Source organism: Heterodontus francisci, chromosome 16 (assembly GCF_036365525.1).
Source record: "Heterodontus francisci isolate sHetFra1 chromosome 16, sHetFra1.hap1, whole genome shotgun sequence".
In the NCBI taxonomy this organism is placed as follows: Eukaryota; Metazoa; Chordata; class Chondrichthyes; order Heterodontiformes; family Heterodontidae; genus Heterodontus; species Heterodontus francisci.
Genome location: NC_090386.1, coordinates 85,980,264 through 86,240,060, shown reverse-complemented (window position 1 = coordinate 86,240,060; position 259,797 = coordinate 85,980,264). Strand labels below are relative to the sequence as shown.

General features: G+C 43.1%; 3 protein-coding genes across 6 annotated transcripts; all 3 read left to right on the top strand.

The window, feature by feature from the left end:
- Nucleotides 1-18,314: 18,314 nt before the first annotated feature.
- On the top strand, nt 18,315-167,315 carry LOC137378284 (protein phosphatase 1 regulatory inhibitor subunit 16B-like). 3 transcript variants are annotated; one of them, XM_068048525.1, is made up of 11 exons: nt 18,315-18,567; nt 55,740-56,156; nt 100,996-101,066; nt 124,012-124,157; nt 130,179-130,282; nt 142,963-143,087; nt 144,633-144,758; nt 150,245-150,320; nt 155,104-155,233; nt 158,248-158,419; nt 161,513-167,315. In XM_068048525.1, exons 2-11 carry the CDS (start codon nt 55,892-55,894, stop codon nt 162,008-162,010), a joined length of 1,713 nt encoding a protein of 570 aa, XP_067904626.1. In that variant the 5' UTR covers nt 18,315-18,567; nt 55,740-55,891; the 3' UTR covers nt 162,011-167,315. The 3 variants fall into 3 exon arrangements, with proteins under 3 accessions (XP_067904626.1, XP_067904627.1, XP_067904628.1); XM_068048526.1 differs by having other exon boundaries at nt 18,315-18,772; XM_068048527.1 differs by lacking the exon at nt 18,315-18,567 and adding an exon at nt 31,838-31,937.
- Nucleotides 167,316-169,676: 2,361 nt separating this feature from the next.
- fam83d (family with sequence similarity 83 member D) lies at nt 169,677-184,429 on the top strand. Of its 2 annotated transcripts, none has more exons than XM_068048518.1 (4): nt 169,677-170,463; nt 177,789-177,956; nt 179,580-179,701; nt 180,420-184,429. In XM_068048518.1, the coding sequence occupies exons 1-4, from the start codon at nt 169,990-169,992 to the stop codon at nt 181,429-181,431; spliced, it is 1,776 nt and encodes a 591-aa protein (XP_067904619.1). In that variant the 5' UTR covers nt 169,677-169,989; the 3' UTR covers nt 181,432-184,429. The 2 variants fall into 2 exon arrangements, with proteins under 2 accessions (XP_067904619.1, XP_067904618.1); XM_068048517.1 differs by having other exon boundaries at nt 169,678-170,463; nt 179,577-179,701.
- Nucleotides 184,430-189,845: 5,416 nt separating this feature from the next.
- dhx35 (DEAH-box helicase 35) lies at nt 189,846-256,015 on the top strand. The gene is made up of 22 exons (XM_068048516.1): nt 189,846-189,896; nt 198,426-198,559; nt 203,611-203,703; nt 205,060-205,137; nt 208,064-208,168; nt 210,069-210,130; nt 210,712-210,781; nt 213,359-213,418; nt 215,338-215,450; nt 219,366-219,462; nt 227,714-227,872; nt 229,625-229,835; nt 232,971-233,095; nt 234,814-234,868; nt 236,472-236,567; nt 239,195-239,289; nt 243,293-243,370; nt 249,928-250,057; nt 251,518-251,599; nt 252,112-252,183; nt 252,549-252,660; nt 255,134-256,015. The coding sequence occupies exons 1-22, from the start codon at nt 189,857-189,859 to the stop codon at nt 255,170-255,172; spliced, it is 2,106 nt and encodes a 701-aa protein (XP_067904617.1). The 5' UTR covers nt 189,846-189,856; the 3' UTR covers nt 255,173-256,015.
- Nucleotides 256,016-259,797: the final 3,782 nt, after the last annotated feature.

The following is a 259,797-nucleotide window of genomic DNA, read 5'->3' as shown; positions in this document are numbered from 1 at the left end:
TACAAACATACACTTTTCCAGAGTAATCTGGGGCTGAAGCACTGACTTGTTTTTCCACTGTCTAACTTACGAGGTGCTTAGTGCTCCCATGCTGATGCTATAGAGACCATAGAAAAGGCAATTAGAGATTGGGCAATAGTTGGAGATGATGGATGGATGGGTGGAATATGGGCTTTTTGAGGAAGGGTGTGAAGGTCTATTTTAATGAGTTGGGAGGTGGGGTGAACAGTGCCTAAGCGACATTTTCATTTGTGTTTAGCATATACTTCTCTCCAGACCCCGGGCTGGAACCCTACAGTGTATCAGAGAATGAAGACCAGACCAAGCAAAAGAAGAAAAGAACTGGCATTTATATAGCACCTTTCACAACTTCAGTACATCCCAATGCACTTTCCAGCCAATTAATGTAGGAAACGTGGCAGCCAATTGGCTGACAGCAAGATCTCTCAAACAGCAACATCATAATGATCAGTTAATCCATTTAATGTTGAGTAACCACGATCTTGGCCAGGACACCAGGGATAACTCCCCTGTCCTTCAAAACAGTGCCATGGGATCTTTTATGTACACCTGAGAGAACAGATGGGCCTCAGCTTAACATCTCATTCTTCAGTACTGCACTGGGAGTGTCAAGCCTGGATTATGTGCTCAAATCTCTGGAGTGGATCTTGAACCCATAACCTCCTTACTCACAGGTGAGATAACTATCAACAGAGCCACTAGGTAATTTATCTGTTGCCATATCAAATGCTTTCATGAATGAGAGATTTAAAAAATCATGAAAGAAACAGGAACAAAAGAAACATATGGCAGAGTAATTCTTGTCCCTAAGGGAAAAAAGCTTGAGCAGCATGATTTTTATAATATCAGACTTATTGGAAATCGTACAGGCTGAGTACATCTGGGATTCAAGCTATGTCATAACAAATACATCAAAAACTAAAGACTTCGGCTGAAGAGTGAAGTAAGAGAATAGAGATGGCTATTGGGAGTCAAAATTATTAATTTTCACAGCTTGTACCTCTGCTGCTGCTGGCTGAAGTTATTCAGAAGCTCGTCTTCAAAGGATTCAGAACACAGCACACTTATTAGATTGCACACAGAATGAATGCATCTAAAAATAGTAAGGGAGATTCTTCACAGCCACTGTGTTCTGGTGGATTGGATTAAATGGAGTGTAGTGCATTGATTTCATGTTCAATTGTCTCTAAATTCTGTGTTGGATTTTTTTAGTGCCTTATTTGTGGATAAAAATGTATTTCTTGCTACAAAGAGCGGAGCAAAATCTTAGTACATTGTAAATTGTGGGTGTAACTCACCAAAATTCTTTTAAACTGTGTATTTGGTTTGCACCCAAATTACGTGTGTATCTGGGTACAAATATTGCAGGAAATTCCAGGCCACTATCTTTTTAGCTTCATTATTTCACTCCACCCACCCTGCCTCCACTCCCCTCCCCTCCATTATGAAAATAATCGCCAAAGTGGATAACTTTCCGAGGGAACAATCATTTGATCAAAACTGGCTGAAATAGCTGAGGAGCTGGAGTTCTGGGGGTTCACAGAGGATGGTCCAGCAGTGCACTGACGCCTCTTTCTGTTAAATCACCATAGGAGGAAAAAGACTTGTAATGTATTCTATGGAATTTTAAGAAGTGTATGTTTTCAGGCAGATGATCGGCTGTGGTGATGCATTGCCCAAGCTTGCCTACATTTCAGATTGCTGTTTACAGTGAAATCACTACCATGTTCATTCTAAGCATGCAAATGGTACACTTATTAGTAACTGTTCCATAAACAGGGGAAATCTTTCACCCCTTTACCTCTATTTTTTTCTGATGAGGCGGAGCTGATTGTTGTACATTCTCAAGGGAAATTAGGGATGGGCAAACAAATGCTGGCCTTGCCGTGCCGTGACGTGCTCACTCAGAACAAATAAAAAAAATCCATTTGGTTGATTCACTACAAAAAATGTAAAGTAGCTAATGTTCAAACATAATGGTAAAATAGTGCAGGTTTTATATATCTTGAAATAAAATCAGCAAGACTGCAGAAACGTATCTAAGGATAGAACAAAAACCTGTAATTATAAAGAGCCTTTAACAAAACATTCCGAAGTGCTTCACGGGAGTGTTATAAAGCAAAATTCAACACCGAGCCACATCAGGGGATATTAGGGCAGATGACCAAAAGCTTGGTCAAAGAGCTAGGTTTTAAGGAGTGTATTAAAGGAGGAAAGAGAGGTTTAGGGAGGGAATTCCAGAGCTTAGGGCACAGGCAGCTGAAGGCACTGCCACCAATCATGGGCTAAATAAAATTGGGATGCTCAAGAGGCTAGAATTAAATGAGTGGCAACATCTGAGGGTTGTGGGGCTGGAGGATATTAGAGATAGGGAGGGGCGAGGCCATGGAGGGATTTAAAATTAAGGTGTTGCGTGACTGGGAGTCAATGTAGATCAGCGAGCACAGGGGTGGTAAGTGAATGGGACTTGGTGAGAGTAAGGACACAGACAGCAGAGTTTTGGATGTCCCTCAAGTTTACGGAGGGTAGAATATGAAAGGCCAGGAGTGTGGTGGAATAGTCAGTCTAGAGGTTACAGACATGGATGAGGGCATGATAGATGAAAACCTTTCACTTATTCTGTTTGTTCTTGGCAAAAGCAGCAGTTAGTTTCCTCATAATCATTTGGTGATACAAGGCTACTAACACGAAGCAGCTAATGACTACTGTAGTAAGTGGGAAACATCCTCTGTCCAACAGGAGGTTGCTGTGCAGATTATGTAGCTTGGGGGGGGGGGGGGGGGAAGCAAATCAATATGTTATTTGGAAATGTAAATGCTTGAAATACTCAGATGGTCAGGCAATGTCTATGAAGAGTGGAAAGAGTTAATCTTTCAGATCTGTGATACTTGGTCAGAAATTATAAGAAACTCAGAGTTTCCTTTGAGGGAAAGTACCTCAAGGTGGATTCCAGCTTCCCCTGTGACTCATCTGGGTTAAGGTAGCGAACAACTGAACCATAAAGACCAGAGTTGGGTGACAAAGGGTGGGAATGAGATTGGGGAGGTGAAACACATCAGGGTGGCTGAAGATTGGCAGAAAAGGGAGGAAGGAGAATGGGGTGCAAAAAGCAGGTAACAAAACTAGCTTGCAATTGTTGCCTGCCTGAGAATAAAGGCTTAATGCAAAATGCAAAATTAAGCTTCCCCAACCCTGTAAGTAGCTATTTTATGAGTAATTAGTTGCACTATCATTGAGCAATCACGAGACAGAAAATGCTAGAAATGAGAGAAAGGTTATGGGTAGAGATACCTTTGGTCACACCATCAGAGTATTTTCTTTGTTCTCTTTCCTTCTGACATATATTTTATTTTATGGCAATTAATATTAATTGTTCCCCAACCCTATCCCTTCGGTTTCGTTTCTCCTTTTTTGGCCCTCCCACCCACACACAACAAAAGCAGCTCATTCTCTGCAAAACTCTTAAGTAAAATGAGAATCAAAAATAGTTCATTTCCTTAGTCATGTATGAAAAAAAACTTTGGGGCTACTGTGACAGGAAATATGAATTTTGGTTAGTTAGTGACAATCAGATAAGCTAACTTAATAAAACTGCTGGAATTTCCCACAAATCTTAACTGTGTGCTCAGTTCTGCTGGTGCTTCGATGGAACAATTTACAAGCACTTAGCAATTTATATTTTTGTTTTTTATTGATATTCTGAAACATCCCTCTATGCATCTTCTATTTTGATTAAAAAACATCCTTTATTCTTTTGAACAGCAGTGCCTCACAGTAGCCATAAATGTGTTTCACTCAATTCCATCTGTAATACCTAGAGGTGCCATCACTAACAGATTTAACACAAAGATGTAAGAATGATGAAAGGCCTTCTAGCTGGTTCTGTTGTCTAGACCTCAAGCTACAACCTTGTTCTCTCAATTGGAACATTTTGTCTTTTTCATAAATAGATACTCATAACACTGTCTCTTACTAATTTTTCCTTAAAACTGTGAAACTGATTGCCTCCCAAGGGAATTCCTTCTTTCTGTAGTCCAGGAGGCATTTAAACCCAAGATTGGCATCATCTAATCACTACAACTTGACTTAATTCACGTTCTCTCTTAACCTTTTCAAGCAGGGTGGTGTCTAGAACCAAGGGCCTTGGCCCTTCACTTCAGATTTTCAACTTTTAAAACATCAAATCCCATAACACTGAGGAATTTAAGGATATACTTGCCTTCGAGGGTGTGAAACTAGATTGATCTGATAGGTTTTTGGGCACTAAGGAAATTCAGGGATTTGGGGATAGGGTGGGGATCATTGAAAGGTTACGGCACAGAAGGAGGCCATTCAGCCCATCGTGTCGGCGCTGGCTTTCTTAAAGTGTAGGATACTGGACATAACTTGCAATAAACTGGCCTTGCATTCCTCTGAACTTGTACTTTAGCCTTGTACCCTTGAATCGGTTTGCCGGTTTCACTGAACACCTCAGGATACTTTTCGACCATGTCATCTAGTGGAATTGTAGGGGAAGATTAGCCATAATCTATTGAATGGAGGGTTAGGCTCAAGGGGCTATATGGCCCACACTTGCTCCTATTTCTTCTGTTCTTAATTTTCTTTCAATAGTTCAATTAAGTTGACCAGAACACATCCACTTTATTAAATTTTTTAAATCTTAAATAGCGTCTGATATTTAATGTTCAAGAAATTTAAGAAATAATGCATTATATGTAAGCTATGTAGATTATAAAAACAGAGAATGCTGGAAATACTCAGCAGGTCGGGCAGCATTTGTGGAGAGAGGAAAACAGTTAACGTTTCAGGCCAACCTTTTGTCAGAACAGGAAGTTAGAGATGTAACAGTTTTTAAGCAGGTACAGAGGCAGGGAAAAGGGGAGGGGAGGAGAGAAAAGGACAAATGAGAAGGTTTAAACCATGCAGGTGTTCCAGCTTGGATGGTTGTTACGGAGTGGCTTACATAGTTATTTGCAGCACAGAAACAGGCCATTCAGCCCAACAGGTCCATGCCGGTGTTAATGCTCCACATGAGCCTCCTCCACCACCTTCTTCCAACCCATTCAGCACAACCTTCTATACCTTTCTCCTTCATGTGTTTATCTAACTTCCCTTTAAATGTATCTATGTTATTTGCGTCAGCTATGTCTTGTGGTAGTGAGTTCCATGTTGTAACTACTCTCCAGTTTAAGAAATTTCTCCTGAATTCCCTATTGGATTTATTAGGACTACCTTAAATTTATGGCCCTAGTTCTGGTCTCTCTCGCAAGTGGAACCACCTCTTTGTCTACCCAATCAAATCCTTTCATAATTTTAAAGTCTTATTACTTATGATCTTCCCCAACCATAGCAATGATAGTATCGCAAGCCATATTATACACTAGTTCCTTGAATTTGCAGCCCTGTGTATAAACTTTACTTTCTGTGCTTTTATTTTGAAAAAAGGATCTGAAATTCAGCAGTTACTGCAAAAGCATGCAAACAAGCACTGATAGCTCAATTGGTAAAGGTAAGGAACGGGCCTCAATGTAAGATGGGGAATTCAGATATGGTTCTTGCTCCTGTAACTTCTAGTGGAACTGTGTATGTATTTTCAGTGAAGACAGGATTGTGCTATCTGATGCCCCAGCAGTCAAATAATCTGCCAACACTAATTGTCTTGCCTTACACACAATGGCCAGGGTATGGGAGGGTGACTATACTCCATCATAAGTCAGCATCTTCGGGGGAAGGAGGAATAGGAGAGGGAATTTTTTTTTTAAAACGTGCAAATAAGCAGCTTCAGGCATAAATACCACAAATTTATTTGTGGAAAGAGTGTTTGGATGACTTTGCCAAATAATCTGAAATTAATTTTTGGAACTTGATTGTTGTGATTATGTACTAAATTATTTTAATACTAATCATTTTACACAAAAATGCAAAGCAAACACAATGCTTTGGCAGTTACCACCTTTTTCTCCCCTCAAGAACATTGCTTGTGGTCTTGACAGAATTATACAGAATTATATTCACACTCAAATTTTCCACCAATTTCTCTACAGAATTATAAATAACCCCAGGAAAGGCAGGCTTCTGTTTTTTAAAAAAAAAAAGTTATACTATTGAAGATGTTGTTTGATAGATGCATGTCAGTTACATGTATGTATCCAAATAGAGCTGGACACTCAGGAGGTTTGTATTATTTAAGATTAGAAGTCTGTTTGTCCTACCTCCATTGGTTGTCTTTCATTTCTATGCAGATGCAGAGTCTACACAGAACCCTGCCTTCTCATATAGCTGTGGTCACAACGTATGGTGGATTAAGGGTTACAGAGTAAAGTACAAGATGAATTCCCACGAGGTAAAACTAGGAGTGTTTGAAAACTCACTTCTATGGTAACGACACCAATCTGATCTCTGTGGGAGGATAACGGAACAAATATTTATTATATATTCATGGTAAGTTGGCTTACTGGATTTGTACAGTGTGGAAAGCTTGGTAGCTGGAGGCGAGTATAGATTTCAGTCTCTAGTTTAGCTCTGTATCTCTTGTAGTTAGGGTATTTCTCTTCTCTTATTTATAATATATTTAATTTTTTGTTGGATCTGTCTGTAACATACATCATTCCCTTGGCAAGATGTGCAGGCAGATAACATTCCATCAGGCGTTATGCCAGCAATATTCTTGATCGAAACAAGAGGTGTCTGGGAATGATTAGAGTTGGCCTTGTGAACCTCTTAGAACTTTCCCTTTGAGGAAGTACTCATCTGCTCAGTATCTGCCCTGAAAATAAAAATGGCACCAGGAACTCATTTTAAGAGAAATCATATGCACTATATCCAGTCATCTTTTTGTAATGGCCTTCTACATAAGTGATGCATGTTTATATTTTATTTTCTGGAATGTAGTAACTGCTGCATTCAATCCATTGTGCATGTGTTGCCTCACCGAAAGAACTATTCACTGATTCATGTACCCATGTTCTTACCCCATACCCTGTAGAACTGTATGTAGGTTATTCTCTCACACAGCCCTGAGCAATTAGTTTGAAAGTAACTGGGCCAGGGTTGGAGTGACTGATTGGAAGCAGGACTCCTGCCATCTCTGTTGGCCATAGAATGTTTTGTGTAGCAGGGCTACATAATCAAATGATTAGCCTCTGGCATTCCTCAGCATGGATATCTATCAACTTGACGAGTGCTCAGACTCCTAATATATTTAACTGCGATGGAGAAGTCACTAAATTAGATGCATTACATTTTCAAATGTCTTATCTGAAAACCAAATTATATTTAAACTCCAACTGCTCTAGAGCCATGTATTTTTCTGAAATCTATAATTTTGCTCCTGTTTTTCCCTTCCATTTTTAGCTGGCACACAGTAACCAAGATGGCAAGCTAATGACTTGTGTGCCCACACCTATCAATCCCAGTTCCATAAACGGACCAGCACAAAACACAAGAAAAGTACTTAAAGGTCTTTTCCTACAATTTCTCCTGGCCCACTATGAAATGAGTAGCCCCCATTATCTCCTGGTTGAGAAAGATATTTAAGATAGGGTATTTGTGCCTATGAATGCTCTACTATCCATGGCACAGTGTGTTGAAGCTCCATAGGAACAGGAGTATGCCATTCACCCCCTTGAGCCAGTTCTGCCATTCAGGCAGGCCATGGCTGATTTGTACCTCAGCTCCATTTACTCATCTTTAATCCATATCCCCACCCGAAAAAAACTCATCAATTTCCATTTTCAAACATTTCAATTGAGCTAACATTCACGGTCTTTTGGGGAAAGAGCTCCAGATTTCCATTATTCTTCATGTGAAAAAGTGCTTCCTGATTTCACTCCTAATTGGCTTTGCTCTAAATTGAGATTAATATCCCCTTGTTCTGGATTCTTCCACCAGAGGATATAGTTTCTCTATCTACCTTAATCATTTTGATCAGATCACCCCTCAATCTCTATACTCAAGGGAATACAAGCCAAGTTTAGGCAACGTATCCTCATAATTTAACTCCTTAAGCTACAATATAGTTCTTGTGAATTTATAACTCTGAGGCCAGTACATCCTTCCTGAGGTGCAATGCTTAAGGCTGAACACAGTAAACCACATGAAGTCTGACCATGGCTCTGTACAACTGAAGCATAACTTCCTCCCTTTTGTATTATAGGCCTCTTGAAATACAGGCCAATATTCCATTAATTTTTTTAATTATTTTTCGTACCTGTGCACTAGCTTTTAATGGTTTCTACACAAGGACACCTAAATCCCTTTGTTCCTTCACAATTCCTAGTCTTGCGCCAATAAGAAAAAATTCCAATTTGTCTTTCTTAGATTGAAAGTGGAAAACCTCACACTTTTCCACATTGAACATCATCTGCCACAGTTTTGCCCACTGATTTTACCTATATCCCTTTATGAATTCCTGCCCTTATCTACACAACTTACTGTGCCTTTTAACTGTCATCTGCAAACTTGGATATACAGCTCTCTTCATTTATCCATGTTACTGATCAACAACAACTTGCGCTTGAATAGCTCCTTTAAAGTAATAAAACATGCTAAGGTGCTTCACAGGAGCGTCAAATAAAATTTGACACCAAGCCATATAAGGAGATACTGGGACAGGTGACAAAAAGCTTGGTCAGAGAGGTAGGTTTTAAGGAGCATCTTAAAAGAAAGAGAGGTAGAAAGATGGGGAGGTTTAGGGAGTGAATTGCAGAGCTTAGATCAGCTGATATGTTCTTTCACTCTGTCTTTGACAGTTTCCAGTAACTTCCCCACAACTGATGTTAAAATGATAGGTCTGTCATTTCCTGTCTTCAAAAAGGACACCATCACACAGAGGGTGGCTTCCTCTCTCCTTCCCTTCTTAAATGCTGAAATGATATTTGCAATTTTCCAATCCAAAGGCACAATTCCCAAATCTAGAGATTTGGAAAACAATGATTACACACCTGCAATTTCCTCATTTTTTTAATACCTTCAAGTGGGAATGATCAAGTCCTGAAGATTTGTCGGAAATCACATTTTTTTCTTTCATTACTAATTTTCCTTTACTTATGAAATCAGATATCCTCCTCCCTTTGACTTATTGGTGTTTTGTCCTCTTCCTCCACTGTGAAAACAGATACAACATATTTTAACAAATCCACTTTCCCTATATAACTTTCTCCCTTAATATATTTATTTAAAAAATTATATATTGCTATTGATTTCTAAAACAAAAATTGGGCTGGGAGAGCATATCTTCAAAACCTGTGTACACGCTGCACATAGAAATGCATGTTGGAAAAAGTCAGATCAGGCAATTAATTTCAATGTGGTTGTTGAGTATGCTGATTGATATGCTAAAAACACCCTCTTCATCTTCCCTAGACACAAAAATATTGAATGTTAGGGGCACTAGCATGAAGCATTGGAGAGGAGCTAGAAGTTGCACAGAGGACTGGGAGAGAAAACAGCATTTGAATAAAGAATAGTTCAGAAATATGAGGGAGCAGACGTGGGGGAAATGCAAGGCAGACTAAGATGGACTTCGAGTGCATGTGTGTAAATGCCAAAGTGTGGTAAGTAAGGTTGGTGAGCAATAGGCACAAGTAGCTACATGAGATTATAATATAGTGGCAATAACGGCTCAAACAAGGGGCGGAATGGGCACTTAATATTACTCGCTACAGTGTATTCAGGAAAGATGAGGAAGACAAGGAGGAGGGGTGTGGTATATTGATCAAAGATTCTGTGACAGCACTAGAAAAGGAAGATTTACTTTAGGGTCTGAAGACAATCTATTTGGTTAGAATTAAGGAACCAGAGAGGAGCTATTATGCTGGATTTGTACTATAGGCTATCAAATAGTGGAAAGGAGAACTGAAATAAAAATTGAAAAAGCTGGAAATACTCAGGTCAGGCAGCATCTGTGGGGAGAAAAACACGAGTTAACATTTCAGGTCTGTGATCTTTCATCAGAACTGGCAAAAGTTAGAAATGTAACAGGTTTTGAGCAACTGTAAAGAGGGAGGGAGAAGATAAGGTGGAGGGCAGGAGAAATTAAATGACAAAGGTTTCATGGTACAAAGCCAAGGGGAGTGGTAATGGGACAACTAAAGAAACAAAAGATGTGTCTGGATGAGATGCAAATGGCAGGATAGTAGCCCTCTGAACACAATGTAAAGGGATAAAGAAAGAAACGAGGGGGGAAACCAGCAAAAAAAAAAGAAAAAGATGAGGCAGAGGTTATGATCTAAAATTATTGAACTCCGTGTTGAATCCAGAATGCTGTATAGTGTCCAGTCAAAAGATGAGGTGCTGTTCCTCAAGTTTGCGTTGAGCTTCATTGGAACACTGCAGCAGGCCAAGGACTGAAAGGTCAGAGTGAGAGCAAGGTGGAGAATTGAAATGACAAGCAACAGGAAGCTCGGGGTCATGTTTGCGGACTGAACGGAGGTGTTCTGCAAAGCGGTCACCAAATCTGCATTTAGTCTTCCCAGTGTAGAGGGGACCACATCGTGAACAGTGAATACCGTATATTAAATTGAAAGAAGTACAAGTAAATTGCCGTTTCACTTAAAAGGATTGTTTGGGGCCCTCGGCGGTGAGAAGGGAGGAATTAAAAGGGCAGGTGTTGCATCTCCTGAGCTTGCATGTAAAGGTGCCGTAGAAAAAGGGGGAGGTGTTGGGGGTAACTGAGGAGTGGACCAGGGTGTACGGAAGGAACAGTCCCTTCAAAATGTTGCAAGGGGAGGGGAGGAGAAGATGTGTTTGGTGGCATCACGCTGGAGATGGCAGAAATGGCAGAGGATGATCCGTTGATTATGGAGGCTGGTTGGGTGGAAGGTAAGGACAAATGGAACCCTATCATGGTTCTGGCAGGGAGGAAAAGGGTTGAGAGCAGAAGTGCGTGAAGTAGATCGAACACGGTTGAGGGCCCTGTCAATTACCGTGGGGGGGTGGGATAATCCTCGGTTGAGGAAAAAGGAAGCTATATCGGAAGCGCTAGTATGAAAGGTTGCATCGTCCAAACAAATGTGACAGAGATGGACAAACTGGGAGAAAGGAATCGATTCCTTGCAGGAGGTGGGGCGTGAGGAAGTGTAGTTGTGGGAGTCTGTTGGCTCATAGTGAATATTGGTTGATAGCCTATCCCCAGAAATGGAGACAGTGAAGTCAAGGAAGGGAAGGCGATAGTGGAGAAAATTGGGAGGCAAATTACAAAAAGGTGCATTAACTTTAGTGATAATGGAGAACTTCAATAATTCCAATATTGAGTGGAAAAAAAGTGTGAAGGGCATAGAGTCATAGTCATACAATCATTTACAGCACAGAAGGAGGACATTCAACCCATTGAATCCATGCCAGCTCTCCACGGAGCTATGCAGTCAGCCCCACGCCCTAGCTCAATCTCCTTGGCCCTGCAAGTTTATTTCTCTCGGGTGACCATCCAACTTTCTCTAGAAGTCATTGATGGCAATGTGTGTTTGTTCTTGAGCAACATTTTGTATCCCTTTGAAACCATTGCTTTGAAAAAGTAGCTATATGAATATTCGCACAGACATACTTTGCAGAATGTTTGTCAGGATACCTGCTCTTTGTAAAAATGCTATGGAATTCAGGACTTGTTCATTGGTATGAAATTCCTTTGTCCACTATTTTGATGAAGGTGCTTAAATTAATAGGTCATCGCCTCCTTTAAAAGAACACACAAGGCAATTCCATAGAGGTGGAGAATTCCTGAAATGTGTACAAGAGAGCTTTCTTCATCTGTACGTTTCCAACCCAACAAGGAAGGAAGTAGTGCTGGATATAGTTCTAGGAAATGAAGTGGGGCAAATGGAGCATGTTCAGTGGGAAGGCATTCAGGAAACAGTGATCACAATATCAATTGATGACTGTATCGGTGCCATTTCCTGCTCCCGCCCCGAACTAGAAAATTTTATCAACTTTGCTTCCAATTTCCACCCTTCTCTCACCTTTACATGGTCCATCTCTGACACTTCCCTTCCCTTCCTCGACTTCTCTGTCTCCATTTCTGGGGATAGGTTGTCTACCAATATCCATTATAAGCCCACCGACTCCCACAGCTACCTCGACTGCACTTCTTCACACCCTACCTCCTGTAAGGACTCCATTCCATTCTCCCAGTTTCTCCGTCTCCGACGCATCTGCTCTGATGATGCTACCTTCCATGACGGTGCTTCTGATATGACCTCCTTTTTCCTCAACCGAGGATTTCCCCCCACTGTGGTTGACAGGGCCCTCAACCGTGTCCGACCCATTCCCCGCACCTCTACCCTCACCCCTTCCCCTCCCTCCCAGAACCGTGACAGGGTTCCCCTTGTCCTCACTTTTCATCCCACCAGCCTCCATATCCAAAGGATCATCCTCCGCCATTTTCGCCACCTCCAGCGTGATGCCACTACCAGTCGCATCTTCCCCTCCCTTCCCCTGTCAGCATTCCGAAGAGATCGTTCCCTCCGCGACACCCTGGTCCACTCCTCCATTACCCCCACCACCTCGTCCCTGTCCCAGGGCACCTTCCCCTGCAATCGCAGGAGGTGTAATACCTGCCCATTTACCTCCTCTCTCCTCACTATCCCAGGCCCCAAACACTCCTTTCAGGTGAAGCAGCGATTTACTTGTACTTCTTTCAATGTAGTATACTGTATTCGCTGCTCACAGTGTGGTCTCCTCTACATTGGGGAGACCAAGCGCAGACTGGGTGACCGCTTTGCGGAACATCTCCGCTCAGTCCGCAAGCAGGACCCTGAGCTTCCGGTTGCTTGCCATTTCAACACTCCCCCCTGCTCTCATGCTCACATCTCTGTCCTGGGATTGCTGCAGTGTTCCAGTGAACATCAACGCAAGCTCGAGGAACAGCATCTCATCTACCGATTAGGCACACTACAGCCTGCCGGACTGAACATTGAGTTCAATAATTTCAGAGCATGACAGCCCCCCATTTTACTTTCATTTTTAGTTATTTTTTCTTCCTTTTTTTTTACATTCTTTTTTACATTTTTTACAATCTTTTTTTGCATTTATTTCATTTCATCTTAGTTTGTTCAGTTTGCTTACCCACTTTTTTTTTCAGGTTTTTTTTCAGGTTTGCACTTGCTGCTGTTCAATATTCAGTGTATTCACACCTAATCTGTACTAATGCTTTGTCTTTCAACACACCATTAACATATTGTTTGCCTTTGCTCCGTGACCTTTTGGTCAGCTATGTGGCCTGGTCCAATCTGCACCTTCTCCTTTGTTATTTCTTGCCCCACCCCCACCTCACTTGCTTAAAATCTGTGACTTTTCTAATATTTGTCAGTTCCGAAGAAGGGTCACTGACCCGAAACGTTAACTCTGCTTCTCTTTTCACAGATGCTGCCAGACCTGCTGAGTGATTCCAGCATTTCTTGTTTTTGTATCACAATATCATATTAGGTTTAGAGTAGTTATGGAAGAGGGCAAGGAAAAATCAAATTGTGAAAATATTCAGCTGGAGGAGAGCTAAATTTAAGTGAGTTGAAAAGGAATCTGGCTCGGGTAGATTGGAATCAAAGATTGTCCAGTAAAACAGTAAATAAGCAATGGAGAGCTATGTGAGCCGCATGGAAGATGGCAGGATCCTCAAGGAAGCATTGTACAATGAGCTCGTCACTGGCATCAGACCCACCGGCCGTCCATGTCTCTGCTTTAAAGACGTCAGCAAATGCGACATGAAGTCCTGTGACATTGATTGCAAGTCGTGGGAGTCAGTTGTCAGTGATCGCCAGAGCTGCTGGACAGTCATAAAGGCAGGGCTAAAGAGTGGCGAGTCGAAGAGACTTGGCAGTTGGCAGGAAAAAAGACAAGTGCAAGGAGAGAGCCAACTGTGTAACAGCACCGACAACCAATTTTATCTGCAGCACCTGTGGAAGAGTCTGTCACTCTAGAATTGGCCTTTATAGCCACTCCAGGCGTTGCTTCACAAACCACTGACCACCTCTACCCATTGTCTCTCAAGACAAGGAAGCCAAAGAAAAAAAGAAAAGCAATGGAGATAGATCAGGTAGATTGAACCTATTCCCTGATGGGCAAAGGAAGGCAAAGCTAGGATTAAAATGAAGCAGAAAAAGAAGGCTTATGATAAATGTCAGATTCATAATTCAGAAGAAAACCAAGCTTATATAAAAATTACAGGGAGAACTGAAAAAAGAAATGAGGGGCAAAGAGAGTGTATGAGATAGATTAGTGGTAACATAAAAGGGAACTCAAAAGTCTTCTATAAACATATAAATAGTAAAAATGTAGTCAAAGGAAGGGTGGGGCTGATTAGGCACCAAAAAGATCTTGTGGAGGCAGAGGGCATGGCTGAGGTAATAAAGGAATACTTTGCATGTGTCTTCACTAAAGAAGATGCTGCCAATGTCATAGTGAAGGAGACAGTAGAAAAATTGTCAAAGGAGCAGAAAGCAGAGACTAGTGGTGAATATAAAAACAGAAACTGCTGGAAATACTCAGCAGGTCTGGCAGCATCTGTGGAGAGAGAAGCAGAGTTAACGTTTCAGGTCTGTGACCTTTCATCAGAAGTGGTGAACAGTTTTTTTAGACTGGAGGGAAGTGTGCAGTGGTGTTCCTTAGGTGTTGGTGTTGGGACAACTTTTCTTTTTGATGTATGTTACTAACCTGGACTTGGGCTAATTTCAAAGTTTGCAGATAACATGAAACTCGGAAATGTAGTGAACAACGAGGAGGATAGTAACAGACTTGAGGAGGACAAAGGCAGATTGGTGAAATGGGCAGACATTGCAGATGAAATTTAACACCGAGAAGTGTAAGGCGATTTATTTTGGTAGGAGAAATGAGCAATATAAACTAAATAGTACAATTTTAAAAGGGGTGCAGGGACAGAGAGAGACAAGGGGGTATACATGCACAAGTCTTTGAAAGTGGCAGGACAAGTTGAGAAGGCTGTTTTTAAAAAAAAAAAAAGCTTACAGGGTCCTTGGCTTTATAAATAGAAGCATAGAGTACAAAAGCAAGAAATTTGTGCTAAACCTTTATAAAACACTGGTCAGGTCCAAGCTGGAGTATTTTAGACAATTCTGGCACCACATTTTAGGAAGCATATCAAAACCATGGAGCAAGTGCAGAGGAAATTTACTAGAATGGTACCAGGGATGAGAGACTTTTGTTACATGGAGAGACAAGAGAAACTGGGGTTGTTTGCCTATTTGCAGAGAAGATGTAAGGGGAGATTTAATAGGGTAAATAAGGATAAACTTTCCAGTGGCAGAAGGGTCAGAAACCAGATTTCAGGTAATTGGCAAAAGAACCAGAGGAGACATGAAGGCATTTTTTGCCTATCTCTAATTCCTCTTGAGAAAGTGGTGGTGAGCCAACTTCTTGAATACGGCTGAGTGGCTTGTTAGGCTCTTTCAGAGGGCATTTAAGAGTCAACTACATTACTGTGGGTCTGACATCACATTTACTCCAGACCAGGTAAGGATTGCAGATTTCCTTCCCTAAATGACATCAGTAAACCAGATGGGTTTTTACAACAATCCAGTGGTTTCATGGGCACCATTACTGATACTAGCCTTTTTCCCCAGATTTTATTTAAATAATTGAATTTAAATTCCCCTGCTGTTATCGTGGAATTTGAACACATGTCCCTAGATCATTAGTCCAGACCTCTGGATTACAAGTCCAGTGACATAATCACTATAATTGGACATACACTTAATTGGATAGCTCTTTCAAAGAGCCAACCCATGTATGATGTGCCGAATGGCTTCCTTCTGTGCTATATCATTCTATGATACTAAATGTAAAATTTCTGTTTACCTGCTTCATTGGTTATTATGCTGAAATATTAATTATATACATTTTAAAGGTACATTCCAAATGTAACATTATAAAGTTACAATAAGACTATTCTTTAACATAATACACAATTTAGACATTAAAAAGTCAGCAAAGTAAATTGAAAATAGCTAACAACTAAGTAAACACAAATAATTAAAACCCTTAATGTATGTACCCATGCATTTTGTAAAGTGGTTGAGCATGTCCCCAATCCACAATTTCTTTCAGTTTATCTTTGTCAGATCAGGAAGGGTTTAATTTCCTCTTCCCACATGATTCTTAATTCCCAACACAGATTATTTCTCGTTTTATCTCTAGTGACTCCATGCTTTCATCAAGTCTTGTCTTCCTCTTTTCCTGGTGTTCTCTCTGCTCTTCCCTTCCAGTTAAACTTTCTTTTGAAGTTATTCTGAACATTACAGCAGAGCCCATGTGCTTCTGGAAGTTTTTCTCCTTTAATTTATCGTTTACTTGGTTGGGCAAATCAACATCACCAACATTAAAAACACCATGGCTTTGTGGCTCCAGTTGTTTTTGTTTTTTTCCTTCGTTCTGTTTGCTCCATCTTTTCACTTCTGGTTTTATCAATTATCATTTTTCATTGTGTATATTCTTCCCTTTAATTATTGTTTCTTTTGACTGTATTGTCATTACATGTCACCTTTGCATTCCTTGCTTCCTGCAGAGGCCCTTCCTTTAATTGGTCGATGGAGTGAGGTAGCACAAAATGTGTTCAGTGACTAATATAAAGAGAACCTTTCTGCCTCAATGCTTGGATGACATGGCCTCATGGAATTCCACTTTCAGAGACAGCCAGTGTGCACAAAATCTACCACAATATTGCATTAGGGTGTCGTTACATTACTCAATGCAAGGGAAAGTAATTCACTTCCTTTAACTGGCATAGTGAATTAGAGTCAAGCAGCATCTTCCAGGACACATGATTGTTGAATAATCAGTTCATTTAACCATCTCATTGCGGGCAAGAGCACATCTACTTGCATAATGCATTGTTGAATAACTGCCCATCTAACTGGTGCAGTGCTACGATTGGCAAATTTGGCCCACCTAATTGGCACAGTCCATAATAAGAATATAAGAAACCTCAAAGAACAAAGCCATTTGGTTCATCAATTCTGCTCCTTTGATAGAGGGTACACTATCATGGATTCTGCCCTGCCCATCTCAAGCCTAGCAGGTAAAATTGTGCATCTATATTCCTTAATAACCAAAGCTAATCAAATAAACATTTATAAAGCTCTGGTTAGGCCCCAACTAGAGTATTGCATCCAGATCTGGTCACCACACTTTAGGAAAGATGTAAGGATCCTTGAGAGCGTGCAGAGGACATTTTCCGGAATTGATCCAGGGATGGGGGATTTTAGTTACAAGGTTAGGTTGGAAAAGCTGGGGTTGTTCTCCTTAGAACGAAGGAGATTAAGGGGAGATTTGATAGAGGTGTTCAAGATTGACAGGTTTAAATAAGTTAGACAAGAAAAAAACTGTTCCCATTAACTGATGCCACAAGAACAAGGAGATACAGATTGAAGGTTTTGGGCAAGAGATACAGGGAGAATATGAGGAAGAATTTTTTTACTCAGTGGGTGGCAATGACCTGGAACTCGCTGCCCACGAGGGTGGTGGAAGTGGAAACAATGGTTTCAAAAGAAAATTGCATGGGCATTTGAAGGAAATAAACTTGCAGGGCTTTAGGGATCAAGAAGGGGGGTGGGACTGACTGGATTGCTCCGTGGAGAGCCAGCATGTACTTGATGAGCTGAATGACCTGCTTCTATGCTGTAAATTACTCTGTGACTCTAAAATGCCAGGATAATTATCCATCCATTCATCTTCACCATTTAATCTTGGCTTGCTGCCCTCCAAAAGAAAACCTCTTCTCCTCTGCGACACCAGCAACACATAGTGTTCTGGGTTATTTCATCACTGCAGCCTAGACTATTCCCATAATCCTCAATTATATTCTGAGATGTTTATCCAGCACTTTTTTGAAAGTGTTGATGAATATTTGAATAATTTACCTTATATCTAGCCATAACACATCATGGGGTGAGTAACATAACCCATTCATTGGCTCAATATATTGATGCACAACTGATGATGATGACCAAGTCTTCACAGGGAAAGATGGTGGGAAGGCTTGTCTCTCTGACCAATTCTTGATCTGCAGCTTCTTGAGCAGTTGGGGTACAAGAACTCCTGGTTTGGAGGGGCCCTGGTATAAGCAGACTACCCATTTACCAAATCCATTCCTGAGTAAGTCTCCCCGTCCTTTGGGTCAATGCCTTTTGCCAAATTTGATGCATCGATGGCTACCTCAGCTCACTTCATCATTTGGTACAATGCATTGGTGAATACCTCATTCCATTGACCAACTGAGCGCACTGGTGAATAATTTACCCCACCTACCGGCTCAATACATTGGTAAATCACTCACTCCACCTACCGGCTCAATGCATTGGTGAATAACTCACCCCACCTACCAGCTCAGTGCATCGGTGATTAATTCAGTCTCAGCCCATCTCCTGGCGCTGGTCTCTGCTTCTCCGTTGTCTTATGTCTTCTCCACCGCCACTCTCTAATGCAAGCAGTCCGTCCAACCCGCCCTAGCAGTCGCTCAGGGCTCGGTCCTGACTAACCCGATCCACGAGTTGAGAACTGAGCCCTCCCTCCTTCTCCTCGCCAGTACTTCTGCCGAACTCCGTAAGTATATTGCAGCCGATGCTCTGCCGGGTTTGTGTGTGAATCGGGTCTTGCGGGAGAACTGTCACCCCTTGGAATCCAGGACTGCAGCCTGTTGCTTGCCTGTGGCTGTGTGAACCCCTTCTACTCAATGCTGGTTGTGGGGAGATCAGCAGCACTGATCCCCGCTCAGCTCCCACCGCACCGGCTGTTGTACTTCAAAGAGGTAAACGTGTTGCAGCTTTCATATTCTCTCTCTAGATGTGTGTGTGTGTGTCGGTTTAACATTTTATTTCTAAATTTATTCGAGCTAATGGATAATAAATCCGGCACAATTAAAGCTAACAGTAATAAGATCTCTTTTTGTAAAGAAAGTATGTAGTCGTAAAATGCAACTTCGTGATTTTTGTTTATACCGAGTATAAACATGTGGCAATTTATGTGAAGTGTGATGTTTTTGTGAGATTCAGATTTATACTTGAATAGCAAGTCATAAATTGTTTAATATGCCACTTGAGATACATAGTGAAATTCTTGCCATTCCCATCTCGCTGGAGTGTTGATATGTATGGTTCTACAATCCATTCGGTACACTGAGGTGCCTCATCCCATAGACCATTTCACGTGTCAGCCTAGATAGTGGTGTCAAGACTATTCAGCCGTGAAGGGCATCACAGCGACCTCAGATCCTGACTTTATCTGACCTCTTTATAGGAAGGGTCACACGATAATGATTAGAAATAGGTAACGTGACTCATTTTTCCCATCTTAGACCAGGGGTATTGAAGTTAATTGTAATGCTGCTCTAGAACCCTGGTTCAGACTGGCACAAATGTAGAATCAAACAAGGGCTCCTTCTAGTTTGTCTGGGTCAATTCTATGATTGTGTGTTTGTCGGTTGAACGCAAAATTGTTTTTTGCTATTTATTATAACTTAAGACAATTAAAAACCCCTCATGTCAGCACCTTCAGTGGTATAAATTAATCTTTCCAATGGCCTGTCCAAAAGTCGATGTAATATCATGGGTCTTTTGTGAGCAGCTGGATTTCCATCTCCATAATGTCCAACAGGTGGGAGTCAAAATGATAGGTTCTGCTTGACAGATCAAGCTTTGTTATGATGTTACTTGCAACTTATCTGATTTCTGTGCACTTTGCAGGGCTATGGGGAAAGAGCAGAGGATTGGGACTAATTGGCAGCTCTTTTAGAGAGCTGGCACAGGAACAATGGCCCGAACGCCCTCCTTCTGTGCTGCATGATTCTCCCCTGACCCTCTCCTGGTGGCTGTGTGCTGGCTTGGCCAAGTCTGCCATTGACAAGTCCTGGATGTGGGGGATTGCCAGGGAAGATATCTGTCCACTTGCCTGCATTTTGATTTTTCAGTCAGTGCCAGGGTGACCTTGGGGTACCAGCATGCTGGCTGGAAGCTTTCTGTGACCAAGGGCACTACATGATACCCACTGTTTAGTTACAGCTGAAATCAAATCTGTAATTTGTTATTGCTTTCTGTTGAAAAAAAAAGAAAAAAAATCACTTCAGACAAATGCCACAATCTCCTTGCCTAAAATTGTGGCAATCTTTGTGCTTGAAGCACTTGTTAATTTCTGGTGAGACGGGGCCTTGCCCCATTTTACTAACTAGTGGTCAAATGTGAACACTTACTTATTTAAATACTCTGTTGGGAGAGAGTCCTGTCGAATATGTGCTGTCTGTAAATCGGGACGTCATCTCGAATGTGGCAGACGTGCAAAGAAGCTGACTGTGTTTGGATAGATAGGAGTGGACTCAAGTTCACTGGCGAAAGGGATCAAAGGATATGGGGGGAAAGTGGGAACAGGTTACTGAGTTGGATGATCAGCCATGATCATAATGAATGGCAGAGCAGTCACGAAGGGCCAAATAGCCTACTCCTGCTCCTATTTTCTATGTTTCTAAGGGCAAGCATAACAACAGAGATGAGGCAGTGTTCTCTTGTAGACTTAATGAAAAAAAATCACAGTAAGAAATTTCTTTCCGTACAGCAAAGGTACACCAAAATGAAAGTTGGGCATATAGGGTGTCTGCAAGAATCTTACCATTTGCCTGCTGACTGACAATGGAGTTTATTGGGATTCGACCCTACTCTATTTCCCAATTTACTGATCTGTTCAGTTGATCTACTGGTCAAACAGGTCTTTACTGAACAGGTAACCTCAATTGTTGTGGTATAGCCAGGCAGCAGCTGATCAGCATTCATTATTTTGACTGGAATGCTTGGACTGGCATTTATAAATGAAGGTAATTGGGATGCGGGCTGCAAGGCATCTAACAGAGAATAATCCTTTGTGTTGAACAATTAACAGGAGAAATTATTACAGAATTGGAAGATGTTTCAAAAATGTAATTTATTTTCCTCAATTGTCTTTGGGTATACTTAACAAAACAAGGTTTTCGGAAAAGCCTATTGACCTCTGTGGTGATTATCCAGCTGGCTTTTTTGCATTCTCACATAATGAGTTACAGGAATGGACAAGATAGTGAGCTTGTCACTTCTGTGCCTGCTCACTGCTGTTCTTTGCAAATCTGGACTGGGAGGGGAGGAACAGGCAGCAACACAGCTGGAGCTTTCTCCCACTGGAGTATAACTGAGCCACAATGGAAGCCCAATCAAAATTCAGAAGCAGATCCAGCAATTCGTATTCAAAGGGGGAATGGGAGGGTTGGCAGAGTGGGGGAGGGGAGATTACTTCCCTGGTGTGTTGGTGAGAATTCCTTTCCAATCCCTTCCCCCTTAAGGGATTGAAACTAGTTCAGGAGATCAGTCCGGCCATGATTCATGTCCTACTGTTATGCTGATAGAGTTAGATGAAAAGAGGTTTGGAGCAGAGTCCTGGTGGGCCAAATGGTCTGTTTGTGTGCTGTGTATTCTACCCTTTATATGAGGTGATCTGTGCACATCGCAGCTAGAAACTGGTAGAGCACTCACTTGAAGAATTCAACAAATCGATATTCATCATGTGAGCCGGTAGCTTGTTCCAGAAGTCAGGCTCAGATTGTACTGTGGTCTGGTCAGATCCCATCTATGTCCAGTTTTAGTTACTGAGATACAAGGGAGGCATTCAAGCACTAAAGGCAGTGCAAAGAGGAACAACCAGGCTGATCCTCACTGTTAGCTATCTGAATTATGAAGAATGCTCAGAGATACTTTGGCTTGTTAGCTTTGAAAGGAGGCTATGGAGCAGTGCAGTGGGACAAGAGAGAACTGTAGGGTCTTTCCGTGTGGATGTTTTCAAGGATTAATGATTTTCCTCATCCATCATTAACTTGCCACTTTGTAATGAAGACAAGGAGGTACCTGGTTTCATTGCTGGCCTGTGTTGATTTGGCAGATCTCTGGGATAACAGCTTGGGTGCTGCAGTTGACCTCGGCACACTTGGGGTAGGGATGTCAAAGATCAGCCAGGCATATGTCCCTCATCTCTGTGCAGTGACCACTGCTGTGGAGTTCCTGTAAAGCTTTGAGTAAGAAAAAGCTCGGGCTCAGCCATGATGCCCTCCAAGGTTCAATAGCCTGCTGATACTCAGCATCGAGGCTCACTTGGGAAGAATGGCCAGAGGGCTATTGGCTCAACATGAGACAGCACCTGCAGGAAAGGAAACATTTCAGGTGGGTGGGGGTGTGTGGGGGGGAGGAACAACAATTTTTTAAAACTTAGTAAGTATAACATTTAAGGTTATAAGTGTTTGGCAGATTGATTTATATTAATAATTCCACTTCCAGTTGTGGGATGCAGTGACAAACTTGGTCTCTTTTTTTAAAAAAACAGACACTTTATAGCTAGCGAGAGCCTCCAGCTTTTGCAGGAAACAGCCGTGTTTTTGAAATTTATGTTCGTCAAAATGCTGGAGGAAGAATGACTCATTGGTTCAACTGGCCCATCAGTCACTCAGAATGTTTCCAAGTATTTCAGAGGAAACAGGAATATGGGTCAGCTTTCCCAATTAGATAATGTTTTTGTAAGTCTAAAATGAAACAAAGACTTGAATTACATCAACTGCCTGTGCCAAGAACTGAACCTGTGTTCACTTCCATCTGCCTCTTTGTAGTATCGTGACCTGCAATGTTATGAAGGGGAAAAATAAGTGGTGCGATCTGAATGCTTTATTTTGTGTATATAAAATTATATGGAATTTGCAGCACAGAAACAGGTCATTTGGTCCAACAAATCTCTGCTGGTGTTTATGCTCCTCCCACCTTACTTCATCACATCTTATCAGCATATCCTTCTATTCCTTTCCTCCCTCATGTACTTAACTGGCTTCCCCTTAAAGGCATCAATGCTGTTTTATAGCCCTCAACGTATTATTTTTCAACACAAGTACTACCACTGCCCCATTTTAACTTCCTTCAGCGAGAATTGCTTTGCTGTGAAATGGTAACACATAGGCCCACGCTCGGAATTCCCCACCCGCTTATCTCAATAGTGTCGTTCTGGGAGGTGTCAGGAAGAGATCAAGTACTCCTTCACTGTAAATGTAAAACTGTAATTGACATGACAATTGTGAAACAGAAGGGTTGGGAAGAAACTCATGACAGTATTGAAAGAAACTGATCTCTTTTGCAATGTTTGTATTTTTTGGTGTGGTTTGGAAACTGTTTGGCAATGTAATTTTTACAGATTTTTATGAATAAAGTATATTTTGGAAAAAAAAAAGTACTCCTTCACACTAAGCAAGGGGAAATTACAGGGCCAATCACCTTAATTAACTCTACAATGTCTCCTGGCCTGGGAACAATCCTCTTTGTGTGTCCTGTCGCTAAGACAAGGTGGGTGGGGCATAGAGCAAAAAGCCAAACTACCTTAGAAAAGTGAGACTGTGAGCACTTCATGGATGTCCTTGGTCGTCCTCCTTGTTGTGTTTGGGGGGTTGAGTTTTTTTCCTATGATCTTGCATTTGAATTTCCTGCATCTGCTGTGGGAAGCCCATATAAATGGTGGTAACTGTTGGACATTTCCAAGCTATGATTGTAGGTCAGATCTCCTTATCCTTATTGCGTGCTGGGAAGGTATTTACTGGGTAGGACAATAAACACATTTGTTTTTAATTATGTTGGATTTAGAAATTAAATTTGAAGAAATGTTGTTTAAATAAACCAAGTAGGTAACTATTGTTCTGCGGTATGCATTGATAGAATTGAGACTATAGTCAGATATTGACTGAATTGCACTATTTTCCTGTCTTTTTAATCCTTATAGGGCTTTGATAGGCTTTAAGAATCCTGCATGAGGGAACCATATAATACAAGGTATATACTTAACTGTGTGGGTGGCTCCTTCATATTGAAGATCTTCAATCACAGCTCAGGTTTTCTTCATTTCTTAGAAGTTTGGTCATTTTTTGATATTATTAGACTCATTTAAGGTGCACTGTTCATCAGTGCTAGGAAAAGTATATTTTACTTGTTTGATACCCAGTATCAATGTCAACATTGCTCGATCAATAATAGCATAGGATTGATGAACTTAAACCTCTCTGAACACTGTCCAACCATGGGCCTTAAATAGGGAATTATATACCACAGTGCTTCCATTTTAAATCTGTGTAAAATCTTTTTAAAATCAGATTCACAACCAACCGCCCAACCTGGCCATTTTGTTTGGCCTTTCTCCTCCGTGTCCTCAATCACCAACAATGCTAGTTTGTGACCATTTCCTTGTATCCCTTACCACATTCCCAATTCATTTTTCAACCCCTGCTTCTTTCATTATTCTTGCAAAAGACTTTTATAACTGCTCTTTCCAACTCCCAATTCACTACTCTTTAGCACTCTGCTCACAGCTGTTGATCCCTCACTTGGCCTTTCAATATTCCTATCTCCATCAAAATCTTCAATCTCTGTCCCCAACTCCCCTACCCCAGTAGGTCACAGAGTTCATTCTCTCAGGTCTAAAGGGCACATACTTAAGCATACCTGGCACACAACTGGCGTGGCCATACATCACCTGGCCTGGCTTCATTAAGCTCTACACTGCATTCTGCCAAGGCTGCCCACTACTCTGGAATCATAAATCTAGGCTCCTTTGCTACAGTACCAACTGGCTCTTTAAGCTGCTGCACCCTGTGTTCCACCGGTTCTCTGAAGGGTTCATGGATTTCTTCATCACCAAGATAAAGACCATCCACACAACTGTTCTACTGTAGCCTTTTCCCTTTACCCCTCCGCAACCAACCTTCAGTCCTCCTCCCTCTCACTATTACCCCCATCCATTTTCGCTATGTCTCTCTGAAGTACCTTCGGATTGAATATGTATTACTCATTTCATTTAAACATCTTTAAGCTATCTTTCCTTGAGCAGATTAGCAAGTTCATCCATTCACAGCCAAGGATACAAAACGGAATTGTTTCTGGTCTAGATAGCTGACCTTGCAGGCCCAGAATACTATGCAGATTTTGCCCTTTGCCTGTGTTGAGTTTTCTGATCTCATCCAGGGCTGCAGGAATGCCAGTTTTGGTCTCAGCATCTCTGTTTTGAAACCCAGGTTCCTGCTCTTGATCATTTGGAAGTGCATGTATGGGATCATCAGATGAGGACATGAGTCAGCTGAGTCTTGATACTCACTATGATACAATTTCCTAATATACTTGCAGCCAAAGTTCACTTTGATGAAGTACCGGAGGATGTCCAGTACCTGCGGAACTCCTCATCAGGAAGGAGTTAATACCTTCACACAGCAAAGTGGAGAAATTGACAAAAACCTAAATTCAAGCCTGCAGTTACATCCTGGAGACTTTATCTCTTTAGGCTGAGCTACATGTGATTCCCCAAGTGACAGAGGTGGAAAAACACTTCTGTCTACAGCGACCAGTGTCTACTCTTGATTTTAGCACTTTTAGCACTTAGTGATCTGAGAAAAGAGCTTTCAAGTGATGGATGCACAATGAACTAATTGACTGACTTAAATAGGTTACATCATGCAGGATGATTTTGGTATTAAACTTGCTATTTTGTAATTACATCGTATTTACAGGACAGAAATGGGCGATTCGGTCCAACTGGTCTGTTTTGGTGATTTATGCTCCACATGAGCCTCCTTTTACCCCTCTTTATCTAATCCTGTCAGTCTATCCATTTCTTCCTTTCTCCCTCATGCGTTTATCTAGCTTTCCTTAAATGCATCTATGCTATTCACTTCATGTGGTAGTGAGTTCCACATTCTCACCACTCTCTGGGTAAAGAAGTTTTGTCTAAATTCCCTATTGGATTTATTGGTCACTATCTTTTATATTTATAACCTGGAGCTTTGGTCTCCCCTACAATTCTGTAATCAATCATGTAAAAAGAAATAGATTGTTAAAGGTTAAAATCCCAGTGTTTTATGAACTAGAGAAAGAGACCCAATTTTCTCTTTGATATGTCTGTCATCTCATCTTACCAGTGTATTAAATTAGGACAATGGAGTCTTCTGACTCTATTTCAACAATGGCAGTTGCTACAGGTAACTCTTCAACATCTCTGACTGGGCTGCATTGTTCACGCTAATCCACATTGACACTGCCCTTTTTGTGTACTTAGAGCTTTTATTTTTGCTTTTTAAATGCCAATATACATACATACGAATTAAAAGCAGGAGTAGGCCATTCGGCCCTTCGAGCTTGCACCGCCATTCAATAAGATCGTGGCTGATCTAATTGTAACCTCGACTCCACATTCCCGCCTACTCCCGATAACCTTTCATCCCCTTGTTTATCAAGAATCTATCTACCTCTGCCTTCAAAATATTAAAATACTGCTTCCACTGCCTTTTGAGGAAGAGAATTCCAAAGATTCATGACCTTCTGAGAGAAAACATTTCTCCTCATCTTGTCTTAAATGGGGGACCCCTTATTTTTAAATAGTGACCCCTAGTTCTAAATTCTCCCACAAGGGGAAACATCCTTTCCACATCCACCCTGTCAAGACCCCTCAGGATCTTGTATGTTTCAATCAAGTTGTCGCTTACTCTTCTAAACTCCAGCAGATACAAGCCTAGCCTGTCCAATCTTTCTTCATAAGACAATCTACCCATTCCAGAAATTAGTCTAGTAAGCCTTCTCTGAACTGCTTCCAATGTATTTACATCCTTTAAATAAGAAGACCAATATTGTACACAGTACTCTAGATGTGGTCTCACTGATGCGCTGTATAACCTCCCTACTTTTGTATTCAATTCCTCTCACAATAAACAATAACATTCTATTAGCTTTCCTAATTACTTGCTGGACCTGCATACTAACCTTTTGAGATTCATGAACTAGAACACCCAGATTCCTCTGTATCTCAGAGCTTTGCAATCTCTCACCATTTAGATAATGTGTTTTTTTATTCTTCCAGCCAAAATGGACAATTTCACATTTTCCAACATTATACTCCATTTACTAGATCTTTGCCTAGTCACTTAACCTATCTATATCCCTTTGTAGCCTCCTTATGTCCTCTTCACAACTTACTTACCTACCTATCATTGTGTCATCAGCAAATTTAGCAACCATACTTTCGGTCGCTTCATCCGGGTCATTTATATAAATTGTAAAAAGTTGAGGCCCCAGCACCGACCCCTGTGGCACACCACTTGTCACATCTTGCTAACCAGAAAATGACCCATTTATGCCTGATCTCTGTTTCCTGTTAGCTAGTCAATCCTCTATTCATGCCAATAAGTTACCCACTGAAAAGGACAGAAGGCAGGAGGCCTACAGTTGTGGGTTACATTCTAGTTTTTTCAAAACAAAGCAAATTAAACCCTACATTTTACATATGTTTTGTCCCCTTTAGAAATTAAATCTTTCTGTCTATTTTGGCATGTGATGTTTGAAGATGGATCAGAACAGCAATTTAACTTGCGTTACCTGAAGTTGCATTCAACTATCTTCCATTAACGATTTCCTATTAAACTAATTGTGATAAATATACGTATAGAGGGAGATTTAATAGATGTGTTCAGAAGTTCAGGGTTTTGATAGAATAAGTAGGGAAAAACTGTTTCTCTGGTAGGAGGGTCAGTAACCAGAGGACACAGATTTGAGTTTTTTCCCCAAAAATATACTTTATTCATAAAAAATCTGTGAAAAATGCATTACAAAACAGTTCAAAACAGCACCAAGTTGGCATTCCAAAAAGTGCAAAGGAAATCAGTTTTCTTCGATACAGGAGTGAGTTGCCTCACAACGCTTCCATTCCATTTTACATGCCGTGTACATTTTAAAACAAATCCATATTTGGTGTATACAGCCCGAAGGGTTTCCCATGGGTCCAGCCGCTCAGTTCATTTTGGTGGGAGGACCTTACACAGTGGTCTTTCCCCATTGAGCCTTTGCAGCGGCTGCCCCAAGCGTCAGTGCGTCCCTCAGCATGTAGACCTGGATTTGAGTTCATTGACAAAAGAACCAGAAAGTAGAGAGCACTGAGTTTCAAATTATACAGTAGTTCCATTGGAACCCTTTTGTATAAAGCATCTTTAAGTGCCTCTGTGTTTTAAGGAAATCTTTTTTCCCTGTCTCAGTTCAGTTATTATGAGCAAGTGTATTCTTGTGATATCTTCAGACAGCAATGTGTGGCCAATTTGATTAATGGCAGCATTTGTAGAGATCTTTTATACACATACACACAAACAAAGACAACCTGCCACCTTTACACCCACACAGTCACTTAGCTACAGACACAAATGCAAACAGAGGCAAAATTGTTGGATTACCTCCAAATGTGTGTCCTCCTAGGCACAAATCATCCGAGAAGATTTGTAACCCATCCCACTATCCCACCCCCCAGCTTCAGTTTGTGTTCTGCCGTGCTTGAGGAATACAGTACCCGATACTTCTGCGGAGATACGTTTGTGCCATACAAACGTATGAAAATAATGGACAGGACAAGCTGGCCTATCAATCCTGCCCCACACTCATGATGGCTGGAGCATCATGACGAGATGCTCCCTACCCCACCCGGCCACAACCCCTCCCACCCCACCACACCACTCCTGCAATCATGTAATCTCCTTGGGAGACCAAAAGAACAAAGAGAAACAGGGCCAATCAGGTGGAGGGGAACACACTCTGGAAAATTTCTCTCCTGCTCTCTTTTGGATGATTAAAATCACTCCCAAGAGATAACGTTGGATCTACACTAATGAGGGAATATTCAAATTTTGTCAGTTTTAGAACATAGAACAGTACAGCACAATACAGGCCCTTCGGCCCACGATGTTGTGCCGAACATTTAACCTACTCTAAGATCAAACTACCTACCTACCCTTCATTCTACTATCATCCATGTACCTATCCAAGAGTCGCTTAAATGCCCCTAATGTATCTGCTTCTACTACCACCACTGGCAGCACATTCCACGCACCCACCACTCTCTGTGTAAAGAACCTACCTCTGACATCTCCCCGAAACCTTCCTCCAATCACCTTAAAATTATGCCCCCTGGTGATAGCCCTTTCCACCCTGGGATAAAGTCTCTGACTATCCACTCTATCTATGCCTCTCATCATCTTGTACCCCTCTATCAAGTCACCTCTCATCCTTCTACGCTCCAATGAGAAAAGCCCTAGCTCCCTCAATCTTTCTTCTTGGACATGCCCTCCAGTCCAGACAGCATCCTGGTAAATCTCCTCTGCACCCTGTCTAAAGCTTCCACATTCTTCCTATAATGAGGCGACCAGAACTGAACACAATATTCCAAGTGTGGTCGAACCAGGGCCTTATAGAGCTGCAGCATAACCTCGCGGCTCTTAAACTCAATCCCCCTGTTAATGAAAGCCAACACACCATACGCCTTCTTAACAACCCTATCAACTTGGGTGGCAACTTTGAGCGATCTATGGACATGGACCCCAAGATCCCTCTGTTCCTCCACACTACCAAGAATCCCGTCTTTAAGTCTGTATTCTGCATTCAAATTCGACCTTCCAAAATGAATCACTTCACACTTTTCCAGGTTGAACTCCATCTGCCACTTCTCAGCCCAGCTCTGCATCCTGTCAATGTCCCGTTGCAACCTAGAACAGCCTTCCACACTATCCACAACTCCAGCAACCTTTATGTCATCGGCAAACTTGCTAACCCAGCCTTCCACATCCTCATCCAAGTCATTTATAAAAATCACAAAGAGCAGAGGTCCCAGAACAGATCCTTGTGGAACACCACTGGTCACCGAGCTCCATGCTGAATACTTTCCATCTACTACCACCCTCTAACTTCTATGGGCCAGCCAATTTTGTATCCAGACAGCCAGCTTTCCCTGAATCCCATGCCTCCTTACTTTCTGAATGAGCCGACCATGGGGAACGTTATCAAACGCCTTGCTAAAATCCATATACACCACATCCATTGCTCTTCCTTCATCAATGTGTTTTGTCACATCTTCAAAGAATTCAATAAGGCTTGTGAGGCATGACCTGCCCCTCACAAAGCCATGCTGACTGTCTCTAATCAAACCATGCCTTTCCAAATAATCATAAATCCTGTCTCTCAGAATCCTCTCCAATAATTTGCCCACTACCGACGTAAGACTGACTGGTCTATAATTCCCAGGGTTATCCCTATTCCCTTTCTTGAACAAGGGAACAACATTTGCCATCCTCCAATCATCCGGTACTACTCCAGTGGACAGTGAAGACGCAAAGATCATCGCCAAAGGCGCAGCAATCTCTTCCCTCGCTTCCCGTATTATCCTTGGGTATATCCCGTCTGGCCCCGGGGACTTATCTGTCCTCATATCATTCAAAATTTCCAGCACATCCTCCCTCTTAACCTCAACCTGTTCGAGCATATCAGCCTGTTCCATGCTGTCCTCACAAACGACCAGGTCCCTCTCACTAGTGAATACTGAAGCAAAGTATTCATTTAGGACCTCCCCTACCTCCTCCGACTCCAGGCACAAGTTCCCTCCACTATCCCTGATCGGCCCTACCCTCACTCTGGCCATCCTCTTGTTCCTCACATAAGTGTAGAACGCCTTGGGATTTTCCTTAATCCTACCTGCCAAGACTTTTTCATGTCCCCTTCTAGCTTTCCTAAGTCCATTCTTCAGTTCCTTCCTGGCTACCTTGTAACCCTCTAGAGCCCTGTCTGATCCTTGCTTCCTCAACCTTAAGTAAGCTTCCTTCTTCCTCTTGACTAGCTGTTCCACATCTCTTGTCATCCAAGGTTCCTTCACCCTACCATCCCTTCCCTGCCTCATCGGGACAAACCTATCCAGCAGTCGCAGCAAGTGCTCCCTAAACAACCTCCACATTTCTGTCGTGCATTTCCCTGAGAACATCTGTTCCCAATTTATGCTTCCCAGTTCCTGCCTAATAGCATTGTAATTCCCCCCTCCCCCAATTAAATATTTTCCCATCCCGTCTGCTCTTGTCCCTCTCCATGATTATAGTAAAGGTCAGGGAGTTGTGATCACTATCACCGAAATGCTCTCCCACCGAGAGATCTGCCACCTGGCCTGGTTCGTTGCCAAGCACCAAGTCCAACATAGTCTCTCCTCTAGTCGGCCTATCTACATACTGAGTCAGGAAACCTTCCTGGACATGCATGACAAAAAACTGCTCCATCCAAACTATTTGCACTAAGGAGGTTCCAATCAATATTAGGGAAGTTGAAGTCACCCATGACAACAACTCTGTTACTTCTGCACCTTTCCAAAATCTGCCTCCCAATCTGTTCCTCCATGTCTCTGTTGCTATTGGGGGGTCTATAGAAAACTCCCAACAAAGTGACTGCTCCTTTCCTGTTTCTGACTTCCACCCATAATGACTCAGTAGACAAACCCTCTTCGACGACCTCCCTTTCTGCAGCTGTGATACTATCCCTGATTAACAGTGCCACTCCCCCACCTCATTTACCTCCCTCCCTATTCCTTTTGAAACCTCTAAACCCCGGAACATCCAACATCCATTCCTGCCCCTGAGATATCCACGTGATAATTGTATTACAATCCGGGGCCAACAACTTAAAAAGTAATTAAAAATGCCCAATTGGTTTGAGTGCCATGCAGCACCTGTACATCGTTAAAGTCATAAACATAACAAAGTGTATCAAACTTGGAGGAGGTTATTCAAAACAGTTGTAATTTGGTGTTTAGGTTTTATGTAATCTTAGCCTCATGATATTTCTTTCCTACTTTACAAATATTTTCTGACTATCCTGAAGAAAGGTTTGCAGTAGTGGCATTATCAGGGCCCCAACTTCCTATTTGCTCAGTTACTAATGGAAACTCAAACCCACAGAGGAAGTAGCTTGTCAGTTTGTAATCTGTGGTGCTTCTGAAGAGGAAGTGTTAAAGGTAAAATGGAAGCAGATATAAAGTTGCATAGACCTGACAAATATTGCTTTACTATGAAACAAATTCCATTCTTCCAACTGAGCCTGTTCCAGGTAAACAAAAAGAGCCTAATTTTGTTTGATATTTTACATTTCTGTTGTACCCATTAGAATATAAATCTTTGTCTGTTTCTACCATGTGACATTTGAAGATCAGGAACTACATTAAACTCGTGTTACCTGAAGTTACATTCAACTAGCTTGCATTAAAGATTTCCTGTTTGAAACTAATTATGATAAATGTACATCTGGAGAAGCTAGCATTGTTGGCTTTAGAGAGCTGGTTAAAGAAAAATGTAATGACTATGTTCAGAAGTTTGGGGTTTTGATAGAGTAAGTAGGGATAAACTGTTTCCACTAGTGGGAGGGTCAGTAACCAGAGGAGACAGATTTGAGTTAATTGGCAAAAGAACCAGAAGGGAAAGGAGAATTTGTTTCTTGACAATGAGTTATGATGATCTGGAATGCGCTGCTTGAAAGGGTGTTAGAAGCAGTTTCAATAGAATCTTTGAAAAATATCTGAAATGAAAAAATTCCCTGTCTATGAGAAAAGAGTAGGGAAGTAGGACTAACTGGATAGCTCTTTCAAAGAGCTAACACTTGCAAGCTGGGATGAATGAGCCTCCTTCTGTGCTGTATCAATATGTAAAAAGTGATGAAAGCAAAATACTGTGGATTCTGGAAATCTGAAATAAAAACAAAATGCTGGAAATATTCTGCAGGTCTGGCAGCATATGTGGAGAAAGAAACAGAGTTAACACTTCGAGTCAGATATGACTGTTCAGTTCCCTCAGTACTGCACTGGAGTGTCAGCCTCAACTTTTTTTGTGTTCAAGCCCTGGAGTGGGACTTGAAGCTGGAAACTTATAACTCAGAGGCACGAATGCCACCAACTGAGCCACAGCTGACACTGCGGACTTCAAAGATCCTACAGCTATTCCAAGAGAAGAGAGTTCTACCAGAAGGACGTGGAGGCTTTGGAGAGGGTATACAAGAGGTTTACCAGGATGTTGCCTGGTCTGGAGGGCATTAGCTATGAGTAGAGGTTGGATAAACTTGGATTGTTTTCACTGGAACAACAGAGGTGGAGGGGCGACATGATAGAGGTTTACAAAGTTATGAGTGGCATGGACAGAGTGGATAGTCAGAAGCTTTTTCCCAGGGTGGAAGAGTCAGTAACTAGGGGACATAGGTTTAAGGTGAGAGGGGCAAAGTTTAGAGGGGATATGCGAGGCAAGTTCTTTGCACAGAGGGTGGTGAGTGCCTGGAACTTGCTGCCAGGGGAGGTGGTGGAAGCAGGTACGATAGCGACGTTTAAGAGGCATCTTGACAAATACATGAATAGGATGGGAATAGAGGGATACGGTCCCTGAATGTGCAGAAGGTTTTAGTTTAGGCAGGCATCAAGATTGGCGCAGGCTTGAAGGGCCGAATGGCCTGTTCCTGTGCTGTACTGTTCTTTGTTCTGCTGGTGACTTGGCCAACATTCTTAACTCAACCAACATCACTAGGTGGGGTGCAGGAGAAACAAATGAACCAGTCATTCTGCTGATTGCTGTTGGTGAAATATTACTGATACAGAATGATTGCCACATTTACCAATGCAACAGTCACTGTACTGCTACTGTAATTAATTGTGAAATGCTTTGAGACATTCCAATGATGTGATGAGTTGCGATATAAATGGAAGAAATTCTATTCTTACTATGCCAACTGTCTTTTTTTGTACAGCTAATTTTCTATAAGCAATCCTGTCACTGACCTGAAACGTTAACTCTGCTTCTCTCTCCACAGATGCTGCCAGACCTGCTGAGTATTTCCAGTATATCTTGTTTTTATTTCAGATTTCCAGCATCCGCAGTATTTTGCTTTCACTTTATGATCAATCTGTGTTCAATTTTGGGTAATTAATTGCTGTTGGCCCAATGCCCCTGGGCATTGGTTTCAGCTTATTTTGGACTGATCATTGCAGCCCAGAGAAACAGGTGAGTTTCACCCTGTGCGCCTCGTTGAAATTGAGTCCGGCTCTCATTGGTGAAAGGACAGCAAGGCTCCCACTTTTTTTTTTTTGCAGAGTCAAATACTAGGAAAGGGTATTGTCATGCTAGGCCCCCACCTGTCAAGAATGTGGCACATTAATTTTGTCATGAACATTGATTTTAAACTGTTACTGGAGTGAAGAAGACTTGTTAAACAGGTCAGCCGTGGCTGGAAAAGACATTTGCATATTAACAGAAGATGATTGGAAGGACAAAGGACACATTCAACCCAGAATAGACTTTGATCATCAGTTATTTTGTGTAAGAGGAGCATTCCAGAGAATGCTAAGGTGATGCATCCAAGATGTGGTCAGACCAGTTAGTCACATGACTAATCTGTTTGGAAACCTGGGTTTTTCTGAACTGTACAAACAGTTTGACTCTGTTTGCTCCTGGGCTGAGAAGATCTCTCCTGTCTGCTCCCATCTCTTTCTCACAAGCCTCTGAATCCACTGAAGACACATGACCCCCAAGAGAGAACAGTCTCCTACAGAGAAGGTTTACGAAGAATACTGGGCCCCAACGAGAAGCAAGATCTACCTACAATCAAGGACTCTACAGTGAGCACAAAGAACCGTTAAAAAAAAAACTCTTCAGATATTGCCTCAAACTTTTCCACTTTATTTTTCTTCTGCTCTTTTCTATCTCTATTTGCATGTGTGTATCCGTAGGTGCGTCATGTATCCGTAGGCGATAACTGAATTAGAGGTTAAGTTTAATAAATTTCAACTTTTCTTCTTTAAACCTAAGAAAACCTGTTTGTGTTGGTTTGTTTGCCTTATAATTGGAAAGCGGTGAACAAGGATTCACCAAGGGGGAGCTAAAATCACGGTGTGTTTAAAATTAAACCCTGTTACAGTAAGACCAGGTGAAGACTGAAAGGGAACCCTAGACCTCTTTCTCACCTGGTCATAGCAGTATTCTTAAAATGTTTCCCACTTGTGCATGTACGAACAGTTCCATTTTGCACAGAACACACAAATATGAGCCACATCTGCTTGTAGATACACGATTGTGAAATGAATTAGTTTGTCTTTTAATAACATGGCTGTGCAAAGCAGAACTTTTGCTATGTGCTTTTCACATCATGCTGGCCATGCATGCTGGTGGAATTGGTAACATAATGGCAATTATTGGACTAGTAATCCAGAGGCCTGAACTAATGCTCTGGAGTCATGAGTTCAAATCCCAACACAGCAGCTAGGGGAATTTAAATTTACTTAATTAATTAATTTGGAATAAAAAGCTAGTATCAGTAATGATAATGAAACTGCCATTTTGTCATTAAAAACCCATCTACTTCACAAATATCCTTCAGGGTAGGAAATCTGTCATCCTTACCTTACCTGTTCTGGTTTATATGTGATTCCAGACCCACAGCAATGTGCTTGACTCTTAAATGCCACTCATTTGTATCAAACCACTACAGAAAAGGAAAACCTGACAGCCTGGGCACCAGAAATGACAAAGGCACATCCTGCAAAGTCCTCCTCACTGACAATCTGGGGACTTGTGCCCAAATTGGAGAGCTGTCCCACAGACTAGTCATGCAACCACCTGACATAGTCATACTCATTGAATCAGACCTGATCGTCAATGGGCTGAATTTTATGAGCCCCCTCGGGACTAGAACAGAGGTGGGGGGGGGGGCCCATAAAATTGTGTGGGAAGGCAGGGGATGGAGTGCCCTTCACCTTCCTGACGCCTTTGGTTAGTCCGGGGCATGGAAGGACGAGCATGGCCTTCCTGCCCAGTGGACAATTGAGGCAAGGGCCTCTTCCCATCGCCGCTGGTAACTCAGTAACTCAAGGCAGCCTCTGTACCCGTTTGGGGTAGGGAGAGCCTGGGAAAATGCCCCTAACTGCCCCACTTACCTTCAGACAAGGCTCCAGTGCTGCTCTTCATTAAGTGTCTGCAGTTCTATCAGTGGCCGCCACTCCTGTTGGCACTGATGGGACTGCTGAGCTGCTGGCAGTTAAAGGGACGGTGATCCGACACAGAGCAGTTAATTGCCATAGCACCATTAAATATTAGGAAACAAACGGCGGAATACCAGCTACTGCCCTCCCTCAGCTGATGAATCAGTACTCCTCCATATTGAACATCACTTGGAAGAAGCAAGGGCACAGAATGTACTCTGGTGGGGGACTTCAATCCATCACAGAGTGGCTCGTTAGCACCCCATTACTGACTGAACAGTCCGAATCTTGAAAGACATATCTGCCAGACTGCGGCAGTTGGTGAGAGAACCAACAAGAGGGAAAAGCCTGCTTGACCTCGTCCTTACCAACCTGTCTGTCACAGACACAATTGTCTATGACAATACTGGTAGGAGTGATCACTGAACAGTCCTTGTGGAAAGAAAGTCCCAGTTTCATTCACGCTGAGGACATGCTCCAAAGTGTTGTGTGGCACTACCACTGTGTTAAATGGGATAGATTCAGAGCAGATCTGACAGCTCAAAACTGGGCATCCATGAGACACTGTGGACCATCAGCAGCAGCAGAATTATATTCACCCACAATATGTGATCTTATGTCCCATCATTTCCCTCAATTTACCATTATCATCAAGCCAGTGGTGCAACCCTTGTTCAATGAGGAGTGTGTGAGAGCACACCGGGGCAGCACCAAGCTTACCTAAAAATCAGATGCCAACCTGGTGAAGCTACAACACAGGAGTAAATGCATGTGATAAACAGAACTGAGCAATCCCACAACCAACGGATCAGATCAAAGCATGCAGTCCTGCACCATCCAGTCGTGAATGATGGTGGACAATTGAACAGTGAACTGGAGGAGGAGGCTACATAAACATCCCGGTTAAGCAATGCCTCCATTTTAAAATTCTTATCCTTGTTTTCAAACCCCTCACCTCTGCCAATTCTGTAACACCCTCCTGCCTTACAACCCTCCAAGATATCTGCAACTGCTCAAATTCTGACCTATTGAGCATCACAGATTTTAATCACTCCACCATTGGCAGCCATGCCTTCAACTGCCTAGGCCCTAAGCTCTGGCATTCCCTCCCTAAACTTCTCCGTCTCTCCACTTCTCTTTCCTCCTTTATGATGCTCCTTTAAAACCTACCTCTTTGACCAAGCTTTTGCTAATCTTCCCTAATATTTCCTTATGTTTCAGTGTCAAATTTTGTTAGCATTCCTGTGAAGTGCCTTGGGAAATTTTGATAAGTTTAAGGTGCTATATAAATACATGTTCTCAGACTGTCTATGCACAAAGCAAAATACTACATTATATCCAACAAACAAATGTCATACGAGCATACGAGTTAGGAGCAGAAGTAGGCCATTCAGCCCCTCAAGCCTGCTCTGCCATTCAATAAGATCATGGCTGATCTGTTTGTGTTTCAAATTCCACACTCCCATCTACCCCCGATTACCCTTGATTCCCTTGCCTAACAAGAATCTATCTACCTCCGCCCTAAAAATGTTCAATGACCCCCGTCTCCACCACTTTCTGAGGCAGAGAGTTCCAAAGTCTCTCACCCTCTGAGAGAAAAAATTAAATGTCGTTTGGGTTATCTTCCCTGTCTTTCTCACCAATCTTTCTCTCCAGAAATATTTAGCTGTTGGCTTTCCGTGGAATTTGCATTTTATTACTTTTAAGGTGGAAACATTCCACTGATAGCCTCATTGCTGCTCCTCGTTTCCATGTAATGCCTTTTTGCACAAAACTTTCAACTTGGTGAACAATTTGTCTGCATCAGCTTTATCAGTATTGATTAATGTTATGTTGGCTCATGCTTATGATTTCACACACAATGAATTGCTAATGCCAATCACGCTATCAGCTGCAGTCTAATACAGTGCTTGTGGTTGATCCTTGGCAGCAGCTTGCCTGTTGCTCTCTAAGCAGTGGATGGTAGCAGGATGGCTAGAATGATATATAGCGAAGACAAGCTTGGAATTTATACTCACCGTCAGAGCTGAAAACTAAAAGAAAGGCAAATATTTTAGAAAGGTTGGGAAAAAGAGCTTGCATTTGTATAGCACCTTTCACAACCTCAAGGTCCCAAAGAACTTTACAACCACTTCCCATGTTCTCTTTTTTTTCAGCCTTACTAATGTTTGCTATGTTCTCGGGTTCAATGAAGATTAACATTTGAGACATTAACCTGCTCTTTTATAGATGTTGACAGATCTATGTATCTTTGGCGTTGTCATTTTTATCTAAGATTAGCAGGATTTTATTCCCCTCATAATTTAAGTGATAACTGTATATTTTTCAAAAGAAAATTAGATATCTGCTCCACTATTGCTATCAAGGAAAAGTGGGAAGCACAAATTTACTATTATTCCACAGACCTTCAGATTTTACCAGTATCTTTACAATCTTTTTTTCTCTAGCTGTAAGTGGGGAGAACACAATGGATCAGACCTTACTCTGAGTGGTGGTTAGACTTGCACGTGGCCATAGACTTTCTGTGGACAATTGCACGGCAAGTCCTGGTCAGCCTGCCATCCACAGGGCATCTGGAACCTGTGTGAACAGAGCAGCCCCTGTGTAAAAGGAAAGAAAGACTTCAACTTCAGGGAGGAAAATTGTGCCGGAGAGCTGGAGGTGGGTGGGCGGGCAAATCCGTACCAAAGGGCTGTGAGCCAGTTGCCCGACATGTTGTTGCCTCCGCGATTTTTCCAAAGGTGGCTTCCCATGGATGACCGGTTTCCCGCCCTGCAACAACAGGAATACAAAATACAATCAACCCAACTAAGCGTCCACTTGAGGCCACAAATTGAAATAGTGCAGCAATTTGTCCAGCAGTGCATGGGTTCCTCCCCGCTGTGACCGCACCCCGTCAAGTAAAAGGAAACAGCTGCACAGTGGGAGGTAAAGGCCGCATTATGCTTGAAGGATATTTAAATGACACCAGCAGAAAATGACAAAGCTTCTGTCTTCCCATCTCGCAGCCTTGAGTGTGGAGTTCCTAGAGACTGATGTCTCTTATCACCTTGGCCTCAGCAGTACTCCCACTGGTCACACAGTGAGGGCTGCCAGCCTGTTCTGCAATGGGTCATGCTGTCCTGAGCACCTGCCTCCAGATGCACCCACCATCTCTAATTGGACGGCAAAGGCAGAGGCGGCCTGTTAATTGGCCACCTTCCGTAAAATTCAGCCGGCAGGCATGCTGCAGCGTTGAGTAGGGTCAGGACCTGGAAATGGTCCCAATGTCGTGTTCCTAACACTCGTGGCAAAATTCAGCTTTTTGTATAGTCTCACAACCTCAGGACGACTCGAAGTACTTTACAGCCAATGAAGTACTTTTGAAGTGTAGTCACATGTCGAAAACATGGCAGCCAATTTGCACGTAGTAAGCTCCCACAAACAGCGATGTGATAAATGACCAGATCTGTTTTTTTCTTGTGATGTTGATTGAAGGATAACCATTGGCTAAGACACCAGGGGTAACTCGCTTACTCTTCACATTAGCCTAAGAGGGCAAATGGGACGCCAGTTTAATGTCTCCTCCGAAAGATGGTCCCACCAACAGCGCAACACTCACTAAGTACTGCACTATCCGCCTAGATTTTTATGCTCAAGTTCTGGAATGGGATTTGAACCCACAGTCTTCTGACTCAGGTGAGAGCGCTACCAACTAAGCCACAATGACACTGAGCACAGTTATTTTACAGCAAAATTTGGCTTCATGCTTCTTTTTTTCAAGCGTGTATTATAATAGAAATCAGCCTGCTTTTTGTTTATATACATTTTTGACTTGGATATTTTGAAGTGTGTATATTTTGGGTTAATAAAATGAATGCTGCATTCTTTTCAGAGCTGTACAAATTTGACAACTTCATTTTGGGCACGAGTAGTCTTAAGCGAAGCCTCTGCAGCTGTACTGTTGGGATGTTTACCAACTGTTCATGCTCTGTTACAGAAGTGTGAAAATGGTCTGTGAGACACAGGAAGATCCTGTACCACAGTGTGAAATGAGAACTGTTTGTGTGTGCGTCATACACCAAGTGAACATCACAAAGAGATCACTGGAAAATGTTGTGTTTATCTACTCTAAAAGTATCTTTACAATATACTAGGCAATCCCTTGTGGTGGTGCACATCAGTAATAAAGACCAATTTTTTTAAATCTATGTATTAGCTGTGACTCAGTGATAGCACTCTTGCCTCTAAGTCAAAGTTGAGCACAAAATTTAGGAGGACGCTCCAGTGCAGTACTGAGGGAGTGCTGCATTGTCGGAGGTGCCGTTTTTTGGGTGAGAATTAAACCAAGACCTTATCTGCTCTCTCGGGTGGGCGTAAAAGATTCCATGACACTCTTGGGAGAAGAGCAGGGGAGTTCTCTCCAGCCACCTGAGCAATGGTGATTCCTCAACCAACATCACTTAAAAGATCACAGACAAACTGTTCATTATCTCATTGCTGTTTTTGGGAGCTGTCTGTGCACAAATTGGCTGTCGCGTTTCCTTCACACAGTAGGAAGTACACTTCAAAAGTGCTTCATTGGCTGCAAAGTGCTTTGGGAGGTCCTGCTGTTATGAAAGGTGTGAATAAATAAAAGTTCGTTCTTTTTCCAACTTTAACAAAGTTATATGTCTCCGTTATAAAGACGTCTGCAAACGTGACATGAAATCGTGTGACATTGATCACAAGTCGTGGGAGTCAGTTGCCAGCATTCGCCAGAGCTGGCGGGCAGCCATAAAGACAGGGCTAAATTGTGGCGAGTCGAAGAGACTTAGTAGTTGGCAGGAAAAAAGACAGAGGCGCAAGGGGAGAGCCAACTGTGCAACAGCCCCAACAAACAAATTTCTCTGCAGCACCTGTGGAAGAGCCTGTCACTCCAGAATTGGCCTTTATAGCCACTCCAGGCGCTGCTTCACAAACCACTGACCACCTCCAGGCGCGTATCCATTGTCTCTCGAGATAAGGAGGCCCAAAAGAAAGAAGAACAAAATACTTATTTTGGATTATAATTGTCCCTGAAGTTGTAGCTTCACATTCCATTGCATTATTCCTCGTCTTTACATGCCATTTGATCTGTTGCCATCAAGCTTTCCAGGCAATAGTAACTTTCATCCTCTCTCCCAAATGATGGGGTGGAAATTGGCTGAGTTGGATTTGTCCTGCTTTTTGTGTACAGGACATAGCGGGACAATTTTCCACATTGCCGGGTAGATGCCAGTGTTGTAGCTGTACTGGAACAGCTTGGCTCGGGGCACGGCAAGTTCTGGAGCACAGGTCTTCAGTACTATTGCCAGAATGTTGTCAGGAACCATTGCCTTTGCAGTATCCAGTGCCTTCAGTCGTTCTTTGATATCACGCAGAGTGAATCGAATTGGCTGAAGACTGGCATCAGTGATGCTGGAGACCTCTGGAGGAGGCCGAGATGGATCATCAACTCGGCACTTCTGGCTGAAGATTGTTGCAAATGCTTCAGCTTTATCTTTTGCACTGATGTGCTGGGCTCCCCCATCATTGAGGATGGGGATACTTGTGGAACCACCTCCTCCTGTTGTTGTTTAATTGTCCACCACCATTCACAACTGGATGTGGCAGGACTGCAGAGCTTAGATCTGATCCATTGGTTATGGGATCGCTTAGCTCTGTCTATCGCATGCTGATTACGCTGTTTGGCACACAAGTAGTCCTGGTCTGCACATATCATGTCATTGTTTTTATCAGAACCATCTACATCACTTCTCTCTTGTGCTTGCTCAGGAATCTTCTCATTAACATCCTTCTTATTCATCTAGCTTTCAGCAAACATCTGCAGCATTGCAAGTGATACAACTCCTTCTTAACTCAGGGCCATTGTTCCAATTTTCCTATCTGTACAATGCTTTCAGACATACACAATACTCAAGTATTCTACTGAACCAGTCTTGTACAGGTCAACAGGATTTTTTTTTTTTGCCAATTCTCATGTATACTAGGCTAGTAACTGACTTTATCTTCAGTCAAACCAATTGCATATCATGGAGTCAAACTGTACTGCACCTTCCCCTTTGTATGGTCCATTTGGCAGACAAGCATGCATTGTTGAGTTTATTTTTGATAAAGTGGTGGGGTGGGGGTTTTAATACAGACTCTACATTGTCAACATGAAGTGTGAATCACTGGAGGGTGTTACTGTCAGGAATAAGAGGTGTCAATGTGTGTTGGGGGAAAGGATTAACATTTCCTCCCTGCTGTGGATTTGGTGATGGTTAGGCTCCTCAAGAAGGATCCAGAAGTATACATTGAGGTGTTTTCACCTACAGAAAATAGATATATGTAATGTAAAACAAATTCCATTATGTTGTCAGTCTGTCTGAAATGCATAGCGATGGAGAAAGAATCAATTGCACCTTAAATGATAATTGTAATAAAAATGAAAAAGTGTTACAATTAAGTAATGCAATGGCATCAGGAACGAGGCAGGCATAAAAAGAGTGACAATCCCAGGCAGTGGAGGCACTTGGGTCAAAGCCTCACTATATATGGACGACACACAGATCCACTGTCAGCTCGCATAGATGAGCATCTGCAACCAGTTCGAACTGCAAGAGTAAGGTTGTGTTCTTTGGGAACTGGGCTGACCGATCCTTTGTCCCCTTCACCCTCGGGTCAGATTACCCAAAGGTGCTGGGGATGGGGTTGGGGGGCGGGGGGGGGAGGTGGTGGGGGTGCGCCAGGGTGTGAGCCAAAAATTGAAAAGAGTGAATAGCCATGGTGAAACAGAAACTGGGCATGTGGGAGTGGCGCACCCTCTCCGTTGCAGGTAAGAACCTGGTCATCAGGTGCGAGGTGCTCTCGGTGTTGCTGTACATAACACAGGTCTGGCCCATACCCTTCTCCTGCACTGTGGCGGTCACCCGAGCCATCTTCTGCTTTATCTGGAGATCGAAAATGGACCATGTTCACAGGGACATTATGTTCAAACCTCTGAATAAAGGGGAGAAAACCATGCCCTCATCCTGATGGTCACCTTTGTGTGCGGCTACATCAAGCTGTGCATAGACCTTCAGTACGCAAACACAACGTGTCACTACATGTTGAGGTTTTATCTGTATTCCGAAGGATGGGTCTGACCACATTGGCGCGGAACGCTCCATTCATTTGGACCATGCCGTGCCACTTGTGGAAAGCTTTGTACAGATAAACATATTTGACCACAAGTCCATCAGACAGTGGTCCACATGTAATGTCCTCGCGCACCTGGGAGAAAAGGAGATGGTGGATCTTGTCAGATGGTTCCCCGAGCAGACTGTCAAACTCATTTGGCAGTATGCCTCATCACCAGCACTTTGAAACAAGCACCAAGATATGGCTCGGCTGGCGGTGAGAAAGGCCCTCCCCATCAGATTCTTCCTGCACGCCCGGCGTCTCACCGCCTCTGCACGCTACCCTTGAGGTGGCTGCAGTGGGGAAAAGACTGTCGCCACCTCCTTCTGGAATGTGCCTTTGAAACCAGATGCAGTGGTTTTTGCAAGGTTCATTCTGAGAAGCTCAGTAATGTACGACTCTGTGCTCTACGGACTGTTCCCAGGGACGCACACCAAGATAAGCATCAACTGCTGCTGGAGAACCATCAATTCAGTGAAAGACGCACTTTGGGCTGCCCGAAACTTGCTGGTCTTCCAGTGTCAAGAGCTGTCGTTGACCAAGTGTTGAAGACTGGCACATTCCAAGGTGCTGAGGGGCGCGTTCACAGCTTGGGGCAGCCGTCGCAAAGGCTCAATGGGGAAAGGTCACATTGTAAGGCCCCCCTCCCACTGTAGTATGCCAAGGGGCTGGAAACCGTGTAAAACCAGAGATTGTTTGACCTGAAATGTAAATGTACATTGTAAATATAACCTGTAATGGCAAGTGTAGTGAGGCACCTTATGCACTGTATTGAAAGAAACTGATCTGTAATTTATGTAATGTCAAATTTGAATTCCAAATATGTTATGTACTTTATAAATTTTATGAAGTATATTTTTTGGAAATAAAAGCTCAAGAGGTTATTCTTTCAGATCTACAGATTATAAATAGAACTTGGGCATCTAAAAATTTGATAAGGACAGATTTATTTTATTTATTCATGGAATGTGGGCATCGCTGGCTTTTTTTCTTTGGCCTCCTTGTCTCGAGAGACAATGGGTAAGCGTCTGGAGGTGGTCAGTGGTTTGTGAAGCAGCGCCTGGAGTGGCTATAAAGGCCAATTCTAGAGTGACAGACTCTTCCACAGGTGCTGCAGAGAAATTTGTTTGTCGGGGCTGTTACACAGTTGGCTCTCCCCTTGCGCTGCTGTCCTTTTTCCTGCCAACTGCTAAGTCTCTTCGGCTCGCCACACTTTAGCCCCGCCTTTATGGCTGCCCGCCAGCTCTGGCGATCGCTGGCAACTGACTCCCACGACTTGTGATCAATGTCACAGGACTTCATGTCACGTTTGCAGATGTCTTTAAAGCGGAGACATGGACGGCCGGTGGGTCTGATACCAGTGGCGAGCTCGCTGTCCTTGGGGATCCTGCCATCTTCCATGTGGCTCACATGGCCAAGCCATCTCAAGCACTGCTGGCTCAGTCGGGTGTATATGCTGGGGATGTTGGCCGCTTCGAGGACTTCTGTGTTGGAGCTACGGTCCTGCCACCTGATGCCAAGGATTCTCCGGAGGCAGCGAAGATGGAATGAATTGAGACGTCGCTCTTGGCTGACATACGTTGTCCAGGCCTCGCTGCCACAGAGCAAGGTACTGAGGACACAGGCTTGATACACTCGGAGTTTTGTGTTCAGTGTCAGTGCGCCATTTTCCTACACTCTCTTGGCCAGTCTGGACATAGCAGCGGACGCCTTTCCCATGCGTTTGTTGATTTCTGCATCGAGAGATAGGTTACTGGTGATAGTTGAGCCGAGGTAGGTGAACTCTTGAACCATTTCCAGAGCGTGATCGCTGATATTGATGGATGGAGCACCTCTGACGTCCTGTCCCATGATGTTCGTTACTTACCGCCCCCTACCCACACCCACTCACACTTTCTTGCAAAGTACAGTTTCCATGTAGCTCTTTCATGCTTGATTTCTGCTTGTGGCCCAGTCCAAGATCTGAAGAGAATGGGAATCAAACCTGTGTTCTGTTCCCACCCCCGGCACTGAGTGGTAGGACTTTTAAACACCTAGACTATCAATTAGGTACTAGTCAACTGATGTTGAAAATAAAAATGTTGCCTCAGTGGACATAGTGGTCTTCATCTGCTGGGGCAGAGTAGAAGGATTTTTCATTATACCTCTCATCCATGCTTTTCCCCCTACCTGGGTGAACGCTTGATTTTGGCACAGGTCCGATAAGTAGAAGAGGTTTTCCAATCATAACACAAAAGAAACTGATTCTTCAGTGTATTTTGCCTAGTCACAATGAGAGTTATGTCCTACAATCGATGTATCTTATTAAAATCAGCTGTTCATTTCTCACAATTTTGATTCCACCCCATTCCCTAAACTCCATAAATGGTAACTTCTGACTCCTTCCAGTGATTGATATAGGTATGAATAACCTAACGCAGGAGCTACTGACGCCTCCTGAGATATTTGTGCAGCTGATAGATGATGTTTGTTACGAAATGCTTTATAGTAACCGAGTGTTAGAGTAAAATCATTTCCCTGTTGAGTAAGCACTAATCATCCCCAGTCTCAAAAACCTTGTAGGTAAGGATGTGTTTTGCGGTTCTGTGCACTGCGGTACATGTAGGGAAATACTTTGTGCTATACAAGAGGAGGACAGGGGCAGAAATTCGCGACCTTTTTGCTTCTGTTTTATTTGCTTCAAATGAAGCCTGTTGCTGGTGCTGAACAACAATTCTGTCAAAATGTGACAATATCTTCGACGAGCACATGGTCAGTGTTGGTCCTGGCTCGCTGTGTTCTTTTCATTGATCTCACTGCTGAAAATCCAGTTTCGCATAAATAGGTTGTACTAAATCGGAGCAATTCTTTCAGTGCTGCAGGAGAAACAGTGCTATATTCATCAGAGCATTCACGCCAAAATGTCTCCAGCGGCCAACTTGATTCTGAGGGAGCTGTCTGATAAAATGTCTCAGAACTTTTATAATAGCTTTGATGGGACAGAGGGTGGCAGTTTGGCTTCAATTCTCTCACGAAAGGGGCTTGTAGCTCACAGGTGTGTCGCAGATTGTTCCGTACTGAGTTCTGCCAGCCAGCAATGCCCACGTCCCAAGAATCAAAATGTATATGAGAAATGTACCAACCCTCACCTGAATGGTGAGTAAAGCATGATGCCCCAACCTCAAATGGTTGGAGATATCATCAGATACCCTACACATATGGAAAAAGCACCAGAGGTCCCCCAGGTGGGTGAACAAAGGATCTGATGCCCCAACCCTTTCTGAAATAATGTTGCCCACTCTTCCTATAGATGTTGACTGACCTGTTTTCCTGTATGTGTACTGTTGCAGTAATTTGCTTTTTACTGCCCTCTAAAAGGGCCACTTTGAAAAGCCATATTGTGAACCTGCATCACATTAATTTCCATTTCTATGAAGGTGCTATACAATGAGTTGCCGTGCCCAACCTGTTATTGGAGTGGCCAGCTCCAGGTGACTAACTGGTGACCCCAGCACAGCCAGAGTCTGAACAGGGAAGGCATAGCCAGTAGCAGAGGCTAGATCCACGGGGTGGGGATGAGCCGAGGTACAACCTGTCTGATTACCCCTCAACATCACCTCCCTTATAAGGGAATTGGTGTTTACCGAGAAGTCGAGGCTTTACTGCTTCCAGGTGAGTTGCTAGAACTATCCCCATGCACCATCATCCACCTCCAGGTGTGGCCTTCACCTCCGCTTATGGCTTTATAACAACTCACCTTTTTCAAACATTGGTTTGCTGCTGATAGCTTCCAATTGCCATTCACTTTCCAGTGATCTCACAACACCATATAAGAATTGTGGGGTTGTGCTGATTTGAAAATGGGTGCCGCCGTATTTCATTAGGGCAAATAAAAGTGTTCTTTTCGCCTGCACATTTGTGGACCCCTTTAATTCTGGACTAGGGGATCTAATTATAAACTAAGAAAACCTGAAACTTAACAGAAGCTAAAGGGGTGAATTTTACAGACCCCCCCCCCCCCCCCCCCACCTCGACATCAGGGGTCATGGCGGTGGGGGGCCATATAAAATGCCTCCGGGAGAGGCCCACCACAGGCCTTGACGCCGGGAAGGCCCAGCCCCATGTTGCTGGTGGTGGCAAGGCCTTGTAGTGGCTCCTGCCACTCGGCGGTGGGAGTAAAATTTAAATACGGTAATTAATTCTAATTGAATTAATTACCTGCTCCCACCATCGGTCCCGGTGCCGATATTCTTGCCGGAGGCCGGCATTCCCGGGCCTATGGATCCCCATTCGAGGATCCAAGGCGCAACACTGGTGGGGAGAGGGGAACAGGTAAGTTTTCAGGGCGGGGGGGGTGGGATTGGGATCAAACTTCTCTGGTCTAGGTGGTGATGGGAAGGGGTAAAGCTTAAAGTGTGTGAACTTTGAGGGGGAAAGGTCAGGAGCACAAGGTAAGTTTTTTTTTGGGGGGGTGCAGGAGAGGGCAAGTAATGAATTTGATGGTCATTGGGGGGTTGGGAGAGGGTTGGTATAAATTTAATTTTTTATCATAATATTTTTTTAAATATTTAAATTCAGTAGAAGGGTCATGTAACTGAGCCGCCACGTTTAATATCGTGGCAGCTCCACGGAGGAAAACCCGCTCAGAGGCAAAATAAAATTCAGCCCAAAGTGTAAGCACTTCACAATTAAGAGTTGGTGTAGGCTGTCACTTCCAGCCATAGGGCTTCCAGCCCTTCAAGATTGATCTTGTGTCTCCAAGTAAAGATTAATCTCCAGGACACTTCTGTAAACAACCTGGGAGAAAAATCCTAGGGAATTTTTTTAAAATTGCGCACTTTTATTTTCTTTTAACAATTTAGTTTGTTAATTGTAACAATATTGAAGATGAGTAAAAAGACTGTTTAACTAGGCGGTTGGAGATGAGAGGTGGTGGCGTAGCGGCAATGTCACTGGACTATTAGGCCCAGGCTCGTGCTCTGGGGGTGAAGGATTCGAATCCCACTGCAGCAGATGGTGAAATTTGAATTTAATTAATACATCTGGAATTAAAAATCTAGTCAAATGGCCATTATGAATTAATTGTTGTAAAAACCCATCTGGTTCACCATCCTTACCTGCTCTGGCCTACATGTGACTCCAGATACACAGCAAAATGGTTGACTCTTAAATGCCCTCTGAGATGGCCTAGCAAGCCACTCAGTTCAAGGGTAATTAGGGATGGGAAATAAATGCTGGCCTAGCCAGTGACACCCACATCCCATGAATGAATAAAAAAAGTAATGTGATGAAATCTCCAGACAAATGTCCAACCAGAGTTGCCAACCCTAGCAGTCACCCAGCACAGTGGGTGTAAACATAGCTGAAGCATTCAGGGAAGAAATAGTCTCCTGATTCAACTGGAAATAGAAGGACTAACAGGAAACAGGGATTGCACCACGGTGAGAGAGTTGTGAAAGTGGCCCCATACAAGCATTCTTTATTTAGTCACAGAGACACGTAGGTGATGGGCCAAGACTCACAGTGCAAGATACCAGTCAATTTTAAGGGGGGGGGGGGGGCGGTGTGGGTGGAAGAGATGCTGAGGTAGATCAACAACAACAATTGCATTAATATAGCACCTTTTAATGTCATAAAACATCCCAAGGCGCTTCATAGAATCATTGTAAAGCAACATTTTATATGGAGCCATATGAAGAGATATAAGGGCAGATTTTAAGGAGCGTCTTAAAGAAGGAGAGAGAGGGAGGGAATTCCAGAGCCTGGAATTAGGTCCTGGGCAAATGAAGGCACGTCCACCAGTGGTGAAGCAATTAAAATGGAGGATGCTCAAGAGGCCAGAATTAGAGGAGCGCAGATATCTCTGAGGATGTGCAGCTGGCAGAGATCAGAGGTAGGGAAGGGCAAGGCTGTGGAGGGATTTGAAAACACGGATGAGAAGTTTTAAATACAATGTGTTGTGTAAATGGGGGCCAATGTAGTTCAGGTGAGCATCGAGGTGATGGGTGAACAGGACTTAATGTGAGTTAGGATACGGCAGCACAGTTTTGGATGACCTCATGTTTACTGAGGATAGACGTGGGAGACGGGCCAGGAGTGCTGAATGAGGTGATACTCTGATTGGAGGGAAACAAAAGGTCTTGTTATTCCTACCATAAATAAAAACAAGAAATGCAGGAAATACTCAGCATCTGTAGAGAGAGAAGCAGAGTTAATGTTTCAGGTCAGTGACCCTTCTGCAGAACTGGCAAATATTAGAAATGTAAAAGGTTATAAGCAAGTAAAGTGTGGGTGGGGCAAGAGATAACAAAGGAGAAGGTGTAAATTGGACAAGGCCACAGAATAGCTGACCAGACGGTCGTGGAGCAAAGGCAAACAATACGTTAATGGTGTGTTGAAAGACAAAGCATTAGTACAGATAGGGTGTTAACGGACTGAGAATTGAACAGCCGCAAGTACAAACATGAAAAAAAACAGTGGGTAAGCAATATGAACAAACTAAGATGAAAAATATAAAATAAACACTAAAAAAAAAATGTTTTAAGGAAAAAGAAAAAAATAACTAAAAATAAAAGTAAAATGGGGGGCCCGTCGTGCTCTGGATTTATTGAACTCAATGTTCAGTCCGGCAGGCTGTAGTGTGCCTAGTCGGTAAATGAGATGCTGTTCCTCGAGCTTGCGTTGATGTTCACTGGAACACTGCAGCAATCCCAGAACAGAGATGTGAGGGTAAATGAGATGCGGACTTGTTATTCCTACCTTTCTTGTACACTAAATAGTTTAAATAGTTCTAAATTTAGGGCAGCTACTCATGTTGAAAGTTTCCTTTGATAAATCAGGAGTGCCTTTTTCTATTTGTGAGTCACATATAAATGCCACAATGTGAATTACTGAATGCTAGGATTGCATTATCTTAAATTAATAATTCATGCTGCATCACCAAATATGGATAAAGCAACTCCCCTTCTACCTTGCCAGGCTGAGGCCACTTGTTTCAAGAAATCGACTGCAGGGGTTTGAGTTCCTGGAGAGTTGTAGGCCAGATAGCATGGGCTTGTGGACAGTATTTGTCACGTGCTGTATTTAGGATACCTCTGTGATAAATTAACAGTTTAAATCCAACCTTTTATTTTATAATCCAAAATTCAGTTGTTACACATCTTTTAGATTGTCTTTCACAGTATTTCATGTACTGCTACTGAGTGCTGTTTCTCATTGGTTTCCAGCCTGGACATTTTCAACAAGACAATAGTCTCATCTTTATTCACATCCCTTTGTTTGTCAAGTAGTTTTCCGTTCCTGGTGTAAGTACTAAATGATCTATTTCCCATTCTATTCAGAGAGCACACATGAAGCAGCAAATTCTGCTCAATCTTTGCAATAGGGTAGGGCCTTTACTCAACACATGAGGGATCAACCAAATCAAACCATGTATTATTTTTGTAACAGGTGGTGCAGTGGTTAGCACTGCAGCCTCACAGCTCCAGCGACCCGGGTTCAGTTCTGGGTATTGACTGTGCGGAGTTTGCAATTTCTCCCTGTGACTGCGTGGGTTTTCACCGGGTGCTCCAATTTCCTCCCACAGCCCAAGACTTGCAGGTTGATAGGTAAATTGGCCATTGTAAATTGCCCCTAGTGTAGGTAGGAGAATGGTGGAGAGGTGGTAGGGAATATGGGGTCAATGTAGGCTTAATTTTTTTTTTATTATTTTTTTTTATTATTAGAGATACAGCACTGAAACAGGCCCTTCGGCCCACCGAGTCTGTGCCGACCATCAACCACCCATTTATACTAATCCTACACTAATCCCATATTCCTACCAAACATCCCCATCTGTCCCTATATTTCCCTACCACCTATCTATACTAGTGACAATTTATAATGGCCAATTTACCTACCAACCTGCAAGTCTTTTGGCTTGTGGGAGGAAACCGGAGCACCCGGAGAAAACCCACGCAGACACAGGGAGAACTTGCAAACTCCACACAGGCAGTACCCAGAATCGAACCCGGGTCCCTGGAGCTGTGAGGCTGCAGTGCTAACCACTGTGCCGCCCGATAATATAAATGGGTGGTTGTTGGTGGGCCGAAGGGCCTGTTTCAGTGCTGTATCTCTAAATATTTATATAACTCCTTTAACATAATTAAACTTCCCAAGGCGCTTCACAGGAGTTCGTAAAGCAAAAGTAGACACTGAGCCACATAAGGCGATTTTAGGGCAAATGGCCAAAAGCTTGCTCAAAGAGCTGGGTTTTAAGGAGTGTCTTGAAAGGAAGAAAGAGAGATGAGAGTCAGAGAGGTTTTAGGAGAGAATTCCCGTGTTTAGGGCTTAGGCAGCTGAAGATACTGTCACTAATGGCGGAGCAATTAAAATTGGGATGCTCGAGGCCAAAATTAGATGAGTGCAGATATCTTGGAAGATTGTGTGTCTGGAGGAGTTTACAGAGATAGGAAGGGGCTGGGCTCTGGAGGTATTTGAAAACAAGGATGAGAATTTTAAAGTCAAGGCATTGATTAATCTGGAGCCAATGTAGGTCAGTGAGCACAGGGGTGATGGGTGAACAGGACTTGGTGCGAGTAAGGACATGGGCATCAGAGTTTTGGATGACCTCAAGTTTATGGAGGGTAGAATGTGAGAGAGCTGCCAGGAGTGTGTTAGAATAACATTAACTGGAGGAGACCGGAGACAGACCGACCGAGAGAGAGAGAGCATAGCGGGAGCAGAGGTTTAAAAAGCGTGCCAAAAGGGACAGAGTTGGAGGCCGGAGAGAGAGAGCACAGCGGGAGCAGAGGTTTAAAAAGCGTGCCAAAAGGGATAGAGTCAGAGGCTGGCGACAGAGAGGGAGCGTAGTGGGAGCAGAGCAGGGGGAAAATCGAAAAGTGACGAAACAATCAACTGCGAGAACAGGGACACAGAAAGCAACCGGGGTGAGTATACAGGTAAGCTTCTAATTCAATTTAATTTAAGCCAAATACAGAATATGACTTGATTTGAATTATTAGTATATAAAGCAAAAACTAAAGCAGATTTTATATTTTATAATAGAGTGAGGGAGACAAATACTGAGTGTATTAGTTCAAATTAGGATGACTTAATACATAAACCCTAATAATACTAAATATAGCTTATCAGCATTTGTGAGATTTACGAATAGTAAGGTTTATTAGTATTGGCAAAGCTTTATTATCATTGGTAAGGTCTATTAGACACACGGAGTGCAAATTACAAGCTGAGTGTGGAGTTTCGAGTTTGGTGAGTGGTGAGTTCAGTGAAGGGGGCGGAGCTGCTCCATTTTCCTTTTTTTTTCAACTTTTTTAACCCCCCAATATTTGGTTCTTGCTTCGGTGCAGTGGAAGGAGTGGTTTGGTGAGTACCTGGTAAGCTATTCTACTTACAATAAATAGTCTGTAAAGTTAAGGTATGGCAGGATAGCTCTGCCAAGTGGAATGTACAGCCTGTGGCACGTGGGAAGTCATGGGTGCACCATGTGTCCGAGGCAAACATCTGCAGGAAGTGTCACCGGCTGCAGAAGCTTGAGCTCTGGGTTTCAGAAGCCAAGCGGCAGCTGGAGTCACTGTTGTGCATCTGTGAGGCGGAGGACTACGTGGATGGCAGGTTTAGGGAGGTGGTCACACCACAGATTAGGAGCATGCAGACAGATAGGAAATGGGTCACCATCAGGCAGTCTAAGCGAACCAGGCAGGTAGTGCAGGAGTCCCCTGACTAGGGGATGTTTAGGGGATAGTAATCATTGTATCATAAGGTTTAGGCTGACTATGGAAAAGGACAAAGAGCAATCCAGGGTAAGAATAATTAATTGGGGGAAGGCCAATTTCAATGGGGTAAGAATGGAGCTGGGGTGAATAAATTGGAGTCAAAAGCTGGCAGAAAAACCAGTAGATAAACAATGGGTTACCTTCAAAGAAGAAATAGTTCAGGCACAGTCAAAGTATGTTCCCTCGAAGGGGAAAAGTAGAGCAAACAAATCCAGGGCTCCCTGGATGATAAAAGAGGTAGAGATTAAGATAAAGAAGAAAAAGAGTGCTTATGACAGATGCCAGGTAGAAAATACTATTGCAAACCAGACTGAATATAGAAGGTCCAGAGAGGAAGTGAAAAAGAAAATAAGAGAAGCAAAGCGAGAGCATGAGAAGAGACTGGCAGCTAGCATTAAAGGAAATCCCAAAGTTTTCTATAGGCATATAAATAGTAAAAGGGTGGTAAAAGGAGGAGTGGGGCCAATTAGAGACAAGAAAAGGGATTTACACATGGAGGCAGAGGGCATAGCTGAGGTATTAAATGAATACTTTGCATCTGTCTTTACCAAGGAACATGCAACCCAGGCAATGTTGAAAGAGGAGGTAAGTCAAACACTAGAGGGGTTTAAAATTGATAAAGAGGAAGTATTAGTTAGGCTGGCTGACCTTAAAGTGGTAAAGCACCAGGGTCAGATAAGATGCAACCAAGAATACTGAGGGAAGTGAGGGTGGAAATCACAGAGGCACTGGCCATAATTTTTCAGTCTTCCTTAGACTCAGGGGTGGTGCCAGACGACTGGAAAATTGCTAACGTTACACCCTTGTTCAAAAAAGGGTGTAAAGATAAGCCCAGCAACTACAGGCCAGTCAGTTTAACTGCGGTGGTGGGAAAACTTCTAGAAAAAATAATTCGGGACAAAATCAGTAGTCACATGGATAAAAGTGGGTTAATTAAAGAAAGCCAGCATGGATTTCTTAAGGGAAAAACATGTTTAACTAACTTGCTGGAGTTTTTTTGAGGAGGTCAATGAAGGCAATGCTGTTGATGTAGTATACATGGACTTTCAAAAGGCATTTGATACTGTCACACAATAGACTTGTAGCTCATGGAATAAAAGGGATGGTAGCAACATGGATAGAAATTGGCTGAGTAACAGGAAACAAAGAGTAGTGGTTAATGGTCGTTTTTTGGGCTGGAGGATGTTTTGTAGTGGAGTTCCCCAGGGATCAGTGTTGGGACCCTTGCTTTTCCTGATATATATTAATGATCTAGACCTTGGTGTACAGGGCACAATTGCAAAGTTCGCAGATGATATGAAACTTGGAAGCATTGTGAACTGTGAGGAGGATAATGTAGAACTTTAAAAGGACATAGACAAGTTGGTGGAATGGGCAGACAGGTGGCAGATGAAGTTCAACACGGAGAAATGTGAGGTGATTCATTTTGGCAGGAAGAACATGGAGAGACATTATAGAATAAAGGGCTCTATTCTAAAGGGGATGCAGGAGCAGAGGGACCTAGGTGTATATGTACATAAGTCATTAAAGGTGGCAGGACAGGTTGAGAGAGCAGTTAATAAAACATACAGTATCCTGGGCTTTATTAATAGGGGCAAAGAGTACAAGAGCAAGGAAATTATGTTGAACTTGTATAAGACACTAGTTCGGCCTCAGCTGGAGTATTGCATCCAATTCTGGGTGCCACACTTGAGGAACGATGTGAGGGCATTGGAGAGAGTACAGAAAAGATTCGCGAGAATGGTTCCAGGGATGAGGAACTTCAGTTATGAAGATAGATTGGAGAAGTTAGGACTGTTTTCCTTGGAGAAGAGAAGGCTGAGAAGTGATTTGATAGAGGTATTCAAAATCATGAGGGGTCTGGACAGAGTAGATAGAGAGAAATTGTTCCCACTCGTGAAAGAATCAAGAACGAGAGGACACAGATTTAAAGTATTTGTTAAGAGAAGCTAAGGTGACATGAGGAAAAACTTTTTCACACAACGAGTGGTTAATGTCTGGAATGCGCTGCCTGAGAATGTGCTGGAGGCAGGTTCAATTGAAGCATTCAAAAGGGAACAAGATAGTTGTCTGTAAAGGAAGAATGTGCAGGGTTATAGGGAGAAGGCAGGGGAATGGGACTGAGGGAATTTCTCTTTCAGAGAGCCTGTGCGGAACACAAGAGGTTGAATGGCCTTCTTCTGCACTGTAACAATTCTGTGATTCTGTGAACTGCTGTCAGTGTTCATAGTAATTCCATCACCATGCATACCCTTCAGAGTTCTGGAGCTTATATAGTGCATGGGGTACCTCTCCACTGCTATGTAACTCTCCCTCAATAGAACAGTTTACGACAACACCATCTAAATCAAAAGATTCCTACCTGCAGTAATGTTTGACTCCAATAACTACCATAATCTGCACGCGAATGCACATTCAAATTTGTCCCCGCAGTTGTCCTGTGTCTTCCCCTCCTTTGGACGCAAAGATCCCAAGATGGGATGCTGTTCCATGGAAGCTAGCAATCTTCCGTATTTGGCCAAAGAGAACATCTATGACCCTTGACACTGGCAGTTTAATTATAATGCCTCCAGTTCTGTCCTCATCGAATGGCCATGAGGAAGCATTTTTCAGAAGGGATCAATGGTATGAGAAATAGGAAGTCTGGCTGATTTTTTCCTTCCCAGCTAATCCAGTGCAGATCAATGTTTGAACCCAAGAACTTCCTGCTCTGTATAACTTTGGGCAAGGCTTGGCAGTATACTTTACTAATTGAGCCATTGAGGATCCTAAATCTTCCTCTTTAAGTCATTTTGCAAGTTAAACTTAAGAATGAATTTCAAATAAAACGTTGCAGGATTTCACATTAGTGATTTGTAATGTATCCTGATTCTCTACGGTTATTAGCTCTGCATTTTGACTACACTTTGTGCAGTGTTTATGCAGAGTATGTGTTCTGAGCTGAAAGGGTTAATCCTCTGATTTTGTTTTTGCATAATGCAGGATAAGGCAATGGCAAGAAGCAGACTCACTTCTGGTTCCTCCACCTGCACTGAGAGTGGCCTTAAGTAAGATCACGGATTCAAGCACTGAACCCAACATTCGATAAGTGCACAGCCTTTGTGTTCTTCCTCGTCTCTGTGGTTCCTCATTTGATGATCCTTCACTCAGTCATGTCGAACCATATGGACCTCCTGACAGAACCCCCGTTCCTGGAAAGGTTGCCTACCCCAGACCGTCTTAGAGCCGCAAAGAAGCGCCGGGCGCAACAGCTGAAAAAATGGGCACAGTATGAGAAAGAGATGCAGAACAAAAAGAGAAAAACTGACAAGAAGAAAAGCACAGGGAATCACCAACGAGTCTCCTTTGCTCCGAATGTTACACTCCTAGAAGCTTCCTCTCGGAATGACATAGATGAGGGTAAGTGAATCTTTCGATTTGCTCAGACATGATAGTCCTGAATATCCCTTTGACTTTCTGCAATTTTGAAAAATCTGTATCAGAGCTCCTGTTCTCTTCTATTTTGCAATATCTCTTTGCTAAAATCAGGATAGTTCATAATTCCCCTACCCTATTTAAGAACATAAAAAATAGGATCAGGAGGAGGCCATGTGTCTCCTCAAGCCTGCTCTGCCATTCAATAAAATCATGGCTGACCTTCTACCTCAACATCACTTTCCAGCCCTGTCCCTTGATTCACTTCGTGCCCAAAAATCTATTGATCTTCAATATACTCAACAACTAAGCATCCACAGCCGTTGAGGTAGAAAATTCCAGATTCTCAACCCTCTGAGTGAAGAAATTTCCCCTTATCTCAGTTCCAAACAGCCGACCCCTTATCCTGAGACGATGACTCCTAGTTCTAGACTCTCCAGTTAGCGGAAACAGCCTCTCAGCTTCTATCCTGCCAAGCCTGATAAGAATTTTATACATTTCAATGAAATCACCTCATTCTTCTAAATTCCAGAGACTATAGGCCCATTTTCTCTTCATTACACAGCCTTCTCATCTTAGTGAACCTTCGTTGTAGCCCCGCTAAGGCAAGTTCAACTTTCTTAGGTAATGAGATCAAAACTGTACACACTACTTATACACACTACTGAGTCAGCGATGCTTGAGATGGCTTGGCCATGTGAGCCGCATGGAAGATGGCAGGATCCCCAAAGACACATTGTACAGCGAGCTCGCCACTGGTATCAGACCCACCGGCCGTCCATGTCTCCGCTTTAAAGACGTCTTCAAACGCGACACGAAATCCTGTGACATTGATCACAAGTCATGGGAGTCAGTTGCCAGCGTCCGCCAGAGCTGGCAGGCAGCCATAAAGGCGGGGCTAAAATGTGGCGAGTCGAAGAGACTTAGTAGTTGGCAGGAAAAAAGACAGAGGCGCAAGGGGAGAGCCAACAGAGTAACAGCCCCGACAAACAAATTTCTCTGCAGCACCTGTGGAAGAGCCTGTCACTCTAGAATTGGCCTTTATAGCCACTCCAGGCGCTGCTTCACAAACCACTGACCACCTCCAGGTGCTTATCCATTGTCTCTCAAGATAAGGAGGCCAAAGAAGATAGGCCCATTCTCTCTTCATAACACAGCCTTCTCATCTTAGTGAACCTTCGTTGTAGCCCCTCTAAGGCAAGTTCAACTTTCTCGGGTAATGAAATCAAAACTGTACACCGTGCTCCAGGAATGATCCGACCAAAGCCCTATATAATTGCAGCAAGTTTTAAGCATGTGCAGAGGCAGGGAAGGTCTGAGATGGGATGGAAGGCAGGATAGATTAAATAACAAAGGGAATGATGATGCAAAGCAAAAGGGAGTGGCAATGGGACAAGTAAGGAAAAGATGGGCTGTAAATGGTATTTTAAAAAGCTGGGTATATTTTAAACACCACCCCCACAAAAAAATGTAGGCCCCTACAGGATATTGTAATACAATAGGAGCTGTATGATATCATATCAGGGTCGTACAGTAGGATCCGATAGTCATATCCTAATGATGGGATTGTAACTAAGATTCTAAGATATCTTCCTTGTGTACTATACTTTGAGCTCTAGTTGTACCACTCAGGGAGGTGGTGGTATAGTGGTACTGTCACTGGACTCGTAATCCAGAGCCCAGGTTAACAGCCCACGAATAAAAAAACAGCTCGGGAATAATTCTGAAGGTTCAGGTTGAATATGGGCAGTGTGGTATCGCTGATGGTGAGGACAACCTAAGTTGTTGTTCAAGTGCAGTGACATGCTACAGACCACCATCTAATTAGCCATACTAGTGGTGAGTGGCTACAATAAAGTGCACTGAAATCCAGTGATGGCACCCATCCACTTCCTGAAGCATTGACTCCCGCCACCACCAGCAAACAGTGGCAATAGATGCACTGCAGCAATTCACCAAGGCTTCTTCGACAGCACCTTTCAAACTTACAACCTCTACAACCCAGAAGGACAAGGGCAGCAGGGGCCTGGTAACACCACTATCTGGAAGTTTCCCTCCAGTTCACACGCCATCCTGACTTGGAACTATATCACCATTCCTTCACTGTCGCTGGGTCAAAATCCTGGAACACCCTTCCTAACAGTACTGTGGGTGTACCTACACCACACACTGCAACAGTTCAAGAAGGCAACGCCCACATACTGTGAACAAACTTTTTAAAACGCAGGGGCAATGTTTAGTTTAAATGTTCTTTTCAGCGGTTTAGCTGATAACGGGGCGCTATGAGGTCCTCTCTGTCTAGTGAGTCTGTATATTAAAAATGTGTTACCTGCTGTTTGTGAAGTGGGCACAAAACAATTAATCTGTCTTCACCCTCTCTTTCTTTTACCCTGCACCCCCCACCATCTTTGCACTCTTTTTCCTATTTTTACCACAATTGACAGTAATATCAATGTATAGGCAGTGTGAGACATTTCCTGAGGATGAAAAGCAAAAGCCCATTTTAGACAACTTTTGCAGAATTGTTCAGGGTTCTTTTTTTATACTTTGCCAGAATTTGAGTCACTATTTTACTGTGTATGGTTTTGACTGTGTGGCTTGCTCTGTCATTGTGATGACAATATTGATGAAGTTCCATTCTGTATTATACAAAAATGAAAAGATGCCAACCTCTATAATGATCTGGAGTTTCCAAAGATGTGCTCTGTTTTAATGTGGAGCAGAATTGATGCCCCATCAGGCATAAGGTTAAACTCACTATGTGGTAGTCTCTGGCTGAACGTTGTGCCCTTCACTGAAGGGTTTAAATGTGAATTCATGGCGAGCAGATGCTCGAGAATTTGTAAAACACAGACAAGCTCGAGATATTAACTCAATGAGCGAAACTTTAAAGGCTTATTGACCATGTGCTGTGACAATAGAATGGCCCACAGTCAGTGGGATAATGCAAAATAAACAGCAGGAGCCTTTCAACATATATGGTCCAACTTTTAAATAGCTCGTTGAATATCCCTTCTCATGAAGAAGCATTCACATGTTGTATATTGGTCTGCTTGAAGTATACTCCTGTTGAGAACATAAAATTTGGAATGATACAGCATTTGACCCGTCAGATCCACTCCTTTCATAGACCCCGTATAATCTTCCCCATCACAGAGTTTATCCTACACATTTAAAATCAGGGAAAGGTTCAGCACAGATATTCTGTGCTCCTGAAAGTAAACTCTAGAACCTATAACCATACTCAGACTTTCATTCTTCAGACCTAGTCTGCTGCCCACCACAGATAGAATTTCTGTTCACTCCTGCCCCTCCCCACATTCAGTTTAATTCAGGTTGTAGCCACTGGAGGTATTTAGGAACATAGGAAAAAAGAAAGACTTTATGTAGAGCCTTTGCCAAACTTTGGATGTCCTAACACACTTTACAGCCAATTAAATACTTTTGAAGTGTTGTAATGTAGAAAATGCAGCAGCCAATTTGCACACAGCAAGCTCCCACAAACAGCAATGTGATAATGACCAGATAATCAGTTTAATGATACTGGTTGAACGGTAGATATTATCCAGGACACCAGAAAGAACTCCACTGCTCGTCTTCACAATCGTGCCATGGGATATTTATGTCCACCCTCCTCAGTTTAACATCTCATCTGAAAGACAACAGCTCTGACAGTGCAGCACTCCCTCTGTACTCCATTGGAGTGTCCAACTAGACTTTATACTCATCTCTGGAGTGGGACTTCAACCCACATCCTTCTTAGTCCAAGGCAGACATAGGAATAGGCCTATGCCCTCAAGCCTGTTCCTCCATTCAATGGGTGATCTGTACCTCAGCTCCATTTACAGTTTATTCTGTATTGTAGCCTGGCTGCTTGGTATTTGCAATAAAAGTTAGACGAATGCCCCTAGGAGATTGTAGTTGAAACAAAGGACCAACTAGACAGTTATTGGAAGCAAAGGGATGATCAGTTCCACTCCCTTTACACCATGATTGCTCTGTCTGAACTGGAGTAAAGTTTTTATTCTGTACTGATATAAGGGGCAATATCTGGAATAAGGGAGCAACATATTCCTTATTATGCTATCCTCCTTCATTACAGAATTAGAAGTAAAATGTTCCTTGTGCAAATTTCTATGAACTTATTAAAGTAATGCTCCTACTTGTCTTTGTAAGAGAAAAATGCAGATAAATTGTTTTTGTAAGTGCTTTGCATTTTCCACTCAGTGTACAGATGGAGTGGCACTCAAGTTTCATATCTGAAAAGAGCCGATTTTGACACCAGTGACGGCTTTACTTTTTTCTATTTTTGTGCTCTTCAAGTTGAGGCATGTCAGTACGGAGAAATGGAATACTGTCAATTCAGACATCAAGGTTAGATAGTGCAGAGCCAACCACAGAGTAAAGCAGAGGCGTGGCAATGTATATTGAGATGGGAGAACATCAGGGCAAGTTAAAAATCATGGAATGTTTATGGCACAGAAAGAGACCACTTGGCCCATTGTGTCTGCGCCTGCCGAAAAACGAGCCACACAGCCTAATCTCACCTTCCAGCATTTGGTCCATAGCCCTGCAGATTATGGCACTTGAGGTGCCTAATCCGATAGGTTTTAAATGAGTTGAGGGTTTCTGCCTCTACTGCCCTTTCAGGCAGAGAGTTCCAGACTCCCACTACCCTCTGGGTGAAAAAACCTTTCCTCATCTCCCCTCTAATTTTTCTACCAATCACTTTAAATCTTTGCCCCCTAGTCGCTGACATCTCTGCTAAAGTAAATAGACCCTTCACATCCACTCTATCCAGGCTGCTAACAATTTTGTACATTTCAATCAAATCTCCCCTCAGCCTTGCCTATTCCAAGGAGAACAGCCCCAGCCTATCCAATCTTTCCTCATAGCTGCATTTTTCCAGTCCCGGCAACATCCTCATCAATCTTGTTCATGACTTGGACTGGGAGGTCAACAGGAGAGGACACATTCCGTGCCCAACAACTTGATCCTCTCTTTCCTCCTCGGTGTTCGTGTCTATGGTGTCTCATATTGGTGTATAATGGTATCAAGAGGTATGGAGCTAAAGCAGGTGAATAAGTTGACCTACAGATCATCCCTGATCTAATTGAATAGGAACATAGGTGCAGGAGTAGGCCATTCAGCCCATCAAGCCTGCCCTGCCATTCAATATGATCATGGATGATCACTTCAATGCCTTTTTCCCACACTATCCCCATATCCCCTTATGACATTTTGTATTTAGAAATCTGTTAATCTCTGCTTTAAACATACTTAATGACTGAGCTTCCACAGCCCTCTGGGATAGAGCATCTGACAGTGCAGTGCTCCCTTAGCCTAATGTTTCTGGAGTGGGACTTGAAACCCTATAATATTCTGACTCGGGTGAGTATGCTAACCAGGAAGTCAGAGCTGGCAATTAGAAATTAAATAAATTCAACAGCAAGCGATTATATAAAGAAAAATGAGATGCAGAGTATCCATGTGTGGTATCACAGAGCAGAAAGGTATCAGCCTGTCCCCACAGCATTTTCAACCTGACAGGAGGGGAGGTCAGTTGCTTTGCTGCAGGAAGGACAGGAAATAAGAGGGAGCATCATCTTCAGGCTGCTTTTGACATACAACCTGACAGCTGCTTTAGAGAGTCCTGGAGACCTACTGTTTCAGTCAAGGATTTTCCAAGGAGACACAATTTGAACAAAAGGGAGAATAATAATTTAAAGCAGGAGCAAAACCATTTAATATCTCCTTCCTCAGGTATGATCAAGTGAAACCTGAATGTTGGTAAGTTAAATACTGAATATTACAGGTAGATTAAAGGGACCAGAAAAGTGATGAAAAACCCACATGCATAAAGCAGAAAATGTCTGGAATAATGTCAGAGATACAGGATGTGAAGGTGGTCATATGCCCAGTTTTGATCTACATATCTAAGGAAGGATATACTTACAGCGAAGGCTCAGTAGATTGTTTCCAGGAATGAGAAGGTTGTCCTACAATGAGAGGCTCAGTAAATTGAGCCTGTACTCTCTGGAGTTAAGAAGAATGAGAGATGATCTCATTGACACATATAAGATTCTGAAGGGGCTCGGCGTGGTAGACACTGAGAGATTGTTTCCCCTGGCTGGGGAATCTAAAGCATGGGGGCACAGTCTCAGGATAAGGGGTCGATTACTTAGGACTAGATAAAGAGAAATTTCTTCACTCAGAGGGTTGTGAGTCTTTGGAATTCTCTACCGTAGAGAGTTGTGGATGCTCTATCGTTGAAAACATTCAGGGGTGGGATAGAGAGATTTTTGATCTCTCAGGGAATCAAGGGATATGGGGAGTGGGCAGGAAAGTGGAGTTGAGACAGAAGATCAGCCATAAATGGTGGAGCAGGTTTGAGGGGCTGTGTGATTTACTCCTGCTCCTATATCTTATGAGAGAACTAGAACACCAGAGCGATAAGCTTAGGTAATCCTCACTTCTGTTTCTTGCCATTGGCCCTAAACTATGCTCCAATGGTAGAGTGTCCACTTCTATCAATTAGAACTTAAGAAATCACAATATTACAGATTGTTACAGCACAGAATGAGTGAACGCTCTCCAAGTGAGCAATTCACTTACTGCCATTCCCCCACCTTCTCCCCATAGCCCTGCACATTCTTCCTTTTCAGGTAACTATCTAATTCCTTTTTGAATACCTTGATTGAACCTGCCTCCACCACACTCTCTGGAACAGGCTTGATAGGCTGAATGGCCTGCTTATGTTCCTAAGGAGTAAACCCCCTCAACTCTACTCTAGCATTCCCACTAGCAGCTTAGTATATTTATTGCTTAGCCATACAGATCAGGAAGGTCCCAGGGTGAATCCATTCAATTCATGGTTCACGATGGACCAAAGGGCCTGTTACTGTGCTGTATAAATCTATGACTCCTGAGTTAATGGATTTCAGCCAGGAGCAATAGGAGATTCCTCAGTCGTTCACTGTTCTGATTACTAACCATAAAACCTGTTCTGGAAGTACACATGTGACTATTGAGTGAAGACAGGAATGGGCTCAACTTTATTTATGTAGTGCATTTCACAAATTCAGGACGCCCCAAAGTGTTTTACAGCCAATGAAGTAGTTTTGAAATGTAGTCACCATTGTAATGTAGGAATCATGACAGCCAATTTGCACACATCAAGTTCTCGCAAACAGCGATGTGATATTGACTAGATAATCTATTTTAAGTGATGCTGATTGTGAGATAATATTGCAGGTAGCCTTCTCATACTCACTTGTTGAGACACACAAATGAATAATGTTATCTCCTGGACTGGTTTTGATCACCTGAGAGGAAATATCAAGAGTATTTTTTTCCTTTATTGGCCCCATTTTTTTCTTTTTTTTCCTCGTCCAGGGTGTACAGGAGTGGAAGGCAGGGGGTAGGACATATCTAATCAGAATAGTCCGGGCATCATGTGAGGAGGGCAGGCTAGATGGTCGTTTCTGGCTCATAATGGTGTTGTTGGAGGAGGTTTGATCTTCCTAGAACCTTACCCCCAATAAGAATTTTCCCAGAGGGGAAATAAATATTCCAACCAACAATGCTTCTGTCCTCCTCTCAGGAGCATCTCCCTTATTGCACAAGCAGGACACCAGCCAATGCAGTAGCCTCTCTGAGTGAGACAAGCTGATTTAAATCAATTGCTGCCAAATTTGGGCTAGTTCTGCTGTGAGCTTATGGCTCCAGGACCTGGATTGTGGTTGTCCAAACACAGTTTCTGTAGAACGCTTACAGCCAGAGGCTAGAGCAGACTTTCTGCCCATCGATCTGGCCTGGATTTTACCCCAGGTCCCAGAGGTGAAAGGTCAGTGCCTAAACCCAATGTTCCGTCCAGTCTGCAGCTATGACATCCTCGTGACAAACTTCGGACTTTCTTTTCTTCCTTTGCTGTACCCAATCCAAACAAATGCTAATGGGGGGGAAAAAAAACTCTAAAAATGATCCTTAAAGTAAATTTTACTCTGCAGAAATCACCTCTGCAAGCCTACGCTAAGATTATAATTATCCCCTTTTGTTCAGCTTTACAAATTAACTTTTCAACTTTAGAATATTTTCTGTTACAACCTCTAATTCAATGTACTAAAGTGTTCATTCTGTTAGCACAGAGCAGATATCTGAAAGGAATTATGATGATTTCAAAGCCTCGAGAAACATGTGGTGAAGTTCTGACTGTGATTTAGATTTTATTTTCTGGATCGAAGGAGTTCTGTTTGAATGCTTAGATAAAGATGTCACTTTAATGTTGACATGTTGTGGTGTAGTTGACATGAATTTTTTTTCTTACAAGCACTTCTTGTACTGCACATAACCAATCACCACATTAAAATTGCTATGTACTTCTTAACCACCAGTTCTGTTGGGCCTCAGGGTTGCACATAAATACATCTTGGTACTTGGTCAGATATGGAGTTCATGGTGTTGGGAAATAGAAGATAGAAATCTTGGCTGATTCTGCCTTTGAAAGAACAATTCTGAAAATTCAGGGAACTGATCAAGAAACAAATATTTTCAATGGTTTTTGATAGTTAGGAAGTGCATAATATGAAAGACAGAAATTAAAAACTAGCTAATGGTTGTAGATTTTTTCAGAGGTTGGCATCCCTGTACTCCCTTTTTTTAATTCATTCATGGGATGTGGGCGTCACTGGCTATGCCAGCATTTATTGCCCATCCCTAATTGCCCTTGAGAAGGTGGTGGAGAGCAATGTTTATTGATTCCTTAAAATAAAAACAAAATACTGCAGATGCTGGAAATCTCAAATTAAAAACAAGAAATGCTGGAACCACTCAGCAGGTCTGGCAGCATCTGTGAAAAGAGAAGCAGAGTTAACGTTTCGGGTTTTCTTGTTTTTATTTATTGATTCCATAACTGATATGTAAGTACTTTGAAGATCTGCATCTCTTCGAGTTTTTGTTTTTGATCTTCAGGATGTTCTGCCGACTTCTGTTAATGCTGTAAGACAGTGTCTGTCGATTTCTGAGTAAGACTGCCAACAGATCCAGTGAATGGCTGTCTCCCAGGATTAAATGCATTTTTGTTATCTACTCATGAATTGTGAGACGGAAATAAAGTATTATTACAGTAATAAAGCTGGTCCAGTGCCAATGATAGCTGTATTGTTATATTAATACAATTTGATGAAAATAAATGTTCAAAACACCATCTGCATTCAAAACACAAGGAATGATAACATTTAATTCAGCTATCATCTGTATTTCTCCCTATTATTTCTCGATTTTAATTCAACTTTTTCATTTGTTTTCTATTCAATATGTAACCTAATGTTATATGAATGATTAAGTGGAATAGCAAAGGTTAACCTGGAGCACTACACCAAGCCAAACAACAATTACAGGACAAGCCAATGTAGAGAGAGACCGATAGCAGGAAGCACTTTTTCGCAGAGAGCGACTCAGGCCGGAATTTTACGGTGGATGGACGAGAGCCGGACTCCGACATGAAAGTCGGTGGCGAACCCGCTTCCGCCTAGCCTGGGGATCCGTCTCGTATTTTACAGATCCACAGGCTTTAATTGTCTTGAGGTGGGACTTCTACCCATCCAATCAGCGGGCCGGCAGCTCTTAGTCCCAGCAGAGCCACCGGGAGCGGTGGCCACTGCTGGGACTGCAGCCAAGCCAACGCCATGGATCCAGGAGGGGGCAAGTAGGGGCATGCCTCACCAGGGGCATCAGTCCTGCCCTGGTGAGGCTGGAGTGGTCCTTTGGGGGAGAGGGGTGTCTTGATTCCCGGGGGTGGGTCTGGAGGCGGGGGCAGCCCTCAATTGGGCACCCTGTGCCCAACTGCCATGCCCCCCCCCCCCCCCCAGGCCGTGGAAAGGCTGGCAGCTGTTGCTGGGAGGCCTTTCATGTCACCAGCGTGCCCGCTTGCCACGGGTAAAATACCCGTGGAGGCGGGCGAGGGCCCTTAAGTGGCTATTTAAGGGTCTTGATTGGCCTCGTGCGGGCCGTTTCCCAACCCCCCTGCCCCACCGCCTGACCTCCGTAAACATGTCCAGAGGCAGAATCGGGGTGGGTAGGCCTCCCGGAGCCTGCTGCTCAATTTTACGCCACCCCCATGCCACCATCCGACCCGCTGGGGCGGCATAAAATTCCGGCCTTAATATCTGGAGTGGTCATCCAAATAGGGCAATGGGGGAGGCAAAAACTCTGGAATAATTTCATGTTGTGAGTGGGGGGAGGGGGTGCGGTCAGTAAGTTTCTACAGTAGGATAAGCAAGATGCATCAAATGGCTCTCATCTGTATTTATCTTTGTGATAACTAATTACCTGATTGTGCCTTGTTCAGAGAAGTGTTTGACCAATTACATACAAGGATATAAAAAAACCCTTAGCAAATGTAATCACCTCTAAGTCTGCCAAATGATGCTTCACCTCCCGAAGGACGTGGATGAGCTTTCCGGACGTCGATGGTGGGCACTGAGGAAATGGCTTATTACCTGCACCAGATTCCACCCCCCTCCCCCCCCCTTTACCCCCCCCACCCCCGTCCCCTTCCCTGCTCCACCCTCTCAGCTCACCCCCTCACAACCCCGTCCCAGCCCGCCCCCCCCTCGCACCATCTTCACCCCGCACCCCCTTCCCCTGCACCCCCCCCCCACCCCCTCCCTCTACCCCTCCCCCTTGCATCCCCTCCTCCCACCGGCACCATCCTACACCTGTGTAGGGGCCCCAACAACCCCACTGCCTTGTGGGCGTCTCGGGAGAGACCAAGGCTAAGGGAGTAAACCCTAACAGAAAATCCGGAGCGGAACCCCGTAGGCGGTCATGTGTCACCTTTGGCATGTTTCCGGCAGTTCCTGCAGCCATACTGGTGCCAAACGTCGTGTCCTGCACTCCTTTGGACCCCACCAGAAAGGCCGAGAGGGGGGTTTTGACGACTGGGCAACTCTCAACCTCCATAAATTTGCCCAGGCATGCGCCATGGAGAGGTCACTCCACTGACCACCTCCAGGCGCGTATCCATTGTCTCTCGAGATAAGGAGGCCCAAAAGAAAAGAAAGAATATGATATGGTCATGTTTTGTGGGTTAGACAAAGAAGTAGCTTTGTCATTGAAGAAATTTGGACAGGCCAGGGCATCTGGAAATTACATTTGAAACTAAAATAAATTGCCATGTTCTTTGCCTGGCTATATGTTAAAATAACACACTTTGGGCTGAGTTTACTTAGCTTCAGTTCAGTGAAATGGAAAAATATGCAAGTAGTGAGCAACTTTAAAATATTCTTTTCAAATATCCATTAGTGAAAGAAGTATTTTGAAACATTGTCTTTTCTATACAAAGAAGGCAATAAGGTTAGATTTTAAAAAATAGAATCTTTAAGTACGGGGAAAGTCCATTGGACCCACAACTCTGCTTTAGGTCGACCTCAGCTTCACTAAGCTCAACATCAGAAAGTTCAAAGCAATTGTTTTTATGCCACAAACGTCCATTCCATCATCAAGACCATTTATTTGCACCTCTGCAACATTGCTGCCTGTGCCTTGATCTTTGCTGAAACCTTATTTCTGCCTCTGTTACCACCAGATTTGACACTCCAAACATATCTCTGCCGGCCTCCCGTTCTCCAGAAATAACATGTTGTCCAAAATACTGCCCTCTGTTCTCTATCTCACTCACCCATCATTCCCATCCTCCATGACTCACACTGGCTCCCAACACATTCAATTTTAAATCCTTGTCTGCATCAATACATCCTTCCACAGCTTCACTCCACTCTATCTCTGCAATCTCCTAAATCCTCTCACACTTTCTCTGTGCCCCTCCTTGTGTGCATTTTCCCCTGCTCCCTTTGGCTGTTCTCTCTGGAACTCCTTCCCTAAACTCATTCGTGTGTCTAACTCTCCACCTTTTTAAAATCCTCCGAAAAACCCATCTTTTCAACCAAGCTTTTAGTCCCTTCATCATCTCTCCATGACTCGGTATGCATTTTGCTTGTTTATTGCTATTTGTGAAGTGCTTTGGGACTTTTTTGTGTTAACGTTGCTATATAAATGCAAGCTGTAACAGATTTGAGTTGCTTTTTCATTCAGATTCCCCTGCTGTAGGTTCAGTGACTCAAGCAGTTGCTTGGGGCTGGGTTTGACTGCTCTTCTGGAGTATTCAACTTACCTCATTCTCATAAGAGTTGAAGATATGGGGCAAATAACTTTTTTATACATAAACTTTCACTTTGTAGTGATTAGCTTCCAAATAGTTCACTTGAGTTCAGTTGCTAATTTGAACTAGGTCATTCTGAAGTCTTTGAACTAAGCTGCGCCAATAATATTAGCTTCTGAAGCAATCACTACAGTTAGCATCAAGGTGCTTTTTATACTGCTTGTCCCCCACTGTTGGTTCGCTAGAGAAAATCTCCTTTTCTGTGCTGCTCTTGGCTCCACTGCATTATACAGAGTTGCTTGAGGAGCTGACTGCTGGGGTTATCTCAAGGAATGGTATATTGCAAAGCTGAGCAGGAGAAGAGCTGAAATGACAGGATGGGAATGACCTTAATAGATTGTAAATCCAGCGACTGACTCCCTGCCTATACTGTGCTGAAACCAGATCTCTTAAACCAACAGCAAATTTATTGAAAGCAGAAAGAAAGAACTTGCATTGATATTTCAACTTGCATGTCTTCAGGATGTCCAGAAGAATTTCACAGCCAATTATTTTTTTTGAAGTGTAGTCACACTTCAGCCAATTTGCACACAGCCGTGAGTTGAATGACCAGTTAACCTGGTTTTGTTTGAGGCCAGGACACCAGGAGAACACCCTCCTGTTTAAAAAAAAAAAATCCATCTTTAATTTCTCTTAAATTGAGACCTCACAGCACTATCAAAAGTGCAACACTCCCTCAGTACTGCATTGATGCATCAGCCTAGATTGTATATTCAAGTCCTAGAGTGAGACTTAAATCCACAAACTAGCAGGCGAGAGTACTATCAACTGAGCGAAGCCAACATTTTTCCCCATATCAAGGCATTAATACGTTGCAGTGCACCCAACAGAGTTGAGATCTCAGCGTGCCCTGTCAGCTATTAGAAAAATGCTTTTAGAGTTGTGTAGTTTCCAGATCATTAGTTATACTTGTTTGGTTAATGTAAATTATGTAATGGATCAGTTGGTACACTAATCAGTTTGAAGTGCCTGAGGCCTTTGGAGGTGTAAGGAGAGGCTTTTTCAATTGACATGAAAGGCAAGGTCAAGCGTTGCAGCACATGTACAAATTCAGCCCTGGGATGTGAGCATCTTGTTGCATTACATTGTGCTTGGGTAATGCAGATAAAAACAAATCTGGCGATGAATTTACAAGCATTATTCTTTCAAGTAAATTTGAACCAGATCCATACCAAGGAAAAAGGGTTTCTGCCTTTTGATTGCTTTTCAATGATCCTTGCTGGAAAGTGACTGTTTAGTCATTGCAAGAGGACAGGAATAGGCTTGGGCATAACGCCCCCTCCCCATGTTAGCCAGCCATGTTCTGGGATCACATAAAGAATGATGATTTGAAAGAAGCACCAGAGGGCTACCAGCAACCCCTGCACCTATGCCCCAGTGAGAGTTGATACCTTTAGAAGGAGAACAACAATGTGTGTGTGTGTGTGTGTGTGACGCCATTAAAGTAACAAAACATCCCATGGCTCTCCACAAGAACAACATAAAACAAAATATGACACTGAACCACATAAGGAGATATCAGGGCAGATGACCAAAAGCTTGGTCAAAGAGGTAGGTTTTAAGGTGTGTCTTAAAAGAGGATAGTAAGGTAGAAAGGGAGAGGGGTATAGGGAGGACATTCCTGAGCTTAGAGACTAGGCAACTAAAGGCATGGCCACCAATAGTGGAGTGAATAAATGAGAAGACGGAAGAAAAATTTCTCCCCAACATTACTTGGGTGGTCATTTTGGAATGGGGATCCCAAATAGTTTGGACATCCAGATACGGTTAATGTTTCTTTTCATTGTTTTCAGCGAGCAGTGACTTTCACCTCATCAATTTGGCATGGATTTGAACCCTTGTCCCCAGGTCAACTGCCAGTGTCTTGCATCCTGTACTACCCAGTGGTCTGCTTTTAAATAAATGGTTGTTGGTTATGATGCCCTCACAGATATGATGTTTGACAACTAGTACTGAAAGTTAAGGTTCCGTAGTGATGTTGATAGTATCACAGAATGATATACCACAGAAAGAGGCCATTTGGCCTATTGTGCCTATACCACCTATACAGTTAGTCCCACTTCCCCGTTCTTTGTCCGTAGTTCTGTACATATTTCCCCTTGAAGTATTTCTCCAATGCCCTTTTGAATGTTACTATTGAATCTACTCATCCCATCCTTTCAGGCAGTGTATCTGAGATCACAGCAAATCACAGCATAAAACAAAAGTTTCCTCATGTTGCCTCTGAGCAAATCACCTTAAATCTGTGACCTGTGGTTACTGACCCTTCTGTCATTGGAACTAGTTTCTCCTTATTTACTATATCAAATGTTCATGATTTTGACTATCTGTATGACTATACTTTTTATAAAGACACCAAGTGTGAGGACTTTGCCACTTGGGCTTGATCATAATTTTTTTGGTTGGAGTAGTTCTAAGCATTGTTTCTGCAACACAACAGTCAGTGACAATGAAGATGGTATGGTGTTTGCTGCCGTTGGGGTCCTCTCAATTGTCAAAGGACCAATTTCACAAGTAGACCCTTTCACAAGCTGACCAAAATCTTCAAAACAACTGTGTGTAAATACAGTAAATACAGGCAGTAACGAGGTGCACAAGGCTTATTCAACCACCTGAAATAGTCAGCACTCTTAAGTTATAAGTGGCACCTTAGTAATTGACTTTTGTGATAGTGGCAAATTGTTAGTGCTTTTTGCCATATATAGGTGGCTGCTGTGGAGAGGTATGGATGGTATAAGTATTGTCATTTTAATGAGTGTACAAAGGGTTGGTTTCCTGCCCATTTACCGATACTGAGCTAAGCAGGCATAGCAGGTCATCAGAGGGCCATTATGTGCCAAGCCATGGCTTCATTGCAGTTGGATTAGACACTGTATAGAATATAAATGAAACTCACTTTTTGTTTTAACAAGGTAATTTGTACAGGTAATTGTTCAGTTAATGCCTTGATGACCGAGCCAAGTAATGATGTTGGAAAAGTTTGCCAGAGCTGCTTTGGAAAACTGCTTAATCCTGCTTTCAGAGAACATAAATGATGTGTTACTGGATATCATGCATGAGTACAATCATTAAAATTCAATCACAGATTAAAAATAATGACAGGAGAGTGCAACACTACAAATGTAGCATAAGTTTTGATTTGCACCAACATTGCATTTATTGTGTAAAAGCAACTTGAAGAATTCGGAACAAAGAGGAGTAAGACTCGTGGAGGAAGTAGTTGCATTTTGCTTCATTTTGGGGTCAGTTTGAACCTTGACACCCAACTTGCATAGGTTTACTGTAAGTGTAAAACAAAAATAGTTTAGCACTGATATTATACTTGTGTCAGTTTACAATTAGGCTGTATGTGCATGCTATTATAGAGTACAAAAGCAAGGACATTTTGATGAAACTTTATAAAACAGTGTGCTCAACTAGAGTATTGTGTCCAATTCTGGGCACCACACTTTAGGAAGAATGTGAAGGCTTTAGAGAGGGTGCAGATAAGATTTAAGAGAATGATTCCAGGGTCGAGGGACTTCAGTAACGTGGGTAGATTTGAGAAGCTTGGGTTGTTTTCCTTAGACAAGAGAAGGTTGAGAGGAGATTTGACAGGGGTGTTCAAAGTCATAACGTCCAGATAGAGAGAAACTGTTCCCATTGGTGGAAGGGTCAAGAATCAGACGACACAGATTTCAAGTGATTGGGAAAAGAATCAAAAGTTGAGATGAGGAAAACCTTTTTTATGCAGCGAGTGGTTATAATCTGTAATACACTGCCTGAAAGGGTAGTGGAGGCAGATTCAGTCATGGCTGTCAAAAGGGATACGGATAAGCACCTGAAGGAATCAAATTTGCAGGGCTAAAGGGCAAGGACAGGTGTGTGGGACGAGCTAAATTGCTGCTACAGAGAACCAGCACAGACTCGATGGACCAAATGGCCTCCTTCTGTGCTGTAACCATTCTATGATTCTATATTCGTTAAACTCCATTGTATCTCTCCCAAATATGGAGTTTCCTGGAAGTGGCAGGGGAGCATAATCACAATTTCGGCAGTTTAATTTATTAAAACAATAAAGATTAAATCCTAAGGGCGGCACAGTGGCGCAGTGATTAGCACCGCAGCCTCACAGCTCCAGGGACCCGGGTTCGATTCTGGGTACTGCCTGTGTGGAGTTTGCAAGTTCTCCCTGTGTCTGCGTGGGTTTTGCCCGGGTGCTCCAGTTTCCTCCCACAGCCAAAAGACTTGCAGGTGATAGGTAAATTGGCCGTTGTAAATTGCCCCTAGTGTAGGTAGGTGATAGGGAATATGGGATTACTGTAGGGTTAGTGTAAATGGGTGGTTGTTGGTCGGCACAGACTCGGTGGGCCGAAGGGCCTGTTTCAGTGCTGTATCTCTAATAAAAAAAAATAAAGGGCTTAATCGATAAATACATCAATGATGTGGCAATACTTACTTGCCCAAGTTAGCCATGACATTTGTCCTAGCATGGGTCAGGAGAGAGGGAAAATGGAGAGAAAAAAATTGAGAATGATAAAATGGCAGTTCCTTCCATGCCTGGAGACCTGAATTCATACTGAGGGCAGACTGATGAGGTAAAAGTCATCTTCCATCAGGGTAGCTGCATTTTCAGAGCCATAAGTCCACTCCCAGAGGCTCACAGCACAAAACTACTTACAGACCAGCACAGATTGTTACTCAATCAGCAATATCAAGCAAAGAAACCATAAGTGATGGGCAGGTATGGGAAATGCATTCAATCCAGTGTTTAAGGTTAGGATTAAGATATTGCTCTGAACTTGCATTCCTCATCTTGCTATGTAAAAAGAAAGTTTACCAGAAGACATGCATTTAAAAAAAAATAGTTGAATTGAATTTAAGCTGGTTTGATTTTTTTTAATTCATGCAGCATCCTTGATATTATAGAACTTAAAAGGATTGGTACCAACATTCATTTTTTTCTTTGCATATCACTATTTGATTAGAAGTCACAGATAATATCTTTCTCTGTAGCTGAGACGAAATAATTCTGCAGGGGGTCAGAGGGAGCTTTCAGCCTCAAATATTTGTGTGTAAACACTTAGACTAAGTGCTTGTGTAACTCCAAGTGCTTATGCCAGCACATCAATACGAAATTTTGGAGCTTAAGATCCAGAAATGGAGACCCGTGACCTCCAGGATTGTTTTTCTATCAGCTTATCCTGTGAATCTTTTATTAAGAAGGCTGTAGTTAAAAGCCATCTAGACATTATTTATTCTTGCAGTGAGGGACGTACTCCATTGTACTCTTGTACATATGAAAATTGATACTTTTCACATTTTCTTTGATGCAGTATGTTTGGGAGGCTGAGCCAAAAAATAATCCTCAATCTAATCTTTGGGAAAAGATGACATTTAGCAACAGTCTCTTATTAATATTAAATCTCATTATAAGGCTGAAAGGTAGCAGTTTTGCCTGCTTTGTATTTTATACTGTAAAACATCTAACTGAAGTTAAATAAGAGATGAGATTGGATTTTTTACAGGGTGCCATCACTAATGGAAGCATGTCACTGATAATTGCATCCTGTCTTGTAACCAGCCGTTTGATAATTACTGCAATTGAGTGCAGAAGGAAGTCGAGCGTTTTCTTTTTAATTTATGGCTTGAGGTGGTTTGAGAAACAGACATGAGAGGCTGAGGTTGCTATCTATTGGGTTTTATCCTTGGAAGCAAATGCTGTTCCATATGTATTTTGACAGTACAGAAAAAAAACCTTAAAGGAGGTAACTGATTGATTGCTTGATTATAATCATAGCCATTATTGTGTGCTGCTGCAAGAATGTTTTGGGATTTTAACATGGCAGATGTGCTTGATTCTAATCTAATGCCTTACTGTTCAACATTTTTCGATGACCAATTCTAAACATATAAAATTGGCAGGCTGGAAAAAGATGAGCCTGCGATGCACCATGATTGCTGACCATTGTGACTAAACACCTCCTTCCTTTCGTGCCCATCCCCCAACTTCCCACCCCACCATCCCCATTCCAATGTAAACTCCTATGAGAGGCAAAAATACAGCTTAACAATCCCAGGACAAATAAGGGCAAAAATACTCTGGAAAATTCCTCTCTGACCCCCTCAGGTGATCAAAAACAGTCCAGGAGATCACATGGGTCAAGTGTTACCTATACAGACACTTACATTCTATATGATATGATTTTTTCCCCAGTCAAGAAATGGTCCAGCTCCTTCTCGAAGGTGCACATGAAGTCAGCATCCACCATACCAGCCTGCATATATTCCAGAGGCTCTTGGAAAATAAGAACCGCCAAACATCCAGTCCATTCCTACAGTTGTATTGTTTAAGCTAGTGTACCTTGATCTTCCCCAATCTGTTAAACTGGAGTTATTAATAATTCCTAATCAATCTTGTCCACTCATTATTTCATAGATCTCAGCCAGGTCACCTCTAAGCCTAAGCAGCTCTAAAGTAAATAGAACAAGGTCTTTGAGCCTACATGAGTAGCTGATGTTCTTGAAGCTAGGAATGGTTCGAGTAGCTCTCCTCTGGACCTTTTCCAAGGTGGGTATATCACCCAATATGTTTGGGGGGCTGGTGGGGGAACAAAACTGGATGCAGTATTCCAGATGTGGTCAGACCAATAACCTCTATTGTGTCCTTTGCTTTATACTGAATTGTCCTATTAATACAGCCCAATACCCTGTTAGCTTTAGCTACAGTTTCTCTACATTGCTCATAAACCTTCATTAGCTCTAGAAATCTAAATATTTGGTTGTATTGGAAGCCAGATTAAAGTTGGATAAGGCACCACTATGAGCTACATTTTTGCAAATAGTAACTGGTTTTAGTCACATGTAACCTTTTCTGGATGATGTGGTCAGTTCACGTATGATGCACGCTCACTACAAGCTTAGTATTGATACAAAGCAGTTTTGAAATTCTGGAGTGTAAGTCTGGCATTGAGGCCTGAACTGGCTCCAAAGCAGAATTAAAATGCTCCAGACATCATGAGTGTGGGGCAGCCTTGAAGGACCAGCTGGCTGTATCCTGCTCACCAGTTTTGTCTGTTCATTAAAGTGGGGTGCGACTTCCTCCTCCACGGATGCTTACCTTTAGACTATAACAGCGTTCTGAATTCTTAAGTCCCATTTTGTTTAGACAATCTTCAAACAAGTTGAACCCAGTAATAAGTACTCTTGAATAAATCATTTCTGTGGAATCCCTACTGTGTAAGGAAAATCATTTGTTTAGATCTCTGCTCTTTGTAGAATCTCTGATCTTAACTTTTTTTGTGTGTGTGCCGTCCAAAGTGAAATAACCTGCTTGCATTTATATTATTCATGCTTCTCAGAATTTGAAAGTCCTGGATCATGTTCCCTCTTGTTCACACTTCCTCCATTGAAAACAGCTTCAGCTGAGTCTTTCTTCCTAACCTAGATGTCGAAAGCCAAGAATCATCCTTTCCCCTGAACCCTCTCCAACCCATCAGTAGTGTTTTGAAGTTCCATTCCTTTCATCTTTGTGTTTGATAGTCATATTTGGCAACAACTTAAGACAAGGGTCTTCAACAAACAAAGTGAGATACCTCTGGAGACTACATTATCCCTCCAGATCTTATCCTGTGCTCACAAAGTAGTGAGTCACCATTCCCAGTCATTTTTCAATCTCAGGGCAGCAAGTCATTATCCATTGGTAACTGCATTCCTTTTTTATTTAGACAAATAAACAAATTGTCCTTCATTCCAAACATCTGCTAAAGAATTTTGTTTCAACCTCAGTTAAAATTCAAAACGTGTTTTTTTTATTTTAGTAATTCATCTCCATTGTCACTTAACAACATTTGGTGTGAAGGAACTGAAAGTTGCTCTAGCTAACTGTCACTGGATCCTCGGGAGGAAAATCAGATTGATTCATTTTTACAAAGAAAGAAAGAGCTTGCATTTATATGGCACTTTTCATGGCCTCGAGACATCCCAAAGCACTTCACAGTCACTTTTGAAGTGTAGTCACTATTGTTATGTGGAAATGCAACAGCCAATTTGTGCACAGTAAGCTCCCACAAACAGCAACAAGATGGTATTGGGGAAAGAATCTGAGCGCACATTGTGCCTGTCAAAGTGTAACCTGTGGATATTGTATCCCTGAAGTTCATATTTATTTGTCTATCTTTTCTTCCTTCTTTGTGATGAAGTTGAGTTTCTGTTTGCCAGCTCCCCACAGCAAAATGGCTGCAATTTGCAACTCTACTGTGTAACAGATCAATGGTGCAAGCCCAGTTCATACACTGTTGCCACTGGACATCCAAAAACCTTTCATTTTCAATCTGTAAGCTGGGCTCGCATGATGGTTTCATGGATTAACGTACTGTGTATTGAGTCATGCAGACCAAGAAGGTCCCGGCTGGTCTGCATTAGCTGTGGTTGTGGGTCGGGTGCTGCAGTTGGCCTTGGAGTACATGAACTTGGAGGGAAGTTAGCAAGAGTTCTTTTGTTCCTGATTGCAATCCAGTGATCCATGCTGCATAGTGTGCAAGGGGATTTCAGGTGAAGTCGAGATGAATATTGCTCATCTGCCAGCACTCAAAGTCTGGGTACACACAGAAGGATGGCTACCTGACTAAAATATTGGAGGGCTAGTGGCAACATGTTTTATCCATCAAGGAGCTGATATCTTTGGGAGAAAAAAGGAAATTGGGATGACAAGTAATTAATTGGGCAAAGCAAAATAGTAAGCTGTCTGATCGTTTCAAATCTGGTTTGCAGAACATAGGAATTGTGAGATGACAAAAGACTGATGTCCATCTAGTTTTCTCCTATCATCCAGGTAGTCACATGATGCAATAATAATGGGTGATGACAAATCATGGCATCAATCATTTTCATTTAGTTTTAGTGGGGGCGGGTGGTGTTGGTTAGCTCAGTTGGCTAGGCGGCTAGAGTGTGATGCAGAAAGACGCCAGCAGCGTTCAATCCCCATACCGGCTGTGGTAGGTCATGGAGACCTGCCTCTTCGCCATGCCCCCTGTTCACAGGGTGGTGACCCTCAAGCTATACATTACCAACTGTCTCTCTCTCTAATGGGGAGAGATGCCAATGGTCCTTTGGGACTATGGCTAGAACAGCAACAAACCCAGACATGAAGCGAACTAAAACCTCAGTGGTGGAAAGTGTTGGGAACCATAGGTCCAAAGTCACCTCCTTACCATATGATATACTTGCAGTATGTCACGTCATTAGATGGGGGTTGTGGAGCCAAGCTCCACTCCAGGACCTGAGAGCATAACGTAAGCTTGATGCTCTGGTGCCACAGTGAAGGAATGGTGCATTGTTAATGGTGGTGTCCTTCAGATGAGACCGTAAATCAAGGCCCCGCATGCCTGTTCCAGTAGGATCTTCAGCACAGAGTTCTCCTGTATCCTGGCCAACATTCCGTCCTCAACCAGAGCTTGCTGTGTGGCAATGGCTGTCATGTTTGCCCATATGCAGTAGTCACTTTTCTTCAAAGTAATCCAGTGTAACTAAGGGCTATGAGGTCTACAGAGAACCTTGATGAGATACTGTTGCCTTGTATTTCTTGCTTCTCAAGCAGCTGAGAAGTTTCTTTAGGATATTTTTTTTTTTTTAATGTTCCAAATGGTGTTTATGTAGATATGTGGGCAAACTGTAGAGCTATCTTTTTTGCTGGAAGGAAAACAAATGTTTTAATTGGTTTTGAAATTTGACTGTGCATAAAGTCTGTGGAATTGCTGCCCAACTAATTTTCTCTCCAAAAGCATTTTAATACATTTAACTCTCACTATCTTCCAAGATGGTCATTCAAAGAAAGAAGGTGGAAACTTGCTCCTTTAAAACTAAATATCTCAAAGCACTTGCTACCATTGCATCTTAAAGTAACACAAGTAGTTAAGAGTTGGTGAACAGTTGCAAAATGGCATTACCTTGCTATTGTCCCATCCATCATTACAAACTTATCATTGCTTAAGATTGGAAACAACATCTTACATTTCTATCGCACTCCTCAACTACAGGGGTATACATCTAAAAATGCTCTCTGTTGAGGGGGAAAATGGTGAACATTGAAAGGAGGGAATCTGGAACGATTGAAGCCTTGATTAAAGAGGAGGTTTTGAAAGTGAGGGAGGTAGGAAGGTGCATGGATCTGGAGGAGTTCCAGCAGGCAGAATGTCATGGCTAAAAGAGCAACCACAAATGTTGAGCAGAAGGAAGAGGGGAACAGGGTACCCTTTATATTGGAGCAGAAGGTATGAGATCTTTGGGCTTCAAAGGATATGGGATCTTGGGCTTCATAAATAGAGGTACTGAGTGCAAAAGCAGGCAAGTTATGCTGAACTTTTATAAAGCTCTAGTATGGCCACATCCAAAGTATTGCATTCCGTTCTGGTCACCATACTTTAGGAAAGATGCGAGGGTGCAAAGGAAATTTACCAGAATGGTTCCAGGGATGAAGGATTTTAGCTACAAAGTTAGGTTGGAGCAGCTGGGGATGTTCACTGTGGAGCAAAGGTGATTGAGGGGAGGTTTTATTTTAATAAAAAAAAGTCAACAGATGAAACTCTCCGCTGAACAAAGGCTGGAGGAGATAACTGAGGTAGAGTGAAACAAGACCATGGAGGAAATTGAAATTGTCAGTTTGCTGTGCACAGGGCACCAGTGGAACTTGAAAAGGATGGGATTGCAGGATGCAAATTACTGGATGATGAATGAGTTGTAATTTAGAGGCTGTAAGCAGGCAGATAGAGGGTAGAGAAGTTACATCTTTGAAAGGCAATTAAAGGGTATAATAGCCTTTGGATGAAAAGAGAAGATAAAGAGTTGGATCTGGGTATCATGGTACTTGTGGAAGGGAACTCCATGATTGCAGAGGATATCACTCAAGGGTAGTATTTAAATGATGAACAAAAATGAGGGGACCATGCTTTTTCTTCTCTCGGTCCCTGATGTTGAATTGTGCTGGGGAATGCAATGGTCCTGCCTATAATGCTACTGTTAACAAGGGTCATTGTCATTGTCTTTGGTTGGATCAATGTCCAGGGTTATTTTCCCTTCAAAGGTGCTTCCTGCTGGGGGTTGGCTTGAGTATTTGAGGCATACTTGTTGTGCAAAAAGGGTGCCCATACAAGAATCCCATACTGGTTGGTGCTTCTCCAATTCCAGGGCACCCCTCTAATGGAGTATGAAGTCTGTAAGCTTGTAAAGACAATTTTATTTTAAATCTTAAATGAGGTCATTACTGCACAGAAGGAGGCAATTCAGTCCATCGAGTCCATGCGGCTCTTTGTAGAATAATTGAATCCGTCCCATTCTCCCACTCTATCCCCATAGCCCTGCAAATTTATTTCCCTCAAATGCCCATCCAGTTTCCTTTTTGAAATCATTCATCATCTCCACTTCCGCCACCCTATTAGGCAATGAATTCCAGGTCATTACCGCTGACAGCCTAAAAAGTTCTTCCTCACATCCCCCTGCATCTCTTGCCCAAAACCTTAAATCTGTGTTGACTAGTCCTTGTACCATCAGCTAATGGGAACAGCTTTTCTTTGTCCACATTATCAAAACCTGTCATGATCTTGTACACATCTATCGAATCTCCCCTCAATCACCTTTGCTCCACAGAGAACATCCCCAGCTGCTCCAACCTAACTTTGTAGCTAAAATCCTTCATCCCTGGAACCATTCTGGTAAATTTCCTTTGCACCCTCGCATCTTTCCTAAAGTATGGTGACCAGAACGGAATGCAATACTTTGGATGTGGCCATACTAGAGCTTTATAAAAGTTCAGCATAACTTGCCTGCTTTTGCACTCAGTACCTCTATTTATGAAGCCCAAGATCCCATATCCTTTGCTAACTACTTTCTCAATATGTCCTGTTGCTTCAAAGATCTATGGACATGAACGCCCAGTTCTCTCTGTCTTTGTACCTCTTTAGAACTGTACCATTTAGTCTATATTGCCTCTCCCTACCCTTCTCTGTCAAAATGCCTCACCTCACACTTCTCTGAATTAAATTCCATCTGCCACTTGTCTGCCCATTCTGCTAGCCTATCTATATCCTGTTGCAGTTGATTGGCATCATCCTCACTGTCTGCCACACCTTCAAGTTTGGTATCATCAGCAACTTTTGAAATTTTACTCTGTATTCCAATATCCAAGTCGTTTATATATCTATATATCAAAGAAAAGCAGTGGTCCTAGCACTGATCCTTAGAGAACACCACTGTCTACCATCCTCCAGTCTGAAAAACAGCCATTTACCATGACTCGGTGTTTTTGTCCTGAAGTCAATCTTTTATCCAAGTTGACATTGACCCTCCTATTCCATGATATCAATTTTGTTAACCAGCCTTTTATGTGGTACTTTGTCAAACGCTTTATTAAAATCCATACAGACAACATCATTGCTTTTCCTTCATCAATTTTCTCTGTTACTTCATCAAAAAATTCAATTGGGTTAGTCAAGCATGATCTGCCTTTTACAGATCTGTGCTGGCTCTCCTTAATTTGCTCATACCTCTCCAAGTGCCTGTTAATTTTTTTTTCCCTTGATAATTGTTTCTAATACCTTACCCATCACTGATGCTAAGCTGACGGGCCTGTAGTTACTAGAAATGTCGTTACACCCTTTCTTGAATACGGGTGTCACATTTTCCACTTTCCAATCCTCTGGCACCTCCCCCATATATAAGGAAGATTGGAAGATTATGGCAAGCCCTTCTGCTATCTCCACTCCCACTTCCGTTAGCAACCTGGGATGCAAGCCTTCTGGACCAGGTGAAGACTTCAACAGCGCACACTGTGAAGGAGCAGGGAATTGCTGACAGCAACTTCTAGAATTCTGCATTTAACTGTGCACATGCGGACACTAGCAGTTGCTGTCAGTAGTAGAGTAATGACGAATGCTGAGAGTTTTACCATCATTACAACCACAAAATCCAGCATAGCCAGCCTTTCCAGTACATCCTTCCTATCAATTTTCACCCCATCCATTACCTCTACCACCTCCACTTCTACCAATATTTTGTCAGCATCCTCTTCCTCAGTAAACACTGATACAAAGTAATTAAGTATTCTAACCTTGCCCTGTGTCTCTACTTCCTGACATTAATTTCACTCCGGCACCAGCTATAGGGGATCTCTGATGTCCAGTGGCAGTGATGTCATCAAGCAGGCGAAGCTGCCAATCACATTGAAGAATTCTTGTAGACAGAAAACCAGGAAGTAACAAGCAGGTTTTATTATTTTTTATAATTTTACAGAAAGTAAAATAAAGATTAGGACATAGAGTTGGTATTAAGATAGGAGTTATGAAATATCATAAACAATCTTTTAAAAATATAATTTTTATCGGGGAATGGAGAAATGTAACAGTTCACAATTGTAGAATTAGTATTTTCAGAGCTAGAGCCCTGGTACGCTGCTAGAAACCCAATTACACCTCATTCAACAAGGCATAACTTTTCCAATGATTTTTATAGCAAGAATAATAGCATTAAAAAGTGTAAGTTCATGGCAATTCAGTGATTTCTAATTGATTTCCATCTGCAAAGACTTCAATAGTGCACCCTGTGACGGAGCAGGGAATCATTGACAGAAACTCCTGGATTTCTGTATTTAACCAGAAGTTGCTGTCAGTTGCACAGAGTACTGGTGAATGGTAAAACTCTCAGCATCATTACAACTACAAAATTCGAGGCCATTAGATTGAAGGAATCAACCTCTCATTGTAACAAATTTCCACTTTGATCTGAGTAGAAGCAGTCAGAGGGGAGCCATTTAAGTCGAAAGCTCCTGTTTAAACGAAGTGCATTCACAAGCTCCCGCTAAATTTCTAAAGAAAATGTAACTTAAATCGTATAAGTTGTGGGACAGATGTTGTATCTTTTCTAACACTAGCAACCAAATGTGTTAATATAATCAGACACTGGAAAGGCCTGTGGAAATATTAGAGTAGACTATTTTGTCACTTTCAAATTCTAATTGGCAGAGTACTGATCATAAAATAATGAAAAACGCCAATGTGTGACAGGGTGGGAAGTAATGATTTTTGGCAGTTTCCTGCAGTTTTATTAGACACTTCTTCATCTCCCTTCCCAACCCCACTGCCACCACACCCACCACCCGCCCTCCCCACCCCCCCACCACATTCTGTCAAAAATATGCAACACCTTTAAGCATTCAAATACATTTTCAATTATAATTGCTAATTTGATTTTTCTCTGCCTTTGAAAATCTGGTTGTGTGGGACAGATGATCTGCAGTGAAATATTAAGGAGCGAGGAGAAGGAAAATTGTTTTTACTCTTACCTTTTTAATTTTTCTATGGATCGAGAAATTTACACCCTGGGGTGTACAATACTTCTACCCATTCTGCTTTGCACATGTCGGAACACCAGCTGTAGATGCCGTCCTGGTTCAGTTGCTGAATCTCAGCTGAGGGGTATTTAACCCTTTCATGCTTCTTCCCAGAGTAGGTTAATAGAGCACAATAGATGATGAGACTGCCAATGAGCAGGTTTTTTGCAGGAAGCAACACTCCCAGAGGTAAATCGTCTGAACTATGCTTTTCCAATGAGTCTTCCAGTCTACATTTGGAACTATGATCTCTGCACTGAAATGATCTTTGGCAAGTCAGCAGGAGAGTGGAGGCAGAATTCGCATGTATTAAAAGGAGAGTGATGCAGGGAGGTCGATTTAACCACTCCCAGAACCACAATGTAAAAGGAGTTTAGATATTAAGTTTCGCGAAAAATACAGGGGGTGGTAATTTTGACCTTGTGTGATGTGTACAACAGGAGATTGCGAATCAGCAGTCCATTTTCTATCGATCCTAAAATGAAAATTGGGAAAAGTAAAATGGGCAACTAATTTGTTATCACCCGTTTTTACACCATCGCACAGTTATAATTACCCTTGGGGAGGACATTACATTTGGGTACAGCTAAGTATGAAGAAACACAGAAATACCAGACAGTGCAATAGGCAGTGTTCCTCACTGATAAAGAAGTACAACATTGAGCCATTCAGATTTGGTGGTTATTTGTCCTCAATGGGCAACACAGCAACATGACTGTGTAATCGACATTACTCCTTGTCAACAAACACACCAACATTGGGCAGCATTAAGTATTGCTTTTTACAGAAAGCACGCCAATAGAATTCCCCTAATGAGTCAGTTGTGAAGTGACTGCCAAGGGTGAAACAGAGCCATACAAACTAAGGAGGTTTAAATTTCAATTTCCTGCCTCTGCTCAGTTCACTGATCTCAGCCTCCCCGCAGAATGCCAGTATGAAGCTACTCCACTTGGCCATCAAAGCCCTGAAAGTAAGGAGGAAGAAATGTGTTCCTGCTGCTGGTTGCCAAGCACCAAACCCTGCTAGAAGCATGTGTGTGAAATTCAGTTGAGATCAGGATTGGATCATTTACAACTGAGTCATCAGGGGAACTCTTTTGGTGTGTTTTCTGCCAAAGGCCATAAGTAAAAGAATGGGAGTAGGCCATACGGCCCCTCAAGCCTGTTCTACTATTCAATAAGATTAAGGCAGATCTCCTACTTCAACTCCACTTTCCTGCTCGATCCCCATATCACTTGATTCCCTTGGAGTCCAAAAATTTATCAATCTTGGTCTTGAATATACCCAATGCCTGAGCATCTACAGCCCCCTGGGATAGAGAATTCCAAAGATTCATAAACCCCCAAGTGACAACATTTCTCCTCATCCCAGTCCTAAATGGCTGACCCCTGATCCTAAGATGATCACCCCTAGTTCTATACTTGCCAGCCAGGGGAAGCAACCTTTCAGTTCAGCCCTTATACCTTTCAATGAGTTTACCTCTCATTCTTCTGAATTCCAGAGAACATAGAATCATAGAGTAGCTACAGTACAGAAGGAAGCCATTTGGCCTGTTGTGTCCATGCCAGCGTCTGCAAGAGCAACTCAGCAAGTCCCACTCCCACGCCAATTCCCTGTAGCCTTGTGAATTTTTTCTCTTCAGAAGAATAGAAGATAGAAAAGAAACTCTTCATTTAGCTCGCACAGAGGGAGAGGCCTGAGTGAAAGATGGCTTTGAGAAATCAGAGTCATGGGTTTTTTTTCCCCCCAAGGCAGGTTCTGCGAATTTCTCGATTAAATTCTGGGGTCAATGCATGCAGTATTGTCAGGAAGGTGGAATTGACAATGCACATCATTCTCAATTTGTCACGTGATTCAAACTCCACCTCAGTGGGCTTTCAGAGAGTCATCCTCTTCTCAAGAAACCACACCACTCCAGACCCACAGCAATGTGATTGACTCTTAAATGCTCTCTGAAATGGCCTAGCAAGGCACTCAATTCAAGGGCAATTAGGGATGGCAATAAATGCTGGCCTAGTCAGTGACACCCACATCCCACAAACAAATAAAGAAAGCATTATTCAGGAGAGTTGGACTGGCAACAGGAAATAATGGTTCTATTTAAAGGCACAGCGAGAAATTGTGAGTTTTTTTTTTGAAGTCCAGGCTTCACCACTCTGACCTTTCCTGGTGCACAGAAAGTGTCCAGGGGCACAGAAACAGTGTCCAGGGGCAACTTGCTCTGATTAATATGTTGCAAGGTTGGAATGAAGCTGCTCAAAATTTGCTTCTTATCCCATACACAGTCCAACAATTACTATTTGATATAAAAACAGAAAATGATGGAAATACTCAGCAGCTCGGAAAGCATCTGTGGAGAGAGAAACAGAGTTAATGTTTCAGGCCTGTGACCTTTCATCAGAACCCCAGTTTCCAGAGCTACTGGGGAAAGAACAGGGGAGTGGGACTAATTGAATAGCTGTTTCAAACCACAACAATGATGGTTTGAATAACCTCCTTCTGTGCTGAATGATTCTGCTAGAATAATCTCTAAATTTGCCATCTTGCATTGTTTCACAAGAGCATTAACAACATTTGACCCTGAGCCACGTGGGGTATTCAGATAGGTGGTAGGTTTTAAGGAGGGTCTTACAGGAGGAGATAGGTTGAGAGAGCCCAATGTTTAAGCAGGAAATTCTAGAGCTTAGGGTGTAGACAGTTGAAGGCACGGCCGCCAATGTTCAGAAGATGATCATGATTTAGAATTGTGATGTTGTGTGTTTTTCAGTGACGTAACCATGAAATCATAGGGACAGCACATCACTGTGTAGTTGATATTCAGGCTTTGCTGACACCTGAAATGAATCCCTTTTTTTCTCTCTCGCTGCTTTTTAAAGTTTTGTATCAAATGGAGCATTACTACAATACAAAATGAATCACAAACCTATTTTGTACAACAATTCCAAGCAAGAGTCTCCACCAAGGTGACTGAATCAAGCTATAATCCCCAAAGTTTAAAAAACACTCACGATTGCTAATGTTAGTGTGTTTGTGGATGAGGAGCAATCTCTACTGTTCTGTTACACCTCATGTTGCTATGTTTGCCAGTCTTCTGTCATTGAATAGACTGCCAATCTCATTATCAAGGTTCACTTAGCGTGGATCTGGAGGGCACCATGTGCTTGCACTCCAGCAAGGAATCAACACGTTAGGGAGATGAAGAAAAAAATTGCCAACCGGAAGAAGAACATTACTCACTAGAGCATAGTGACACTACAAGGAAAACATGCCAACATCAAGAACAGCTCCTGATGAATGAGCATGTCATCTTTGGGCATTATGTTGCAGGAGCCAAAATCATGAATGCATTGGAAAGTATAAGTGTGGTCCTCCTGTCTGCGAAACGTGCAGCATTCAGGCAGCGTGGCATTCAAAGATCAGTACAATTTGCTATTTATAAATGCCCAAGAGATACCACACTATTTGGCACCTAAGTTTGAATTGCTTGTTTCATTTTGTTACAGCTCAGATAGTATCTTTTCAGAAATCAAATTGGTTTATTGCAACAAAAAGCAATTTGCATTTATATTATGCCTTTAATGTAAAAAAAAATCCCAGGGTATTTTACAGAGAGGAAAGTAAATAGAAATTGCTAAGTGAATAGATTATAAGCCACAGAAGGAGAAATTAGGAGGGTGATAAAGCCTGGTTGTAAAGTGGGCCATGAGGTTTTCAAAGCATCGAGAGTAGAGACAAAAGGTGTTATTTGGGAAGGGGGCAAAGGGAGAGGAGGGATCCCTGACAGCATGACCAAGGAGGCTGTAGGTTCTTCTACCAGTGGTGGGGTGAAAGCAGGCAAAAATGAGTGGAGCTAAATTTCTAGTGCCTCCAGTTCTATCTTATCTAAATATGTTTCTCAGGCTCTGTGCATGTCTACACAAGAGAAGTGGCAAGTTACAGCAACTTTTTTTTTAATGGGGACAGAGAGGCCGAAAGGCTGTTGTTTATATGTCTTTCAATGTACTAAGAAGTTTCCACAGACTTGTAGCCTCATTCAGAATGTCAGCTACATGTCTGGTATTAGCCCTATCTAGCCTAGTCATGGTATTGAGCAAGGTGAATAGAATTATTAAAAAAGCTCTGCTCTTGGAACATGAGACTATCAGAATGAGAGGTGCTCTCAGGCTATCCAACCCAATCCTTCTCAAAACAAGTACAGTCCACTTGAGCTTGGATTCTAATTCAACCATTTGATCTTCTCAGGAAAACTTTTATATAAATACTCCCTGTTTCCCAAAAGAAAAGCCTGGAACAAGCTGCTTTGTAAATTCCGCTGCTACAGAGCCATGTTTACAGTGATGGCAAGTACATGCTGCAGTAAATACTGCAGCTATAGATTGTCAACCAATTATTTCTTATAATGACAAGTAAAATGATTGTGTATCCTTTCCAGCAAGATTCAGTAGCTGATTCATACCAATCAGTCAGGGCGAGATAGAGGAGCAGATATAGGCAAATCTCAGAGAGGTGTAATAATAGTAGGGGATTTCAACTTCCCCAATATCAACTGGGATAGTCTTAGTGCAAAAGGCTTAAAGGGGGCGGAATTTTTAAAATGCATACAGGAGAGCTTTTTGAGCCAGTACGTAGAACGTCCTACAAGAGAAGGGACAGTACTGGACCTAATCCTAGGGAATGAAGCCAGACAAGTGGTAGATGTGTCAGAAGGGGAGCATTTCGGGGATAGTGACCATAACTCTGTAAGATTTAAGGTAGTTATGGAAAAGGACAAAGATGGAACAGAAATAAAGGGACTGAATTGGGGGAAGGCCGATTTCAATATGATAAAACAGGTCTGGCCAAAATGGACTCGGAGCAGCTACTTGTCGAAAAGTCTACATCAGACCAGTTATTCAAAGAGGAAATAGTGAGATTTCAGAGCCAACATGTACCTGCTAAGGTGAAGGGAACCCAGGTCCAGGGAACCCTGGATATCAAGGGATATAGAGGATTGGATCAGGAAAAAAAAGGAGGCTTATGGTAGATTCAGAGTGCTGAAAACAGCGGAGGCACTAGAGGAGTATAGAAAGTGTAGGGGGTATTTAAAAAAGTAATTAGGAGAGTGAAGAGGGGACATGAAAAAACACTGGCGGGCAAGATAAAGGAAAATCCTAAGGCATCTTATAAGTATATTAAAGGCAACAGGATAACCAGGGAAAGAGTAGGGCTTCTCTTTCCATAAATGCTGCCAGACCTGCTGAGTGGTTCCAGCATTTCTTGTTTTTATTTCAGATTTCCAGCATCCGCAGTATTTTGCTTTTATTAAAGAGTGGGGCCCATTAGGGACCAAAGTGGCAATCTGTGTCTGGAGCCGGAGGACATAGGTGAGGCTTTAAATGACTACTTTTCATCTGCGTTCACTATGGAGAAGGACAATGTAGGTGTAGAGATCATGGATGGAGATTGTGATATACTTGAACAAATTAGCATTGAAAGGGAGGAAATATTAGCGGTTTTAGCGGGCTTAAAAGTGGATAAATCCCCAGGCCCAGATGAGATGTATCCCAGGCTGTTATGTGAGGCAAGGGAGGAGGTAGCAGGGTCTCTGACACAAATTTTCAAATCCTCTCTGGCTATAGGAGAGGTACCAGAGGATTGGAGGACAGCAAATGTGGTACCATTATTCAAGAAGGGTAGCAGGGATAAACCAGGTAATTACAGGCTGGTGAGTCTAACATCAGTGGTTGGGAATCTATTGGAAAAATTTCTGAGGGACAGGATTAATCTCCACTTGGAGAGGTAGGGATTAATCAGGGATAGTCAGCATGGCTTTGTCAGTGGGAGATCGTGTCTAATTAACTTGATTGAATTTTTTGAGGAGGTGACCAGATGTGTAGATGGGGGTAAAGCAGTTGATGTAGTCTACATGGACTTTAGTAAGGCTTTTGATAAGGTCCCGCATGGGAGATTGGTTGAGAAGGTAAGAGCCCATGGGATCCAGGGCAATTTGGCAAATTGGATCCAAAATTGGCTCAGTGGCAGGAGGCAGAGGGTGATGGTCGAAGCCTGTGACCAGTGGTGTACCACAGGGATCGGTGCTGGGACCGTTGCTGTTTGTAGTGTACATTAATGATTTAGATGTGAATATAGGAGGTATGATCAGTGAGTTCGCAGATGACAGGAAAATTGTTGGTGTTGTAAATAGTGAGGAGGAAAGCCTTAGATTAATAGGACGATATAGATGGGCTGGTAAAATGGGCGGAGTAGTGGCAAATGGAATTTAATCCTGAGAAGTGTGAGGTGATGCATTTTGGGGGACTAACAAGGCAAGGGAATATACAATGGATGGTAGGACCCTAGGAAGTAGAGAGGGTCCGAGGGACCTTGGTGTCTTTGTCCATAGATTACTGAAGGCAGCAGCACAGGTAGATAAGGTGGCTCGGAAGGCATATGGGATACTTGCCTTTATTAGTTGAGGCATAGAACATAAGAGCAAGGAGGTTATAATGGAGCTGTATAAAATGCCAGATTGGCCACTGCTGGAGTACTGTGTACAGTTCTAGGCACCACATTATAGGAAGGATGTGATAGCACTGGAGAGGGTGCAGAGGAGATTCACCAGGATGTTGCCTGGGCTGGAGCATTTCAATTATGAAGAGAGACTGAAAAGGCTAGGGTTGTTTTCCTTAGAGCAGAGAAGGCTGAGGGGGATCTGATTGAGGTATACAAAATTATGAGGGGCATTGATAGGTTAGATAGGAAGAAACTTTTTCCCTTAGCGGAGGGGTCAATAAACAGGGGGCATAGATTTCAGGTAAGGGGCAGGAGGTTTAGAGGGGATTTGAGGAAAAAAATTTTCACTCAGAGGGTGGTTGGAATCTGGAACACATTGCCTGAAGGGATAGTAGAGGCAGGAACCCTCACAACATTTAAGAAGTATTTAGATGAGCACTTGAAACACCATAGCATACAAAGCTACGGGCCGAGTGCTGGAAAATGGAATTAGAATAGTTAGGTGCTTGATGGCCAGCACAGACACAGTGGGCTGAAGGGCCTGTTTCTGTGCTGTGTAACTCTATGAACCTCAAAATCTAGGCTTCAATCTTGATAGCTGATCCTGCCCAGAGGACAGTGTGAGACAATTGGCTTCAGCATTACTAGGCAAGGGAGGGGGAATTAACCACGGTGTCCACGCCTGATTGAAAGAAACGAAGAAAGAATTGCATTTATATTACTCCTTTCATGACCTCAGGGTGTCTTAAAACACATTGCAGCCAATGAAATGCTTTTGAAATATAGTCACTGTTGTAATGTAAGAAACGCAGCAGCCAATTTGTATACAAACAGCAATAACGGATAATCTGTTTTTATTATGTTGGTTGAGGGATAAATGTTGGCCAGAATGCCGGGGAGAATTCCCCTGCTCTTTTGAAATAGTGCCATGAATTCCTTGACATCCATGAATAGTTAGGTGCTTGATGGCCGGCACAGAACGATGGGCCGAAGGGCCTGTTTCTGTGCCGTATAACTTTATGACTCTATGACATCCATCTGAGAGGGCAGACGGGGCCTCAGTTTAACATCTGATCTGATTGCTGTCCAGTGACTTCTATTGGAAGTGCATGGCTGGAGAGGTTGAATGGGGGCACAATTAGGCTCAGGGTTGAGTAGCTGTCAAAACTCATGTGTGCAGAATAGCCAACTGAGTGAGGCATAAGAAGCAACTTCTCTCCAGTACGGCGAGGATGATACATCTTATAGACCACAGGTCAGGCACCTAAACATGATGTGTTACTGTGAAAAGAATTTTCGAAAGCCTGTGAAATATGTCTGTATAAATTAGCCCATTAGGCTTGGCACCGGGCTGCCACAGTGTCACAGCAATGCTGCTGCTAAGCTGTGCAGGAACACTGGTACCGTGCAGACCTCGTTCTGTGACAAATAATGCGTGTGCGTGGCTGCGCAAAAAAATTTAAAGGGCCCACGCACAGCAACTAAGTCTTAAAGGGAACATCAAACAGAAAAAGAAGTGTGACATTGCCCCTTTTTTGAGGAGGGCACCACTAATACAATAGTCTAACAGAAAGCTCAAGTAAACCGAAAGAAGCTTAAAGCAAAACTAAATCAGGATATTATTGTTCAAATCAACTCTTGAGTATTTGTCTTGTGGTGCCCAGTTGTTAAAGGCCTCGAACGTGCTGCCAAACACGGCGTAGTCCCTTCCCAGGGCAGGGACATGACCGAGGAAGAGAGGCAGGCAGCCAGTGGGAATCTCCCTGCAGGTCCCACGTTTCCTGTGGGGGAGATGATTGGTGAGGAAAACAGAAATTGTATAATGTTTCTTAAAGAAAAACTGAGATTAGAGTTAAAATGTTTGTAGCAGAGGCGTGTTGCCTGTTTCTTACCAATTTTATTTGTGTAAATACATGGCCTCCACCCCTGTTTATAAACAATATAATTGGTTTTGCATTAGCTGGCTTCTCAGAAGTGGATTTTGCTCAGTTAGCAGAAACAAACACAGTGGGCATGGATAGGAAATGAGGTTTTCAGTTTCCATTCACTTAGCAGAATTAGTTATTTGACCCTTTGAATGCCACTGATGTAATGCACTATTTTACTGAAGTGTGTGGGCTGCCATCTCAGCACCTCTTTATTTCAAGATCTGGGCTGAAACCGAGCTCCCTGTTTGATCTGCTGCCTTATCGCAGCATCCAGCGCAGCGGATAGTCACTGTCTGTGCAAAGTCATTGACCTGTTGCTAACTGACCTGATTTGTTTCCTGGAGGTGGCAGTGAGGGGAAAGCATTTACATTCAAAGTGTCAATTGTCTCTGTGTTGCTCTATGTGGCTGATTCTGGTCTGTACCCTGCTCCTGCACCGTGGCGGTCACCTGAACCATCTTCCACTTTATCTGGAGATCGAAAATGGACTGTGTCCAAAGGGCCACGATGCCTCTAGATAAAGGGGGAGGGAAACAAACCAGTGTCGCCTCGACCTAATGGTCACCTTTGTTCACAGCTGCAGCAAGTTGTGCATAGACCCTCGGTGCACAAATGCCAAGTGCCACTACATGCTGAGTTTCTGTATTTCCCCAGTTGTGCGAAGGATTGGACTGGCTACATTGTCATGGAACCCTCCATTCAGTCGGACCTGCCGTACCACGGGTCCCTCGTGGAAAAGCTTGTACAGAAAAACATGTTTGATCACACAGGTCTATCAGGCAGTGATCCACACATAACATCCTTGAGGCCCTGCGGGAAATGGAGATGGTTAATCCTGTCTGATGGATCCCCGAGCAAATTGCCAGATTTGGCAGAATGCCTTATTGTCAGAACTTTCAAACAAGCACCAAGATGTAGCGTGGCTGGCGGTGAGAAGGGCCCTCCCTGTCAGATCCTTCCTGCACGCCTGGAGTTTCACTGCCTCCGCACGCTGGCTATGAGGCTGCTGTGGTGGGGCAGAGATCATCGTCGTTCACTTCCTCTGGAATGTGCCTTCATAAAGCAGGTCTGGAAAAAGATGCAATGGTTTGTGTCGAGGTTCATCCTGAGCAGCTCTGTAACGCAGAACTCTGTGCTCTACGGACTGTTCCCAGGGATGCACGGCAAGATAAACATCAACTGCTGCTAGCGGACCATCAACCCACTTTGGTCTGCCTGAAACTTGCTGATCTTCCAGTGCAGAAAACCTGTTCACAACCGGGTATTGCAGACTGGCGCATTCCAAGGTCCAGGACTATGTGCTGAAGGATGCACTAAAGCTTGGGGCAGCTACTGCAAAGGCTCAATGGGGAAAGGCATCTTTGTAAGGCTCTCCTGCCATAGTATACCAAGGGACTGGAACCCCTGTAAAACCTCCCGGGCTGTATGCACCATCGAATGTTTGACATGAAATGTAAATGTACATTGTAAATATAACCTGTAATGACAAGTGTAGTGAGGCACCTCATGTACTGTATTGAAAGAAACTGATGTGTATTGCACTTTATGTAATGTCAAATTTGAACTGGTATGTAATGTATTTTTACAAATTTTATGAATAAAGTCTATTTTTTGAGAAAAGATGTTTTCAATCAAATCATCTGGTGTCCAAAAAAGAAAAGCAGCTTCACAGGCTAATGGATGTCTCAGCTGATTCCGCCAATGAAAAAGGGTGAAGATGAACTGATAGGCTTTGAAGGTGTTTTTCTCCTCCCTTCCTCACCTGAAGTTGCTGACTGGTGCTGCAGTTTGATTCCATGGGCCCCTTATGCCCGCTGGCACCTTACCCATTCTTCACGCGCATGACTAGATAGAATTCCACCATGAGACAACACCCTGGCTGAACCCAGTCCTGTCTTTATGTAACATCTGCTGGGATCAGGAGTGGGAAACAGGTTCATTTTGTTTTGCCCTCCTTGGTCCAGGCTAATTATAGATCCTCTACTGCCACTGTGGCTGCCAGGTGACTCAGCACATACTAGAGATCTGGGCAGTATGACTCAATACCACATTTACAATTGAATCATCAAGGCAACTAGTGTATTAATATTTTATGAGATTACGGAGAACTGCAAGTGATAAATTAATGTTCACTTATACTGTCACTGAAGTAATTTTCTGAAGTTTCATTGTGATAATTGGGTTTTGTTAAATACCTGTAATTGTGTCTAATTTGAAAGAAACTTGTCGTACAGCAGGTAGTTCCACTCCCCTCCTCCACCTCCCCCCCCCACCCCCCCACCCCAGCCCCTTTTTGATATCTGGCATAATGGACTGACCCCCATGTTAGGTGATATTTCAGCAATCCCAGGGTTAAGTGACACTGGCTGGATTTGATTCATTGATAAAAATGGATCTGTGTAGAGGAGCATTGTTGGAATGGACCCTTGTGGAGTGCTGAAGCTGGCTGGTTTCCTTGGCTGTTGCACTAACTCATTCCTTCCCACTGGTTTGTGTGGAATTCTCACTCGCATCTTAGGGCCTTTTGTACCCAATGATGTCATGCCATGGGTACATCTGCAAATAAGATTTCACAGCTTCATAAAAGTAATTTGGTTAGAAAATACAGGATAGGTTGAGTAAAAGGGAACAGCTCCCATCCACTGGCTGCATGTAGCCCTGTGCCCTTTTCTCCCCCACATGCACCACAAGAAACCGAGAAGTTACTATTTCAGAGTATGACATGCTGTGTTGCTGATTGATCTAAGTTGTGTATACTTCCTAAACAAACTGTTTTCTTTCCTGCTCATCTTTGGGCTACAGTTCCACAGGCTCCAGCAGCCTGCTGATACTTCACCCAGCTGATTCATTGAGTGTGCCCTGGTCAGACCACACCTGGAGTACTGCAAGCAGTTCTGGGCACCACACCTTCGGAAGGATATATTGGCCTTGGATAGAGTGCAGTGTAGATTTACCAAAACAATGCCTCCAATGGTTAATTTAGGAGGAGAGATTACACAAACTAGAGTATATTCACTGGGATTTAGAAGGTTAAGAGGTGAAGTTTTCAAGACATAAAGTGGAATAAATAGGGTAGAGAGAGAGAAACCACTTCTACTGGCTGGGGAGTCTAGGACTGTGGGGGCAGAGTCTAAAAATTAGAGCCAGACCTTTCAGGAGTGAAATTAAGAAACAATTCTACACACAAACAGTGGTAGAGGTTTGGAATTCTCTTCCACAAATGGAAAGTGACACTAGGTCAATTGTTAACTTTAAATCTGAGATTGAAACATTTTTGTTAACCAAAAGTATTAAAGGATATGCAGAAAAGGCAGGTATATGTAGTTAGGTCGCAGATCTGCCATGATCTCATTGAATGACTGAACAGTCTTGAGGGGCTAAATGGTCTCTTCTTCTTCCTATGTACGCATTGAGAATCGTTAGGCTATTCAGCCTGATCCTGGTCTCATGCAATGTCCACATGCAAGGTTGCATCAGTGGATAATGATCAGGAGCAATAACTCTGCCTGATTTATCAGGCACACTAATCCACTTCAGAGTGCAATAAGACTCAAAAATGCATACAAGAGTTACGCATAGGCCAGTCTAGGTTTTTACAACAATCTGGTAGAGTTCATGAGCCTTTTTTCTGCTGCTAGCCCACAAATGACCAGATTTGATTTGAATTCAGTTTCCCAGTTTGTCCTGGTGAAAATTGATCATCACGCTACCTGAGCCCAGGAGCCCTAAGACTGATTGTAACCACAGAGACAGGCGATTCTGTGCAGACTAGAGATCGAGCCCGGGGCCTTCTGCTCCATATGTTTGTGTGACACCAGGTGGTACTCTTGTCCATTATTCTATTGGAAGTGAGTATGTGTCTGCTGCACATATCCTTCACAGCTCGCACATTAAACATATATGATGCATGCACCAGCATCATTACTGGGACATTACATATGACCGACTGACTGCAGTATATTTTTGTTGCGTTTCCAAGAGAAATTTGAGAGCCACAACTGGGGCACTTTGATCCTTTCAATTTAATGAGGGATACATTTTCCAACCTCGTTGCTTAGCAGTTGGAAAAGCTGCAGCAAAGCGCGTGTGAGTGAAGATGCTGCATGTTAAATATTTATGTTAAGCATTTAACTGTATGTGTGTGTGTGTGTTTGCCATATAGTCAGATAACCCAGGCTGCTCCACTTACTCGAGCTGTGATTATACATTTTAATTGGGTGATTAGTTAATGATCAGCTCAGGCCAGTAGCCACAGTTGACAATTTATTTCAAAGTTGAAAAATATATTTTCTCTCTCCAAGCAATTAACATAACATTCCGTCTGAGAGACAGACAAAGACCCTCTCATTGCGAAAACATTTAGGTCAGTAGTTTTAACAATGTTCGTTAAGCTAAGTGGCAATTAGTGGCCAGAGTTGCCAAACAGTAATCATCTATAAATGCTTGTGCACAGCTGCCTATCTCACTCAAGTGGTCACCTGTTCTTCATGCGAGTGCACAGTGACATCACAGAATTCAACTGTGGAGCACATCACAACCAGGCAAATCCTGTCTTTAACCAATGTCCACATAGGTGCACTTTCCAGCGTCACTGGACAGCAACCGTGACTTTATTTTCTCTTCCTAGCCCGGAGCATCAAATCCAGTTATGTCAGTTCAATTGCTCCCGAGATCAGCTTATTTAGTACAGCCTTGGAACTGAACCTGGAACTGCATGGCTCTACATTCTGCATTTTACCTGCTGTCATAAGGGAGCTTTGATCATTTTTTATATATAGTAATCCAACATCATAGCTGTAAGACAACTTCAAAAAAAATCACTGCTGCTCTAAATCTAATGCTTTTCCTTCCTAATGTTGCTTCTTCAAACGTCTGTCATCCAGCTACTTGCCTCAGAAGATGCTAATCGATAACAGAGCTGTATGTCATGATGCAAAATTTTGTTTGTTCTTAGTATGTCATAAGGCAAGCAAGGCTGCCTATCCCTAGTGGCCCCAAGAAGGTGTTGGTAGTGGGCCACCTTCTTTCGTAAATGTTTTTTATAACTGAGTAGTTTGCTTGGCCACTTTCAAAGACTTGAGAAGTCAACCACGTAGAGTGGGCTGGAGTCAAGTAGCCAGACCACTTTAGATTTATCTATATATATATATATATATATATATGTATATAAAAGGATGTTTTTATCAGGAATCGTTGATGTGAGTCTTGGTGCATCAAGTCCTTTCTACAGCAATCTGTTCTCCACTGTATCCCTGTAAGAGATGCATTTTTCATTGTATTTATTTCTGGTGTAAGACATCTAGCTCACTTGCAGCTGAAAATCTCCTAGCTACGATTTTCCCTATTTTGAACACTCTGGTTAGAATGAATGGCTGCAAGTGTTGGCTTAAATTAATTAAAATTAGAGCGTCTGTCTGGGTTGTGGTAGTGAGCTTCCGCTTTTAGTTTAGCTATGCCGTTGTGGTTTTAACTGATGTATTCTTGCATCTGCCATTGGCATTTAGTGGACACACAAACAGAACTGGTTGCTAGCTACCACACTACAAGAATATACCGCTTACTAACATAATTAGAAATATGAGGAGAAATTTAGGGTGTGACTGCTGAGATAGCTACAAGCTGTAGTCGCTGGGGTCACTAGATGTAGGCGAGATACACTGATCACGCAAGGCTGCATTTTTCTCGGTGCTTAATATATTTAAATTATTTCCTGATACTTCAGTAGCTTGGCATATGAACAATTCTACAGAGATTTCTACTTTGTCATCCTTCATGTTTTTAAAACAACACTTCTTCTGATTGCCTCTAACATTCTCCCATTTCCCCCACTTTCCATTTTCCTCACTCCTCCTGAAGGTGCTGATACTAAAGGCCTGCTCGAGTATAAAATTGAAACCCAACCCGGGCCGGGCCGGGCCCGACCCGACCAGAGCCAACCCACCCCAGGCCCGAGTCCTTTAATTCTTTTTCGTGCCCAGCCCGACCCGACCCGAATATCTTTCATCCGTTCCGGCAGCAGGCTATTCCTGCAACTGGAGTCGTGGGGAATCATGGGTAAGCCTGATCCCATGACTTCCCAAAAGCAACACTGTCCAGCCTTACCCGACCCGAGCCGGAATGCTGTACTTGGAATAAAGACTAGACCCGAACCCGACACGTAGTCGGGTCTAGTCGGTTTCGGGTCGGGGAGCCAGGCTTTAGCTGATACATCCAGGGCTGAAATTTCAAGGACATAGACAACTCAGATCGTCATGTGTAAGACTAGAGGACTTTGTTGACAGGTTTGGAAGGTACCAGCCAACATCTGTGCACAGATTTTTCCAGAAAGATTCACTTGAAAGTAACTACCACAGCTTGAATTTATATAGCGCCTTTAACATAGTAAAACAAGGCATCACTGAAGTATTAAGAGATAAAATTTAACAATGAGCACAGAAGCAGATATTAGGGCAGGTGACCAAAAGCTTGGTCACAAAGGGGGGTTTTAAGGAGAAGGAAGTGAGAAAGGCAAAGAAGTCTCGGGAAGAAATTTAAAAGTTTAGGGTCTAGGTAGCTGAAGGCATGGCCGCCAATGGTGGAGTAATGAAAATCGGGGTTGTGCAAGATGCCAGAATTAGAGGCAATCAGGAGCTGAAACCCGAGCTAACTTTGTTTCTATGTAGTCCAGGAAGCTGAGGCCTGTGCATCATCGTGGCCCCGAATGACATCGTGAGCTTAAGATCAAACATGGGGTCTACTGGCCTGTATGGTACATTACTACTATACCACTTTCATTGACCCATGAAACCATCAGTGGAATTGAGGCCTATACTCTCTAAGGCTGTCAGTTTTAGGGTTTTCGATGTGAGGTAGGCCCTTGTGTTTAGTGTTACCAGTCTGTCCCGAAACAGACTTTACATTCCCTACAATGCAGAGAGTATATTTTTCTGTCCAATATTTAACCAAATGATTGTGTAGTCTGGAGATAATAACATATTCCATAGAGCGACAACTGAAATTGGGCATGTAAATTCTCCTCTTTTCACAGAACTTGGACTGAACAAGCACTTTTCTCAGATAAAGGACAGCTTCAGGCTATCAACTGATTAGTGTATGTAAGATACATTAATTAACAGTATTAAATTCTCACACTAAGAACACTCTATTTTCCTATGCTCTTTGGCTATTTGAAAAAAATAATTAAGGGGCAACTTACTATCTCCAAGTAATGTGAAGCCACCTTCTCTGGTCAAAGGAAAGGTGGTTCTGATTTTTATAATACAGACTGTCATTTTGCAGCCAGCCGACATTCACTGAACACTCTGTCATGGAGAGAATTTGAGAGACACTCTCCCTTAGAACGGTTTGCAAACAGCATAATTTTCATGATGTTTCCGCTCATAGGAGAGTCCAAAACTAGGGGTTATCAATATAAGATAGTCACTGATAAATCCAACAAAGTATTCAGGAGAAACTTCTTTATCCACACAGTGGTTAGAATATGGAACTTGCTACCACTTGGAGTAGTTGAGGCGAATAGCATTTAAGGAAAAACCAGATAAACACATGAGGGAGAAAGGAATAAGAGGATATGCTGATAGTATTAGATGAAGATGGATGGGAAGAGGCTCATGTGGAGCATAAAAACCAGTACAGACCAGTTGGGCTGAATGGCCTGTGTCTGTGCCTTAAATTCTATGTAATATGATTTAAATCATCTGGATTAGATATTTTGCCAGTATTGACTGACAGGAAATGACCTTTATTGATGGCCTAAGACACTTAGCAATTTTCTGGGGATGCTTTAGGCCCCAGAAGCTTTGAGTTGTCACAAATCCTTAAGTTTGTTTATCTGCAAAGCACCTCAGGGTTTTCTTCACATTCAAGAAATTTCCTCTGCATTCATTAGAACATTTATTAGCACGTATTGGTGACATCTAGTTTCAGACTTTCCCAAATTGAAACATCATGAAAGGTATGTTTGCACGCAGTTCTAAGGGAGAGTGCCTCTCATCTTCTCTCTGTCACAGTCTGTTCAGTGAATTTGCCAACTGTGTTATAAAAATCAGAACAGCTTTGCTTTGAAAAGTTAAGCCAGAGAAGGTGGGCTCATGTTGTTTTGGTTGTCAGATGAAAAATGTACCAGTAAATTAAGTAATGAGAGATGTGCGTATTTGTACAGGAACACTCAGAAATAAGGGTCTGGTGAAAAGACTGAACTTATGCTATTCTTGCTTCCGACTCTGCAGTGGGTTAGAGTAAAATCTGTTAAAAGGAGAAGGTTGCCTTTCAAATTTACATTCTGGTAGGAATGAGTGACCAACTGAACGTTGACCCTGGAAAGACCTGGACTGGACTGGCTTGAGTTCACAAGATGATATGGATGAGAAAGGCCAATCAACCCATGGTCATCCATCCAGAAGCAGCCAACAGTCACTCTCTTCCTCATCCAACACTCTGAACTAAAGCATCAAACAGTTCATAAATGATTCCATGGTTTATGCCCCCGTTTACTTTACCTGGAAGGCCATTCCTTGTGTATATTACTTACTGTGCATTGATCAAACCTAAAAGTTGCCTGTTGAATCTGTGTGTCTCATCCGACTGTTGCAATGTAATTTGAAGTGGTGCTGCCAGTTATTGTTTCCTACAACTCAGTAAAGTTGCCTCTCAGTTGTCTTCTTTTGAAGCTGCAATTGTCTAGGTCTTGCAAGACTTCCTTATAACTGAACCAGTTGATGCTCAGTGAGGCCTCAGCTGGAATATTGTGTTTAATTCTGGGCACCACCCTTTAGAAATAATGGTGAGGTCTTGGAGAAGGCGCAGAAGAAATTTACTTGAATGGGACCAGGGAATAAGGGACTTCAGTTATGTGGAGAAACTGTGGTTGTTCTCCTTAGAGCAGGGAAGGCTAAGGGGATGGTTCAGTCATGGATGGTTTTGGTGGAGTAAATAAGGAGAAACGGTTTGTAGTGGCAAAAGGATTGGTTACCAGGGAACACTGATTTAAGGTGATTGGCAAAAGAACAGAGGCAACAGAGGACTAATTTCTTTTACACAGCAAGTTGTTGTGATCTGGAAGGCACTAACTGAAAGGGTGGTGGAAGGTAATTCAATAGTAACTTTTAAAAGGAAACCGGATAAATACTTGAAGGGAAAAAACTTTACAGGGCTATGGGAAGGAGCAGAGCAGTGGGATTAGTTGGAGAACCCAAGAACTGGCACAGGCATCATGGGTCAAATGGTCTCCCTCTGTGCCTCAACAACAACAATAACTTATATTTATATAGCACCTTTCACATAATAAAACATCCCAATACGCTTTACAGGAGCATTATAAAACAAAATATGACACTGAACCACACAAGGAGATATTGGGTTACAGGACCAAAATCTTGATCAAAGAGGTAGGTTTTAAGGAGTGTTGTAAAGGAGGAAAGTGAGGAAGCGAGACAGAGTGGTGTTGGGAGGGTATTCCAGTGCTTGAGGCCTAGGCAACTGAAGGCGAGGCCACCAACGGTGGAGTAATTAAAATCAGGGATGCAGAGGAGGCCAGAATTAGAGGAGCACAGATATCCTGGAGGGTTGTGGGGCTGGAGGAGATTACAGAGATAGGGAGGGGCGAGGCCATGAAGGGATTTGAAAACAAGGATGAGCAGTTTTAAATCAAGACGTTGCTTGACCGGGGTCCAATGAAGGTCAGCAAGCACAGGAGTGATAGGGAATGGGACTTGTGCGCGTTAAGACATGGCCAACAGATATGTGCCAACTATTTTTTTTAAATAAGGAAAGTTAGTCTAAAAGCAGATCTGTGTTCTCTGAGTAATTGTCGTTTTTTTATTGCAGTGAGCCTCTTACTGAAAAAGAATGTGAATCCAGATCTGTGCAATGAAGATGGACTCACTGCATTACATCAGGTATGGAGCAGTCTTCTGATTCAATTTTACTCCTGGAAATATCTCATGCAGTCCAGTTGTAGAACAGAGCACTTTAGCAATGCCCTGTTGGATGCACTCTCCATGAGGGATAGGTATATAAACACTTTTACTCATTGGTAACAGTCACTCACTCACAAAGCTTTAATCATCATAAAAGCCAAGTCAGTCCTCACTCCCAGTCTGCTCTAAGTTAGCTGTTCTCGACCAAGCTGATGATTAGTCCTACAGAAAGCTACCACTTTTATGACATTTTGCGTCCATGCATATGCATTTCCAGCATGATTGACTGCATACTAATGAGGAGCAGTCAGCTGTAGTGTCTCTGCTGACATCCTGATTGACATCGGCGAACCAGCATGGACCAGTGTTTGAATCTCGGACCATTGTGCCTTGAGTGGTTCATTTACGCACTGCCTATACCAACTGAGATATCAGGGCAGCTGCTTTATTTAAATAACAAGGCAAATCTAATATTTATGTTTATGTTGGCATAATAGTTTGATAAATGCTGTTGTTAAGATCTGGCATTCATAATTTCTATAGCACTGTTCATGACCTCAGGACGTCCCAAAGCGCTTTGCTTTATAGCTAATGAAGTACTTCTGAAATAAAAACAAGAAATGCTGGAACCACTCAGCAGGTCTGGCAGCATCTGTGGAAAGAGAAGCAGAGTTAACGTTTCGGGTCAGTGACCCTTCTTCGGAACTGACAAATATTAGAAATGTCACAGGTTATAAGCAAGTGAGGTGCGGGTGGGGCAAGAGATAACAAAGGAGAAGGTATAGATTGGACAAGACCACATAGCTGACCAAAAGGTCATGGAGCAAAGGCAAACATTATGTTAATGGTGTGTTAAAGACAAAGCATTAGTACAGATAAGGTGTTAATGGACTGAATATTGAACAGCAGGAAGTGCAAACATGAAAAAAACAGTGGGTAAGCAAACTGAACAAACTAAGATGAAATGAAATAAATGCAAAAAAAAAGGCTTCAAAAAATGTAAGAAAGAAAAAATAACTAAAAATGAAAGTAAAATGGGGGGCTGTCATACTCTGAAATTATTGAACTCAATGTTCACTCTGAAATTATTGAACTCAAAGTACTTCTGAAGTTTAGTAATGTAGAAAACATGACAGACACAGCAAGATTCCACTAATAGCAATGAAATAAATGACCAGTTTTTTGTTTTGAGGTGTTGGTTGAGGGTTAAATGCTCACCAGGGAGAATTTCCCTGCTCGTCTTCAAAATAGTGTCATGGAATCTTTTACAACTACCTGAACGAGCAGATGTTTGTTTAATGTGTCATCCGAGAGATAGCACCTCCGACACTGCAGAACTCCCTCAGTGCTGCATTGGAGCGTCAGCCTGGATTATGTGCTCAAGTCTTGGGAGTGAGACTTGAACCTGTGACCTTCTGATACCCACTGAGACCCAGCTGACACCTAAGCTGTGAGCTGGGTTGCTCTGGGGCTGCGGTGCTTTTGAGAGCCGAGTGCAGGAAGGTGGGTTAATTCCGTAATACAAAAACGTTGTACAGCACCAAACATTGACTGGATGATTAAGGAGTTACTGCTACTCTGATCATGAGTGCACGCCTGTGCCATGTATTGATTTGTGCTGTGGTACGATGTAAGTTTGCACCAGTAGCTGATACAATTCAACTGTGCACGATGAATACCCATTGTGAGCTGTGCGTTCAAAGGAGTAGACGTGGGGGGAATCAAAAATATCCTCCCAGGAGGGAATAAAATCACCAAGATGACTCTTCCCCTCCCCCTTCCTGACTCTTCAGGAATTGACAGCTTTACAGATGCCTTGGAAGAAGAGTGGGAAACTGACTGCCTTTGATGCTTCCCTGTCCAGTGTGCATGATGGTCAGTCGTTGAAATCCAGTCCATGCTGCCAATGATTATCTCCATGGAGATCTCTGTGCTTCTTCATTTCTGGCCTCTTTGCGTATCTGTGGTTTTAATCACTTCACCATTGCTGTCAGTGCCTTCAGCTGCCTATAGATTCCCTCTCTAAACCTCCTTTCTCTCTACCTCTCTCTCCTCCTTTAACGCACTACTTTGAACTTAACTCTTTATTCAAGGTTCTGTCCTAATATCTCCTTGTACAGCTCGGTGTCAAACTTTGTTTGATTACACTCCTGTAAAGTGCCTTGGAACGTTTTACGATGTTAGAGACGCTATGTGAGTGTTGTCTGTCTGAAGAGAGCAGACCACGTAAACCGATTAAAAAGTATTTGCTTCCATGAAAATCTTGCAGGAATGCTGCCTTATTCTGAAGTGCAACATCTTAGAGCTCTGAAAAGAAGAGCTTTCATTATTTACTGATCAACTGGCATTCTATGGGACAAAGTGCACAGTGGTTTATGATTATTAATAACAACTGAAAGTGTCAATATTACGTTAGTTCCAGGAAACCAATTAACGTAAAGGGGTTACACTGTTCAAAATCTTCCTTCATTCACCTAGCATTACATCTCTGCCTCCGTGGTCATCAGCCACTCAGCATCCTCAAATCAGATGGTTACCGAGTGACGCCTCTGATGCAGTGTAATCAATCACCAGGCCATTGAGGTAGAAAGTTTATGCTAATAGGATGGTAGATGAAGAAGGGTGGGAGGAGGCTCTTGTGCAGTTTAAACGCTGGTATGGACCAGTTGGGCCAAATGGCCTGTATCTGTGGTGTACACTCGATATAACTCGATGACAAGGTATATCTGACAGCAACACTCCCTCCAATTATTTTCTGTTTCTTTGATCAGGAAGAATTCCTCCTGCTTAGTTGAGATCAGTAAGTTGTGCAAATCAGTGGTACAGATCCACATCCCCAGTGCTCTGTAACACAGGGCTTTGGAGCTCTAGCGCCCTGCAGCAGCCCTGCTGAATCATGGTGCCTCTTTAAAAGGGAAAAGAATTGAAAGAAAACCAGGAAATACTAGAATGGTCTTAAAATAGCAGCAAAGATGAAAGCTTTTCCCTTGCAGCTTGATCTTTTATTAGCCAATCTCTTCCTTTTTGATGTACGCCGTTCAGCTTGTCAGATGAACCATTGCTAAATCTAGCAGATGTGCCTGGCTGTAACTTACAGAGCACATAGAGCTGTCCTCACAACAAAAGCAGCCCCATTCGCTGTACTGGCACAAGTCATAACCAGGCAGTTGGGATAGTTTCCAAGGTCAAAGGTAAAAAAATGGATGTCCGGAAGAAAGCAGAGCATGTAACTTTATATGACTTTAATATGAAAAATAGTCTGAACTTTTGATTACCTCATCATTCTCAGAGGCCACCTATGAAGCAATATGTCTCTTCTAATACCGTAGTTGATCCAGCCACAGCCCAGGCTATGCTCAAACACCTTTAACTTGTTCTTTTATTTTTAGGAATATAGGATAGGAGTAGGCCATTCAGCCCTTCGAGCCTGTTCAGTCATTCAGTTAGATCCTGGTAGATCTGTATTTCAACTCCATTTATCCACCTTAGTTCCATACTCCTTAATACTTTGTATTTGTGTAAGTGGTTATGGAGATTTTAAATGCATCCCAGCTTTTTTTCCCCCTACTAATGTCCCTTGAGAATATCCCTACTTCTCCATCTGCTACCACTTGGATGTTTTGTGATTTCATTCTTTTCTTAATCAACACCCATCATAGTGAAATCTTGATTATCTGCAAGAGTATTTGTGAGTTAGTTTACAGAAAGCCAGCTAAACTGCGATTGAGTGTTTTTAATTGCTTCTGCAGATTCTGGGTGCTTGAAACAGCAGGATAAGCTGTTATCTTGAGACAGCTGGATACATTGTTTTTTGATGTTCTGTAGCTGATAGAATTCACTGTCTGAGCAGTCTCGACATTTAGCTTTGGGTCCAGTGCACCACTCCAAGCTAGGGCTTTTGGTCAGGTAATCAGCTGGAGATGGACTATTGCCATTTATTTAAACAACATCCCGTTTTTTAAAGTAAGTCTTTGTACAAGCTGGGAATTTCATTGGTAATACTGGCCTGACAAATCCTCGATTTTGAAATTCTCATCCTTGTTGCCAAATCCCTCCATAGTCTCAACCCTGCATATCTCTGTAAACTCCTCCAGCCCTACAAGCCTCCGAGATCTCTGCACTCCTCCAATTCTGGCGTCTTGCATATCCCTGCTTTTAATCACTCCACCATTGACAGCCATGCCTTCAGCTGGAATTCCCTCCTGAAACCTCTCCGCTTCTCCACCTCTCTCTGCTCCTTTAGGCCGCTCCTTAAAACTGTCTCTTTTTGACCAAGTTTTTGGTCACCTGCCCTAATATTTTCTCTCGTGTCTCAGTGTCAAATTTTGTTTGATAATGCTCCTGTGCAGTACCTTGAGACATTTTTACTATGTAAAAGGACTAAATAAATGCAAGGTGTTGTAATGTAAAACAAGGAGCTTTAGAGCATGGTGGGAGAGCCTGAAAGCACGTCCTACAACTAAAGGGTCTAGTGTTATTAATTCACTTTAGGACCATAGAACCATCGAAAAATTACAGCACAGACGGAGACCATTCAGCCCTTCGTGTCTATGCCTGCCGAGAATAAAAAAAAAATAGAAACTAGCTGCCCAATCTAATCCCACCTTCCAGCACCTGGTCGATAGCCTTGCAGGTTACAGCACTTCAGGTGCAGGTCCAGGTACCTTTTAAAAGAATTGAGGGTTTCTGCCTCCACCACCTTTCCTGGCAGTGAATGCCAGACACCCACCAGCCTCTGGGTGAAAAAGTTTTTCCTCATGTCCCCTCTAATCCTTCTACCAATCACCTTAAATCTGTGCCCCCTTGTAATTGACCTCTCCGCTAGGGGAAACAGGTCCTTCCTGTCTACTCTATCTAGGCCCCTCATAATTTTGTACACCTCAATTAAGTCACCCCCTCAGCCTACTCAATTCTAAGGAAAACAACCCTAGCCTAGCCAATCTTTCCTCATAGCTGCAACTTTTGAGCCCTGGCAACATTCTTGTAAATCTCCTCTGTACTGTCTCCAGAGCAATTATGTCCTTTCTGTAATGTAGTGACCAGAACTGTATGCAATACTCCAACTGTGACCTAACCAGCTTTTTATACAGTTCCCGCATTACATCCCTGCTTTTGAATTCTATATCTCGGCCAATAAAGGAAAACATTCCATATGCCTTCTTCACCACTCTATCTACCTGTCCTGCCACCTTCAGGGACCTGTGGACATATACTCCAAGGTCTCTCACTTCTTGTACCCCTCTCAATATCTTCCCATTTATTATGTATTCCCTCGCTTTATTTGCCCTCCCCAAATGCATTACCTCACACTTATGTGGATTGAATTCCATTTGTCACTTTTCCGCCCGCTCAGTCAAACCATTGATATCATTCTGGAGTCTACAGCTCTTCACTATCAACTACATGACCAATTTTTGTGTCATCAGCAAATTTCCCAATCATGCCTCCCATACTTAAGCCCAAATCATTAATATAGAACACAAACAGCAAGGAACCCAACACCAATCCCTGTGGAACGCCACTGGAAACAGCTTTCCATTCACAAAAACATCCGTCAACTACTACCTTTTGTTTCCTGTCCCTGAGCCAATTCTGGATCTAACCTGCCACATTGCCCTGTATCCCATGGACTTTCATTTTACTGACCAGTCTGCTATGTGGGACCTTGTCAAATGACTTACTAAAATTCATGTAGATCACATCCACTGCACTACCCTCATCAATCCTTCTTGTTACTTCCTCAAAAAACTTGATTAAGTTAGTAAGACATGACCTTCCCTTAACAAATTCATGCTGACTATCCCTGTTTAATCCGTGCCTTTTGTCCCTCAGAATAGATTCTAACAATTTACCTACCACTCAGGTCAGACTGACTGGCCTATAATTATTTGGCCTATCCCTCGCATCCTTTTTAAACAATGGTACAACATTCGCAGACCTCTTCTGTATCTAGTGAGGATTTGAAGATGATCCTCAGCGCATCCGCTATTTCCTCCCTGGCTTCCTTTAACAACCTGGGATGCAATCCATCTGGCTCTGGCGATTTATCTACTTTCAAGGATGTCAGACCCTCCAGTGCTTCCTCTCTCATTATGCTAATCGTATCTAATATTTCACACCTCTTCTTTTACTACAATGTCTACACCAACCCTCTCCTTTGTGAAGACAGAGACAAAAAACTCATTAAGAACCCTGCCCACATCTTCTGCATCCACGCATAAGTTCCCTTGTACGTCCCTGATAGGCCCTTCCCTTTCCGTAGTTATCCTCTTGCTCTTAATGTACTGATAAAACATCTTCTGGTTTTCCTTGATTTTACTAGCCAAGAATTTTTCATGTCCTCGCTTAGCTTTTCTAATTTCCTTTTTTACTTCACCCCTGCACTTTCTATACTTCTCTAGGCTTTCTAAAGTATTAAGGTTTTTGTGATCGTCATAAGCTTTCTTTTTCTGCTTTAACTTACCCTGTAAGCTTCGAGCTAATCAGGGGGCTCTAGATTTGGCAGTATCACCCTTTATCTTAGCGGGGACATGCCTACACTGTGCCTGTAGTATCTTGCTTTTGAATGCCTCCCACTGGTTTGCCACTGATTTTCCCTCAAGTAGCTGTATCCAGTCCACTCTCACCAGGTCCTCTCTCAGTTTCTTAAAATTCACCTTCCCCCGATTTAGAACTTTTACTCTTGTTTTATCTTTGTCCTTTTCCATGATTATGCTAAAACTTACTGTATTATGGTCACTATCTCCAAAATGGTCACCCACTGTTACTTCCTCCACTTGCCCACCTTCATTACTGAAGACTAAATTTAGGATTACGCCCCCTCTTGTTGGGCTTGTTACGTGCTGACTAAAAAGTTCTCTTGAATGCAGTTCAAGAATTTTGTCCCCTCTGTGCCATTCAGACTGTTTGCATCCCAGTTGATATTGGGATATTTGAAATCCCCGACTATTATCGCCCGATAGTTTTTGCACTCAGACATTTGCCTACATATTTGTTCTTCTACCTCCCTGTCACTATTTGGGGGTCTATAGTACACCCCTAGTTGTGTGGCTGCCCTTTTTTATATTTCTGAGCTCCACTCATATGGCCATCATCCCTCCTCAAGGCTGTTATTGATTCCTTAATGAATAATGCTACACCCCCTCCTTTTTTATCTCCCTCTCTATCCCGCCCGAAAACTCTATATCCAGGATGTTGAGCTGCCATTCTTGCCCCTCTCTGAGCCATGTTTCCGTTATAGCAATGATATTGTGATGCCTTGTGTCTTTCAGTGCCCTCAGCTCATCGACTTTATTTACTCCTTGCATTTAAATAAATACCCTCTAGCACTGCCAAATTCCTGTGCTGCACACCAGGTAAAATTTTGAACAAACACCATGTCCAACATAATCACTTTGATTTCTAATAAACATTTTCCATTTGAAGAAATATTCTAAATTATTCCAAATGTCACTGGATTTGTGACTTATGTACGTGTTGCAATACTGTGTGCAATGTTCCCTACTGATACTATTAATAAAATAATTTGACCTGCATACAATAAAGAAAAATAAAGCTCCATATTCCAAAATTTATGCCTCCATCCAGTAAAAATCAAATCCATGTACACTAAAAATCTGATCCCTATATACCAAAAATCAGACAACCCCTGATACCACCAAACCACCAGCCATTAAATATAAGATACCCTGTGCACTAAATCTCAGAGCCCACCATATGCTAAAAACCTAGACCTCCATACTTTATGAATCAAAACCCTGTACACTAAAATTCAGACCCTAGTACACTAAAATTGTTCAGCTGATGCTTCTCTTCTGGCTTGATCTACTCTTTCCAGCATTATCTTCAGTTGCCAAATTTGATCTGCTCCGCTAGATGCCACTTTCTCTGTGACCTTCTTTGCTCCCTGTTCGTTGAAGTTGCTATTTCTTCTCCAGTTCGTTGTCACATTTGAACTTCCTGGGTCTTCCCCCACACCAACACCCCCGCCCACTGCCATCCCACGACATATACTTGAGCTCATCCAAAACTCTGCTGCCCATATCTTAACTCGCACCAAGTTCGGTTCCCCCATCACCCCTGTGCTGACTGACCTACATTGGCTCCCAGTCTGGCAATGTCTCAGTTTGAAAATTCTCATACATGTTTTCAAATCCCTCCATGGCCTCATGCTCCCCTCCCGCTCCCTATCTCTGTAACCTCTTCCAGCCCTAGAAGCATTCGAGATCTCTGCATTCATCTAATTCTAGCATCTTGCTCATCTCCGATTTTTATTGCACCAGTGTTGGCAGCCGTGCCTTCAGCTGTCTAGGCCCAAAGTTCTGGAATTCCCTCCTTAAACCTTTCCGCCTCTCTCTCTTCCTATAAGGTGCTCCTGAAAACTACCTCTTTGACCAGTCTTTTAGTCACTGTTCCTGATACCTCCTTTTGTGACTTAGTGTCATATTTTGTTTCATTACTCCCCTATAAAGTGCCTTGGGAAGTTTTACTATGTTAAAGGCAATGTATAAATACAAGTTGTTGTTAAAGGTGCTATATAACTGCAAGTTATTGTTGTGTTGTCAACCAAAGAGGGAGGGATTATATCGTGCCTGCGAGTGGAACATTTTCCACTCTTTGAGACAACTGTTGGGCTCAACCAGTCCCACATCAGGCATTGCACAGGAACCAGTACTTTAGTGTGTCATGTCTCTCAAGGAAGAGGCAGGGTCTGGTAGGTATTTCCTGTTGTTCTTCTACCCCCCCCTCCCACTTGAAAATGATGTACAGTGTGGGTCCCAAACTGCCTGGCTTGCTTTCCCTTTGCAGCAGATTCCTAGTGTAGCCACTGACTGAAAAAAATTCTAAAAGTGCCATAAACAATCTTTCATATCAGGCGGTAAAAGTGAATGCAAAAGCAAAATTGTAGCACACTTTCAGGTTCAGCTGCGGGAGGGAGGGGAAAATGGGCAGGAGATTGCGATTTACCAACTGAATATATAATGTGGGCCTGTCTTCACTGTGGTCTCTCAACTTGTGAGTTCAAAGCCGCAAAGTACTAAGGAGTTTCATGACATTTACTTGCATTCTGCATCCTCAACCACTTATGAGACAGGCAAAGAATCAGTAGCACAGCTGATGCAAGAGGGCGTGAAACATTGCATCCCAACACTGTTCAGTTCTGCCATTCCTTCAATGGTGGCTTTGTCTGCAAAGAATTAGCACAGATTCCTTCTTTAAATTTCCTTTTCTTCTTTAATTCGCTTATTGTTATGAGACAAAGGGCCTGTTGTCCAGTTTAAAATGTTAGGAAAATGGGAGGAAAAAGTTGGTGATGTGTTTTGATATGAGAAGAGAGACTGTTTGCGTCAGCTTTTATCATCGAGCACTAATCGTAGCATTAGTACACAATTTGAAAAAGTCCTTTGGTTTGAGTTTTGAACATTTTATTTTGCTGTACTCTATTTAGCGTGGATGTGGCATAAGCATGTGCACCAGCCAGCGGATAGTGAGAATATTGACCTCTTTCCCCTTCAATATTCTTCCCTTTCTCGTTAAAGTGCTGACTCAATATCAGAGTGCAAGCTCATAACCACTCGTGGTTCTCTCTGAAATGCTCTAAAAGAGTGAGTGTTAGAGGCAATTTGACAATGTCTGAGTCAAGTCCGAACTTTTCCTCAGCCAATGTCTGTGGGTATGTATCTTCCAGCACAGATTATTGTAACCAGGTAGATATTGCATGACATTCTCCTCTAGTCAGGGTACTGACGCCACTCCAGCTAAGACTTTTTTTTTTGTGATGTTAGTTAAGGAACAAATATTGGCCTGTACACCAGGGAGAACTCATCTACTGTTCTTCAAAATGGTGCCATGGGACCTCTCTCGTACGGTTGATGGGGCAGACGGGTCCTCAGTGGTTTAACTTTTCATCTGTAAGTGGAAATGTAGATGAAAATGGGCTTTGGACCAATGTTCCCTCTAAACTGCGCAGCAACCCAAAAGCCCCCGCGCACAAGTTGGCCCCTTTAAATTACCACACATGTGCGACTGCAGGAGAAAATGTAAAGGGCCCACACACTTAAACAAATGGCCCGCGTGCTCCAGAAAGAAATTAGAGGGAATGTTGGTTTAGATCCCAAAATCTAATTTTTGCATTAAGAAATTATCACGTCATTAGAAGTTAAAGCTTGCTTTGTGTCAATCCCTAACATCACCTTTGTCTTTCCCACAGAATGTAATCAGTAGAGCTTGTGCGTAGTAAATGCCCTCTTACCTAGTTCCTTTAAAACAGGAGTAGTGACAAAAGCAGACTAAAACAAGGGAGAGTAAATAAAATGTGGGAATAAAGGAGTGGAAATTCTGAGCACCAAATAACTTGGAGTGGATGGCTTATTTCTAAAAAATAGTGTTGTAAACTCTCAGTTCATTCACAAAGCAGCACTGCCACTGTCCTTTGGGAGGTGGGTGGGAGTGAGGGGTCAGAAGGTGCCAGTATGAATTGGGGTGCAAAGAGAGTGTCCACCAGAACGGAGAAGAGACTGTGTACCATCTACAAGATGCACTGCAGCAATTCGCCAAACCTCCTTCAACAGCACCTTCCAAATCTGCAACCTCTACCACCTAGAAGGACAAGATGCATGGGAGCACCACCACCTGCAAGTTCCTCTTGAAGTCGTGCATCATCCTAACTTGGGTCTGTATTGCAGTTCCTTCAATGTCGCTGGGTCAAAAACCTGCAACTCCCTTCCTAACAGCACTGTAGATGTACCTACAGCAAATGGACTGCAGCGGTTCAAGATGGCGGCTCACCACCACCACCTTCTCAAGGGAAATTTAGGGATGGGCAACCAATGCTGGTCTTGCCAGCAACGCTCACATCACATGAAAGAATAAAATAATGTTCCGATAAGCATGAAGAATGCCTGTGAACTGATAGGAGGTGGAGAAGAGTGCTTTTGAATCACTGGAACAATTGTAGAAATTTAAGGCCATTTAACAATCAGATTTAGCAACAGCCTGCAATTTCCCTTCAGAAAGTAGTGTTGGTGGGGGAATAGGGGAAGGAGTTGGAAATCCCTGCATGTTTTGCCCTGCTCACGTGGTGGAATGTTGTGAAGCAGTTATGATAAGCCTGTGGAATGCTGTACTTAAAATGCATCTGCCATACTTATAAATGTAGGTCTTTTTTTTGAGGCTCTGGCAGACTTTTGAAGATTTCTTGGAGGTTGGTGTCATGCTCGTGACTAGATTAGTCGTTTGGATGTGTTACAACATGAATGGCTCCTTTATTGAATGACTATTGGTGAATGTTGGCTGTTGTTAGGCCACTTAAGTGTCACTGTGTCAATGGGCAAGATTAAAATGGCACTGCCAAAATCACATCAGTGTGTTGGGAGAGTTGATGCATCGTATGATTAAGACTGATCTGTGTCTTCAGTAACACTGCTTTAAGTGCATTGTTGAGGGAGGGCTTTGTGTATTTGAACCAGGAATTTAAAGGATTTATTGATAAGCTGTTAATCCTCGACAATTTCAGGAATTTCCTGTTTTTTAAATGGGTTCTGACCAGCCAGTTTGAACCTGATCCATAGGGAAGCATCTGATCTCTTACAATCTTACAGCACAGAAGGAGGCCATTCATCCCATCCTCTAGGGCATCTCTTTGAAAGAGCTATCCAATTAGTCCCACTGCCCTGTTCTTTCCCCATAGTCCTACAAATTTTTTTTTCCTTTTCAAGTATTTATCCAATTTCCCAAAGTCTTAATATTCGTTTGGGTTCTCGTTGCTTAAAGAAATGGCAGGATGGTAAAGACGGAAATGTTTACTCTCATTTCGTACCACCCTTGGTCACCTCCCAATACATGTTCTCTGCATGTAATTGTGAGGTAATGATGATAAAAATTGTCTGGAGAGAATGATGTATTTAATCCATTCAGAAATTCTTACTATGCGTTTCTTGGGGGAAGCGAAAGTAGGGGCAGTATTGTTTTCTGAGTGATATTTTAACGTATTCTTGGTCATAGTATGATGTAGAATATGTCACAAACCAACAAGGTAATTAGGGATGAGAAAAGCCATTTGGCACATTGTAGTTTATCTGGTTGGAGAAACTCGGGTGCTGTTCCTGTTACAGATCCCATAGATGACTCCTTTCACTACTCTCCCATGGGTGATCAATAAGGGTCAAGAGTTTTAGAATCATAGAATGGTTGCAGCAGAGAAAGACACCATTCGGCCCATCATGTCTATGCCGGCTGTCTGCAAGAGCAATTCGGCTGGTCCCACTCGCCAACCCCCGGCCTTTTTCCATAGCCCTGCAAATTATTTCTCTTCAGGTGCTTATCCAATTCCCTTTCGATAGTCACAATTAAATCTGCCTTCACTACACTCTCAGGCAGTACATTCCAGATCCTAAACACTCGCTGCGTAAAAAGAAGTTTTTCCTTGTGTCGTCGTTGCTTCTTTTACCAATCACCTATGTCCTCTGGTTCATGACCCTTCTACCAATGGGAACAGTTTCTCTTTATCTACAAGAAATGCTGGAACCACTCAGCAGGTCTGGCAGCATCTGTTCCACCTGCTGAGTGGTTCCAGCATTTCTTATTTTTATTTCAGATTTCCAGCATCTGCAGTATTTTGCTTTTATTCTCTCTATCGACTCTGTCTAGACCCCTCATGATTTTGAACATCTCTATCAAATCTCCTCTCACCCTTTTCTCTTCTAAAGAGAACAACCCCCAGCTTCTGCAATCAATCCAGCTGACTGAAGCCACTCATCCCTGGAACCATTCTCTTAAAATCTTTTCTGCACTCTCTCTAATGCCTTCACATCCTTTCTAAAATGTGGTGCCCAGAATTGGACGCAATACTCCAGTTAAGGTTCATCATAACTTGCTTGCTTTTGTACCCTATGCCTCTCTTCATAAAGCCCAGGATCCCGTAATCCTATTTAACCAATTTCTTAACCTTCCCTGCCACTTTCAATGATTTGTGCGCATATTCCCCCAAGTCTCTTTGTTCCTGCACCCCCTTTAGAATTGTACCTTTTACATTGCCTCTCCTTGTTCTTCCTACCAAATTGTATCTGTCATGCTAGGCCCACACCTGCCAAGAATGAGTCTTTTAAACTAGCCACAGAGAGTTTGAACTCAGAAAGCTGTTTGCTCCTGGACTGAGCAGATCTCTCCTGTCTGCTCCCATCTCTTTCTCACAAGCCTCTGAATCCACTGAAGACACATGAACCCCAAGAGAGAAAAGTCTCCTACAGCGAACAAGGTTTAAGATGACTACTGGGCCCCAACGAAAAGCAAGATCTACCCACAATCAAGGATTCTACAGTGAGCTCGAAGAACCATAACAAAAACTCCTTAGATATTGCCTCAAACTTTTCCACCTTATTTTTCTTCTCTTTTCTGTCTCTATTTGCATGTGTGTATTGCGTATGCAAGCTAGCGTGGGCGCGTTGTGTATTCGTAGGTGTTAACCGAATTAGAGTTTAAGTTCAAGTTTAACAAATTTCAGCTTTTCTTCTTTAAACCTAAGAAAACCTGTTTGTGCTGGTTTCGTTGCCTTATAATTGGAAAGCGGTGAACAAGGATTCACCAAGGGAGAGCTAAAAACACGGTGTGTTTAAAATTAAACCCTGTTACGGTAAAACCAGGTGAAGGCTGAGAGGGAACTCTAGACACCTTTCTCACCCGGTTGTAACAGTATCACATTACACTTCTAGTTGCACAACATCAGTCCTACATTTGCTTTTGCTAGTTTGAACTTGCAGCCTTGACCTACTGTACTAATTTAACTGAAAGTAGCTTTTTGGATTTAATGTTGCTGAACGACTTACTCATTCATATACTTTTATTAGGCATCTTCTCAGTCACTTCCTTTCAAAATTGAAGTGCTGAAGTTTTATGCTACATTACAGGTTGGCAGCTGTATAAATTGCGACATGTCCTTTCGGGAAGGAAATCTGCCATCCTTATCTGGTCTGGCCTACGTGTGACTCCAGACCCACAGCAATATGGTTGACTCTTAACTACCCTCTGAATTCAGTTGTCAAGGGCGGCGCAGTGGTTAGCACCGCAGCCTCACAGCTCCAGCAACCCGAGTTCAATTCTGGGTACTGCCTGTGTGGAGTTTGCAAGTTCTCCCTGCGTCTGCGTGGGTTTTTGCCGGGTGCTCCGGTTTCCTCCCACAGCCAAAGAATTGCAGGTTGATAGGTAAATTGGCCATTATACATTGCCCCTAGTATAGGTAGGTGGTAGGGGAATATAGGGACAGGTGGGGATGTGGTAGGAATATGGGCTTAGTGCAGGATTAGTGTAAATGGGTGGTTGATGGTCGGCACAGACTCGATGGGCCGAAGGGCCTGTTTCAGTGCAGTATAAATAAATAAAGGCCAATTAGGGATGGGCCACAAATGCTGTCTCTGCCAGAGACGCCCACATCCCATGAAACGAATAAAAAAAAAGATACGGGGTAGCTCATTGTAGGACAGGTGCAGCATACAAACAGGAAGAGAGTGGTGGATTTGGCTTTGTCTTTCTGCCTCTGTGTCTGTGTATCTGATATAATGTACCTACCCTAAGGGAATAGCACTTGAATCATTCCTCATATCCTCTTGATAAAGTAGCCACAGGGATCCCCTGTGGCCGTTTCCCTCAACAACAGGTATACCGTTTTGGATACTGTTGAGGGGGACGATTTACCAGGGGTAAGCAATGGGGTACAGGTCTCTGGCACAGAGTCTGTCCCTGTTGCTCAGAAGGGAAAGGGGAAGAGGAGCAGAGCATTAGTCATTGGGGACTCCATAGTTAGGGGAACAGATAGGAGGTTCTGTGGGAACGAGAGAGACTCACGGTTGGTGTGTTGCCTCCCAGGTGCCAGGGTTCGTGATGTCTCGGATCGTGTTTTTGGGATCCTTAAGGGGGAGGGGGAGCAGCCCCAAGTCGTGGTCCACATAGGCACCAACGACATAGGTATAAAGAGAGATGGGGATTTAAGGCAGAAATTCAGGGAGCTAGGGTGGAAGCTTAGAGCGAGAATAAACAGAGTTGTTATCTCTGGGTTGTTGCCCGTGCCACGTGATAGCGAAGCGAGGAATAGGGAGAGAGAGGAGTTGAACACGTGGCTGCAGGGATGGTGTAGGAGGGAGAGTTTTGGTATTCTGGATAATTGGGGCTCTTTCTGGGGTAGGTGGGACCTCTACAAACAGGATGGTCTTCACCTGAACCAGAGGGGTACCAATATCCTTGGGGGGGAGATTTGCTAGTGCTCTTCGGGGGGGTTTAAACTAATTCAGCAGGGGAATGGGAACCTAAATTGTAGTTCCAGTGTACAGGATGTTGAGAGTAGTGAGGTCAGGGATAAGGTTACAAGGACGCAAGAGGGCACTGGCAAGCAAGAACTTGGTTTAAAGTGTGTCTACTTCAACGCCAGGAGCATCCGGAATAAGGTGGGTGAGCTTGCAGCATGGGTTGGTACCTGGGATCTCGATGTAGTGGCCATTTCGGAGACATGGGTAGAGCAGGGGCAGGAATGGATGTTGCAGGTTCCGGGATTTAGATGTTTCAGTAAGAACAGAGAAGATGGTAAAAGAGGAGGGGGTGTGGCATTGTTAATCAAGGAGAGTATTACAGCGGCAGAAAGGACGTTTGAGGACTTGTCTACTGAGGTAGTATGGGCCGAGGTTAGAAACAGGAGAGGAGAGGTCACCCTGTTGGGAGTCTTCTATAGACCTCCGAATAGTTCCAGAGATGTAGAGGAAAGGATAGCGAAGATGATTCTCGACAGGGGCGAGAGTAACAGGGTAGTTGTTATGGGGGACTTTAACTTTCCAAATATCGACTGGAAATACTATAGTTCGAGTACTTTAGATGGGTCAGTTTTTGTCCAGTGTGTGCAGGAGGGTTTTCTGACACAGTATGTAGACAGGCCAACCAGGGGCGATGCCACATTGGATTTGGTACTGGGTAATAAACCCGGCCAGGTGTTAGATTTAGATGTAGGTGAGCACTTTGGTGATAGTGATCACAATTCGGTTAGGTTTACCTTAGCGATGGGCAGGGACAGGTATATGCCGCAGGGCAAGAATTATAGCTGGGGGAAAGGAAATTATGATGCAATTAGGCAAGATTTAGGATGCGTAGGATGGAGAAGGAAACTGCAGGGGATGGCACAATCGAAATGTGGAGCTTATTCAAGGAGCAGCTACTGCGTGTCCTTGATAAGTATGTACCTGTCAGGCAGGGAGGAAGTTGTCGAGCGAGGGAGCCGTGGTTTACTACAGAAGTTGAAGCGCTTGTCAAAAGGAAGAAGAAGGCTTATGTTAGGATGAGACGTGAAGGCTCAGTTAGGGTGCTTGAGAGTTACAGGCTAGCCAGGAAGGATCTAAAGGGAGAGCTAAGAAGAGCAAGGAGAGGACACGAGAAGTCATTGGCGGATAGGATCAAGGAAAACCCTAAGGCTTTCTATAGGTATATCAGGAATAAAAGAATGACTAGAGTTAGATTAGGGCCAATCAAGGATAGTAGTGGGAAGTTGTGTGTGGAATCAGAGGAGATAGGGGAAGCGTTAAATGAATATTTTTCGTCAGTATTTACAGTAGAGAAAGAAAATGTTGTCGAGGAGAATACTGAGATTCAGACTACTAGGCTAGATGGGATTGAGGTTCACAAGGAGGACGTGTTAGCAATTTTGGAAAGTGTGAAAATAGATAAGTCCCCTGGGCCAGATGGGATTTATCCTAGGATTCTCTGGGAAGCCAGGGAGGAGATTGCAGAGCCTTTGTCCTTGATCTTTATGTCGTCATTGTCGACAGGAATAGTGCCGGAAGACTGGAGGATAGCAAATGTTGTCCCCTTGTTCAAGAAGGGGAGTAGAGACAGCCCTGGTAATTATAGACCTGTGAGCCTTACTTCGGTTGTGGGTAAAATGTTGGAAAAGGTTATAAGAGACAGGATTTATAATCATCTTGAAAAGAATAAGTTCATTAGCGATAGTCAGCACGGTTTTGTGAAGGGTAGGTCGTGCCTCACAAACCTTATTGAGTTTTTCGAGAAGGTGACCAAACAGGTGGATGAGGGTAAAGCAGTGGATGTGGTGTATATGGATTTCAGTAAGGCGTTTGATAAGGTTCCCCACGGTAGGCTATTGCAGAAAATAGGGAAGTATGGGGTTGAAGGTGATTTAGAGCTTTGGATCAGAAATTGGCTAGCTGAAAGAAGACAGAGGGTGGTGGTTGATGGCAAATGTTCATCCTGGAGTTTAGTTACTAGTGTGTACCGCAAGGATCTGTTTTGGGGCCACTGCTGTTTGTCATTTTTATAAATGACCTGGAAGAGGGTGTAGAAGGGTGGGTTAGTAAATTTGCGGATGACACGAAGGTCGGCGGAGTTGTGGATAGTGCCGAAGGATGTTGTAGGTTACAGAGGGACGTTGATAGGCTGCAGAGCTGGGCTGAGAGATGGCAAATGGAGTTTAATGCGGAAAAGTGTGAGGTGATTCACTTTGGAAGGAGTCACAGGAATGCAGAGTACTGGGCTAATGGGAAGATTCTTGGTAATGTAGATGAACAGAGAGATCTTGGTGTCCAGGTACATAAATCCCTGAAAGTTGCTACCCAGGTTAATAGGGCTGTTAAGAAGGCATATGGTGTGTTAGCTTTTATTAGTAGGGGGATCGAGTTTAGGAGCCACGAGGTCATGCTGCAGCTGTACAAAACTCTGGTGAGACCGCACCTGGAGTATTGCGTGCAGTTCTGGTCACCGCATTCTAGGAAGGATGTGGAAGCTTTGGAAAGGGTGCAGAGGAGATTTACTAGGATGTTGCCTGGTATGGAGGGAAGGTCTTACGAGGAAAGGCTGAGGGACTTGAGGTTGTTTTCGTTGGAGAGAAGGAAGAGGAGAGGTGACTTAATAGAGACATATAAGATAATCAGAGGGTTAGATAGGGTGGATAGTGAGAGTCTTTTTCCTCGGATGGTGATGGCAAACACGAGGGGACATAGCTTTAAGTTGAGGGGTGATAGATATAGGACAGATGTCAGAGGTAGTTTCTTTACTTAGAGAGTAGTAGGGGCGTGGAACGCCCTGCCTGCAGCAGTAGTAGACTTGCCAACTTTAAGGACATTTAAGTGGTCATTGGATAGACATATGGATGAAAATGGAATAGTGTAGGTCAGATGGTTTCACAGGTCGGCGCAACATCGAGGGCCGAAGGGCCTGTACTGCGCTGTAATGTTCTAATTCTAATTGGTAAGAGATTACTTTTAAATTGCTGTGACTGGTCCACCCACACCACCCTTTCCCTCCCAAAGAAACTTAAAAATGAGTGCAAGAAACTGTAAATGGTAAAAGATAAGCCAACAGTGGCAGCTAGTTGTGCTTTATCGCAACACATTGCAGAGTGGTGAGATCTGAGGTGTGCCCCAAGTTGTTTTTCTGTGTGTAGTAATTGGATGTTCGAAGAGCCGGTGCGGACATGGTGGGTCAAATGACCACCTCCTGTGCGGTAAAAATTCTATATTCTCTTTGGCTGACAACAACAACTTGTTTTTAACATAGTAAAACATCCCAAGGCACTTCACAGGGATAATCAGACACAAATAGACACCGAGTCGAGGAAAGATGATGTCTGGACTAAAAGCTTAGTCAACGAGGTAGGTTTTAAGGAGCATCTTAAAGGAGGAGAGAGATGCAGAAGAAAATTGAATTAGCAAAGGAGACTAGGATACTAGGTTACCAACTCTCGAAGATTGCCCCAGAGATTCCAGGAATTAAAGGATACTGCAGTGAGCAACTCAGGAGAAAAATCATAGGGGCATTAATAAAAATTGCATGTTTTTGTATTTTCTTTGGACACTTCTGTTTATTAATTACAAAAAAAATTAGAGATGAGGAAAAAGGTGTTTGACTGGGTGGGTCGGTTGGTGGCTATATGATGAAATCTCCAGGAATATATCCAATTATAATTGGCAATCTTACACTCACCTCTCCCAGCACCTCCCAAAGTAAACCTCGACTGGCGCCAGATTATCTGTATAGCCTGAGCCCTGACCTGCTGAGACATAATAAGGGATCTCCAGATAGTGGGAGGAAACCATAGAGGAAATCCAGGCACTTCATGAAGAAAAGCTACACTCTTAATGATGACTGGGAGCTAGATTTCAGTTGGTTACATGTTTTAGCACTTTTGAAAGACACATACAGGCTCTTAAAACTGCCAGAAGCGCTTAGTCAACTAAAAGTCAGTTTCCAGTTATCACTGAGAATGCAGATTTTCTTCATGCGGAGGTGGGATTGGCTAAAGAGATTTCCCACACCAACTAATGAACTTTCCATGAAATTCTATACTTGACTGCAGTTGCTTACCTGTTTGACATCAGCTGACTCAGCACGGGTGGAGGACTGAAGCTGACACCCTTCTAATTAGCATGGTTGGGTTCCAAGTTTGTTTTATTTTTAAATAAAGGCCTACATTTTATAATATTGCCAGTTACAATTGGACATATTCTTGGAGGTTTCATCATATAGTCTCCAACTGACCCACCCAGTCAAACAGGTTTTCCCTCATCTCTAATATTTTTTATAATCCATCAGCAGAAGTGTTCAAAGAAAATGGAAAAAACATACAATTTTTTTAATAACCCTATGATTTTTCTCATCGATTGCTCACAGCACTTTTGTTTAATTCCTTGCATCTCCAGGGCAATCTTGGAAAGTCGACATCCATAGATTAGCGTCCTAGTAGGCCTCAGGCGGAGAGCACAGTGCCATCTATCTGAGAGGTGGGTGTTGGGAGGACTCAATCAAAAGTACTAAATATAGTTTAGATGTGACGAACAGGTATTGTTTGGGACAGTGCTGTATCTGTAAATATAAAAAAAAATAAAAAAAGAAATGCAATACTATACCAGTGTGCCTCCTGGCTTGCCGTAGTCATGCGACCTCTACCATGAGGCACTTCGACTGCAGGCAGCCATTAAATTCAATTTCATTAAAGACAGAGTACACACCAGACTGGGGTCCTGTGAGCTCGTAACAGAAATGATGTAAATAGCATGACAGGAAAGTTTACAGAATGTAGGTGTGGCTGTATTATATTACCAGCAGATCTCACATGGTGTTGTTCGGAGTGAATCAGAAGATAAGATGGTGTGATGTCTGAACTGTGACCAGAAGTTTAGAGGAAGTGCCTGTTAAATGCAAGAGTTTCAATGTATAATAGACCCATTGAACCTGTGCTGCATCTAGACAATGTCTGATGCTAAAACTTGCAACAAAATTGTGAGAAAAATGTTACATTTCCTATTTTGGCATGTCTCATTTTGATGATAACAACAACCAGCATTTATACAGTGCCTTTAATGTAGTAAGAACCCCCCCCCCCCCACTCCCCCCACCCCAAGGTGCTTCACTGGAGCGTTATCAGACAAAAATTGACACTGGCCTACAAAAGGAGATCTTAGATCAAATGGGTTAATATCTTGGTTAGAGAAGTAGGTTTTAAGGAGGGTTTTAAAGAAGGAGAAAGTTGTGGAGAGTTTATATGGGGGTGGGGAGGACACGGAATAGTGGAGAAAGGGTAAGGTGAGTTGAAATGGATTGCAAAGGTATGTATTATCTGATGCTGCTCAACAGAGGAAGACTGTTGCCTAAGGATATAAGTTTGAAAAGGAAAAGGCTGATGAATATGTGCATGTATTCAACCCCTGAGGCTTTTCTTTACTTGATTATTTTATGTTTGTCAATATGCAGCTCTTCCTTTGCAAGTCTTGTGCTTCTGGATTCTTTAAGGCTGTGTCAATGACGAGGCAGTGCAATAATTTAATACGCCTGTGCTCCAGTAAGCTGTGATACAGGGTTTGTACCTGTTGCTGTGTGCACTACAAGTTCTTAATCTCCACCGTGCTGTAATGAAAAATCACAGAGGCCACATGTTTCTCTGAAGGCATCAAAATCAAAAGGGTGAATGGCCCATGTGCCCCATGACAGCCAATTACAGAACTCAATTTGCAGGAGTCTGGCAATATGCGAGTTGCTGTTCTTCTCTCAGGGACAATCACATGTGCCAGGAAGCCAAAGAGAAGGATGGGAAAAAAACATTTTATTAAAATAACTCCTGTTATTTATTTTTATTTATTTAGAGATACAGCACTGAAACAGGCCCTTCGGCCCACTGAGTCTGTGCCGACCAACAATCACCCAATTATACTAATCCTACATTAATCCCATATTCTCTACCACATCCCCACCATTCTCCTATCACCTCCCTACACTAGGGGCAATTTTCAACAGCCAATTTACCTATCACCTGCAAGTCTTTTGGCGTGTGGGAGGAAACCGGAGCACCCGGCGAAAACCCACACAGACACAGGGAGAACTTGCAAACTCCACACAGGCAGTACCCAGAACTGAACCCGGGTCGCTGGAGCTGTGAGGCTGCGGTGCTAACCCCTGCGCCACTGTGCCGCCCATTAATATGTAGAGCTGCTGAAATATACAGAACAAAGTCCTTGATGTATATATCCTTAAATGCCATGTGATGTAAACAGTCATGCAACCCGAGGGTGAAAACAGCAAGGGATTTTCCTGTAGTTGATCAGTGTTATATTAGGCAGCAGATCACGTGGAGCACAATGCAATTTATTGCTATATCCGTTGGGTCAGATAGTGCTACAAATTCCAAAAGACCCATAATGTGTTTCTGTTTTTGCAGACACTTTTTTTAGATGATAGATTTCTATGTATTTTTATATATGAATTGCTTTTAATTGTAGGCTGGTTAATGTCAGAGGTGATGCATTCCCAGATGCCCTATGGTTTGAGTGCATGAGGTTGGATATGTGTGATTTAGGGATTGCCAAGCGATGATGGAGTGGTTAAGTTCCTGGACTAGCAACCAGAGGTTGTGGGATCTAATCTCACCATGGCAAATAGTGAAATTAAATTCAGGAAAGCTGGTAATTGGTGGGTTAGCACCAGAAAAATGGTCCTCTTGGATTGTGGTAAAAACCCAACTGGTTCACTATCCTTCAGAGAAGGGAATCAGCCACCCCTAACTGACCTCGTCTACATGAGACTCCAGTCCCACAGTATGGGCTGGATTTTGTTCACAGCCCGACGTCTGGTTTCGTGGTGGGGGAGTGGGGCTGGAGAATCGGAGCGGCAGCGGCCAACGCGGAGCCTGACACCGGGATTGCCAGGTCGGAGTTTCACGGTGGTGGCGAGGCTTCATGGTGGCACCTCCGCTGCTCTGCGACAGGATCCGACTTTAAATATTTAAAATACCTTTCTGCATAAATTTAAATGTAACTTGCCATGATTTTACCTTCTGTTCCCAATCTTGAGCTCATCATGTGGCACTCACGCGCCTTCACGTTCCCGTCCGTGAGAAGCTGGCGCCAGTGAGGTGCGGAAGGGATCAACTCTGCATGATGTGTATGGGCAAGGGGTCAACACTGCATTATGTCGAATTGTTTGCAGGGCTGGTAGTCTTTTAAAAATGGTGCCAGCACCTGCTCCTGCATCAGGTGATGCTGTGAATGGCGTCGCCAGTGCCGTCCCCGCCAGGTGATTGGGGGGGGGGGGTGGGCAGCTGTTGTCAATATGTTAAGTGGCCACCCGCCGCGTAATTGCAGCGGCACGGGTTATGTGCACGGCGGCCGCCCTTTTCTGCACCAATCACCACTCTCGGCAGTGGGACAACAAAATCCAGCCCTATGCGGTTGATTCTCAAGGCCCTCTGAGATATTTAGCATGTTGTTTCAGAAAGCAAGCATAAGAAGGCTTGCCACTGCTAGACAAGGGTAATAAATGTGGGTTTGCCAGCATTGCCCGCATCCCGAGAACAAATTTGTTGCAGGGCAGTAATGTTGGGTATGTTTCTAAGGAAGCATTTTCATTCTTGTACTGATCTCTTTAATACCTTGTGATTCCCTTCCAGTCCTGTATCGATAACTTTGAAGAGATGGTGAGGCTGCTTTTGGACCACGGGACCAACGTGGATGCAAAAGACAACGAGCTGTGGACTCCCTTACATGCGGCGGCCACGTGTCGACACACCAATCTCGTGAAAATCCTCATCGAGCGGTCAGTCCATTTTACCTCAACTCTGAAAGGGGGAAAATCCAAACCCCCAAGTCTCACTTAAACCCACATTTTAGCCTAGTGCTGCAATCTTATTCATTGTTTCTGAGCTGAAAGGTATCGAGTTAACATGAAGATACTCGATATAAACCCATCCGGTATAAAATTTATCTCATTATAAGCATAGACGGAAACACTCTAACGCATGTGTTTCTGTGACTAATAGTGTACCTTGGCTACAATACATACTGTTACCCCATCATTTTGGGTGGGACAGCCAGTTCCCATCATCGCTTTATTAATTATCAGTATACTTGTTCCAAAACATTGGACCTTGTTCCTAATCTTCATAAATAAATTATATTTGTCTATGGATTATTTTAGGCACTGATACGATTAACAGAATAAAGACAGCCATTGCATTGTATTAAGTGCTGCCCTATGTTCAAGACATTTAATACCGATGAAAGTACAACTTGTATGTTAGGTCTGATGAGGAAAACTGCAAATGCTGGAAACAAAACAAGAGGATACAGGCTAAAATAGGTAGGAAGAGAGATGGGGATTTAAGGCAGAAATTCAGGGAGCTAGGGTGGAAGCTTAGAGCGAGAACAACCAGAGTTGTTATCTCTGGGTTGTTGCCTGTGCCACGTGCTAGCGAAGAGAGGAATAGGGAGAGAGAGGAGTTGAACACGTGGCTGCAGGGATGGTGTAGGAGGGAGGGTTTTGGTTTCCTGGATAATTGGGGCTCTTTCTGGGGTAGGTGGGACCTCTACAAACAGGATGGTCTTCACCTGAACCAGAGGGGTACCAATATCCTGGGGGGGAGATTTGTTAGTGCTCTTCGGGGGGGTTTAAACTAAATCAGCAGGGGAATGGGAACCTAAATTGTAGTTCCAGTGTACAGGCTGTTGAGAGTAGTGAGGTAGGGGATAAGGTTACAGGGACGCAAGAGGGCACTGGCAAGCAAGAACTTGGTTTAAAGTGTGTCTACTTCAACGCCAGGAGCATCCGGAATAAGGTGGGTGAGCTTGCAGCATGGGTTGGTACCTGGGATCCTGATGTTGTGGCCATTTCGGAGACATGGGTAGAGCAGGGGCAGGAATGGATGTTGCAGGTTCCGGGATTTAGATGTTTCAGAAAGAACAGAGAAGAGGGTAAAAGAGGGGGGGGTGTGGCATTGTTAATCAAGGAAAGTATTACAGCGGCAGAAAGGACGTTTGAGGACTCGTCTACTGAGGTAGTATGGGCCGAGGTTAGAAACAGGAGAGGAGAGGTCACCCTGTTGGGAGTTTTCTATAGACCTCCGAATAGTTCCAGAGATGTAGAGGAAAGGATAGCGAAGATGATTCTCGACAGGAGCGAGAGTAACAGGGTAGTGGTTATGGGGGACTTTAACTTTCCAAATATTGACTGGAAATACTATAGTTCGAGTACTTTAGATGGGTCTGTTTTTGTCCAGTGTGTGCAGGAGGGTTTTCTGACACAGTATGTGGACAGGCCAACCAGGGGCGATGCCACATTGGATTTGGTACTGGGTAATGAACCCGGCCAGGTGTTCGATTTAGATGTAGGTGAGCACTTTGGCGATAGTGATCACAATTCGGTTAGGTTTACCTTAGCGATGGGCAGGGACAGGTATATACCGCAGGGCAAGAATTATAGCTGGGGGAAAGGAAATTATGACGCGATTAGGCAAGATTTAGGATGTGTAGGATGGGGAAGGAAACTGCAGGGGATGGGCACAAACGAAATGTGGAGCTTATTCAAGGAGCAGCTAATGCGTGTCCTTGATAAGTATGTACCTGTCAGGCAGGGAGGAAGTTGTCGAGCGAGGGAGCCGTGGTTTACTCAAGAAGTTGAAGCGCTTGTCAAGAGGAAGAGGGCGGCTTATGTTAGGATGAGACGTGAAGGCTCAGTTAGGGCGCTTGAGAGTTACAAGCTAGCCAGGAAGGATCTAAAGGGAGGGCTAAGAAGAGCAAGGAGAGGACACGAGAAGTCATTGGCGGATAGGATCAAAGAAAACCCTAAGGCTTTCTATAGGTATATCAGGAATAAACGAATGATAAGAGTTAGAACAGGGCCAATCAAGGATAGTAGTGGGAAGTTGTGTGCGGAATCAGAGGAGATAGGGGAAGCGTTAAATGAATATTTTTCGTCAGTATTTACAGTAGAGAAAGAAAATGTTGCCGAGGAGATTACTGAGATACAGCCTACTAGGCTAGATGGGATTGAGATTCACAAGGAGGAGGTGTTAGCAATTTTGGAAAGAGTGAAAATAGATAAGTCCCCTGGGCCAGATGGGATTTATCCTAGGATTCTCTGGGAAGCCAGGGAGGAGATTGCAGAGCCGTTGTTGTTGATCTTTAAGTCGTCATTGTCGACAGGAGTAGTGCCGGAGGACTGGAGGATAGCAAATGTTGTCCCCTTGTTCAAGAAGGGGAGTAGAGACAGCCCTGGTAATTATAGACCTGTGAGCCTTACTTCGGTTGTGGGTAAAATGTTGGAAAAGGTTATAAGAGACAGGATTTATAATCATCTTGAAAAGAATAAGTTCATTTGCGATAGTCAGCACGGTTTTGTGAAAGGTAGGTCGTGCCTCACAAACCTTATTGAGTTTTTCGAGAAGGTGACCAAACAGGTGGATGAGGGTAAAGCCGTGGATGTGGTGTATATGGATTTCAGTAAGGCGTTTGATAAGGTTCCCCACGGTAGGCTATTGCAGAAAATACGGAAGTATGGGGTTGAAGGTGATTTAGAGCTTTGGATCAGAAATTGGCTAGCTGAAAGAAGACAGAGGGTGGTGGTTGATGGCAAATGTTCATCCTGGAGTTTAGTTACTAGTGGTGTACCGCAAGGTTCTGTTTTGGGGCCACTGCTGTTTGTCATTTTTATAAACGACCTGGATGAGGGTGTAGAAGGGTGGGTTAGTAAATTTGCGGATGACACGAAGGTCGGTGGAGTTGTGGATAGTGTCGAAGGGTGTTGTAGGGTACAGAGGGACATAGATAGGCTGCAGAGCTGGGCTGAGAGATGGCAAATGGAGTTTAATGCGGAGAAGTGTGAGGTGATTCACTTTGGAAGGAGTAACAGCAATGCAGAGTACTGGGCTAATGGGAAGATTCTTGGTAGTGTAGATGAGCAGAGAGATCTTGGTATCCAGGTACATAAATCCCTGAAAGTTGCTACCCAGGTTAATAGGGCTGTTAAGAAGGCATATGGTGTGTTAGCCTTTATTAGTAGGGGGATCGAGTTTCAGAGCCACGGGGTCATGATGCAGCTGTACAAAACTCTGGTGAGGCCGCACCTGGAGTATTGCGTGCAGTTCTGGTCACCGCATTATAGGAAGGATGTCGAAGCTTTGGAAAGGGTGCAGAGGAGATTTACTAGGATGTTGCCTGGTATGGAAGGAAGGTCTTACGAGGAAAGGCTGAGGGACTTGGGGTTGTTTTCGTTAGAGAGAAGGAGGAGGAGAGGTGACTTAATAGAGACATACAAGATAATCAGAGGGTTAGATAGGGTGGATAGTGAGAGTCTTTTTCCTCGGATGAGGATGGCAAACACGAGGGGACATAGCTTTAAGTTGAGGGGTGAAAGATATAGGACAGATGTCAGAGGTAGTTTCTTTACGCAGAGAGTAGTAGGGGCGTGGAACGCCCTGCCTGCAACAGTAGTAGACTCGCCAACTTTAAGGGCATTTAAGTGGTCATTGGATAGACATATGGATGTAAATGGAATAGTGTAGGTCAGATGATCGGCGCAACATCGAGGGCCGAAGGGCCTGTACTGCGCTGTAATATTCTAATTCTAATTCTAATTCTAATTCTAAAAGCAAAATACTGCAGATGCTGGAAATCTGAAATAAAAACAAAAAAGTGCTGGAAATACTCAGCAGATCTGGCAGCATCTGTGGAGAGAGAAGCAGAGTTAATGTTTCAGGTCAGTGACCCGTCATCAATTTTAACCAATTAAAGGGGGAGGTGAGGCAAGAGATAGCAAAAGATAAGCTGTTGATGGGACAGAGGGTCACAGAGAACAACTGACAAGGTCATGGAGCAAAGGCAAAGAGTGTGTTAATGGTGTGCTGAAAGACAAAGCGTTAGTGCAGAGAGGGTTTAAATTGACAGAAAAATGAACAGCCCTGGCCAAAAGCACAAACATGAAAAAAACCAGTGGGCAAGCACATGGTAAAAAAAAATGGATGATGAAACAAACTAAAATAAAAAGAAAAAGAAAAAATATTACTAAAAATAAAAAAGGGAGGCCCGTCATGCTCTGAAATTATTGAACTCAATGTTCAGTCCGGTAGGCTGTAGTGTGCCTAATCGGTAAATGAGATGCTGTTCCTCGAGCTTGCATTGATGTTCACTGGAACACTGCAGCAATCCCAGGACAGAGATGTGGGCATGAGAGCAGGGGGGAGTGTTGAAATGGCAAGCAACTGGAAGCTCCGGGTCATGCTTTCAGACTGAGTGGAGGTGTTCTGCAAAGCGGTCATCCAGTCTGCATTCGGTCTCCCCAGTGTAGAGGAGACCACATTGTGAGCAGCAAATACAGTATACTAAATTGAAAGAAGTACAAGTAAATCGCTGCTTCACCTGAAAGGAGTGTTTGGGGCCGAGGATAGTGAGAAGAGAGGGGGTATTACACCTCCTGCAATTGCATGGGAAGATGCCGTGGGAAGGGGACGAGGTGTTGGGGGTAATGGAGGAGTGGACCAAGGTGTCACAGAGGGATCGTTCCCTTCGGAATGCTGACAGGAGAGGGGAGGGGAAGATGCGTTTAGTAGTGGCATCACACTGGACGTGGCGGAAATGGCGGAGGATGATCCTTTGGATGTTGAGACTAGTGGGGTGGAAAGTGAGGACAAGGGGAACCCTGTCACGTTTCTAGGAGGGAGGGGAAGGGGTGAGGGTGGAGGTGAGGGAAATGGACCGGACACGGTTGAGGGCCCTGTCAATCACAGTGGGGGGGAATCCTCAGTTGAGGAAAAAGGAACACATATAAGAAGCGCTGTTGTGGAAATTAGCATCATCAGAGCAGATGCGTCGGAGATGGAGAAACTGGGAGAATGGAATGGAGTCCTTACAGGAGGCAGGGTGTGAAGAAGTGTAGTTGAGGTAGCTGTGGGAATCGGTGGGCTTATAATGGATATTAGTAGACAGCCTATCTCCAGAGATGGAGACAAAGAAGTCGAGGAAGGGAAGGGAAGTGTCAGAGATGGACCATGTAAAGGTGAGAGAAGGGTGGAAATTAGAAGCAAATTTGATGACGTTTACCAGTTCGGGGCGGGAGCAGGAAACGGCACCGATACAGTCATCAATGTACCGGAAAAAGAGTTGGGGGAGGCAGCCTGAGTAGGACTGGAACGAGGAATGTTCGACATATCCCAAAAATAGACAGGCATAACTTGGACCCATGCGGGTACCCATAGCAACACCTTTTGCTTGAAGGAAGTGAGTAGAGTTGAAGGAGAAGTTGTTCAATGTGAGAACGAGTTCAGCCAGGCAGAGGAGGGTGGTGGTGGATAGGGACTGGTTGAGTCTCTGTTCAAGGAAGAAGCGGAGAGCCCTCAAACCGTCCTGGTGGGGGATGAACGTATAGAGAGATTGGATGTCCATAGTGAAGAGGAGGCGGTTGGGGCCAGGAAAGTGGAAATTGTCAGAATGACATAGGACGTCAGAAGAGTCACGGATGTAGGTGGAAAGAGACTGGACCAGCGGAGAAAAGAAGCAGGAACAGGCTGAAACGATGGGTCCCCCAGGACAGTCCTGTTTGTGGATTTTAGGAAGGAGGTAGAAGTGGGCTGTCCAGGGTTGCGGGACTATGGGGATACAGGCAGCAGGTTTGTTAGCTACTGAAAGGGAAAGCAGATTAATGTTGTCAGGTGAGATCCTCTGTCCAAAAGGACAGGTTTTTTAAAATTAATGTTTTGATGGAGAGTAAGGCTGGTGCACCTTTGCAAGTAAAAGAGTAACTTAATCCCACAGTCCAACTTGCTCATTCTCACTCCTCTTATTGCAGGGGAGCAGACCTGTTGGCAGTCAATGCAGATGGGAATATGCCCTATGATCTGTGCGATGATGATCGGACGCTGGAGCTCATCGAGACAGCAATGGTTAACCAGGGTAAGTCTCACGAAGATAATTTAGCAGGTAGCTATGTTCATCGTGATTACGTAGAATTCACAGCACAAAATTGGGCCATTCAACCTAACTGGTCTATGCCAGTGTTTTTGCTCCATACCAGCCTCCTTTTGCCCATCTTCATCTAACCCTATAAGAAATCCTTGTATTCCTTTCTCCCTCGTGTATTTTATCTTGCTTCCCCTAAAATGCATCTATGCTCTTTGGCTCAACTATTCCTTGTGTTAGCAAGTTCAGCATTCAAACCACTCTCTGGGTACAAAGGTTTGTACTGAATTCTCTATTGGATTTATTGGTGACTATCGTATATTTGTCGCTCCTGGTTTTGCACTCCCCACAGGTGGCAACATCTTCTCTGCATCTACCCTTTCATGATCTTAGAGACCTCTATAAGATCATTCAGAGCCTTCTCTTTCCTAGAGAAAAGAGTAACAGCCTGCTCAGTCTTTCCTGATAGGTATAACCTTTCAGTTTTGGTATCAACCTTGTAAATCGTTTTTTCTACATCCTTTTAATAATATGGAGACCAAAACTGTGCACGGTATTCCAAGTGTGGTCTAACCAAGAGCTCTCCATTTTTGGCAGGACGGTTTTGAGAGTCACCTCTCTCTTTCACTTTGCTGTGCAGTTCATGAAGGAAAGATTGGGGAAAAAAATCCTTTAGCTAATTAAGCATGTGAGGGAGAGCAGAAACTGAACCTTCGAGTCTTAGACACTCTCCAGATCTTCAGAACGTGGGGGGGGAGGAGGAAGGAGAGAGGTTGTGCCAGGAATTATTGAATCAATAAAGTTGCACACCTCATAAGCTGATTTCTCCCTCCTCCACCACCATCCCAGCTTTACTCAAGCACTCAAACAATCCATTAAAACAATCCTTAGCTGCTGTACTCCATCCTGTTTCTGAATGTGAAGTTTTATGTTCTAACTTTATATTTTCTAAGGCGGCCGGGGGCAGCAGACGCGTGGGCACGTCACCACCTCCAAGTTCCACTTCAAGTCACATATCATGCTAACTTGGGAATATATCACTATTCCTTCATCATCGCTGGGTCAAAATCCTGGAAGTCCCTCCCTAACAGCACTGTGGGAGCACCTTCACCACAGGGGCTGCAGCCATTCAGGAAGAAGGCTCACCACCACCTTCTCAAGGGCAACTTAAGGATGGCCTTGCTAGCAATGCTCACATCCCCGTGAATGAGGGTGAGGCAGGCAAAGGAAATGGAGGAGATGAGAGGGAATGAAGAGGAGGCAACCAGGGATATCAAGTAGAAAGGCAGTCAGTTGGGAAAGTGGACAGAAAGGAACTGCACCTTCGTTTTACGAATTAACCATATCATCATTGTATCTTTTGCAATACAGAAAAAAACCCATAAGCTATTTTTAGAAAAGGATTGCGCAGCCAGAGGAATTTGATGGTAAACATTCCAGAAATTCCTTCTATCAGGAAAGATTGGTCAGGACAGATTTATGATATTTAGCTTCCTCAGTACCTCCCAATTCTTTACTAACAGTGGTTTTGACCTTTTGCTGCAAAGTTTAGTGCACCATCTTGAAAATTTCATTTAATGGAAATTAACATCAGAAAGTTTGGGCCCTTTTGCCAAATGTCCCATGTTTTAGTAACTTGACATGGTGGTACTTTAAATTTTTATCCCCAGATGTTTTAAAATTGATATTCTTCAGGATTCTGTTGGAGATTGCCTGTAAGAGGCCCTGCTGCCAACTGTCACTAACAGGAATATCCCCCTCAGTCCTCATCAATCAGTTCCTCCCCAACCTGAGTGTTTTATATTAACAGTGCCAATGTTTCACAGCAGGAGCAAAGCATAGAGTAGCACTGAGAAATCTATTAAAATAGATATTAGGCTTGCAGCATTATCTAGCTTGTAGAAATAAACAGAAATTGGGTTATTTGTACACCCGCAGCTGATACATGTTTGTGTACATAAACAAAGAAAGAACTTGCATTTATATAGTGGCTATCATGACCTCAGGATGTCTTAAAGCATTTTACACCCAATGTCGTACATTTGAAGTGGGGATGTTCGCTGATCATTGTATGATGTTCAGTACCATTCGCAACTCCTCAGATACTGAAGTATTCCCTGTCCATATGCAGCAAGACCTGGACAACATTCAAGCTTGGGCTGATAAGTGGCAAGTAACATTCGCACCACACAAGTGCCAGGCAATGACGATCACCAACAGGAGAGAATCTAACCATCTCCCCTGGACGTTCAACAGCATTACTAATGCTGAATTCCCCACTATCAACATCCTGGGGGTTACCATAGATCAGAAACTGAATTGGAGCAGCCACACAAATATTGTGGCTACAAGAGCAGGTCAGAGGCTGGGAATTCTGCAGTGAGTAACTCACCTCCTGCCTCCCCCAAGCCCTGTCCACCATCTACAAGGCACAAGTCAGGAGTGTGATGGAATACTCTCAACTTGCCTGAATGAGTGCGGTTCCAACAACACTTGGGAAACTTGATGCCATCCAGGACAAAGCAACCCGCTTGACTGGCACCCCATCCACCAGCTTAAACATTCACTCCCTCCATCACTGGCACAGAGTGGCAGCAATGTGTACCATATATAAGATGCACTGCAGCAACTCACCACGCCTCCTTCAACAGACCCGCGACCTTTATCACCCAGAAGGACAAGGGCAGCAGATGCATGTGTCATCAGCCAGGCTTGGCATTCAAGCCCCTCCTCCGTGGGGAAAAAACTTTGTACACCACCAAGTCCCCAGTGATGTGTATCTTTATTGCTTAGCGTTATAAAATTCCATTTAATAAAGAAAGGAAGAAAAGAGTTGCATTTATATAGTGCCTTTCAAGACCATAGGACATCCCAAAGTGCTTTATAGCCAATGAAATACTCTTGAAGTGCAGACACTGTTGTAATGTAGGAAATGTGGCAGCCAATTTGCACACACCAAGCTCCCATGAGCATCCAAGCCACACACCATCCTGACTTGGAAATTTATCGCTGTTCCTTCACTGTTGCTGGATCAAAATCCTGGAACTCCCTTCCTTACAGCACTGTGGGCGTAGCTGCACCAGATGGACTGCAGCGGTTCAAGAAGGCAGCTCACCACCAACTTCTCGAGGGCAATTAGGGATGGGCAACAAATGCTGGCTTTGCCAGTGACGCCCACATCCCACAAAACAAATTTTAAAAAGTCACTGTTGTAATGTAGGAGATACGCAAATGCACCAAATTGACTCCAGTGTATCAAGATTTCCTTGTTCTTAATGTTTAAATGAATGTTTATCTAAGGTGAAATATCACCTTTACATTTACTGTCATTTCCTCCAGAGTGTATGAGATTGCAAAATATTAACATAAATGCTGTTATTGTGTAGTCAGCTGCATTAGAGTCATAGAGCCGTACAGCATAGAAACAGGCCCTTCGGCCCACCGCGTCCATGCCGACCATAAGGCCTATCTATACTAATCCCACCTGCCTGAATTAATTCCATATCCCTCTATACCTTGCTCATTCAAGTACCTGTCCAGATGCCTCTGAAATGTTGCTACTGTTCCTGCCTCCACCACCTCCTCAGGCAGCTCATTCCAGATACCCACTATTCTTTGTGTGAAAAATGTACCCCTTTGATCCCCTTTAAGCCTCCTCCTACTCACCTTAACCTATGCTCTCTAGTTTTAGTCACCCCTACCATAGGAAACAGACTCTGGCTATCTACCCTATCTATGCCTCTCATAATTTTATATACCTCTATCATGTACCCTCTCAGCCTCCTTCGCTCCAAGGAAAACAGACCCAGCCTATCCAATCTCTCTTTATAACTCAAGCCCTCCAAACCAGGCAACATCCTTGTGAATCTTTTCTGCACCCTCACTAGCTTAATCACATCTTTCCTGTAGTGCGGCATCCAGAACTGCACACAGTACTCCAAATGCAGCCGAACCAACGTTATGTACAACTGTAACATGACGTCCCAACTCTTGTACTCAATGCCTCGGCCAATGAAGGCAAGCATGCCATATGCCTTCTTCACCACCCTGTCTACCAGTGTTGCCACTTTCAGGGAACTTAAAAATTTGCACCCCAAGGTCTCTTTGCTCAAACACTCCCCAGGGCCCTGCCATTCACTGTATATGTCCTGCCCTAGTTTAACTTCTCAAAATGCATCACTTCACACTTGTCTGCATTAAATTCCATTTGCCAATCCCTTGCCCACTTTCCCAGTTGATCTATGTCCTGCTGTTACCTTAGACAACCTTCTTCACTGTTCACTATACCACAATTTTGGTGTCATCTGCAAACTTACTAATCATGCCCCTTATGTTCACATCCAAGTCATTAATATATATGACAAACAACAGAGGGCCCAGCACTGGTCACCGGCCTCCAATCTGAACAACAACCCTCCACTACCACCCTCTGCCTCCTATCACCAAGCCAATTTTGTATCCAATTTGCTAGCTCACCCTGGATCCCATGTGTTTGAACCTTCTGGACTAGCCTACCATGCGGGACCTTGTCAAAGGCCTTGCTAAAGTCCACGTAGACAACGTCCATCACCCTGCCCTCGTCAATCCTCTTGGTCATCTCCTCGAAAAACTCAAACAAATTTGTGAGACATAATTTCCCACGCACAAAGCCATGCTGACTATCCCTAATCAGACCTTGCCTTTCCAAATGCATATAAATCCTGTCTCTCAGAATTCCTTCCAATAACTTTCCCACCACTGATGTAAGGTTCACTGGCCTGTAGTTCCCTGGCTTATCCCTGCTGTCCTTCTTAAATAAAGGCACAACATTAGCTATCCTCCAGTCTTCCGGTACCTCACCCGTGGCTAACGATGATACAAAAGTCACTGCCAGGGCCCCAGCAATCTCCTCCCTTGCTTCCCATAGCATCCTAGGATACACCTGGTCAGGCCCTGGGGATTTATCCACCTTAATGCGCTTCAAAACCTCCAACACCTCCTCCTTTGTAATGTTGATATGCTCCAGGATACCGCTGTTCTCACCCTTGAACTCACTAGCTTCCATGACCTTCTCCACGGTAAATATGGACGAGAAGTATTCATTTAAGACCTCGCCCATTTCCCGTGGCTCCACACGTAGATTGCCACACTGATCCTTAAGGGGACCTACTCTCTCCCTAGCTACCCTTTTACTCTTAATATACTTATCTAAGTATAAGGTATTTAAGGTACTTACAGTACCTTGCTCTACGGCAGCGAGGCCTGGACAACGTATGCCAGCCAAGAGCGACGTCTCAATTCATTCCATCTTCGCTGCCTTCGGAGAATACTTGGCATCAGGTGGCAGGACTATATCTCCAACACAGAAGTCCTTGAAGCGGCCAACACCCCCAGCTAATACACACTACTGAGTCAGCGGCGCTTGAGATGGCTTGGCCATGTGAGCCGCATGGAAGATGGCAGGATCCCCAAAGACACATTGTACAGCGAGCTCGCCACTGGTATCAGACCCACCGGCCGTCCATGTCTCCGTTATAAAGACGTCTGCAAACGCGACATGAAATCGTGTGACATTGATCACAAGTCGTGGGAGTCAGTTGCCAGCATTCGCCAGAGCTGGCGGGCAGCCATAAAGACAGGGCTAAATTGTGGCGAGTCGAAGAGACTTAGTAGTTGGCAGGAAAAAAGACAGAGGCGCAAGGGGAGAGCCAACTGTGCAACAGCCCCAACAAACAAATTTCTCTGCAGCACCTGTGGAAGAGCCTGTCACTCCAGAATTGGCCTTTATAGCCACTCCAGGCGCTGCTTCACAAACCACTGACCACCTCCAGGCGCGTATCCATTGTCTCTCGAGATAAGGAGGCCCAAAAGAAAGATACTTATAGAATCTTTTAGGATTCTCCTTTATCTTATCTCATGGCCCCTTTTCGCCCTCCTAATTTCCTTCTTAAGTGTAGTCCTACATCCCCTATACTCCTCGAGGGACTCGCTCGATCCCAGCTGCCTATACCTGACATATGCCTCCTTCTTTGTCCTGACCAGACCCTCAATATCCCTTGTCAACCAAGGTTCCTTAAACTTGCCAGCCTTGCCCTTCCATCTAACAGGAACATGCCGGCCCTGAACTCTTCCTATCTCAATTTTAAAAGCCTCCCACTTGCCAGACGTCCCTCTTTACCTATAAACAGCCTCTCCCATTCAACTTTTGAGAGTTCCTGTCTGATGCCATCGAAATTAGCCTTCCCCCCAATTTAGGACTTCAACCTGAGGACCAGTCCTATCCTTTTCCATAACTATCTTGAAGCTAATAGCTTCAGCCTTTTTTCAGTTGGCAGCACTCTTGCCTCTGAGTCAGAAGATTGTGGGTTTAATTCCCACTCCAGAAACTTGAGCACAATAAAAATCAAGGTTGACACTCCAATGCAATACCGAGGGAGAGTGTCGCTCTGTTGGAGATGCTGTTTTTCGGATGAGATGTTAAACCGAGGCTCCGTCTTCCCTCTCAGGTGGATGTAAAAGATTCCATGGCACTATTTTGAGGAGGAGCAGGGGAATTATCCCTGGTGTGCTGGCCAATATTTATCCTTCAATCAACATCACAAAAATAAATTATCTGGTCAATATCACTTTGCTGTTCGTGGGAGCTTGTGTGCAAATTGGCTGCCACATTTCCTACATTACAATAACGGCTGCACTTCTAAAGTATTTCATTGGCTGTAAAGCACTTTGGAATGTCCTGTGGTCTTGAAAGGTGTAGATAAATGCAACTCTTTTTTTCCCCCTTTTTATTAAATCGGGTTTTATAAGGATAAGCAGTAAAGAAACACATTACTGGGGACTTGGTGATGCACAAAGTTATTTTCTCTGGGGGAGGGGCTTGAATCCCAAGCCTGGCTGATGATTTTGAATGAAGCTGTCCTCTCTCTGCTGGCTGTAAGGATATGAGGTGAAATGAGTCGAGCAGTCTTAACCCAGGCCTATAGTGAGCTCAAGGACACAGCACAAACCACCCTTAATTTGGCACTAATTATCATTTATTTTCTAATACTGCTCAGAGAGACCATAAGGACTTCTGATGCAAGAAATGCTTGGCTGCTTTATCATGAACTTTACTGTGCAACTAGCTGTGCTAAGAACATAAATAGCAGCAGGAGTAGATGACAAGGCCCCTTGAGCCTAACCTTCCGTTCAGTACGATCATGGCTGATCTTTTGCCTCAGTTTCACTTTCCTGTCTGCTCCCCATATCCCTTGACTCCCTGAGGGATTAAAAATCTATCGATCTCAGCCTCGAATATGCTCAACGATGGAGTATCACAACCCTGGGTACAGAACTCCAGAGATTCACAACCCTTTAAGTGAAGACATTTCTCCTCGGTCCTAAATGATCGCTATTATCTGGAGGTTGGTGATGCTGACACCTGGAAAATATTTAATAGTCAAATGCTAACATCCTTCAGGTTGAGTACAGAATTTAAAATTCAATAAATTTTGGCAGCCCATTAGGTTTTTATTTTCATTTTTCTGCATTCAACATCTGTCTTTATTATTAAAAAATCACACGCATTTCCTGTCAAATTTCCTGTTTTCACCATTTTTGGTCACACTTTTACAACAACTTCCTATGCAAACATTTAGAGAGTCACTGTTCACGGGTGGTGGGGGGGGGGGGGGGTGGCGGGGGCAAGTGGGGAAGTTCGTAACTTTGATGGAAAAACTTGGAATGCTGGGAAAAAAGAATTTACACTGCTTTTCCATGGTTTCTGTGGCTCTTCCACCAATGGTATGGTGGATGAGAGGCAATAACCCGCCCCACCCAAACCCCTTTAGAATGGAAATTCTGCATGTAAACAACTCTCTCATAGTTGCCAACAGTGGTAGTGCTGTCTAGTGGAACAAGTTCCTAGATTTATCTCCGAGCTCCATCAGCATCTTGTTTAAGTACAGAGTGGGTATTGACACTGTTGTAGGCGGGGGAAGCCTTACAGCAATCAGCCTATGTCACAGCAGAGTCTCTACACAGTGCAATAAACAGAACGCAACCTAAACTACAGCACAGTGTCCCAATAAAGCAGGATAATTTCTCCAGCAACATGCAGTGAGTGGAGGATAGTTGCACAATACAAATTATGCACGTAAAATCAATCCCGGTCACTTACAGCAGTGCCGTTTCCAAGCGAGAATTATCCAATCATCTGGCTTCTGTCTGGGACTCATACTGTCACTATATGTAGCCATGTAAAATAGCTTATGTCCATCAGCTAACTGTTGGCAAATTGCAATGGAGAATTTCCAAGTGGCATAACATTTTTAAACAGCAAGTAAATATTCACAGGGTTTTCCTCATGGTCTCCTTCACAGCAGCTGTTTCCATATTCTTAAAAAGTAAACTGCAGCGTAGTTACAAACCGCCACTATCTGACTGGAACATTAATTCCATCACTGAGTATAGTCTTTGCTCATCTATGATTACAGAAGAGAAACCTACCTGATATTTTATACAGTTTTTTAATAACTGGTGCTGTAATTTCCTATAAAAGTTTTTCATGCCGTAAAGTAATAAATATTGACCTGGTGTGAGAGCCTAAACTTTGCAGAAAATTACACAATACAAGTTCTGGGTATAAGCCATTCTCCAGTGAAGCCATGTTACAAAGAATCCTCTATGGAAAAGAGAAACTGTCACATTGCCTCTGGTGGTGGATTAAAAATATGCTCTCTAAATATTGCAGCAGATGGCTGATAATGTGGGACAGTGGCTGAGGGTTCATAAATAAATAACTGAAACCTATGTGCTTTTGGCTTAAGATCATTTGCTGCATGGCTGACTGAGTTGGGCTCTCACGAGAATGGAAGGAGGGCAAGGGAGATCTTTCAGTGCGAGTTCCTATGCAGAAATTATGTTTTGCCGATCTCCAATAAAGCGTTTCTTAAAACAGTTTCACTGTGTTGGAGGGTTGGGATGGCACAATTAATGTACATACAAAGGATTGAGAGATTAAACTAGTTACGATCATATATCATTCTCAAAGCAGCGTTATTTTGATATTTTAATGGCATGTTGCTTCATTATCTGATAGTCATAGTCATTTATGACACAGAAGGAGGCCATTCGGACCATCGGGTCCATGCCAGCTCTCCACAGAGCTATGCAGTCAGCCCCACTCTCCGGCTCGATCACCGTAGCCCTGCAAGTCTATTTCTCTCAGGTGGCCATCCAACATCCTCTTGAAGTCAATGATCATTGCCACTTCCACCACCCTTGTGGGCAGTGAGTTCCAGGTCATTACTGCCTGTTGCATAAAAAAGTGCTTCCTCACATTCCCCCTGCATCTTTTGCCCAAAACTTTCAATTGTGTCCCCTAGACAATGTATCATTTGTTAATAGGAACAGTTTTTCCTTGTCTAACTTATCTAAGTTACATTTTTATAGCGTTTGTGTTAAGCAAAAAGGTATATCTCCTGAAAGGGGAGCAGGTTAACTGGAACCTATACAGCAACTGTGAACAATAACTGCCAAGACTTATGTGACCTGTTTGGTATGATAAAGCAGTTTTGAACTGTAGCAAGGACACAGGAAAGCATGATCAATGTACACAACTGAGCTGTAGGATAGCGATTGTGTGTCCGTTTGGAGTGCACTCGCCCCCTGGATCAGAGAGGTTGTGAGTTCAAACTCCCACACCCGGAGTGGGGCTCATAATCCAGGTTTACTGAGGGATTGCCTCACAGTTTGTCATCTTAATGATGAGATGTTAAACTGCTGCCCATTCGTATTGGTGGGTGTTAACGATGTCATCACTATTTGAAAATCAGGAAATTCTCCGTATCCTGGCCAATGTTCTTCCTTTAAACATCACATGAAGAAACTACCAAAAGATTAACTGGACATTTATCTCATTATTCTATATGTCACGTTGCTTCAGGCAGGATCATTGAATTTGGAAAATAATTTTGTGTATGACATTTTATGAATGATTATTAATTCGAAGTGTGTGCATGAACCAGCTGATCAGTTGTTTCCCTTTCTGCCGCTCCTATCCTTCTGCTTGAAAGAAATAACAAAATGGCACAGTGAGCATGAGAATGAACACAGCTCCACATTCCTTCAGTTTCCCTGCTGGAGCTGAGGTTCTGATGAAACAGAATTTTCTGATTAGAGTGAAAGAAAGAACTTGCATTTATATAGCACCATCCACAAACTCAGAACTTGTCAAAGCACATTACAGCTAATTAAGTCCTTTTGCAGTGTAGGCACTTTTATAATATAGGAAATACGACAGCCAATTTGCGCCCAGCAAACTCCCAAAAACAGCCATATGCTGTTGTCCAGATAATCCTTTTTTTTTTAGTGATGTTGCTTGAGAGATAAATATTGTCCAAGTCACTGGGATAACTTCCCTGCTCCTCTTCAAAATCAGATTCTTTACATCCACCTGAGAGGGCAGACAGGGCCTCAGTTTAATGTCTCAGCTGAAAGATGACAACTCCAACAATGCAGCACTCCCTCAGTGTCAGCTTAGATTTTGTGCTCGAGTCTCTGGAGTGGTAATGAACCTTCTGACTCCAAAGTGAGAAACCTACCCACTGAGCCACGGCTGACACTGTGAGGCCAGTTGGAGAGCTGATAGTAGGAGGATTTAGGCTCTTGGCGAAGTATCAACATTGATGTCGATTTGCATACATCACATTGCCTTCCTAACTGCTTCATCAGACCAAACAGGAAACCTGCGTCTTGGCTGTTGATGGTTACAGTCACTATAAGTGTTCCGTTTACCAAGCCTATGAATTCAACCAGTCTCCTAAATATCTGTATGAAGGTCTTGTTGACTGAGTTTATTTTGTGTCTGAGGTCATGTCAGGCTCTCATACCCATTTATAGTTTTGTTTTGGTGAGTTTCAGCATGGTGAGGGATGCTAACAGTGGGGAATGGCACCCTTTCTGTTTCAGGTGCTCAGTATCAATGTCAAGCACTCTCTCAGATTAAGTGCAACATAATCAGGTGCAGAATAAAGCTCCCTCTACTCTGCTCCTGACAACATATCCCAGGCCTAACCCCAGAATAACATATCCTGCTGCATCAGTACGACAGTTTTTCCATTCTGTGGCCTTTCTGAATAAGGTTGCCAATTAATACTGAATAAGGGACTGTTTTTACTATGGGCCCGTACTCACCAGGAGCTGGAATGAGATCACCCAACTCAATATGCATGCTAATCAAACACAGGACACTTTCATTCCGTCAGTCTAGCCTGGAATTGAATCAAGTTGCCAGAGTTCAAAGAACTGTTTGCTAACCCACAGCACCAACCGAATCCCCCCATTCTTGTTTGTATGCTGTCTATAATGGTATTTTGGTTTAGTTGAGTTAAACACACGGAAATATTTAATTGGTTCAATGACTCTGTTGAAATGCTGTCTTTGAATTGCACCAAGTGGGTTTCCCATGGCCTCTTGCTTTCCCAACATTAGTCACTGGAAGTTGATGACTCATCTTTTTCTAACACCAATGCTACTCAGAAGTAAGCGGTCGGATTCTTATAAAAACCCAACTGGTTCACTGATGTCCTTTAGGGAGGGAAACCTACCATCCTTACCTGGTCTGGCCTACATGTGACTCCAGAGCCACAGCAATGTGTTTGATTCTTACCTGCCCTCTGAAGTGGTCTGTGCGTGCCACTGAGGGTACTCACCACCACCTTCTCAAGGGCAATTAGGGATGGGCAATAAATGCTGACTTTGCCAGTGATCTCCCCATCCTGTGAATGAATTTTTAAAAAAACAGTTAGTGCTATTAGGGTTGCCAATCCTCCAGGATTGTCCTGGAATCTCCAGCAATTAAAAATTAATTAATTGGACACTGCTGCAAGCAACTCCAGGAGAAAAATCATGACTGCTTTTATTTATTAGTTGTAAAAATATTGGAGATGGGAAAAAGGGCTGTTTGACTGGCATGATTGGCAGTGTGGGGTCATATGATGAAGTCTCCAGGAATATATCCAATAGAGTTGGGAACCCCAAGTCCGATCCAGCTGTTGGGTAAAATCTGACTTTTGGAATCTGGGGTAGAGGAGAGAGATAGAATGACATTTACCAAGTTTACCACCAATTCATTAGTGCTGCTTAGTTTTTTTAAAACTTTTTATGCCAGACTTACAAATTAGCTAACATGAAGTAAAGTATTTATATTGTGTTTGGCATAGATTATCAACCAATTGGTGTAAAATGGCTTAAAGTAACAGACACACCCTGCCTTGGCAATATTTACTTTTTTTTAGTGTCCCTCTGTCATACTTTCAGCTATTTGTATCCAATAGATAGTCAACTATAATTACACCTCAAAGGCAAAATAGTTTTCCTGTTCACATGCTGTGAGGGGAACACCACAACTCCCAGTCTACAATCAAACCATATAATATCCATATTTTCAAACAAAATGACCATCAATTATTAACAGTTCCAGCGTAGCTCACACTTTGGTCAGCTTGTTATCTTCTCCCAATGTTTTCATTTCTTGGATCTGTAGAAAGAACAACCCCTTACTGAATTCCTTCATGGCCTTAAAAAAAAATTACATCCACAATGTCAACAAATTCCCTGCAAGTCTGTTTGTGGTTTGTGTGTGATAGATGTATGACAGACTGCTAAGATTTCTGATGGGAATTAACAAGCTCTCATCTTCAATGCTTGTTCAGGGATCACTCAGGAGAAAATTGACCAAACCCGCACAGCAGTAGAGCAGCAAATGATTGTAGACATCAGAGAGGCAATTCAGGCCGGCACCGACCTGAACGCAAGAGATGCGCAGGGAGCCACGTTGGTAAGTAGATCCGATCCAGGTCTACTTGGAAGACCAGCCCTGCTATTGGCTGAATCAGAAAGTAGCATTTCACAAATGTATGAGTTAAAGTGATTGTTTGGACTTTGTTTTATCTTTACAATTATGGGAATGAAATCAGCCAAATGTGGGGTAAGCATGCCCGATCATTGTGGCCTAATCTCATCCTCAAACCATAAAACTAATGCTAGCATTGTCAACATGGTGCACTGGTTGTTTAGGGAGGTTGGCCTACATTTGTGTGGGCCATCTGACCTTGCAGACACAACCTGAAATTGAGTTCCGTTATTTTGCATGATATTGAAGTAAGAGTAAATGGTTTGTGGTTGCCTGGATCTGTTTTGTGATCCTTTTTGGCAAAAGGTCACCACATTAGCCTTTCTTCATATTTATCTCCTCCCTCACCTCTCTTAGTATTCTGGAATAAATATCATCTACCCCAAGAGGATTTGTTTGCTTAAGCCCATTCACAACTTTTAAAAAAAAAACATTAATTCTGATACTAATTATCTAACATTGACTTTTTAATTATCTGGTTTTTTTTTAGATACATCCGTTGATAATTAATTCTGAGATTAATTATCTGACTTTGCTACTTGTTGCTCACGTTTTCCCTTGTGAATATTCGGGCTTCCAGAATGTTAACTAGCTTATATTCATTCTGTGTTTCAGCCCCCATTTGCATTTTTTAAAGTTCTCCCCTCTGTTTGACTCTGGTTTGCCATTGTTCAGAGGGCAACTGCTGGGAGATATTTCTAGTTCAGGGGTGTCGGCGACCGTGAATTGCAGGTGTCCAGTGTTGTGATGTTACCTTTTGATCAGCACTGTTAAAGATACTGTTGCCTGAAGCCTGCTTTCTGGTCTTCAAAGCCCTTCATAATTTAGAAATGAAGTACGTGCATTAAAGCAGCTTTCAGTAATGAAGATTAGCTCAGAGCAAAACGGATTACAGCATCTTGAAAACATGAAGCTTCAACAGCTATGAGGACAGCAAAGCATAGAAAATGCTTCAGCATAGTAAATCCCAGTGCTTATCAATTGGTTTTATGTGTGCATTTTGTGTCATAATGTAGTCAAATTCTACTCTGTTGGTGGCTTAACACCCCATGTAGAGTCACACAACAACAAATTGCATTTATATAGAATCATCGAATGAGTACAGTACAGAAGGAAGCCATTTGGCCGGTCGAGCCCATGCCAACCTCCGGCAAGGGCAACTCCGCTAGTCGCACCACATCTCCCTTTCTGCATAGCCCTGCAAAATTGTCCGCTTCAGGTGCTGATCCAAATTCCTTTTGAAAGCCACGATTGAATCATCGCACCTTTAATGTGGTAAAACCTCCCAGGGCATGTAAGCCCGCTCTCTCACATATGCAACTCCCCTTCTGTTGGATATTTCTTTTCTGTGGGGAGTTCTCGTGGTGAGTCCTCGCTTTAGATACTGCAGTTGAAATGAATTATTGTCCTGTTACTGATTGTAGGTCAGTGACCAGTTTGTATAAGTTCTCTTTTCTGTCTCTCCCTCAGCTACATGTAGTCGCTGCCAATGGTTACTACACAGTTGCTGAGCTGCTGCTCGAACACGGGGCCAAGGTAAACATCAAGGACCATGATGGCTGGGAACCACTGCATGCAGCCGCCTGCTGGGGTCAGGTCAGTGTCTCTCTACAGCTTGGGACACCAGTACATTGTGTGTGCATTGATTAGAAAGAACAACAACTTACATTTATATAGAACTTTCAACGTAATAACACGTCCCAAGGTGCTTCACAGGAGCATTATGAAACAAAATATGACACCGAGGCACATAAGGAGATATTAGGTCAGATGACCAAAAGGCAAAGGGGTAGGTTTTAAGGAATGTCTTAAATGAGGAAAGTGAGATACAGAGGCAGAGAGGTTTAGGGAGGGAATTTCAGCTCTTAGAACCTATGTAACTGAAAGCACGGCTGCCAATGGTGGAGCGATTAAAATCGGGGATGTTCAAGAGGTCAGAATTAGATGAGCGCAGATATCTTGGAGAGTTGTTGGGCTGGAGGAGATTACAGAGGTAGGGAGGGGCGAGGCCATGGAGAGATATGAAAACAAGGATGAGAATTTTAAAATCAAGACATTGCTTGACCAGGAGCCAATGCAGGTCAGTGAGCACAGGGGTGATAGAGGAACAGGACTTGGTGCAAGTTAAGACATGGGCAGCAGAGGAAAGAAAGACTTACATTTTCATAGCACCTTTTATGACCTCAGGACATACCAAAGCCAATTTTAACATATCGTCACTGTTGTAATTTAGGAAATGTAGCAGGCAATTTGTACACAGCAAGCTCCTACAAATAGTAACACGATAATGATAATCTGTTTTAGTGATGTTGTTTGAGGGATAACTGTTGGGTCGGACACCAGAGATAACTCCCTTGCTCTTTTGATAGTGCCATGGAATCTTTAACATCCATCTCTGAGGGAAGATGGGGCCTCGATTTAACGTCTCATTTGAAAGATGGCACCTCCGACAGTGCAGTGTTCCCTCAGTGCTGCACTGGAGTGTCAGCCTAGATTTTGTGCTGGAGTCTCTGGAATGGGACTTGAACAAACAAGCTTCTAACTCAGAATGAATATATTCTAAATGCTTCTATGCCAACTTCAGTCAGAAACATTTCAAACTAAGAGGCCTTTACTTGTATCCCTGAACAATTAGTGCTCTAACTAACTAGAAAATTCTTCAACTTAAAGAACTAACCTATTTATACCAGAACAGCTGAGAAAAATAGGTTAGTTTCCCTAAATACAGTGACACACATCATCATTTACAGTTTGTTGTACAATCATCACAGTATTCTTTGATCAACAGCGGCCTAGTTTTGAATACTTTTAATGAGTTCTATTCAACAATGCAGCTGCATTCCTTGAGAACACACCCCTTTAGGAGTCACACTTGGATCAGGAGACCCGTGAAGATGAATAGGATGTGGTTTGTTGCTGTACAATTTCATAAGATGAGAACGAATACTAGTTGTCCTAGGACAGTGGCAGTGTGGTATTGAGTGGAGTCTGAGATTCTGATGTGTTGAATTCTGATCAGGGCAGAAAGGTGACAAAAGGCAGTCCATTACTGCACATTTCATAGTGACTAGGCGGAGAATAACATTGTTAGATGGTCACGAGTTTCCTGCCTGCATGTCCTGTGCTTCAGTTGGAATCTGGTGCATAGGTTTGGAAGATCTAGAAAAGCAAAATGAGGAGAAAACGTACAATAGTAGCTTTAAGCAGTAGTAATGCTGTAATATATGTGACTTAGATCTAAATTCACTTGAAAAAGCCCTTCAAAACACTTTTCCAGGGGATGCAGAGACCAAGTGGGCCCACATCAGAGACGCCATCTATGACTCAGCAATGACCACCGATGGCAAACGTGTGAAGCAGAATGCAGACTGGTTTCAATCTCACTTTGAAGAGCTGGAGCCTGTCATAGCCGCTAAGCGCATTGCACTGTTGAACTACAAGAAAGCCCCCAGCGAGTTAACATCCGTAGCACTTAAAGCAGCCAGAAGTGCTGCACAAAGAACAGCCAAGCGCTGCGCAAATGACTACTGGCAACACCTATGCAGTCATATTCAACTGGCCTCCGACACCGGAAACATCAGAGGAATATATGATGGCATTAAGAGAGCTTTTGGGCCAACCATCAAGAAGATCGCACCCCCTCAATCTAAATCAGGGGACACAATCACTGACCAATGCAAGCAAATGGACCGCTGGGTGGAGCACTACCTAGAACAATACTCCAGAGAAAATGTCACTGAGAGTGCTCTCAATGCAGCCCAGTCTCTGCCAGTCATGGATGAGCTGGACGTACAGCCAACAAAATCGGAACTCAGTGATGCCATTGATTCTCTAGCCAGCAGAAAAGGCCCTGGGAAGGACAGCATTACCCCTGAAATAATCAAGAGTGCCAAGCCTGCTATACTTTCAGCACACTATGAACTGCTTTGCCTGTGCTGGGACGAGGGAGCAGTACCACAGGACATGCGCGATGCCAATATCATCACCCTCTATAAGAACAAGGGTGACCGCGGTGACTGCAACAACTACCGTGGAATCTCCCTGCTCAGCATAGTGGGGAAAGTCTTTGCTTGAGTCGCTTTAAACAGGCTCCAGAAGCTGGCTGAGCGTGTCTACCCCGAGGCACAGTGTGGCTTTCGAGCAGAGAGATTCACCAGTGACATGCTGTTCTCCCTTCGCCAGCTACAGGAGAAATACCGCGAACAACAGATGCCCCTCTACGTTGCTTTCATTGATCTCACCAAAGCCTTTGACCTCGTCAGCAGACGTGGTCTCTCCAGACTACTAGAAAAGATCGGATGTCCACCAAAGCTACTAAGTATCATCACCTCATTCCATGACAATATGAAAGGCACAATTCAGCATAGCGGCGCCTCATCAGACCCCTTTCCTATCCTGAGTGGTGTGAAACAGGGCTGTGTTCTCGCACCTACACTGTTTGGGATCTTCTTCTCCCTGCTGCTCTCACATGCGTTCAAGTCTTCAGAAGAATGAATTTTCCTCCACACAAGATCAGGTGGCAGGTTGTTCAACCTTGTCCATCTAAGAGCGAAGACCAAAGTACGGAAAGTCCTCATCAGGGAACCCCTCTTTGCTGACGATGCTGCATTAACATCTCACACCGAAGAGTGTCTGCAGAGACTCATCGACAGGATTGCGGCTGCCTGCAACGAATTTGGCCTAACCATCAGCCTCAAGAAAAGGAACATCATGGGACAGGACGTCAGAAATGCTCCATCCATCAATATCAGCGACCACGCTCTGGAAGTGGTTCAAGAGTTCACCTACCTAGGCACAACTATCACCAGTAACCTGTCTCTCGATGCAGAATTCAACAAGCGCATGGGAAAGGCTTCCACTGCTATGTCCAGACTGGTCAAGAGAGTGTGGGAAAATGGCGCACTGACACTGAACACAAAAGTCCGAGCCTGTGTCCTCAGTACCTTGCTCTACGGCAGCGAGGCCTGGACGACGTATGTCAGTCAAGAGCGACGTCTCAATTCATTCCATCTTCGCTGCCTCTGGAGAATCCTTGGCATCAGGTGGCAGGACCATATCTCCAACACAGAAGTCCTCGAAGCGGCCAGCATCCCCAGCATATACACCCTACTGAGCCAGCGGCGCTTGAGATGGCTTGGCCATGTGAGCCGCATGGAAGATGGCAGGATCCCCAAGAACACATTGTACAGTGAGCTCATCACTGGTATCAGACCCATCGGCCATCCATGTCTCCGCTTTAAAGACGTCTGCAAACGCGACATGAAGTCCTGTGACATTGATCACAAGTCGTGGGAGTCAGTTGCCAGTGATAGCTGGCGGACAGCCATAAAGCGGGGCTAAAGAGTGGCGAGTCGAAGAGGCTTAGCAGTTGGCAGGAAAAAAGACAGAAGCGCAAGGGGGCATCCAACTGTGTAACAGCCCCGACAACCAATTTTATCTGCAGCACCTGTGGAAGAGTCTGTCACGCTAGAATTGGCCTTTATAGCCACTCCAGGCGCTGCTTCACAAACCACTGACCACCTCCAGGCGCTTACCCATTGTCTCTTGAGACAAGGAGGCCAAAGAAGAAGAATCTTCAATCTTTTCTTCCATTTGGCCCAGTCTCATCTTGCAAACCATTCTCCACAATACCTTGTCTTCCATCTGGAAGAGCAGTATCATGTAGATCAGTCATGCAACAGGGTGGGTAAGATGGGGAGTGCTAGGGTATCTTCTCCCTGAGGTGGAATGGAACCTGACTGGGAATTGATAGAATTCCCCCACTTGAGGCTGCGAATCTGAGTGACAGGCAACCCTGGAAATTGGAGTTCATATTTCCATGGTAAAGCCAAGTGCTCACGAGTTGCCAAGACTTCACCCATCAGTAATACAATTAATAAAGCTCCATGCAAGATGTTACATGTCTGTTGTATTGGCAGCACATCCACTACTGGTGCAGCAGAGCTGCATAATGTATTATCTACAGGATGCAATGCAGCAACTTGCCAAGGCTTCTTCGACAGCACCTCCAAAACCCACAACCTAAATCACCAATTCGAACAAGGGCACTGGGTGCAGGGGAATGCCATCAACTCCAAATTCCCCTCCGAGTTACCTGCATGGTTGTTCCTACATCGTCTCTGTGTCAAAATCCTGAAACTCCCTACCTTAACATTGTGGGAGCACTTTCACCAAACAGACTGCAGCGGTTGAAGAAGAAGGCCCACCACCAGCTTCTCAGGAAGCTAGGGATGGGCAATAAATACTGGCCTTGCCAGTGATGCCCACAGCCCCAGAGTAAATAAAGATTTTATTAAATGCTTACTTATTCCAGTTTAAAGTGCTAATGATACAATGCAGACATTGGCAGAGTCTTGTGCTGTATTATGAATTACAGTGTTGCACACCAGGAAGAGGCTATGGCTGTGCTTTGGGTCTGAGCAAAATATATGCTGATTTCAAACTGCAATGATTCTGCTGTTTTGTGTGTAATGTTTCATGACTCCCTCCTCTGGTAAAACCCAGCAAGGACAGATTTCCTGGAACATGTTAGCACTGAAAAAGAGCAAGCAAACATTGGATCCTCCAGCACCATAATTGATCTTGTTACATTTGTGAAATTGGAAAAGATGAGTGTTCATTTGTGCCTTTTGACAGATAAAAGTATTTTTTTTAAATCAGTTGGTCGTATTTACTTACATGTCAAATAAATTCTTAACAGAATTTGATAGCTTGAGTTTAAAATTCAAATAGACCAATTCATTTCTCATTCACATTTTTTGCACCTTTTTTTTAACAGGAGTTAGAGGAGAGGATGCCTGTGCCAGTGATTTCTGTCAATTTGTGTCTGTCTTGAGGAACACAATAAAAAGACAACCTAAAGTGGTCTCCTTTTAGTGATTAATAACTATCAACAGAACAGTCAAAATGTGCTAGGTATAGCAATGCATAAGGAGAAAAGAAACCTCATTCCTTTTGACACTATTCCAAAGGGTAATTCAACAGCTCTGTTTTGAAGAGTTGAGATGGAGCAAGGAAGTGTACTAGCTTTTCTTGTTATCCTACTATCAAAACAGAAACACTTTGTTTCCTTTTCTTTGCAGATGCAAATCGCAGAACTGCTGACAGCTCATGGTGCGAGCCTGAATGCCAAGACGTATCTGAAAGAAACACCAATTGGTTAGTCACAGATGTAAGGTTGGCACATTTGCCTCGCCCAACAAGAGCCAGGTTAAAGCTGGGGCAGGAAGAGGGATCATGGCTTGAATTCACATGGGATATTCCATAGGAATATAGCAACTGCTAGATGATAAAAGATCAAGATCCATCTGGTTCACCTTCTCACATCCTCGAGGTGACATGATGCAATTATAATGGAGTTGTTGACCAATCATGGCAATCTGTCCCTTCCTTTGCTTCTGTTTAAAATTCATTGAAAATATCAATAAGTCTCTATCACATATTTGGGTCTTTTCTAGCCTTATTCTAGATACTTCAGCTTTTGTATTTTAGGTCGCTCTCATTAAGTGTGTTTAGCTTCTTACAGCTTTGTGAGTATCTTTATGGGCGCTGCTTTTTAGTTAAGTTCTGGTAATGTGCCCAGGATAACAAACAGAAAAGCTTGCTTTAAAATTTTCTTCAACTATTTAATCTGTCCTATGCCTCCACAAGATCTTCTGAAGTCTACAAATGCAGCTGAACGTCAAAACATTGGACCTAATTTCAGACTTAATTGAGTGAATTTATTGCAGAAAAGATGAGCAAATGAATAAATAACATACAATGCATATTTATTTATAGTAGATATATTAAAGGAAAACAGTGAATGTTTGCAATTTCTATTATTTTATAGTTAACCCTTATAATCATAGTTTATTTATTGTCTTAAATCAGAGGGAGCCAACTGGCCTCATTGAAAGTTCTTGGGAAGAGGGGATTGTCCTATGAGGAGAGATTGAAAGCTCCAGACTTAATGATTTGAACAGTCTACACTTAAAAATAATCTCCCAGTAGTTAGGATTTGAATAACCATCAGCTAAATTTAACTTAACTGCTCATCATATACATAACTGAGTTTATTTTGAATGTGGCCTGGCTATTCCCTCCAGTGTATAGCCCTGAACATGAGAAAGAAGAGCAAGAGTTGGCCATTCGGCCCTTTGATCCTGCTTTGCCATTCAATATGATCATGGCTGATCTTCTACCTCCACTCCAACTCACCACACTTTCCCCATATCCCTTGGTTGCCTCAGTATCAAAAATCTATCAACCTCTGTCTTGCATATAGTCATCGATTGAGCATTCACAGCTCTCTGGGTAGAGAATTCCAAAGATTTACAATCTTTTGAGTGAAGAAATTTCTCCTCATCTGACTTCTGACACTGTGACCCCGTGTTCTGGACACCCCAGCCAGGTGAAACATCCTCCCAGCATCTACCCTGTCAAGCCCCTTCAGAATTTTACATGTTTCAATGAGATCAACTCTCATTCTTCTAAATTCTAGGAAAAGAGACCTAGTCTACTCAATCTCTCCTCATAGGATAATCCCTTCTTCCCGAGAACTAGTCTAGTGAACCTTGGTTGCACTCCCTCTATGGCAAGTATATCCTTCCCTCGGCCATGAGACCAGAACTATACACAATACTCCAAGTGTGGTTTCACCAAGGCGTTATATAATTGCAGTTAGACTTCTTTGCTCCTATATGCCAATCCTTTGTAATAAAGGCTAACATACCATTTCCTTCTCTAATTACTTGCTGTACCAGCATGTTAACTTTCTATGATTTGTGTACAAGGACATCCAGGTCCCTCTGAATACCAAAGAATTATACTGTGAATGCTGAAAATCTGAAGTAAAACCAGAACATGTTGGAATTACTCAGCAGGTCAGGCAGCATCTGTGGAGAGAGAGACACACAGAGTTAATGTTTCAGGTCCATGACCTTTTATCCATTCTGACACAAGTTCATCAATCTAGCTTCCAGTCTGCCACTCTTTGTATGCTTATTTGAAGCTCTGCCCTTATCCTTTCCCCCACACCCATTGTTCTGTCCTTGCTGACCTACACCTGGCTTCCAGTTTACTGATGCCTCAAATTTAAAATTCTCATCCTTGCGTTTGAGGTTCTTTCAGCTTGTTTGCATGAGAGTGGGGGCTGCAGGGTGGATGAGCAACTTGACCATGGCACCATGGAATAGGAAGACATTCAAGTGGAGGGAGAATAAAGGAATGTAGTGGTAGTAGGGGACAGTATAGTTAGGGGGATTGACACTGTTCTCTGCAGCAAAGAGCAAGTGTCCAGATGGCTGTATTGCCTGCCCAGTGCCAGGGTTCGGGACATCTGCTCAGGGCTGTAGAGGAACTTACAGTGGGAGGAAGAGGATCCAGTCATCATGGTCCATGTAGGTACCAACAACATAGGCAGGACAAGGAAAGAGGTTCTGCATAATCAGTATGAGAAACTAGGCACCAAATTAAGAAGCAGAACTTCAAAGTTGATAATCTCTGGATTATTACCTGAGCCACTGCAAATTAGCATAGGGCAAATAAGATTAGAGAAATTAATGCGCGGCTCAAAGACTGGTGTGGTAGAAGTGGTTTCCGGTGGGGCACTGGCACCAGTACTGGGGAAAGTGATGACTGTACCATTGAAACGGTCTACATTTGAACCTGAAGCTATTATTAAAGACATTATAGCAGGGCATTTAGAAAAATTCAAGGTAATCAGGCTGAGTCAACATGGTTTTGTGAAAGAGAAATCATGTTTAACCAATTTATTGAAGTTCTTTGATGGAGTGACATGTGCTGTGGATAAAGGGGAACTGGCGGATGTATTGTATTTAGATTTCCAGAAGGCATTTGATAAGATGCCACATCAAAGGTTATTGCAGAAAATAAAAGCTCATGGTGTAGGGGGTAACATATTGACATGGATAGAAGATTGGCAAGCTAACAGAAAACAGAGAGTAGGCATAAATGGGTCATTTTCTGGTTGGCAAGATGTAATGAGTGATGTGCCACAGGGATCTGTGCTGGGGCCTCAACTTTTTACAATTTATATAAATGACTTAGATGAAGGGGCCGAAGGTATGGTTGCTAAATTTGCTGATGACACAAAGATAGGTCGGAAAGTAACTTGTGAAGAGGACATGAGGGGGCTACAAAGGAATATAGATAGGTTAAGTGAGTGGGCAAAGACCTGGCAAATTGAGTATAATGTGGGAAAGTGGGAAATTGTCCACTTTGGCAGGAAGAATAAAAAAGAAGCATATTATCTAAATGGTGAGAGATTGCAGAGCTCTGAGATGCAAAGGGATCTGTGGGTCCTAGTGCATGAATCACAAAAACATAGTATGCAGGTACAGCACGTAATTGGGAAAGCTAATAGAATGTTATTGTTTATCATGAGGGGAATTGAATATAAAAGTAGGGAGGTTATGCTTCAGCTATACAGGGCATTGGTAGACCACATCTGGAGTACTGTGTGCAATACTGGTTTCCTTATTTAAGGAAGGTTGTAAATGCGTTGGAGGCAGTTCAGGGAATGTTTACTAGACTAATACCTGGAATGGGCAGGCTGTCTTACGAGGAAAGATTGGACAGGCTAGGCTTGTATCTGCTGGAATTTAGAAGAGTAAGAGGCGACTTGATTGAAACATATAAGATCCTGAGGGGTCTTGATAGGGTGGATGTGGAAAGGATGTTACCCCTTGTGGAAGAATCTAGAACTAGGGGTCACTGTTTAAAAATATGGGGTCGCCTATTTAAGACAGAGATGAGGAGAATTTTTTTTCTCTCAGAGGATCATGAGTCTTTGGAATTCTCTTCCACAAAAGGCGGTGGAAGCAGAGTCTTTGAATATTTTTAAGGTAGAGGTAGATAGATTCTTGATGAGCAAGGGGGTGGAAGGTTATCGGGGGTAGGTGGAAATGTGGAGTAATCAGTTCAGCCATGAACTTACTGAATGGCGGAGCAGGCTCGAAGGGCCAAGTGGCCTACTCCTCCTAATTCTTATGTTCGTATGTTTAAATCTCTCCATGGCCCCTCCCTATCTTTATAACCTCTTTCAGCCATACAACCTTCCCAAGCTCCGTGTCTATGACTGGCCTCCCATGCCCCCAACAGTTTGTGCAACTATTGCCTCAACTCTCTGGTCCCTATGCTGTGGAGTTCATTTCTGTCTCTCCATTTCTCTCTACTCCTTAAAGGCAAACAGCATAAAAGGAAAAGGGGGAAGGATTCTCATCTTTATTGTTTCCAAGTTACTACCACCTCAGGTTAACTGCAACTATCTGTCTGATCTGGCAATGATAAATAAGTTAAGGTGAATGAGGAGGTGCCAATTGTTTTAGAGCAAGGTGCAAGATGAACGTAACATAACCACTGAGGTTCCTCCATTGGCATGTCCACCAATATCTGAGGGCTCTGCTGTAAAGGTTTCATACCTAGCATTTGTCAAGTAATATTGGAAACCTGCTAAATTTGGCCCAGGGTCCTGGGGGAAAAGTGAGGAAGTGGATTAATTGGATAGCACTTTCAAACAGCTGGCATAGGTACAAAGGGCTGAATGGCCTCCTTCTGTGCTGTAAGATTCTATACTTTTCACGCTTCTTTGATATCAAATAATCTTGAACTTGCAAGCAAATTCTGACTGGTGTGCGCTAGTCATTTGGCCTTTGTGCTATAACCCACTCTGTGATTGAATGTTCTCATCCAAAACACAGCAGCTCCAACAGTGCAGCGCTCCTTCAGTACTGCATTGGGGTGTAGCTTAGATTATATTGGCTCAAATCTCCGGAGTGAGACTCAAATTCACAGTCTTCTGACTCAGAGGCAAGAGGGCTGCCCACTGAGCCATGGCACAGGTAGAAAGGAGAACATCTGAGATAAACCTTTAAATGGTCCATTTAATGGCTCTATGTTATACTGGTCTGAAGTGTCTGATGTTACTTTTCCACTGCAGATCTCTGTGACGATGAGGAGTTCAAGGTTTTGCTTCGACAACTCAAACACAAACATGAAAGCATCCTGAAGTCACAGGGCAAGAACAAGTCATCTCTAAGCAGGAGAACGTCTAGTGCTGGAAGCCGAGGGTTAGTACATGCGCACATTTAATAAAAACTCTTATTGCATGGCAGTGCTCAGTCAGATAATTTAAACTGCGCATTGCCTTCCAAGGAGGTCACAGTTTTGGGTTCTTCAGTCATCTTGGATTTTCCCATTTCCTGGGCCCAATTTGTCCTTATTTGTAATATGAAAATTGCCCTTAGTTACGTTGATTGCTGGTTGTGAAGAACCATTGTTCTTAAATCCATAATCATCTTGCTCAAGATCCAATGATCCCAAAGTAGTAGGGAAACAGTGGATGATCCCCTGCATCTCTTCACCCAAAGGTTTGTGAATGTTTGGAATTGGAGCTGTGGATACTCAGTTGTTGAGTATATTCAAAACAGAGGTCGATAGATTTTTGGGGGTACTAAGGGAATTAAGATATATGGAGATAGTGCGGGAAGGTGGAATTATGGTAGAAGATCAGCCAGGATCTTATTGAATAGCACAGCAGGCTCAAGGGGCCGAATGGCCAACTCGAGTTCTTTATTTCTACACATTACACTTGATCTTAGCCAAAAGGCTGAAAAATGATGAAGAGGTATTCAAAATCGTGAGGGGTTTAGAGACAGTAGCTAGGGAGAAACTGTTCCCACTCGTGAAAGGATCAAGAACAAGAGGGCACTGATTTAAGGTAATTGGCAAAAGAAGTAATGGTGACAGGAGGAAAAACTTTTTCATGTGGTTAAGATCTGGAATTCACTGCCAGAGGCTGTGGTGGAGGCAGGTTCAATCGAGGCATTCAAAAAGGAATTAGATAGTTACCTGAAAAGGAAGAATGCACAGGGTTATGAGAAGGTGGGGGAATGGCAGTAAGTGAATTGCTCACTTGGAGAGCGTTCACTCATTCTGTGCTGTAACAATCTGTGATTTCTTAAGTTCTAATTGATAGAAGTGGACACTCTATCACTGGAGCATAGTTTAGGGCCAATGACAAGAAACAGATGTGAGGCTTACCTAAGCTTATCCCTCTGGTGTTCTAGTTCTCTCATAAGATATAGGAGCAGGAGTAAATCATACAGCCCCTCAAACCTGCTCCACCATTTATGGCTGATTTTCTGCCTCAACTCCACTTTCCTGCCCACTCCCCATATCCCTTGATTCCCTGAGAGATCAAAAATCTCTCTATCCCAGCCCTGAATGTTTTCAACGATAGAGCATCCACAACTCTCTAGGGTAGAGAATTCCAAAGATTCACAACCCTCTGAGTGAAGAAATTTCTCTTTATCTTAGTCCTAAATAATCGTCCCTTTATCCTGAGACTGTGCCCCCATGTTCTAGATTCGCCAGATAGGGAGGGAGAGGAAAAGCAGCCTGTGTTCCTGATCCTCATCGCTACCTAAAGACCTGTCCTGGGGCATGTGGATTTGTGGTCATCAAGTGAGGCCAGGATTTAACCTGACTATGATTCTCTTCATGGTCAAATAGCTTTCCAACACCCACTGTCTCTCAAAAAGAATGGCTGTTTGGCCAAGGTACTGGTAGGTTGTCTCTGCATACGGAAATGTATCCCAGCATGAGTCAATGCCACTAGGAAAGAAAATTTTGCTAGATTGTGCGCCCTCGAGGAGATATTGTTTTAAAAAAAAATAGAAAAAAGTTTACAGGAAAATTGGGCTCTTTTTAATCTTCAAGTACAGGTTTCGATCAACCACAAATGATAAGCACCAAATCCAACTGTATTTGATCTCTTCTGTAAGGTTCTTCTTTAAAAGGTGGGATGGACACAGGCTGCGTGCAGTGGATTAGATACTGACCTTTTACCTCTATGACCTGGGTTCAAATCGAGTCCAGACAGTTAGGATTAAAGTCTGCCTGCTAACTGTAAGAGTTCTATGCGAAATGAAATTAAGCAGATTCATTCCGCCTTCTAATTTGAGTGCAGGCTCACTGCACAAAACTATCCCTAATTCAGCACAAAACAGAAACACAGCTGTTACTCCTCCACCTCTCCCAATTTAGGGATGGAAAATCAGTCAGCTGGTTGATTCACTTCCCTCTTGTGTGTACCGTAGTCACCAGTTAACAGTGTGCTATTGGCTGTGGAGTGGGAGCACCTCATCCCTTAGCTGAAATGTGACGATCCTATAGAATTCATGTGCAGCGCAGTAGGAGGCCATCAGGCCTGTCCCAGCTCTCTGAAGGAGCAATCCAATTAGTCCCATTTCCCATGTGTGCTAAGATTTTCCTTTTCAAATGTTTATCCACTTTCCTTTGAAAAGCTGTGATGAGTTCTCCTTCCACTGCTGTTTCTGGTAGGGCAATCCATATTCTAATAATCCTTCATGTGTGAACTAGAAATTAAATTTCTGACGCAGGCTGGGATATGGAAAATTTCGCACAGGGGATTGTTGTTCTATGAGTGAGGCTAAGGCATTTTATTGGGAAGAGTAGGGGGAGTGTTAGTCTGTATCCAACAGTTCTACATGTGAGGTTGGTGATGGTGATGGTGCTGGGTTACATAGAATTACATAGTATTTACAGCACAGAAACAGGCCATTTCGCCCAACAGGTCCATGCTAGTGTTTACGCCCCACATGAGCCTCCTCCTTCATCTAACCTGTCAACATATCCTTCTATTCCTTTCTCCCGCATGTGTTTATCTAGCCTCCCCTTAAATGCATCTATATTAATCTCAACTACTCCATGTTGTAGTGAGTTCCACTTTCTCACCACTTTCCGGGTAAAGCCGTTTCTCCTGAATTCCCAATTGGATTTATTATTGACCATTTTCCTGAAATGGAAAATGTTTCATTTCCCAGCATTAAGATCCTTCACCTGGAGAACGAAATTCATACAAATCTCTTTTGCTTCCCTCGCTTTAAAAAAAAAGACAAGTAGAAACACAAAGCTTGTGGCCTGTGTGCTAATTTAAGGACTCAGTTGGTCCCAGTGAGTGCAGTACCCATTCTCGAGTTGACACAATCACTATAGACCCAGGATATTCCAGAGTGAAGCTTTGTGCAAACAGTGATGCAGGTATCCTGTTTCCTTTCAGGACAGTAGTGCGGCGAGCAAGCGTGTCTGACCGAAATAATTTGTACAGGAAGGAATGTGAGCAGGAAGCAATTATCTGGCAGCAGATGGGGCAGAAGGAAATGGAAAAGGAAATCGCAAGCAGCGATGGAGAAGAAAAGGAATCGTCCAAAGATCAGGAGAATGTGACCCCGGTAAAGACTTAAACTAAAATATTCACCTGTCGTAGCTGCCATCTATCAGGATGCAGTGTTAAACAGAGGCCTCTGCTGCTGTCCCTGGCAGGTTTACCATTGTCTCCCAATCATGTCGTGATTAAAATGGTAGATTACTGATGAGATCACTGGAGCTGATCTGCATATTTAAAGAGAACACAACAAGTCTACATAAGAACACAAGAAACAAGAGCAGGAGTGAACCATACAATCCCTCGAGCCTTCTCCAACATGCAATACAGTCATGGATGATCTGCCTCAATTCCACTTTCCCACCTGCTCCCCGTATCCCTTGATTCCCTGAGAGATCAAAGATCTGTATAGCTCAGCCTTAAATATATTCAATGCTGGAGCATTGACAGGAGAGGCCTTGCCAGCTGTAATTTAAAACTACAGTTGTCCATGTCAGTGTGGGAAAGGAGAGGATAAATCCCTCTGCTCCAATTTAATTGCTGCCCACCCCAGTTTCCACCAGGCAAGGAAGTTAAAATTGACCCCCAAATCTGTGTGCAAGAGGAAGAGAATTTTTTTAACCAATATTTGACAGTACAGAAAAAACATTTTTTTTGAGCAGGTTCAAGACTCCTGTGGCACCATTTGAAATGCACATTATGTTTAGTTTCTATGTCCCATCAGACTTTGAATTGGTTGGTTGGTATTAATCTATGTGCTGTGGTTCTCAGCCATGCCACTAGCTGGCAGACAACCACAAGACAAACTGATATGAAGCCGTGTAATTAATACTTGAAGTTCAGTAACTGTGTCACTTAGAAAAGATATCCACAATACAAAATCTAATGCATTGCTGCATTGCACTTGGGTTTAAATTTCATAGGAGATCACCTGAATCTTGAACTGTCCCATCTATTTCAAAACAAAAACCGCATGGTATCCCCAGTAGTATCTTTAGTCTGCCTTTTGTTTATTTCCATCTCTCGTTCCCCTACTGAATGGAGTAGGGATAGGGATGGAGGTTCTCAAAATCTCTGATGCGTTTGCAATGTTTTCCAGATCTGTAAAAGATAGTGATGCTCATTGGCTGGTGCAACTGGATAGTGACCACAGCAGAAGACTTGGGAGAAATAAAGGGCTTGATTTTCAAATCAGGGTTGGGAACCCGACGCCCGGATAATTTCCGGGTTCCTACCCCAAGCTAGAGGCCTGCTTTAGGTCGGGAAAAAGAACCCGACCGATCCACAGCGGACCTGAGCCCGACCCGGCCCGGGTCCCTCCGATTTTGCCCTGAGCACGACCCGAGCCGAACCCGCCACTGCTCAACCCGAGCCCGACCCGACCATCCCTTTACTTACCTTCCTGACACCGAACCTGCAAGAAGCTGCAGCGCATGCGCGATGATGTCATAGTGACGTCACTCGCTCACTGCGCAGACTCAGTTTCGTCCCGGACTCCCAGCTCAGGTTAAGCTTTTTATTTTTAATACTTACCGGCAGAGCACTCACCGTATGTGTCTGGACCGACTCAACCGGACCCGGCCCGACCCGAACCCGACACATGTTTTCGGGTCCCGTCGGGTTCGGGTCGCGTTAGCAGGCCTCTACCCCGTGCTGCATCTGTGTCACTCATGCGATGCAATCTTCAAATGATAATGGCCTAATTGGCCCAGAGGCGAGCTCGGCGCCCAATCAATGGCTGTGAGGTGGCAAAAGATGCCTGTTGGATCAGGAGTTCAAAGCAGATGGCAGCCATGATCGGGCCTGCCGGTGCCTTGCACAGAGAGGAGGCAGGAATTCGGAGGGCCAGAAGTCTCAGCATTCAGAGAATTAGCCAAACGGCCAGGCAGATGGTACTGCACCCGATCTTGCAGCAAAAGCCCACGTGGCAAAAAATCTTTCGGTCTTAAAGAAAAACTTTGCAGCTGCCCGCATTGAACCTGAGAGCTGTGCACTAACGTGCACCAGACTGTTCGGGTTTAGCGATTTCTGATTTCAAAATCACCTCCTGGCCCTCCCTGGCCCGTTAACAAGCTCCTCAAGAATTGGAACTATTAATTGGAGGCAAGCGGGTTCCGGGGATTCCCGCCCTCCCTTTGAAAATTGCGTCGGAATCCAGTGGTGCCTTCCGGGAACCCAATTTTCAATGCGCCTCCCTCACCCCTGTTTGCCCCGCCTGCAATTGAAAATTCAGCCCAAAATGTCAGATATGCAAGAGATTTCAGCAGCACAATTACAAGTGCAATTTCTCCGACAACTAACTAAAAGAGACATGAACCAGTATGCCTTAGAAATGTCCTTGTAAATGGGAAAACTCTGGGGGGCTCCTTTCAATAGAAGTTTTCCCTGCAAACTGTACACGTGCGTGATGATGACTGTCAAAATCTGGTGATGCTCTGACTGTGTCCCCTGAGGAGACACGATAGACCTGTTGTGTGCAGTCCCGGTCTGCTGACTGGCATCTGAATCGGGCAGCTCACTTGCAGCGTAAGGTGACAAACTAAAGTCAGTGTTAAGATCATCCAACAGCTCCATGTCTCGTGTAGCCCTCCAGACAGAGAAATGTCTGAGGTTTAATCTCCTATCTGTGCTGAGTAGTTGATCCCAACCAAAATAGAGCTGGCAAAGCTACAGTATCCCTCGACTAAGGAAGGATAGGGAAAAAGTCACTCTGGATTATTACTCCTGAGCAGGGATGCACCGGCTCTTACTGAATGAGGGGTTTGGCTGCACTGCCTCCACAGTTAAATAGCTCTGATAACCAAGACTCATGCATGAGGAGTAGTCTGCTGAATTGTATCCCAGTATTTCGAGAGGAACGACCATAGCATGAGTAACACAGAAGGAGGCCATTCGGCCTGTTGTTCCTGTGCTGGCTATTTACAAGAGCTGTCCAGTTAGTCCCACTCCCCTGCTCTTTCCCCAATAACCCGACAAATTTCCTTTACAGCTATTTATCCAGTTCCCTTTTAAAAGTTATTATTGAATCTGCTTCCACTGCCCTTTCAGGCAGCACATTCCAGGTCATAATTCACTGTGTGAAAAAGAAACTCCTTATCTCCAGCAGTGATAATAGTATGGAAATCTTTTGTTTTTAATTCTACACCTGTTTTAAATGCAGAGCTCATCATCCATCTCCCAAAAGACTGTGACAGAGCAAGTTGAATCTACAGAAAAGTCAGTAGATACTTGCGGAAAGAGCAGCTCTCCAGTCTCAACGCCAACTTCCCAGCGGTCGTCTTCCAACGCTGACTCCTTGAGAACATCTACCACTGCGCAAAGATCGAATGGCCAGGTTCTCCTGGACGACTGCGGCCCTGCTCCATTGCCGCAGCTCAACAAAGACTGGAGCTGCCAGACGCTGTCAGAGCTGAAGCGGCAGCGAGCAGCCACCAAGCTGAAGAAGGATGCGTATCTGGCCAACGGCCTGGGAAGTATCTTGGAAAGTGACCAGCTTCAGCCAAAGAGCAGCCCGGTGGGCTCAAGGACGTCGGAGGTTAGTTCCAATGGGAACTCACTCTACTACTTCAGGTCCAGTGGGGACCCTCCGCTATTAAGACTTAAGGCACCGTTGGAGGAGCCAGAGGCAAAGGGACAGGGCTGCTGTAGGATTGTGTGACGAATGAGAAGGAACTGGAGAGCAAAGCATTCTGTTGCAAGTAGCACTTGTGCCGGAGGTGGCAGCCTGTATGATGACATTCACGTCAGTAGCTGCTACATTGAAGTACTGTCGTGAGGATGTTAATTTAAGCACTATTTTAATTCGTTGACCATTGCATTCACTTGTAACTTTATGGAGTTCTTTATTCTGCAAGGTAAAAGTGAATGACTTGGTAACTGTCTGGAGTTCCTAACTATCCAGTATGGTAAGGGTTACTCATTGTATTACTATACAGTTCTTGATTTATCTTGGACTGTGTCTCCTCTATTGTTCCAGGCTGCAAGATTTAATGTGAGGTTAAACCAATGGTATTCAATTGAGTGCCCATTCAACACTCGCAGCTTCTTTAACTGGTTTATGAAAGTAACTGTTAATTTTGTACTGTTTATTTTAAAGTAAACAATACGCACAGCAATAGATTTAATAATGCTGCATTTTCGAGGTGAACAAATATTGTAAGCTTGTTCTATTTAAGATTTCCGAAGCATCAATGTTACTCCTGTCCTCAAAGGACTACATTACTTTCTCATGGAACTTGTAGGCGGAAATGGTTCATTAAAGAAAGTGTGGTTTAAAGTGCAGTGTTATTGGGGAGGGTTGAGGTGATTGTACTAGGGTAGAGGAGGAGGTACAGAAACGCTTTCCCATCTGTAGCTGTGAGATATCAAGTACTTCCAAGCCAGGTATGCAGTGGTCACAGACACACATCTTGCTTTAATGCAGAAGTCAGCCTGAGTCCCCTGCCACACTGAAGCTATTCTTTCTACAATAGAAAACTCTTCCTATTCCGCACATGGACATTTATCTCTATAGAAGCCGAGGGCAATTCTGCACCTGGCCCAGGGGTCATATGAGAGCCAAGTATTTCTTCAAACCGATTTCTCATGGGGCCCTGTCCTGCCAAATTGCCTGACACCACCACCCCCCAGCTCCGTGCATTTAGCAGGGCTCGCATTCTGTGTAAAACTGAACAAGAAACTGAATTGTAGCATCTTGCACATTTGCACAGTGGCAGCTTTTGTAACTGAATATCGCGTGATCTTCTGAGATGGCCATAAGGCAACGTTTCACTCGGTTAAAACTCCAATTCCAGCACTCAAAGCTCAAAACCGCATCTCCTGGTGTCCTGACTAGCATTTAACCCTCAGCCAGTACCATCAAAACAGATTAACTGGTCAGTTATCTCATCGCTATTCATCGGACCTTGCAGGGTGCAAATTTGCTGCTGCATTTGCCTACAAAGCAACAGTGTCTGCCCCTCTGCAGTAATTCATTGGCTGTAAAGCACTTTGGTTAGTCCTGAGATGCGACAGGTGTGATATAAATGTAAGTTTATTCTGTCCATTTGTTTCCAGGAACTGATCTAACCTTGTGTGCTCTCCTGGAGTGGAGACGTTCCCGCTTTTGAAGGTAGCAATCAAATCTATAGTGAGCCAAGAATAATTTTTTCTCTATTCTTGATTCTCTATTCCACTGCTCCCCTTCCCTGAAATCACTAGCTCATTCATGCTTCTGTACAGATCCACAGGTTCCAGCCTCTTCCCACAACCTTGTTCAAGTGGCCATTTGTTGAGTGAACCTAGGTAGAGTGTGGGGAGATATGAATTCAACAGAGAATTGGGATCATTTTAACTTTGGCCAGGGGCAGCAAACAGGGAGTTGCTGATCGTTTGCCAGGTATATCCCCCCCCCCCCACCAACTCGATTTTCCTTCCCCATTGAATGGGGATGAATTTTGACACCACGTCAAAAGTTAAAGTACTTGGAAAGCTGCCAATGTCTGCAAAAGTTGAAAGGGTTAACGAAACACAGGTTGATGAACTGAGTACCTGAAACAGCAGGAAATGTTGAGGTCTGTCGCTGGGGATACAGCCTCCAGAATCCCACTCAGATGTTCTTTCTTCGTACATCAGCCTTGTCAGTCAGTGCCTGCAGGCTTCCCACAGGTCCTCACATGACATTGCTACACATGTGGATTATCCAGCCCAATCAAATTCTTCTCCCGCCTATCCATCCCTGTGGCACAGTATCACCTCTATCCCCACATTTAAGTGAGATCAACTAACTTAACACAATCTGGGATCAAACCTTGAATCTTCCTTGTGCATATAGCTCAGCAACTACATTACAACAGTGACTACACTGGTTGTAAAACGCTATCTTTTTTGGCTACACTTACTGAGTATTTGGAGGGAGCAGATTTTCCTAATTAAAGGACCATTATTGTCATTTTGGGGAAGGGGATTATAATAAGAACTCAGTACAACTGAAGCTATAATCAGTGTGAATGCAGTATCTGAGTAGACTATGTCTGCAGTGTTATGTTCAACAGCACTGTGTTTCAACTGTTTTAACTGTAATATGTAACAGTAGCTTTTTTAACAGATTGCTGTCTTTTAAACTCTTCAAATTTGAGGTTACTTATAAAACTGTGGTGAAGTGCTCTCATAGTGGATGCTGTCAAGCAGACTGTCTCAGGAATTTTTGGCTTGCAACTTTCTAATTCATGACAACATTTCCTCTGAAGCCCTTTGTTAGGCAGTTATGACACTGCAGATTCTGTCAGTATAGCTAACTGGCTCAGGTGAATTAAGTGCTCATTATGGCACTAACTAGCTGGTTGCTATTCTATACAGTTAAGGGTGCATTGACTCATGGACCTACAGGACCCTAGCCGAGGGGTCCCAACTGAAAATGGGTCCCCCTGCTAGGGATGATGAGCTATGGACCAACAGGTGGCCCACCTATTATAACCCAAGCAACTCAGCCTCCCTGCCCTTAATCCAAGTGAATCAGGAAGCTGCCAGTTGCTGCCTGCGAGTCCCAGCACAAGTGAGCAGCAGGGTCTGATGAAAGGTCACAGACTTGAAACGTTAACTCTGTTCTCTCTCCACGATGCTGCCAGACCTGCTGAGTGTTTCCAGTTTCCAGCACTTTCTGTTTTTAGCCCAGCCTTCTCCATTGTGATGGCTTTTATTGAATCACTGGGGCTAGGGGTGGGGGGTTGGTTGTGTGGAGGGTGCGCAGGAACCCTGAATGTTATCTGTCCCAGGACCCCGAGAATTCTTAACTTTGTATATAGTCACTGGGGATGGGGCTAATTATTACAGCATTTATGCACAGATGGATCAAAGGACAAACCTTATTTAAATCCCAACTCCGCTCCACAATCAATCAGGCCCCAGCCAAGTGGGGAGATGCCGAATGCAGGGGGTGATAGGTCCAAGGGCCAGGGCAGGGGATATCAGAGTGGAGAGTCAGACCCAAAGGTGGTCCTTACTGTTACCTGGACAGCTACACGGAACATTGGCAGCCATCTGAGAAACAGGCCAACCATTCATCCAATGCTCTCTTGACATCAGAGGTACCAAGCTCAGGCAGAGCGAAAATAGAAGAATACTTTACCAGGAGAAGGACAAAAGAAATAACCCCCGGGAAAGAAACCCCACCCCCACCCCCACCCCCACCCCCACCCCATGCAGACTCTGTGAGTGTGACACAAACCGGTGGAGCACTCTCAGCACTGAGTCTGTGGCTTTTCATGTTCCAGAAATCTGAAATTTCATTTCATTTTATGATTTCAACTATCACGTTTAAAACAACCTGGTTTGCCTGCTTTTCTTTTCAAAATGGACAGGCATTTTATCATGAATACTGGAGAAGAAATCCGGTTGGTTGTGCCAAAAACTATCTGGGCCAGTGCTATCAGCAACATCTGTGTTCAAGCCTATATATAGGTGCCATTGAGGGGATTAGATGTCAAGAATGAACTGTTGCTTAAACAGAGTGCACCTTTTGAACCCAACGTTTCCATGCTCAATCTATTGTGGCATTACTCCTGCCAAATTAAATATTAAAAGTGATATTAAATGTCAAAGAACAAAAGGCCCCAGGTTCTATGTGCAATCTATCAGATGATGCAGCTAAATAAATAAATTATTGCCCTTCGGTTTAGAGGAGAGAATGACCTAAGGTTGTCTTGGTAGCCTATAACCGCAACCTCCCTCCTTTAGGAAAGCTTGCTTGTATGGACAAAATTGGATATTGGGTGAGCTGATTCAACTGGAGTCTGCCAACGCTGACTGAGCTACACGGGTCTATTCGAGGTACATCAATGCCTGTCGAAACATACTTCAGCAAAAGTCAACACCTTCAAGATGGGAATAGTGGGGGTGGAATGAGGGAGAAACTGTTGTGTAACTTTAAATATGGTAGTTGCTCTGTAAACAGTGATTCCCAGATTCTGAATATCTCCATATGAAGATGAGTTTGGGATTGGATCATATGGACCAGTGATGCCATTAAAAAACTTGAAACGAAACTGGATCGGGTAGAACTTTTTATGGTGGTTTGAGGAACTAGTCTTACGTTGGGGGCAGTCACAGTACACAGGTTGTTATTTGAAGCTGCATTGGGTCAGAACCTCCAGTTGGAACATGTAACTGCCTGGTGTGTTACTAAGCCACACAAATCAGAAAGATTTTACCAGGACAGCAATCGGAACATCAACCTAGACTTCTATTCCCCATAAATCAGACAGGGATCCTACTCCTGATCATTCTTAATTCAGGCATAAGTGAGTCTTAATAGGTCACTCAACCATGTGAGGCTGTCAAGACTGAGCCTTTTTCTCTTGCTGCCCTTGGAAAATGTGCACGTGAGGACTTTAGGTAGGAATAGGATCGGACTTGCTTTGATGGCCCCCGCAGAGTTGAATGGCCTATCAGCACTCACTCATGGCTGAATTAAGAATTGAGCTGCTGGAAGAATGCCCAGCACTACATACTGAGGTGGTCATTCAGGGTTTTTGTAATAGAGGTCAGTGCCAGTGTAATTTAGTGATTTGTGTAAGGGGGAGATGGACTACTGCAACCTCCAACACAAGGGGTCACAAATTGATCTCTGGTCACAGCATCAATATTTTATCATAAGCAGCATGTGGCAATTTTTTTTTTTAAAAAGGGTCAGTTTCATTGGCTTTTGGAGTCAGCCTCACATGTACAAGCTGTGTTTTCAGCTTGTTCTGCAGTTCTCTAGATAGTTAGACCTTGGTTGTTGCAATTGCTATTTTATGCACTGGAGCATGACCGACTGTGTTAATATTGTACATCATATGGAGCTGCCCAAAATTCATCTGGAAAAATAAAAGCTGTACTATAGATTTATATATATATATATATATAGATGTGTTGAATGTTGCTTATATTTTTATAAGTGTCCATGTTTCATTTTATGCCCTCTATTAAAAAGGATCAGTTGGTCTAAATGGCACACATTTAAGTTCAGCTTCAGCTATTGTAGGTTTTTTTCATCACCTGCTCACACAAACCACAAACCTGTCGCAGGTGAGTTAAGAGGCATTACCTCTCTTGTGGAATAAATGAGAATAATTCCTACCTCCATTGGTATGGTCTATACCCCACCAAATCACCAGGTGGCAGCTATCCTAGTGGCCTGTGTTGGCAAAAGAGAAGATTTTTTTGGTTCACGAATATGGGGAACACTGGCAAAGCAGCAGTTTTTTTACTCACCCCCAGAAAGTGGTAGGCAGCCTTCTTCTTAAGTAAAGGTCATTTCAGAGGACATTAAGAGTCAAGACCAGGTTCCCTTACCTGAAGGGCATCAGTGGAATTTTATGACACTAAGCTTTTACAGTCATGTTTCGTTCTGCTATGAGTCCACAAATCACAAGTGCTGGGTCTGGCACAACAGCTACGATACTGTACCTAACAAGGAAGATATAAAGAAAGATAAACTTGCATTTATATAGCCCCTCTCACAAGACATGATGTCCCAAAGCACATTACCACCAATTAAGAGCTTTTGAAGTGTAGTCACTGCTGTAATAGGATGGGTAAGGAAGGTAATTTGCCCCATCTCATTTGTGGAGCATTGTTTGCAGGTATAAATATCTGGCCCTATACAATGGGCGTTGACACAAAGGGAGATCATGAATGACATATGATTACAAACATATGAAAATGATGGGCAGTAAAAGACCAGCTGATCAATCAAGCCTGCACCACACACTCAATGGCTGGAGCAGCATGACTAGACACTTCCTACCTCATGTGATTATCTTGAGAGAGGTAAGAATAATAGAGAAAAATCAAACATACATATGAATTAGGAGCAGGAGTAGGCCACTCGGCCCTTCGAGCCTGCTCCGCCATTCAATAAGTTCATGACTGAACTGATTACTCCACATTTCCACCTACCCCTGGTAATCTTCCACCCCCTTGCTTATCAAGAATCTATCTACCTCTGCCTTAAAAATATTCAAAGACTCTGCTTCCACCACCTTTTGAGGAAAAGAATTCCAAAGACTATCTAAATCTAGGCCTAATAAGGGAAAAGAATATTCAGGAATATTTCTCACAGACCATCCCCACCCCAGGCCATTGAAACCAGTACAAGATATTACATGGATCATGTATCAATATTGAAACTGGTTGCTACTGCCTCAAGACTAACCAGCAACCGCTTCAATATATTTGTGGATAGGACATTGACAAAAGGTGCTAACACAAGCTCTTCTCTGTTTATTTTCATCCTGGTTGTGAAGCACGGTCATATTTGATTTAACTCCCTGTTAATAAATAATTATCATCTCTGTGCACCATTTTATGTGTAAAATTCTCAATCTTGCGGGGTGGGGGGATTGAGAGTCTGTCCATGCCTCGCCTTCTCTTCCCCCTACAGAATAACAGGCTGCTTGGTTGCTGCTTGACAACCACAGTTTTGGATGTGGTGGGACAACACAGCAACTCCCGCAAGGGGTGCCCTAGATTTCTTGAGGCAGTTTTGCAGCCAGTGAGGAAAATTACTGACAGTCTGCCTTCATAGGGATTACTGTGCAGCCTAGAGAGAAGTGGAACAATGCATCACTCATCCTTTCTTGTACTAATAGTCCAATGGTCAAACATCAGGTTCATTACTTAGTTAAATTGACCAGAAATTACCACAATATGTATGTATAATCATTGATATCTAGTGCTGCCAACTCTGGGTGGGTATATTCCTGGAGGTTTCATCACATGACCTTCAGTACTCCGCCCCAGACTCCTCCTATTGGTCTATTGTCCAGCCGCAGTGCCTTCCAACAGCCAATTGGAAAGCGAACGAACTCTTAACTAATTAGAGTAACCTTAGTCTTTTTTTAACCCCCCTTCAACCACATCGCCAATATTTTTGTACGCAAAGTAAACGCGCAAGTATTCAAAGAAAATGAATAAAATACACAATTTTGTTTAATGTCCCTATGACTTTTTTTTCTCTCCTGAAGATTAATTTTTAATTCCTCAGTCCAATCCGGGAGGGTTGGCAACGCCAGTTTTGCGAAATAACGTAATCAGGTTGAGGTTCCAACTGGAACTGTCACCTCCGGCAGTCAGCATTAAATGTTACAGTATAAGTTGTATCTGATCTGTGTTGTTATTTGTCTGACATTAGAGTGAAAGTCTATAGAATTGAGTTCGCTCCCTTGTTAAAGAGGCTGGAGTGGGCTGAACCTTCCCAGATGTTTTTGGATGAATTTAAACCAGGAGCCAATCGCGATGGAGCTATTGTCAAAATCCGTTGAAGAGGTGAAGTTCGGGATAAGTAGTGGGTGTGGGAAACCGGCTCGACTGCTTTCTGCAGCCAATCGGCTCTAGAGTCAGTGGTTTGAATCATTTGTGGATTAGTTTCAGTTCAAAGGAAGGAGAGCCGCGGCAGTGACAGGAGTTAGGCTACTCCCTGCAGAGCGATTTTTACCAGCAGAAGACCCAGATCTCTGGGGATTTAAGGGACCAGAAGAAGACCCAGATTTTTGGGGATTTAAGCAGAAGACCCAGATCTCTGGGATTAAAGGACCAGCAGAAGACCCAGATCTGTTGGGGTAAGGGACTGGTAGCAGGATCAGGGTCTAAAGGTTTTGACTCCACCTGTCCTACACCATGAATGACTCCCAGTGTTTGGATGACCTGCCAATAGTTCCCAGGTGGTCAATTAGCGCCAGGCAGGAGGTGGGGCTCAGGGAATTTTACAGCGAGACCCAGCGCCTGGCTTTGGAAGAACTAATCTCCGGGGGCGAGGAGGCTTATACTGCCTTCCTGAAGAAGGAGAGGGTCCAGGGCTTCCTGTCGGCGGATGAGATCGCTGGTATATTGCAATCCACCATTAGACCCAACGAGTACGACAGCGAGTCACTTGACCAGACCTTCACTGGCTCCAACGATTACTCCTCGGGCACTTATTTCCCCGAAGCCTCGGACATTGAGATCCCGTTTCTGGACATGGGCTGGCCCTCATATCCAGCCAACTGGTACAGGGGAGTGACCGAGGTGGAGGTGTATTTCCAGCCTAGCTATGGCGAGCTCATCTACAGCTGCAAGGAGGCGATCAGGAAACTCATCAGGAAGGCACAGAAGGTATTGACATGGGGATCTGGCTAGTCTGGAAACTTAAAAAAGGTTCAGAGCATTCCATGTGCATGATTTGTTTAATATTGGATCATTCATTTAAAAGACTGACTTCTATCTAAAATGTTAAATGTTGAATCCTGCAGATGAAGAGCTTTCACAAAGTGGCACATTACAGGTTTTTCAGCAAAGTTAAAGCCCATTGAATAAAAGGGACAATGGCAGCATAGATACAAAACTGACTGAGTGACAGGAAACAGAGTAATGGTGAACAATGTTTTTTTTGGACTGGAGGAAGGTATGTAGTGATGTTCCCCAGGTGCCAGAGTTCGGACCCGTGCTTTTCTTGAACTACATTAATGACCTAGACTTGGGTGTGCAGGGCACAATTTCAAAATTTGCAGATGACACAAAACTTAGAACTATTGTGAACTGAGAGGCAATATAAAATTAAGGACTCCGTTCTAAAGGGGATGCCCGAGGACAGGGACCTAGGGGTTGTTACGATCGAGGTGGGAGGAGTGCACTGTTAATTCAGTCCCACTTCTCCACGGGCCACAGCATATCAACAAATTTTCCCACTTCCTGAAATAGCCAATTAGATACTCTATTTGTGCCCAGAATAAAGCGTACTAACCAGGTTTCTTTAATCAACAACAAAATATGTTTATTATAAACCAAGTCTTAACCAATATTGAAGTATGTACATATACAAATCGAAATATTAAAGCCATGTATTATTATCCTAGTCCTCACGCACGCGCACATACATCCAAAAACTGGTTAACTGGGGAAAAAAGGGATTTTGGATCACAGTTGTTACAAAGGAATAAAAAGGAATTTTAAAAAAAATTACTGAAAAGATATGCAAGTCCTTTTTTGGCGAGGTGGCCCAAAGTCAAATAGTTGGATGCCCCTTGGAGTCTTTCCAGGCGAAGTTGATGAACAGTCTGTTTTGTGTAGGTGTTCAAAGAAAGTCAACTGCAGCAGCTTCGCATAGGTCTTCCATCAGGTATGTAGCGTCCGTTCTCGCACATATTCGATGCAAAAGTCCTTTTTTTAAAGATGCAAGGTTTCTGCAAGCATTCAGGATGTCTTCGAAATTACAAGGGGCAACAGTACCACTTCATACAAGCTTTTGCTTTTCCAGAGCAGGGATTCTTTAAAGAGAGGTAATAGCTTTCTGCTTTTTCTTCTGAACTCCTGGCCGGTCCATCTCAAATTCCAATTGGACTTTTTAAAGTTCAAAAATGAAACCATTTTTCCAAGCAAGTCTCATGCTAAGTCATAAATTCTCTTTTGTCGTAACAAAGGTCAAAACTCCCTGTGGTTTCCTTGAAATCACCTGTTTTCCAATATTTGTGTACTGGTCAAAACCAGGAACTTCTTGTTGACATTTTTTTTTAAAAAAGCATCCATAAAGTTCAGCCATCTCCAGATGTTTCAATACCCATGATTTTTTTTTTTCGTTTTTAAAAAAAAAAGATTCCCAAGTTTTAACAAAAAATATGGACTCTCGTTATAGGTGCACAAATCATTGAAGATGGCAGGGCAGGTTGAGAAAGTTGTTAATAAAGCATATGGGATCCTGGGCTTTATAAATAGAGGCATAGAGTACAAAAGCGAGGAAGTTATAAACCTGTATAACACATTGGTTCAGCTTCAACTGGAGTATTGTGTCCAATTCTAGGCACCATACTTTAGGAAGGCTGTGAAAGCATTAGAGAGAGTGCAGTAAAGATTCACGAGATTGGATCCATGGATGAGGAACTTCAGTTACATGGATAGGTTGGAGAACTTGGGGCTGTCTTCCTTGGAGAAGAGAAGATTAAGAGATGATTTGATAGAGGTGTTCAAAATCATGAGGGGTCTGGACAGAATAGATGGGTGAAATTGTTCCCATTGGCAGAAGGGTCAAGAACCAGAGGACATCAATTTAAGGTGAATGACAAAGAACCAAAGGTGACCTGAGGAAAAACTCTTTTATTCAGCAAGTGGATAGGATATGGAATGTACTGCCTGAGTGTGGTGGAGGCAGGTTCGATCAAGGCCTTCAAAAGAGAATTGGATAATCAGACGCGAGAAAATTTGCAGGGCTACAGGGAAAAAGGCAGGGGAGTGGGACTATCCGAGTTGCTCTTGCGGAGAGCCTGCATGGACACGAATGGTTGAATGGGCTTCTTCCGTGCCATAAACCATTGTGTGATTCTATGAATGGTGATAGTGTAGTGAGCCAAGGGTTTGCAGCTTTGATTTTTTTTTTCCCCATGAGGTATCCAATCTGAATCCAACGGGGTGACCTTTGAATGGTATCACAGATCCTACAGGTTTGCCAGATGTTTTCTGCCCTGGATTTTAACATGTTACCCATCAAATTTGGACTTATGATTTGAAGCCACCAAGACCTTTGGACAGGCTGTTCTCAAAACAACTTTATTAGCAATGCGCTGTTTTTTTTTCTGAAGGCAGTAGGTGTTCAAAAGGGATTGGGCTTCACCTAACGCCTGTGATCTTTGGTCGGTACAAAGCAGGACCCTCGACATGGTAATTGATCTGAGCAAATCCCCAGTGGCCACTATTCGGGAAAAAACATTCTGCACCAGGGTCGCTATTGGAATTGATTGTTTCATTGAATAGCAATGAAGGTCCTAATTTTTTTTCTTATCTTCCCTGTGATCTGACCATGTTAACATGCATGAAGGAAAATAATCACACCATTGGAATTGATCAACCATATAAAATAATGATGGGGTAGATAATTTAACACTGAATCCCGGAAATAACTCTTCACACTGAGGAATGGTGTTCCAAGAGGTGCAGAATTAATTGAGATGTTTGAAAAGGAGATATATATTTAGGAAGTAAATGTATCAAGGATATCAATGGATGTGAGGAATTTAAATGATGGTGATAGAGCTACCATGGGTAACAAATTAGTATAATAGGCTTTGGAATGGGGCAAGCAGCCTCCTCCTATTCATATGTTCCATCAGCTTAATTGAAAAAAAATGTGCTGCAGGAGCTCGGCTACCATGTTTTATTCTCTGTTCATTCTGACATATTAAGATTGCAATGAAAAAGGGTTAAGACAATGAAAGGCTAATCTGCTATTCAGTGAAGTGATTAATCAATGACCGTAACAGATCCTGCTGTGCACAATAAGGTCCAAACTTCTGTGGCTTAAATTTTGTAGTTGAAAACACAAGCTATTGTTCACTTAGGCATTAACACCTGCTATGGAATAAGATTAGTAAGCAGTCCTGTGCATTGCTTATTTAGTCAGAGTCATAGAGAGATACAGCACTGAAACAGGCCCAACGAGTCCGCGTCAACCGTCAACCACCCATTTATACTAATCCTACATTAATCCCATTTTCCCTCTCGCATCCCCACCTTCCCTCAATTCTCCTGCCACCTACCTACACCAGGGGCATTTTTTACTATGGCCAATTTACCTATCAACCCACAAGTCTTTGGCATTTCTTTTTGCTGTTTTTGAAAAAGCATGTGATTTATAAATGGTGAGTTTTTGTGAACCATCTCAACTAGAGATTTTTAAATGTTGTTTGCATGTTTTTAAACAATGGAGTTAGTTGGTCATTGGCTGCTCCTCAGGAAAGAAGGGGAGTGTGAGATGGACGTTTGCTGCAAAGAAAAATATAAAATACCACAGATGCTAGAAATCAAACAAAACTAGAAAATGCTGGAAGCTGCGGAGAGAATAAAAAAGATAACTGGTGTTGGCATTTGCTCAGTTGGTGGCACTCTCACCTGAGTCAGAAGGTTGTGTTTCAAGTCCCACTCCAGAAACTGGAGCACGAAATCATCTAGGCTGACGCTCCCAGTGCAGTACCGAGGGAGTGCTGCGTAGTCAGGAGGTACCATCTTTCAGATGAGACTTAAACTGAGGCCCCAGCTGCCCCCTTTGGGTGGATGTAGAAGATCCCATGCACTGTTAGAAGAGCAGGGGAGTTTTCCCTGATGTCCTGGCTAACATTTATCCCTGAATTAACACCTAACATCATTATTTGGAAGTTATCATTTGCTGTTTGTCGGACTTTGCCAATTGGCTGCCACACTTTCTGACGGTACAGGATACTTTAAAGTCTAAAAATTGACTGTAAAGAGCTTTGGGACATCCTGAAGTCATGAAAAACATTGCAGAAATGCAAGTTTGTTCATTTGTTCTTTAAAGTGGTTATAATCTTGAAGACGTCACCAAACTGAGCTTTGGTTAGTCTGCTGAATGGTAAAATGGCCCCACCATGGTAAATGGGAGGAGTGGGGATGCTGATTAAATGGCAGCAGCAGCAAGAAAGAAAACATTGCTCCTTAACCTCCCGTTAGGCCGATTTTATACCATTGCTGTGAGTCTACCATTGTTGCCATGGAGATGGCAGAGTTGGTAGTAATAAGAAGCAGCTTGGTGTTTGTATGTGTGGTTTATAGAGAGGGTATTAAGTCTGAGAGTAAATTACAAGGTGGTGATTCACCCTCATGTGACAGATGTTCAAATAAACAGAGTAAAGCTTGAAAGGTTTCAGTCATGTGAGCCCTCTAGATTGGATTACAGCCTGTCGTTCTCAGACGCAGACCCAATATAAAATATATATGTACACGTGTTTATCAACTGCTTTGAGTGATGGTGTAAAATAACCCTGAAAGCTGGAGTAACAGGTTCTTTCAGATAGGTTTTTAAAATTTGTTCATGGCAAGACCAGCATTTGTTGCCCATCCCTAATTTTCCTTGAGATTTTGATGGTGAGCTGCCTCTTGAACCGCTGCAGTCCTTGCGATACAGATACTCCCGCAGTGCTGTTAAGGGTTCCAGGATTTTGACCCAGTGACATTGAAGGAACAGTGGTATGTTTCTGAGTCAGGATGATGTGTGACTTGGGGGGGGCGGGGGAGGGGAAACCTGCAGGTGGTAGTGTTCCCATGCATCTGCTGTGCTTCTAAGTGGTGGAGATCGCAGGTTTGGAAGGTGCTGTAGAAGGAGTCTTGGCGATATGCTGCATTGCATCTTGTTCATGGTATGCACTGTTGCCACTGTAGGAGGGAAAGTGTAGCGAATTCCAATCACACCCCTCCGTAACGTGAAGTATTACAGTTTTCATAATAAAACTCCGAATATAGATTATGCACTTTTTAAAGCACTGTAAGCTTTATTTTAGTTATCCCCCCAATTTTCTAGCTGGTTACTTCCATTCCCATCCTACTTTATCCCATTCCATTTTACAGCATTTATAATCTTTTCTCCCACTGCCCCAACACCTTTCCTCAGCTTGACTGAAATTGTAGATCACAAAACCTTTCATCAATTTCAAGCTTTTAAAAACTTGACCACAGGCCATTAAACCCAGCAGCTACTTTTTTAAAAATAGTAGTTATTATATGGGTCTCGACGTTTACTTGTCGTTCTCCCCTCCCTTTGTTTTGGTTAGATCTATAAAGGGCTGTCTTTCCTTCCCGTTTTAAAAGCTTTTCTTGTTTCCTTTTATCTTGCACTCATCAAGACAGATGAAAGAATGCCAAATTTCAAAGGGTGCAACATTTATACTGCATGTGAAAAGGGTGCTGAATCGTTGGCAGGTCAACTCTGGTTGTGGCATTGCCACAGTGAGCCACATTGTGCTTTCTAGAAACTACATATATTCAAACGCAGAGACCTGTCTTCTGTTCAGGCGTTGTGCCTTTTTTGAATTAAACAAAAGCGTGGGAAGCAATAGTTCCCTAGTGCATTCTCCATGGCAATGTCTTGACAAATCAGCACCCTTTTCTCATACAGTATAATTGCTTCTCCCTTAAACATTTGGCAGACTTGGTGTCCAGGTGCATAAATCCCTGAAGGTTGCTAACCAGGTTAATAGGGCTGTTAAGAAGGCATATGGTGTGTTAGCTTTTATTAGTAGGGGGGTCGAGTTTCGGAGCCACGAGGTCATGCTGCAGCTGTACAAAACTCTGGTGAGACCGCACCTGGAGTATTGCGTGCAGTTCTGGTCACCGCATTATAGGAAGGATGTGGAAGCTATGGAAAGGGTGCAGAGGAGATTTACTAGGATGTTGCCTGGTATGGAGGGAAGGTCTTACGAGGAAAGGCTGAGGGACTTGAGGTTGTTTTCGTTGGAGAGAAGGAGGAGGAGAGGTGACTTAATAGAGACATACAAGATAATCAGAGGGTTAGATAGGGTGGATAGTGAGCGTCTTTTTCCTCGGATGGTGATGGCAAACACGAGGGGACATAGCTTCAAGTTGAGGGGTGATAGATATAGGACAGATGTGAGAGGTAGTTTCTTTACTCAGAGAGTAGTAAGGGCGTGGAACGCCCTGCCTGCAGCAGTAGTAGATTCGCCAACTTTAAGGGCATTTAAGTGGACATTGGATAGACACATGGATGAAAATGGAATAGTGTAGGTCAGATGGTTTCACAGGTCGGCGCAACATCAAGGGCTGAAGGGCCTGTACTGCGCTGTAATATTCTAATTCTTGCATCTGTCCTGATGAGCGCAAGACAAAAAGCTTCGACAGCATGTCTCTTTTTCAGTAATACTTAAGTTCTGCTCTACCAAGTGACTGTGTTTCTTTTACCTCCTGAAGTTGTAACAGGCTACATATTATTTGCCTGGTCCTATGTTGCCTTTGTAAACACTTCAGAAATAGTGTTGGTTACTGCCACCCATGTACTTTTTTTAGTAATGGAGTTGATGCATTCTAACTTGCTTAATGTTTTTCCCTTTCTTAACACAGTGGCCCCATATAATCTTCCTCTTCTCTAATCCCCTTCCAAAAAAAGTTGAATGTTAAACATCTGTTTCTTCATTTCAAGCTTTCCTGGAGAGCATTGATGGCAAGCAGACTCAATTTAAAATATATGTGTATGTGTATTTGTCAGCTGCCTTTGGGCAATGGTGTAACCTAACCCTGAAACCTCTGGAGTATCCACTTCTTTCAGATAGTGTACTGTAGTCATGTAATAGGATGGGTATTAGTTTGAAGGAATCTTTATTTGAAAGAGGTAAGCCTATGGTATCAAAGATAGACTATATTAAACAAGACAGAAGACTTCAGTGATGATGTGTGATGTGATGGCTTTCAGTAACTGCTGCCCAAGTCTCCTTTTCTCCATCCTCTGCTGCTCCCGACTATACGATAATGACATACATTACACACATAGGGAATGCCGAACCTGCTGTGGCAAAGCCATAACTATGGGTAAAGGGTGGGGTTCTGATTGCAAAAGTACACCTCCTTCCTCTTTCTGTCCCCTAGCACAAACCCCCTGTAAAAATCTGAAATATCAAATTCTAATTGTCTTTCCCTATTTTGTCCTGTAGGTTATTGCCCTGGTAATGGACTCCTTCACGGATATCGATATTCTCAAAGACCTTCATGAGGCTTGGAGTAGGAGACGTATCCCTGTTTACATCCTTCTCGACCACTCTGGGCTCCCACAGTTTCAGCAAATGTGTCGGGATGCTGGTGTCTGGGTGAATGGGGAGAGGGTATGTATTTGAATGGAGATGATGTGTGATGCACCCCTTTCAAAAAACGTAGCTACTGTACATCGAGTGCACACTTTCTGAGATGGACCTCGCCCAGGCACAGAGTTTTGAAGGGGGAGGGGAAGAGCAAAAATCCAATATGAATTTTCCATTCTCCTTGGGGGGGGGGGGGGGGGGGGTTTGCGGTGGTAATAATGAGCACAAGCTCTGATTCTCCCACACTCCAACACAATACCTGAGGCACCAATGTACTGTGCTGTGCTCCCCTCTTCAACTTCACCCACCCCAAAAAATAATCAACACGTAAATCACTTTCACCTGGAAGGAGTGATTGGGGCTTTGGACGACGAGGAAAGAGGAAGTGAAAGGGCAGGTGTAGTATCTCCTGTGCTTGCATGGAGTGGTACCATAGAAAAGGTGGGTGGGGGGGGGTGGTGGTGGTTGTTGGGGGTGACTCCAGAGTGGACCAGGGTGTTGCGGAGGGAACAGTCCCTTTGGAATGCTGGAAGGGAAGAGGTGCTTGGTGGTGGCATCATGCTGGAGGTGATGGAAATGGTGGAGGATGATCCATTGAATATGGAGGCTGGTGGGGTGGAAGGTAAGGAGAACGGGAATCCTATCGTGGTTCTGGGAGGAAGGGAAGGGGTGAGAGCAGAAGTGCATAAAATGGGAGGGACATGATTGAGGGCCCTGTCAACTTTGGTGAGGGAGAGTCTTCAGTTGAGGAAAAAGGAAGGCATATCAGAAGCGATGATATGGAAGGTCGCATCATCAGAACAGATGCGACGGTAACAGAGAAACTGGGAGGATGAAATGGGAAGCAGGGTGAGGTGTCGTTGATGTAGCTGTGGGTGTCAGTAGACTTATGATAAATATTCGTTGATAACTTATCCCCAGAAATGTAGACCTTTTTGTTATCCTCAACATGAAATTATGAATGTAATCCATTTTATGTATGTATTTTACAAAAGTGTTTAGCTGCTATAAATTTGCATCTGGTTAAGAGCCTCCCTATCTTCAGTGCAAAGAGGATGAGAGCCATGTTGTCATCGTACTGCCTTGTGTGATACTAAACCAGACAAGCCAAGATAGTACCAGGTTCACCTTTCATTGAATCATATAATGATACAGAAAAGAAGGAGGCCATTTGTCCCATTGTGCCATGCCAGCTCTTTGAAAGAACTGTCCAATTAGTCCTACTCCTCTGTTCTTGCCCCATAACCCTGCAAATTTTTCCCCTTCAAGTATTTATTCCAATTTTCTTTTGATAGCTATTATTGAATCCACTTCCACTACTTTCGCAAGCAGTACATTCCTGATTATAACAACTTGCTGCATTTATATAACAAAAAAAAATAATTCCACTTTCTTTCCAGGGCAGTTATTTGATCGTGGTCAGGAACCTCCAGCTCCACCATTCCCCCCCACCCACCTCCCAGACATTGAGGCCCAACGATAGTGCCCCACCATTCTCTGCTTCCCATCACCTCTGTATGGCTCTGTACTATGTTAAGTAGTCTGTCTTTATCAAATGAGATGGAGACACACTCATTAACATGTGTGTCTGTGGTCTGCTCAGATCAGCCTTGTTTCCAATTGACTCATTTGCTGTCTTTCCAGAAGATGAGAGTCCGCACAGTAACGGGATGCACTTACTGCACAAGAACAGGAGCCAAAGTTATTGGCAGAGTCCATGAAAAATTCATGTTAATTGATTGTGATAAAGTAGCCACAGGCTCCTACAGGTAAAAATTAAATGGTATTTTTATTTTAATCTATGAATATTCTGCAGTCCGTCTACATTTTAAAAAAAATTCCACTAGCTGGTTTTATCCTCATTTAGTTCTGTAATATTGTGGTATGATTGATCTCCTAAAAGTGGCTGTCCATTAAATTGTCTCTTTCAAGGGGGAAGGGGAGTGAGAGTGCAAGAGTTCAGTGAATGTTCTATGCCAGGATGTAGGGGAGGTGTGAAAGAAATGTTCTCCTGTACCCCCACCCATGCCTGCAGTACTGTCTTGAGGTGTGCTTCCGCCAGTCGTTCTCTAATGGAAGGTTTATTTTTAAGCAGCGGTACATAATATTGTGTGAAGGTATCAGTCATCTGCAGTATTTAATGCCAAAGCTGATTTCGGCCTCCTTGGAACAGGAAGCTGAAAGTCAGCCTTGGTTGCCACTCCGATGCCTTCTAAGGTACAATAGTATGTGATGCTTGTAGGCTCACAGTTTAAGAAGAACCATTTGGATGAGGCACCAGATTGGCAATGGTACTGACCCTCAGCAAGAGTCATTGACTGCAGGAGAGAAATTAGGATTGAGGGGAGAAAAATGTTATGGTCAATGTGAGTTAGATTGAGATTGTTCTGCTGCCTGTCCTTGAAGCAATGACTGCGTGTAACTTTTAAAATCAGGGACTATCTTTTTTTTTCCACTCATGTTTTGCTGTCTCCCATACTTCTGCAGTTTCACTTGGACTGATGGGAAGCTGAATCGCAGTAATCTGACTGTACTGTCGGGGCAATTGTCTGAGTTTTATGATGAAGAGTTCAGAATATTGTATGCCCAATCAAAGCCAATACCAACAGATCATGGGAATCATGTCATCTATGAAGCAATTGCAGCAAAGAGGCTGCTGTCTAAAGAGCCCACTGTCACTAATGCCTTGAAGCAAAGAATTGTGACGTGTACTCCAAATAAGTATAAACTTGAGGCCCTGGAGATAAATGCTGAGAAAAAGCTATGCTCACATAGGTCTATTAGCTCAGAGGGCAGCTGTGTGTCTGAAGTATCTACCCTCAGTGATAAAGCCCTGCTTAAGAAAAAAAAGCTGCTCGAGCTTAAGGAAGTGAAGAATGTTTCTACACAGACTGAGCTGGAGGTGCAGCCAGGGATTGTCATGCATGGTGCTTCCACACAAACTTGTATTTTGGTGAAGGAGGTGGAAATCCAAACTGCACTCCTATCAAATTCGAGTGTGACTCAGACCACTGCTTGTTCTGGAATCGTCATGCAGGCTGAAACTGTAAATGCTCCTGTGTCGCTGTCGCCCACAAAGATGTCAGATACAGAAGGATGTCTAGCCAGTGGAGAGTCAACCAACTTGCCTAATCAGCCAGTTCCCTCCACAACAGAGTCCAGCGATGGTTCAAGTAGTTCATTGTCCCCTGCTGCCTCTGAAAGTCAGGCGTGTCACGATTCTGCCAGTTATCCTCCCAAGGGCCTCCACAGCCCCAACTTCACTGTGAGGAATGGCTTTCAGAAACTCGCCAAAGAACGACAGTTCCATTACTCCACCATTCGCTCAAAACTGGACAGCATGTTTACCATCCTCTCGAGGAGCCGACACCTGAACAAGTTCCACAGCCGCGAGCTAGGCCAGTACGATGTGTGGGGCAGGGGAGAGTTGGTGCGCAGGAATGCAGTTTTGGGCTTCAGGGACATATCCACGTTGGCTTCTCTAGCACTGCGAAACTAAGCACCATTTCAATCTGTGCCCGATTAATTTTCTCCAAGGTTTGTGCAAATTAATCAGTGGTTGGTGGACCTTTTGCACTGGTCGTGCGAAATGTAGTTAAGGATTAGTGTCAGTGACCAGAACACTTTATTAAGTTTAGTGCTAGTTGAGCATGTTATTCTATAATAATATGTTCAGCTAGCAGGAAATACAATGTTGTTTGTGCCAGCATTTCTTTGTATGAGGGAGAAGGACTGTTCCTAGTGTTGACACATAACCTCCTTCTAAACTAAATGTCTTTTTAAAAAAAAGAATCTCTGTCACTAAGTGTCAGCTGTGGCTCAATGGGTAGCACTCTTGCCTCTGAGTCAGAGGGATGGGGTTCAAACCCCACTCTAGAGACTTGTGCACAAAATTCAGGCTGGTACTCTAGGTGCACTCCATTGTCTGAGGTGCTGTCTTTAGAATGAGACACTAAAACAAAGTCCTGTCTGCCCTCTCGGGTGAATGTAAAGGATCCTGTACAGTCAAAAGAGTGCAGCAATCAAAAGCACTGAAGGTCATGAAGGTGTTCTATAAATGCAAGTCATCTTTTCCTGATCTGTAGTGCCTTGATATATTTTGATATTCAAAGGTCACGGGTGTGAGGATGAACTCAGAAGAGTGAAGATGTTATGAACTGAGAAAAACCATCCCAGGTGCTAGTGATAACAACTGCAGCAATTTGAAAACAAGTTGGGATCTATCCTGGAGCACTTGAATGACTCATTCAGATTTTGAATTTGAGGTGTGTTATTTTGAAAAAGCAAAATAAAATATGTAGAGTTGAATATAAAAAATGCGAATGGAAATATTCAATCGCATTGTCTCAGTTGCAATTGGGAATTACAATTTTGATATTTAAATCTTCACTTCTCTGAAGCCTGACAGTACTGAAATTGAGAACATTGTTGACTAGGTCTTCAGGTTGAGAGGAGAACTGAGAGGGTGTTTCTCTTTTGACCACAACTGCATTCAGTCCCTAAATTTAGGAGCTGACTTGCATGATTCCTCAAAGAGTAGTAGGAACAGGAAGACTTTTAGATGGGTAAAGATGTCTTCCATAACTTTTGTATTATAGGGAATGACATTCTGTTTGTATCATTTTTTTTACAAATAATTTACAGCACAGGAACTGGCCATTTGACTCAAATGGTGTATGCAAGTGTATATGTTCCACACGAGCCTCCTCCCACCTTACTTCATCTAACCCTATTGTTATATCCTATTATTCCTTTCTACTTCATGTATTTTATCTAGCTTCCCCTTATAGGAATCTATGCTATTCGCTTCAACTAGTCCACATGGTAGTGAGTTCCACGCTTTCACCACTCTCTGAGGATAGTTGGTTCTCATTCCTTCTTGGATTTGTTGGTGGCTATCTTTTATATTTGACCCCTAGTTTTGGACTGTCCCACCAGTGGAAATATCTTTGCCCTGCCTCACCTAATGATTCTGATTAAATGCCCTTAAAATTCACAACAATTAAAAAAAGTTATGTTCAAGTTTAGGGATGTTGGTTTTGGACACTCTCCATTTCTAGCACCCGGGTGGGTAAAGGCTGAAATCCTTGTTAACATTAGTACAAAATTAGATATGAGTTTAAAAAGTAGTGGAAGAATTTCTGTCCTATTGTCAAACTCTGGTATTTCCAGGTCAGGTATTATACCAGTTGATCCTTCTATTCAGCCCCAGCCATATGACACAGCCCTAACCTCTGCACCAGTGCGACTGTTTGTTTTCACCATATCAACTATCCTGTAGCTTCTCCTGAGCTGAAATAGCAATAAGAGATGGCCTATGTACATACAGCCATAAGAAATGACTTGAGACTGCCTTAACTTTTCACTACCAGATCCTTAGCAGATGGAGTCTGAAAATCCCAGGTCTCCATGAAAGAGCCAGTATCAAATTCACTGCGTGAGCCAGAACTCCCTGCCTCAACTATTCTAACTCATTGTCTACTGATGATGGATTCATTCTTTTATAAAATTATTCTCTGTGCCATATGTATTCCATAGCAAGACCAGTTTATAATAACATTCTATTTTCAAGTCTATCAGTAAATAACCTACTATAAAATGTAGCATCTGATGATTGGCAAGAACACTAACCCACCCTCTGCTCAGGGTGTTTGAACAACCATTTGCAAACTGCCTGAAAAAGAAACCCATCTGCCCCTAATCTTAGCAGTAAAAAAAACAAACATTGCATTATTACATGCTATATTGTCCTCCATTCCCAGCCTTGGAGTTTAAGGGTTTTGCTTGTAAATGACATATAAAACTGAGACTGACTATATAGTGCCTTACCTAACATTTTGCCACTTGTGTTAATACCTCAAATATTTAAATGGGGCTGATGGTGTAAACTTGGTGTCTATTTAATAGGTAGCTGGGATATTTGATGCTGCTAATGTGTCCCTGGTGTATTTGTTTATTGGCTGTACTATCAATTTTGTACATTTATCTTTTTATATGTTTATCTTTGGTGTTGATGTGTGGTAAAATTAATGAGTTAAAAGTTCACTGCCACTCTGGGCTCCCGGACAGAAATTCAGCTGTTGCACTTTCAAATTATTGAAGTTCCTTCATCTGGGGATCCTTGCTGTGGGAAAACTGGAGGAACGGATCTCAACCACACTTAGTTTCAGAATTCTAGCTACAGTGGTTTCCGGCATCAATGCATAGGCAGCAAGATCGGCCAGCAATGTATATTTTTAAAAATTGTATTCCCACTCCGTTTAAATACTGATGATTCTTTAATTCAAAACTAATGCTGATTTTTTAAAAATGTGTATTATGGTGTTTGCTTTGTTTAATTGGCAACTATGACTTTGAACCAAGGATTATTTCATAGAATTCCAGAGTTCCATTTTGGAAGAGTATGCTGTTCGGCAACTGTTTTTGTACTGAGTTGTATATTTTAGTCAATATAGTTGAAGGTGGTGGCTGAGTTAACCTAAACACTAAGCGGTACAGGGAGTTTGTTAATAAAAGTCTTTACAGAAAAAATATCACTTGTGTTTTTTCATTTCTTTTAGCAATGTGAAATGCACTGATATTTCTTTACCCAAGAAAATAAGGAAGAGACATCTTTATTTTTTTAATACTAGAAAGCTTCCAGTATTACTTCTATATATGGGTTGCTATAAGAGTGAGTCTTCAGGGGTATGGAGCAACAAGCTATTGATGACTCATACATTCCACATGCTTACAGGAATTGATCTATAGATTTACTGAAATAACATTACTACTTGCAACAAAGATACTGTAGGTATATATTTCAGACTTTGACTCATCTATAAAGGATGCATAGAAAGGTCAATAAATCAAATTATATAATCCCTAAGTGTGTCCAGTCACAATTCACTTCTTTCCCCTTGTTCAAGAACAAAGTTCTGATTATCGTTAGGGGTTGATTTGAACCACAAATCGTTTTCTCTTTATTTTAACAGGCAGAGATTGATCATCTTAGCTGACAGGATAAATCCTGATGGCAATAATTGACCAATTGTAATATAATGTCACTAGTAGACCAATTGATATGCAAATAAGCATTGATTATTTTTCACCAGCTCCAGTGACAACCACCTCCCCCACATAAAAGTCGAGAATGGTATAATGTAAAGATCAATTGTTGTATATCGATATATTACATATTAACATGTAAATGGCATTCATGAGCCCTACTTCGGTTGTTTAGAGACTTTTATATGTACTAATTGTGAAATTCTCTTGTAAAATGCACTGAAATTATTGATTGCTTAAATTACTCTATTTTATTGTTGGGGCTCTCAGTCGCAGGCATGACGCAGCTGTCAAAATGGTAAATTATGCAAGGTTGTTACCGGTTGTTTTAAAAGTAAATCAGTGTATTTCAGAAGGGTTTTGAATGAGGTTGATAAACCATTCCTCTCATTCTTGTGATTTATGACAATCATTAATAATATCTGTTACATTGCCGAACATGTATAGGAATGTTATTAGTATTGCCAACTAGCACAATTCTATCTTGAGAAAAGCCACGTGTCAAGATTTTGATATTAAACTCTCTGCATGATCAGTATTATGCATTGTTGATGTGTTGGTCTTGCCTCCTCTCTCTTCTCAGTGTTTGACATCTCCATTGCCACTACCTTTCCTGATCAAGTTTTGTGCTTTTCTTTCCCCAGTTTCCTCCCTTCACATTCCCCTCCCCTTCCCCTGCCCCAGTAAATCTTTCAGTAAAACTTTGTATTTTATACTTGGATAGTATACTTGGATAGTGGCCTCAGTACCTTGCTCTATGGCAGCAAGGCCTGGACAACGTATGTCAGCCAAGAGCGACGTCTCAATTCATTCCATCTTCGCTGCCTCCGGAGAATACTTGGCATCAGGTAACAGGACCGTATCTCCAACACAGAAGTCCTCGAGGTGGCCAACATCCCCAGCTTATACACACTACTGAGTCAGCGGCGCTTGAGATGGCTTGGCCATGTGAGCCGCATGGAAGATGGCAGGATCCCCAAAGACACATTGTACAGCGAGCTCGCCACTGGTATCAGACCCACCGGCCATCCATGTCTCCGCTTTAAAGATGTCTGCAAACGCGACATGAAATCCTGTGACATTGATCACAAGTCGTGGGAGTCAGTTGCCAGCGTTCGCCAGAGCTGGCGGGCAGCCATAAAGGCGGGGCTAAAGTGTGGCGAGTCGAAGAGACTTGGCAGTTGGCAGGAAAAAAGACAGAGGTGCAAGGGGAGAGCCAACTGTGTAAGAGCCCCGACAAACAAATTTTTCTGCAGCACCTGTGGAAGAGCCTGTCACTCTAGAATTGGCCTTTATAGCCACTCCAGGCGCTGCTCCACAAACCACTGACCACCTCCAGGCGCTTACCCATTGTCTCTCGAGATAAGGAGGCCAAAGAGAGTCATCTTGATGTCACAATGTAGTTAATTGTTTCCTAATACAAAGATAAAGATTTAAATAAATATGCTCCATATAGTACAATATAAGATTTACATAAATTTTTATTTGAACTGTATATTTTGTTCCAATACTTTCAATAAATCTTTCAAATACTTTTTCTACTTTCTTTTGAAGAAATCTTAAACTTTAGTGGATTTAAAAAGAAAATGTACTTCATACAGAGGTGTCAAATATTTTCTCCTTGTGGGTCACTCAGTTGCTTAACATGGAATCTGCTGGCAGTATATTAAAAAGTACAATGCTGCTACCAATTGTGTGGACTTGCTTACCATGGCTCAGGATCTTTTACCCTTTTCAATCAGACTTGAGTTTCTATTTGACTGCAAATTTGCACATTGTCTCCCAAATCCAAGTTATTTTTGAAAAGTCTTGGATATAACACATCCTTCCTGTACTGTCACAGTGAGTCTTTCCCCATATTTCTTACTGTTAATTATACCCCTATTGCTATAAAACAATGTATGGGTTAACTTGGCAGAAGCAATGCCACAGGAGGGCTTCCATTCCACATAATGAAAAGCCAGTGCACCATATATCAATGCCTGTCAATTCCTTTTATCACAGATCTCTGCCTGCTACCTGACACATGGTTTCCAATCCATACCTCTAGATTATCCCCAATTCCATGCATCTCCATCTTATCCATTTCTTGTATGGGACCTTATCAAATGCCTTTGAAAACCCATGTATATGACATTCATTGATCCTTCTGTATCCATCAAGTCATTGACTATCAAAGACTCCTATTCAGTTCAACATAGCCTACCTTCCAGCAAAACTTTACAGACTCTTCTATGTATTTATACTTTCCAAATGATCACTTATCTATCCTTAATGAAACTATTATAACAATCCTCTCACTGGGGACTCTAAACATAACTCTAAATTTAGTTGCTTTGTCCCTTTTTTTGAATAAAGGTATGATATTTGCCATCTTCCAATTTTGCTAACTTTGAATCTAGCATGTGCTGTAAGGTTAAAATACATCCCAACCTCCTTGCCTAAGTCTTACAATGGCAAGGGCCAGAAATTTTCTAGACATGAAGGCCCTGCCCACCGGCTGAAAATTTGGTGCGGGTCTGGGGAGCCAGGCTGGGATTTTTCGCCCTTAATTGACTTGGGCAGGCCTTCCATCTCCTTGAGGCAGGAAGTCCTGCTTAATGGAGCTGCTGGCGAGGCAAGTGGGGTTGGTTGGGGAATGTTGTGCTTTGGGGGTAGCCTTGCATGGGGAAAGGATGCCCGATCAGGTGGGCCACCCCCCCCAACCCGCAAGAAGGCCGTTTGGTTTTACCAGACGGGGCTCTGGGGCCTTTGCCTTCCTGCCACTGAGGGTAAAATACCCGCTGCCCAGCAGGAGGAGGTCCTTAAGTGTCAGATAATTGGCCACTTAAGGGCCTTGATTGGCCTGGGGCGGCAGGCTGTTTCTCGCTGCTGCCACCCTATGTAAAATTGCGGCGGGGAGGAGAGGTTCGGGAACGCCACCCCCCTCAATTGTACACCATCCCATGCCCCTGCCACCAGCCCACTCGGGGAGCCATAAAATTCTAGCTGAAGATTTGTTTGCCTTCAATTGTATAATCTTATAGTAATCCCTGTAGATTTCTCCCTATCACTGGCTTCTAGGTACATTTAGTATGGCATTTCTATCTCTGTGAAGAATGAAGAAAAATATGTATTTGGCAACTCTGCCATGTAATTGTAGTGTAAGGACCTGAAAAGGTTAATGTTTGAGACTGAGAGAGTAAACACCACCCGCTGTAATGATGATAATGTAATAGTCACGTGGGTATTAGGCTGAGAAGAAGCTAGAAGCAGCATTTGGTGTGCTGGCTAGATAGGCTTGTGGAGAGTGTAAATAGTTATATCTGTATATAATAAAAGAGTTATTCTTTAGCCCTACAAAGAACCTGAGACTTCTTCAGACAACACTCGATTAACACTACAATACACAACAGTAATTATCTTCTATTGTCATTCAAACCTGTTTTAATGGTCCACTTTTTTAACCACTGATATATTTATTGCCTTTACTATTACCCTTAATAAGCATCATTTCATATTCCTTCATAAGAGACTAATGTGGTTAATATTTCAAGTATCACTTCGTCAAGACCAATAATTTCTCTCAACTTATTCCAATTCCTCCCTCATCCCTTGACTGCTTGGAATGTGACTTTCTGTTCTTAAAGCCTAATGGTGCATTAACTTATGTTATGGTACTGTTTCCAGGATATTCTGTTACTATTTTATTATGTTATGTATTGGTTGGCATTCATCCATCTACGCAAGATGATGGACACGCAGCAAACAATCCATTTAGGTAGGGTGTCTTCTCTTGGTGCACCTTTGTTGATGGCTGTGAAGGCCAATCCTTGACGGGCAGGTTCTGCCATAAGTGCTACATGTGAAGTTGCTAAGTGATGCTGTGAGTTGTTTTTGACATTGACGCTTGTTGCCAAGCTGCTGTCACAACTGGTCATCGTGGTAGTGCACACCAGTCCATGGGATGTGGCAGCAATTCCCTCTTTTGCCAGCTAGTGACTCCCAAGTGTGACAGTCGACATTTAGGGCCTTCATGTCACGCTTGCAAGCATCCTTGAAGCGGAGCTTTGGGCGCCCCACTGGCCGTTTGGCCCCGGCTACCTCACCATACAGAGGGTTCTTGGGTTTACAACCGTCTTCCATCCTGTGGACGTGTCCGATCCACCGACGCCACCTCTGTTTGATGCGTGCCAGCATTCTTGGGATCTCTGCCTTTGAGAGGACTGCCACAATTGTGATTTTTGTCCTGCCAGGATATGCCCATAATGCATCGTAGACAGTGAAGATGGAAATTATTGAGCTGCTTTTCCTGGTAGCTGTAAGTCACCCATATTTCACAGCCATAGAACACAGGCCTTATAAACCATCAGCTTGGTCCTAAGAGTCAACTTGGTGTTATTCCATGCATGTTTCACAAGTCGGCCAAAGGCAGTAGCTGCTTACAATAACATGTATTACAATATTATGTATTACTATTATCTGTTCTATTATATTATGTTTTGTATTATATTGTATTATATTAGGTTACAATTATACTATGGTACTGTTCTCCCCCAGTTTATAAGGTCTGTTTCCACCTTTAAAAAAACCCATCTCTTTTAGATATTTGCTTTCTATTTTCAGCATTTTCTTAAAGCTGTGTTACAGTCTTGAAATAAACCAGGAGCCATTATTCATTCCCCTGTTTAGTCTACTGCAATGCAAATAATGCAAGCATTAGGAATATTATTTCCTTTAAAAAAAAATGTCATGTTAAACATCGATATTGTTATATCTGCGGAGAGGACATCCAATGCAAATTTGCACAGCTGACAGGAGGACGTGGAGAAGGAGGCTGACAGCTGATTGATGACGTAACAATGATTGACAGGTCTCCCGTGACCTTTCACACCAAGATGGCGGCGCCCATGTCAGCACCGAAGTTTTGGAAACCAGGTAAAAAATGAAATACTAAGGAAAATAAGATGAATTCCGGGACAGAAAGAGTGGGGTAAATTATTGTACAGTAACGGGCACTCTGCGGAGCCATTAAATAACTAAAACTTTTAAATTTTAATGCAAAGAGGACGGTCGACAGCTACAAGCAGAGTGGGTGTGTTATTTTAATATAGAAAGGGGAGTCTTGCAATACGGTGTCCGGGGAGCTGCTGACAGTCACTTGGTCTCAGTATTTCATTAATCTAGAAGATCTCCTTGTCCTTTTTTCCCTCAAATGCCCTTTCTTGCTGTGAATGTTCTACTGGTGACTTGTGTGTCAGGATTGAGCCTCTGGCCCCTGCCTGGTGTGAAGGACTTGTCATCACATTATAAAGAATTTGCATTATGCAAGCAACTTTCAACATTCTCAGAATGCCCCAGTGTGCTTGACAGCCAATGAACTTCCTTTTCAGTAGTCCCTCTGTTATGTGATAACCATGGCAGTCAATTTTGCACACAGCAAGATCCCACATATTATGGCAAATTAGATAAATGACTAGTTCATCTATTTTAGTGGTCTGGATTGCAGAGAAATATTAGTTCAGGACAGCAGGACAACTCCCTGATCCTTTTCCAATAGTGCTATGGTATGTCAAGCTATTCGTTTAACCTTTCATCTTGAAGACAGCACTTGTGACATTGTATATGTACTTGGGACCTGGAATGGGAACTTTCAACCTTCTTAATTAGAAATGAGAATATTACCACTGAGCCAGGGTGACACTTGAATCGTGGCAGTAAGAGTTTGGTACCTTATAAGACATTGTGGATAAATGTACCATGCACTTTGATCCCAGGTCTGTACTGAGCTAGCTGATAACAGCGTGCTACAACTGGTCTCAGTGTCCCTGACTAAGAAGATGAAAGTTGCCAAGGTTCCTGCAACTGATCACTATCTGGCGACCTACATTTGCATTACTGAAGAAGGCTATTTGGTTATTGTGTCAGTGGCGGCTCTTTGTTAGATCAATCCAAACAAAATCCCATTGTTCTGCTCTTTCCTTATAGCACTGTATCTTCCTCTGCTTCAAATATTTTTGCAGGCTCTTATAAGATGCATTGGTACCTTAATTATTCCCTATGGCAAAGCATTCCAGGCTCCAACAACCCTCTGTGCAAATAAATGTTTCCAAACATCTTTCCTCACTCTGTCAGTGATGGCTTTAAATTGGTAACTCCTTCATCGCTGATCCCCCAACCAGAGGAAATAGCCTTTCCCTATTCACCCTATCAAAACTCTTTGTAATTAAAAAACAAAACTCTACTAAACCTCCTTTTACCTTTCTCTGTTGCAGTGGAAATAGTCCCTGCATTTCAAGTCTTTCCTCATAACTATAGTTTCTCATCCTTGGCAGTATGCTTTCTATATCTTTAATGTCTTTTCTATAATGAAGTGGCCAAAATTATGCACAGTATTCTAACTGGCCTAACTGATGCTTTGTGCAAAATCTATAATAATAACACTCATTTTTTTTCTGTCTGTACTGTTTTGATTGGTGAAAGGGGTGGGTTTATTTGGTGGGTGGTTCTTGGTGCACGCGGAGTTATGTGGGGTGCGAGGAGCACTGGAACATGTGATGCACATGCAGCTGCCAATGGTTGGTGGTAGCGGCGGGGTGAGGGTTGGTGGCAAACAACAATAGTAGAAGGTAAGGGAGCCCACAAAAAGTTTCACTGACTGGGGAGATTGTTTCTGTGAGGGATTGATGGGCAGGATGGAATGGCATGGAGAGGGATGGCATGTGAGGGAGAAGTGGATGAGATGATGGAATTGGTTTAGTGTGGCAAAATGGCGGAGACAATTATTTGATGCAACTTATTTTGTGGTAAAAATGAAGATTCCCTAGATTTGAAGGTAAACATTTTAGAAACGCTGTTAGGTGAATTAAAAGAATACATCAGCGTTGATTCTGTAGACAAAGACGATGGTAACAGTCTATACCCTCCAGAGTTTCTACACAGTCTAACTCCAATGTGCATGTCACCGCTCAAACCTAGACTCAAGGAAGGACCAGTTATAATGTTGTTATGAAACTTGAAACCTAAACAAGGACTTTGTCATGGAACAAGGTTGGTAGTTAGGAAGCTGCTTTCTTCTATGATAGATGCTGAAATTATAACAGGCAGATTTCAAGGAAATAGAATGTTCATTCGTCGAATAATAATGAGCCCGTCAGATGTAAACCTGCCTTTTTAACTCAGGAGAAAATAGGTTCCAATTAGACTTTCATATTCTATGACTATGTTCATGACACAAGGCCAGACTTTTGACAAAATTTGTATTTATATTCCTAAGCCTGTTTTTACACATTAACAGCTTTAAGTAGCTTTTACTGGAATGAAAAGGTTTGATTCTGTTAAGTCTTTTGTGAAAGAATAACTAGAAACCCTGTAGTTAAAGAAGTTCTGTTGCAATAAACATATTAATTTGACTGCAAATGTTTTGCGGGTCTCTGCTAGTTGTCACTATTTAGGAATGTAGGACTGAGGAGCAGGAGTAGACCATTTGGCCCTTTGAGCCTGCTCTGTCATTCGATAGGATCATGGCTGATCTGGTTGTGATCTCAACTCTACTTTCCTATCTGCCCCCCATAACCTTTGACTCCCTTGTCTATCAAAAATCTATCTAACTCAGCCTTGAATAAATTCAATGACCCAGCCTCCAGTGCTTTCTGGGGAAGAGAATTTAACAGACTAATCATCCTTAGAGAAAAGAAAACTCTTCTCATCTCCATTTTAAAAGGGAGACCTCTTATTCTTAAAGTGTGTTCCCTAGTTCTAGTCTCCCCTACAAGAGAAAACATCAAGTCCTCTCAGGATGTTATATGCTTCAATAAGATCACCTCTAAACTCCAATGGGTATAGGCCCAACCTGTTCAGCCTTTCTTCATAAAGTAAGCCCTTCATCCCTGGAATTAGTCGAGTGAATCTTCTCTGAACTGGACTTAATGTACTCATGCTCAATTCCCCTATTTAGAAAACTTAAATTGTTGTTGGCCTTTTTAATGCCTTTATGTACCCGCACGTTCAGATAATTATGTATTTGAATCTCTAGGTCTCTTTGTTCATCCACCCCCTCAATTGATTTTCCATTGCGTGTATACTCCAAATCCCTGTTTCCCCTCCTGAAACCTCACATTTATCCACATTAAATTGACACACAATCATACAATGAAAATTAAAGTGTACCCAACCAATGACCTTAGGATATAGCACCTCTAGCCCTTCTCTATCTGAGCAATGCTCATTTACCCCAACTCTTTGTTTCCTGTCCATAAACCATCTTCTATCCATACTGCTATGTTTCTTCTTAAACCACATGTCTGAATTTTTCTAGCAACCCTTTTGTGAGACACCTTATTGAACACCTTGGAGTACTTATGTCACCCATTTTTTTCTTCCAATGGGCAGTGCATTTCAACAAATGTGTTGGTCAATATTGGCCTAACACTGATACTGAAAAAATGAAAATGAACCGTCTGTGACAAGCTGACGGTATTGTGCAAAGTTAAAATTGATGCAGTACTTCGCTATCGTTGCAAGCTGACACATTTTCGTAAAAACGCTGATCAAATATTTTCTCTTTAATTGTTCTTATATTCTATGGGAATGAATGAAGAGGTTTTGTACTGTCAGAGCTAAGACAAAGACTCAAAACAATGGGTGTATTTTAATAAACAATTTGTTACTGCAAACTGTCTACAGGAGATAAATATTGACTATTCGATTTTATTCAGAGTAACATTGGTGGAGTGTGGAGAAAGAAGGACCAAGCAAGAACTTCTTGACTTCTGCACCTCTTTAAAAACTCCTAAAATCCCTAATGTGAGGATAGGGCAGAAAAGTAGAGTTGAGGTAGGAGGTCAGGCATGATCTTATTGAATGACAGAGCAGGCTTGAGGGGCCATATGACCTACTTCTGCTATTTCTTATGTTCTTATAACCTAGTTTGTGGTCACCTCTCCTAATTCTCTTGCCTCCTGGTTCAGTGACAAATTCAAGATTCCTGTTTACATCGATACAGTACAGAAACAGGTCATTGGATCAAGCTGCTCTATGCCTGTGTTTATGCTCCACACGGACCACCTCTCACCCTGCTTTATCTCACCTCATCTCCACTTTATCTATTCCTTTCTCCCTCATGTACTTATCTAGATTCCCCTTAAATGCATCTATGCGATTCACCTCAACTATTCCATATGGCAATGAGTTTCACATTCTAACCACTCTCATGGTAAAGAAACTTCTCCTGAGTTCCTTATTGGATTTATTAGTGATTATCTTATATTGATGACCCCTAGCTTTGGATTCTTCCATAAGTGGAAGCATCTTCCCTACATCTACCCTGTTAAGCCCCTTCAAGATTTTAAAGACCACTATTGGGTCATCCCTCAGTCTTCTAGAGAATACTAGAGGATGGGATGCAGGCAGGAAAGTGGCGTTGAGGCAGATGATCATCCATGATCGTATTGAATGATAGAGCAGGCTTGAGTGGCCATATGGTCTACTCCTATTTCTTTATGTTCCTATGTTAATAAGAGGGGGAGGCAGTGGCGTAGTGGTAATGTCAGTGGACTAGTAATCCAGAGCCCAGGCTAATGCCCTGGGGACATGGGTTCAAATCCCACCATGGCAGATGGTGAAATTTGAATTCAATTAATAAATCTTAAAAAAGGGGGAAAAACCTAGTCTAATGGTGACCATGAAACCATTGTCAATTGGTGTAAAAACCCATCTGGTTCACTAATGTCCTTTAGAGAAGAAAATCTGCCATCCTTACCTGGTCTGGCCCACAACAATGCGGTTGACTCTTAAATGCCCTCTGAAATGGCCTAGCAAGCCACTCAGTTCAAGGGCAATAAATCCTGGCCTAGCCAGCAATACCCACATCCCATAAATAATTTTTTTTTAAAAGTCCCAGCCTGTTCAGTCTTTGCTGATTGTTGTATCCTCTCAGTTTTTTTTCGTTCGTTTCATGGGAAGTGAGTGTCGCTGGCAAGGCCAGGATTTGTTACCCATACCTAATTACCCTTGAGAAGATGGTGGTGAGCTGCCTTCTTGAACTGCTGCAGTCCATCTGGTGCAGTTACATCCACAGTGCTGGTTTGGAGGATGTTCCAGGATTTTGATCCAGCGACAGTGAAGGAACAATGATCTATTTCCAAGCCAGGATGATGTGTGACTTGGAGGGGAACGTGCAGATGGTTGTTCCCATGTGTCTGCTTTCCTTATCCTTCTGGGTGGAAGAGATTGCAGGTTTGGAAGTTGCTGTCGAAGGAGGTATGGTGAGTTGCTGCAGTGCATTTTGTAGATGGTGCACACTGCTGCCACTGTAGTTGAACTGATGGTGGTGGACTGAGTGCATGTTTAAGGTGGTGGTTGGGGTGCCGATCAAGCGGGCTGCTTTGTCTTGGATGGTGTCGAGCTTCCCAAGTATTGTAGGAGCCACACTCATCTAGGCAAGTGGAGAGTATTCCCTCACACTCCTGACTTGTGCCTAGTAGATGGTGGACAGGCTTTGCGGGAGCCAGGAGATAAGTTACTCGCCATAGAATTCCCAGTCTTTGACCTACTCTTATCGACACAGTACTGATATGGCTGGTCCAGTTCAGTTTCTGGTCAATGGTAACCTCCAAGATGTTGATGGTGTGAGATTCAGTGATGGCAATGCCATTGAACGTCACGAGGAGATGGTTAGATTCTCTCTTGGAGATGGTCATTGCCTGCCACTTGTGTGCTGCGAATGTTACTTGCCACTTATAAGCCTGGATATTGTCCAGGCCTAGCTGCATATGGACACGGGCTGCTTCAGTACCTGACGAGTTACGAATGGTACAGAACATCGTACAATCATCAGCGAACATCCCCACCTCTGTCCTTATTCTGGAGGGAAGGTCATTAATGAAGCAGTTTTGGAGTCATCCAGGTCAATCTTTTTTGCACCATCTCCACTGCCTCTGTACACTATGAAATTCTGTGGGACTTTTCTTTTAATGTTTATGGCACTATATAAATGCCTGTTGTTATTACAGAAGGATGTGATAAAGAATAGTTCAAATGATTCCTGCCTAGTAGGGGTTAACTTGCTTTGATTTTCAGATTTTTCAACTCTGTAGAGATGCTGTATTCTATTACTGGGGTTAATTTTAATGGTTTTATGGGGTCCATCAGTAAAGGACTTTATAGGGGATGATGCCAGACTGACCTGGATGCTGACAGCAGTGCATCTAAGCCAGGAAATATTGGCATCAAATTGGGTTCTACATTGCAGTTGGATGCCACCTTAGATACTGTCTTGAACTCTTCATGGGTCGAATCCCTTTCACTCAGCCCCTGGGTGTAGATTTGCACGATTCCGTGCTGAGCTGAGCAAACGTGATTGATGTTAGCTGATAGCCATGAGGTGGAATCCTGGTGTGAGGGGAGACTCAAACTGGTGCTGTTGTACAAAAATGATGCCTAGTAACTGTCTACTACGTAGGTTCCTGAGTAGTTCACATTGAAAGCCACTTGCCCAACCTTATCACCCTTTAAAGAAATACTGAGTGTAAGGCTTTGCAGTGGTCTGTTCTACATGCTAGTATATACTTTGTTTTTCTCGTTGTTTACTTATTTTCTCTTCAAAATGTAGAATTTTCGAAAGCTTAAGTGTATTTGTTTTCCGACCAGCTCACTGTTCCCTGAACAAGGATTGGCTGAGATACGTTGCACCACATTGTCAGTTAAACCTCCAAGCACTACCCTTCCACCCCCTTCACCAACAGTACTCTGCGTTCTCAGTTGAGAGTATCTCGGGAACTGAGCAGTTTGTCAACTGTTGTGTGATTTAAAGGTCTGATGAGCAGCAAGATGTTTGAAAATGTCCAGTGTCATCTTAAGTCACTCCCCCGTCTTCCAACATTCCTTAGCTAGGAGGGAGGATTGAGGCCCTTCACTGGCTCACTGTTTGATTTATGGGAGCAATAGTGGACTCGCTACTTATCTCTTTTGTCCCATTTGACTTTCTGGAAATGCCCTCGTTCCACTTTCCACCAGTGATTGATGGCACGACTGTGAGTATGATTCCTATGTGGAATCTTAGGTGGCAGACCCCATCCTACTGCTTCATGAGGCTATGTATTGAAGCATCATCATGCGGGGAATGGTAGCAGAGGGACCATGTTACGGGACTAGTAATCCAGAGGCCTGGATTAATGGTCTGGAGACATGAATTCAAATCCCACCATGACTACTGGGGAATTTAAATTCAATTAACTAAATAATTCTGGAATAAAAGACTGGTATCAATAATGGTGACCATGTAACCACTGGATTGTTGTTAAAAAAAACCCAGCTGGTTTACTGCTGTCCTTTAGGGAAGGAAATCTGCCTCCTTACCCAGTCTGGTCTATATGTGACTCTAGACCTGCAGCAATGTGCTGACTCTTAACTGCCCTTTGAAATGGCTTAGGAAGCCACTCCGTTGAACTCAGGAAGGGGCTCACCATCACCTTCTCAAGGGCAATTCGGGATGGGGAATAAATGCTGACTTTGCCGGTGACACCAGATCCTATGAATGATTTAAACAAAATGCAGCCTTTGGTTTGGTTTCCGAATAACTTGGAGACGAAAAATAAACAATCCGACTGAAATTTCCTGAGCTTAATATTTTTCTGTCTGCCTATAAAAATGAGTGCTGACAGGGGAAAGAATTAATATTTATATAGCGTCGTTCAAAGATGTCTCTGAGCACTTTACAACCAATTATGTACTTTTGAAGAGTAGTCACTGTTGTTATGCAGGAAACGCAACAGCTAGTTTGTGCACAGCAAGCTCCCACAAATTGGCATCTGATAATGACCAGATAGTCTGTTTCAGTGGCGTTGATTGAGGGATAAATATTGTCCAGAGCACCGGAGAGAAGTACCTTGCTCTTCAAATAGTGCCTTGGGATCTTTTACGTTCACCCGAGAGGTTTGACGGGGCCTCGGTTTAACGTCGCAACTGAACGATGGTGCCTCCGACAATGCAGGGCTGTTTGAGTTGATAGCACTAGAGTGTCAGTCTAGATTTTATGCTGAAGTTTCTGGAGTGGGACTTGAAGCCGCAACCTTCTAACAAAGAGGCACGAGTGGTTCTTTGAGCCCCAGCTGACACTCTTGAAGGGATCTCGAGTGTCCACTTATTGTAGGATTATGCCATTAAAGCAGAAGATTCTAGTTTCAGTTTCTGGTCTGGGCAATGGAGGGGAAAATTCGGCCTTGTTTCTGCCCATTGACACCTTCTGGCATATGTGAATGATGGGTGAGGCTGTGATATATATTATGATCTAATAGCCTGCAAACAATCTTCACTGTTTAGTTGTTGAGAATAGTCATGGGCTGACCCATGTGAACTTGTACTTTGGCAGGAGTCTGAGTCTTCAGGAAGGAAATAAGAGGGATGAAATGATTTCTTCAAATTAAAAATGCATATTTAAAATTGTGTTTCATGTATCTCATTACTTAGGTACCGAAGGCCCTGGTGTAGGTATATCTGAAGAGCGAGTGAGTTCTGCAGAAGCAAGTGGAGCTGCAGTGATTTACAATCGATATGCTTCCTTCTCCATAGAGCAACAGAGGCAAAAGCTTCCTATCTTTAAGGTATATTTACTATGTAATTAATTATATTTACAATGTCTAACATCGATATTTAAGTTGACTATTAGAAATGTCATTATTTATGCTTGTTTTTGTGATGTTTTAATTATGTGGGACCAGTTTTTAATTTTTTTCTCAATAAAGAACATTTTTCTTTTAGTTTTCTTTCTTTGAGACAAATGTTTTTTTTTTGATGAAGTATTTCTGTTGTGTCATATTTTTTAAAAACAAACAGAATGCATTTAAATAGTGCTTTATAATAATAAATACCCAAAGCACTATATACCCAACTATAAAGTGTTGATGTGCAATTGCTATTATGAAGGCAAATGGAATAGCCAATTTGTGCACAGCAAAGTCCTGCACATAGCAACAACAACTTGCATTTATATATTGCCTTTAATGTTATAAAACATCCCAACGTGCTTCTCAGGAGCATTATAAAGAAAACTTTGACACTGAACCACATAAGGCGATATTAGGCCAGATGACCAAAAGCTTGGTCAAAGAAGTAGGTTTTAAAGAGCCTCTTAAAGGAGGAAAAAGAGGAGGAGAGGCAGTTTAGGGAGGGAATTCCAGAGCTTGGGGCCTGAAGGCCACCAGTGATGGAGTGATTAAAGTCAGGGATGCTCAAGACGCCAGCAATGGTAATGTTGTTGTTGACCTGCACACTGGGAGAACTCCCTATTCTTTGAATCATTGCCATTGGATCTTTTACACCCAGCTGAACAGAAAGATGGAGCCATGACTTAACGTTTGATCTGAAAGATGGCATCTCTGACTCTCTCAGTACTGCATTGAAATGCCAGTCTAGATTAGATTCTCAAGTCCTGGACGGGGGTTCAAACACACAGTTTTTTTTCGAGTGCTACCACTGAGAAAGCTGACACTTTGGAATGCAAAACTGGAAGTGGAACAGTCAAGGGTACTCTAGTCTATGACTTTTCAGAACCCACAGGAAACCTGCATTGTAATCCCCATTGACACTGTGGAGTGCAAGCACTTAGATCCTTTGCCACGATAAGGAGTACTGGTTCTCTGAGGGGCTCTAGTGGCAGAATGTCAATAATGCAGCACCAGGAAGACTGAATATGTGAATGCTTTTACAATGCATGGTTGTATGTGAGACAACTGTATCTTACACTTACTTTCTTACTCATGTTTCAAATTCTGTAGCAGCAACCATCTCAGTGCTAATGAGTGCAGTGCTTTAATATCACAGCGAATCTCCATTGTAACTCTCCAAAACTAATGATTTTCGTCAAATATATGCAAATATATATAAACAACTAGCTTTCTAGATCTGGATGCCTATGTTCTGGGAGAATCAGCCTCCTCCTGAGGTCCCCAGCATCACAGATGCCAGTCTGCAGCCAATTCGGTTCACTCCACTGATATCAAGAAATGGCTAAACGCACTGGATACAGCAAAGACTATGGGCGCTGACAACATCCCGGCTGTAGTACTGAAGACCTGTGCTCCAGAACTAGCCACGCCCCTAGCCAAGCTGTTCCAGTACAGCTACAACACTGGCATCTACCAGACAATGCAGAAAATAGCCCAGGGATGTCTTGTCCACAAAAAGGACAAATCCAATCCTGCTAATTACTGTCCCATCAATCTGCTATCAAATCATCAACAAAGTGATCGAAGGTGTTGTCGACAGTGCTACCAAGCAGCACGTGCACAGCAATAACCTGCATACCGATGTTCAGTTTTGGTTCTGCCAGGCCACTCATCTCCATACCTCATTACAACTTTGGACCAAACATGGACAAAAGAGCTGAACCCCAGAGGTGAAGTGAGAATGACTGCCCATGGCATCAAGGATGCCCAGCAAAATTGAAGGCCAAGAGAACCAGGGGAAAATTCTCCACTAGTTGGTGCCAGGCCTAGCTCAAAGGAAGACGGTTGTGCTTGTCGAAGGCCAATCATCTCAGCCTCTGGATATCGCTACTGGAATTCCTCAGGGTAGTATCCTAGGCTGTCATCATCAATTGCCTTCACTCCATGATAAGGTCAGATGTTGGATGTTTGCTGATGATTGCACAGTATTCAGTACCATATGCGACTCATCAGATACTGAAGCAGTCTGTGCCCACATGCAGCAAGACCCTGGCTTTGGCTGATAAGTGGCATGTAACATTTGGGCCACACAGTTGCCAGGCAATGACCATCTCCAATTAAAGAAAATCTAGCCATCTCTTCTTGACATTCAACAGCGTTACCATTGCTTAATTTCCACACCATCAACGTCCTGGGGTTACCATTGACCAGAAACTGTACTGGACCAGCTATATAAATACTGTGGTTATAGAACCGGTCAGAGGCGAGAAATTCTGTGGCGAGTAACTCCCCTCCTGACTCTCCAAAGCCTGTCCACCATCTACAAGGCACAAGTCAGGAGTGTGTTGGAATACTCTCCACTTGCCTGGATGAGTGCAGCTCCAACAACACTCAAGAAGCTCGACACCATCCAGGACAAAGCAGCCCACTTGATCGGCACCCCATCCACCACCTTAAACATTCACTCCCTCCACCACCGATGCACAGTGACAGAACTGTGTACCATCTACAAGATGCACTGCAGCAACTTACCAAGGCTCCTTCGACAGTACCTTACAAATCCGGAACCTCTGCCATCTAGAAGAACAAGAACAGCCGACGCATTGGAACACCAGTATCTGCAAGGTCCCCTCCAAGTCACACACCATCCCGACTTGGAACTATATTGCCACTGCATCACTGTTGCTGGATCAAAATCCTGGAACTCACTCCCTAACACCACTGTTGGGTACCTACACCACATGGACTGCAGCGGTTCAAGAAGGGGCTCACATCCCATGAACGAAGAAAAAATAAAATCTGCATCCCATTACCCCTCATATTTGTGTTTCTATAACTGTGATTTTATCTATAAATTTATATATATTTAACATTTTAGCCCTAACACAGCCTCACCTACGGATGGTGACCTTACTGAGGCTTCTATGTGCGAGTCTGGACAGCAATGGCAACTTGTAGGACCTTTAACATAGTAAAACGTTCCAAGGCACTTCAGAGGAGCGCTATCAAACAATGTTTGACACTGAGCCACGTAGGGAGACTTTAAGGCAGATGACTAAAAACTTGGTTGAAGAGGTAGGTATTATTGGACAGACTGTTTGATTATGGAGGTCATTGTAACTGAACCTCCTGCTGATGTGCACACACGTACAGATTTACTTTCCCCCAACAATCATTAAATAGTGACCAGGAATAAGAAACGTAGAGTTTTCTCTATTACCATATGTAACTAAACCAGGGATGCTGAGGCCAACTATAGAGCCTTATATTCTGCCTCATTTCAATTAAACCGTGAATTACTTGATTGAGTAAACTTATATTTCTTGGTCTTTGTGGCTTAGTATCACACCATGCTGTATATTTACCTACCTAGCCTTTGGGGTTGTTATTTCTATACACAGTTCAGGAAAATGTCACCTTCTGACTGTACCCTGATGGAACCTGCGATGTCGCTGAGAGGCATCTTTTTTGGAATTAGCAACATAAGTCCCAAATCCCAGTGATTCTGCATCATTTGATCATTTTCCTTCCATTCCTGAACTCTTCTGTAGATTCAAGAACCTTGAAACATTTAGTTTGCTCTGTCCCATTATTCAGTAAAAGCTATATTAAAAATAGAAAATGCTGGAAGTACTCAGCAGGTCAGGCAGCATCCATCAAGAGAAAAACAGAGTTAACGTTTCAGGTCCGTGACTTTTCATGAGAACTGGGAAAAGTTAGAAATGTAATTGGTTTGAGAAAATGGAAAGGGGAAGGGTGGGAAAAAGAACAAAATGGATGGTCTGTGATGAGGTGAAAGATAACAAGAGATTAAATGACAAAAGGTAACATGGTGCAAGGCCAAAGGGGACAAATAAAGAAACAAAAGATGTGTCCAGAGGAGGTGTGAATTGCAGGATCCTGAGTAGCTGCCATTTGCAAGAAAAATGGGAAATAAGAGAGAAACAGCAGAAAAAAACCAAACCAACAAAGCAAATTGAATAAAAATGGAGGCAGAGATTATGATCTAAAATCATTGAACTCAATGTTGAGTCCAGAAGGTGGCAGAGTGCCCTACTGAAAGATGAGATACTGTTCCTCGAGCTTGAGTTGAGCTTCATTAGAACACTGCAGCAGGCTAAGGACTGTAAGGTTAGAGTGGAAGCAAAGTGGGGAATTAAAATGACAGGAAGCTCGGGGCTGTGCTTGCGGACTGAAAGGAGGGGCAAAGCGGTCACCAGTCTGCATTTGGTCTCCCTGTGAGCAGTGAATACAGCATACTAAATTGAAAGAAGTGCAAGTAAATTACTGTTTCACCTGGAAGGAGTGTTTGGGGCAGTGAGAAGGGAGGAGGTAAAAGGGCAGGTGTTGCATCTCCTGCGTTTGCATGGAAAGGGCAGCATCATAGATCATGCAGCACAGAAGGAGGTCATTCGACCCATCATGCCTATGATGGCTGTTTGAAAGAGCTATCCAATTAGTACCACTCCCCAGTTCTTTCCCCATAGCCCTGCATATCGCATAACACAATACCATTGCATTCCTGGGCGAATGGGTACCTGTTCTCGGTACTCTGAATTGTAAGGAGCGTATCCAAGATGTCTGGGGCAATTTATTCCCTCACTCAGGTGCCATCTCTAAATATTCTGCCTGAAACTGGAAATTCATCATAAGGGAACTGTAAGAATGAGGTGTTTTTTATTACATAGGCCTCAAGTCTTCTTTGATTTAGTCCATTTATAATTAAAAGCTATAATTATAACTTGTACTGATTAAATAAGTCAATTTATATTGTTAATACTTGTGATTCTGGTTTTCCCCCCCCGATTCCATCCATTGTTTCATGAAAACTGCAAATCAGTGGATTTACTCAGATCCCAAGACTTCATGGCACAGTTCATGAGTCCTCATGAGGGTAATAGCGCGTTTACAAAGTCATCTGTGGGTGGGTTGGCTCCCTGTTTTAATCTTACAGTAATAATTTACAGTGATGTTTCGTTTTTTTTTAGCACAGAAATCACATCCTTTACTTGGTAGAGAACTATCAGACAGTGGTGATAGTCGGTGAAACCGGATGTGGAAAAAGCACTCAGATTCCCCAGGTTGGTATTAACAAGCTGCAGTGTTTCTCTATATCTCTCCAAATGAATTATCACTGAGGCAAGTGATGTGTTATTACATAGGTTCTTTCAGAAACTGACATTTTTACTGTCTTTAGGACGTTTTGTGTAAAATTGTGGTACTTGGGCAGGCAATAGCACTGTACACAAATCAAATGGAGCCTTCAAAAGGAAATTAAATTTGTACTTGATAAGGAGAAATTTGCAGTGCTTTGGGAGGAAAGAGAAGAGTGGGACTAGCTGAATAGCTCTCAAAGAACTGGTACAGGTACAATGGCCATCTTCTGCACTACATTATTCTCAGTTAGAAATTCATGGGTTGGTAAATGGGTTTCTGAACCAAATTGTTTACCCTAAGCTTTTCCAAAACATTCTTGGTACCATATTGCAAGACTGAAAGGAAAACCACAGCAAAAGTTGGAATTGGGGTGGTTTACTCAGCCTTTAGTGTCCAGTAGCGGGCAGCCATAAAGACAGGGCTAAATTGTGGCGAGTCGAAGAGACTTAGTAGTTGGCAGGAAAAAAGACAGAGGCGCAAGGGGGGAGCCAACTGTGCAACAGCCCCGACAAACAAATTTCTCTGCAGCACCTGTGGAAGAGCCTGTCACTCCAAAATTGGCCTTTATAGCCACTCCAGGCGCTGCTTCACAAATCACTGACCACCTCCAGGCGCGTATCCATTGTCTCTCGAGATAAGGAGGCCCAAAAGAAGAAAAGAAAACATTACAAGCATACACTTACTAACCCAGCAACCATAGTTTTAGTTTGTGTCTATTTAGAGGGAGCTCAAGTGAATGCCCAGTTAATGCCCACCACCTGTGTATAATTAAACATAATTAATGTACAATTAACATGTAAGACAGAGCTGGTGGGCAGCCATAAAGACAGGGCTAAAATGTGGCGAGTCGAAGAGACTTAGTAGTTGGCAGGAAAAAAGACAGAGGCGCAAGGGGAGAGCCAACTGTGCAACAGCCCTGACAAACAAATTTCTCTGCAGCACCTGTGGAAGAGCCTGTCACTCTAGAATTGGCCTTTATAGCCACTCCAGGCGCTGCTTCACAAACCACTGACCACCTCCAGGCGCGTATCCATTGTCTCTCGAGATAAGGAGGCCAAAGAAGAAGAAGAAGTGTCCAGTAGTATTGAGTTGCAGTTAATGATTGAGCAAGTTTTTAAAAGGGCGAAGGATATTGTTTGGAGAATTCGTTTCAGTGGGAAAGTGCTTTCTATTTTAATTGTCTTCGACAGTACCCTGTCAAAAATGTGAAGTGTATATTAAGAGAAATCATTAACGGGGCTGACTGCTTCTTTCTCGCCCCTTCAACCATTCGTGGACAGTATCTGTTGGAAGCTGGCTGGACGGCAGAGGGCCGAGTGATCGGTGTGACACAGCCCCGTAGGGTGGCTGCAGTTTCAGTAAGTAGCTGGCTTGTATTTTGTTCTGCTCAGATAAACATGAAAGTATGCCAGAACAGGAGTGTGCGCTCTTACAACTGACCTCCTGGAAAGTTTGTTTGACTGAAATCTTATGGATTTGTTTGTGGTGTGATTATGGGCATGCCACTTTTCCAAGCAAGTGTTAAGGATTTATAAATTAAAGCACCTTGTAGCTCCCCTGATAGTTTAGTAGACAAGTAAACTGCTCACCATTTACGTACACAATTTGGACTCGAGAATTGGAAGTACAATTTCAAAATTTGCAGATGACACCAATTTGGGAGGTGTAGTTAATACTGAGGAAGACTGTGACAGCAAGTTGTTGTGATCTGGAATGCACTGAAAGGATGGTGGAAGGAGATTCAATAATAAATTTCAAAAGGGAATTGGATAAATACTTGAAGGGAAAAAAATTGCAAGAGGTTCGGGGAAAGGACAGGGGGTGGAACTAATTGGATAGCTCTTTCAAAGAGCCAGCATAAGCACAATGGGCTGAATGGCCACCTTCTGTGCAGTATCATTCTATGATACTGTGTAAATGCACCTTCCAGTTTGACCAAGACAGAGAGGTTGTAACTCTTCCTGTTATGAGAAAATGAACTGTGCAGGGTGACGGGCTCCTCTCTCAAGACAGAATACATTGATGGGAAATCTCCTAATCTTCTCAATCTTCTTCCTATCCTTGACTTCTTCATTATATCTTCATTGTTCAGTGCAATGCAGCAAACTCAAACCTAATTCAACACCCTCCATATAACCTTTTGTAGATACACTGCATAAAGTGTATGCTTCAGTGAGAACTTACAGAGCAACTGATGGCTTAAAAAAAGTGCATAACAGCAGTGTAACAGCTAGGTAGGTGAGAGGAGCTTTCTCCAATTTAATTGCATGAGGAAAAGCTATTGAGTATTTATATTTTAGTCTAAATATATTTTATGTATATATACACGCAGTGGGATCATTAATCCAAGCAATTCATTAATTTGAATGATGTTTGGTCCCAATCAGTTCAGATTTGCAGCATTGGACAGTAAATATGAGGTCAATCATGACAGGATACTAATATAAATCAAGTGGAACAGAATTACGTGCTGCATTGTCTATTTCAAATTTAGATCATGACCATTGAATTGACGCTTTTGTTTTGTAGCCTATGTCATATGATGGATGTGGTACCAGCAAATGTTCCTGCCCTCTGTACACTCTGTCCTTGCCGGTATTCCATGATTAGCAGAAATAAATTCTGGATTCCCGATTTGTCTGCATAAATCTGAGCTGATCCAAAACTCTGCTGCCCGTTTCTTAGCTCGCACCAAGTCCTGTTCACCCATCACCCCATGCTTGATTTTAAAATTCTCATCCTTGTGTTCAAATCCTTCCACAGCCTCGCCTCTTCCTATGTTCCTTTTTTAAAAATTCATTCATGGGATGTGGGCGTCGCTGGCTAGTCGGCATTTATTTCCCATCCATAATTGCCCTTGAGAAGGTAGTGGTGAGCTTCTTGAATCGCTGCAGTCCTTGGGTGTTGTTAGGATGGGAGTTCCAGGATTTTGACCCAGCGACAGTGAAGGAACGGCGATATAGTTCCAAGTCAGGATGGTGTGTGGCTTGGAGGAGAACTTGCAGGTGGTGATGTTCCCAGGAATCTGCTGCCCTTGTCCTTCTAGATGGTAGAGTTCACAGGTTTGGAACGTGCTGTCAAAGGAGCTTTGGTGAGTTGCTGCAGTGCATCTTGTAGATGGTACACACTGCTGCCACTGTGCGTCAGTGGTGAAGGGAGTGAATGTTGAAGGTTGTGGATGGAGTGCCAATCAAGTAAGCTGCTTTATCCTGGATGGTGTCAAGCTTCTTGAGTGTTGTTGGAGCTGCACCCATCCAAGCAAGTCGAGAGTATTCCATCACACTCCTGACTTGTGCCTTGTAGATAGTGGACAGGCAGTGGGGAGTTAGGAAGTGAGATACTTGCAACAGATTACTGAGCCTCTGACCTGCTCTTGTAGCCTCAGTATTTATGTGGCTGGTCCAGTTCAGGTTCAAGATGGCAGCTCACCACTTCATCCAGCCCTACAACCCTACAAGAGCTCTGCATTCCTCTGGCCTCTTGTGCACCCCCAATTCCTTCATACCGCCAGTGGCAGCCGTGCCTTCAGTCTTCTAGGCCCTAAGCTCTGGAATTCCCTCCCTAAAGCTATCTGCTTCTCTTCCTCTGTCCTTTTTTACGACACCCCTTAAAGTCTACCTGTTTGGCCAAGCTTTTAGTCACCTGTCCTGATTTCTTTCTCTTTGGCTCATTCTCCGTGTTTCTGTGCTGTGTTCCTGTGCACAGTGCTCCTGTGAAGCGCCGTGAGATGACATTTTTCTACATTAGAGGCACTATATAAATGCAAGTCCTTATTGGCCTAGATGACCACTTTGAATGACAGGTTTTGGTGCGGGGAAGGAACAGTCACTGATAATATGGTGAGGAAGCAACTCAAAGAGCTGTCTGCTGCTGCCAGATCATTCCTGAAAACACGGGATCCTGAGGGGTCTTGACATGGAGGATGTGGAAAGGATGTTTCCCCTTGTGGGAGAATCTAGAACTAGGGGTCACTGTTTAAAAATAAGGGGTCGCCCATTTAAGACAGAGATGAGGAGAAATTTTTTTCTCTCAGAGGGTCATGAATCTTTGGAATTCTCTTCCTCAAAAGGCGGTGGATGCAGAGTCTTTGAATATTTTTAAGGCAGAGATAGATAGATTCTTGATTAGCAAAGGGGTGGAAGGTTATTGGGGGTAGGTGGAAATGTGGAGTAATCAGTTCAGCAATGAACTTAATGAATGGCGGAGCAGGCTCGAAGGGCCGAGTGGCCTACTCCTAATCCGTATGCTCGTATGTCCTGGTAATCTTTTCCCCTGTATTGGTAGGTGTCAGGACGAGTGGCAGAGGAGCGTGGCGTGGTGTTGGGTCATGAAGTTGGGTACTGCATCCGTTTTGATGACTGCACAAATTCCCAGGCAACGAGAATAAAGGTAAGTTCACAACATTTATTGTCAATGAGTGTCACTAAGAATGGCTCAGCTGGGTAAAGCAATGTCACACAGACCATAATGTTCTCAGGTTCGGCCCCAGGCCATGCCAAGCTAACGGTTGTCGGCTGAAACAACTGTCAGCTACTCTATTTGGTCTCGGCACCCCCAGGCTGAGGAGGAGAAAATTGGTCAGGGTTCCCACTCCTGGTCATTGTCCAGCTACCTCTGCAGGAAATGTGTGTCTGTGTAAAAGTTGGGTGAGGACAGGATGGAGCTTGCCTGTGATATCTCCCTGTCATTGAATACCTTGCTGATACTTGCCATCTAAACTTGTGCACAAAGAGTTGTTGTTTGGATGAAGTACTGGAACATGTGCTATCCCCGAGGATCTCTATCCTGCCAATGACAGAAAGCCATTCGAAGAGTGGATTTTCACAGATGGAAAGGGGATTTTAAAAAGTAACTTTGTACAATATATACTTTGTGTTATTTCCTGGCAATCATCTTTTGGTAAATCTCCAGTGATTATGGAACGATCAGCAATTCTACAGTTTTAAGTGTCACCGAGCACCTACTACCTGAAGTGTGTCGACTGTCACCGATTAAAAAAAAAATTAAAGGTGGTAATTTTGACTTTGGGTGATAATATAAAACAGACAATGTCACATCAAACACCCACTCATTATACATCCCATTATTTTAGGCGGCTGATACACTTTGGGCGATAGGTGAAATTGTAATAACTCTGCTGAACCAATTATGAGAAATGATGGGCGCTTGTGAGAAATTTTAAGGGTTGTATTCTTACTTCAGGGTTTAAAAATAGCACAGATGGAAAGTTGTTTCACACCTTCCTTTATGGCTTACATCACCTACATTGCCTTGTAGTTCAGTCTAACCTTGGCATTCTCCTGTTACTTGTCAATTTGAATTTGTGCTGTGTATGTGACACTCATTCACCTTTAGTTAGAGATTTCATTGTGAACCAATGAAACAGTGCATTGGCTTTTTGGATTCTATACTGCTGACAACTGCAGTTTTATTTTTAAATGGTCCCAAAACTGAACCTGTCCATTAGATTATAGTCTCTTATCAGCACCAAGTTTCCATTCCCTGCTTATCGGTTGAAATATACCAGGTCTTCGTTGAGAATAAGTGACTGCATGTCATTGTTTTTATTTACCTCGCAGGTCCACTGAAAGATTGAAGGTAGCGATACTGCAGAGGTATAATTGTATAGGTATCAGCAGCCTTCAGGTAGTTCAGTCAGTTGGCCTTTCTTCACAAGGTAGTGAGAGATGGCAGGCTGTTTGGCTGTGGAAGGCTGAGGCCAACAATGGAAATTGTGCTTGATATTTAATTTCCCTCTCTGCTCAAGGAAACCAAGGTCAAACATAACAGCACAAGCTGCTGTTTCAGCTGAGACCAGTTTATTGGGCACAGATTGGGGAACGAACCTGGAAGTGTCTGAATTTGTGTGGGTCAGTACCAGACCACATTTTGTGTTTACCCACTGAACCTTTAAGGTAGCCATGCTGTAATATTTTGACTTGCTAGGTTACATTTTTGAAAACAAAATTGTTTTCATTCAGCTTTTTTTATACTCACTCCATGCACTATTCCTTGGCCAAGGGGGTAAGCATCCCACCTCCCATTGGGACTCTCCTACTCTTAGCATGTATTGAGCCATCAAGAGATGTGTTTGATTGGCATTGATTGTTTAGGCATTTTTCTGATCAGACGTTCAGGCTAAAGTCAAAATCTCACCATATGGCAATTCGTAGGCACAAACCAGACACCTGAGTCACGTCATGCCATTGTGCTACATCAGTGGCAGCGCCACATTTTAAACAGGTCAACACAATATTCTGAATTGAAGCACTGTACCATTGTGTCTTAGTTTCTTACAGATGGGATGCTTGTCCGGGAAATGATGGCTGACCCTTTATTGAAGAAATACAGGTAATTAATGAAAGAACGATTCAGCGCTTTTGGGCTGTTACTGTAACTTATCTTTTTTTTAAAAATCTTGTATTTTTAAAACTTAATTGTAAACCAAATGAAGAAACACCATGCAGCATGCTGCTTTTAAGATGTCACTAGCTAATGCATGACACCATATTAGTCACGAGTTGGCTTAGCATGCACTTTTTTATTCAATTCATCTGACTGAGAATTATGTTAAGCTAAACACTTTTTAGATCAAAACTTCCTGTCCCATCAAGTGCTACAGAATGTTAAATCTCACAGGCTTGCTAGTGAGTTAAAAAAGATTATGTACTAGAAGAATAGAACATGAGATCTACTGTAACGTGTTTCAGTTCTCTGGTGTACATTGAAAGGCCTTTGTTGCTGAAAAGGATGTTATGAAGAAGACTGCAAATTTTTCCCTTTTATTCTTAATTTGACATACTGAAACATTTGTAATCTTGTGATATATTTTGAGTTGCGATACTCACCTCAATACTCTTGTGGGGAGGGAACGTGGTGAGGTTTGATTGTTCCATGTATCTGACAGGTTCTCGTGTTTTCCATTATTTCAGTGTTCTCCTGTTGGATGAGGCCCACGAAAGAACCTTTTACACGGACATAGCTATTGGCTTATTAAGAAAGGTCAGGAATCTGTAATGTTCTTTACGTATGTTTGATGAACAAAAACGACAGGATATTTTGCTCTTGGAAGATAAGATCTGAGATTGTAAACGAAAATGTTTTCTGTTTTTATTAAAATTTATCCATGGATGTTTCTTGATTTAAGAACAGAAAATGCTGGAAATATACAGCAGGTCCATTGCCATTGAAACAGAAGCGACAGATTAATATCTTGGGTGGTGACCCTTTTCTCCGATTTACAACATTTTCGTTTTGCCTCTGACATTTCTTAGACTTTTGTGGAATGGTTTACAAACCAGCTTTTTCTGAGGCAATTAGAGAGGTATGATGATTCATTTCTGGATGGGTTTACACTTACAAGTCAACGAGATTAAATAGTATACGGCCCACAATACCTCTGTTCTGTGTTTAACAAACACCTCTTGACAGTCCTAGCTCTGAACCACATCTGTCCCTAGCTTCCCTTCTATCTCACCTTACCTTCTGCAAGCTCATCTTGTCTATGAGACTCACTTACTTTTTCCTTGACACCGTTCCCATTAAACTGCTGACCACCCAACTAGCTGCATACTAGTGACATTGTGAATGTGTCTCTCTCCTTAAGTACTGCCCTCTCTAACCAGATTTCTGCCTCACCACAGCATTGAAACAGCCCTCATCAAAGTAACAAATGATGGTGGTAAATTATCCCTCTTCGTCTCCTTGATAACTGTGCAACCTTTCACACAGCTGACCACACCATACTCCTCCAAGTCCTCAACCTCTGTTATCCAACTCAGTGGGACTGTTGCTCACTTGATTCTGCCTTTATCTGTCTTACCATAGCCATAGCATCTCTTGCAATGGCTTCTCTTTCGACCTCTGCACCAGTACATCTGGAGTCCCCCAAGGATCCATCCTTTCCTCACCCGCTCCGCCCCGACCTTCTGTTATATGCTGGACCTTGGCAACATCATCCAAAGATATGGATGACTACACCCAGCTGTCGCTCTCCACCACCTCTCAACCCCTCCACTGCCTCTGTGTATCAGACTGCTCATCCAACATTCAGTCTTGAATGAGCTGCATTTTTATCCAGTTAAACAATTGAAAGACTATCGCTTAGCTCAGGATTGTCCTATTTAACCCCGAGCTGAACGTTTGACTCAGTATACTCTCCATCACTAAGACTGACTACTTTTACCTCAGTAACATTGCCTCTGACTGCCCCTGCTTCAAAAGACCTGCTGCTGAAACCCTGATCCATGCCTTTATCACCTCCAGACTCAACTATTCTAATTCTGTCTGAGCTAGTCTCCCATCCTTTCAAATTATTCAAAACACATATTCTATCCTCCATCAAGTCCCGCCCATCTATCTCCCCTTGTTCATGCTGGGCTACATTGGGTCCCGGTCCCCAGTGCCTCCAATTCATCCTTGAGTTTAAATCCCTTTATTTCCTTGCCCCTTCTCTCTCTGGAACCTTCTTCAGCCCTATAAACTACCCCACCCCCAAAACTCTCCATTCCTTAACTCTGGCCCCTTGTGTGACTCTCCTCCCCTGAGGTTAAAAGCCTGCCAATATTCATTGTCAAATTTCACAGCTGGATAACGGCTCACTTGGATGATGCAGCAACATCTATGGAACTATAGGTGTCAGCCATGACTTAGTGCTTTTGACACTGTCAAAACGTTGTGAGTTCAAGTTCCACTCCAGAGACTCGAGCACCTAATTCTGGCTGATACTTCAGTGCAGTACTGATGGCGTGCTGTATTGTTGGAGGTGCCATCTTTCAGATGGGACACTAAACCAAGGACCGTCTGCCCTCGCAAGTGGATGTAAAAGATCTCGTGGCAGTATTTCGAAGAGGAGCAGGAGATTTTTCCCTAGTGTCCCGCCCAACATTTATCCCTCTACTAGCATCGCTAAAACAGATTATCTGGTCATTATGTCATTCCTGTTTGTGGGAGCTTATGCACGAATTGGCTGCTGCGTTTCTTACATTGGAGCAGTATACTTCAAAAGTACTTCATTGGCTGTTTGGAGATCCTGAAGGCTTGAAAGGCACGACATAAATTCAGTCTTTCTTTTATTCCGCAGCAAAGAATCAACAGTTTTGGATATAAGAGAAAGAAAGAAAGTTAGTGAGGCACAGTGGCGCAGTGGTTAGCACCGCAGCCTCACAGCTCCAGCGACCCAGGTTCAATTCTGGGTACTGCCTGTGTGGAGTTTGCAAGTTCTCACTGTGTCTGCGTGGGTTTCCTCCGGGTGCTCCGGTTTCCTCCCACAGCCAAAAAGACTTGCAGGTTGATAGGTAAATTGGCTATTATAAATTGCCCCTAATATAGGTAGGTGGTAGGGGAATATAGGGACAGGTGAGGATGTGGTAGGAATATGGGATTAGTGTAGGATTAGTATAAATGGGTGGTTAATGGTCGGCACAGACTCGGTGGGCTGAAGGGCCTGTTTCAGTGCTGTATCTCTAAAAAAAAAAGAGAGAAGGAAAACAGAATAAAGTCAGTCAAAAAGACCCTGGAAAATGCATTAATTGTGTTGCCAAAATGCAATGTCATACATTTTTTCCTTTCTGTATGTAGATTCAGAAGAAAAGAGGTGATCTTCGACTCATTGTGTCCTCTGCTACAATGGATGCAGAGGTATGCCCTACAGTTAGAATTCTTGTATAAACCCAGAGTAGACATATAATTTTGCCCGTGGACAAATCTTATTGCTTTGATTGAGGGTATGCTTGTGTGACCTTCTGCTGCATGGCCTCATCCCTCCCTATCTCTGTAACCTCCTCCAGCCCTAAAATCCTCAGAGAACTCTGCGCTCCTCCAATTCTGACCTCTTGTGCATTCTCGATTTTCTTTGCTCCACCATAGCAACTACCTTGACCCTACGTTCTGGTATTCCTTCCCTAAACCTTTCTGTCTCTCTATCTTTCCCTCCTCCTTCAAGACACATTTAAAACCATCCTCTTTACCAAACTTTTGATCACCTGTCCTAATATCTTCTTATGTGGCTCATTATCAAATATTATTTGATAGAGCTCCTGAGCAGTGCCTTGGGACACTTTACTACATTAAAGGTGCTTTTTAAATTCAAGTTGTTGTTGCATCTCGCAGCCCGATCTGAAACCAGAGTTACACTTAGAGGCACAATAGAAATAGAAGGGTCATTTCTTTGTGATCTGAAGAGCAATAACACATTTGTGCGTGTACAGTAATGTAGAAATGAGGGCAAGTCACGATATTGTAGATCCTCCAATCAGCCAATCTGCTGAAGGAATGGGGTTATGGGGTTAAATTTCTGTGGACGTTCTCCTGATCGTCCGCCAAAACTTCAACAGAACCTCCGGAAAAAAGCCATTTGTCTGGGGTTTATGGATCTTCCACTGAGATCACAGCAATCGGGAGAACCCTTACCATATATTTAATCCATATCATCTGTGCTTGCAGTGTTTGCTGATTTCAACTGGGATAATGAGTTACTGAATCACTGCTTCTTGATGTGGAACATAGGAATCTAGGGGATAAATTCGGGGCGGCACAGTGATTAGCACCGCAGCCTCACGCTCCAGCAACCCGGGTTCAATTCTGGGTACTGCCTGTGCGGAGTTTGCAAGTTCTCCCTGTGACCGTGTGGGTTTTCGCCAGGTGCTCCGGTTTCCTCCCACAACCAAAGACTTGCAGGTTGATAGGTAAATTGACCATTGTAAATTGCCCCTAGTATAGGTAGGTGGTAGGGGAATTGAGGGAAGATGGGGATGTGGTAGGACTATGGGATTAATGTAGGATTAGTATAAATGGGTGTTTGATGGTCGGCACAGACTCGGTGGGCCGAGGGGCCTGTTTCAGTGCTGTATCTCTAAATAAATAAATAGGAAATGGGAGCAAGAATAGGCCATTTGGCCCCTCGAGCCTGCTCCGCCATTCAACTAGATCATGGCTGATCATCTACCTCAACGCCGTTTTCCCACACTATTCCCATATCTCTTGATATCTTTAATATCTAGAAATCTGTCGATCTCTGTCTTGAATATACTCACCAACTGAGCCTCCACAGCCCTCCGGGGTAGAGAATTCCAAAGATTCACCATCCTTTGAGTAAAGAAATTCCTCCTCATCTCAGTCCTAAATGGCCTACCTATTACTTTGAATGTGTATCACCCTGGTTCTAGACTCCCCCCACCCAGGGGAAACATCCTTCCTGCATCTACCTTGTTGAGCCGTGTAAGAATTCTGTCTGCCTCAATGAGATCACCTCTCATTTTTCTAACCTCTAGAGAATGTAGGCCCAGTCTCCTCGATCTCTCCTCCTCGGACAATCCTGCCATCCCAGGGATCAGTCAGGTGACTCTTTGGTGTACTTCCTCTATGGCAAGTATATCCTTCCTTACGTAAGGAGACTAAAACTATACACAATACTCAAGGTGTGGTCTCACCATGGTTCTTGTGACAACAACTTCAGCAATGAATAATGTTTCAAGCCACTCTACAAAATTGTACTGATGTTTCTCCAGCTGTTTGCCCTTTTGGGTCCCAGATGATTTTTTTATGTTGTTTTATTGCAGAAATTTCGAGGTTTTTTCAACCTGAATGAGACCACGGACCCCAGTAAGGACACATGTGCCATCCTCACCGTGGAGGGGCGGACGTTTCCAGTTGACATTTTTTACACTTTAAGGTACATTGCAGGGCTATGGGAAAAGAGCAGGAGGAGTGGGACTAACTGGGCAGTTCTTTTAAAGAGGTAGCACACACACAATGGGCCAAATAGCCTCCTCCTCTGCCATATCATTTTCTGATTCAATGTTTGTCTTTTAGTAACTTTGAAAGAGAATTTTACATGAAAGCCATTTAATTTGTGGGTGTATACTTCCAGTAATCTCGCTGAAATATTATTTTTCTCTATCCCCTTCATTTATTTAATGCTCCTTTCCCCTCCAGCTCCAATCAAGCTCTTCTGCTCAGTAGAAGGGCAGCATAGTTGAGCAAGGACAGACAAGGTGAGTAACGTACCCTGGCTGAATTACACAATTGACTCAAGAGAAAAGGCAATCTGGCCAGAGTTTTTCCCAGTTCACCTGTAGGACTCAGTTATTTTTTTTATTTGTTAATGGGATATCGGCATCACTGGCAAGTTCAGCATTTAATGCCCATCCCTAATTGCCCTTGAGAAGGTGATAAGCCGCCTTCTGGAACTGCAGTCCATGTGTACGTAGGTGTAGGTATACTCACAGTGCTATTAGGCAGGGATTTCCAGGATTTTGACCCAATGATAGTGAAGTAACGGCAATATAGTTCCAAGTTAAGCTGGTGTGTGATTTGGAGGGGAACTTGCAGGTGATCGTGTTCCTACACTGCCATTGTCCTAGGTGGTAGAGGTCGTAGGTTTCGAAGGTGCTGTTGAAGGAGCCTTGGCAAGTTGCTGCAGTGTACCTTGTAGATGATACTCACTTCTATGTGCTGGTGATGGAGGGAGTGACTATTTAAGGTGGTGGATGGGGTGTTGATCAAGTGGGCTGCTTTGCCCTGGATGGTGTCGAGTTTCATGAGTGTTGTCGGAGCTGCACTGATCCAAGCAAGTGGAGAGTATTCCATCACACTCCTGACTTGTGCCTTGTAGATAGTGGACAGGCAGTGGGGAGTTAGGAGGTGAGTTACTCATTGCAGAATTCCCAGCCTCTGACTTGCTTTTTGAAGCTAGAGTATTTATGTGGCTGGTCCAGTTCAATGGATCAATGGTAACCCCCAGGATGTTGCTGGTTGGAGATGGTCATTACCTGACACTTGTGTGGCACGAATGTTACTTGCCAATATTCAGCCCAAGCCTGAATGTTGTCGAGCTCTTGCTGCCCACGGGCACAGACTGCTTCAATATCTAAGGAGTTAAAAATAGTACTGACCACTGTGCAATCATCAGCAAACATCCCCACTTCTTATCTTATGATGAGGGAAGGTCATTGATGTAGCAGCTGAAGATGGTTGGACCCGAGGAACTCCTGCAGTCATGTCCTGAGGTGATTGGTCTCGAACAACCAAACCATCTTCCTTTGTACTAAATATGACTGCAGCCAGTGGAGAATTTTCCCCTTGATTGCCATTGACTTCAATTTTTCTAGGATTCTTTGATGTCAAGGGCAGTCGTAGAATTGGAACAGCACAGAAGGAGGCCATTTGGCCCGTTGTGTCCATTCCAGCCCTCTAAGAACTATTCAGATAGTCCCACTCTTCTGCCTTTTCTATATAGCCCTACAAATATTTTCTCTTCAGATAACTATCCAGTTCTGTTTTTTGAAGGCCTCAATCGAATCTGCCTCCACCACACTCTCAAGTTGTGAATTCCAGATCCTAACCACTCACTGCGTTTAAAAAAAAGTTTATCCTCATGTCGCCTCTGGTTCAGTCACTCTCATCTTGCCAAAACATGATGCTTGTGGAAACCTGAGTACACTAACCAGTTGAGGCCAGGTTTGCGTTCTGAACTTGAGCAATGAAGCAATCAGGTTGCGCAACACCACATCTTGCTTAATTAATTTCTCTTCCTCCCCACCCCCACCATTTTCCTTTCTTCCAGAGCTGTACTCACCCAGACCGAGAGAACTAGCAAAACTAGGCTTTTTGAAGCTTCGCCTGAAGGAAAGCAACTCCTTAGACAAAAATTCTAGTGGCTGGTTTCATGATCTGGGAATAATTTTGCTCTTTACTCTCTCAGTTTGAGTGTAGTGTGATTATGGGAAATAACTTAAGAATGAGTAGGGTTAAGGTGATTTACAAAAACTTTACTTCAAAAACAAATTACCCACTTCACTATAGTTAAATAACAAAAGTTCAGTTCCTTACTTTTGGTTTCAACTTGCTTATTAACAGCATTTTGGGGATTATTAATTTCTGGAGAAACACTTGGCAGGCAGGCAGGCTAGATGGTTTGATGAAATGACCAAGTATTAGCATTATAACCTTTGCAATGAATCTGTGCAGGGATTGGAACTTATGGAGTGCCCTGGTGACCACCTCCTGAGTGAGAGAGAAAGGAGAGGGCAAGATAGAAATATTCTCCAAACTCTTCCTGTGCTGCCTGAATTAGACACATGGGGATATTTAAGAATCCTAAGTTAACTTTTTCCCTGAATAAGAACATAAGAAATAGGAGCAGGATTAGGCCATTACAGCTCCTGAGCCTGCTTTCCCATTCAATAAGATCTTCTGCCTCAACTCCATGTTCCTGCCCTGTCCCCATATCCCTTGATTCTTTTAATGCCCAAGAATCTATTGATCTTAATCTTGAATGTACTCAACAATTGAGTATCCACAGCCCTCTAGGGTAGAGAATTCTAAAGATTCACAACCCTCTGATTGAAGAAATTTCTCCTTATCTGGGTCCTAAATGGCTGACTCCTTCCCCTGAGACCATGCAGCCTAGTTCTACAATCTTCACCTTCCCCAAAGGCTAGCACTTGGCATCTGTTTGGTACCTCTGTACTCTTTCCACATCTGTCAAGAAACACTAGGAACATAATGCGACGGAGAATTATACCTGCATCGACTTAAGCATGCAATCTAGACTTCATTACGGTACCGAGAGAATGCTGACTTTTAGAAGATAGAGCGAGCTTGCCCTCTCAGATAGAAATATACAATCCTATAGCACTTTTCAAAGAAGAGAATTTCTGCTGGGATCCTGACCAATATTTATTCCTCAGGTTGAGAGCGGCACAGTGGCGCAGTGGTTAGCACCGCAGCCTTACAGCTCCAGCGACCCGGGTTCAGTTCTGGGTACTGCCTGTGCAGAGTTTGCAAGTTCTCCCTGTGACCGTTTGGGTTTCCGCCGGGTACTCCGGTTTCCTCCCACAGCCAAAGACTTGCAGGTTGATAGGTAAATTGGCCATTGTAAATTGCCCCTAGTGTAGGTAGGTGGTAGGAGAATTGCGGGGATGTGGTAGGGAATATAGGATTAATGTAGGATTAGTGTATAAATGGGTGGTTGATGGTTGGCACAGACTCGGTGGGCCGAAGGGCCTGTTTCAGTGCTGTATAACTCTCTATGACTCTAAGTAGCAAACAGATTATCTGGTCAGTTATCTCGTTTCAGTTTGTGGGACTTTGCTGAGCACGAAAGTTATAAAACAGAAAGTGCTGGAGTTAATGTTTCAGGTCTGTGACCTTTCGTCAGATAACTTTGGGACATCCTGTGATCATGAAAGGTGTTAAATAAATGCAAATTCTTTCCTCCTTTCTTTCATTTCCAGCTATGTTCCCTCACCCACCCAATTGCCGAAGTGTTATTTCAATTTTATTTTCCTTTCAATGTGTTACATTTCCCCCATTCTACATGATTCTCTAATGGAGCATGTCAACAAGCAGGAGGTGCTGCAGAGTAAATGCGGGTGACTCATTCTCCACTTTAACCCCTGCTCTGCTTAGTGCTTATTTCTAGGGCAAAGCCAGGATCAGGAGTCTGACATGGGTGGGGAAGTGCGGGATGGGAGGTTTGGGGCTATCACAGACACAACTTGTTTCTTTCTACTTTGTCACTAAATTCCACACAAAGCTTTTCAAACTTTAACTGTTGTAATTTTGTTTTCTTTTGTGTCCTCAGCCCAGTTCCCGATTATGTGAAAGCTACAGTGGACACAGTTACAAAAATTCACCAGAGTGAGACTGATGGGGATATCCTGGCATTTCTGACTGGCCAGGTACTGTTTTCCCTGTTTGTTTAAGTGTTTTCTTATGGCTTGTCAGTCAGTTGGAGAAGGTATGAGAAGGATGTTGAGAAAGAAGTTGGCAACCTGGGTCTTGTGGCCTCTGAAGGAATGGCAATATTGTTATAGTTCAGGTTTCGTGGGGCACTATGCTAACCCCCTAAGCACACTGACTTTGTAAAACTTGCAGTGTTCCTCCCAATAACTTTTTTGGCCAGTGTTCTCCCCTCTTTATCGCTTTTGAAGGTTTGCTAGATACTGTTACGCGGTTGCCCGCCAGGATTTTGGTCAAGCAGCCATTGTTGATGTGTGAGTGTCAACAAGCTATTTGAAACATGGGTGATCACAGCCGAGTCTGATCCTGTTCTCACTGGCTTACCGGCGCTTTCAGTGGGGCACTGGAGAGTGACGAGAGCAGGAGGCCTGACCGATGCTCCTCTCCTAGGTCCAGGCGTTCATTCTCCAGGTATTCATTCTCAGAATAAGGAGGGGAGGCGGTGGCATAGTGGTATTGTCACTGGACTAGTAACCCAGAGACCCAGGGTATTGCTCTGGGGACATGGGCTCAAATCCCACCACAGCAGAAGGTGGAATTTGAATTCAATTAATAAATCTGGAATTAAAAGCTAGTCTAATTGTCGATTGTTGTAAAAACCCATCTGGTTCACTAATGTCCTTTAGGGAAGGAAAGCTGCTGCTGTCCTTACCTGGGCCTGGTCTGGCCTACATGTGACTCCAGACCCACAGCAATGTGGTTGACACTTAGATGCCCTCTGAAATGGCCTAGGAAGCCACTCAGTTGTATCTAACCGCTACAAAGTCAATAAAAAGGAATGAAACTGGACCGACCACCCGGCACCGGAAACAACAACGGCAAACCCAGCCCTGTCGACCCTGCAAAGTTCTCCTTACTAACATCTGGGGGCTTGTGCCAAAGTTGGGAGAGCTGTCCCACAGACTAGTCAAGCAACAGCCTGACATAGTCATACTCACGGAATCATACCTTACAGACAATGTCCCAGACACTGCCATCACCATCCCCGGGTATGTCCTGTCCCACCGGCAGGACAGACCCACCAGAGGTGGTGGCACAGTGGTATACTGTAGGGAGGGAGTTGCCATGGGAGTCCTCAACATCGACTCTGGACCCTATGAAGTCTCATGGCATCAGATCAAACATGGACAAGGAAACCTCCTGCTGATTACCACCTACCACCCACCCTCGGCTGATGAGTCAGTACTCCTCCATGTTGTACAGCAATTGGAGGAAGCACTGAGGATGGCGAGGGCACAAAATGTACTCTGGGTGTGGGACTTCAATGTCCATCACCAAGAGTGGCTCGGTAGCACCACTACAGACCAAGCTGGCCGAGTCCTAAAGGACATAACTGCTAGACTGGGTATGCGGCAGGTGGTGAGGGAACCAACAAGAGGGGAAAACATACTTGACCTCATCCTCACCAATCTGCCTGCTGCAGATGCATCTATCCATGATAGTATTGGTAAAAGTGACCAACGCACAGTCCTTGTGGAGACGACGTCCCACCTTCACATTGAGGATACCCTCCATCGTGTTGTGTGGCACTACCACCGTGCTAAATGGGATAGATTTCGAACAGATCTAGCAATGCAAAATTGGGCATCCATGAGGCTCTGTGGGCCATCAGCAGAATTGTACTCAACCACAATCTGTAACCTCATGGCCCGGCATATCCCCCACTTCACCATTACCATCAAGCCAGGAGACCAACCCTGGCTCAATATGCAGGAGGGCATGCCAGGAGTAGCACCAGGCATACCTCAAAATGAAATGTCAACCTGGTGAAGCTGCAACACAGGACAATCTGCGTGCCAAACTGCGAAGGCAGCATGCGATAGACAGAGCTGAGCGATCCCATAACCAATGGATCAGATCTAAGCTCTGCAATCCTACCAAATCCAGCCGTGAATGGTGGTGGACAATTTAACAAGTAACTGGAGGAGGTGGCCCAGCACATCAGTGCGAAAGATAAGGCTGAAGCATTTGCAACAATCTTCAGCCAGAAGTGCCGAGTTGGTGATCCATCTCGGCCCCCTCCTGAAGTCCCCAGCATCACAGATGCCAGACTTCAGCCAATTCGATTCACTCCGCGTGATATCAAGAAACGACTGAAGGCACTGGATACTGCAAAAGTTATGGGCCCTGACAATATTCAGGCAATAGTACTGAAGACCTGTGCTCCAGAACTTGCCGTGTCCCTAGCCAAGCTGTTCCAGTACAGCTACAACACTGGCATCTACCCTGCAATGTGGAAAATTGCCCAGATATGTCCTGTACACAAAAAGCAGGCCGCTCCAACCTGGCCAATTACTGCCCCATCAGCCTACTCTCAATCATCAGTAAAGTGATGGAAGGTGTCATCAACAGTGTCATCAAGGGGCACTTGCTTAGCAATAACCTGCTCAGTGACGCTCAGTTTGGGTTCCGCCAGGGCCACTCAGCTCCTGACCTCATTACAGCCTTGGTTCAAACATGGACAAAAGAAATGAACTCAAGAGGTGAGGTGATAGTGACTGCCCTTGACATCAAGGCAGCATTTGACTGAGTATGGCATCAAGGAGCCCTAGCAAAACTGAGGTTAATGGGAATCAGGAGGAAAACCCTCTGTTGGCTGGAGTCATACCTAGCGCAAATGAAGATGGTTGTGGTTGTTGGGGGTCAATCATCTAAGATCCAGGACATCACTGCAGGAGTTCCTCAGGGTAGTGTCCTAGGCCCAACCATCTTCAGCTGCTTCATCAATGACCTTCCTTCAATCATAAGGTCAGAAGTGGGGATGCTCGCTGATGATTGTACAATGTTCAGCACCATTCGTGACTCCTCAGATACTGAAGCAGTCCATATAGAAATGCAGCAAGACCTGGACAATATCCAGGCTTGGGCTGATAAGTGGCAAGTAACATTTGCACCACACAAGTGCCAGGCAATGACCATCTCCAACAAGAGAGAATCTAACCATCTCCCCTTGACATTCAACGGCATTACCATTGCTGAATCCTCCACTATCAACATCCTAGGGGCCACCATTGACCAGAAACTGAACTGGATTGGTGATATAAATACCATGGCTACAAGAGCAGTTCAGAGGCTAGGAATCCTGCGGCGAGTAACTCACCTCCTGACTCCCAAAGCCTGTCCATCATCTACAAGGCACAAGTCAGGAGTGTGATGGAATACTCTCCACGTACCTGGATGGGAGCAGCTTCAACAACACTCAAGAAGCTCGACACCATCCAGGACAAAGCAGCCCGCTTGATTGGCATCCCATCTACAAACATTCACTCCCTCCACTACCGACGCACAGTGGCAGCCGTGTGTACCATCTACAAGATGCACTGCAGCAATGCACCAAGGCTCCTTAGACAGCACCTTCCAAACTCGCGACCTCTACTAACTAGAAGGACAAGGGCAGCAAATACATGGAAACACCACCACCTGCATGTTCCCCTCCAAGTCACGCCCCATCCTGACTTGGAACTTTTTCGCCGTTCCTTTACTGTCGCTGGGTCAAAATCCTGGAACTCCCTTCCTAACAGCACTGTGGGTATACCTACCCCAAATGGACTGCAGCGGTTCAAGAAGGCAGCTCACCACTCACCACCACCTTCTCAAGGGCAATTAGGGATGGGCAATAAATGCTGGCCTAGCCAGCAACACCCACATCCCATGAATCAATAAAAAAAAAATTCTCAGAATGTGGATGTTACTGACAAGACTGGTATTTATTCCCCATAACTAGTTGCCCTTGAGAAGGTGGTGGGTCGTCTTCTTAAACCACAGCAGTCCATGTGGCGGTGGTGATTCGCACAGTGCAGTTTAAGTCAGGAGTTCCAGGCATTTGACTCAGTGATAATGAAGGAACGGTGATTATATGTCCAAGTCGGGATGGTATGTAACTTGGAGGTGATGATGTTCTCATGCACCTGCTACCTTCATCCTTCCAGATGAAGAAGATCATAGGTTTGTGAGTTGCTGTTGAAGAATCAGTGCCAAGTTGCTGCAGTGCATCCTGTAAATGGTACACGCTGCAGCCCCTGTGCACTGATGGTGGAGGGAATGGATGTTTAAATTGGTGGATAGGGTGCCAATCAAGTGGACTGCTTTGTAGCAAAGTTATCACTAACAGCTAATTCAGCACTGACCTGTGGTCAAATCTGTTCTGTATGACTCAGCTACCAGTTAACCTCACTGAACCATTAGGCGAGCTGGCTTCTTATGGTATCCTGCATTGAATAAGAACATAAGAAATAGGAGCAGGAGTAGGCCATTCAGTCCCTCGAGCCTGCTCCGCCATTCAATAAGATCATGGCTGATCTGATTGTGGCCTCAACTGCACTTTCCTGCCTGTCCCCCATAATCCTTGTTCCCTTTGTGGATCAAAAATCTGTCTAACTCAGCCTTGAATATATTCAATGACCCAGCCTCCACTGCTGTCTGGGGTAGAGAATTCTAAAGATTAGTGACCCTTTGAGAGAAGAAATTCTTTCTCATCTCCAGCTTAAAAGGGAGACCTCTTATTCGGAAACTATGCCCCTGAGTTCGAGATTCCCCCATGAGAATATATTATGTACACCAGACGAGGAGCGAGATGCACTAGTTGGCTACCTGTTTGCAGTATCTGGCAGAGGTAGTGCATGATAACAAATTCAATTGCTCTGAAAAACTAGAGTCTGCAGAGTCCATTGATTTTTCAGTTGTGAAGGCTGGTTCCTGATAAGGTTTGTTGCTAGGCAACCATATGATATTTGCTACCTCTAGATCTCCATTGACGGAAAGAATGGAACCAGTGGCAACATCCTATGCTGCCTTAAAGGGGAAAGCAATTCTGTGGGTAAATATCATTACTGGCAGGATACTTTCCCCTTTAAGTCATTATCGGCTTCACCATAAAGAATATGTGGGCCCTGTTTCTTCTCGGTAATCCTCACTCATTGACTTTATGGGTTAAAGTAAGTAGCGACTGTCTTGTATCCTGGATCCAACTAAAATACAAAACTAGTCACACTACATCAACAAATCGTTTTGATAAAATTAATGGTGTGTGTAATTGCTCTGAGTGCTCAGAATTGATTCAACAAACTGTTTGCATTAGAATTTTAAAAATTATAGTATATATTTTTGATTGCAGTAGCACTAGTTATTGATAATGCACTATTTAAATCTGTCTGATTTTCTCCCCTCCTTTACTGCGGGTGCTGATTCATGCTTGAGAATTTTTCCACAGATGCTGCCATGTCTCTGGTACCTCAACCAAGTGACCATTCGTTATGTGTAAATTGAGATAGTGAGCTTTGGTAATCTTTTTGAATGCGGGGTCATTGGGGCTGAGGCCTAACTTGCTTTGCTTGATGTCCACACATAAGTAGTTATAGCAGTATTTTTTTTATTTTATTTTATTTATTTTTATTTAGAGATACAGCACTGAAACAGGCCCTTCGGCCCACCGAGTCTGTGCCGACCATCAACCACCCATTTATACTAATCCAATACTCCTACCACATCCCCACCTGTTCCGATATTTCCCTACCTATACTCGGGGCAATTTATAATGGCCAATTTACCTATTAACCTGCAAATCTTTGGCTGTGGGAGGAAACCGGAGCACCCGGCGAAAACCCACGCAGACACAGGGAGAACTTGCAAACTGCACACGGGCAGTACCCAGAATTGAACCCGGGTCGCTGGAGCTGTGAGGCGGCGGTGCTAACCACTGCGCCACTGTGCCGCCCACAGTAGTTGCTAGATTGCAGTCAGGAGTGGCAGATGTTAATTGTATAGCAATTGTGCTTAATTATATGCAGATGGAGGGCATTAATTGGGGTCTCGCTTGAGCAGATATAAAGAAACACTTACTGAAACTGTCGTGTGATTGAGTTAGGAGGTGTGTGCTTGTAATGTTTCACTCTGTAAAGAAATGTAAGACTGAGTAAAGACTGGCTCCAGTATCATCCATCACCAACTGGCTTTCCAGAATGGAACAACAGATGTTACTGATTGGTTGTGGTCATGCCCCCCACAACCTCAGCTGAGATACCCAGTCTCTGCTGTCCTAACCAGTTTCAGTCAGGATGGCAATAGAGAACTACAGTCAGCCTCAACTACTCTTGGGCTAAGGAGGGGCAAATCACATTGAGTTTCCAACTCTTGACTAGTTCCCAGTAGTCCCTATGGGAAAATGCACTACCGATGTTGTGTGAGGACAGGATAGCACTCGGTGAGGGGACACCTATGGGGAATACCCTGCCAATACTCACTGGCTGTTTGACTAATTTATTGGAGTTCTTTGAGGAAGTAACAAACAACATGGATAAAGGGGTACCTGTGGATATGCTATATGTAGATTTCCAGAAGGCATTTGACAAGGTGTCACATCAAAGATTACTAAGCAAAATAAGAGCTCATGGTGTTGGGGGGTACCATTGGGTTAGGGTTAGATACAGGATTGGTTAGCTAACAGGAAATGGAGAGTCGGCATAAATGGGTGATTTTCAGGTTGGCAAGATGTGACAAGTGATGTGCCACAGGGATCAGTACTGGGACCTCAACTATTTACAATTTATATCAATGACTTAGATGAAGGGACCGAATGTATGGTTACTAACTTTGCTGATGACACAAGGATAGGCAGGAAAGTAAGTTGTGAAGAGAACATAAGGAGTCTGCAAAGGGACTTAGATAGGTTAAGTGAGTGGGCAAAAATTTGGCAAATTGAGTATAATGTGGGAAAATGTGAACTTATCCACTTTGGCCGGAAGAATAGTAAAGCAGCATATTATTTAAATCAAGAGAGATTGCAGAACTCTGAGGTACAGAGGGATTTGGGTGTCCTGGTACATGAATCACAAAAGGTTGGTATTCAGTCACAGCAAGTGATTAGGAAGGCAAACGAAATGTTGTTGTTTATTGCATGGGGAATGGAATATAAAAGTAGGGATGTTTTACTACAGTTGTATAGGGTATTGGTGAGACGACATCTGGAGTACTGTGTACAGTTTTGGTCTCCTTATTTAAGAAAGGATATAAATGTGTTAGAGGCAATTCAACTGATACCTGGGGTGGTTGGGTGTTATCTTACGAAGAAAGGTTGGACAGGTTTTGGACTTTAGAAGAATGAGAAGTGATCTTATTGAAACATATAAGATCCTCAGGGGACTTGACAGGATGGATGCTGAAAGGATGTTTCCCCCTTGTGGGAGTGACTAGAACTAGGGGGCACAGTTTAAAAATCAGGGGTTGCCCATTTAAGACTGAGATGAGGAGAAATTTGTTCTCTGAGGGTTGTGAGTCTTTGGAACTCTCTTCCCCAGAGAGTGATGGAGACATGATCATTGAATATTTTTAAGGCAGAGGTAGATAAATTCTTGACTAACAAGGACGTCAAAGGGTACCGGGGATAGGCGGGAAAGTGGAGTTGAGGCCACAATCAGATCAGCCATGATCTTATTAAATGGCAGAGCAGGCTCGAAGGGGCTGAATGGCCTACTCCTCCTCCTAATTCATATGTCTAGGCTTACATGTGAAAATAAGGATGAGATAACAGGCAGGTGTTCGAGACCCTTCAAACATCACCTCAACATGAGTTAAGAAAATGTGGAAATTGATGCAACGAGTCTTCTTCCATTAACTGAAAGGAGTTTTGAAGATCTGAAACAATTGAGTTTTAGGATATAAAAATCAATTTTAATCTTCAATTTATAAAAGTAAATAGCAGCTCTCTTAGTCATGATGAAATGTGTTTTGACTAGAGAACCTTTAATTTTCATTACTGTGACACATTTATTTATTTTGAGTCACATTTACTTCATTTATAGATCATACAGACAGCCTCTCAGTGGCAAAATGTGAGGTAATAGATGTATATCCTTCAGGCCATGTGGCTTTAATTTGCTCTGTGCATTCTTAACACATTTGTTTAAATTTATGTTAATACAGTTGTTGGCCTGTTTATTTTGAATATGATAACCCAGACAGGAATTAATGCGACTGCTTTAATAGCCAATCCAAAAATAGAACACAGAGAGAAGTAAAGATATTGGTGTTAGGTAGATGAAAAAAAAGAGACAGAACAGAATGAGTACGAGGAAGTAAAATAGCCACAATTTTGTACTGGTTTCAATTATCTTTAACGTGGTGGATATAGGGAGATGCACAGCAACACCAGTAATTGCATTGAAATTCCTTTTCTGTCATATTTTCTTTCTGCAGGAGGAAGTGGAGCTGGTGGTTTCCATGGTGATAGAGCAGGCCCGTGTTCTTTCCCGCAGTGGGATGAAAAAGCACCTTCGTGTTCTCCCTATGTACGCAGGGCTGCCTTCCAGTGAACAGATGAAAGTCTTTGAAAGAATATCCCCCAACTGCAGGAAGGTGGGATTGCACGCACAGGTTTCTTGTTAGAAATGGCTAGCAGTTCCCAGTCACTTCATTATATTTGTCAAAATCTGTCCTGAGATGAGTAACTTCAATCAGGGTGAGAGTGGACAAATTGCTGTTGGCCTCTGAGCTAGTGAGTGGAAAATCAGCCACCATTTCTGTTCTTAGTTGCTATATAAGACTGTGGGTATCAGGAGAGGACAGAATCAACTTGATGGTGATGCTTTCTATGGTCGAATGGTCTGCCTACACTCACTGACGAGGGTAATACATGAAGAATGTCTGAGGTACTAAGCGTTCTTTACACCATACCCTGTCAAGGAGCCAACATTTTTAAAGAAAGAGTTTGCATTTACATATCATCCTTTATGTCCTCAAACGGTTTAGAGCCAAATAATTCTTTTTTAACTGTTGTTATGTTGGGAAATGCAACAGCCAACTTGCACACAGCAAAGTCCCATGAAGAGCAACGAGATAATGACGAGTTAATCTGTTTCGGTGGTATTGGTTGAGGGATTACTATTGGCTTATATTTGAGAACTCTTCTGCCCTCTTTGAGAAGATCTCTGGGATCTTTTATGATCAGGCAGATAGGAACTCAGTTTTAACACCGCCTCAAAAAAAATGCTACCTCTGTGCAGCACTCCCACAGGGCTACATTGAATTTTCAGCCTAGATTATGTGCTCGAGTCCTGACGTGGGGCTTGAACTCCGAGGTGAGAGTACTGTGCTACCACTGCACTGATTCAGTTGCACATTTAACAGGCAGGTTAGGTGAGCGTCAGAATTATTTTAAATTAATACAAATTGCGGGCAATGTCTCACCTGTGTAGAGTCGGACGCACTTAGGAGAGTAGCAGAGTAAAAAGCTGAGGGAAAAGTTAATGGATAACCGCACAATCTACAAAAAATAGATTCTTTAAAAAATTATTTCCTGTATGCAGCAAGCCAAGTGGTTTGTTCCTAAATGTAACCTACACTGTGTACACAGTATTCTGTGGCGCAGTACTTCACTGTGCCAGCACATGGCACTGTCCCCTTCTTTCATCTTTTACAGTGAGGAAAAACAGTAGAAAATCCTAATTATACGACGCAGAACAGGCCATTCGACCTGTCATGCCTGTGCTAGCTCTTTGGAAGAGCTATCCAATTAACACACTCCCCTAGCTCTTTCTCCATAGCCCTGCAAAGGTTTTCCTTTTTATGTACGTATCCAATTTCCTTTTGAAAGTTACTATTGAATCTGTTGCCACCACCCATTCAGGCAGTGCATTCCAGATTGTAACAACTCGCAGTGTGAAGACAATTCTCTTCATCTCCCCTCTGATTCTTTTGGCAGTTAACTTAAAGTGTGTCCTCTGGTGACTGAATTATGAAGGGTTTTGATAGAGTAAATAGTGAGAAACTGTTTCCAGTGGCAGTTTCACTTTATTTGCTCAATCAAAACCCTTCATAATTTTGAACATCTCTATTAAATCTCCCCTTAACTTTCTCTGCTGTAAGGAAAACAACCCCAGCTTCTCTAGTGTCTCCATATAATTGAAGTTCTTCATCCCTGGTATAATTCTAGTAAATCTTCTCTGCATCCTCTCCAAGGCCTTGACATCCTTTCCGAATTGTGGGTAGCAGAATTGGACACAGTACTCCAGCTGAGGCCTAACCAGTGATTTATAAAGATTTAACATAGCTTCTGTTCTTCTGTAAAGGTACAGCACTGGTTATATATTCCTTCATTTCTCTCTGCAGATAGTGGTGGCCACAAACATTGCAGAAACCTCAATCACTATTAATGGGATTGTTTTTGTCATCGATTGTGGCTTTGTGAAGCTGAGAGCCTACAATCCCAGAACAGGCATCGAATCCCTTGTGGTAACCCCTGTCTCCCAGGCATCTGCAGCTCAGCGAGCAGGACGCGCTGGTCGAAATCGCTCTGGAAAATGCTTCAGACTGTGCACAGGTGAGAAAGTATCTGTAGGTAATGTTCATTTAAAGCAATCCTGAAGCTCACCTGATATGACAGTTAGATGTGCACCTGAGCCTTACAGGGCAGGAGGAATAATAAGTAGTATTTATATAGCGCCTCCAATGTAGGAAAACCTTCCAAGGTGCTTCACAGGATCGTTGCAAGACAGAACTTGACACCGAGCTTCATAAAGAGATATTAGAACACGTGATCAAAAGCTTAGTCAAAGAGGTAGGTTTTAAGAAACTTCTTAGAGGAGAGTGCAGTGGAGAGGTTAGGGAGAAAAATTCCAGAGCTTAGGGCCTAGACAGCTGAAGGCACAGCTTCCAAAAGTGAGGCGAAAGAAGTTGGTGGTACACAAGAGGCAATAATTGCTGGAACTTGGGGTTCTCAGAGGGTTGTAAGGCTGGAGGAGCTAACAGAGAATTGGACTATTTGAGTCTGGAGGAATCAAAACCATGGATGAGGGTTTCAGCAGCAGATGAGCTGAAGTGGGGGAGGCAGGCGATATTGTGGAGTTGGAGGTAGGTGGTCTTAGTGATGGAGAGGAGAGTGTGTATGTATTTTTGGTGAGAATATGATTTGGCTTGGCTGTGCTGCCTCGGTGGTAGAACATCCCAGCGACAGTCGCTGTCTTTACTCATGTATCAAGATTGGCCATTTAAAATGGGCAAGAACTGGTGCCTGTAGAATTATACCTCAGCACGAGTTTGACCTATAGTTACAAAGGAATGAGAAATTGGTTTGTGGGGTGGGAGTGTGGTTGGTGTAGTGCATAATTCTGAATAATCTACAACTTATTTCCTGCATTGACCTATTGTGACGGTCATGTACTAGATAGCTTTTTTTTAAAAAACCTTTAAAATCTTTATTCTGACCATCACCGGGCCATGGACAGTCCAAATGTAGAGGAAAAGTCCTTTTAAAAAAAAAAACCTCAAAGGCAGATTACAAAACCTGAGTATGAAGTGAAAATTCGGCAGTGCTTTAATACGAGATTTTACTATGCAGGAAAATTGTAATTAATTAATTGTGGCTACAGCAGCAGTAGCTTGGCTCAGTGATGCCAAACTGATGGATCTTTTTCAGGAGCAGGAGCCTGCTTTTTGAGGACGTCAATATCATTTGCAAAACAGTTTTTTCTTCCTTTCAATATTCACTCTTCCTCATTGGGTTCGTTGACTTTTGCTGGGTTACAGTGACACAGCCACTGACAGCCCCCAGTGCCTCGCTCTAGTTACTGTTCTTCATGTGCGAGCTTAGAAAGTGAATGTTGGCACACTGTTCAACCAGGGGGAGCAATACAGCTCAACCTCCTGACCCTTGTGCTTTCTAGTACAAGGTACTGGAGAACGATTGGGAGTGGAAATCCTTGCTGCTTTATTTCCCCTCTGTAGTCCAGGGTTCCTGAACCATGTTGTCATACCCCAACAGTAAAGCCTGGCTTGGGTATAAAATTAAAACCCAACCTGGAACGGACCTGACAACAGCCAACCTGAATCCGACCCGGGCTCGAGTCCTTAAATTTTTTTTAAATGCCCAACCCAACCCGAAAGTAACAAATATATTTTTGAAACAGAAAAAGATCATAGACTAAAGCAAAAACAGTATGAAACAAAACAGTACAGCCCAGCCCGACCTGAGTCCGAATGCTGGATGCAGAATAACAAACCCGACCCTACCCAAACCCGACACGTAGTCGGGTTCGGGTCGGGTAGCCAGGCTTTACCCAACAGTTGCTTCCGCTGAGATCAGATAAGAGAAGATTTAGTAGAGTTGTTCAAAATTGTGAATGGTTTTGATAGAGTAAATAATGAGAAACTGTTGGCATTGGCAGAAGGGTCAGCAACCAGAAGCCACGGATTTGAGGTGATTGACAAAAGAACGAGAAGTGACGTGCAGTGAGCTGTTGTGATCTGGAATGCAATACCTAAAAGAGTGGTGGAAGCAGATTCAATTGTTGACATTCAAAAGGGAATTGGATAAGAACTTGAAGGGAAAAAATACAAGGCTATGGGGAAATAGCAGGGGGGTGGGATTAATTGAATAGCATTACCAAAGAACCAACACAGGCATGATGGGCTGAATAGCCTCCTTCTGTGTTGTATGATTCTATGAACTGATCCCAGATCAGCTATTGAACTGAGGACTTTCTAGTCTTTGCGACTGAGCGCTACACTGGGTGGTGCACACACACACTCACGCACACGCTCATGCACACAAACACGCACACACATACATTCTTTACAACAAAGGCTCATTGGAAAGTGATCAGGAGAATGAAATCCTGGATGATTTCTCCTTGGCTCAGGGAAGCACTAAAGCCCATTGTCCCAACCCCACTGCTACCCAAGGCTCAGGTCAGCATGTTGAGTATCGAGTTGAAAGATGAAAGGACAAAGAAGATGTAAGCCTTCTTTCTTTCGCTGTGCATCTTGCTTGTAGACTGAGTACTATCTGAGACACGTTAAAGGTGGCTTACCCCAAGCCAGGGTGCATCTTCTTTAGCAGGGGTGTAGCCCAGCTGTTAATTTTATATGAGACCATTTGTTTAAACTTGAACCCTCCACTGCTAACTGTGTTGAAGCTTTCATATTAGGCTCTCTGAATATTCGTGCATTAGCACATTTGTAAGAAATTTCTTTGTCTGCCATTTCAATAAAGATGTTAACTTGTTTATTTTAAACTTGTTTTCACCTGTGTTAAGATAGATAAAGGAATTTCATACGAATGCTGAATGAGTTTGTATACTGATATTGTACCAATTTAAAGGTTGAAAGGAATCCCAGTGACAAAATAGCAGATTCTTCTGTCTTTATGTTACTATTTGGAACCTCGACTCTTCTTGTGTACAGCAGTTCGAATGCAGTAAACCGTCGCTTGTTGCACCCAGATTTGTGAACAGTGTGTTAAGCTATTGAAATGCCCTACCTTGTGATATTTTGTGTTCTGAGGCACGTATTGGGGATCAAAATCTGTGAAACATCTCCCCTTATTGTAGCGCTAGCTGTATACAAGAAAGTGAAAGTTCTCCTTTAGCTTTTTGAAGTTTCAACATGCAACCTGGCAGTTTGAAGTGCAGGCTTTAGAATGTTACTTGTTTCTTTTTCTATTGCTGTGCTACTTTAGAGGAAACATTTGAGAAGCTGCCAGAATCCACGGTGCCAGAGATGCAGCGCAGTAACCTTGCTCCAGTCATACTGCAGCTGAAAGCGCTGGGCATTGACAATGTGCTGAGATTCAATTTTCTGTCTGTAAGTAATTACTGTATCTCCGGCTAACGTCTATTTATTATCATGCGAATATAATCCTGTGCATGAGGCCTGCAGAACTGAAATGTGAAACTTTTGGATTAAGCCTTCCGATAGGAATTTGTCACAGCTTGTAAAATTAGGCTGAGAGTTGCTTGCTGGATTTCTAATGGTTGATTGCAAAAAGTAGCTTCGACAGAGGTTCTTTGAATCAGGAAATGGTGCAAGGTGTGAAAGCTCTATTTCCAGGGCAGCGCTTTCTTTACATTCCTGTATTAATTTAAAATTATAAAAACTTCACACAAAAATTCCACAATCAAGTGATTGCCTCAGCATTGGAGGTGCCTTCTGTCCACTGAGTCCCACATGCCACAACTGTGTGTTGATATCTTGCAGTTCTAGAGGGGTAAGGAGCATTTAAATAAAATGCTCTCATTGCAGAGGTATGTATGTCTAACCAACGTGTTACAGTCCTAAGTGGTTTCATTTGCTGAGGGTTAACAACTGTGCTAAGTAGCACATATAATACTTTTATACAAAGCACGACAAAAAACACAGAAAATGCGGAAAACACTCAGCAGGTCAGACAGCAGCTGTGGAGAGGGAAACAGAGTTAAATGCTGGGAAATACTCAGTTTAATTCTTTTTCTCTCTGCACAGATGCTGCCTGACCTGCTGAATGTTTTCCAGCATTTTCTGTTTTTATTTCAGATTTCCAGCCCCCACATTAATTTGCTTTTGTGTTATGCACTGTGCTACCAGAGAAAAAGGAACTGTTAACCATGTATAGTAATTACTGTCTATTTTAAATAAAATCCAGCGGCCACTGAGGCACAATTATTTTGTGCAAAAAGTGACCCTGGAACCTCAGCCAGTCATGATAATTATTGCAGTCTTATAGTTAAGAGTGTGAGGCATATCCTAAAATATTATAGTGAGGGTATGGGGCATATTGGAATGTTACAATGACAAGTGTGGGATATATCAGAACGTTACAGTGAAATGTGTGGCACATATCACTGTTACGCTGAGAGGTGTGGGGCATATCAGAATGTTAACAGTGAAATGTGTGGAATATATCAGTATTATGGTGATCGAAGCAGAACATATCAGGAAGTGTTACAATGAGGAGTGTGAAGCATATCAGAGTGCGATGGTGAGGACATTATTAAATTAAGACGCAACAGAGAAAAAAAATCCTGTTACTTTTTGTAAATGTAAGAATCCTGTACCTTTTTTTTATTTGTTCATGGGATGTGGGCATCACAGGCTAGGCCAGCATTTATTGCCCATTTCTAATTGCCCTTGAACTGAGAGGCTTGCTAGGCCATTGAATAGGGCATTTTACGAGTCAACAACATTGCTATGGATCTGGAGTCACATGTAGGCCAGACCAGGTAAGGACGGCAGATTTCCTTCCCTAAAGGACATTATTGAACCAGATGGGTTTTTACAACAATCGACAATGGTTTCATGGTCACCATTAGACTAGCTTTTTTAATTCCATATTAATTGAATTCAAATTTCACCATCTGTTGTGGTGGAATTTGAACCCATGTCCCCAGAGCACTACCCTGGGCTTTTGGATTACTAGTACAGTGACATTACCACTATGCCACCGTTTGTATAACAGACTTTGAGTATGGGTATGCTATATAAATTATGGGGTTGTAATAGCCATGCAAAAGTCAAACACCTAATGTCCTTTGTTCTGTTCACAGCCTCCCCCAGCCCAGTCAATGGTCCAGGCACTAGAACTGCTTTATGCACTAGGAGGTAAGGATAAATTTGTTTTCAGGACTTCTGACAAAATTCACCTTCTCTGTAGGCAGTCTTTCAAAAGAAGTGGGTAAAGATTCTTCTAGCTATAGAACATACACCCAACATGGAATTCAGTGCATTCTTTTGGTTTTGATAATTAGCTTCTGGCACCTGCTGCCTGCCTGGTGAGGACTGAAACTCACACTTGTCAGTTATCTGATGACCAACTACTGACCCTCCTTCTCGGAGGTGTGTGGGGGGTGGTGGTGAGTGAGACAAATGGAATCTGCGATGAAACAAAGCCATTTTGTCATCATTTGATTATCCATTAGTTTCCTTATTGCTGGTCACAATACATGCACTGGGTTAAAATCTATTATTGGTGCCTGCTTCCTGCAAACAACACGTTATAGCCTGGCTAATATTCGCCACACAGGGAAAAACAGAAACTTGCACAGTCCTTGATATGCGTGGGTTGCGTGTTCACATGATACCTGGGAATGGAACCTATGCAGCAGGTAATTAAAGTATTTGGCACTGATCAGTGAAGCGGGCCATTCATTAAATTTCTAGGTGATTGACATCTGTATCGAGGGCCAAGATGTGGATTGGGCCAGTGTTGGCAGCAGGGCCAATGATTCTTTTGTGCTCTCATTGATGAGCAGCTCTGTGGCCAAGAACTTACAATTGTTTGCTTACTGTAGGCTTCTCAGGCTCTGCTCAGCAATCACTCTGAAGCCAGCAGGGAGACTGAGCTTTATCAGTGCCACTATTGTAGTATTTCACCAAGTGAACAACCATGCTTTAAGGATCAATTTTATGTTAAGAGAAGCAGCTTTGTTAATTTGTCATTTTGGGGAGGATAATAAAGTTTGTAATTATTGTAAGTGTAATGTTTGTTTATGCACTTAATGTGCATTCACATTCTGAATCTTGGTCAGATAGGTTTATTTTCCATATACTGAAGGAAAGGAGGTCAGCAGTTGGCACAGGATCTATTCCGTAAACTGGAATACAGTGGCAAGGATTCACTTCTCAGTCCCTGGGTCTTGCTACATTTGCTTGGGTACAAGGCAGATAAAGCCATACTTTAATCCATGCAGGACGGGGCAGCCATTTACATTGACACTGAACCCAAGTAGTATATGTAGCATAAAACCACAAAAACATAACAGTATCTATCCTCTTTAAGGGGGAGATAGGTGCAATCTTTAGAGGGTCAAATTGACTCTAAAGGTGCAGCCACTGAAAGTACCCTAAACTCATTTAATTTATGACCCTTAAAGTAAAAGATTTCCATTCAATCTAGGCTGGATTGAACCTGGACCTCAGAAGAGTATTGCTCAGTCTCACTATGATGCTCAGTTGCCGGAGAGAAATCCTATGATCCGAATCAGACTCCAAAGCTGACTGGCATCTTTATTGCATGCCAGCTTTCCATTATGAGAGCTTATTGAAGGGAATGAGAGGCTACATTTTTTTTTCCAAGTTAGGTTTTTATTTGGAATCAAATTAATAATTAAATAAAGAGAATGATAGTCACACAGACGTAGATATGTTTTCCCCACAATTATATCACTTCATTAATTGCAGGATTTGTTCTGTGTGCCATTTGCAGGTTTGAACGATCAGTGTTTCCTTACTGACCCTCTTGGCCTACGCATGGCTGAATTCCCCCTCAATCCCATGTTTGCTAAAATGCTGCTGGAGTCAGGTAAGCCTCTGGGTCAGAAGAGTAAAGTATGATTGGTGTACTAATTAAACTGGATTGTTTGAACAAGTTCCATGACAGCTTGGGGGAACAACGAAGATGTAAGAGATGAGAGATCTGTATTCTGAATCAAAAAAAAGCTACACATTTTAACATTTATTTAGGGGAATTGATAGATTGCCAGTGTTGTTTAAAAGGTTTCCTTTAGTTTCAAAGCTCCTGTGAAGCACTTTCAGATATTTTTACATTAAAGGAACATTCGAAGGCTTTCCTAACCAGCTTCTCACCTTGTACTCTCCATATACTTCAACATATCCAAAACTATGCTGCCAATATTTCAACCTGCACCATGTCCCATTCACCCATCGCCTCTGTGCTTCCTGGCCTACATTGATTCCTGGTCCGGCAATGCCTTGAATTTGAAATACGCATCTTCATATTCAAATCTCTTCAAGACCTCACCCCTCCCTATCTCTGTAACCTCCTCCAGCCCTACAACCCTCCAAGATCACTGCATTACAATACTGACCTCTTGTGCATCCCCAATTTTCATTGCCCCACCATTGGCGGTCTTGTCTTAATCTAAGCCCCAAGTTCTGGAATTTCCTTCCTAAACCTCTCTGCCTCTTTACCTCTCTCTCTTTTCAAGACGCTCCTTAAAATCTAACTCTTTAACCCAAGCGTTTGGTCAGTTGCCCTAATATCTCCTTTTGTGGCTCGGTGTCAAATTTTGTATGATAATGTTCCTGGGCATTTCACGAGGTTGAAGGTGCTATATAAATACAAGTTGTTGTTGTAGAAGAACTGTCTGTTTCTCTGTCTCGAGGGAAAGACTGACCTTGACTAATATGTTATAGTGTCACTTCAAGGGGGTTTCCGGGCCCTGTTGAGGTGGACGACTCCCATTATTGCTGCTGACCAGCCTACCTGGAGGAAGAAGAGGAGGAAATTAATCACTCTTTGTGAGAATTCACAGTTGTGGACATTATAGGGGTGATTTTAATCCTATCCTACCTGGCAGGAAACTGATGGGATCAGGTCCACTGCCAGTTTCAACAGTCATTGGAAAGCAAGATGGAGCCAGGGTACAAAGACATTCTGAACCAGACACTGCGATGTGGATGAGCAGAATCTGATTCGTCCTTTGTTGGATGCTTTTTGTAAAGTTGTTGCTCACTCTCCCATCAGGGGAGATATTTCTACAGTTGGCCAAACCTAAGATTGAATTTGCATCCTATCTGTTTCTGAAAAAGAGAAGGGTGAGGGGGTGATCAAATAGAGAGCTTTAAAATTATGAAGGTCTTTGATAGAGTAGGCAATAACAAGATGTTTTCACTTGTGGGGGAGACCAGAACTGGGGAATGAGGAATTCAACAACAACTTGTATTTATATAGCGCCTTTAACATAGTAAAACATCCCAAGGTGCTTCACAGGAGAAATTTCTTTACCCAAAGAATTGTTAGAATGTGGAACTTGCTACTTCATGGAGTACTTGAGGCGAATAGCATAGATGCATTTAAGGAAAACACAGATAAGTACGTGAAGGAGAAAGGAATAAAAGAATATGCTGAAATAAAAAAAAACAGAAAGTGCTGGAAATACTCAGCAGGTCAGGCAGCATCTGTGGAGAGAGAAGCATAGTTAATGTTTCAGATCTGTGACCTTTCATCAGAACAGCTCTGAGTATTTCCAGCACTTTCTGTTTTTATTTCCAATTTCCGGCATCTGCAGTGTTTTGCTTTAATTAAAATAATTTGCTGATCGGGCTAGATGAAGTAGGGTAGGTGGAGGCTCGTGGAGTATAAACACCAGCACAAACTAGCTGGGCCGAATGGCCTGCTTCTGTGCTACAAATTCTATGCAATATTATGTGTCCAGTGCAACTGTGTCCTACTGCAAGCGATGCTTTTCTCCAGATCCATTTCCAAATACAGAATGGAGAACTAGTGGGTATTTGAAAATGCAGGGCTGATACTTTTACAGGCCTGGTGAAGTCTCCCTAACCACAGTGACTTGCACAGAAATGGTATTGCACAGGTATTTCAGGACCCTTAGCCTCGCCTGTGCGGCCCAAATAAATACACTAGCACTGCATGGCTCCCAGCAGCCCAGCTTACAAAATAACACTTGACATAGGCTTGTTACTTTAATTTTAACAAATCATCAATATTGCATCAGTATACAGTAAATGTGAATACAAGTTATTAAGAACCTTATGGCTGAGGTACATTGGCAAACATACACTCATGAATAGAAACTGATATGTTGGCAGTGCCTGTATGCCAATGGCCACATGCTTAGAATTTAACCGAATCTTTTCTAATTGTATTTTTTAAAAATAAAATAACTTAATCACTTTTGCATAGAAACATAGAAACAAGACATTGCATATTTTGATCGTACAAGAGGAGTCCATTGAAACATTCAGGACAGGCTGATTCGAGCTAGCAACTACCTCATCCAGGAAATGGTATGCAGTGTGATTGGGAGAAATCAGAATGTGCAGGAAAAGGGTGTTTTTTAAATAGACATGATCATCATCGTCACATTCATTTGGGACATTGTGACTAATACAGATGTGCAATGTAGGTGATAATTACTAATCTTGTCCTTTTTCTTTGAATTTGAGGAAACTTTGGTTGCTCACAGGAGATTTTGAGTATAGCGGCCATGATGCAGATACAGAATGTGTTTGTGGTGCCCCCAAGCCAGAAAAGTGCAGCGGTAGGTTTGGAAGTTTTATAAACTCTCACATTTGGGGCACCCCACTAATATTCTATAATTGAATCTCTGAGAGCAGATTGGCCTCTGCACCGTAACAAAGCAGTAATCTAGCCTAGGGGACCAAGCATTTTATTTAGAGGGAACGGGCACTGGGTTTTAATGGACAGAGCTATAATATAATTTAAGGGCTTCTGTGGAACATAAAATGTGTACGTGTATAAAATAGTTGTTTCTCACATGTCAAATGATTTAGCAATAATAGTTGAGTGAGCCGCAGAGGTCTGACTCACGTCACACATTATTTTTACATACACCACCAACTCCTGTGTGCCTTACGTATAATGCATGATTTTATGAATTTGAATCTTATTTTTATTGCCAATTACCCCCTTCCCCCAGCCCCCCCCCCCCCCCCCAACCCCACCACTCCCTGCTCACCACCTCTGTCCTTTCTTGAAGGGATTGACTCCTTGCTGGGCATGATTTACCAGGGATGAGTTATCCTCCAGCACTTCATCTGTTTTTCATGTGTGCATCTTGGCAGTGATTGACACCAGACTATTTGACTGTGGAGGGCACCACAGCCAAGCTCAATTCTGTGCTCACCCACAGTCCATGCAGCACTCCGGACAATTTCCACCTCACTCTCATAAGGGCACTGAGATCTACAGTGGTGCTTTTTTTGGCACTTCCAGCTTGGGATCAGCTAAATCAACAAAAGCAATTGAACCCAGAACCTCCTCAGTCTCCACGGTTCAGCTACTCACTTGATAAACACATTGAGGCATCAGTGGATCTCTTAAATTATTCTGAAGCTATTATGTAACAGAAGAGGTTCAAATCACGTTGCAATCCATGAGATCTGTGTGCTTTATAAATGTCATTTCAAGCTCACTGTCCTGCATTTGCTATTTTATGTACATTTACCAATTAGGTCTTTCTCTTTGTTTAAAGAAGTCCTTTTTTTCTTGTCTGTGTGCTGTGTTTCATGTTGGGTGTGCTTCTGAGGTTGAGGCAACATGCTGTAAAAGCAGGAAGCTGAAGGATTAAAGCATCACGTGATACGTCCTGTGGATGTGCATAGTTTCATTTTACAAGGGTGTACTGGTCTCTGCACACTATGTAGCACCATAAATTTACTCCTCTGTACCTAGAGAATATAAAAGCAAGACTGAGAGTTGTCTTCCTTGAGCTTGAGGGAAAAAGAATCGTCTTGGCCCAACAGACTTTTCCACGTCTTTCATTTGTCCCATTCATTACTAACCTCAAGGTAGTTTAATGTAGTGTGATACATCACCTGCTGATTTATATTATGTTAAATTTCCCTGCTGTCTCTCAAATAAAAGCTTCTAGACAAAAATGGAAGCAAATTATAATTTCCACTTTACAGGGGGATAAAGAAAACTGATCTTCCCTGTAATTGTGCTTGTCACAAATTTCACTTTTGTTTCATTTTTAATTAAAGAAGCAGAGATTGTCTTTTGTTCCTGGGTCAAGGTGATTTACTGATTTTAAATTGCTAATGGGCTCATCACTGTAAATAGCAGAGGCTTGTTGTAATCTGAACAAGGTGATTGTTTATTGTACAAAAGCAAAGTACTGCAGATGTTGGAACTCTGAAATAAAAAGAGAAAATGCTGGAAGTTGTTTATTGTGAATGTCTGGAAGGTGGTGAATTCAGTGCATCCCAGCAAACAAAAGGGGATGTTCCTGATAGGATGGTGTGATTTGTTTTGAGCTCCATACTTGAATAAGCTCATATGTTACTATAATTAGTACACATAACAAGTAACAGAGACTTTGATTCAAAACCAGAAACATTCTTTCAAAGGATAATTAATCTGTATTCAACTTTTTTCAACATATGTATATTTTTATGCCTAACCCCGTTAAGTACTTTTCAGAATTTTGAGTTGCATATTTTATTTAACTGCATTATATTAAATAGGTATTTATTCTACCCTGTAAAATCGCCTCAGAATTTAATGTTGCCATTCTGAAGTGAGATTCATAATGTAGGGAAAGCCGCCATTAAATTCAGTAAGCAGATTACTGCAAGTTGGGTAACTTAACTGCATTAACCAGCTGCTAGTACAAAAATCAAAGACAAAAACACATTGGGCTGGATTTAAAGGAGCCCTCGACGTCGGGATCTGTAGCGGGGATGGGCCTGAAGATGGCTCTGAATGAGGCCTGCCATGGACCTCAACACTGGCAGGGCCCAAGCCGATATTATCAGCAGCAGCGAGGCCTCATGGCGGCACCCCCACCCCCACCCCTCCCCCCCCCCCCCACCTCCAAACCAGGCTGCTCGTCAATGGGACCTCAATTTAAATATTTAAATAAATTAAAATACCTGAATTAATTACTCTCCTGTCGCCTCCTGATGTCCCACCGCAATCTTAACCCCGCCAGCAAGCACAGCCGCGCCTTCGAATCCCCGTTTGGGGGGTGGGTGGGGGTGGGAGAGGGACAGAAGAGATGCTTTTATTTATTTTAATTCAATTCCCTTTAAATATTAAAATTTCTCAGTAGGGCTGACTACCCTGTCAGCGCCTGCGCACAGGCAGCTGACGCCATTGCCGGGGACGGACAACCCACCCCCTCCACGTGATCGGGGAGTGGGGTGGGGTGTCCCGCCCACGGCTATTTAGATGACCGATGACCTGCCACACTTGGAACCGCAGCGGCTCTTTGCTGTGCAGCCCACACATGCAGGCCGTCATTTTTTTTTGCGGCAGCGGGCTTATGAAATTCAGCCCATCATGTCCTGGTCAGAGAACTCCTCTATGCTGATGATGCTGCGCTAGTAGCTCACATGGAAACTCAACTACAAAGACTCATGGACTGTCTCTCCCATGCCTGTAACTTGTTCTCCTTGACGATAAGCATCAAGAAAACCATGGTAATGGGACAAGGTGTTGCATCTCTGCCCCTGATCACACTAAATAACACCCCACTGGAAGTGGTTAGCAAATTCTGCTACCTTGAGTCCACGGTGACGGACAATCTGTCCCCTAGTGCAGAGCTCGAATCACATATAGGGAAAGCAGCTACCAGCCACCTTTGACCTACTTGCAAAACGCGCATGGAATAACACCAAGCTGACCCTTAGGACCAAGCTGATGGTTTATAAGGCCTGTGTTCTCAGCACCCTGCTGTATGACTGTGAAACATGGGCAACTTACAGCTGCCAGGAAAAGAAGCTCAATAATTTCCATCTTCGCCGTCTGCAGCACATAATGAGTATATCCTGGCAGGATAACATCACAAATGTGGTAGTCCTCTCGAAAGGCAGAGCTCCCAAGTGTGTTGGCACTAATCGAACAGAGGCGGCTTTGGTGGATGGGACGCATCCGCAGGATGGAAGACGATCGCCTACCTGAGGACCTTCTGTATGGTGAGGTAGCCGGGGTCAGATGACCTGTGGGGCGCCCAAAGCTCTGCTTCAAGGATGCTTGCAAGCATGACATGAAGGCCCTAAATGTCTGCTATCGCACTTAGGAGTCAACAACTCACAGCGTCACTTGACAGCTTCACGAGCAGTACTTTTGGCAGAACCTGCCTCTCAAGGATTGGCCTTCACAGCCATCAACAAAGGTTTACCAAGAGAAGACACCCCACTTAAATAGATTGTTTGCTGCGTGTCCATCTTTCATAGATGGAAGGGTGCCAACAACCAACCAACCAGTACAGCTTCTGAATCCTAAGTGTGTGAGAACCACTGTGAAATTGTTCAAAGAGAAAATGCCTATATAAAACCTGCAGTTGTAACAGTTGCTATAATCAGCTGCTGTGACTTGTGTGAAATAGTTTGTAAGTGGAAGAATACAGGGCAACATGAGAGTGTTTCTGTGTGTGTATGGGGTGTGGAGGGTGGTTGGGTGGAGATAGAGTCTTTTATTTGGTTGTGTGTTTCACCTGGGGCATGTTATCTGTTCCTGTGGTTTAATTTTGCTTTTGTGCGAATCTTACTGCTTTCTTTTTTAAATTCCCTTTCAAGGCCAGAGAGCACAGGAAGTTTGCTGTAGCTGAAGGTGATCATCTCACAATGCTGAACGTCTACGAGGCCTTCATTAAGGTTTGAATCCAGCCTTTTGTGTCTAGGTTGGAGGAGATACAGAATTAGTTCCATGCCATGTATAAACCCATGGAAGGTGGTTATTAGCCTATGTTCCACTTAAGAGAACTGCAAAATAATACCATTACTAGCAGAGACCTGCAAAACATTTGCAGTCAAATTAGTATCCTTATTGCAACAGAGCTACTTTAAATACAGGATTTCTAATTATTCTTTCACCAGAGACTTTAACAGAATCAAAACTTTTCACTCTAGAAAAAGCTGCATAAAGCTGTCCATGTATAAAAACAGGCCTAGGAATATAAATACAAATTTGTCAAGAGTCTAGTCTTGTGACTTGTTTATAGTCATAGAATATGGAAATCTACTTGGGAACTGTTTCTCCTGTGTTTCTCCTGGGCTCAATATTATTCGAGAAATAAACACTCCATTTCCTTGAAATCTGCCTGTTATAATTTTAGCATCTATCATTGAAGAAAAAGCCTTCCTTGCTACCAATATAATAAAAGCAAAATACTGCAGATGCTGGAAATCTGAAATAAAAACAGAAAGTGCTGGAAATACTCAGGTCTGGCAGCATCTGTGCAGAGAGAAACAGAGTTAACATTTCAGGTCTGTGACCTTTCATCAGAACAGATCAGAACTGCTCCTTCCTTGAGTCTACGTTTGTGCGGTGATATGTCCATTGGAGTTAGACTGTGTAGAAACTCTGGAGGGTACAAACTGTTATCATCTTCATCTATAGAATCGATGCTGATATATTCTTTTAATTCACCTGACAGTTTTTCTAAAACTTTTTCATTCAAATCTGGTGAATCTTCATTTTCAGTGCAAAGAATAGCTTTTGAATAATTTGAATAAGTTGTAACAAATAATCGTGCCTACCATTTTGCCATATTTAACCAATTTCATCATCTCATTCACCCCTCGCATGCCATCCCCTCCCTCCCATGCCATCCCCATCTCCATCAATCTCATCCCATCCCTCATGGAAACAATCTCTCCAGCCAGGGTAACTTTGTTGTTGGGCTCTCCTTACCTTACGCTGTTATTCTCCACCAATCACCCCACCCCGCTGCTGTCGCCAGCGTTTGGCAGTCCTCTTTGTGCCCCATGTGCCTCCACATGTGCCAGGCACTACCCACCAAATAAAGTGACCAAAAGATGTGCCCCTTAAACTGACCAATCAAAACAGGACAGATAAAAACCGAGTATTATTATTATAGAAAAAGCTCTGCCCTGGAGACTTCATTTCTTAGAAATATTCACTTGACTTAGGACTCCCATTGTGGCCTGAGGGTCAAAAAAGCAGTGCCCATTGTTGGACTAAGCTTTGCAGACCAGGTGGTCCGAGATTTGTTTTGAGGTCTGTGCCGAGTTAACTGTTCTCAGCTGAGGCTCCCAGTGCGCTTGTACTAGGAAAAGGTAAAAAGACAACCAGTGTCCCAACTTCCTTTACTTGCTCTAGGGTCACCATTCCTCAAGCATGGGGCAAGGCGAGGAGGCAGGCCTCCATGAACTACCACAGCCGGTACGGGGATTGAACCCGCGCTGTTGACATATTTCTGTATCATGCACTATCCGTCTAGCCAACTGAGCTACCCGATTCGCACCTCCCCCCCCCCCCCCCCCCCAACTTCCTTTACTGTCCAGCAAAACCCTTACTGAAATGTGCAAGTGTGTGGATGTGCTGTGAGGACAGGATCAGACTGAGAGGTAATGCTCCCCAGAGTGTAACAGCCTGCCAACGCTTGCTGTCTAAGCTGACACATGAAGATTGGCCACTTGGGTGAGATACAGGATGGCTGCGAGTGTCTGAGGAACTGTAACCCAGCAGTGAAGCCAATGTCTTCAGAAGGAGAAGATCGGGGAAGAAAAAAAGTGGGATATTCCTTTTTTAAACAAATATTGGGTTGCTTACATCAAGAGAATCCAGGCCTGGGTGTTTGCAGGTTGCTTCAAGTGGCTTCTTGTTGTACCTTTTTAATTCATTGACTGCAAAACTATTTGTTTCAATGATTAGCTAGCTCCCTGACATCAGATACCAAAAAGTAGAGCTCAGGATGGCCGCATTCTGCTCTTTTCATTGTTCCACCATTGGTGGCCAAACGTTCAGCTGCCTAGGCCCAAGGTTTAAAATTCCCTCCCTAAAACTCTGTCTCTCTCTCCTCCTTCAAGACATTCCTTGAAACCTACCTCCTCGACCAAGCTTTTGGTTACCTGTCCTTTTTTTTCATTTGTGGGAGCATCAGTGGCAAGACCAGCATTTATTGCCCATGCCTAACTGCCCTTGAGAAGATGGTGGTTTGTTGCTTTTTTGAACTGATGCAGTCCATGTGGTGTAGGTACACCCACAATGATGTTAGGAAGGGAGTTCCAGGATTTTGACCCAGTGACGTTGAAAGAACAGTGATATGTTTCCAAGTCAGGATAGTATGTGACTTGAGGGGACCTTGCATGTGTTGGTGTCTGCTGCCCTTCTTTTAAGTGCTAGAGGTTGCGGGTTTGGAAGGTGCTGTCTAAGGAGGCTTGGTGAGTCGCTGCAGTGGATTTTGTAGTTGATACACTCCGCTGCCACTGTGTGCCAGTGGTGGAGAGAGTTTTAAGGTGGTGGATTGAGTGCCAATCAAGGGTGCAGCTTTGTCCTGGATGGTGTCGAGCTTCTTGAGTGTTGCTGGAGTGGAGAGTATTTCATCACACTTGTGATTTGTACCTTGTGGATGACGGACAGACTTTGGGGAGTCAGGAAATGAGTTACTCACCACAGAATTCCCAACCTCTGACCTGCTCTTGTAGCTGCAGTATTTATATGGTTGGTCCAGTTACGTTTCTGGTGACCCCCAGAATGTTGATGGTTAGGAGATGGTTAGATTCTCTCTTGTTGGAGATGGTCATTGCCTGGCAATTGTGCGGCACGAATGTTACTTACCACTTATCAGCCCAAGCTTGAATGTTGTCCAGGTCTTGCTGAATGTGGGCTGGACTGCTTCAGCATCTGAGGAGTTTCAAATGGTACTAAACACTGTGCAATCATCAGCGAGCATCCCCACTTCTGACCTGATGTTGGAGGGAAGTTCATTGATTAAGCAGCTGAAGATGTTTGGGCTTAGGACACTACCTTGAGGAATTCCTACAGCAATGTCCTGGATTCTGATGTTTGGCCTCCAACAACCACAGCCAACTTCCTTTCTGCTAGGTATGGCTCCAACCAGTGAAGAGTTTTCCCCCTGATTCTCATTGACTTCAATTTTTCTAAGGCTCCTTGTTGCCAAACTCAGTCAAATGCTGCCTTGATATCAAGGGTAGTCTTTTTCCATGTTTGGACCAAGGCTGTAATAAGGTCTGGAGCTGAGTGACTCTGACAGAACTCAAACTGAGCATCGGCGAGCAGGATATGGCATTGTGAGTGCCACTTGATGGCACTGTCAAAGACACCTTCCAATTACTTTGCTGATGATCAAGAGTAGACTGATGGGGCGGTAATTGGCCGGATTGGATTTGTGGACAGGACATACCTGGGCAACTTTCTGCATTGTCGGTTAGATGCCAGTGTTGTAACTGTACTGGAACAGCTTGGCTAGGGGTGCAGCTTTCTAGAGCACAAGCCTTCAGTACTACAGCCGAGATGTTGTCAGGGCCTATAACCTTTGCTTTATCCAGTGCCTTCAGCCATTTCTTGGAGTGAATCGAATTGTCTGAAGACTGGCAACCGTGAAACTCAGGAGCAGACCGAGATAGATCATCCGCTTGGCAGTTCTGGCTGAAGGTGGTTATAAATGCTTCAGCCTTGTCTTTTGCACTGACTTGCTGGGCTCCACCATCATTGAGGATGGGGATGTTTTTGGAGCCTCTTCCTCCTGTTAGTTGTTTAATTGTTCACCAGCATTCACAACTGGATGTGGCAGGACTGCAGAGTTTTGATCTTATCTGGTGGTTGTGGGATTGCTTAGGTCTGTCTATAGCATGCTGCTTCTGCTGTTTAGTCTGCACAGAGTCTTATGTGGTAGCTTCACCAGGTTGGCACCTCATTTTTAGCTATGCCTGGTGCTGCTCCTGGCATACACTCCTCATTGAACCAGGGTTGGTCCCCTAGCTTTATGGTAATGCTAGAGTGAGGGATATGCTGAGCCATGAAGTTGTAGTTTGCGAATGAATATAATTCTTCTGCTGATGATGGCCCGCAGCGCCTTATGAATGCCCATATTTGAGCTGCTAGACCTGTTCTGAATCTATCCCATTTGACATGATGGTAGTGCCATAAAAAAACGATAGATTGTGTCCTCAGTGTGAAGACAGGACTTAGTCTCCACAAGGACTGTGTGGTGATCACATCTACCTGTACTCTCATAGACAGATGTGTCTGCGACAGGTAGACTGGTGAGGATGAGGTCAAGTAGGTTTTACCATCTTGTTGGTTCTCTCTCCACCTGCCGCAGGCCCAGTCTGACTGATATGTCCTTCAGGACTCAGCCAGCTTGGCCAGTAGTGGTGCTACCGAGCCACTAATGGTGATGGGCATTGAAGTCCCCCACCCAGAGTACATTCTGTGCCCTTACTACCCTCAGTGCTCCTTCCAAGTGCTGTTCAACGTGGAGGAGTACTGTTTCATCGGCTGAGGGAGGGCAGAAGGTGGTAATCAGCAGGAGGTTTCCTTGCCCATGTTTGACCTGATGCCATGAGACTTCATGGGGTGCGGAGTCAATGTTGAGGACTCTCAGGCCACTACCTCCTGACTGTGCTGTCTAAAGGCCTGCTACCCGACCCGAACTCGACGGGACCCAATGGCATGTGTTGGGGTCGGGTCGGGTCGCTCTTCCGGGTCCGGCTTTCAGGGTCAGGCCGGGTCCGGGTCGGACACACACAGCAAGAAGTGTTGAAAGTAAAAATCCTACCTGAGCTGGGAGTCCGGGATATTGGCTGTCAGGTATGATTCCGTGAGTATGACTATGTCAGGCTGTTGCTTGACTAGTCTGTGGGACAGTACTCCCAATTTTGGCACAAGTTCCCAGATGTAAGTGAGGAGGATTTTGCAGGGTCGACTGGGAAGGATGTGCCTTTGTCATTTCTGGTGCCTAGGCAGATACTGGGTGGTCTGACCAGTTTTATTCTTCTTTAAATTCTCTGTAGCGATTTGATACAGTTGAGTGGCTTGCTCGGCTATTTCAGCATTAAGAATCAGCCACATTGCTGTGTGTCTGCCGTCACATAGGCCAGACCCGGACAGGCTGGCAGATTTCCTCCCCTGCGGGACATTAGTGAACCAAATGGGTTTTTACAACAATCTGGTAGTTTCATGATCATTACTGAGACTAGCTTTTTATAGCAGATTTATTAATTAATTGAATTTAAATTCCCCTAGCTGCCCTGGTGGGGTTTGAACTCATGTCCTCGGAGCATAAGTCCAGTCCTCTGGATTACATGTCCAGTAACATTACCAATCTGCTAATATCTCCTATGTGGCTCAGTGTCAAATTTTGTTTGATAATGCTGCTGTAAAGCACCTTGGAATGTCTTGCTGTGTTAACAGTGCTGTAGAAATGCAATTTGTTGTTATATTTGAGGCAATAACAGTGCAAGTGAGTCATATAACCACAGTTGTCTGTCTTTCTGCACTGGTTCATCAGAACTGGGTCAGAAGTGAATAACTGTTTGATTTAGAGTAAAGGATGGAAGGGCAAGGGGAAGTGGCTGTATTAGAGAGGAGCTAGGAGCTACCCCAGACAATCAAACTTTTTATTCCTGGAGCTGTGATATATCTCTCAGAGATCCCATTTTAATTGGGATGTCCCGACATTAATCATCAGCACTGAAAAGGGACAACGACACGTGATACTTTCAACCTGGAATAATCGGCTGGATTCTACAGCTAACTGGTCTCCTACTCGAGGGGCCAACCTAACTTCCACCCTTTGAGCACATTGTAGCAGGAATGGATATGCTCCAGTGAGGCCTCAACAGGAAAATGGAGAGATTTATGATCCAGCAGAATGTAGAAGAATATGCATTTGCAAGAGCAGATGAAAGATGATCAAATTGAGTCTTGAAAGAGCTTACAATTGGGCTAAAGTAAAAAGAGAAAATGCTGGACATACAGAGCAGGCTCATTTATTTAAAATTTGTTTCACGGGATGTGGGCATCACTGGCAAGGCCAGCATTTGTTGCCCGTCCCTAATTACCCTTGAGATGGTGTTGGTGAGCTGCCTTCCTGAACTGCTGCAGTCTGTCTGGTGCGGGTATACCCACAGTGCTGTTAGGGAGGGAGGTGCAGGATTTTGATCCAGTTACCCATTCTTAAAGAGAAAAGACAGATTGGTTCTGACATCAGTTCTGAGGAAAGATTTATACACAAAACATTCCTCGTTACGGATGCTGACTGACCTGCTGAGCATTTCAGTTCCTTTTTACCTCACAGAGCTAGAAAAGAGTGGGTGACCATTTTACATTTCTACCTCATGTTCTTAAATTTGTATTTTGGAGCATGATCATGTTGCTCCTGCCCATGATGAGTTAGAGTTTGGCGCTGTCAATATTAATATATTTTCTTTGCCTGTTGCAGCACAATAAAAACTCGCAGTGGTGCCAGAAACATTTCTTAAATTACAAAGGACTTGTAAGAGCCACGACAGTCCGGGAGCAACTGAAAAAGTTACTGTCCAAGTTCAGAGTGCCAAAGAAATCGAGTGAAGGTACCAATTGCTGGAGTATTTGAAATTTCTTATACTTGGTACAACTGAATTTTGGAGTTAAAGGCCTACTATTGTGCTGTCTGCAGGCTGTGCAAAAATAGTAGTTAATAAGGGTTGGAAGTGGCTTCTGTGGCAATCATTTCAGAAGATTGTGTCTGCTGCCAACAAGATTTGATTCTCCACTGCTGATGACGGTGGTGGTGGGGTAGTCTGATGATAAATGTATTTGTTCAGACTTGGAGTAGAGGAACCGTTGGCCTTTGGCACAGTGTAGTGAGAAATCCTTCTTACGGATTTTTCATCAATACCACACAGGGTAACCAGTTGGTTAAAAAAAAATCCAAGGTAGCATTTTTTTTTATCCTCATGAAGAAGTATCTGGCTTCTGTCTGCTACTTTCCCTCATCGCAACAACTAGACTAACATCAGGAACTTACGGTGCGCAGTGAATTATAAGCCCACTGCTACATTCTGTCAGTCTGTGGTGCAGTTAGTTCACTGCATTATTGGCCCCTGAAAGTATCTGTAATCCTGATAGATCCCTGGTTTAGCTCTCCATATCAAGGTAGTAAAAGTATGTCACAATAACGAACTTGAGGGACGTAGCAGATTATTATAATACAGGGTGTGGATTTTTTTGCATGTTTTACTTTTGCTTTAATTAGAATTGTGAGATAGTGATAATGTTTGGTCACGTTAGTGTCTAATTCCTTGCATGATGATACTGGAAAGTTCCACAGTTCATCCCTTAAGTAGAAGAGCATAAGATCTTCCATATTTCATATTTTAGGTCATTTAATGCAAGAACGTAACCATGAACTGCTAATCAGGCTTTAAATTTGTTGCTTTTCCATCGGGCGGCACAGTGGCGCAGTGGTTAGCACCGCAGCCTCACAGCTCCAGTGACCCTGGGTTCGATTCTGTTTACTGCCTGTGCGGAGTTTGAAAGTTCTCCCTGTGACCGCGTGGGTTTTCGCCAGGTGATCCGGTTTCCTCCCACAGCCAAAGACTTGCAGGTGATAGGTAAATTGGCCATTGTAAATTGTCCCTAGTGTAGGTAGGTGGTAGAGAATATGGGATTACTGCAGGGTTAGTATAAATGGGTGGTTGTTGGTCGGCACAGACTCGGTGGGCCGAAGGGCCTGTTTCAGTGCTGTATCTCAAAATAAAATAAATAGATTATTGGAAAATGTAATCCTACTGGCCCGATGTATGAAAATGGCATAACTAATGATCAAAAACTGCTGTCGGAACAATGGCCCAAGCCCCATCCCAGACCAGCCCCTGCCCCAGCTCCATCCCCAGCCTGCATCAGCCCACCCCAGACCCAGCTCCAGCCTAGCTGTCCTCCACAGCCCCAGTTTAACTAATATTTTAACTAGAACAGAACGTAGATAAAGTAGTCTGCTCCTACAATTTCTGAAATGAGAGCTGACCTTCCTTACATGTTCTGTTCTCAGGTGACCCGGATCCCATCCTGCGATGTATCGTTTCAGGCTTCTTTGCAAATGCTGCAAAGTTTCATTATTCTGGATTCTACAGGTAACAACGAGGCAGTTTTGCCATCAAGTTTTTGATTCTTTTCTCTCATTACCTTGCAACCCTCTTTAATGATGATAAAGCAATCTGATGTAATGCACACCTCTCTTTGCCATATTGCAAACTCTTTGTTTTAACTGTTTTGACAGGCATCATCCCACGCCCCATTTGAAACATGCTGCACATGATTCTCTTTCATTTGAGCTCAGCTCTGATACCCCATTAGTTTGAATAGGCTCCCTGTAATTATTGTCAAGACTCACGCATAAGTAATGGCCACTTGGGTGAGCAGAGTCAAGGAGAGAGTAGAAGAGAGAGATTTAGTGAAAAGAAAAACTCTTTCTATGACCCTCTATAGCAGCTTTATAATGAGGCATCCATTCTACAGCCCTCTCCATTATAGTTCACAAAATAATCTGCATTCTAATATACCCTACACCTTTTACTTTGACATTCTCCAGTATAGACTTGATATAAGCATATTTGTAAAAAAATTAAGACTTTTTTTTTTACAGGACCATCCGAGATGATTACGAGCTTCATATTCACCCAACTTCTGTTTTATATGGAGAGAAGGAACCACAGTGGTAAGTTTGACTCCTTGACGATTATTACATCATTTTTTTTCCATCTAACTTATTGAAGCGTAGAATGATACAGCACAGAAAATTCGGCCCACTGTGTCTGTGCTGCCTCTTTGAAAGCTATCCAATTAGTCCCATTGCCCATAGATCTACTGTTTTTCTTTCCCTTTTTGAGTATATATTCAATTCCCTTTTGAAAGTTATCATTGAATCTGCTTCCAACGCCTTTCAGTCAGTGCATTCCAGATCATAACATCTGGGATACTAAATGCTCATTTTTGTATGGAGTGGGGGAATCTTATAGCTGCCTGTGAAATAACAGTTGTGAGTTTCTCAACCCTTCATTGTCACATTCCAACTGTCATCAGGGTTGTGTACAATGAGATCATCCAGACATCCAAGTACTTTATGAGGGATGTGACTGCGATCGAGTCTTCATGGTTGATAGAGTTAGCCCCGCACTTCTATCGGCAAAGAACTGTAAGTATCTGCCTACTGTGTGTTCTGTTTAAGAGTGCAACCTGTAGTGTATCCTATCACTGGAAGATGGGTGGCAAAAACAGAATAGTTGGCTTGGATAATATAATCAAGAGGCTCAGCTGTCATAGGGTTAAAAGAGCAATTTATGATGCCACATCTGAACCCAGAAATAGTGAGGTACAAAAGTGGGACGAATATAGAGCCATGTCACATTTTCAGTATGTTCCAAAGTGCCTTACATACAATGAACTACTTTTGAGGTGTAGTCACTATTATCGTTTAGGCAAGTGCAGCAACCAGCTTGCAACCCAGCAATATCCCACAAATCAAAAATCATTTGAAGAGCCAGTTAACCTTTATTTTGTGTTGGTGATTGTGGGAGGAATGTTGGCCCTTTTTCTTGCCCTTTTTTCCCCATTGTTTCCCTGAAGGAGGGGGAGAAAAAGGAGAATCAAAAGGGGAGAAAAATACAAATGTCATTGAGTATTGTCACCAGGATGAACATTCAAACATCTTGCTTATCTTGGTGCTGGGGTATGATTAAATGCACTGGGTACCCTCCGGTACCTCATCACAGTGGCCTTTATTTTGTGAGCCTTGACAATAAGTGTTGGTTGGCTGTTGGACTATACAGGTCATCATGGCAAAGCCCTATCCTGCCTTCACACCTGCCTTTCCAGCCAAGGTCACTGGATTACAATTTAGACTAAGAGCCCTGCCTTACCCAGATACACTGAAGCCAGCAGTAGCAAGCACCTCATTGTCACCCAACTGAGATTAGTGAAGTTGAACTCAGATTGGAGATAGAAACTGGGGAAAGATTCCTTTTAACCTTTTATTTACAGGAATGACAGACTGGCTCATTTGGGAAAGACATCATGCAACTCAGCCCCAGAAAGTCACAAGTCCGATTCCCAGTCCATGCTACCAAAGAAATCTCTCAAACATCACAAAATACTTCATGTCAAATGAACTGTTGGCCTTGAGGCTCCTTAGCCAGTGGGTGAAAAAAATCACTCTCTTGTTTGCCTATTGGAAAGTACTTGTATGTGGCCATTGTGTGGGTGGGAATTGAATTGGACTTGATAATGTCCTCTCTATTAAATAACCTATTAATGCTCACTGATTTCATACCTGAAGGATGGCAACTTGGGCAAGGAACCACAGGGCACTCATGGAACCATATCCACTTTGATCCAGCTGGATGGGACTGCACTTGCCTGGTTTTAGTCTTATCTATCTAATTATAACCAGAGTATCACTTGCAATGGTTTCTCTTCCCATTCCCGCAGCATTAACTCTGATATCCCTCAAGGATCTATCCTTGGCCCCCTCCTGTTTCTCATCTGCATGCTGCCTCTTGGCGACATCATCCAAAAGCACAATGTTGGTTTTCACATGTATGCTGGTGACACCCAGTTCTACCTCACCACCACCTCTTTCGACTCATCCACTGTTGCTAAACTATTAGACTGCTTATTTGACATCCAGTACTGGATGAGCAGAAATTTCCTCCAGTTAAATATTGGGAAGATTGAAGCCATTGTTTTCAGTCCCCGCTCCAAACTCCGTCCCTATCTACCAACTCCATCCCTGTCCCTGGCAACAGTCTGAGATTAAACCAATCTGTTCGCAACCTTGGTGTCATATTTGATCCTGAGATGAGCTTCTGACCAAATATTTGCACCATCACTAACACCGCTTATTTCCACCTCCGTAACATTGCCCGTCTCAGCTCATCTGCTGCTGAGATCCTCATTCATGTCTTTGTTGCCTCTAGACATAACTATTCTAACACACTCCTGGTTGGTTTCCCACATTCTACGCTGCATAAACTTGAGGTCATACAAAACTCTGCTGTCCATGTCTAAACTTTCATCAAATCCTGTTTACCTATCACCCCTGTGCTCGCTGATCTACATTGACCACCGATCAAACAGTCTTGATTTTAAAATTCTCATCCTTGTTTTCAAATCTTTCCATGGCCTCACCCCTCCCTATCTCTGTAATCTCCTCCAGCCCCACAACAGTCTGAGATATCTGCGCTCATCTCATTCTGACCTCTTGAGCGTCCCTGATTTTAATTGCTGCACCATTGGTGGCCATGCCTTCAGTTGCCTAGGCCCTAAGCTCTGGAATTTCCTTCCTACATCTCCCTACCTCACTTTCCTCATTTAAGACACTTCTTAAAACTGACCTCTTGAACCAAATTTTTAGTCATCTGACCTAATATATCCTTATGTGGCTTGATGTTATATTTTGTTTTATAATGTTCCTGTGAAATGCCTTGGGATGTTTTATTACGTTAAGGATGCTATATAAATATATACTGTTGTTAAAGGTGCTATATAAACAAATTGCAGGAGTCACTGCCTGCAGGAAAGAGAAGGGGTGGAAACTGGTAAAAGAAAATGCTTTTCAGGAAGTAAATCTTTATGTGGCTAATCTTGTTTCTATTTTTGTTTGTTTTCAGTCTGTTTCTCAGAGGGCAAAGAAAGCTCGAGTTACCTGATGGTTTGTTCCTGCGACTCCATCACACCTGCAATTAACGGGTCAATCAGCTACTTGCAAAGCCAAATTCTATTTATTTTCCCCATCTGTTTGTGAATGAACTTCGATGCAACTCATGTCATCAGATTATGTATTGGGTAAAGTTAAAAAGCGGAGTTCGTATTGGGATGTCCAATCTGCAGGTCCAGAGCTCTGGCAATCTAGCCATCAAAGGCAAGGCACTCGGTTGTATTTACGCTTATATCTCTTACTTGCTGGTTAGTCCTGTTTGAATTTCATAAGCCTGCAGGTTTAGAGAGGGCTGTTTTTAGCACTGTTGCCTCATTTGAGCCTAAGTCCTAACACCATGATCTGCTTGTATCAGCAAAGTGAGATATGTACAAATTAACTGGAAGCATGGATTTAAACTCACTCGATGTGTGGTCCCTAAGCCTCCATGGTGCACACTTATCTAGTCAATAGGACAAAAAGCTTGTACATCCATTTTTAAATCCACTTATCTATATACAGTGTACATAGTCTCTAACCGACTCATTCTGTGTCCAAGGTGTGAAGGTGAGAACATTGTAGGCTCCAGTACAAAGTACCTTTTAAAAATATCTCTTAGGAAATAAATACACTCAGTTACTGAAATCAGGGCTTCTGGAGTGATCCCCGGATGTTCGCAGTCACAATAAATGCATACTATTTTGTTCATTATTTAATCTTCAGCTTCTTCTGTGAAGAATAGTGCTTTCAACAACAATCGTGAATAGGTATGTTGCCTTGGTCTCTGTATATTGTGAACATTTCCTGGCTATGACGTATACCTATAACTTTTTTTTTAAATATAGCAAATAAATTCATGCCTTAAGTTCTCGTGCGGGTCTGTGACCTTTTTGCAATTCATTCAGGTTGTTTTGTTTTGATGTGCCCACACTTCACCAGAGTCCATGACCATTTCCTTCTACCTCTTGGTTACCTTGATGAGAGAAGAAGTGCCCACAAGTGGTTCTCCTACAGCAAGAGTGTCCAGCCTATTGCCTCTTTCCCTGCAATCTCCCCTTAATAACCAGGCAATTCAGTCTTACTTACATGTTCCTATTTCCTGGTTTGGCCTGTTTGGATTTGGTGGGCCTGGAGGTTTTGAAAGGTTTCCTTTAACACTGCTGCCTTATTGGTGGATAACTTGTGAATCAGGACACCAAGATCTGATGTATGCAAATTAGTGGGAACATGGATTTAAAGAAAGAAACAAGTTAAATTTGAATTTATTTGAACCTTTTATGTCTTCCCCTCTGTGTGACAAAATGGTACACACCTCTGTTGCCCCCAAAGACAAAGGCTTGTACTGTCTGTCCCACAAGCTTGCTATAGAGCTCAATTGATGGGGATCTAGGTTGTTTGCCTACCGTTTTGCCTGGGAATGATGCATGAGTTCAAGAACAAGGTGCTTCTTTTCAGCTTGCCAAGCATATCCCATCACTGAACAGAGACAGGCTCTGCAGGTATATTAGTGGGAAAGCTTTCAGTGAGTGTGAATTTTCAACCGACTTTGGCCTGTCTGTTACATCTGAGTTCTGCAGAGCCTGTCTCTGTTCAGTGATCGACTATTTGGCAAGCTGAAATGAAACACTGTGTTCTTCAGCTCAGCACAGCTCCAACACTAGAATTTCTGCTGGTGAAACACTCTCCCAACAATGTAATTACCTGGAACGCACTTCTTTTTCTACAGGACTTTATACACAAACTTAATTAACCATCATTTGAACCGAGGTGATTGGAGCATAGTTTCTGACCACAAGAAGGGTCCAGAATTTCCCTATGATCACCCCAGTTCAACATCTCTAGGCCTTTCCTGTTGGCAGGCACTAAGCTCAGTTGTTTTGGCATGCCTGACCTCATTAAATTTTCTCCTGTCGCCTGGTATCTAAAGAAGGAAAAGCGCCACTGTTAGAAATGGTTATTTTAGTATAAAACTGAATTAAAATCAATAGTTGCACGTCAGATGATTTGAACTGTGACAGATACCACATATCCACCTGCAGTGGCAGCCAGTAGGAGTGTTCAGCCTGAGCTTTGATGTGAGCTGCTCTGGGAAAACAACTAAGGGAAACCAGCCGGATTCCAGAAAGGAAACAATCATTGCTGGAAATATACAAGGAAATATACAAGTATGCAAGGGTGGTGGTGGGGTCAGTAAGCATCTGAAACAGAGAAAAATAATGTTTCAGTGGAACCCTTCATCCCAACAGTAAATACAAAAGTGTTTGTTTGGATTAGAATTTTTTTTAAATTGATAACGTCTTCACATGAAAAGAGGAACAAGGCACACTGAAAGAGACAGGTAACTGGAATGCAGCGTTCAGCCCATTCTGCTCACCCTGTTATTTAAATCTGTGTTCAAGATCAGTTTAGGTTATATTTATCTCATACTTGGCAGGTGACCAGGATTGTACCTCCAGTTGAATCTAGAATCGACTAATTTATTTTCTGAATGTTTCAACCAAGTTTACATTCACTGCTAATTTGCTCTATATGTTAACAGCTTCATATGTAAAAGAGCTATTCTTTAAGTTGTGCTCAGCTTGAGCTTTCCTTAGTATATCATCATCTGCAGCACAGATTCACCAGAATTATACCAGGGCTAAAAGGATTAAGTCATGAGGAGAGATTGCATAGACTAGGTTTGTATTCCCTTTGGTATAGAAGATTAAGGGGGTGATCTGATTGAGGTGTTTAAGATGATTAAAGGAGTTGATAAGGTAGATAGAGAGAAACTATTTCCTCTGGTCTGCCAGGCAGAGGTTCTCACATCACTTCGCTATGGCTGTGAGGCATGGACAACCTACTGGCGTCACATAAAGCAACTAGATGCATTCCACCTCTGCTGCTTAAGATCTATCTGCAACATCAAGTGGCAGGACAAAATCCCCAACACCGAAGTTCTTGCAAGGTGCCGCAAACCTGGTATTAAGAGTGTGCTCATCAGAGCTCAGCTTTGCTGGATTGGCCATGTGGTTCGCAGGGAGGATTCCCACACACTAAAGATGGCATTCTACAGCCAGCTGAGCACAAGAACCCACACCATAGGACATCCCAAACTTAGATACAAAGACATTCTGAAAGCCAATCTTGGGGCCTGTAAATTGGGCCCCACTACGGGGGAGAAAACAACCATGGACACATCCAAAAGGAGAGGGCTCTGTCATCGAGCAATCTCAACATTTGGGGAGAGTAGAGTCAGGTCCCTACAGGACAAGTGAGCTGCTGCAAAGCCAGTGCCTTCATCCAACCCTCCAACAGTGACTTTATATGCGATGTTTGGAATCTGATCTGAAAATCAAGATATGGTTTAACATCATGTATGAGATGACACCAACGTAGATGGTGAACAGCCAGTCTTATTGCTGAACACTCATCCCTCGAAGCGATGGGAGAATCCATCAATTTCCTCTGGTGGGGAATCCAGAACAAGGGGGAATAACCTTAAAATTAGAGCTTGACCATTCAGGGTGATGTCAGGAATTACTTCTTCACACAAAGGGTCTGGAACTCTCACCGTCAAAAAGCTGCTGAGGTTGGTGATCTATTAAAAATTTCAGAACTGAGATTGATAGGTTTTGTTTAGGCAATGGCATTAAGGGTTACGGAACCAAGACGGGTAGATTGGGCTAAGCCATGATCTAATTGAAGGAATTTATCAAATGTTTTCTAAACAAAGCAATATCCACTGCCTTGTTGTCATCTACTAACTATTATATCTCCAAATAATTGCAAGCTGCCAGTTTGTAGATGTACCAAACCTTGCAGTACACTTTCTACACCAGGTGAATTGGAAAGTGGGGATATTCACAAAATGATACAAATTCCTTCAAATGAAAACCACCTTTAACAAATCCAATTCACCGGAAATCATGTGTTCACTGAACTCTACTTATGCTCATGCATCTCATAGTTCTTGCAGCTTTTTATCTCATTAGCTGCTGTTTCATTGAATCCCAAGTCTTCTCTTTACTGAGCTATCTGATTAATGTACTGATGTTCAGGTTCATTTTGTATCCCCTAATCTGCAAATTTATTTTGTATTGACTGCTTTTAATTTGCATTCCTTGGCTGATCTCTGTGTACCTACTTTCTCTAGCTCATTTTCTCTATGTATAATACAGAAGGTTAGTCCTCTTGCTACATTAATGAGTATAAAAATCCGTTAGTTCTTTTAATTAAAGAAAAAAATAGAAAGACTTACATTTATAAAGCACCTTTCATGACTACAGGACATCCCAAACCCCTAACAGCCAATTAAGTACTTTTATGGCTCATGGAGTTGGGGATTATTAGCATGGATGGAGGATTGGTTAACAGACAGTAGGGATAAATGGGGCATTTTCAAGTTGGCAGGCTGTAACTGGTGAAGTGCCACAAGTATCAGTGCTGAGGCCTCAGCTATTTACAATCTACATTAATGAATTAGACAAGTTTGCTGATGATACAAAGCTAGGTGGGAAATTAAGCTGAGGAGGACACATAGAGCTGCAAAAAAATATAGACAGGTTAACTGGGCAACAAGATGGCAGTGAAGTATAATGTGGGGAAGTGTGAGGTTAGTCACTTTGGTAGTAAGAATGAAAAAGCAGAATATTTTTT

Bases quoted from the DNA above. Each gene is read 5' to 3' on its own strand.
- LOC137378284 (XM_068048525.1), top strand. From the start codon at position 55,892: ATGATCCTTCACTCAGTCATGTCGAACCATATGGACCTCCTGACAGAA. The intron at 56,157-100,995 runs GTAAGTGAATCT...TTTTTATTGCAG, and splicing joins TCGGAATGACATAGATGAGG to TGAGCCTCTTACTGAAAAAG. The intron at 150,321-155,103 runs GTTAGTCACAGA...TTTCCACTGCAG, and splicing joins TCTGAAAGAAACACCAATTG to ATCTCTGTGACGATGAGGAG.
- fam83d (XM_068048517.1), top strand. From the start codon at position 169,990: ATGAATGACTCCCAGTGTTTGGATGACCTGCCAATAGTTCCCAGGTGG. The intron at 170,464-177,788 runs GTATTGACATGG...TTTGTCCTGTAG, and splicing joins TCATCAGGAAGGCACAGAAG to GTTATTGCCCTGGTAATGGA. The intron at 177,957-179,576 runs GTATGTATTTGA...CTGTCTTTCCAG, and splicing joins TCTGGGTGAATGGGGAGAGG to AAGATGAGAGTCCGCACAGT.
- dhx35 (XM_068048516.1), top strand. From the start codon at position 189,857: ATGGCGGCGCCCATGTCAGCACCGAAGTTTTGGAAACCAG. The intron at 210,131-210,711 runs GTAATTAATGAA...CCATTATTTCAG, and splicing joins CCTTTATTGAAGAAATACAG to TGTTCTCCTGTTGGATGAGG. The intron at 236,568-239,194 runs GTAAGCCTCTGG...TTTGAATTTGAG, and splicing joins TAAAATGCTGCTGGAGTCAG to GAAACTTTGGTTGCTCACAG.